Source organism: Dama dama, chromosome 24 (genome assembly GCF_033118175.1).
Source record: "Dama dama isolate Ldn47 chromosome 24, ASM3311817v1, whole genome shotgun sequence".
Classification (NCBI taxonomy): Eukaryota; Metazoa; Chordata; class Mammalia; order Artiodactyla; family Cervidae; genus Dama; species Dama dama.
Window position 1 is genome coordinate 20398088 of NC_083704.1, and position 219502 is coordinate 20617589.

General features: G+C 46.7%; 6 protein-coding genes, 1 non-coding gene and 1 pseudogene across 9 annotated transcripts; 5 read left to right on the forward strand and 3 right to left on the reverse strand.

Moving 5' to 3' along the window:
• Positions 1-7750: 7750 nt before the first annotated feature.
• On the reverse strand, positions 7751-14124 carry HIGD1A (HIG1 hypoxia inducible domain family member 1A). Its single transcript, XM_061127898.1, has 4 exons — positions 14024-14124; positions 9919-10033; positions 9153-9287; positions 7751-8593 (listed from the first exon to the last, which is right to left on the reverse strand). The coding sequence occupies exons 2-4, from the start codon at positions 10013-10015 to the stop codon at positions 8544-8546; spliced, it is 282 nt and encodes a 93-aa protein (XP_060983881.1). The 5' UTR covers positions 10016-10033; positions 14024-14124; the 3' UTR covers positions 7751-8543.
• Positions 14125-18275: 4151 nt separating this feature from the next.
• On the forward strand, positions 18276-170440 carry GASK1A (golgi associated kinase 1A). 2 transcript variants are annotated; one of them, XM_061127899.1, is made up of 5 exons: positions 18276-18406; positions 149547-150833; positions 165635-165757; positions 166840-166943; positions 167484-170440. In XM_061127899.1, the coding sequence occupies exons 1-5, from the start codon at positions 18380-18382 to the stop codon at positions 167692-167694; spliced, it is 1752 nt and encodes a 583-aa protein (XP_060983882.1). In that variant the 5' UTR covers positions 18276-18379; the 3' UTR covers positions 167695-170440. The 2 variants fall into 2 exon arrangements, with proteins under 2 accessions (XP_060983882.1, XP_060983883.1); XM_061127900.1 differs by lacking the exon at positions 18276-18406 and adding an exon at positions 117187-117472.
• On the forward strand, positions 27304-27992 carry LOC133046227 (SAP domain-containing ribonucleoprotein-like; annotated as a pseudogene).
• Positions 54749-61566, forward strand: ACKR2 (atypical chemokine receptor 2). Of its 2 annotated transcripts, none has more exons than XM_061127902.1 (2): positions 54749-54850; positions 60274-61566. In XM_061127902.1, exons 1-2 carry the CDS (start codon positions 54841-54843, stop codon positions 61431-61433), a joined length of 1170 nt encoding a protein of 389 aa, XP_060983885.1. In that variant the 5' UTR covers positions 54749-54840; the 3' UTR covers positions 61434-61566. The 2 variants fall into 2 exon arrangements, with proteins under 2 accessions (XP_060983885.1, XP_060983886.1); XM_061127903.1 differs by having other exon boundaries at positions 54791-54869.
• Positions 71694-72866, forward strand: LOC133045670 (atypical chemokine receptor 2-like). The gene has a single exon (XM_061127904.1). The coding sequence runs from the start codon at positions 71709-71711 to the stop codon at positions 72849-72851; it is 1143 nt and encodes a 380-aa protein (XP_060983887.1). The 5' UTR covers positions 71694-71708; the 3' UTR covers positions 72852-72866.
• On the reverse strand, positions 75397-78167 carry LOC133045667 (5-beta-cholestane-3-alpha,7-alpha-diol 12-alpha-hydroxylase). Its single transcript, XM_061127901.1, has one exon. It carries the CDS (start codon positions 77809-77811, stop codon positions 76312-76314), a length of 1500 nt encoding a protein of 499 aa, XP_060983884.1. The 5' UTR covers positions 77812-78167; the 3' UTR covers positions 75397-76311.
• LOC133046364 (U6 spliceosomal RNA) lies at positions 122804-122910 on the reverse strand. Its single transcript, XR_009690494.1, has one exon. It is a non-coding gene; the product is annotated as a U6 spliceosomal RNA (small nuclear RNA).
• Positions 170441-183735: 13295 nt separating the features above from the next.
• Positions 183736-202540, forward strand: POMGNT2 (protein O-linked mannose N-acetylglucosaminyltransferase 2 (beta 1,4-)). The gene is made up of 2 exons (XM_061127905.1): positions 183736-184018; positions 200228-202540. Exon 2 carries the CDS (start codon positions 200332-200334, stop codon positions 202072-202074), a length of 1743 nt encoding a protein of 580 aa, XP_060983888.1. The 5' UTR covers positions 183736-184018; positions 200228-200331; the 3' UTR covers positions 202075-202540.
• The last annotated feature ends 16962 nt before the right edge of the window (positions 202541-219502 follow it).

The following is a 219502-nucleotide window of genomic DNA, read 5'->3' on the forward strand; positions in this document are numbered from 1 at the left end:
AGTGCCATCTCATTGTGGTTCTACTGTGCATAAAAATAATGATATTGAACATTTTTTTCAGGTACTCATTTTCCACCTGTGTATCTTTGGTGCAGTTCATGTCTTTTGCCCAACTTATAGCTATTGATTTTTGAGAATTCTTTGTTTGCAATTCTGTAGTTTGCAATTCTAGCCCATTCTGTAGCTAGCTTCTTCTCTTTACATGAGTTTTCACAGAACAAAAATTTTGACTCGTTCCAATTTACCATTGTCTTTCTTTCAGTGTTGAGTGTAAGAACCCCTTGCGTAGCTCTGGATCCCAAAGATTTCCCCTTATGATTTTCTAAAAGCGTTAGAGTCTTATGTTCATGATTTATTTTGACATAATTTTTATGTAAGATGTGAGATTTAGGTTGAGATTCTTTTTTTTTTTAACCTATGGATGTCCAGTTGCTTCAGCACTATTTGTTGAAAAGTATCCTTCCTCAACTGAATTGCTTTTGAGTCTTTGTCAAAAATCAGTTGTGTAAATTCAACAACAAAAAGCCACCCACTTTAAAAATAGGCAAAGGACTTGAAGAGACATTCCTTTCAAGAAGATAAACAGATGGCTAATAAGCACATGTAAAGATGTTCAGCATTACTATCCATTAAAGAAATGCAAATCAAAGCCACAGTGGTATACCACTCCATACACATTAGAATGGCTATTACTTTTTTTAAAATGGAAAATAATGTATTGTTCAAGAGGTGGGAAAATTGAAACCCTTATGCATTGCTGGTGGGAAAGCAAAATGGTGCAGCCATTGTAGAAAAGTTTGGAAGTTCCTCAAAAATTTAAACATAGATTATGATCCAGCAACTCACTTCCGAGTATATGCCCAAAATATGAAAGTAGATGGATACTTGTACACCATTGTCCACAGTAGCATTATTCACAATGCTCAAAAGATGTAAACAATCCAAATACCCATCTCCAGTTGAATGGATAAGCAAAGTGTAGTAATATCCATTAAATGGAATATTATTCACCCGTAGAAATGAAGTACTGACACATGCTCCAACATGGATGAACCTTGAAAAACATGCTAAGTGAAATAAACCAGACATAAAAGGACAACTATTGTATGATTCCATTTATATTAGGTACCTCGAGTAGAGACAGGTAGTAGAACAGAGATTGTAGGGAGCAGGAGAAGAGAGGAATGGGGAGTTGTTATTAAAGAGGATGAAGTTTCTGTTTGGAATGATGAAAAGGTTATGGAGGCCGATGATGGTAATGGTTGCATAGTATTTTAAGTATACTCAGTATCGCTGAACTGTACACTTAAAAATGCTTAAAATAGTTAATTGTTATGTATATTTTGGGCTTCCCTTGTGGCTCAGCTGGTAAAGAATCCACCTGCAATGCAGGAGACCTGGGTTAAATCCCTGGGTTGGGAAGATCCCCTGGAGAAGAGAACGGCTACCCATTCCAGTATTCCGTCCTGGAGAATTTCATGGACTGTATAGTCCATGAGGTTGCAAAGAGTCAGACACGACTGAGCGACTTTCACTTTCACTTTTCTTTCATGTATATTTTACATATAGTTATTTTTTAATTAGTTGAGCATGTTTGTGTGGATCTAGCTGATCCTTGTTCTAATCCCTAAATTAGGTCCTTCCCACAGTTCAGCATAACTCCAACTTTAAGCTGGAACCTTTATCTTTTCTAAGATGATAAGATAGATTTCCCTTCACTGAAATAATATTCTCTTTCCCACAAATAAGTAAATATAATATAACCAGTCAGTGATCCTACCCTTACTATGAGAAGCAAAGTTGAAGAAAGTCTTTCAGAAGTGAGAATACCTAGGTTTTTAACTCTTGGACGTTAGTCAAGTCACAAACCTCAACTTTCTTCTTAAAATAGCAATAGTAAGTTTGTTTCCATGATAATCAAATAGGTCACGAAAGTGATCTGTAAACTGAAATGCTCTTCAGCTGTCATGCATTATTACAGCCTTAGCTGTCTAGTCTCAAAGTAAGCTTTGCTGCAGCTTAAAACCGAGGTTCCATTTGTCTCTCGCCATTTCACAGTTCTCTTCTTAATGGACCTCGGCTTTGCAGGTCCAAAATCTAATTTGGTCATTAAACCAGGAGTGTCATTTGGGACCAGACTTATGTCATCCATGATATTAAGTGATTAATCTGTAAACAAGAACACTAAGACACTAGTTTACACTAGGGGATTGTGACCCATATCCAGAGCTCCTCCTTTCCCAGGATCAGACACTCATGAAGCCACAAGAGTCATCAGAAAGATATTGTGGGCAATTGAGAGCAAACAGAAGCAAACTGCATTGAAACATTTTTAACTTAGGGTTAGAAAGAGAGCGCTAAGTCACGTCCGACTCTTGCGATCCCATGAACTGTAGCCTGCCAGGCTCCTCTGTCCACGGGATTCTCCAGGTAAGAATACTGGAGAGAGTTGCCATTTCCTTCTCCAGGGGAATTTCCCAACCCAGGAATTGAACCCAGGCCTCCCGCATTGCAGGCAGATGCTTTACTGACTGAGCTACGTGGGAAGCTTTATTAAATAGTCTACTTCACAGTCAGAAGGATGCTACAGATAAAAATTGTCCATTGTCTCCAGGTTCAAGTTCCTTTCTTGCCGGAAGGTGCTGGATACACATTGCCAGTTTTCTTCTTCATCTCATCATGGATTTGGGCTTTTTTTGTTGGCCACCAGCCTCTCAGACTCCCCCCTACCCCACCCCGCTGCCTCTCTACACTCTGTGTTTTAATTTAACACCATTCTGGCTATAGTCATGTCCTATTTTCTTTGTGGAGCAATTTTGTCTTAAGATGTGTTTGTATATACGGTGATCTCATTCATCATACATTGACTTCATTAGAAAACTCAGTGTTCTGCCAAGATTCATCAGTCCTTAATTCTAGGGGACCACTCTGATGGCTCTCCTCCAAGCATAATGTACTGGTAATATATTTTATATTTTCTTCCCAAATTTCTCAGTTTCACTCTTGGCTCACATCATGGTTTTCAAAACATTTGGATGAAAGTCACCTTTTCTCAGAGGTAATTGGTTTATTCCATGTTGATAAGGTCCCCAATACCTTGTCTACTTACTAGGTTTTAATTTACTGCCTCCACAGTAAGACCATGTATATGTGAGACTCTCAACTTTCTTTTTTAAAAACTGAAGTATAGTTGATTTAAAATATTCTGTTAATTACTGCTGTCCAGCAAGGTGATTTACTTATACATATTACATTTTTATATTCTTTTCTAATATGTTTTATCATAGGATATTGAATATAGTCTGTGTGCTATACAGTAGGTTTTTGTTGTTTATCCATTCTTTATATAAAAGTTTACATCTGCCAACCCCACCCTTCCACTCCATCCCTTCCCCAACCCCTTTCCCCTTGGCAACCATCAGTCAGCCCTCTATGTGATTCTGTTTTTTTCATAGATACGTTCATTTGTGTCATATTTTAGATTCCACATGTAAGTGATATCATATGGTATTTGTCTTTCTGACTTACTTCACTTAATGTGATCATATCTAGTTGTATCACTCAGCTTCCTTCTTATAAAGACCAAAACAAATATTGGCCGAGGATTTTTATATATGAAAAAACCTGATAATAAAGCAGATATTGGAAAAAAGTATTGGATTTGGGACCTGATGGGAACTGTATGTGTGTGTGCAGTGAGAGGGGGAAATGAAGGGAAGGGAAGAGCAAGTGTTTTTTGGATCGGCCCTGCTTTATGTATATGCCTTCTGTTCCATCATGCAGTCTTTCCACGGGACCGAGGTCTCAAGTTCTGGATTTGGGTCCCAGCTCTGTCATTTTTCAATTATATGGACTTGAGTAAACTACAGCTTTCCACATTGAAAAAGTCAGGATAATACCTACTTCAGTTTTTGTGAGGGACTAGTAGAGAGTATGGGCTTCCCCGGTGGTTCAGTGGACTTGGGAAATGGCTGCAGGATTCTTGCCTGGGAAATCCCGTGGACAGGGGAGCCTGGCAGGCTGCAATCCATGGGGTTGCAGAAGAGTCAGACCTGACTTTGTGACTGAACAACAGCAGAGTGGAGAGTATAAACACATTCTATTTATTTTTGGCTGCGCTGGGTCTTCATTGCTGTGTGCTGGTTTTCTTTAGTTGCAAAAGTGTTACCACAGTGAACCATGCATTGTGTTTTAAACTCAAATATAGCAAGATTTATAAAAAGGTAAAAGTTCACTGTGGCCTGAAAGGGTTCAGAGTAGTTTACCAAAGGTAGAATAGGGTTGGGTCTTCAAGGAGTACACTGAATTGACTGGGAGTGGGGAAGGGGAACATTCAGGAAAGGACTAGAGGCCGAGTAGGTGTCAGGGACAGTGGTGGGCACAGGGCTTTGGTGTCAGGGGCTCTGCTGGAGCCAGGGGACAGGACAGGAGGTGAAGGGCCTCGGTTTAGTGGTGGCAAACAAGGAGAAGAAAAGAACAAATCTGAGCAATGAAGGACTCAGCTTATGAAAAATGGCAGGGCTTGGTGTCTGGCTTACTAGTGATAAATGAATGGGAGGAGGGAAAGACACTTCTAAGAGTTTGAGCCCAGGGTGTGACGGTGGGAGACTAGCAGGAACGAGTGATCTCGGAAGGAGCACCAGTGGGGAAGAGAGGAAGTATAGCTGTAGACAAGCTGATAAGAGGGCTCCAGCTGAAAGGTATGGTGATGGCATTTCTACCTCACATGGTAAACTTTTAGTCTCTCTCTGACACTTCAGAGTGACATTGAGGACAGGAAAAAGACCTAACACGAATGCTGTGAGCAACTCAGATACTACAGAGGGGGCCAGCCAGATGCTAGCCTCCATTCTGGAACTATCTATCACTACTTAATTTAGGAGAACATTTCCTAAGTTTTGTTTTGTTAAAAAACAAATGATTTTGCCTCATTTCAGTGGCTAGAGGGAAAGCAGGCCCTCTTTTTTTTAATCTAAGAATAAAGCCAGGATGCATGAGTATTACTGGCTCTTCCATGAACTTATGACAGGTAAATCTTTCACTAAGAAAGTGGCAATCCAGGCATGGCTGGTGCATGTTTGGTCTCCTTCCTCCAGTTTCCCGTCTGATTTGAAGAGCTTTCAAACAGGATTAAGTATGTAAATAATAGTTGGCAGTTCCACTGTTTGACATGAGAACTTTAGGATACCTTATGTTCCTTCAGCTTTGTTCCGGCCTGTTTCCATGCGCTGTGGATTTACCTGGGGATAGAGCCTAAATTTCAAGTTCCTGAAACTTTGAGCAGTGTTTCCTCATCTGTGAGGCAAAAGAAATGGTCTAAATGACCTATCCTCTACTCCAGAGTTCTGACTCCAGGATACAGAAGCAGAGTGTACTTTGGGGATTTATGTGTGCAGTCAAATTCCAACTCTCACCACCAGATGGCAATGTTGCCTGTTAACTAGAAACAGGTTGGTGACTTTTTTCTGGAAACAGAATCCTGAACGTCAAAATATGACCTACTTATTCGAATTAATTCAACAAACATTTATTGAACATCTGTATGAGCCAGGTATTAATGCCAGCTGCTTTGGATGAAAAAAGATCATCACACCTTCATAGTGGTAGAAGAGAAAGGCATGGAAGCAGTCATATACCAGTGCAACAGTAAGCCAAGGAATCTCTCAGAGAAAAATCATCTTAAGTTAGATCATGGCTTCCTTGGGGTAACTTCTCTGACTCCAGCCCTAGGTTAGGTCCCCCGGTCTTCCGCATCCTATACCTAGTATTCATCATGCTTTCTGAAGTCAGTGATCTAAAGTCAGCCTTTGCTGCTGGACTAAGTTGTGAGAGGAGAGCCCATGTACCTCCTGTGCTGCCACATTCCCAAGCTTAACATTTAACAATGGCAAAGGCAACCATTCAGAGATTACCAATGTATCAGGCGCTATGCTAAGCCCTGTCACATTCACTACTGCATTTAATCTTCCCAACAACCTAGAACATTTAACAATGGTAAAGGCAACCATTCAGAGATTACCAATGTATCAGGCGCAGTACTAAGCCCTGTCACATTCACTACTGCATTTAATCTTCCCAACAACCTAGAACATTTAACAATGGTAAAGGCAACCATTCAGAGATTACCAATGTATCAGGTACTATGCTAAGCCCTGTCACATTCACTACTGCATTTAATCTTCCCAACAACCAAGGCCACTGACATTGTCCCCACTTTATAGATGAGGAAACCATAGCTGATAACTGGCAAAACCATGAACCCGGGTCTGACTCAATAAACAGTAGTATCACATCCTCTTGAGCCACTTTTAATAACTTCTGTAATCTGAATATCAGCCTATTCATCCACCCTAGTTTATCAGTCTCTTCTTCTTTACTCATTTTCTCCTGATTACTCAATGCTCACTAGTCTCAACATTTTGCTCCTGTTCTTGTGTCCTCTGGCATTTGTGTAGATCAATTTCTCTCAAATTAGTATTCATTTAACAAAATCAGTAATGTACTTACCCACTAGAAAGTTTCTGAAACTTGTTTTCAAATTTATTTTTCTGTAGAAGGCTTATCCTTAATGAAATTATTGTTAGGACTGCCTACGAGCAACTCCTGTGTCTACTGGAGGCTGAGAGGAGTTCCTAGTAATAGCTTTTACTGATTTTTTTTTTCCTTGTTTATTTTTTATTTTCAAATCTGAGTACAAAATAAATAAGCACACAGTAAACAGCTTTTAAGTGATCTTTTCTATTTGCGATGATCTATAAATATTAAATATTCCAACCAAAAAAATGGTTCTATATAGTGAAATCAAATACTCCCCCAAACCAAAAAATAAAGCCTGTGAACTATATGAAAGTGACAAACTCTCCACATCTCCGTTCTCTCAATTTTGTTGTTATTGTTTAGTTGCTGAGTTGTGTCTGACTCTTGGTGACACCCCCCACCTCCTATGGACTATAGCACGCCAGGCTCCTCTGTCCCTGGGATATCCCAGGCAAGAATACTGGAGTGGGTTGCCATTTCCTTCTCCATAGCTTTTATTTTTAAAGCACATTTCCCATAGACCCATATCATGATCTATAAGCTAGATAGGACTATAGTAATTACCTAGTCCAACCTCTGTCTCTAACTAGGAGAAAATTGAGAAAACCCTGATTTGGGCCAGGTTACATAGTCAGTGGAGTGGTAAGTCAAGACCATGTTGTACCGTCTGGTCCAATAATACTAATCTATGGTAACCGCTCCCTCTCCAGCATTAATTTCACAAAGATCAACATTTCAAGTCTCTAACATGTTGGCTTCTACCACATGGCTGCCCAGGTTTCAGTCCCAAACCTACAGCATTCTCTACCTATGTGACCTTGGGTTAATTACTTAAAACTGTTTGTATCTCAGTGTCCTTCTCCATGAAACAAGGATCACAATTCTTAGGGCTGTTAGGAAACTTAAATGACTTTATACATGAAAGTATGTGGCACACAGTAAACACTCATAAATTTTTAGCTATTATTCCCTCTTTTCTTGGAACTACTTGTGCTACTTCAGAGACGATGGTTTTCCCCAAATTCAAATAAATACAAGACATTTGATGTGTTCATTTACTTTAATAACGCTACATTTACCATGTTATCACCATGGAATGTAAATTCAGGTTAGACAAGAGAATTTCACAAGTACAACAAAGCATTCTGTGATATACCAAAGTTTGTATAATGTCTGACCAAACCAGCTTGCTCATCAATGGCTTCCATTATAGGCATTTTATTTGGTTGATGATTCTTTTGGAGAAAATAAACATACTGCACACATTTATAAAGTGTTTTTCATTTACCTTTGCATTAGCACTTAAAATACATGTTTCAAAATAATTTAAAGTTATTCTAATATAACAGCAGCAAAATATAATTCTGCAATTACAAAAGAGCTAAAAGGGATCTACAGTTTAAGTTACTCTCATGTTTATAACTATGATTCTAAAATAAATACTACTTCAAAGTGGCTCTGTTACCAGCTTTTTAGGTTTGGTTTAAAAACACACATAGACTTGCAGGGAGGTTTATAATGTTGTATTCCATGCACTGTTCTGAAAGGGTTCCTCAAGAGCCAACCAGCCCTTAAAACAGTACTCAGTCCACAAGGCAGTCAGAAAGTTAAATTAACTGGGGTAAATAGGATTCCTATATTACATCAAAAGCATATGATATTCTGCAGCAACTGGGAGCATTTTCAGGATTGGCATGTTGTCTTCTTTAGAACTAATTTCAACAGAAAGGTTTAAGAAGGTGGACAGGTACCACTATCAAGTGTATTTAAAAGTGACTCGTTTCTTTTGTGCTGATCTGACTCCCCTGAATGACCTAGCTAGTGAACTAGTCACCAGTAACTTGGTCACCAGGCAAATCGAGCCTGCAAGAAAGGAAGCCAATATTCAAATTACCATGTTCTTGTCTGACCCAAACCATTTATTTTCCACATAAACATATAACCTCAATATGAGATGTCTAACTAAAGCAAGCACCACCAACAAGACCAAGACAGCATCTCCTCTTCTAAGGTTTAGGTTTTCCCCAGAATTCTTGATACAGGGAATAGCCCATACCTAAAGAAAAAGAATGCCAGTTAAGCATTTAAAATTTTTCTTCAGTATTAGAAAATTAAAAACTGTTCATAAAACAGCTAAAAGGAGCACTCTTACTAGCATATAATACTTACAAAGAGAACAAGACCCTAGGCTGCTTACATTCTTGCTTTCTTAAACGATTCAAATTTCTAAAATTCTTTTTACACAGCTTCCGAAGTATTTTTAAGACTAGTATGATTAGCTCATATGGCTAAAATATCAATATTTATCTGGCAACTAAAGCAGATAAAGTCAATGAATTATAAAGCCTCCAAAAGCCTGTAGTATCTTTTCCACCTTCAAAAACTCAATAAAACAGCCATCATGTCTCTTGGATCTTACTACCAATCCTATTTGCATATATAGTAAAACTATATCACTACTTGAACTATTTTTACTCATTCAGTTTTTAGGTGAAAATGAATAAGTGATATTTGCCAACTGCTTCAAAGTCAGTTAAAAGTATCTACCTTGTTTTATTTACAAAGAAACCATTCATGGGGAATCAAAAATTTGAAAATGTCCTGTAGGAACCTACCAAGAGTCATTGCTCCCACAACAAAGCCTTGGGCTGCCACACGCATGTGGATCAGGTGGACAGACATTTTAGTATTTCCCCTGCTCTTCAATCTATATAATCCATATGCAACAATTGCTGCAAAACCTGCCATTCCTGTAAAAGAGATAGTCACAAGTTATGTCAGATGCATTGGGGCAGGGAATCAAGATGAGTTTATTATTAATCGATGTTCTATTTTTTATAAGGATGCTTTAGGAGACCATTACCCAGCTAGCATACAAACTGAGGTTCTACTCCCCATCCCCACCCCCATTCAGAATTAAAAATTAAAAACTGGTAGCAAACAGTAGCAGATCTAGAAAATCAAGATCATCTTTAAAGTATGGGCTTGTGAAGCCAGTAAATAAATTCCTTTAAGAGTGCTAGGGGAATTCTCTGTCCTACTTCCATCCCTGAAGGAAATCAGTTACGGAATTGCAGCAGAGACTAATAAACCACAACTGTGAGTTTATAACAACTCTTGAGTCTTGTGAGTCCTTGCAGCAAATCACTGAAACTGATGGTGGTCTTGAGGTCGCATCACATCCACGGAAATAAGTCAATAAAACAAGATGTATGAATTCGGAGAAGAATTTTTACGAGAGTTATACCAATCTAAGCATATTTCAACATATGAAAAAATATTAAAAAATAAATGCTTCATCAGGAAATGCTTGATGAATGAAACAAGTTGCCAACACTTCTACTGTGTTAAAGCTTATTAGATCATCAAAGTCAAACTTACCAATGGGGACAAATGGTGCCTCTCTAGCTTTTCGGATAAGTTTAGATCCCTCATCTTCATCATATGAAGAAAGAGAAATATCTGTGTCGCTTGACATAGTGATTGAAGAATCTTCCTGAAACAGAATTGCCATGAGGTTCTGCAGTTAAAAGCATACTTCTTTTTTATAAGATTATTCCTTTAAGTAATACCAGAAAAAAAGGCAAGACACTGGCCTGATTATATGAATAAGAGGGCAGGGTAAAAAAAAAGATTAATTTCCATAACAAAGGGACCAAGGCTCCATTCTCCCTTTTCGGGTTTTTTTTTTTTTTTTTTAAACACAGGAAGCTAGTAGGCATTTCATCACAATAAAGTAATAATTCAATTTCACCTTAGTCACAGTCACTGTACATACTTCCTTCTGACCTGAACAGATGATAAACTTCACCCACAGATTAAAAAAAGGGAGTCAGACATAGTATATAAGCACACAAATCTCTGACTGATGTTAATTACAATGAACTGTTGTAATTGACATCAGTCAGATGTCATTTACAGATGACATCAAAAAGTTAACTACCCATCCCATTATCTGTATAGTCTTACCTTATGAATTTTTCATGTGCATCACACTCCCTCCAGTAATAAATGGCTCTCATTCAACACTTTGCTATCCAAGGGGTTTAATAGTAATCAAGGTTCCCAAAGAAAATCCAACTCTAGACGTGAGGCTTAGTGTTTAGTTTGAAAAGTGAAATTGTCCCTCTAAGCCTCCATCCTCACTGGGAAGAGTACAGTTCTGTCATCTGACAGAGAAGACCTTAATCCAGATGATCTGTACAGTATCACACAGATAGAATCAATTAGAACTAGGGCTTCCCTGGTGGCTCAGCTGGTAAAGAATTTGCCTGCAATGTGGGAGACCTGGGTTCGATCCCTGGCTTGGGAAGATTCCCCTGGAAAAGTGAAAGGCTACCCACTCCAGTATCCTAAGGGCCTGGAGAAGTCCATGGACTGTATAGTCCATGGGGTTGTAAATAGTTGGACACGACTGAGTGACTCTCACTTTGACTTTCTCTTCTTTCTTGTACTCCATTACCTGCTAACTGAATGAACCCCTACTTTCTCTGAGCTTTTATTATACACAAGGTTCAACAAGCTCAAGGTTCAGGATGCTCATTATATATTTGAAGAGATTAAAATGTAAACACTGAAATAATGTTTCATAAATTAGATTCTTTTAAAAACATGCCAGAGTATGTACACTTTGCCAAGAGCATAACAGAGACAGAATTTAGAGTGTGATATCTTTTGGATAAAGTTTGGGAAGTTTCAGAGAAATATCTGAGGTTGGCTTTCAACATACTACATAAATGAGGGCTTCCCTAGTGGTCCAGTGGTTAAGACTCTACACTTCCACTGCAGGGGGCCCGGACCCTGGTCTGGGAACTAAGATCCCACATGCTGCGTGGTGCGGCCAAAAAAACCCAAACCAACCAACCAACCCCAAGATACTACATAAATCGACTAGATGGTAAGATTAAACTATTTTAGGCCAGTATGTTTATTAGTTCCCTTCATAACCAATCTAAACTTCCCAAAGGCAAACATTTCAAAATCTTCCCTATTTTATCACAATTCCTCCTTCTACCTTCCTCACCAATCCCACATTCTAACCACATTAAACTTCTTATAGTTTGTTGAAAAATATTACTTCAAAATTTATTCAACTATTAAAATTATTCTCAATTAGGAATATTTTGTGAAAAATAACAATTACACACATTTGTACAGTTTCATCAGTAAGAAAAATGTCAACAATAAAGCTGTATGTACATAAGTGCTAATTTGTCTTTTAATCTTACATTGCTCAATGAAAGAACACATGATAACCTCAGTAGGTTTTGGATCCTTGCAATCACAAGGAAAAAAACCATTATATACCACAATCCACTTTTAAAAACTAGCACCTCTTTTTGCAGATACAAAAGCATGTTTTCTTCCTTTGTCTTAATTTCTAGATAACTAATTGTCCAACAGATAAGTGTAGTGAAAGTTTGCTTTTCCCTCCTTGCTGCAGTTTCTATGGATAGGCCATTTGATCTGGCTTTAGAAAGCAGTCCCTGGGGTAAGAATCAAAGTATGAAGGAACCGTGTAGTCATTATTTGTCTTAAGTGACTAAGGATAGTTTGTCTCTGGTACAGAACACCTTGTGTGCACATTTCAGCATAAAAGAAAGGGGAATATTAAAAGTCCAATACATCACAAAGTTAATTTGTTATTCTATGGTTCAAATTCTATTTCTAACATGACATATATCTATAAAACTCCCTGAGTGTAAGATTTTAATAATTCTCTTCCTAATCACCTGAAGTTTCCCCAAGTATTCATGATTTACAGCTACCTAAATAAAAAATGGTTAACTTTTAAAGTATCAGGGTCAATAAGTATAAGTAACTTGAGAATAAAAACTCAAGTATCAATCCATGCCAACAGCCTTCTTTTACAGATGGAAAAAGAAAGCTTATGAAGGGTGAAATAAACTGCTCAACAACAGGAATCTCTGGCAGGGCAGGATTAGAACCCAGCTCTCCTAATACACAGCTGTGGGTTCTTTTGATTGACAATATATTGCCAAATCATTTGTCTTTTATTATGCTGGTGTACATTTAATCTGAAAAAAATTGAAAATCCACTCCTTAACAGAAGCCTGCATCTCCTTTGAATTGTGAAAAATGTCTGTCATGCCTAAAGTTAAATGGAATCTTTTTCCCCAGTGACTTAATTCATCTAACATTTTCAGCTGTGATTTGAATATTTTTTCCTCTAGCATCACTTCTGGATTTCCTTTATCATTTTCTTATCCACCCACAGCAACTGACCCAGATCTGCCAGAAAGTTGAACATTTACAAAAGGAGGCACCTAAAACCAGATACTCAACGCCAATTTGGAAAACACGAATTAGTCTGTAAACTAAGATACTACTGAAGACCTTTCCAAGTGCATGGGCACCTAGCAGAGTCATAAGGGAACAGGAGCCGCCCGGCATCACGTGATGTAAAAAGATTTAAAGATCTTCACAGCTCGTCATTTTTGTCACAGGAGCGTCTAACAATGAATTCCAATTTTCATTTTGAACCCGTCACCTGTCAGCCCGTTTTAAACGGCTGCCAAGTCCCCACCCCAGGAGATTCTGATTCAGATGGTCTGGGGCAGGTCCCAAGGAATCTATATTTTAAGAAGACCCGTTCAAGAGATTCTGGTGCACAGGGAACCAAGAGAACCACTGGTGTACAAAACTCAAATACGATTGTCATGCTAGGGCCTGGTACCACTTATACAACTTTTCATCCCAGGCACTTGTGGAAGCATAGATTCCATCTATAAGAGGGGAATAATTGATTCCCGCACCGGTAAAATAAAACAGGAGAATAAACCTGCCGAATCATTTCGACTGCTCCCAATTCTAATCCTGTGCTATGTTTTGTAACCTCTAACTTGGCAGGTTTACTTTTGAGGAAGAAATGTAAATTCCGTCAGAGGCGCTTGTTAGAGGCCCTGGTCCTTCTTACCTTTCTGGGGCGGAAGAGAGTCGCCAAAGGTGGAAGGGAATACCGGCCCGGGGAGAAGAGGAAGCCGATGGCGGGAAGGTCGTGTAGTTTTACGCCCTCCCCTCAACCCTTCAACCTTCCTCCCCTTTCCCTTCCTGTGACCTTGTCAGGACTCCTTGGCCGCACCGCACGCCCTCCCAATCCCTCCTCACCCACCCCACTCTCAAAGAAGTCCCGGACACGCTCGGGCCTACGGGCTCCGCGAAGTCGGCCCCAGCCCGGCGCCTCCCCAGATGCATCCCCGAGCCTTCCAGTTCAGCCGCGATTCGCTTTACAAGCCTTTTCGGCATCCCCTCATAGGCTCCGTACGCTCTCACCAGCCCTCCCCGGCACCACGAAATAAGGCCTGAGCCCCGCCAACCAGACTTCGCCCCTTTCAGCCTAATCATCAGCCCCCTCTCCCAATCCCGCGACCGCCAACACTCCCAAGGTGCTCTCAACGCGGCCTCACTTCTCCCCACTCCACCGCCCGGAGTCACTCGACCCCGAAAGTCCGCCTGCATCACTTACGGACAACTTCAAGACGTTTCAGGTTCCTACCGGATTCTGACCCCACTCCCGCACCCGCCGTCCAGCCGGCTTTTCTTGGTTCCGCCTACGCCCGGCTTCAGCCAATCAGAAGCCAGCAACTGGCACGCGTGCGTCAGGGCGGGTGATGGGTGCGTGCGTGCTTGTACGCGATGGGTGGGGCGATGGAGAGAGCCCCGGATTGGCTGGGGCGACGTGCGCGGGCGGTGACTTCTCGTCCCTGGCTCTTACGTACGGATTGCATCAGAGGTGAGAAGTCGGCCTCTTAGGTGTAGGGGGGGACGTTCCAGGGTGCTTCTCGGCTCTTGGCCGGGCGGAACTTGACATTAGCTTCGCTGTTTTCCTCTTGGGAGGGGGCAGCAGCGAGCATCAGCGAACGCAGCGGGGCGGGACTGAGGCTGAGAGGCCTCAAACCGCGGCCGGTCCTTCAGAGGCTGCGGGTGAAGAGGGAGCAAGTTCCTGCCTTAGGGGCCGCCGGCGGCTTTAGGGCGCTGGATTCACTCTCATGCCCTGGCAGTTATCGGCCGGAAATAGGCGCTATGGGCCTCTGAGCTTGGCGCTTACACTCTAGTCGGAGGCAGCCATTCATTACAAGCACGGGTGACTCCATACTCACCGGCGTGGTTTGCTTGAGGAAAGAAGTCACAGGCACCTTGTAACGGTGAACTTCCAGGGACAGAACCCTTAATTTGCCCGTAGATCACTCGGTAACTACCTGGCGAATTGGTACAAAGCATCAAGCACTGCCATGAGAACTGTTTGCTAACTAAACTAGAATCTCTGGATATAACCATGAAACGAGGCAGACTGCCAAGTGCTCTACCCTGCAGGTAGAAGCTCCGTGTCATAGGCTCAGGATCTTGAAAATCTTTTGTCAAAAAAGTCTCATAATTCAGACACAGGTAGGAAACATTCTCTTGTGGCTCAGCTGGTAAAGAATCCGTCCACAATGAGGGAGACCTGGGTTCGATCCCTGGGTTGGGAAGATCCTCTGGAGAAGGGAAAGGCTACCCCCTCTAGTATTCTGGTCTGGAGAATTCCATGGGCTGTATAGTCCATGGGGTGGCAAAGAGTTGGACACGACTGAGCAGCTTTCACTTTCATTTCAGGAAACATTAATCATGAGTACGGTAAAAACTCCTTACCTTGGTCGTGTGGAGTGCTTTCAGCTCTTTGCAGGCACGTGTTTTGTCAGGTTTGTGGCGATATCTCCCTGAACACTATCTTTGAGCTCTGGAGGGCCTTGGTAATGTTAAAAGAGGCGACAACGGATACGAAGGGCTCGAAAGATAAGTTGGAAGATTAGAAGTTCATTTAGGATAATTAAAACAATAAAAGAGGGACTTCCCTGGTGGTCCAGTGGCTTAGAGTCTGTGCTGCCAAAGCAGGGGACCTGGGTTCAGTACCTGGTCAGGGAACTAGATCCCATATGCAGCATGAAAGGCCCAGTGCAGCCAAATAAATATTTAAGAAAATAAGAGAACCTGAGATTTGAATATGAAAGCCATATTTATAAGTAATGCGGAAGTCATCAAGTCCGTTAATTCTGGAAATACAAAGGCTAACTGCAGCAATGACCATGGCCCATTCTTTGAGTCAAAATAGTGTTAAGTTTATTTAGTAATTTCTAGAGAATGGGATTTGGGGTCAGGCAGACCAGTGCTAGTCCCAGCTTGGCCATATACTAACCATGACTTTGAACTTCACTTTCTCCCTTTGTAAAGTGAGGATAACAGTAGTAGTGATTAATGAGGAAACAAATATAAAGTGTAAGCTATTACTTTAAAAATTCCTATGGTATGCATTGTGCGGAAAGAGGCAGACTCTCCCCTATTTGTGTAAGAAATGATCTCTTTCTGATTAGTACGTAGAAACCAAAATCTTGGTAAATGGTAATGCTAACTATCAGATGATGCAGAAGATTTTTAAAAGATTATTCTGCTATACTTTATTCAGTATCATAAGGAAACAACAGTGACAACTGATTAAACTATTAAATTTTTTGTAGTACAGACATTATTATTACTAACGTACAACATGTATTATTTCATTCTCCTTACTCTGTCGTTTCAAAGAATAATACAGAAGACAAAAAAATTTAGGTCCTCATGTATTAAATTAATCTACATGTAGTATTATAATTCTATAAACTACATGTAGTTTATAGAAAGGCAGCACAGGAAGTGTCTGCCAGTTTTGGCTCATTTCCCCTCTTTAGAGAGTCTCTCTAACTTTTCAGGCTCCAAGTAGTTGTCCACATGTGATCATATCCACTATAAAAGAAATGAGCTTCTAAACTCAGACGTCTATTTAGGTTATGGCTCAGCTTAGAGCTACATAATCCAGTTTTTGACATCCTTAAAAAATATTGTGTGATCTTTGTGGCATTTTGTCTCAAATCTTAAGACTTTTGAGAAAAATTGAGTATCCATGAGTGGTTTTAAAAATAGAAATGAGAGTCAGGAACACCAAATACTGGACATGTACATTGTGCCTGGTACTGTACTGGACTCAGAAATTAGAGTCAGTTCCTTCCCTGAAGTAATTTATAATCTGATTAGGTCAAAGGAATAGGTGTAGAAAAACATCAAAAACAGTCTGTGAGAAGTGCTTTGAATGGAAATCCAGGTAGATATCATAGTGAGTGAGCTATTTCAAAGTAGGCTTCTTGGGACTGGGGCTTGAATGTGTGAAGTTTGAAGGATGACTAGTGTGTAAATAAGTTGGAAGAATATTCCAGAAAAGGAAACAGTGGGCGGAGGAATAGAGGTAGATGGTGAAATTGTAGCTCTTGTGTGAAGGACAATGGGTGGGGAAAAGGCAAACATGTGTGACTAAAGCACAGTCAGAGAGTAATGGAAAGTAAGCTCAATGGGGAGGACCTTTAATGCTAGTAAAAGAACTTGGACAGTACTGTGTTAGGTGGTCCTTGAAGATTTTGGAGCTGGATGTTTTAAGAGCTGAATGCGTTTGAGTTATTTGAAGTTGAATGCATTAGAAAGGGACTATCAGCATTTCTCTGCCAGAAATAATATTCTTTGTATTGAGGCCATATTCTAGGTCTTAAGGACATGGAAGGCAGCTACATGCGGAAGCGTCATTCCTCTACTACCTTGACAAGGCCTGCTGCTTTAAAGCAGTAATAGTTCATACAGACCAGTGCTCAGGGAGCCTTGACCAGGGTCCAGGCCATCTGAAAATTCCAGACTCTGTAAGATGGCTGTAACTGAACTTAATTATCTCTCTCCTGTCCTCCCCGCTCTGGATACTCCTTCCTCATATGCCTGCACTTTCTCTTAAATTCTCTGACTTGGAAAACCTGCTTTCCACCCCATTAACCAACCATGAAACCTGGGTAAATCCCTGATGCTACTTCTGCTTTTGTGTACATGCAGCCAGTGACATGTGGGCAGATAACTGAATGACAAGGGGCCAGCGCTCTAAAGAACTGTGGCAGAGATCAGACGTGTCTTCACTCTCAGTAATGTGCTCTGACCAAACTGGCCAAAATTTTCCCGATTTCTGTATACACTGATGTCAAGAGGATTATTTACACAAGAAAGCACTTAAAACAGCTCAAATAAGGAAATACATTTGTGTCCTTCTAGGTTTGATGCAAGACTTTTCACTGACAATATTTTCTAACAAAAAGTCATGCGGTTGTCACTAAAAAATGGATCTTGGATTCACTGCAGCTCCTCAGAATTCCTTTTTCTTCTTCTTGTTAGTTATTTGGGGTGCGTGGTGGGTAGGGAGAGGGGAAGGTGGGGTGGTGGGTATGTAACTTCTCTAGCTGAGCTGAAGGCCACCTGTCTCTTTCCCTTGTGTTGGAAATGGTTGGATTTGAAATTAGCAACACAACCATTTTGTCTTAAAATTTGATGTAATTTTATATCCCATATAATTTATTAAATATGTCTTTTGGTAGAGAGTGAGTAGACAGAGTTTGGTGTCTCTAGCATTCAGTTTTAGGTAGTTTATATCTTGACTTTTTAAAATTAGAAAATTTATAATCTTATATAAACTATATAAGTGAAAAAGTTGACTAATTTTTATTATTTGTATTTATACAGGTAATTTGACTATATTACGCAAAGAAAGAATTGACCACTGGAAGCAAAACGCTTTCTGTCTACCACAGGTAAACAGCTCTTTCCACTAGAAAGGATAAATGTGATTTTCTGCCCGGGCTCCCCAGCTGGCTCCTGGTACTTGGTGTGATGGAGAGTCGGTGGTTATGTGTGAACGTTGGCTTGCAAGCACCCTGGCAGCAGAACCTCCATTACGTTTCCACCCACAGTACTTGGTGGTATCCTGCACATGGAAAATGTTGGTTGAATGACTCAAGACTATTTCTCTGCAGAGGTGAGTACTGGAGTTCAGTAACTCTGGCTGCATTTCTGCTACTGGAGTGTGGTAGCTGGGCAGGGGCTGTGGGCTCCTGTGGCTTCTTATTTTCTTGATCACCACCCCATAGACAGTCTCCCTTTCAGAACCCTCCTCTCCTCTCCCCAGCTGCCTTGGGTACCCATTGGCTCTCTGCTTTCCCCCACTCTTTTTTTTGTCTCTCCCAATGGTGACTTAGGGCTAATTTTACAAGTCTGATAATTCTCCTGAGAACGAGGTGCCTCTTCTGGAACGCACTGCCACACTCAGTGGCACTGCAAACAGGTTTTTATTGACTGATCTCCATTCTCTGAATCATTTTGCCGTCACATTGATTGCAAGGCACCATCTGTTTGCCTTGATGACTTAATGAATTGAGGGCTCATGAATGTAGCTGACCTCTAAATTAGATCCGTATCTCATTACAGACAGGATAGTGGTTTCCTTTGCCAGAGACAATGGACAATTATTTTATAACTCTGAGAGAAAATTGGATTATGCAAATAGACACTTCACCCAAATTGGTGGCCCTCATTACTCTCCCTATGCTGATGCTTTTGTTCAGAGACAGGGACATGCCTGTCCTGTTTCAGGAAAAACCAGAAAAGAAAAATTATCTGCCTGACCTAAGTTCACTCATGAATCAGCAGACAAGTGCTAGCCATCAAAGTCCTCCTGCTGTTTTGTTTTATGAGTGTCAGAAGGGTTTTCTGAGAGTGATGAGTATTAAAATAACTAGATAAAATGAGCTCATAACCTTGGTCTGTTGCCTAGTATAGTATGGCTGATTAGAGGGAAATTGCAAGCTGTGAGATGGCTAAATATTGTGTCCTGTGCAGATTGTGATTGCTTGTGAAATTAGGTAAGCTGTTGCTTAAGGGGAGTTCACCAACAGTTTAAAAAGACCTATGACCACTTCTGGCTAATTTGAACTTTCATATAGCTGGGATGTGGAATCATTGTGATCTCTGAGCTATTGCTTGCCTCGGACTGGTAAGGGGACGAGGGGGGAGGTGGCGAGACAAAGGGCAATAGGGAATGATAGTTAATGGGTATCACCCAGATTGGACATGATGAAAATGGAATTAATCTGGAATTAAAGGTGATGGTTATACAACTTTGTGAATATATTAAAAACCACTGAATTGTACACCTTAAAATGGAGAATTTTATGGTATGTAATTGGAGACAACTCCTGAGAGTCCCTTGGACTGCAAGGAGATCCAACCAGTCCATCCTAAAGGAGATAAGTCCTGGGTGTTCATTGGAAGGACTGATGCTGAAGCTGAAACTCCAATACTTTGGCCACCTCACGTGAAGAGTTGACTCGTTGGAAAAGACCCTGATGCTGGGAGGGATTGGGGGCAGGAGGAGAAGGGGACAAGAGAGGATGAGACGGCTAGATGGCATCACCGACTCGATGGGCATGAGTTTGAGTAAACTCCGGGAGCTGTGATGGACAGGGAAGCCTGGCGTGCTGTGATTCATGGGGTCGCAAAGAGTCGGACACGACTGAGCGACTGAACTGAACTGAACTGAATTTACCATACCATCTGTTTGTCTTGGTGACTTAATGAATTGAGGGCTCATAAATGTGAGAGAGTGTCCCTGGCTTCTCTCTTATCTGTAAGTATCTTACATTAGAAGTAAGCAGCACCAGGGACTTCCCTGGTGGTTCAGTGGTTAACACTTTGCCTTCCAATGCAGGGGCTGTGGGTTTGATCCCTGGTCAGGGGTGCTAGGATCCCACATGCCTTGAGGCCAAAAAGCCAAAACATAAAACAGACGCAGTATTGTGACAAATTCAATAAAGACTTTTAAAATGGTCCATATTAAAAAAAAAGAAGCAGGTGACACCACATGCAGCTACCCAGACAGCCTGCTGTCCAACACCAGCACACGTTCAGCACCTCCCATTCTCTGGGCAGGATGCTTCATGGCCGATGTTTGCAAGGGTCTGATCACTAAAACAGCTCGATCAAGTAAATATTGTCTTCATTTCACACATGAGGAAGCTGAGGTTCAGCATGGATCAGTAAGTTGCTTATGTTTCCATAGAAGCAGAGGCAGGATTTGAATCTAGTCTTGTTTAGCTCATACCCTTTCTGGAAGGTTCCATTGCCTGTCTGTGCTTTCTTTTCCTTTTTGTGCCTGGTCTCTTTGTTACCTTCCATTTCCACTGTTAGAATCCTTATCAATCACAACTTTTGTTTTGAAATATACGTGTAGTTATATATTTGTATCTAGATATATATCTACATATATATCTATGAAATATATGTTTGTAGTTATGTGTCTATATGTATGTATATATTCACAAACACATGCACTTTCATATTTGTATGTCTATATTTATAGATATTTATATTTATGTTATCTATAAATATTTATAGATAGACACAGATACAAATAAGATGAGGAAAACTATACCTCTTAAGTATTAATGATGGTTTTATCTGAGTAGTAGAATAATAATTTGCAGTTTTCATTTTTTCTCTCTGTTTTTCTGTATTCATCAAACTAAATTTATTTTATTATTGTGATCAGAAAATAATTTTTAAAGTCTTTCATATCCTTTCACCTTCGTTTGCCACTACTTTTGTGAATAAAATCTTTCTTGATCTTTAAACTGATGCTACCCTGTTTTGTTTTTCTTTTTTTTTTATCACACTGTGTGGCTTGCAGGATCTTAGTTCCCCAACCCGGGATTGATCCCATGCCATGGCATTGAAAGCACTGAATCGTAACCACTGAACCACCAGGGAATTCCCTGACACTCCTTTTTCTTTTGAAACACACTGCCTTTCCCTAGCACTTTGTATTTTCCTAAGTCATTTCTAACATTTTGCTTTGTATTCTGTGTAACCCGAGTTTCTTGGGGCCCCCCTCAGAGAGGAAGAGTAAGGGAGGCACATCTAATAATAGAAAAAAGTAGCAGAAGAGTTTTTGCTCCAGTCTATCCCCATGAAGAAAGCTAGGATCTTCCTGATATATCTGTCGTATCCCACTCTTAAATCTCTTCTCATCCCTGTGATCGTAGTTGTGTTGTGTCTCCTTTACGTTGCTGTTCCCATGAGTCAATTGTCATGCTCACTGTGGTGTTGATATGGGATTCTGTCCCATCTCCTATCACTTAGTGATAAGCTAGGCACCATTATTCCATCAGGCCCCACATGGTCCAGGTTGTGCCTCTGTTCTTTGTTGAAGTTGGGGAAGGGCATCTCTTCCCACCCAGGTTGTACTTTGTCTTTTCTTTATTAAATTTATTTATTTGGCTCTATTGCGTCTTAGTTGTGGCACGTGGTCTCAGTAATTGCAATGAGGGATTCTCTAGTTGTGGTTCATGGGTTTAAGTTGCCCCGAGGCATATGGGATCTTAGTTCTTTAACCAGGGATTGAACCCAGGCTCCCTGCATTGGAGGTGAGGAGTCCTAGCCACTGGGCTACCAGGGAAGTCTCCTTTTTCTTCTTTTTAACTTTAATATATTTTATTTTGGGTTTTTTTGGCCGTAACGAGAGGCGTGTGGGATCTTAGTTCCCTGATGAGGAGTCGAACCCATGCCTCTTGCAGTGGGAGCATGGAGTCTTAACTATGGGACTACCAGTGAAATCCCTCTTTTTTCTTTTTTAACATAGGCATTTACAGCTATACATTTCCTTCTAAGCATTTCTTTTGCTATATCCTGTAAATTTTGTGTGTTTTGTTTTAGCTGTCTTTCATCTCAAAGTATTTTATAGTTTCCTTTGTTACTTCTTTGACTCATTGGTTACTTAGGAGTGTGTTGTTTAATTTCTGCATAGTTGTGAATTCCCTAAATTCCCTAATGTTGTTGATTTAATTTAATTCATTTGTGGCTGAAGAGCATACTTTGTATGATTTGAGTTCTTTTAAATTTATTGAGATTTGTTTTATGGACTAACATGTGGTCTACCCTGGAGAATGCTCCACATGCACTTGAAAAGAAAGTGTATCCTGGTGTATCGTGCTATCACTGACTGGGGTGTTCCATCCAAATTTTTAGGTATTCACTTCTTACCTGGTAAAACACTGTTCATCCTTTGAGTCCCTGTTCATCCCCAGGTTCAGAGGATTTCATCTGTCAAATATTTCTTCATCCATCTCACAAGCAAGAATGTTCAGTTTTTCTCATTTGAACTTCTGTCTCCCATAACTGTGATTTCTGGATATGCCAACACCCATAACTATGAGATAGCCTTCATTACAAGTCAGTCTTTCTACACACTGATGTTACAGGGTTTCTTTTGTGCAGGGACCAAGTCTTCACTGTATCTCCATATCCCTGAATATGGAGTATTCAGGAGTAACTTTAAAGCATGCCATTAAAAGGATGAGAGAATTTGGGGGGTGTCATTGAATACCTTTTAAACAGTGAACCCTAGGCTATGTACTGTCAAGAGAGGCAGTGGACTCTGCCTCTGAGGACCTATAAAGGCACTATAGGTCCTATAAAGGCACTATAAAGAGAGGCAGTGGACTCTGCCTCTGGGGACCTATAAAGGCACTATAGGTCCTATAAAGGCACTATAGGTCCTATAAAAGCACTATAAAGAGAGGCAGTGGACTCTGCCTCTGGGGACCTATAAAGGCACTATAGGTCCTATAAAGGCACTATAAAGAGAGGCAGTGGACTCTGCCTCTGGGGACCTATAAAGGCACTATAGGTCCTATAAAGGCACTATAAAGAGAGGCAGTGGACTCTGCCTCTGGGGACCTATAAAGGCACTATAGGTCCTATAAAGGCACTATAAAGAAAGGCAGTGCACTCTGCCTCTGGGGACCTATCACTTAGATGAAAAGACAGTGTATCTGCACGAGACACCTTGAATCCAAGATCTGCTGAAGGGCCAAGACAAGTGCTGTGGGGGTTGGACTTCTCCACTTTCTCTCTCTCTCTCTCTCTCTGCATAGGAAAGAGACTCATTGAGTTATGAGGTTGGAATAACACTCAGGACTTCTGATTTCCAGCTGTGAATCAGTGTAGAATCCTCTGGCCGCCGATCACCCAGCCTCCACTTGGATACTCTCACCCACAGGGAGAAAGCCCAACACTCCCCAGTCAGGACTTATGATGGCTGTTTGCTAATTTGGGGTGGTAAGGGGAAGCTGAATTGCTTTTTTGCTACCATACACTGTTTAGTCTTCCTCATAAAATAATCTATACACCTGAAAGAATATGTGTAAAGTCAACAAGGAAGGAAAAGAGTTCTAGTCATACACTTTAATCTCACTAGGCTAGGTCACAGTATGTTAGGTAAGGAAAGTCAGACCAGGTCGACTGTACAGGGGTCACTTCTGGGGGAAACAAAATGAATTATTTTCTGAGGCCTATTATTCTCCCAGAGCCCACCTATATGTGAATGTTCTGGGAAGATCTGAGGATATGAGATTTGGAGAGGTAAATTCATCCCACACGCCAGTTAGATATTTTATTCCATCTAATTTAGGATTAAAGACCAATGATTTTGGGGGCTAATTAGGGTATTTCTGGAGGTTTCTTGTCAGGAATACAGTGTAGGAAGGAAGTTTTTCAAGCCAGAATGTAAACTCTTTCTCTAGAAACCTCTGAAAATAGCATTGTGTTAGAAAATAAAATTATGTTGTGAAGTACCTACCGTTTTGGTGGTGTGGACTAAATAAAACAGGAGGATAATGTAAAGGCTGGCCCATCACTGTATATAATACCTGACTAAATGAGTAATATCTTTGTTACAGTCTCCACAGACACATTTATTGACAGGCAGTCAGAACACTATGAGGTAGAACAGTCTTGAGGGCAGGGACATCAAGCCATCTGATAGTGTGGAATTAGCAACAGAGCTGGTCTGGGGATAACCAACTTAAACAGGGTGGAAGAATGGGCAAGCTTTGGATGGAGAGAACAAGAGATGAGGGTTGGTGACAGGGCTACAGAGGTTGAATGTATAAGATATGCTGTTTGATCAATGCAAAGTACCTAGAAGGATATAAACCTGGGCTTTGGTAGAGGCAAGGCACAGGAAAATTACCATCTCTGTGTCCACATAGGTGTGGCAGAATTCATGCAGCTTTGGAACAAGATTAGCTCACAAAGTGCAAATAAGTGATCCATGTGACTCTTAGTAGCTTCTACTGAGTTGATGACTAAGGCTGTGTCTTATGTCCATGACTTACCAGAATTTGTCTTCCCAAGAGGTCAGAGGAGAAAATGGGAGTGGTGGGCCAGGAATAATGGGCAGTTCTGGGTGGGCCAGAGTGAGTCACCTTCCTCAGTGCTAATACCAGGAGATCAGACCAAGGGCTTTTGTGTCAGCTGTTTTTTCTCTTCACCTTTTCCCCAAATCCTGGCTCTGTCACCTCTTTCATCCTTTGACTTTTCTGATAGGGCCCTGGAGTTGGAACAGCTCTAACTTTACAGATAGAGACCCCGGCGGCCCAGAGGGGCCTTATTCCTACAATGTGTCAGTTTCAGAGTTGGGGCTAGAAAGCCCTCATGACTATCAACCCCTTGCACTCTGTCCTCCCTCAACGTGGCTTTCCTCTTTAAGTCGCCTCCCTGTGTGCCAACCAAGGGGCAAAAGGGACACAGGACAGGACATGGCAGAAGCTTGAAGTGGTGGTCTCTCGAATATAAGGTGCCCCAGGGAACGTGAGGAGAGGCAGGAGGAGTCAGGCCACAGGCTCATCTTCCATGACCCCATTCTCTCCCATATTTTCTTCTGCAATATAGTCCCTACAAGTGAAAACACCTTACCTTGGAATTTTGTCTGTGACTCTGCCACCCCTGACAGCCTGGCCTCGTCAACAGGATAAGGAGCCACATGGAAGAAGAGCAGAAGGTGTCATGTAGGATGAAGCAGCAAAGCTCATGAGATCCCTTCGTGCCTTACTTTTATCTTCTCCTCCCTTGCCTTCTACTCCTGGCAGTGCTGTACCTAAGTTCTGTCCTTGGCTGGCTTACTTTTCAGAAAGGCTTTGTTGCTTCTGGCAGGCATCGTTAAGTTAAACCCGTTGGTCTATCTGTTTGACCACCGCTGTAACCCCCTCCTCTCAGACCCCTCAAAATCAGATGTACACTCTTTCCCCGCAGGTTAGATAAATGTTCTATTGATGCTTCTGTTTGGATCAGGAAGGGAACTCCCAACATCCTTTCAGTAGATTAATGTAAAACATTTTGGTCCCTCTTTTGTATAATTTGGGATTGGTGATACCAGATGATGGCCCAGAAGTTCCAAGCCTGATCCTGGGACCATAATTTCGCAATATGTTTAAGGCAAACAAAGAAACTCTCAACATTGCCAGACTGAGTCAGAGATCTGTGAGAAAACAAGGAAGTGGCCACCCAAGCAGAGGTTGCAAAACCTCATTAAGGCTGTTGGTGAAACCCTTTGTCTTTTATGTACCTCTAAGAAGTCCGTGAAAGCAAAAGAGCAAGCCCTCCTTAGAGAAGGTGTGCCAGTTGTCACTTAATATCTCCTTATTCCAAATCCACCCTTCACTGCTTTGCTTGTGGTATCATGTTTCTTCCTTGTCATCAGGCTCACTGTTGAACTCTGTCAGTAGGGGGTGCTGGAGGACAAATTTCATCTGCATGAATGAGTGGTTTCTTCATCATCTGCCTACTAGAGTCCCAGTCATGGAGGAGTCCTGCTTGCCAGTCAAGGCCCAAATAATGAATTATTTTCAGGATATTATCAATATTAAATTATTGATTTAAGAATTATTTGAGATTTAAGACTGAGATATTTACATTCTTTTATTGTGCTAGGTCTTTGAAATCTGGTGTGTGATTTATACATGTAGCGCTTCTCAGTTTGGACGTTCAATTGCTCAGTAGCCACATATGGCTGGTGGCTTCTGTATTGGACAGTGCAGCTCCAGAACATGGTTTGCCTACACATACTTAATGAGAATGACACTTTGGGAGACAGTTTAAAAAAAAGGAAATTGCATAAAAAATATTAGACTTAATCCTGTAGCTTTATTGACCATATTAATGTTGTATTTTTAAATTATTTTCTTGCGCTAGATATAAGTAAACATAGTAGTGATTATGTGTATTATTTTAGGAATCAACATTTTCAGTATAAAAGTAAAGGAAATACAATCACAGAATCAAGAATTTAAGTAGAAACACTGTTGAACATTACCGTTGAGTTTACTACTCAGTAGTGTTGATATTATCATCTAATTAATTATTTAATTAAGTAATTAGTGTCATGAAGAATACAGAAACTGTTAAAAATAGCAATTAGGAGACATTTTCTGATTCAAAGGGAATGTAGTATCATGAATCTGTAAGTTCTGCCATTGAGTCAGAAGAAAACCTTGCAAAATATTCAAAATCCAAATGGATCTAATTTTCAAGATCCTCAAAGTTGCATATTTCTATGAATATGAAAGAATGCACATTTCCATTAGGTCTTCAGTGGTCTCTAGAGATATTTATGTAAAGGTATTTCCATATCTAAACATGTATATTTGGGCTTCCCAGATGGTGCTAATGGTAAAGAAATTGCAACACAGGAGATCTAAGAGACACGGGTTCAATCCCTGGGACAGGAAGATACCTGGAGAAGGGCATGTCAGTCCATTCCAGTATTAGTGCCTGGGGAATCCCATGGACAGAGGAACCTGGCGAACTACGGTTCATAGAGTTGCAAAGAGTCAGGCACAACTGAAGCGATTTACCTCACAAACATATATGTTTATGTATCTTAGAATTTCAAAACTTAGTCAAGTAATCAATGTGGCTAAGAGCTGTGGAGTTTTAGGGAGAAAAAAAATACACAAATAAAATAAAATAAAACAAATAAAATAAGGGAGAAAAATACATAGATAAAATAAATTTTAAAATAAATAAAATTAAAATAGGGAGGGGTAACAAGATGGCGACTGAGACGGTGGAGCTTCATAAGCTGAAGCTTGCTGAACTAAAGCAGGAGTGTCTTGCTCGTGGTTTGGAGACCAAGGGAATAAAACAAGATCTCATCAATAGGCTCCAGGCACATGTTGAAGAGCATGCTGAAGGGGAGGCAAATGAAGAAGATGTACTGGGAGATGAAACAGAGGAAGAAGAACCAAAGCCCTTAGAACTGCCTGTCAAAGAGGGAGAACCTCCTGAAAAAACTGTTGATGTGGCAGCAGAGAAAAAAGTGGTAAATATTACATCTGAAATACCACAGACTGAGAGGATGCAGAAGAGAGCTGAACGATTCAATGTACATGTGAGTTTGGAGAGTAAGAACTGCCTGGGCAGCTAGATTTGGGATTTCTCCAGTTCCATCAAAAGGTCTGTCATCTGACACCAAGCCTATGGTTAACCTGGATAAGCTAAAAGAAAGAGCTCAAAGGCTTGGTTTGAATGTCTCTTCAATCTCCAGAAAGTCGGAGGATGACAAAAAGCTGAAAAAGAGGAAGGAGCGATTTGGGATTGTCACAAGTTCAGCTGGAATAGGAACCACAGAGGATACAGAGGCAAAGAAGAGGAAAAGAGCAGAGCGCTGTGGAATTGCCTGATGAAAAACTTTTGACGCTTTCTGTTCTCCAGGGGTTTCCACCTCTTTGACTCTTCCTGGTCACCTACATACCTAAATGCACAGTTATGTGCAAGGTCCTGCCTTGCAATGAGGGAGCATGTACCCCAGGTACATCTGTGTGCTCCAGCAGCAGTTTGACTTATTGCAGTTCCAACTTTAAGGTTTTTGTTGTTGTGTTGTTGTTTTTTAATTATTATTTTGCTTGTTAATTAAAAAAAATAGGAAAAAAAATAAAACTTGAACACAGGGAAATGGACTAGATGATCATGCCCACATTTATGTATTTAGGTATATATTTTCATATTAACTTTTTTTCCCCCTAGAGTATTTTAAAGCAAATCCAAGATATTATATATTATATACTATTTCATCCAATTATTACCCCTTTGACATTATGGAGTGATTAACATAACCATATACAGAGTCTAGTGTTGTCCATGGGTTCTCAAATAAGCTTCTCCTCCTCCCAGCCCAAGAGTCTGCTAGCAGAAACTGGTATGATAACTGTCTGCCTTAGGTGCATAAGTATTTTTTAACCTGGAAAGCTTTAGAATAAAGCATAGGAATAGTTGAGGAAAAGACCCATTAGCATTACCATTTTTGTGTGAAGTAAGTAAGTGGCTTACTTACTTTGATATTTGATATTTTATAAATTTATCACAGTAAGGGTGATCTCAATCTAGTAGAATGACAACTTTGTAACTGGTTTGAAATGTTTGAGCAATGTGCATTTTTTAAGGTGAAATCTTATTAAATTATTCTTGATATTGGAACACTTGGAGGCCTTTAGCCTCCTAATATTTAAAGTTTAGAGTATTGGATTTATAAGTATGAATTTCTTCCCAGGAAAGCTTTATGAGTTAAAGAAGTTGAAGTACATAAAGGGAAATGCTTGAGACAAAACTGGCCATTGTATGAATATGTTTATATGCTTCCTGTTCTGGTCTATAGCCCCTTGTCACTTTCCAATGTAAGAACTACTGAAGAGCCTAGAAAATGGGGCCTCATACAGAAAAGGCTGCCCACACACTAGCAGCTTGCTCTCCTGTGCCTCCACTAGGATGGGCAACACGTAGTCCCAGGCCCCTCCTCCTCTTTCCTGCCTATCTGAGCTGTCATCCTAGGGCATAGTCAGATGAAGGAGCATGATAGAATAAAAAATGCTAGGCTTGACCTGGACTTCCCAATTTATTGGTTTATTTCTTAAGTGCACTTTTCTTCTTCTGTCACTGGTAATGGAGGGAAGCACCCCAAAAAGATGATATAAGTGTCAGTTGTCATCCACTGGATCTGAGTTGTTAGGCTTATTCTCTGAGTAGCCTGAGGAAACCCCTCCTGGAAGGAAGATCCTACCATAGTCAGAAGGACTCCAAAGATGCATTCTTCTCTGGGAAAAGATAGATTGATACCTAACTCAGACTAATGTTCTCAATTTTATGAGACAGTTTTTCAAACATGTTTTTATAAATTACAAACCACATATCCCTTCTGCCGGGGTCCAGCCCCAGCAGACTCCAGGGGAACCCTCAGGATGAACGGCGTCGGCGAGAGAGAGACACGTAGGACCAGCCTTGATAGGGCCAAGTCTGCTAGGAGGAGTGGGAGAGAAAGAAAGAGACCAGGCCAGGATATGCGGCAGAGTCTGGCAGTTGCTTTATTTTTCACCGTAGCCTTTATACCCTAAGTTGGTACATTTCTAAGGGGCAGATAAGCATACAGACTTAGTTTAACATTACATCAGCTTGTCCTTCACGAAACCAGGTGTGCTCTGTATGTTTTTTGTTTACGAGAGTCTTTTCCCATAGATTTTTTGTACATTATCTTCTGGCCTTGAGCTTAGCAGAAAACAGAAAATTGGCAGTCTCATGGCACAGCAAGTTGCAACATAATAGAAATACAACCCTGTCAACACAAAAGACAGTCCTTCTGCAGAAATTCTCAGCCAAATTTATCCAAAAAGTTTAACACACAAAGACCCTGTGGCTCCGGTGAGGCAGCCCCTGTCCAGCATTCCTGGCCAAAATCAACAATTACCTTATTGTGTTTACACTAGGGCTAAACCCCTATTTTACTAGATCTCCAACTATATCAACAATAGCCTCCACTGCACAACCTCAGCACATTAACATCAATCAAACGTTGATCCAATAACCACCCTCAAAACAATACTTTTTGTATTTTCTAATAGGGCCTCCTCACCCCCCAAAGGGCTCCGTGCCTATTAGGGCCTTTTTAATGGTTAATCTCTATGTATAATATCTTTTGGCTTTCAGGCCTGTTGACAATTTATGGTTTGCACCTGGTGCAGCTTTAAGCAACTTCAGTAGCCAATCCTGTCTTTTTTGTGGTTAATCTATTTTCTTTCTATTAGGTGTCATCTCCAAGGGAACTAGATAGGATTACATTTTCACAGAACAGAAATGCAAAGGATTGCAAAAACAGCAGATAGGGCACAAAACAGGCTTTTAGTCCAAAAGTTAATTACCTGCAAGAAGTCACCAGCTAATCTCTATCTAAACTATTTTTTATTAGGCACATTTGTGGCTATAACATTTGTGGGGCTTTTCTCACCCCTCGGAGGGACCTATGCTTAATAGTTTCTTTTGTTAGTGTACTGTGCTTAGGATGTTTAGAACAATCATGAGCATTTTGTGCAATGAGAGCACACATTTATCAAACAAGCCAGAATGCCAGCAAAAGGGATTGAATTGAAGCATTTCCTTCATCCCTGGCCCCTTCATAGGGTACCAGCGTCCAGGAGATTTATTAATTAGCTTTTAAGTTGGTCTTTTTATTCAGTGAAAGAGGAGCAGGAGAGCTCTCGGCAGGCAACACAAGAATCTGCAGCAGGGCAAATAAGAACAACAGCAGAAAAGGGGGGAGGATATAGGGTAGGGTAGAGGCCGAGGCCAACCTGGAGGGTCCCTTATCCTAGACGGCCTTGCCTGTCAGGTATTTTCCTCATGACCTCGTCATGGATGGGGTCTCGGACGGCCTTGCCTGCCCGGTATTTTCTTCATGACCTCGTCACGGGCGGGACCTCCCATAACGGCTCCCGGCACCCTTCCAAATTCCAAAGCTCTGGTGATCTAGTGGCAACACTATGGAACTAAGCAAAACTAAACAAAACTTAGCAACAAGGAGGCTTTACATGGCCTGAAGCCCTTTTGAGGATCAAAATGAATGCTAATGCTGCAGTTCATCAACCAACCAGATCTTGAGACTCAAGCCCTGTCGACCTGTAGTGTCACTACAGCCCTGGGAGCTGTCTTACTTGTCTTTTGCATTCCTATTTTCAGGTTCTCAACTATGTCCTGGGGTCCTCTGCAGCCCAGGTCACCATAGAATCCATATAACGCGTATTTTCCAGCAGGATACAGGTCCATGAAAAGGAACTTCCATGAAGAACCTAGATGGAAAGAGCCCTGTGATGTTCTCTTGGCCATCTCCACAGGACTCTGTGGGGCCCTCGACCACGCTCAGGAATGCTAGCGTGACTGGCCACAGCTGCATCAAAACTGATAGTGAACAAAGTAAATCTGGATGTAATTCATAGAGACCACAGAGCCCTGAGAAGTCTTAGCCTGGGAAGAAAAGGAGGTTACTTTGTGGCATTCAAGATAGACTGAGTGAAGACCACAAGAGTATGGGACTGTGTGGAGTTGCCAGGTAAATACCCTCAAGTCTAGAGCATGAAAGACTGCAGGGCTGGTAGTAGGATTCTTAAATCCTCACCTACTTTACCACTGTAGTTTGCTGCTGCGTTTCAGGAGCCTCTTGGCCACACCTTTCCACCATAGCTTCTCTGTCAAACGTCTTTTGCACTGGTGACCCATGGCTACCCAGTAGTTAGCGCACAGACTTTAGCATTGTCTCTAAAGTCCGCTGACTGCTGCTTACCCTGCCTTCAGTACACAAGGTGATAGATGCTATAAAAACTTCCCTTGCCTAAAGGTTACCTAAGTAAAACATGGATCCTCCCTGACACAGCATTTTTGCTGGTTAGCTGCTTTGCAGTATAGAGAACTAACAAACATTTGGCTTTATGTCCTTTTTCTAATCCTTGAAACTGGGTTTTGGTTTTTAACTTGAAAAGTCCATTGTAAAACCAGTGGGAATTCTAGAACAAGGCCTACTGCAACTAATGCCATTGGGGCTTCCCAAACCAACGAGTTGTCATTGCTTCTGTAAAAGGAAGAATAAAATAGCTCATGAACTTTAACTGTGGCTCAAGGTAGATAGAAGAAGATAACCCATAAAATAAAAGAAGTATCCCAGTTTCTTCACTCCATAAGATGAATAATTCTTCTGTTGGTTCAGGTAGATCCTGGACATTGGTGGGTGATTGTTAAAAGTTATTCATTGCAAATTAATAATTATCCTGATCACACAATGAACTCTCTCTGTATTTGTTATGCTACTTAGGGTTTGTTTGTCATGTTACATTAAACAAATCTCCCTCCCAACTCTTAACTTTTTGAATGGCTTAACAAATGGTCCTCTTATGAGCAGAGAAGCAAAACAAAGACTGTGAAATTATTTATAGACTGAAAGGGCATATTTGTAGACTACTACATAAATATTATGGAGAAGGAAATGGCAACCCACTCCAGTACTCTTGCCTGGAAAATCCCATGGACAGAGGATCCTGGTGGGCTACAGTCCATGGGGTCGCAGAGTCGGACACGACTTCACTTTCACTTTCACATAAATATTATACTATATAAAGGTGATACATCTATCAAAGGGAGGATCCAGAAAGGAAAGCAGCCCCCATCATCCCTAGAACTTCTTGCCATTTTTTTCTGAAAGATAAATTCTGAATTAGCAAAAAATCTTAACTTTTGACTCTATACACAGAAACTATGGCCCTCCTAATCTATCTTCAGTGTTTTACTGGAAATAAACTCTGACCTCTTTCAGTGTATCCATTATCAGACCCTTTTTCAAATACCTTCTGAAGTTTGCTAATATAGGCTCATCAATCACAGGCCTAAATGTAAAACCTGAAATTATGAAATTTCTAGAAATCTTTGTGACTTGAAGGTAGGCAAAGATTTCTTAGGTAGGACCAAAAAGCACAATCTGTAAAAGAAAAAGTTGTTTGTACTTCACTAAAATTAAGAACTACTGCTATTCAAAAGGCGCTGTTATGATAACAAGAACACAAGTCACAAACTAGGAGGAAATATTTGCAAACCATCTGCCTGATAAAGAACTTGTATCCAAGATAAACAGAGAGCCCGCTGTAATTAATAGTAAGAAAACAGCTCAGCTTTAAAAATGGACAAAAGATTTGAAAAGACACTTCACCAAAGGACATATATGGATGACAACATATATAGTCATCCATATATGTTCAATGTCATTAGTTCTTAAGGAAATACAACTCAATACCACAATTAAATACTGCTCCACACTTAATAGAATAACTAAAAGTAAAGACTGACCAATTTGAGTACTCAGATTGTGGAGCAGTGTGAACTCACATACTTTGCTGGTGGAGGTGCAAAATGGTACAGCCACCTTGGAAAACAGTCTGCCTGGTTTCTCACAGAGCACAACATAGACTTACCATACAGCCCAGCTGTCCCATTCCTAGTTTTTACCCAAAAGAAATGAAAACCTGTGTTTACCCCAAAACCTGCATATGAATGTTTGCAGCAGCTTTATTTGTAATCCCCCCCCCCCCCCCAAATGGGAACAAACCAAATGTCCCTCAGCTGCAGAGTGGATAAACAAACTGGTACAGCCATAAATATTGTTGAAGGGATCGTAATTTGGTATAATCACTTTGAAAAGTTGCTTGGCAGTATTTACCCAAGACAAACATATTCCCCAGCAATTGCAGTCCTAGAGACACCCACTCATTAGAAATGTGTGATATGTTTGCCAAAAGGCTTGTACAAGAATGTTACAGCAGTACTAATAATAACTGTAAAAAAAAGAGTCTGATTCCATTTTTGATATTTAACCATGATAGCCTGCAAGCCCCATCCTTCCTCTTTTCCTTTTCACTCCACTCCTGGACATGCCAATAAGAAAAGCTAGATACTTGCTTCCTTGGCATGAGTAGCAAGGGAAGACTACTCAAACTCCAGCCAGTAGGAGAGGGTGTCTTCATCCCTGATCCCCCTCTCTCCACCCACTGTTAAAAACTAGAGCCACTTGCCTCTTCTGCTCAAGCCAAACATGCTGGTTTGAGTATGGACCCTGCTGTCCCCAGAAAGCTTTACTGTGTGATTAATCTTTCAGATTCTCTTGTGAGTGTATTGCATCATTAATCCCCAGCTCCAAACCAATTTTGGTTGGGTGGAAGCATGGATGCCACCCTCCAGGGAGCAACCACAAAGCAGAACCCTAAACTGGACTCTATTCAAATGCCAAGTCAACAGATACATGGAAAAATAAATTATTGAATATCCACTCAGTAGAACCTATAGGGCAGTGAGAATGGATGAAATACAACTGCATACAATCTCACAAGCATAATATGGAACAAAAGAAACCAAACACAAAAGAATATATTTAGTATGTGTTTGTTGCTCAGTGGTGTCCCAACTCTATGCGACCCCATGGACATAGGGGTCCTCTGCCCGCGGGATTTCCCAGGCAAGAATGCTAGAGTGGGTTTCCATTTCAAAATGTATGCCATGGGGTTGCAAAGAGTTGGACACAACTGAGTGGCTGAACAACATTTAAATAAACTTAAAAAGCCCAGCAAAGCTAATCTATGGTATTAAAAGTCAGAATAGTCACCACCATTCTAAGAGCAGTACGTTACTGGAAAGGAGCACAGAGGGAGCACGTTTCTGTAAGACAGTTTCCCTTGGGGAAGGGGGTGGGGGTGGGAAGGGACAGTGAACGGAGGGAAGCCAGGGCTGGATAGTGAGATGGTCCCAGCGGAAGTGTTCTGGAGGCGCCCCTGGTCTTGCTGACAGATTGAGGGTGTGAACCAGCCCCGCCCAGTGGACAAATGTGGAAATGCATGTCAGTGCTTAAAAGAGGGAGGTGACTGGCCCCTCCTGTGAGCCTCATTATGTCAGCCAATTTGGGGAGTGGGGTGCAGATTCTGAGCTCAGAATGGGGATAGAGCATCTAAGAAGGGTCTGATGTTAGCCCTTAGTCCAGCCAGAGGGAGCTGGTCTCAACCACACCGAGGGGGACAAATGGCTTCTGTGACAGGAGAGGTGGGCAGCTGAGGGCTCCACTATGCCCAGGCTTTGTGTGCCTCACCAGGCAGTCTAGGCTGGTTTTGGAATCAGTTTTATTCAGGTGCTAGATGCTAATCCAATAAGGTAAGTAGTAATCCCCATTCTACTGATGAAGGGACTGAGGCCCAGGTAACTTGTTTTGTAAATGGCAGAACTAAGGTTTGAACTCAAACCCAGCTCTTAATTTTTTTGGACCATGGTTTCCACTGGCAGCCTGGTGAAACCTATGGGCCTATCTCAAAATAATGTTTTTAAAAGTATAAAATAAAAACATCAGATTACTGATCCTTTTGAAATTGCCAAGAAATGCCAGTAGAAATACATATGCTAAGCTATTTTTTCCCAACTGTGGCATGGTATGTGCTATACATGTGTTTCTTTACTGACATCTTAAATACAAGATTCAACTGTGGGTCTGAAAACCAAAATTTTTAGGAAGTGATGGGTGTATTTTGTGATATCTGCTGCAATGGTGATGTGAAATGAAACTTGGCTAGTGACTGAGTCACAGGTCAGATTCCATAAGAAGGAAATACTGAATTTCCATCAGAGGCCAGTGACAATAAGGGTGTGATCTTGTTCCACTTAAGTTCAGAGACCTGTATCCTAGGCATGGGTCCAGTGGGGATCTGTGGACCACAGGTTAAGACCCCTTCATTCTGTGTCTCTGACTTGTCTTCCTTTCCCTCTGACGGTTGCCAGGGCTTCACTGGAAACCAGCCTGTGAGCTGGTAAATTGCAAAGAGTGCTGAGTGTTTGTTAAATAACAAGGAAAGATCATAGGGTCCAAGAGACAGTGAAGGCCTCTGATGCTTCAGACAGGCTATTGGACACAGAGATACATAGAAGAATAAGATGTTGCCATCCTTTGAAGAAGCTCCCAGCCTGGTAGAGGCAGCCTATCCAAGCAGTTTATGATTGACCTCCAAGTGAGTTAAATAGGCAAGAAGTGAGTGCTTTGGTAACAGAGGCAGAACAATATTATGGGACGCGTAGTCCAGGATGGTATCCTGTAAGAGGCAACAGTAGGGCCGACATTGGGGATGGGCACCTTCAGAGTGGGGGCAGTTAGGCACATTGGCTCTGCTTTCAGATGACCTGGGTTCAAAACATCCTAACTATGGACAAAGTCTGCCTCATCTCTCCATACCAGCTTCCTCATCTATAAAAGGGAGTGACCTGACCAAGTCACAGGGCCGGTGTGAAGATTGAATAGTTTAAATGTCGTTAGCCATGATGACGGTGCTGATTAACATTGGGGAGGTGGACTGTCTGTCTGGAAGGACAAAGCTTTCATAGGGGTTAAGGACAGCTCGAGCTATACAAGGCTGGATTATTTTCTTGTGAAAGGTGCAGGACAGGCAGAGCCAGTAGTTCTGGAATTTAATGTGAAACACAGAAGGCGTGTTTTATTTTCATCATTTGTGTTTTATTTTGCATTAGGGAGTACCTTCAAACCTTTGATTTCCATAAGACAAGGCTAGTGTGAGTATTTAAGTTTTAAAAAGTGATGAGTTGATTTAGAATATTCATACAATAATTCATAGTACAGGTGGTATGAGATGTGGCAAAGAATGTGAAAGCAGTGGCAATGCCTGGTTTGAATCACTGGATTAGGAGACAGGAACCACTTTCACCTTACAGAATTTTATATTTTACTTTTAAAATTTTACTTTATTGAAGTATAGTTGATTTACAATGTTGTGTTAACTTCTGCTATATAGCAAAGTGCGTAGTTACATAGATACTCGTTTTCATATATATTAATACATTCTTTTTCATATTCTTTTCCCTTATGGTTTATCACAGGATGTTGAATATAGTTCCCTATGCTGTATATACACCAGGACCTCATTGTTTATCTATACTAGTTTGCACCTGCTAATCCCAAATGACCCATCCATCCCCTCTTCCTCCTTGGCAAGCACAAGTTCTCTGTGTCACTTTGCAGAATTTTAATTTCCGGGCCTAGCCCAGTATTCTCTGCAGCCTTGGATGGGACATGGAGGCTGACGGTAAATACACAGTATTTAGGAAAAGCCTAGAATTCCTGTCCACATACTTTTATTTCTGGATACATTCAAGGGCAGTATTTCAAACTGTGGGTCACCACCCAGAAGTGAGTTGTGAAATCGCTTAATGTGTTCTCTCCAGCATTTTAGAAATATGAAACAGAATAAAACTGAAAATATCAAAATGCGTTACGGATTGTCAGGGCATTTATTTTTTTATGAAACTTGTGTAGTCGCTTGCTGGGTAAAATGCATTTCCTGTTGGGTTACAGGCAAAAGTATCTGCTTGGAGAGAAACAGGCCTGGCTTCTAGTCCAAGTTCTGCTCCTGCTCTACTGTCTAGTGGGGTGATCCCTACACTCTCTGAGCCATGGAGGCAGATTAATTTTGCTGGGTGGCTAACATGCTATGTTATGTTTGGGATTCAGACTCGGCCAAGGTGTTTTCCAGCCCATTTATATGCCCAGAGCCCTCCCCCTCCCCCTCCTAGGGATTGAATTCTCTAGAACGGAGGCCTGGGATCAGGCCAAATAGGGCCCTGGAACTTTTTACGGTCACCGTCCTGAGTTCATACAGATATTCCTTTTTGCAGATTTTCACTCCACACCCAGGGTTTCAGCTTCCAAACATTTCATCACATTTCCAATCACGGCATTTCCTTATCTCACGGTTTCCTCATTTTGTGGCCACACTTCCCACTGTGATATGTACTATCTGGGGGGAGCATATTCCCAACCTGAAGCAGCCTCTGTGTTGTTTACCTCACCTCTCCTGTGAACCAGAGGAGGCACACAGGGCCTCTCCAGCTCCCAGGGGATCATTCCCCTGAATTTGGTTCAGCAGTTTCCTCCCGTTGACCCACTGCAGAGAGGGCTTGGGGGCAGCTCAAGGGGACAGTTCTTAGATGGAGTATGTAATACATAAATGTCTTAGCATACCCAGAGGCAGGGATTAGAGTGTAGATTTTAGTTTCAGTTTTATAAAGTTGCATTCACTTTTTAAACATACAGCAAAGAAGGTCAGCCATTGGCAGTGTCATGTGGTTCAAATAGTAGTTTATTTGGGAGGTGGAAACACAGGCAGGGTAGTGGGGAAGTGGGACAGGGGAGGGGAGGTCATGTAATCCCATTGGGGAAATTCAGGATAACAGTACAGACCATTCACCTGAGGGTTACTGGTGGCTATTTTTTTTTCAAGTATATTTGTCTGTGCCAGGGTTAGCTGTGGCAAAGGGGATCTTTATCCCCTTTGCAGTATGTGGGATTTTGTTCCCAGACAAGGGATCTAACCCAGTTCAGTTCAGTCGCTCAGTCGTGTCCGACTCTTTGTGACCCCATGGACTTCAGCACACCAGGCTTCCCTGTCCATCACCAACTCCTGGAGCTTACTCAAGTTGATCGAGTCGGTGATGCCATCCACCCACCTCATCCTCTGTTGTCCCCTTCTCCTTCTGCCTTCAGTCTTTCCCAGGATCAGTGTCTTTTCAAATGAGTCAGTTTTTTGCATCAGGTGGACAAGGTATTGGAGTTTCAGCTTTAGCATCAGTCCTTCCAATGAATATTTAGGACTGATTTCCTTTAGGATGGACTGGTTGGATCTCCTTGCAGTCCAAGAGGCTCTCAAGGCACTGCTGTCCTGCATTGGGAGCACAGTCTTAGCTACTGGACCAGCAGGGAAGTCCCTAGTTGAGGGCTCTTGAGGTGGTAGGAAGTGTTGTATCCCTGGAACTTCTGGCCCAGTCATTGGTTGCGGACCCTTGATGGGGTGGGATGTTTTAGTTCTCTGGAACTTCTGGCCCGGCGATTGCTGAGGACTCTTGAGGGGGTGAGAGCATTATTTCCTTGGAACTTCTGGCAGACGGCACTGATGAGGAAGCAGAGGTGAAACAGGCTTTGTTAGCCAGAGCAAGCCCTCAGACACAGCATAGTGGGTGTTGCCAGCTGGGAGCCAGCCAGTGTATACCGAGTGGGTATAAGTAAGGGTGGGGTCTTGGAGCACCAGCAGGGGCACCTGCTGCAGAAGGTGTGCCCTTGGATTCTGAAAGTGCCACCAGCTCTTGAACACAAGCTCAGTACACAAGAAAGTGTCATCATATTTTCTAGAACAACTTATTTGCTGTTTTGTGACTGCATTCCACAGGATAATGGAAAATAAATATCAGCCAGTGTGAGGGTCACCCTTTGCCCAGAATTGCATCAGGTCTAGGAGACTCAGTCAGTGCCAAGGCAAGCACTGTGCCACATGGTTCTTGGTGGAATCTGGCCATACAGGCCTCCACTTAGACATCTGCCTGCCTCCCAGTTGGTCACCAGCCCTATATGTCCACACTCAGGATGGTCCACCAGCACCTTCAGGCCTGGCAGTTCACTGAGTACCTCATTTTGTTGCATCTGTGCCAAGCTCAGGAGTGGGATGGGGCTGCCTGTAGCTGTGCTCACCTTAGACCCACAATGTGCCATGTTCCTCTTTCCTTTGATCCCACAAACCCCAGGTCTCTGATGGGGAAGCAGAGCCCAGGGTCATCTAGTGTCTAGAGTGATGGGCTTCCCTCAGGCCCCTCATCTCCCCAGCCTGGGGAATAATTTTTTAGTTTGATGAAGGGCAGAAAGAGAACCTTAACATCCTCAAACTCCTGTACTTAAAGAACAAGGAAAATTGAGACTTTTTGTAAATTCTGGCTACTTGAGTAAAGGGAAAGTCAATATGGGGAAGCATGAATTGACATTTCAAAAATGCCCCACGCCGCCATGACCAGTGCAGTGTGACCACCACGTCGTCCACAGATGCTTCCACTACTACGCTTTACCCTCTGTGTTCATTACAGCTTGTGAAACAGAGGAAGAAGCTGTCATTTTAAGCAGAGCTGGAGAACTTAACTCGGGGGCCCGCGATATGACTCAGGGAGGGAACCTGAATTTTGATAGGAAGAAAATTTACATTTTTATTTTCAATTTGTGCATGCTAAGCTGCTTCAGTCGTGTCTGACTCTGTGAGACCCCAGGGACTGTAGCCTGCCAGGCTCCTCTGTCCATGGGATTCTCCAGGCAAGAATACTGGAGTAGGTTGCCCCGCCCTTCTGCAGGGGATCTTCCTAAATCAGGGATTGAACCCACATCTCTTACGTCTCCTGTACTGGCATGTGGGTTCTTCACCACTACCATCACCTGGGAAAGCCCTTTATTTTCATTAACCTCTGACAAAATTAACATGTTTGATTATGACTGTAAGCGACCAAACAGTAGTAGTATTAGCAGGATCTTATCACAGGTATCTTAAAAATATAATTTATGTTTATCACTGTCATGGTAGTTCTAAGATTTGTTGCTGTATCTTTTTAAATGTGTTAATAAAGAAAGGCATATGTTACTATATCATAAATGTGTTTTTAAAAATACTTTAAGAACTGTATTTCAGAATAATTTTTCACCTTTTTAAAAATTATCTTACCATAATTGTAGACCTGCATTTGCAAGAAATAATACAGAAAGATCCTGTATCCCTTTCATCTAGTTTCTCCCAGTATAACCTCTTGCAATAAGGAGATCATGATCTGAGCCACAGTCAGCTCCCAGTCTTGTTTTTGTTGACTGTATAGAGCTTCTCCATCTTTGGCTGCAGAGAATATAATCAGTCTGATTTCAATATTTGCCATCTGGTGATGTCCAAATGTAGAGTCTTCTCTTGTGTTGTTGGAAGAGGGTGTTTGTTGTTAAAACTCTGTTAGCCTTTTCCCTGCTTCATTTTGTACTCCAATGCCAAACTTGCCGGTTACTCCAAGTATCTCTTGACTTCCTACTTTTGCATTCCAGTCCCCTATGATGAAAGGATATCTTTTTTGGATGTTAGTTCCAGAAGGTCTTATAGGTCTTCACAGAACCGTTCAACTTCAGCTTCTTCAGCATTACTGGTTGGGGCATAGACTTGGATTACTGTGATAGTAAATGGCTAGACCATTCACCAGGCCATTCAGGTATGACCTAAATCAAATCCCTTATGATTACACAGTGGAAGTGCCAAATAGATTCAAGGAATTAGATCTGATAGACAAAGTGCCTGAAGAACTATGGACGGAGGTTCACAACATTGTACAGGAGGCAGTGATCAAGACCATCCCCCTAAAAGAAATGCAAAAAGGCAAAATGGTTGTCTGAGGAGACCTTACGAAGAGCTGAGAAAAGAGATGCTAAAGACAAAGGAGGAAAAGAAAGATATACCCATTTAAATGCAGAGTTCCAAAGAATAGCAAGGAGAGATAAGAAAGCCTTCCTCAATGATCAGTGTAAAGAAATAGAGGAAAACAATAGAATGGGAAAGACTAGAGATCTCTTCAAGAAAATTAGAGATACCAAGGGAACATTCTATGCAAAGATGGGCTCAATAAAGGACAGAAATGGGATGGACCTAACAGAAGCAGAAGATATTAAGAAGAGGTGGCAAGAATACACAGAGGAACTGTACAAGAAAGATCTTCAGGACCCAGACAACCACGATGGTGTGATCACTCACCCAAAGCCAGACATCCTGGAATGTGAAGTCAAGTGGGCCTTAGGAAGCATCACTAGTGGATAGGAAGCAAAGCTAGTGGAGGTGATGAAATTCCAGTTGAGCTATTTCAAATCCTAAAAGGTGATGTTGTGAAAGTGCTACACTTAATATGTCAGCAAATTTGGAAAACTCAGCAGTGACCACAAGACTGGAAAAGGTCAGTTTTCATTCCAATCCCTAGGAAAGGCAATGCCAAAGAATGCTCAAACTACCGCACAATTGCATTCACCTCACACGCTAGTAAAGTAATGCTCAAAATTCTCCAGGTCAGTCTTCAACAGTCCATGAACTGTGAACTTCCAGATGCTCAAGCTGGATTTAGAAAAGGCAGAGGAATCAGAGATCAAATTGCCAACAAAAAAGCAAGAGAATACCAGAAAAACATCTACTTCTGCTTTATTGATTATGCTAAAGCCTTTGTATAGATCACAACAAACTGGAAAATTCGTCAAGACATGGAAATACCAGACTACCTGACCTGCCTCCTGAGAAATCTCTATGCAGGTCAAGAAGCAACAGTTAGAACCAGACATGGAACAACAGACTGGTTCCAAATCGGGAAAGGAGTACATCAAGGCTGTATATTGTCACCGTGCTTATTTAACTTATATGCAGAGTATATCATGAGAAACACTGGGCTGGATGAAGCGCAAATTGGAATCAAGATTGCTGGGAGAAATATCAGTAACGTCAGATACACAGATGATACCACCCTTATGGCAGAAAGCGAAGAAGAGCGAAAGAGCCTCTTGATGAAAGTGAAAGAGGAGAGTGAAAAAGCTGGCTTAAAGTTTACCATTCAAAAAATGAAGATCATGGCATCCAGTCCCATCACTTCATGGCAAATAGATGGGGAAACAATGGAAACAGTGAGAGGGCTCCAGAATCACTGCAGACAGTGACTGCAGCCATGAGATTAAGACACTTGCTCCTTGGAAGAAAATCTATGACCAACCTAGACAGCATATTAAAAAGCAGAGACATTACTTTGCCAACAAAGGTCCATCTAGTCAAAGCTCTGGTTTTTCCAGTAGTCATGTATAGATGTGAGAGTTGGGATATAAAGAAAGTTGAGTACCGAAGAACTGATGCTTTTGAACTGTGGTGTTGGAGAAGATTCTTGAGAGTCCCTTGAACTGCAAGGAGATCTAACCAGTCCATCCTAAAGGAGATCAATCCTGAATATTCCTTGGAAGGACTGATACTAATGCTGAAACTCCAGTACTTTGGCCAGCTGATGTGAAGAACTGACTCCTTGGTTAAGACCCTGATCTTAGGAAAGATTTAAGGCAGGAGGAGAAGGGGACGACAGAGGATGAGATGGTTGGATGGCATCACCAGCTCGACGGACATGAGTTTGAGTGAACTCCAGGAATTGGTGTTGGACAGGTGTCAGGAGCCATTATGGGAGGTCCCGCCCGTGACAAGGTCATGAAGATACAGGCAGGCAAGGCCGTCCGGGATCCCATCCATGACGAGGTCATGAGGAAAATACCTGACAGGCAAGGCCGTCTAGGATAAGGGACCCTCCAGGTTGGCCTCGGCCTCTACCCTACCCTATATCTTCCCCCCTTTTCTGCTGTTGTTCATGTTTGCCCTGCTGCAGATTCCAGTGTTGCCTGCCGAGAGCTCTCCTGCTCCTCTTTCACTGAATAAAAAGACCAGCTTAAAAGCTAATTAATTAATCTCCTGGACGCTGGTACCCTATGAAGGGGCCAGGGATGAAGGAAATGCTTCAATTCAAACCCTTTTGCTGGCATTCTGGCTTGTTTTTGATAAATATGTGCTCTCATTGCACAAAATGCCCATGATTATTCTAAACATCCTAAGCACAGTACGCTAACAAAAGAAACTATTAAGCATAGGTCCCTCTGCGGGGTGAGAAAAGCCCCACAAATATTATAGCCACAAATGTGCCTAATAAAAAATAGTTTAGATAGAGATTAGCTGGTGACTTCTTGCAGGTAATTAACTTTTGGACTAAGAGCCTGTTTTGTGCCATATCTGCTGTTTTTGCAATCCTTTGCATTTCTGTTCTGTAAAAAATGTAATCCTATCTAGTTCCCTTGGAGATGACACCTAATAGAAACAAAATAGATTAACCACAAAAAAGACAAGGTCAGCTACTGAAGTTGCTTAAAGTTGCACAAGGTGCAAGCCATAAATTATCAACAGGCCTGAAAGCCGAAATATATTATACATAGAGATTAACCATTAAAAAGGCCCTAATGGGCACAGAGGCCTTTGGGGTGTGAGGAAACCCTATTAAAAAATACAAAACATATTGTTTTAAAAGTGGTTATTGGATCAACGTTTGATTGATGTTAATGTGCTGAGGTTATGCAGTGGAGGCTATTGTTGATATAGTTGGAGATCTAGAAAAATAAGAGTTTAGCCCTAGTGTAAAAACAATAAGATAATTGATAATTTTAACCAAGAGTGCTAAACAGGGGCTGCCTCACCAGAGCCACAGAGTCGTTGTGTGTTAAACTTTTTAGATAAATTTAGCTGAGAATTTCTGCACAAAGACTGACTTTTATGTTAAAAGGATTGTATTTCTATTATGTTGCAACCTGCTGTACCATGAGACTGCCACTTTTCTGTTTTCTGCTAAGCTCGAGGCCAGAAGATAATGTACAAAAAATCTATGGGAAAAGACTCTCATAAACAAAAAATATACAGAGCACACCTGGTTTCATGAAGGACAAGCTGATATAATATTAAACTAAGTCTGTATGCTTATCTGCCCCTTAGAAATGTACCAACTTAGGGTATAAAGGCGATGGTGAAAAATAAAGCAACTGCCAGACTCTGCCGCATATCCTGCTCTGGTCTTTCTCTTTCTCTCTCTCTCCCACTCCTCCTAGCAGACTTGGCCCTATCAAGGCTGGTCCTACGTGTCTCTCTCTCGCCGACGCTGTTCATCCTGAGGGTTCCCCTGGATCCTGCTGGGGCTGGACCCCGGCAGACAGGGAAGCCTGCTGTGCTGCCGTCCGTGGGGTTGCAAAGAGTCGGACACGACTGAGCGACTGAACTGAATTGAACCTCTTGCAAAATTATAGTACATTGCCACAACTAGCAAAGTAACATTGTTATAGCCACTCACATAACCTTATTCGTCAGTTTTATATGCACTCGTGTATGTGTGTGTGTGGGGGTGTATTATGTTCTATGCAGTTTATCACATGTGTAGATTTGTGTGACTGCCATCAACTCCATCACCACAAGGACCCCTCATGCTGTTCTTTCATAGGCTGACTCTTGCCTCCCTCTCCCTTCCTAAGGCCTGGCATCCACTAATCTGTTCCCAATCTCTACAGTTTTGTCATTCCAAGACTGTTATATAATGAAATCACTACCCTTTTGAGGTTTACATATTTTCAAAAGTGTGACCTTTTTGAGATTGACTTGTTTTCATTCTGTGTAATTCCCTAGAGATGTATTCAAATTGTTGTGTAGATAATACTTTGTTCCTTTTTGTCCTTGAGTAGTATTCCATGGTAGGCAATACGCTAGTAGTTGAACCAGTTTTCCACTGAAGGGCATTTAGGATTGTTTCCATTTGTGGGCTATAATTTACTTTTAAGGTATTTTTGTGTTTTTTAAAACATTCTTCTGAGAGTGAGTCCAGGGCTTTGCCACACAGACCACAGATCTGTCATCACAAAAACGAAGGTCTAAGGTCTAAGAATACATGTTGTCACATGATTCCCTTCTACTCCCAGGGACTGAGTGAGGATGGAGACAGGGCAGGGCAGCATCTCAGAGCTTCTGCCAGGTCTTTGGTTCTGCCGGCTGAGACCTGAGGCAGATGGCCTCTGGTGTTGCAGAGACATCACTGAGCTGATCTTCACTACTGAGGGAAGTGTGTCTGTGGGGCAGGGAGTGTGTCCGTGGGGAAGTTAGTCAGAGGGTGAAGTGTGGCCCAGGCACACGACAGTGTGAAACTCAACCATTGCCCCAAGCCTAAGAAGTATCACAGATGAATCACGTGAGTGACTCTGAGGAGACAAAGTCAAGTGACAGGGGTGAGTTGCACATCTGGAATAGCTGGGGCAGTGAACAGCTGTGGGAGGTGAGCTGTGAGGCGATCATCATGATAATCGCTTGGCCTCCTGCCCCCCAAGAACATCCCCCAACCTGGGTCGTTTCAGGTGGAACTTGTGCTGTCTCCTGTTTATTAGGCCCAGCTCTACGTGGTACTGTGTGACCTTGACAGGAGTCTGGTGGCCAAGTGCCAAGTAACGCCTGGAGCTAAGAAGCCATTCAGCAGGAAGACGGCCAGAACAAGGTGAGGTCCGTGTAGGAATGCAGGAGGAGACTGTAAGTCTTAGTGCACCAGCGCCATGCATGAGCAGCAAAGATTGAATGGGGCTGCGCATTGAGCATCAGTGCTGCTCACCTTTCCAGAACAACATCGGCTACACAATATGTGCCTCCTGAGGAAAGAACAAACTGGCCTGTGAAGCTGTAAGCCTGGATCTGATGAAACCTCTCACTTCCAATTCGCAGGAAATACGGAGGGCAGAGGCACGTGGTAAACAGCACCATGAGGTTGCAATCAGCACAGTCCAGGCTATAGGAACTTTACATACAGGATGAACAACAAGGTTCTTCAAGAAATAAGTTGCAAGGAAAAGCAAAAAGGTGGAGGTGGAGAGGGAACCTACACATCTAAAAAGACTTAAAATATACATCAACCGCCAACCATGGTGGACCTTATCTGAATTGAAGAAACAAACTGTGAAGGGAGACATTTATGAGACCAGTGACTGGATAGTTGATATTAAGGAATGGGTGTTAATTTTTAAGGTGTGACTATGGTGAAAGTCATTATCTTTTAAGGGCACATACTCAACTCTCTATAGCTTGCAAGTTATGATGTCTGGTGTTTGCTTCAAAGTAACACAATTTTGCCACTGGTGATAGCAAACACCCTTTTCCAGCAACACAAGAGAAGATTCTGCACGTGGACATCATGAGATGGTCAACACCGAAATCAGATTGATTATATTCTTTGCAGCCAAAGATGGAGAAGCTCTATAAAGTCAGCAAAAACAAGACAGGGAGCTGACTGTGGCTCAGATTGTGAACTCCTTATTGCCAAATTCAGACTTAAATTGAAGAAAGTAGGGAAAACCACTAGACCATTCAGGTATGACCTAAATCAAATCCCTAATGATTATACAGTAGAAATGAGAAGTAGATTTAAGGGACTAGATCTAATAGAGTGCCTGATGAACTATGGACAGAGGTTCGTGACATTATACAGGAGACAGAAAGCAAAACCATCTTCAAGGAAAAGAAATGCAAAAAAGCAAAATGGCTGTCTGAAGAGGCTTTACAAATAACTGTGAAAAGAAGAGAAGCAAAAAGCAAAGAAGAAAAGGAAAGTTATACCCATATGAATGCAGAGTTCCAAAGAATAGCAAGGAGAGATAAGAAAGCCTTCCTCAGTGACCAGTGCAAAGAAATAGAGGAAAACAATAGAATGGGAAAGACTAGAGATCTCTTCAAGAAAATTAGAGATACCAAGGGAACATTCTATGCAAAGATGGGCTCAATAAAGGACAGAAATGGGATGGACCTAACAGAAGCAGAAGATATTAAGAAGAGGTGGCAAGAATACACAGAAGAACTATACAAAAAAGATCTTCATGATGCAGATAATCACGATGGTGTGATCACTCACCCAAAGCCAGACATCCTGGAATGCAAAGTCAAGTGGGCCTTAGGAAGCATCACTATGAGCAAAGCTAGTGGAGGTGATGGAATTCCAACTGAGCTATTTCAAATCCTAAAAGATGATGCTGTGAAAGTGCTGCACTCAATATGCCAGCAAATTTGGAAAACTAAGCAGTGGCCACAGGACTGGAGAAGGTCAGTTTTCATTCCAATCCCTAAGAAAGGCAATGCCAAAGAATGCTCAAACTACCGCACAATTGGACTCATCTCACGTGCTAGTAAAGTAATGCTCAAAATTCTCCAAGCCAGCTTCAACAGTCCATGAACTGTGAGCTTCCAGAAGTTCAAGCTGGCTTTAGAAAAGGCAGAGGAACCAGAGATCAAGTTGCCAACATCCTCTGGATCATCAAAAAAGCAAGAGAGTTCCAGAAAAACATCCATTTCTGCTTTATTGACTATGCCAAAGCCTTTGACTGTGTGGATCACAATAAACTGTGGAAAATTCTGAAAGACATGGGAATACCAGACCACCTGACCTGCCTCCTGAGAAATCTCTATGCAGGTCAAGAAGCAACAGTTAGAACCAGACAGGGAACAACAGACTGGTTCCAAATAGGAAAAGGAGTACGTCAAGGCTGTATATTGTCACCATGCTTATTTAACTTATATGCAGAGTACATCATGAGAAATGCCGGGCTGGATGAAGCACAAGCTGGAATCAAGATTGCTGGGAGAAAAATCAATAACCTCAGATATGCAGATGACACCACCCTTATGGCAGAAAGTGAAGAAGAACTAAAGCCTCTTGATGAAAGTGAAAGAGGAGAGTGAAAAAGTTGGCTTAAAGCTTAGCATTCAAAAAAATGAAGATCATGGCATCCGGTCCCATCACTTCATGGCAAATAGATGGAGAAACAGTGGACACAGTGGCAGACTTTATTTTTGGGGGCTCCAAAATCACTGCAGATGGTGACTGCAGCCATGAAATGAAAAGATGCTGGCACTTTCTTAAAGTATATATATGAAAATTGCCAGAATAAATAAACTTGATAAAACTATAACACATGTGGTGAGGAGAAAACAGCTGGATTTGGAAGGAAGTTGTCATGAGTACCTGGCTGGGGGCCGAGGGTGGGAATGCAGAGTCAGGCCCCCTGGGCCTGAAACAGACATGTGGGGAGGGCCTCAGGGTTGGGCAGATGGGGTGAAAAGGTGAAGGAGTGTTTGGCAAGGCTTTCAGTTCTTAACAGTTGATGAACAGCTTTCACAGTTTCCAAGACTGTAAAAATGTTTGGAAGAATATAATTCCACAGAAATGAACTGGCCACAGAAAGCCGGCACCTCAGCCCATCCTTGCCTCCTACCTGGTTTCGGGCTTTGCTGTGAGCACCAGTTTTCAGGCCCTACACAGTGTCATCCCTGCTTGGAACCCGAGGGTGTGTGCTGCTGCTGCTGGTTGCTGACCCTGACCTCACTCTGGCTGGGTGTCAGTCATGTTCTCATGGGCAAAGTCCCAGAACCAACAACAGGGTGAGCCAGCTGGTGGAGCATGGGTGTCATCAGAGCCGACCGACCCTCTACAGCCACTCTCCAGAGAAGCCCCAGGGAGTGGACTTAAGTCATTCTGGGAAGCGTGTGCTACATGCCAAGTCGCTTCAGTTGTGTCTGACTCTGTGTGACCCCATGGACTATAGCCCACCAGGCTCTGTCCATGGAATTCTCCAGGCAAGGATGCTGAAATAGGTTGCCATGCCCTCCTCCAGGGGATCTTCCTGACCCAGGGATCAAACTTGGTCTCTTACGTCTCCTGCATTGGCAGGCAGGTTCTTTACTTTACCACTAATGTCACCTGGGAAGCATCCGTTCACCGAGTACGCTTGTATTACAGTTCTACTTCATGTCAAGCCCTCGCTGGGCTTTTCCGTGAGGGATTTGTAGATGAGTAAGAAATAATTTCTGTCCTAGAGCAGCTCATTAGGTCTGAGTTGGAAGGGAGGGAGAAGGAAGAAGCAAAGAATTAAACAGAGTATTCTCATACATTGTGGGCAAGGGAGCACTCGGGTGGGAATCAGAAAGTCCAAGGGCTCCTATCAGCTGCAGGTTTCTGGTCAAGTGACTTTCCTTCTCTGAGCCTTGGCAGCTGTGTCTGCAAAAAGGTGTGATAACCTCAGCTTGGCCCAACCCACAGAGGAGGCATGTGGAGAGCCACTGTATTAACATGGAATATGTGGTTGAAGGTATTGTGTTAAAGGAATAAATATGTTGATTTCAAACAGGTATGTTTGTACCCTGGCAAGGGGCTGCTGAGTGGTAAGAAGATGACATACCCTCTGCCACCTTAACTGGAAGCAGCCCCCTCATGAGGCCCTGAGCACCAGACCCTGGGCAGATAGACGGAAGGGGAGACCACACATGTCTGGGGTGGCTGGAGGGGGCCAGAAGGTGCAGAAAGAGGAGATGCAAGAGGTGAGATAAAGATCATTTCTCTCCTGCTGGGCCATCAGTGGAGCATAATAGAAAGAAGCTGCTCTGAGATTTGTCACAACATTTAATCAGTGACTCGACATAGGCACCTATAGAACTTCTGAATTGGGCAGCAAATCTGTGCTTTAGGATTTCCAACTCTAAAACCCTGGAGTTGGACCAACTAATGCTCTCGTGGGCCCAGCCCAGAATGGGGTGAGCTTTGCCCAAGGATTACAGAGAAAGAGATACGGCAAGTGAGACAGAGGCTGAGGCTGGGCCAAACCAGGGCTTCTCCCTCTAAAATCCAGTTTGTCAAGTTTGGCTAGACTCCATCAACAAGTTAACCAGCTGCCTCTCCCGTTCCTGTGTAGTGTGGGTAGCGCTGAGTACTCTGTGTGCAGAGGCTCAGAGCCAGGCATCAGGGTGGGCTGGAGGGACTTGGGGAGGCTCATGGCGGGGGAGACAGCCTTCAACTGGCTCATGGAGGACAGGTTGCATGCAGAAGCTTGGCAGATTCACAGCCCATGCTCGGCTGAAGAGAGAAGCAGGTGTTTTGAAAATGCGATGCCACTTTTCACTGTAGTTAGGAAATGTGTTCAGTGAGTTAGGAATGTGTTGGAATAGTAAAGATTGTCAAGTCACAGGCCTGTAGTTCAAGGGCACTGTGCCCTGTGGGAGAGGCCTGTGAGCATCCTGGCTGTCTGGCTTCAGAGACTGAGTCCACTCCTACAGGTCAGACAGTCTTATTAAAGAGAGCAAAGAGAATGAGTTCAGAGCCCCCCGTCTCCCTCAGCTCCCTCGGACTCGGGCCAGTCCCGCTGTTCCCTGGCCAGTTTCTCTTGCTGCAGCGCTGTGCTCAATGCCCTTGGAGCTGGTGGAGGACAGCTGGCAGCTATGTCTTTGGTGGAGCGCAATTCCTCTTTATGAATCTGGGTAAATGTTGCCCAGCTGTCTGCCACCCGGGCTTTTCAGCAACTGTCCCTTCAGCAGAGCAGAGAAAGGGGAGTCAGGAATGAAAAGCTCAGGGCATGAGGTTGGCTGGTACTGCCATGGGCGAGGTCAGGATTGGGGTGGAGAGCAGGATGATGGACTGGAAAGCAGTGGAAGGATGTGGACCTACCTGGTCAGCCCTTCCTGGCATTGGAGCCCATGACTGACTTCCTCTGACTGGAACCTGCCTATTCCAGGAAAAGGCCCAGCTCTTACTGGGAAGATGCCTGAGTGAATTTTAGGGAAACCTGGCCACTCATGTAAAGACAGCTGCCCCAGTAACCTGTCCTGCCCACCATGATGGACTGTGGCTGGAAAGTCAAGTCAGCAGGAAGCAGATGGTTTGAAATATTTCAAAAGAACATAAAAAATGAAATGAAAGTAATACTCATGAGTCTCTCAGTTCAGTTCAGTCACTCAGTCGTGTCCGACTCTTTGCAACCCCATGAACCGCAGCACGCCAGGCCTCCCTGTCCATTACCAACTCCTGGAGTCCACCCAAACCAATGTCCATTGAGTTGGTGATGCCATCCAGCCATCTCATCCTCTGTTGTCCCCTTCTCCACCTGCCCTCAATCTTTCCCAGCATCAGGGTCCCCTCAAATGAGTCAGCTCTTCGCATCAGGTGTCCAAAGTATTGGAGTTTCAGCTTCAACACCAGTACTTCCAATGAACACTCAGGACTAATCTCCTTTAGGATGGACTGGTTGGATCTCCTTGCTATCCAAGGGACTCTCAAGAGTCTTCTCCAACACCACAGTTCAAAAGCATCAATTCTTTGGTGCTCAGCTTTCTTCACAGTCCAACTCTCACATCCATGCATGACTATTGGAAAAACCATAGCCTTGACTAGATGGACCTTTGTTGGCCAAGTAATGTCTCTGCTTTTTAATATTCTGTCTAGGTTGGTCATAACTTTCTTCCAAGGAGTAAGAGTCTTTTAATTTCATTGCTGCAGTCACCATCTGCAGTGATTTTGGAGCCCAGAAAAATAAAAGTCAGCCACTGTTTCCACTGTTTCCCCATCCATCTGCCATGAAGTGATGGGACCGGATGCCATGATCTTAGTTTTCTGAATGTTGAGCTTTAAGCCAACTTTTTCAGTCTCCTCTTTCACTTCTATCAAGAGGCTCTTTAGTTCTTCTTCACTTTCTGCCATAAGGGTGGTGTCATCTGCATATCTGAGGTTATTGATATTTCTCCCAGCAATCTTGATTCCAGCTTGGTGCTTCCTCTAGCCCAGCGTTTCTCATGAGGTACTCTGCATATAAGTTAAATAAGCAGGGTGGCAATATACAGCCTTGACATACTCCTTTTCCTATTTGGAACCAGTCTATTTTTCCATGTCCAGTTCTAACTGTTGCTTCCTGACCTGCATACAGGTTGGTTTCTCAAGAGGCAGGTCAGGTGGTCTGGTATTCCCATCTCTTTCAGAATTTTCCACAGTTTATTGTGACCCACACAGTCAAAGGCTTTGGCATAGTCAATAGAAATAGATTTTTTTTTCTGGAACTCTCTTGCTTTTTTGATGATCCAATGGATGTTGGCAATTTGATCTCTGGTTCCTCTGCCTTTTCTAAAACCAGCCTGAACATCTGGAAGTTCACACCGATATATATAAATAAATAGGACAAAGGACCAACTCCTAATGGTAAAATTCCAGTTAATAAATGTAGAAAGAATGATGGAAATAGAAAACCACCATTTGTCAAACACCACCGTAATAACTGTTGTCAGAAAGCATCATTTGATGGGTGCTAAAACTAGTAATGAAAGTATAAGAAGATACAAGATATTTACATAGTTTCAAAATACCTCCCCAGAAGATGCTTATTAATTACAAAGGGTTAATTTCACTGTAATTTCACTGAGGAAAAACCTGGCAGACATCAGCTTACCCAGTGACCAAAGTTAGCATGGTCAGTAATGAGCCATATTGAAATCAGTTACCTCTGGTATCATGTAGTGAGAAGGACACATCGCTTCTCTGGCACACATGTTCCTACTCAAAATGCATAGCCTCAATCTAATCATGAAGAAGCATCAAACCAAAATTTAGGTTCATTCTACAGTTCTCTTCAAAATGGTGAAGGTCATGAAAGACAAAGCAAGGCTGAGGAACTGTCCCAGAGTGGAGAGACCACGGAGGCACCACCGCCAAATGCAGGATGGGGTTCTACTTAGGATCGAGGACCAGAGAGGACACTCGTGGGACAGGTGGTGACATTCGAGTAGATCTGTGGATTTGTTGAAGTATGACCCCTTGGACTGTAGCCTGCCAGGCTCCTATGTCCATGGGGTTCTCCAGGCAAGAATACTGGAGTGGACATGTAAATCTATTGCTGATTCATGTCAATGTATGACAAAACCCACTGAAAAAATAAATTAATTAATTAATTAAAAAAAAAAAAAGAATACTGGAGTGGGTTGCCATTTACTTCTCCAGGGGGTCTTCCTGACCCAGGGACTGAACCCAAGTCTTCTGCATTGGCAGGTGGATTCTTTACCGCTGAGCTACTAGGGAAGTCCAGTTAATGATATTATGTCGATGTCAATTTCATGGTTCAGATCATTGTGTTATGGTTATGTAATATGTTAACAAGAATTCTACGCACAGTTTTTACAAGTCTAAAATTTATTTTAAATTAAAAAATTAAAATAAATTTAATTTAAAAATTTTTAAAAATTAAAAAGGGGGTGGTAAGGAAGAAGCCCAAGTTCTAGAACTTAGCTGTTCCCCTAGATGGAACCAGGACTCTGTGGCCTTATTCTCCCTATTGGTAATTAACATTTGCCCCAGAGAGACTTAGAAACCCACGAGGAAGGTCCCTTGCTCCCCACTGTTGGGAGTGGAACCCATCACAGGCTCGGCCTCCTGTGGCCTGTGGACCCCAGAGAAAGGCAAATGTCTGTCTTTGTCCACCTCTCTGGGGACATTTAGTTCTCATGCCTGTCTGAGGGAGACACCAACCCCACCTCCCCAAAAGATCTGAAAAGCAAGGCTCAGAGAGGTGAGGCTACATTCTCTAGGTCACACAGCCCGTACAGAGCCAGATTCAAGCCCAGCCCTGTGTGACCCTATCGCCAGTGCCTGTAACCACCTGCCATTATTCTGTTAACTGCTCGGTTCAGATAGGGGCAGTGGGCATTCACCAAGCATCTGCTGTGTGTCAGGCTGGCCGTGGGGTTGGAGATGAAGGCAGCCGAGACTCACAGTGGACCACAGGTGCCATCCTGGCGGACAGGTACCCTCATACTGCCGAGCGCATGACAGGCAATGTGTTCCATACATGTATTCGTTCATTCGGTCTGGTCTTGCCTGGCCCTGGGCTCAGCCTGGTGGGTCACAGATGGTCCTTGAGCAGACATGTGAACAGACAGCTAGCTCTGAAGAGATTCATGCTGTGATGGGACTGGCGGGGGGAGCAGGGAAGGGGAAAGAGGGGAGTTGGCCTGAGAAATCTAGTAGATGAGAGAATTGATGTCACTGCGGGTGAGCCAGACACAGCTCTGATTGTGCGGAGTTACCGTCAGAGGAGGAGAGTTGGGTGGTGGGCCGGGGAGCGGCGGGGGGCGCAGAATCCAGGACCGATGAAGCTGGTGGCTGGGAAGGCTACTTAAGATAGGGGAAAGAGTAAGTGAAAGCCTGGACGCCTGGACTGAGGCGTTTCGTGTCCTTTGCTCAGCTACAGGAGAATGGTTCCAGAGAAGTGTGATTGGGGACACATGTTTTCTAAAGTAATTAGTGTATCTTTGGGGGTGGTGTTCTTTCAACAAGGCGGTCATTTGAGCTTGACTCAAGTTCAGTGTGCAGCCGAGGTGGGGCTGGGGCAGGCTGCAAAGAGGATGCAGGCAGGAAGCCGGCTGGGGAGGGGAAGAGCTTATAGAGAAGAGTCACTCCCTCTGCGCTTCCCAGAGGAAGAGGGACACAGACGCTACTGCTCTCCTCCTGAGTGCGAGGTGGATGTCCCCAGGCAAGTGGGTCTGGCTCTGGTAGGTGTCAGCCACTCTGGGAATGGGGTGGGGGGCCCTATGCAGGGGCCACAGGGAGAGACCAGATCCTGTGGTGGGAGAGGGGACAGGTGTGGGGAGAGACAGGAGCTAAGTAGGGTGAGCGTGGCACTCTCTCTCTAGGACGGCTGTTGGAGCAGTGGCCCAGGCAGCCGGGGAGGAAGGCGGCCTGCTGGCCCCTTACACCCTTGACTCTGGCTCTGAGGCTCTGCTTTGTGGGTTTGGGAAATCCCTGAGGGTTGGTACCAGATGAGGCTGGGTAACCTCAGCTGTTCCCTTTCCTCTCTGGGCTGTACTATGATGGGGAAAGATGAGATAGCCTCTAAGGGGCCCCTCTCCCAGGGCTGAGGTTCCCAGCACACATCCACACTCTCTTCTTAAAAGTCGACATCCTCTCTTTTTATCCCCAAACCTGCCAAGATCTCAACCCCTCCATCTGTCCCAAACAGTCGCAGGATATCCGTTTATCCATCCCAACTTGAGCTAAGTGTCATTTTAGGGTCTGGAGGGGAAACCAGTAGTCATTTGCCAGGCACTTATTTAATTATTAATTAATATTATAGAAACACCACCAGGGAAGCATTTTAGAGTTGAGAAGACTAAGGCTCAGAGAGGTTAAGTAATTCACTCAGGGATGCTCAGCCATGAAGTGAGTCAGCCTGTAGTTTGTTCCTCCATGCTGCACCATGCTGAGTATACCACTCTCCCTGGGGGTAGTGGCAGTGGGGTGGGCATTTCATTTTGACCCCAGCATAATGCTGAAATGCTAACAGGGAGCTCAAGTGGTGAAAGTTCAGGCAACAAGAGAAGCAAAAAACAAAAAAAAAAGGAGGGGGGAACAAAAATGATTCAGGAAAGATGTGAAAATCTTCCACAGCAGCTCCTTGAAGAGCCGGGTTCTAAAATTACCTAGTTTTTATTAATTGAAGGAAACTTTGGGTGAAGGGGTTTTTGTGATTTCATCAATGTCACAAACATCCCTGTTTCCTGATAAGAGCCAGGAAACATTGAGTAATGTGGGGTCCCAGGGAGCATGGGGAGTGGGTGGGCCTCACGGATCCCAGGGAGCAGGAGATGGCATGTCTATCAGGTGGCTGCAAGGGGCCCCCTCCTCCATGGGGACTGGGCAAGGCCACTTTCTTCTGGCCAGGAAGCCAGCAGGTGACTCACACACCGAGGAAAGATCAGTGCGGCACATGGGGACTCTGGGCATGGAAAAGAAAAGATATACCAGCATCTTCCCAAGGGTTACTTTGGAGGGGGGAGGGTAGGATTAGGGATTTTTAGGTCCTTTTCTATTTTTTCTTCTATGTTCACGTTTTACATTAAGCATATATTACTCTGGTAATCAGGAAGAATGCATATTAAAAAAGCAAAGAGGGATCGTGTGTGCAGTGGTCCAGGACTCAGCCAGTGATCAGGACTCTAGTGTCAACTCTGCCTGGCTTGTGGTATGGCCCTGGGCTTCCTGTGAAACCAGGGAGGGCATACCTGCTCCCCTCCTCACAGGGAAGCCAGGAAGACCTGCAAGCACTGGGGTATAAGAAAGCTTCCCATAACTGTCAGGACTGGTTTGTATTGTTTTCATTGTGTTTTATACATTGCTGTGAATCCAAATGCCATGCTTCTCAAGGGGGGCCATGCAGGGGGCAACTGTCAATTTTGTGAGTGTGAGAGGGCTCACAGCAGCTCCCACTGCATGGTTCGAGGCTCCAGATCTAGAGCCAGCTGCCGGGACTTGATTTCTAATCCTGCAGTACACTTGCTGTGTGTCCTTGGGAATGTTACCTGATGCACTCAGCATTTTAAGTTAAATAAACAGGGTGACAATAAACAGTCTTGTTGTACTCCTTTCTCAATCCTGAACCAGCCAGTTGTTCCATACAGGGTTCTAACTGATGCTTCTTGACCCGCATACAGATTTCTCAGGAAACAGGTAAGGTGTTCTGGTATTCCCATCTCTTCAAGATTTTTCCACAGTTTGTTATGATCCACACAGTCAAAGGCTTTAGCATAGTCAGTGAAACAGAGATGTTTTTCTGGAATTCCCTTGCTTTGTCTATGATCCAGCAAATATTGGCAATTTGATCTCTGGTTCCTCTGCCTTTTCTAAACCCAGCTTGAACATCTGGAAGTTCTTGGTTCATGTACTATTGTAGCCTAACTTGGAGGATTTTGAGCATAACCTTATTAGCATGGGAGATGAGTTCAATTGTCCAGTGGTTTGAACTTTCTTTAGTACTGCCCTTCTTGGAATTTGGGATGAGGATTAACCTTTTCCAGTCCTGTGGCCACTGCTGGGTTTTCCAAATTTGCTGAAATATTGAGTGCAACACTTTGATAGCGTCATCTTTTAGGGTTTTAAATAGCTCTGCTGGAATTCTGTCACCTACACTAGCTTTATTGATAGCAGTGCTTCCTAAGGCCCACTTGATTTCATACTCCAGAATGTCTGGCTCTGAGTGAGAGACTACTCCACTGTGGTTATCCCGGTCATTAACATCTTTTCTGTACAGCTCTTCTTTCCATTTCTTCTTGATCTTTTCTGCTTCTGTTAGGTTTTTTCTACTGTTTCTGCCATTTATTGTGCCCATCTTTGGATGAAATTTTCCTTTGATATTCCCAATTTTCTTGAAGAGATCTCTAGTCTTATCCTTTCTGCTGTTTTCCTCTATTTCTTTGCATTGTTCATTGAAGAAGGCCTTCTTGCCTCTCCTTCCTATTCTCTGGAACTCTGCATTTAGTTGGGTGTACCTTTCCCTTTCTCCCTTGCTTTTCACTTCTCTTCTTTTGTCAGCTATCTGTAAAGCCTTCTCAGACAACCACTTTACCTTCTTGCATTTCTCTTTATTTGGGATGGCTTTGTTTGCTGCCTCCTGTACAATATTATGGACCTCTGTCCATAGTTCTTCAGGCACTTTGTTTACTAGATCTAAAACCTTGAATTCGTCACCTCCACTGTATATTCATAGGGAATTTAAGTTGTACCTGACTGGCTTAGTGGTTTTCCCTGCTTTCTTTAGTTTAAGCCTGAATTTTGCTATGAGGAACTGATGATCTGAGCCACAGTCAGCTCCAGGTCTTGTTTTGCTAACTGTATACAGCTTCTCCATCTTCGGCTGCAGAGAACGTAATCATTCTTTGGTTTTGACCAAATACCAAAAGACATTTCGATATTGACCATTTGGTAACGTCCATGTGTAAAGTCATCCATTATGTTGTTGAAAAAGGGTATTTGCTATGACCAGTGCACTGTCTTGGGAGAATTCTGTTAGCCTTTGCCCTGCTTCATTTTGTTCTCCAAGGTCAAATTTGCCTGTTACTCTAGGTATCTCTTGATATCCTGCTTTTGCATCCCAATCCCGTATGTTGAATAGGACATCTTTTTTTTTTTTTTTTGGTGTTAGTTTTGAGGTCTTCTAGATCTCTCCTTCATGGTTCACTGCTTTGTCATGGTGAAGGGGCTTGTGTAACTCAATGAAGCTATCAGCCTTGCCATGTAGGGCCACCCAAGACAGCTGGATCATAGTGGAGAGTTCCGACAAAATGGGATCTACTGGAGCGGGGAATGGTGAACCGCTCCAGTATACTAGCCAAGAGAACTCCATGAAATGTTTAAAAGGCAGAAAGATATGACCCCAAAAGATGAGCCCCCCGCCCAGATTGGAAGGTGTTCAATATGCTACTGGGGAAGAGTGGAGAACAGCTACTAATAGCTCCTGAAAGAATGAAGTGGCTGGGCCAAAGCTGAAACTGATGCTCTGCTGTGGATGTGTCTGATGATGAAAGTAAAATCCGATGCTGTAAAGAACAGTATTGCATAGGAACCTGGAATGTTAGGTCCATGAATCAAGGTAAATTGGACATGGTCAAGCAGGAGATGGCAAGAGTAAACATCGGTATCTTAGGAATCCATGAACTAAAATGGACAGGAATGGGTGGATTTAATTCATATAACCATTATATGTACCACTGTGGCCAAGAATCCCATAGGAGAAATGGAGTAGCCCTCATAGTCAACAAAATAGTCCAAAATCCAGTACTTGGGTGCAATCTCAAATATGACAGAATGATCTCTGTTCATTTCCAAGGCAAAACCATTCAGCATCACAGTAATCCAAGTCTATGCCCCCACCACTGATGCTGCAGCAAGGATCGTCTGTGTGATTCTCATTCTGTTCACACTGTCATAGCTCAGCAGCTTCACTCTCCAGCAGCCTCAAATGCTTCTCCTGTGTCCTAAACAGTTGCCCCAATGTGAACTCTGACCCCTATTTCAGTTCCTCCACCTCCCAGGTGCAGGTCCAGTCCTGCTCACACTCCTCTTTTTCCCCCTACTTCCTTCATCCTACTGAGTTTTGCGTGGTTCTATATATTCTCTTCCAGTGGTCAGGTACTCCTGTCCGCTCTCAGCTGGCGTTCTGCAAGATCTTCTGTGTCTAAAGGTGTATTCCTGATGAATCCGTGGAGAGAGATGTACTCCACGTCTACCTACTCCTCTGCCATCTTGTTCTCCCAAAAATACTTTAAAAATAATCAAAGCAAGGGAAATCCTCAAGTGACAGAAGTAAAGAGAGCTCAAAGCCAGAGTGGGCACACCAGCTATTTACAGAAGAAGCAAGCCCCATTGAAGAGAGCCTCTTTTAAAAAAACACTGGGACTTCCCTAGTAGTCCAGAATTTAAGACTCTGTGCTTCTATTACGAGGGTGTGGGTTCAGTCTCTGGTCAAGGAACTGAGATCTCCCATGCCATGCAGTGTGACCTGAAAGTGAAAACAAAATTATAAGTCACACAAAGAAGAAGAATTTTAAGCCACACATGAGGAAGGGCATACAGATTTAATAAATAGGTGAATTGATGTGTGCTAAGTTGCTTTAGTTGTGTCCGACTCTGTGCAACCCTATGGTCTCAAGCTGCCAGGCTTCTCTGTCCATGGGATTCTCCAGGAAAGAATATTGCCATGCCCTCCTCCAGGGGATCGTCCCAACCCAGGGATCGAACTCATGTCTCTTACATCTACCTGCATTGGCAGGTGGGTTCCTTACCACTTGTGCCACCTGGGAAGCCCAGGTGAATCGGTATCCCTCAGGAATAAAGAAGACAGAAATGACCTTCTCAGTCTTTATAAATGATGAGGGACAAAATAAAGAAGAGAAGTGAATACTGTGAGAACAGCTGAGGTTACGTCACCTACCCAAGATGACCTCACTATCACGTGGTAGCCTTGGGCTGCCCGCACTTGTACTCCGAGTCCCTAGCCTCCAGGTACCGGTGTAAGTGTGGAGAGTCCATTGGACACCCCAGAAAAGGGGCTGCAGTGGGTTTGGAGAGGGCGGGAAGGCCTGGATCCGTCTCCTGTGGCTCACACTGCTCTCTGGCCCGCAGAGCTCCAGGACTGGGTGCATCCTCCCGCCATGGCCACCACCGCCTCCCCTCTGCCGCCCACCACCAAGGTGGCCAGTTCCGAGAACAGCAGCTCCTTCTATGACTATGAGTACTACCTGGAGGACCTGATCTTCATGGTGTGCAGAAAGGACGAGGTGCTGTCATTCGGCAGAGTCTTTCTGCCTCTCTTCTACAGCCTGATCTTTGTGCTGGGCCTGGTTGGGAACCTCCTCCTCCTAGCGGTCTTGCTCCGGTTTGTGCCTCGAAGACGGATGACCGAGACCTATCTGCTGAACCTGGCCATCTCCAACCTCCTGTTTGTGGTGACGCTGCCCTTCTGGGGCATCTCTGTGGCGTGGCATTGGGTCTTTGGGAGCTTCTTATGCAAGGCGGTGAGCACCCTCTATACCATGAACTTCTACAGTGGCATCTTCTTCATCAGCTGCATGAGCCTGGACAAGTACCTGGAGATTGTCTGCGCTCGGCCCTACCACCGACTGAGGACCCGAGCCAAGAGCCTGCTGCTTGCAGCCACTGTGTGGGCTGTGGCCCTGGCTGTCTCCATTCCTGACATGGTCTTTGTGAGGACGCATGAGAACTCCCCCGGCGTGTGGGACTGCTATGCGGATTATGGGGGACATGGGACCGTCTGGAAGCTCTTCCTGCGCTTCCAGCAGAACCTCCTGGGGTTCCTCCTCCCCCTCCTTGCCATGATCTTCTTCTACTCCCGCATTGGCTCTGTGCTGGTCAGCCTGAGGCCCCCGGGCCAGAGCCGGGCCCTGAGGATGGCCATAGCCCTGGTGGTGGCCTTCTTTGTGCTGTGGTTCCCATACAACCTCACCTTGTTTCTGCACTCGCTGCTGGACCTGCAGGTCTTTGGGGACTGCGGGCTCAGCCAGCGCCTGGACTATGCACTGCAGGTGACGGAGAGCGTCGCCTTCCTGCACTGCTGCTTCACCCCCGTCCTCTACGCCTTCTCCAGCCGCCGCTTCCGCCAGTACCTCAAGGCTTTCCTGGCCACTGTGCTCAGAAGGCAACAGGCCCTGCCGTCCAGCTATTCTGAGAGCAGCAGGCTCACTGCCCAGGAAGATGTAATGGGCATGAGTGACCTCGGGGAGAGGCAGGCTGAGAGCTCCCCCGACAAGGCTCTAGATCTCTAGCGGACTGCTGGGACTTGATTGCTAGTCCTGGGGTATACTTGCTGTTGGTCCTTGCAATTGTTACTCCCCCTCCCTGAGCCTCAGTTCATCATTTGTAAAATGGAAATAATAATAGTACTTGTCTCAAAAAGTCTTTATGAGAGTAGTGTGTATCGTAACATACATAAAACTTGATGATGAAATTGGGGGTGGATGGATCTGCAATTCGCTTGTTATTTTCTTTGAGAGGGAATGTAATTTGGGGTTTTAGAAATATGGACTCTGGCGAATTCTCTGGCAGTCCAGTGGTTAAGACTCTGCACCTTTACTGCCAAGGGCATGGGTTCAGCCGTGGTCAGGGAACTAAGCCATGCTGCATGATCCAAAAAAGCAGGCATGAATTTTGGATTTTAGTTTCTGGTGTACCACTCACTTGCTCTTGGGCCAGTTCCCTAGTCTCTGTGCCTCAGTATTCACAGGACTAATAAACAGGACTAATAATAAACGGGACTAATAATCATGTTTAATTTCTATATGGTAAATATTAGGATTATATAAGTTAAAGTATGTGAAGCTCCTTGTTCCTACGCCTAGCACACTGTCAGGCGTCCATGGTGTTAGGTGCTGTAATAGCTGTACCACATTTAATCCCACAGAATCCTTTGCCATAAGTCTTATTTGTTTTATGATGAGAAAACAGCCTCGTGGAATTCAAGGGCTCTGGATAAAGCCCTGACTTTGTCTTGTGGCTGCAGGGCCTGAAGGTTTAAGCCCAAAGGCATCCCACACTGCAGTGGAACAGAGACCTACCCCACCCCCTGAGCTGGTCTTTCCTGAATTCTGTCCCTGCGTGCCATTCCCATGGCCCTGGACCTTTTTCCTCTTGTCCTTATGTGGCTCCTAGTTCCTTTTCCTGTTTTTCATTCACATACCATCAGCCCCACAAGCAGCCTTCCATTCAGGCGTCCTGAGCCATGGCAGTGTGGTCTCCTGTCACTTTCCCATCTCTAATCCCCAGCCTTCACCCCTGTCTTTTAATGAGCTAGCCCAGACTCTGGGCCTGGGTTCAAATCCCCCCTCCCCTACTTTCTAGCCATGTGGCCTCGGGCATGTTCCCTCAGTTTCCTCACAGGCAAAATAGAGATAGCAGTAGTATCAGAGTGGTGTTGCAAGGCTGAAATGAATTAATGAATTGGCCCATGGTAAGTGCTATGTGAGTGGTGGGTATTGTTGTTGATGCTGTGGTGGTTATATATAGAATAGAGTTTAATACCTGATGTTTTGCCGAACCCAGGAGGAAGGAAATAGAGATCCCAATGCAGTTACCAGTTCCCCAAGCCCAGAGCACTTTTCACAGCCTGACACTGCAGTCAGAGTGAGTCACTTCTCAACACCAGCCTCAGCTTTTCCAGCCAGAGCTGAGCCAGGAAGGCAGGCTGGGAATGCTGGTGTTATTGTCGGGTGGGGCAGGATGAGTCCTGACCTTGGGACTCCATCTGTACCACTGTCCTCCCAAAGCAGTCAGAGGAGACTTCTGAGAGAGGGGAGGGGGCAGGGGAAGAGGTGTGTGTGGTGGTCACAGGAAAGTCACAGGGAGCTGGGAATGGCCTTGAACTTGGCTACAGTGGAAATAGTAGGCGCTGTGGGCTGGTCACGCTCCATTGTGACCGGCTCCCAAGGCCACTGAGGCAGGGTTTGCCCAGGCTGAAGAAGTATTAATAACTCGTGAAAGGAGGCTTTCGGCTGGCTCCACCATGTGCAGGGCACCAGTGGGGGAGGGAGGGAGTAAGCAGGCCAGAGTAGGGAGGGAGAGAGACGTGACTGTGCTCATTAATTCCATGGTCATTTGTTGAATGCCTCTCGATGCTAGCCTGTGCCAGGGAGTTCCAACCTCTGGGAATCCCCAGTCCAGCAGAGGAGGCAGGTGATCCTCACAAGGCAACTCTGCATCTGGGGAGGTGGATTTAAGGCTGAGGAGCAACCTTCTGTGAGTGCTTGGGGGGCTGGGGAGGGGGTTTCACCAGGCTAGAGGCCCAGGCAGGCTTCTGGGAGGGGAGCATTAAGGTGGCCTTTTTAAAGGCTATAATTTCCAAATCCTTTTCCAGGGGAGCCAGCAGAATTAGTGTCCACTTGAAGTTATCTCCAGTGTTACTCTTTGTTTTATATTATGAAAGCTGCCGTGGCCTCTTGGGGTCACGTTTGATCTTGTTTGTTTGTTTGCTGATCTCAGCTGCACTGTGGGCAGCACACAGCGTGGGAGTGCTCTGGGGGCCTGGGAGGGGCCTGCATGTGACCCTGACCTCCAGGGCCCTCGGCTGGGGGGCTGATGTGAAAGGGGACAAGGGGAGGTCGTGGGTGACACAGACAGGGAGACCGCAAGACAGGTGGGTCTGCCCAGGCTCCTTGGGGTCCACATCGGGGTCCCGGTAGAAGTTTAACAACCAACTCTCAGCAGTGGCGAGCAAGGGAAGGGAAGGCTCAATATGTGGAATTTGCCATGGTATAAACATTCCCACCATAACCAGTTTCAAGCTACTGACTTACCACTGAAGGTGGAATTGGTTAATTCCATGATCGCTTGTTGAAGGCCTCCCAGATATTGCATTACTGGCTCTTGCCAGCCAGTACAAGCCAGGCCCAGCATGTGACTGACTTTGAATCTCCTCTGCCACCCCTTGACGAGGCCAGAAGTCCCATTATCAGAAGCTCATCCTTCAAATTCAAGTTTGGTTCATGTTAAAAAGGGGAGCTGGGGGAAAAGGGTGTCACCAGTTCTGTTAGCGAGTTTGAGCTTGTGCTGCTCCCACACACAACAGGGAACAAGGTGTCAGGCAAGGAATAGAAACTTTATTCAGAAAGCCACCAGACCGAGAAGATGGTCGACTCGTATCTCAAAGAGCCATCTTCCCTGAGTTAGAATTCAGGCTTCTTTTACACCCAAAGGGGAGGGGGTGTGATGGATGTTGCAGACATCTGGGTGTCAGCCAGACCCCGGTGGGGCCAGGGTAATCCTTTGTCCTTGCAATTATCCACGTGGGATTGCTAAGATGTCCCTGTAAACCTTTAACAAGACACATATTATTTTCTGTTCCATAAATTTTTGTCTGTATATGAATGAAATAAATATAAATGGTCAAGCCTGAAAGGTAGAGTCTTGAGAAAGGGTTATTATGTGTATTTCAGGCTGTAAGCATCATTCTTTTACTGTTTAAGGAGACAAAGGTGCAGAACAAGCATGCCTTGGCAACAGAGCCAATGTGGAGTCAGATTTGTTTTTCTCTGTTACACTTCTACCTTATATTGTTAAGGCCATCCAATCCTGGGCCCATCATTTGCTGATCTGAAGCTGTGGGCACCTGGTCTTTACCTTTTCAAGAAGCCTGTTTCTCGTCTGGAAAATGGGAATCATAATAGTTAAAGCTGGAGCCAGCCGTGGCCAGCAGCCTCAGGATGATGTTACCACTCCAGAGACAATCTGGCGTTTGCCCCTGTGCCCTTGGCTTCATTATCGGGGAAGCTCAGCTGACCTTACCCTTTAAGCCTCTCTGTCTAGTTCTCTGGGTTCCCCAAAGGCTTTACTGCAAAGCTTCATCTGGGATTGCCTTACTATCTGCTAATTCATACTAGGATGGGAATAACTGATAGCCATATTCATTCATCTCAAAAGTGTTTCTGGGTAAGACAAATAAATGAGTTCAGGCAATAAGAAAATGTGAAAACACAAAAAAACGGAAAACAGAACAGGGCTGGAGGGACAGTTAGGAGTGGGGTAACAGAGACATGAAGGGCAGTCAGAAACATGGGGTCCTTGGCTCAGTGCAGCCACTGATGATTCACTGTATGCTTTGCACAAGAAGTTACGTTTCACTGAGTCTCCATTTCCCCACCTATAAGCTGGAGGAGGTGGACAGCATGCAGGCTCACTCCCTCAGTCTGAGATTCAGAGGGCACACGAGGGTCACGGGAAGTGACCCTATTGCCACTGTGTCAAATCACCACAAATTCAGTGGCTTCAAACAGCACAGATGTATGATCTTGAAGTTCTGGAGGTCAGAAATCTTAAAATGTGTCATCAGGATTCCAGAGGCTTGGGGAGAATTTGTTCCTTGCCTCTTCTAGCCTTTAGAGGCTGCCTACACCCACTGTCTTGGGACCCCATCCCTCTGACCTGTTTCCATAGTCACGTTCCCTTCTCTGCTTCAGACTCTCCTGTGCTTAATAAAGTAACTCAGTCGTGTCCAACTCTTTGTGACCCCATGCACTGTAGCCCACCAGGCTCCTCTGTCCATGGGGATTCACCAGGCAAGATTACTAGAGGGGGTTACCATGCCCTCCTCCAGGGGATCTTCCCAACCCAGGAAGATCCTGCCTTCCCTATAAAGGACCCTTGTGGTTACAGTGGCCCCACCTGGATAATCCAGGGTATTCTCCCTAGCTCAGAGTCCTTAACCACATCTGTCATGTCCCTCTTATGTATAAGGTAACATATCCACAGGTTTCAGGGATTAGGATGTGGATATTTGGGGAGGCCACTCCATTGACCAGAGAGGCTATGTTTCCCAAGGAGGCTCCATAAAGCCTTTAGGTAATTAATGGTGGAATCTACAAAGGCAAGACTAGCCAGTGAGGGTGAACCCCAGGCAACCAAGACCTCCTGAGCTCAAATCATACCTGTCTCAAGTGGCCCCTTTTGATAACTGCTAGACAGGGCAGAAGAGAGGCCGAGAATGAGATGGGGCTAGGGCCACACAGTACTGTTGCTGAGGATGAAGCCCTCGGATCCAGATGCAGTTCAGTCAGTGACTTCTTGTGTGACTGTGCTGAAGTTACTTTGCTCCTGGGTTAAGTGGGGCTGGTGAGTCCTTCCTGGTTTGCCTTATAGGACTACCACAGTTGATAAGAAGGTGCCTGGCCAGTTGTCATGTGAGTACAGGGATGCTGACTGCTGTTGTCATCTTTGTTGGTATTATTGATGAAGCGATGGGAGGGGCTATGGCCCCAGAGGTTAAGAGAATGTGGAAAGCGTCCCAAGGTGAAAGATCAGGAGGCTAGTGGCCCCCAGAGAAAAAGAATGGAGCGTTCCAGGTCAAGGGAGCCTTGTGAAGGTGAGCTGGTCCAGCTGGGGCATGCTGACCCTGACCTCTGGCTTTGATCAAAACAATCATCAGATTTGGTTGTTTATTAAAGCAAAAGACAGGGACTTTGAGAAGCCAGATCAGGATCAAGGTCAGTGCTGACAGACTAGAAGAGCTGTTATTTAATTAGTGGTAACTCTTGACTGGGCTTCCCTGGTGGCTCAGTGGTAAAGAATTCGCCTGCCAATGCAGAAGATGCAAATTCGATCCCTGGGTTGAGAAGATCCCTTGGAGAAGGAAATGGCAACCCACTCCGGTATTCTTGCTTAGGAAATCCCATGGACAAAGGAGCCTGGTGGACTACAGTGCACTGGGCCACAAAAAAGAGTTGGGCATGACTTAGCAACTAAATAACAACAACTTCCTGACTAAAAACCCTAATTAGGCCCAAATGCAGAAGGACAGTCCCTCCTCCCAACCCCAGCAGCTCAGACTGGTAAACCAGCCATGTGCTGGAGGTTGTCATGACTGCTGCCCAGGAAAGTCAGGGTCTCACACACAGCAGACCCCAGATGCACAGGAAGGGAGTGGAGGACCAGGAATGAAGGCACAGGGCCAAGTTCTTGAGTCCAGTCAGGAGCAGAGCCCAGCCCTAGTTAAAGCCGCCAAGGCTGAGGCCTTGGAGTGGGGATAGGGCGTTTATATTTCCCCAGTCTCTGGCCCAGAAGCCAGTTGACAGAAGCCCAAGGGTGGGGCAGAGGCTCAAGGAGTAGGAGGGCTCCCGGGAGAGGTTCAGCCTCCGCAGAATGCATATTTCCATCACAGGGTCACAGTGTCATGGATACCAGAAGAGTCAGCTGAGGACCTGAATCAACATTTCCTTCAAAATTCTACCTGGAAGAAAAAACATACAAAATTTCTACCAGAAAGGACTGGGGACATTATTTCCAGTATATCTGCAAAAAGCTAAAGTCTTACTATAGAAAACCTCTTGTAGAATGAAAATCCCACCCATTAAAACAATAAATCATGCACAGAAGAAATACAGACTGGCATTGAGCATATTAAAAAGTTAAACCTCATTTACAACCACAGGATAAGAAATAGGGAATATGCTGGTGATCTGGTAGTTAGGATTCAGCGCTCTCACTGCCCAGGTTTGATCCCTGGTCAGGGAACTAAGATTTCACAAGCCATGTAGTACAGTTCCATCTCCCCTGAAAGAATAAAAACTAAAATGCAGAGGTACAAGGTGGAGTTGATTTGTATTTCTGGGTTTGTGGCCCATTATCATTACCAGCCTACAGGCCTTATTCTGGTGACTGCACATGGGTGCCTGTTGGGCCAACAAATTCTTTTTTATCTCCTTCCTCTCCCCATTGATGAACAATTTAATGTGTTGAACATGAAGTTTCTCTCCTTGTAGAACACAGAACAGGACTGAGCATACTCCTTGGTTCATGGCAGGGTTTTTTACTGGTTCATGTGAGGCTTTCTTTTAAAGATCGCGTTTAATAGCACAACTAAAACTTGGGGAACTGCTGTCCAGGGGAACTTGACCTTGAACAGTGACCTGCTCCATCTTGTGTCTCTGGCTTCTCCTACCCAGGCAGCCACCATCGTGAGTCCTCTGCCTGTCTGTCACCTGCCTTTCATCTCTCTGTACTCCTTCATAGCAAATATTTATATACTTCGTGAGGTTGTTTTAATATAAACATATATATATTTCATTTGTCTTAATTTTATTTAAAAGAGTATTATGTCTATATTTTCATCACGTCTGTGTTTTCACGGGACCTGAGGACAGCAGTGAGGAGGTGGAGACACACGGGCTGGTGATGGGGGCTGTGAGGACGCTGTCTGCGATGCCTTTTACAGTTCAGTCTTAGGAGACCAAGTAGCTAGTGGTGGTGTTCAGTTAGAGGAGAAGAGGCTGACTTAGAAGGTGTCCAGACTCATTCTGGGCAAAGCAGTAATTTAAGCAAATGTGTGCTGAGAGCCTCCTGTGTCCTGGGTATTCTTCATAGAGCTTGAAATGCTCTGCCTGAATTATCACGTTTAAGCCTCATGAGAACCCCATGAAATGGGCACAATTATTAACATCATTATACAGATGGGAAAACTGAGGAATTAGTAGGTTTGTCGGTTCTGAGTCTATCAACATGATGGTTCATACCTTTCTGCTGCAAACCTAGAAGGAGGGGATAAAATATTTTTAACATATTGAATATTTACAAGTGAAATTACTGACATAAAACTAAATATTTACAAATAAAATATTTTAAAAATAAATTTACTTTTAATTGAAGGGTAATTGCTTTACAGTATTGTGTTGGTTTCTGCCAAACGTTAACGTGAATCAGCCACAGGCACACCTGTGTCCCCTCCCTCTGTTTTTTTCGTCCCCTCCCTCTTTAGCCTCCTCCCGTCTCCCTGCCCACCGCACCCCTCTAGGTTGTTAGAGCGCCCTGGTTTGCAGTCCCTGAGTCATGCAGCAAATTCCCACTGGCTATCTCTTTTGCATATGGTAATGTATGTTTCCATGTTACTCTCTCCATATATCCCATATATATCATGCTCTCCTTTTTCCTCCACCCCCACAGTGTCCAGCAGTCTGTTCTCTATGTCTGTGACTCCATTGCTGCCCTTCAAATAATTTCATCAGTACCATCTTTTTATGTTCCATATACGTTAGTATATGTTATTTGTCTTTCTCTTTCTGACCTACTTCACTCTGTATAATAGACTCTGTGTTCATCCACCTCATCAGGACGGACTCAAACGCATCCCTTTTTATGGCTGAGGAATAATCCACCGTGGGCTTCCCCAGTGGCTCAGTGGTAAAGAATCTGCCTGCAGTGCAGGAGATGCAGGAGCCGCAGGAGATGCGGGTTTGATCCCTGGGTGGGGGAAGATCCCTTGGAGGAGGACATGGCAACCCACTCCAGTATTCTTGCCTGGAGAATCCCATTGACAGAGGAACCTGGCAGGCTACATTCCATAGGGTCCCAAAGAGTCAGACACGACTGAAGTGACTTAGTACGCACACATGCAATATTCCATTGTGTGTATGTACCACAGCTTCTTTATCCTTTCATCTGCTGATAGACATCTAGGTTGCTTCCATGTTCTAGCTATTCTAAATAGTGCTGCAGTGAACATTGGGGCATATGTGTCTTTTTCAGGGTTTGTTTTTTTTTTCCCTCAGGGTATATGCCTAGTAGTGCGATTGCTGGGTCATATAGTGGTTTTATTCCTAATTTTTTAAGGAATCTCCAACTGTCTTCCATAGGGGCTGTATCAATTTACATTCCTACCAACAGTCCAAGAGGGAGGGTTCCCTTTTCTCCACACCCTCTCCAGCATTTATTGTTTGTAGGTTTTTTGATGATGGCCATTCTGACTGGTTTGAGGTGATAGCTCATTGTAGTTTTGATTTGCATTTCTCTAATAATGAACAATGTTGAGCATCTTTTCGTGTATTTATTAGCTATCTTATGTCTTTGGAAAAATATCTATTTAGGTCTTTTCCCCACTTTTTGACTGGCTTATTTGTTTTTCTGGTATTGACTTGTATGAGCTGCTTGTATGTTTTGGAAACTAATTTGTTACTTGTTTCATTTGCTATTACTTTTTCCCATTCTGAGGGTTGTCTTTTCACCTTTATAGTTTCCTTTGCTATGCAAAAGCTTTTAAGTTTAATTATGTCCCACTTGTTTATTTTTGTTTTTATATCCATTACACTAGGAGGTGAGTCATAGAGGATCTTGCTGTGACTTACATCATACAGGGTTCTGCCTAAGTTTTCTTCTAAGAGTTTTATAGTTTCTTGTCTTACAATTAGGTCTTTAATCCATTCTGAGTTTATCTTTGTGTATGGTGTTAGGAAGTGCTTTAATTTCATTCTTTTACATGTAGCTGTCCAGTTTTTCCAGCACCACTTATTAAAGAGCCTGTCTTCACCCCATTTTATATTCTTGCCTCCTTTGTCAAAAATATGGTAGCTATAGGTGTATAGCTATAGCTATCTCTGTGGGTTTATCTCTGTGTTTTCTATCTTGTTCTATTGGTCTATATTTCTGTTTTTATGCCAGTACCATACTGTCTTAATGATTGTAGCTTTGTAGTATAGTCTGTAGTTAGGATGGTTGATTCCTCTGGCTCCGGCTCCATTTTGCATGGTTCTATATATTCTTTTCCAGGGGTCAGGTACTCCTGCCTGCTCTCAGCTGTTGTTCTGCAACATCTGTCTGAAGGTGTATTCCTGATGAATCCGTGGAGAGAGATGTACTTCATGTCTATCTACTCCTCCACCATCTTGTTCTCCCAAAAATACTTTTAAAATAACCAAAGCAAGGGAAATCCTCAAGTGACAGAAGTAAAGAGAGCTCTAAACCAGAGTGGACACACTAGCTAAATATAGAAGAAGCAAGCCCACTGAAGAGAAGCTCTCATTGAAAAAAAAAGGAACTCTCCTGGTGGTGTAGCAGTTAAGATTCTGTGCTTCCACTGCAGGGGTGTGAGTTCAGTCCCTGGTCAAGGAACTAACATCTTGCAAGCTGTGTAGCATGGCCATTAAATTAAAAAAATTGCAAATCACATAAAGATTAATTTTAAGCCACACATGAGGAAGGGCATACAGATGCAATAAATAGGTGAATTGGTGTGTGCTGAGTTGCTTCAGTGGTGTCTGACTCTGTGCAGCCCTATGGACTGCAAGCTGCCAGGCTCCTCTGTCCAAGGGATTCTCCAGGAAAGAATATTGCCATGCCCTCCTCCAGGGGATCGTCCCAACCCAGGGATCGAACTCATGTCTCTTACATCTACCTGCATTGGCAGGTGGGTTCCTTACCACTTGTGCCACCTGGGAAGCCCAGGTGAATCAGTATCCCTCAGGAATAAAGAAGACAGAAATGACCTTCTCAGTCTTTATAAATGATGAGGGACAAAATAAAGAAGAGAAGTGAATACTGTGAGAACAGCTGAGGTTACGTCACCTACCCAAGATGACCTCACTATCACGTGGTAGCCTTGGGCTGCCCGCACTTGTACTCCGAGTCCCTAGCCTCCAGGTACCGGTGTAAGTGTGGAGAGTCCATTGGACACCCCAGAAAAGGGGCTGCAGTGGGTTTGGAGAGGGCGGGAAGGCCTGGATCCGTCTCCTGTGGCTCACACTGCTCTCTGGCCCGCAGAGCTCCAGGACTGGGTGCATCCTCCTGCCATGGCCACCACCGCCTCCCCTCTGCCGCCCACCACCAAGGTGGCCAGTTCCGAGAACAGCAGCTCCTTCTATGACTATGAGTACTACCTGGAGGACCTGATCTTCATGGTGTGCAGAAAGGACGAGGTGCTGTCATTCGGCAGAGTCTTTCTGCCTCTCTTCTACAGCCTGATCTTTGTGCTGGGCCTGGTTGGGAACCTCCTCCTCCTAGCGGTCTTGCTCCGGTTTGTGCCTCGAAGACGGATGACCGAGACCTATCTGCTGAACCTGGCCATCTCCAACCTCCTGTTTGTGGTGACGCTGCCCTTCTGGGGCATCTCTGTGGCGTGGCATTGGGTCTTTGGGAGCTTCTTATGCAAGGCGGTGAGCACCCTCTATACCATGAACTTCTACAGTGGCATCTTCTTCATCAGCTGCATGAGCCTGGACAAGTACCTGGAGATTGTCTGCGCTCGGCCCTACCACCGACTGAGGACCCGAGCCAAGAGCCTGCTGCTTGCAGCCACTGTGTGGGCTGTGGCCCTGGCTGTCTCCATTCCTGACATGGTCTTTGTGAGGACGCATGAGAACTCCCCCGGCGTGTGGGACTGCTATGCGGATTATGGGGGACATGGGACCGTCTGGAAGCTCTTCCTGCGCTTCCAGCAGAACCTCCTGGGGTTCCTCCTCCCCCTCCTTGCCATGATCTTCTTCTACTCCCGCATTGGCTCTGTGCTGGTCAGCCTGAGGCCCCCGGGCCAGAGCCGGGCCCTGAGGATGGCCATAGCCCTGGTGGTGGCCTTCTTTGTGCTGTGGTTCCCATACAACCTCACCTTGTTTCTGCACTCGCTGCTGGACCTGCAGGTCTTTGGGGACTGCGGGCTCAGCCAGCGCCTGGACTATGCACTGCAGGTGACGGAGAGCGTCGCCTTCCTGCACTGCTGCTTCACCCCCGTCCTCTACGCCTTCTCCAGCCGCCGCTTCCGCCAGTACCTCAAGGCTTTCCTGGCCACTGTGCTCAGAAGGCAACAGGCCCTGCCGTCCAGCTATTCTGAGAGCAGCAGGCTCACTGCCCAGGAAGATGTAATGGGCATGAGTGACCTCGGGGAGAGGCAGGCTGAGAGCTCCCCCGACAAGGGGGACAGAGAGAAGAACTCAGCCTGAGCGGTCACACCACAGTCCTTGAGAGCAGAGGGGACCCAGCTCCTCTGTGCATCCACCGAAGTCTTCCCTTCAGAAGTCTCAGTGACCATGTTGCTGATCCCACTGGTCAGTTCTCAGTCCTCAGCCATCAGCAGTGTTTGCTGTCTCCCACCCTCCCCTCCTCTTCCTTCATTGCCCTCCCGGAGTCCGTACTCGCTTGCCTGAATGGCCGCCTTAGTTTAACAGTTGACCTCTGTGCTGCCCATCCTTGGGCTCGTGTGTCATCTGATCTGCACCCAGCAGCCACTGACCACAGCACCCTCAGCATCACTCCCACGCCCTGCAGAGTAGCCAGATGTCTGCCACCCACCAGGCTGCCCCTTTCCCTGAAGCTCAGCTGGGAAAATATTATCGCAATTTTGTTTAATATTGCAGCTCTGATGCTGGCTTCAGGGGCTGGCAGTCAGGAGGGGCTGGCAGTCAGGAGGGGCTGGAGGGGCTCCACCAATGAGAGTCTGCGGGTGGGAGGCAGAGTAAGCACATGTTTCTGGTGGTCCAGGAGCTCCTCCCTCCTCCTGCCTCCCATGCCCTCACTCAGGAGCCTTCAGGGGTCCCTCAGAGCCTACGCCATCAAATCTAGGACCTTTGTCCAGTCTCAAGGCTGGACTTTTCACAACCAGAATCCCACACCCTGTTTCACCCTCACACTCCTTCTCCTGGCTTTTCATTTGCTGGGCGCCATATCCCCTGTTGTTTCCTTCACATTCCCATCTCTGCTCTTGTGCTGGTCAGCTCCCTCATGGAACAGGGGTCATTTTCCAGCCAAGTATCCCCTCACTCTTGTTATGTAACTGAGTCCTACCTGCTCCGGGAAACGTTCCAGGGGCACTCTGCCCTGTGCTTTGAGTGGTGTTTGGGTGGGGCACGGGTCTTTGGCCAGCTTTGGCCTTACCTTTCCCTGGCACAGTGATTCATTTAGGGATGGGCCCAGGCCCAGGCAGAGCTTGTGAAATGCAGCTCGACTAGAACATGCTAGAACAGAGGCATGAAACTGAGGCCAGGGGGGTGTGAGGTCTGGGGCTGCTCCTCCATCAGCGTGAACTTCAGAAGGGTAGGTGAGAGCAGTGAGTGAGCAGATCCTGGGGGCAATGCCAAAGCCCCAGAATCAAGGCCTGGCTGAAGGACATCCGAAGCCTGCACTTGATAGTGACACGAACCAATGGATGTCCTTTCAGTTTGGGGTGGTGGTCTCCTGTTACCTGTGATCTAAGGGATTCTCCACGGATATGCCCTGCCTGGACGCTCCATGTCTCCCACGGCCGGCATCTTCCCTGCGCACTGACACGTCCACCGAGAAGCCTTTCCCAGGGAGCCTCTGAGCCACAGTGCCATCTCTGTCTTCCTGAGCTTCTAAAGCATCACTGCTTTCTCCCACCTCCCAGCTGCTGCTGCTGCTAAGTCGCTTCAGTCGTGTCCGACTCTGTGCGACCCCATAGACGGCAGCCCACCAGGCTCCCCCTCCCTGTGATTCTCCAGGCAAGAACACTGGAGTGGGTTGCCATTTCCTTCTCCAATGCATGAAAGTGAAAAGTGAAAGTGAAGTCCCTCAGTTGTGTCCGACTCCTAATGACCCCATGGACTGCAGCCTACCAGTCTCCTCTGTCCATGGGATTTTCCAGGCAAGAGTACTGGAGTGGGGTGCCATTGCCTTCTCCGCCCACCTCACAGAGCCACCTGCAAAACCCAGCACAGCCTGGCAGACAGTGTTGCTCAGAAAAAAATTTTTGGTTGGATGGAATGGAGGTCAGGAGGACATGAGCCAAAGTAAAGTAGACAAGACTGGAAGTTAGGTTTCTGTAATTTAATCTACATTTAGGGAATTAAGGTCAGAGATGAAGGGAATAAGATACCAAATGCTGTGGGCTGCATCTGAAGCAGGTGCAGGAGGCAGAAAACAGGACACAAAAAACAATGATGTGACAGATGGGCTGTGATAAACACAGGGGCAGGGGTGCTCCAGGGAGGAGGTGGGGTGGAGGCCATCTCTAGCCAGAGGATGGAATGGGTGAGGTTCAAGAGGTTTCCAGGAATAGCCGGCCCCAGGGCTAAGAGTGAAAACAAGCACTGTACTTTACAGACAGTTCCACTGGAGAAAGTTGTCAAAGTTGAATTGCACTGGATTGAAAATTCGAGGACCTCATGTGGCAAAACTTAGATATCAACTGTGGGGAGGTGATGAGGAGCCAGAAAAGTATAAAGGGGATGCTCAGAGGTGCTTTTGGAAAAAAAGTCTCTGGAAGTAGGGTAAACAGAAAGTCCAGAGGCCCCACGTGGAGAGGGATGCTGAGTTTGAGCTCTAAGAAGGGTAGCTGGGGTGGGGAAGCGGGGACACGGTTAGGTGGCACCACAGGGGTCAGATGACAGAACTCTCTCCCTGTGGGGGAGAGAAAGGGAGGGGCTGAGGGTGTGTCCTCTGTATCTGCCTCAGTGGATGGGTAGATGATGGTGTCCTGAGCAGAGAGGCAGGGAAACCAGGAGATGGGCATGGTTCAGGGCAGAGGTCAGGGGGGGGACAGGTGCTGAGTTCTGCGTGTGGGCTGAACTGTAGCAGAGGTGCTCTTAGACCGCTGTGGGGAGATTGGGGGTCTGGAGGTAGGAGAGAGCTCTGAGCTTAGCGATGGTTGTGGAAACCAAGTGAGGGGTTGAAATCACCCCAAGGTGGGGGTGCAGAGGGGAGAGGAGGGCAGGCAAGAGGGACCTTGCATATCTCCTCCATGAAAGGCCACCCTTCTCTAGAGCCGCTCTGTCCAATACAGAAGCACGTGGCTATTGAGAGCTCAGTTTGAAGGGTTGAAAAGTACAGACCAGATTTTGGAGGGAAAAAGAAATGTAAAAATATTTCATTAATACTTTTGTATGACTCCCCATTGAAATGCTAATATTTTAGATACATCAGGACAAGCAAAATACAGTAGAAAAATGAATTTCACCAGTTTCTTTTTACTTTTAAAAACATGTCAGCTAGGAGATGAAAAATTACACGTGTGGCTTACCTCATATGGCTATCGGATGACACTGTTCTAGACCCTGAATCCCACAGGGTAAGTGTTGAGGAAAACAAGCAAAGTGGAGCGGGAGGGTGGAGACCAATGTTTGCAAGATGCTACATGACTCACCATAACTGGTGTCTGTACTGCGTGAGATTTGTCATGGCATGTATTATCCCCCAAACTGAGTTGCCCACAGATGTTTCCCCTTCCCTGGACTTCCTGTGAGAGGTGAATTACGCCGCATCTGCCATGAGAGACAGTGTTTCAAGAGAGAAGTATCAGCCTGTGAGGTGACCAGAAGGATGCCAAAGAGCAGGGAGGACAAGCAGGACAGAGGAGGGGGTTGGTCTGGGGCTTTAGAGGGGTGGTTGAGAGGAGGCAGAGACCCACGGGAGCCCCCGCAGCCACACTCGAGGCCGCCTGGACAGAGCTCACTCCGAAGGCCGAAGGCGGTAGCGGAATCGCACCTCGTGGCTGGGCTGTGTGGTGCCAAAGCCCCAGCGCTGGGGGTCCACGGGTGGCACAGGTGTGTCAGAGTCCACCAACTCCAAGTCAAAGTTCATGACCATGAGCAAGATAAAGAGCTTCATCTCGTTGAGGGCCAAGAACCTCCCAGGGCAGATGGAGACGCCCGAGCCCCACGGCATGGTGTAGTGGCGGATCTTCTTGCCTGCCTTGTAGAAGTCTACTTTTCGGCTGCCGCTGGGGGTGAGAAAGCGATCGTACCTGAAGGCGGTGGGCTCGGGGTGGATGTCGGGGTCCATGTGCACTGAGAGGTAAGGGAAGAGGGCCAGGATGTCTCCACTGCGGAGCAGGCACTCCTGCCCGCTGGCCATCTGCAGGACCTGGTCGTCGTTCACCACCCTGAGGAGGGTGGGCGAGGCCCTCAGCCGCAGTGTTTCTTCCATCACGCTGTCCAGCACCGGCATGCGATGCAGGGCCCCGAACTTGAAGGACTGCTTAGCCTCCAGCCTGACCTCTCCCAGGAGCCGGGTGGCCTCCTCCCTCACAGCCCGCATGGCCTCTGGGTGCTTCAGGAGGAACAAGAGGGCCCAGAAAGAGGTAGGCCCTGTGTTACCCTGGGAGGCCCAGAGCATCATGAAGTTGAACTTGTCCTGCATGGCCGGGGAGACGCCCTGCTCCCTCAGAAACTGAAGCATGTAGGTGATCCAGTTGCTTACGCCGTACTTCTCCAGGTTGTGTTCCACCGAGAGTGCCTTATGGAAGAGACGCTGGAGCCGACCCACCTCCAGCCACTCCCGGGGCCCCAGCAGGGAGTAAACAAACCTGGGGAACAGGCGGTCATACTTGCGAAACTCCAGGAACAGCTCCTCTGCCTGCAGCAGGTCCCGGTCCTTGTCCTTTGTGTAGCCGAACAAGCTCAGGTAGCCAGCCTTGAACAAGATGTTGTAGCAGAAGTGAAAGAGGCCATCCTCACGCCAGCAGCGGGTGTCCAGACTGGAGCCTGTGGGCCCCAGCATAACCAAGGACAGGGTGTCTAACATGACTTTGTTGAGCTCCTCCAAGCCTTCCCCCATGAGGTGCTTGGTGCTGGCTGAGTGTATCATCCTGTAGTCTCCCTCCACGGAGCGGTATCCAAATACCTTTAGCACCAGTTTTTGCGCATACTCCACAAAGTCTAGCTTCCTCTGCGCATCCTTGAGGATGGGGCCAAAAGAGAGAGGGTCCATGACAAAGGTGAAGTACTGCCCCCCCAGCTGTACTGTGAATATGTCCCCATGTTTGGCCTGCATATGCCTCAGAAATTCGAACATATTCTTCCGGAAAGCCATGGCATGGCCCAGCCAGGGCACGGGGCCCTTATCCAGAGGGGGCTCCGTGGGTCTTCGTTGCCGGAGCAGCCCCCGAAGGCACAGATAGCCCACAATGGCCACCAGCAGGGCTCCTAGCACCGGACCCCAGAGCACCATGGCTGATCTCTTCCAGGTTGAGCTCTGGATGTGCTGTTCTCTGAGTGCCAGAGGGTTTGGGAGGACAAGGTGGGGATAGAAAGGTCTTCCCACCTGGACTTTGCCCTGTGGCTGCAAGTTGCCGTAAATAAGCCTGGTGAGAGAGTACCCAAGAGCAAATCTTTCCCCTAGATTTTGTTAGGACCTAGTCATGTGAGAGGAGCAGGTGGGAGGGAGCAGGAACAAGGCCAGAAGAAAGCCTCTTGCTGTGCTCACAGCCCCTGCACAAGCTTCAGACTTTGTTCCAACCTTTCCTGATACAGCTCCAGCATTTTCTCTGCCAAGACTTTTTTAACCCCCCACCCTGTGACTTACTGACCACTCACTCCTTTATTTACTCTTCACTTCATATATCCATTAATTTCCTAGTTCCTTCAACAGAAATGCACCAAGTACTTACTAAGTTTCACATCCACCTCCTCCTCATTCTTCAAGAGACCCACAAAATCTCCCAAACAGATATTCTTCTCCTTCAAGCACAGGATCAGACTTGAGTCTCTGAGTCTCTCGCCAACTGGCTTGCACAATTCTCTACCAAGAAATACAGAGTGGGAATTATGAAATGTCAGAGATGATAGGGACTTCAAACTAACTGCTTTACTTCACAAGAAGGATCTAGGTTCAGAGTGTAGCAGGGACTTTTTCTGACAGTGGCCCTGGCTTGGGTGAGGTGAGTTGATCATTTACTGGGGACCTTCAGTGGCATGTCAGACCAAGACCCTGTCAGCAGGCCCAAGAAGGAGAAAACTGTACTGTTGACTCTTAAGACTTTAGTTCAGCAGCCTAACTCATTGTTGCAATATGTGAGGTTCAGACTGAATTCAATCAGTTGTGACAACCCTCCAGTTACTCTTTAACTTCTGAAATGACCTGCAAACAGGGACTTTGTCTCTTCAGACAATCATATGGTTTCTCTTGAATGAGCTCCCGTGTGCAGCTCCTCCTAGCAGGGAGCTGAAAATATCCACACTCAGCATCCACGAAGTCCTCTCTGGTTGCTCAGGGCAACCACAGCAAGTACTCAGCTCCAACAACTCTCCCCATCCTTAGGATATGGTCAGAAAGGGAATTCCCTGGTGGCCCAGTGATTAGGACTCAGTGCTTTTACTGCTGTGGCCCAGGTTCAGTCCCTGGTCAGGGAACTAAGACCCCACAGGCTGAGGCTCCGCCAAAAAAAGAAAAAGGTCAGAAACTGGGTCAAGTCCAAAGAGCTGAACTTTGTCCCTTAGTATTTTTTTGTATTTTGGGATTTGGGTTTTTTCGTTTGTGTGGTTTGTTTTTTTTTTTTTTGTCATACCATTTGACGTGTGGGATCTGTTTTCCTACCAGGGATTAAACCTGTGCTGCTCTTTGGGAGCTTGGAATCTTAATGACTGGATCAACAGGGAAGTCCCTATCTCTTAGTTTTTAATGGATGGCAGCCCCACCTTGCTTCTCAGCAGTAAAGAACCCACCTATAATGCAGGAGCTATGGGTTCAATTCTTGGGTCAGGAAGATCCGTTGGAGAAGGAAATGCCAAGCCACTTCAGTTTTCTTGCCTGGAAAAATGCCATGGACAGCCCGTGGGGTCACAAGAGAGTCAGACACCACTTAGCAACTATACAACAACCACCACCACCACTACTTTACATTCATTCTTTCCTTCATTTATTCATTCATTCTCTCCTTCATTTATTCATTCATTCACTCACACCCACTCATCCAATCATTTCCTCCTTTCTTGGAACAGCCCCATCTATCCATTCAACAGATACTTACTGTGCACTTAAACCAGAAATTTTGCTACAACCCTAAATGAGGCAGACCTGGTCCCTGCCCTCTTGGAGTTTATGGCTTCCACCAAAGAAGCATATAATCACAATTGTGTTAAGTGCTACAAAGAAGGGCAGAACAGGAAGGAGGGTGGGGAATCAGGGAGGTCGCACGATTCAGGAGGTCATTAGTGGAGGATGGCAAGACCAGGTAAATGTGTGCTGTGTGCAAGGATATAGGGGACATTCTTCTAAAGCAAGTGGCAGGGTCATCCCAAGAGGGCCAGTGTTGCAGAGTGTTCAGACCAGGAGTCTCCAGCTCAGTGTGTATCTGAGCTCTGACGCATCACCACTGCACTGGACTCTTCTCATGCCAGCAGGTCCAACCACCCTTGTGTATGGGACTAGCCCACCAGGGCCACTGAACAGCAGCCTGCCTCAGGGTATTGGCCCAGGCGCTGCCCGCCCAACCCCCTGGAGTGGCTGGGACCCAGCGGTCCAGAGTGTGCACTGCAAGCCTGTGGCAAGCCTCAGCCTTACACAGTCTAGCTGCAGCTCCGGGGCAGGGTCGGGGTGGCATCACAATGGATTTGCAAGGCAGTCTGGGAGCCTTCGAGTACAGAATGAAGCAGGGCAAAGGCTAATAGAGTTTTGCCAAGAGAATGCACTGGTCATAGCAAACACCCTCTTCCAACAATACAGGAGAAGACTCTACACATGGACATCACTAGATGGTTAATACCAAAATCAGATTGATTATATTCTTTGCAGCCAAAGATGGAGAAGCTCTATACGTAAGTCAGCAAAAAGAAGACTGGGAGGTGACTGTGGCTCAGATCATGTACTCCTTTGTGCCAAATTCAGACTTAAACTGAAGAAAGTAGGAAAAACCACCAACCATTCAGGTATGACCTAAATCAAATCCCTTATGATTATACAGTGGAAGTGACAAATAGACTCAAGCAATTAGATCTGATAGAGTGCCTGAAGAACTATGGACAAAGGTTCGTGATACTGTACAGGAGGCAGTGATCAAGACCATCCCCAAGAAAAAGAAATGCAAAAGGCAAAATGGTTGTCTGAGGAGGCCTTACAAATAGCTGAGAAGAGAAGCAAAAGGCAAAGGAGTAAAGGAAAGATATACCCATTTGAATGCAGAGTTCCAAAGCATAGCAAGAAGAGATAAGAAAGCCTTCCTCAGTGACCAGTGCAAAGAAATAGAGGAAAACAATAGAGTGGGAAAGACTAGAGATCTCTTCAAGAAAATTAGAGATACCAAAGGAACATTTCATGCAAAGATGGGCTCAATAAAGGACAGAAATGGGATGGACCTAACAGAAGCAGAAGATATTAAGAAGAGGTGGCAAGAAGACACAGAAGAACTATACAAAAAAGATCTTCACAACCCAGATAACCACAATGATGTGATCACTCAGCCAAAGCCAGACATCCTGGAATGTGAAGTCAAGTGGGCCTTAGGAAGTATCACTATGAACAAAGCTAGTGGAGGTGATGGAATTCCAGTTGAGCTATTTCAAATCCTAAAAGATGATGCTGTGAAAGTGCTTCATTCAATATGCCAGCAAATTTGGAAAACTCAGCAGTGGCCACAGGACTGGAAAAGATCAGTTTTCATTCCAATCCCAAAGAAAGGCAAAGCCAAAGAATGCTTAAACTACTGCACAATTGCACACAGTCTCACACACTAGTAATGCTCAAAATTCTCCAAGCCAGGCTTCAACAGTACATGAACTGTGAACTTCCATATGTTCAAGCTGGATTTAGAAAAGGCAGAGGAACCAGAGATCAAGTTGCCAATATCCGCTGGATCATTGAAAAAGCAAGAGAGTTCCAGAAAAACATCTACTTCTGCTTTATTGATTATGCCAAAGCCTTTGACTGTGTAGATCACAATAAACTGTGGAAAATTCTGAAAGAGATGGGAATACCAAACCACCTGACCTGCCTCCTGAGAAATCTCTATGCAAGTCGGGAAGCAACAGTTAGAACTGGACATGAAACAACAGACTGGTTTCAAATGGGGAAAGGAGTACATCAAGGCTGTATATTGTCACCCTGCTTATTTAACTTATATGCAGAGTACATCATGAGAAATGCTGGGCTGGAGGAAGCACAAGCTGGAATCAAGATTGGCGGGAGAGATATCAGTAGCCTCAGATACACAGATGACACCACCCTTATGGCAGAAAGTGAAGAGGAACTAAAAAGCCTCTTGATGAAAGTGAAAGAGGAGAGTGAAAAAGTTGGCTTAAAGCTCAGCATTCAGAAAACTAAGATCATGGCATCTGGTCCCATCACTTCATGGCAAATAGATGGGAAAACAGTGGAAACAGTGTCAGACTTTATTTTGGGGGGCTCCAAAATCACTGCAGATGGTGACTGCAGCCATGAAATTAAAAGACGCTTACTCCTTGGAAGAAAGTTATGACCAACCTAGATAGCATATTAAAAAGCAGAGACATTACTTTGCCAACAAAGGTCCGTCTGGTCAAGGCTATGGTTTTTCCAGTGGTCATGTATGGATATGAGATTTGGACTGTGAAGAAAGCTGAGCGCCGAAAAATTGATGCTTTTGAACTGTGGTGTTGGAGAAGACTCTTAAGAGTCCCTTGGACTGCAAGGAGATCCAACCAGTCTATCCTAAAGGAGATCAGTCCTGAATATTCATTGGAAGGACTGATGCTGAAGCTGAAACTCCAATACTTTGGACACCTGATGCGAAGAACTGACTCACTTGAAAAGACCCTGATTCTGGGAAAGACTGAGGGTAGGAGGAGAAGGGGAGGACAGAGGATGAGATGGTTGAATGGCATCACAGATTTAATGGACATGTGTTTGAGTAGACTCCTGGAGTTGGTGATGGACAGGAGGCCTGGTGTGTTGCAGTCCATGGGGTCCTAAAGATTCGGACACGACTGAGCGACTGAACTGAACTGATGTGGGAGGATCAACAACCTGCAGAAGTGTCCTCCGGGCTCACTAGAGGGACCTCGGGCCTGGGGGCTGGAAGGCCGGTGACGCATTTCCATTGCCATGCCCTGCGCCTAATGGCGTCTTTAGGTCGGCACTTGGGGGGTTCTCAGTCTGGAGGCACTCTGTGACAGTAAATCTGGGAGCTTTTGTCTCTGTCCTGTTCATGGCCCTCTGCTGGTCATGCCTCTTGCCACCATGACTGCTTACATTTTTACCATTTAAGATTTTTACCATTTTTAAGAATTTAGCATGAGCCAAGAATTAAGCAAAATGCTTAACATTTGTTATGCAGTCTAATTCCCATAACCCACGTCATGGATCTCTAGGACCACCTTCACATTCAGAGAATTGCCTAGAAGAACCCAGAGGACTTGGCCTATAGTTTTACTCATAACTGAAATTTATTACAGTGGTGTATTAAAGATACATAGCCAAATCATCAGGGGGAAAGACACCCATGGAGTCTGCAAGAATCTGTGTACAAGCTTCCAAATGCTTTCCTGAGAGAAAGGTTTACAAGAGAAATTAGAAAATACCTTGAGATGAATGAAAATGAAAACCAAAGGTTATGGCATATAGTGAAATTAGTACTCAGATGAAAGATTACAGATGTGATTAGATTAGGGCAGTTATAGATAATTTTAGTGATTCCCTGGTAGCTCAGCTGGTTAAGGATCCACCTGCAGTGCAGGAGACCCTGATTCGATTCCTGGGTTGGGAAGATTCCCCTGGAGAAGGGATAGGCTTCCCACTCCAGTATTCTTGGACTTCCCTGGTGGCTCAGCTGCTAAAGAATCCACCTGCAATGCGGGAGACCTGGGTTCACTCCCTGGGTTGGGGAGATCCCCTGGAGAAGGGAAAGGCTGCCCATTCCAGTATTCTGGCCTGGAGAATTCCATGGACTATATAGTCCATAAGGTCACAAAGAGTGATCAGGAATTTACAAGGTGATAATTCTAATGTGGTCTTGGCATGGCTTACATGTCAGAGGGTGGGAGATGGTCTTGGGTGTTATACATTATATAAGAGAGGAACTTCTTAGCTAACTAGGGATGAGCTGTTGCGTATAGTATGAGAAGATGTGGGGAGGATTGAGGAAAAGGTGAAGTGATTGTTCCAGAGACTGGGTGTAATGGTCTTATGGCTGTGGGAGGAGAGGAACAATCCTGGTTTGGAAGATAAAAACACCGTAGACTCCGGGAAGTCAGGAGCAGAGGCAGAGATCATTAATCTATCTTAGCTTTTGTCTATAGGATATCTGGCCAATTTAACCCAGGCTTTTGCCACTACCCTCAATTTGACTACTGGCCAGTAAATGATCTTAGTTTAAAAGTTTTCAGAATCCTCCCAACAGCCACTGACTCCAGAAAGGAACAGCCTCATCAAAAAAACAGCAGAACAGAATTAACTTTCTAGACGTTGACATAATTACCTTTAGCTTCATACAGTTACTGTTGGAGTCTCTTGTACATTTTTCACAGATCACTGATTTTCCTAAATTCTCTAGCATGAATGATGATGGACAATTGTATTGCCCTGGATTTCTCACTGGCCAGTTTAGCTGAGGTATGTGCCATTGCCAGTTTCTCTTTCCCCACATGGATTAATGACACATTTAGTCCTGGATGTGGAGCCTCACCATGGTCTTTCCTACAGTGAGCCTGGTTATACTACTGTGGGTCACACTCATGGTCACTCTTGTCCAATGCTGCCTAAGACAAATGTAATATATTTGGCCCAGTCCTCTTTCACTACAATAAATTAGAGTATTTGGTGACCTTCATGGTGACCTGCTTCTGAGAATTCTTTATGTGTTAGAAGTTAGGAGTTAGGAACTGCCCTGGTAGTCCAGTGGGTAAGTATCCATGCTTACAATGCAGGGGGCATGGTTTTGATCCCTGGTCAGGGAACTAAAATTGCACATGTTGCATGGCAAAAGGTTAGGAGGTAAAGCTGTAGAACTGGCTCTACCACGGTGCTCTGGCAGTTTCACTCATATCTACTGGCTTGGCCAGTATATAGGACATGCAGGCAAAGCCTTGAACTATAGCTAATCTGAGTCTTGGCAGATCACCTTGTGATCCTTCCAGAACATAAGAGGATCTTTACAAGCTTTTCAGGCCATCTCCCACTTCTGTCCCTATCCCTGTGGGAGGCTGTTATGAGACAGTTTCTCATTGCCTCCCAGATTCTGATAAGTAATGAGACTTTTCTCCCACTCTTCTCTGGTTTGACTGTAGACTATAACACTGTTAACTAATTTCTAGTAGTCATGTACAGTTGTGAGAGTTGAACCATAAAGAAGGCAGAGTGCTGAAGAATTGATGCATTTGAACTGTGGTGCTGGAGAAGACTCTTGAGAGTCCCTCGGACTGCAAGGAGATCAAGCCAGTCAATCCTAAAGGAAATCAACCCTGAAAACTCATTGGATGGTCTGATGCTGAAGCTCCAATACTTTGGCCACCTGATGTGAACAGCTGATTCACTTGAAAAGACCCTGATGCTGGGAAGGACTGAAGGCAGAGGGAGAAGAGGGTGACAGAGGATGAGATGGTTGAATGGCATCAGTGGACATGAACTTGGGCAAACTCCGGGAGATGGTCGGGGACAGGGAGGCCTGGAGCGCTGCAGTCCATGGGGTTGCGAAGAGTCAGACATAACTTAGTGACTGAACAACACCAACATGACACTGTTTAGCTGCAGTCTAAAATTGACCCCTCAGCAAGGTGTATCCCACAACCCATGTTGCAGTCATCCAGCCCCCTTTTGCTTCCGTGTCATTGTTTTTGGTGTGTGGGACAAGGACCTGGGGGATTGGGATGTTTGCCTACTCTTCCTTTTGCTGTTTTTGTAATTAATACATTATATGAATCTCAAAATGACATTGTATCTTTACTGGCCAAATCAATTAGGACTCGGCCTTGACCTTGCCTGCTGCCATGTGTTTGACAGAAGAATAATAGAGAGAGTAAAAATATGGGATTAAAGGTGATAGACTCTTCCTTGCTTCTTTAGTTTTCTAAAAAAAATATGAACTCAACACCCATCATAGCCATAAGTACCTCTTTTCAGGTGGACCCTAACTTGGTAATCAGGTATTTGAGGGCTCCTTATTCTGAGCTACAACTCCCACAGTTGTTTTGTCACCAGTTCAGTTTTCTCCAACTGGTCCTGAGGAAAATCATGGGATGAACATACAGCAAATTAAATTGTATGCTCACCCTTCATAATGATCTTCCCCAAGTTAAGAGTCTTTGCTTCCTTCTCAATACCCGCAGACTATCAGCTATTGTCCTTTTATGAGTTTACTCGTTACTTAGTAACTTCTAAGTTATTCTCTTAGAAACCAACCAACCAACCAATAACCCTGGGAGTTCATATGAGGGCTTCTTTGTAACTTTCCGTAGATATGGTATCTATAAGCTCCAGTACCTGAGGTATGTGAATCCGAATTTGAATTCCTGTGAAGCAGACATCTTCCTACTTTGTTCCCCCTAGAGACTGAATATACAAATGGACAATGTCCAGACCATATAGAAAAATAGAACTCTGAATCTCAGTCTGCAGCAGTCTGTCCAGTATTCTTGCCTGGAGGAGAATCCCATGGACGGAGGAGCCTGGTGGGCTACAGTCCACAGGGTCACGAAGAGTCGGACACGACTGAGCGACTTCACTTCACTTCACTTCAATTGAAAAACTGGTTCAACACTTAATCATTCTTTTACGCAACAGACATTCTATGACACTTGAAGAAATTGGGTCCTTTCACTTAACTTTCACTTAACACTTTGAGATAAACACGAGGAAGGATCTGGATCTTCAGGCAGGGTGGGGAGTGGGGTGCTGCAGGTCTAAGGGCACAGAGCTGAACAAGGAAAAAGTTTGGGTTCAGAACCAAATGGTGACAGGATAGGGCATGAGGGTGGTCATGCAGGAGATGATCCTTGGGAAGTCAGCTGGGTCCCTGAACAGTGACTGGAGTTGTCTGCATGGCAGAGGACTTGGACTTTTTTGGGTAGGCAAAGGTGAGCCAGCCGAAGTCTTTGAGGGTGTTAGGGAGTGTGTCGGGTGGGAATGTGCAAGGAGCAGTCACAGTTGGGCACTGCCCTTTCGAGTAGAGCCTCTCCAGCAGCCTGAGTGTCTGAGGTGTCCTTAGCTGCCTCTCTGGCTGCTGGAAGTGACTGGGCGGGAGGGAAGAGCAAGAGTCCCTCGCAGGGCAGCGGGACTGGCAGGAGTGAGGTTAGAAGGCAGTGTGCCGTGGCAGGTGAGAGCCAGAGAGTCAAGCCGGCCTAAGTTGTGTCTCAGAACTCTGTAACCTGGGGGAGTTAATCTCTGAGCCTCAGGTTCTCTTCTATAAAACAGACCTGATACCCTCCTCAAAGGCCGTGAGACGTACTCAAAGTAGTGCTTGTATAGTGCTGGGCACAGGCTCAGTCAGTGGTCGTTGTTCTTGTTATCAAGGGTTGGTGACTTCTGAAGGAGGACACGTGGCAGAGAAGGATGGCACCCAGAGCTCATGAGGGAATGAGAAGAGAAAACTTGCAGAGACTCATGAAGAGGAGGAGCGAGTGTTTGCCAATGTAAAAATGAAGAGACGTGAGAAGATTGGTGGCTGATCCCTTATATCTTTATAAGTAGGGGGCAAAAATCTGCTGAGAGTTTTCTTAGACATTCAGAATCCAGAAACTCAGTGGGCAGTCCCCTCCAGTACCTCTTACTGCCTCGTCTACCCAGACTCCAGGCCCGGGTCCTGGGACTGTCCTATGGCATTTAAGCACATGTCGTTTCAGGGGTCAGTGACCCTTGAGGACACGGTCATCTACTTCTCTGAGAATGAATGGACCACCTGGCCTCTACTCAGAGGGCCCTGTACAGGGAGGTGATGCTGCAGAATTATCGGGCTGTGGCTTCCCTGGGTAAGGATCTTTCCCTTTGGACTCTGCCCCTACCCTTTGGAATTTCTTGGCTCCTTCTTCCTCAAAAGCTCAGTAGTCTTTGGTAACTAACCCTCAGCTGAGTGGCAACTCCAGGCTCCTGGACTCTTAATGACACAACCTTAGTGGTAGCTGCGAAGCAGGAAGTCCTGGCATCCATTTGGGTCTCGTATAGAACATCCCCAGCCCCGGCTAAGAGCTTTTGACCTTCTAACCCATGTGCTGTGGGTACAACATGTGGAGAGAGAATTCCTGGTGCCCCTCTGAGCCCTCAGTTCCCCGGCACCTCAGTCTGGGAGACACAGCCCAGTAGCAAGCATCCTCCTGCAGACATCTGAACTCGAGAGCTCTAGGGAGGGAGGGCACAAGAAATCCCCGTTTCTCGATGAGTGAAGTCTTCTCTTTGCTCACTCACGCTGTTGTTGAGCATCCCTTCCTCTCTGCTTCCTGACCTTTGTGAGCCTCCGGGCCCCTCTCACCTGAGTACCCCTGCCCCTTTCCCTGGACTTTATTTTCTTGTCCCCCCTAGTAACTTCCCTTCTTTCCCCTCCCACCCCTGAAGACAGGCCTGGGAGGAGTCCTGGGGTTGCTGTGTGTCACCCTGCTCACCTGCCTGTCCCGATTCCTTCCCGACGGGCAGCGTGTCCATTTCCCACACCGGCTCTGATTTTCCAGCTGGAGCCAGGGGGAACACCCTGGAGCTTGGCTCCTCAAGAAGGTCTGAATGGAGAGGGCCTGAGGGCCATCTTCCTAGATGAGAGAGGACGCGTGCCGGTCATCTGAGCACATCCCTTGTCTTGATCTTTAAGTCGTCCTAGGTATGTGTTCTCTTAACCTACTGCTGCAGACACCGGTGGGATTCCTTGTTTTCCTCTGTGTTGCCATGGTTTTCCATCTTCTCGAGTCCTTGCTTTATTCATCCTGGCTCCTCTCTGTGCCATCTGCATACATCTGTTTTGCTTTTTCCCCATCTCCCCTGTTCTTTTCAGGACCACCGTTTATCTTAACTCCCTGACTACTTTTCTGTTTGCTTTCTGATCTGAAGTGGCCTTTTTTTTTTTTTTTTAACTATCCTGGCCTGCTTATAATCCTCTAGCAGAAGATTCTGACTGCCCTTCGAGGGTATCATGGCCATTTTTATCATTAGAAATCAAGCAGTCTAAATAACCCTGAGCCAGATAGTTCCTGTTCCTCAGGGATTTCTGGCAGGAAAGCCTGGGCATTTGTCTAGGCCCAACACAGGGCTTCCCTGCTCCTAATTTCCTACTAAAAACTATGTCCTTTTATTGCCTCCCTGGGCCTGCTTCATCTTCTTCCCACAGAGGCTGTTCCATGGACACAGTGTAGCTTGAGCTGTGCCCTCCAATTTCCCATTCTCCCAGTTCCTTGCCATGTCTGGAAGTCTTTCCATGTTAGGATACCCTTGATTGCAAGTAACAGCCCAGTTCAAACTGGGTTAAATAATAAAGAGGAATTCATTGTTTTGTGTAATTGGGAAGTCCATAGATTTTGATCAGAATTTCAGTCTCTGCTCTTCTGTCTTCTCGTATGTTAGTTTGTCTACACTCATATGTTTGTCTACAGTCTGGCTCCTCTCAGGGCTGAAAGGTGATTGGTGGTTGTAACCAGAACTGTGCTTCTTCACACCTGGGGGGAGGAACAGGCCAGGCCTTCCTTAGGCTCTAGCCACTGTGAGTCACAGTCCATGTGTTGCTCTACTGCACCATCTTAAGTCTTATGCCAGCTCTAATTTGGTCCCATAGCCAGGGGAAAGCTATGCATGATTGACTTGGCCTGCATTGCTGATCCCTGAATGGATCTCTCATGTAGTGAGTCAGATGGGAGAGCTTGCTTGGCTTATCTCAGTGGGGGCCTATGCTAGAAGCTGGAGTTGGGATTACTCCCACCCAAAGGGCCTGGCTACTCCCTAGTCGGGGAGGGGGAGGAGAATGGATGTAGGGAGGGAACCGCAGTGTCCTCTAGATTCTCTCAGGATCTCAGTACCTGCTCTCACCACTCAAGGGAATTTCCCATCTCTGCTTTAGACAGAAAGCTAACTGCTAGTTTATTCCTTGAGCAAAACCCAAACTCCCTGACCTGCAGCGGGCCTTCTTAGAGCTCATGTCCCTACTCAATTTCCCTTGGAAATTGTAGAATTGATCTACAGTCCTATAGGCTTGGATGGGAGTTACAAAGAGACAGAGCGTAACTAATTCTGAAGAATTTATTAGAGTGGACCTTTGTAAATATGTGTTTTACATATTTTTATCATTAGAGTTTTATCCTTAGGTGTTTATCATTAGAGTTAGAAGTGACTTCTGGAAATGGCTGAGTGAGGCTATGAGGCCACTTTTATGGATATCATAGAGAGACTCATTGTTGATCCTTATAAAAAGAGAAGGCTATGATGGATAGGAAGGAAGGGAAGTAAGAGATGGTGATTTCCCAACACAGCCTCAGGATCAGCTCTTTGAAATTCTACCCTATCAGGATACTTTTCTATATGAATTGGCTTTCAGCTCCTAGGGGCAGGTGCAGAGACTTTAGTCTTTTCTATTTCTTTTTGATATTTTAAAATGAGTGACAAGTTTTTGTATTTTGGTGAACTGATGGAATCACAACTTCCTGAACCTCTCTCTCCTATCCTTTATATTCTTATTACTCTCAACTTTCAGGTCATCTGTGTTACCAGTCTTTCCCCCAACATTCCTTCTCCCCTCCTGCTTAGACACAGGGGTGGCACTTGCGAAAAATGGACATATTAATACTTCTTGATGACTTTAGTTACTCTGTCATGGGTACCAATGACATTTGCAGCTCTGTTTTCTTCTTCCAGAGGGGGTGTTGAAGAGTGAGAAAGAACATTTTGTCCTGAAGGAAAACATTCACAAGCAGGCACAGGACCACATGGTGCTATTGAGTGGACCCCAGTTCTGTGGCTCCCAGGAATTCTAGTTTGGAAAAACTTGTGAAGAGGAGAAAAGCATTGTAGGGAGATAGCCTGACTACCCTAAATAGGACAAGTGTGGAGAACACTGCATGTGACATCACAGTAGTGATTGTCAAAGATGAGATGATCTTAGTAGAAGAGTGTTCAGAGGATGCCGATGTTAACACCCACCTTATACATCAGAAAAGCCTCAGTGAACAGGCATTCTATATACGTGAAGAATGTGGCAAGTATTTTGATCGAAAGGAAGACTTTGATCAACATCAGAGAGTTCATAATGGAAAGAAGGTCTATGGATGTAAGGAATGTGGGAAGAATTTCAATTTTAGATTGCATTGCATTGTATATCAGAGGATTCACACTGGGATGAAACCATGCCTATGTCAAGAATGTGCTAAAGCCTTCGGTTGGAAGTCAAACCTGATTCAGCACTGGAGAATTCACACCAGAGAGAAACCCTTTGAATGGAAGGAATGTGACCCAGGGATAGAACCTGGGTCTCCCGCATTGTAGGCAGACGCTTTACCGTCTGGGCCACCAGGGAAGTCCTAGTCAGAACACAAGCCATACATGTCAGGCATACGGCTTCTCCCTGGTGTGGAGAGAGGCCCCATACCTGTAAGGGATGTGGGGATAGTTTTACTGGAACCCAGTCCTTCATCGACTCCAGAGAATTTATACTAGGGAGAAACTTCATGAATGTAAGGGCTTTGAGAAAGGCTTCATGTGGAACTCAGGTCTTGCTCGGCACCCAGGGGTTCACAATGGAGAGAAGCCTCATGGGTGTATTGACTGTGGGAAAAGCTTTATTTGCAAGGCACATCTCACTTGTTATCAGAGAATCCATATTGGGGAAAGACCCTAGAAATATAACAACTGTGGGAAGGCCTTCAGTTAGAATTCTGTTTTGATTATGCACCAGAGGTGCCATGCTAGAGAGAAACCCTGTAACCTCAGACTTCTCACCTTCTTGAACAGTGGAGAATGCGTAATGGTGATATTTGTTTATAATTCTTATGCTACAGGAACCCCAACCACAAGATGAGATGATGGCCCGCAGTTTGCTGGACTGCAACAACCAGTATTATCTCACCCCTTCTGGGTGAATACCCTGTATTCTAGCAAGACTGGTCTCCCTGTTCAGCCTTATTCATACCAGGCAACATTTAGTTGAGGACCTGCTCTGTGTCAGGTACTGTGCTAACTGTTTTCCATACATTCCTTAATTTTTAAAAATCCTGCAGTGTAGGTATTCTTATCCTCATTTTATAAATGAGAAATATGAGGTTGAAAGAGGTTATAATACTCACTCAAGTCCAGTCAGCTAGTAAACTTTAGAGGTGAGATTGGAACCAGGCCCGGTTGACTCTAGATCTGTTGTTCTTTGTGCACATTTCTACCCTTGCTTGTTTTTATTTCTCAAGTTTCCCTGGGCTAAAAGGTTCCCTTCCTCATCTAAGACCCAGCTCCTTCCATTGAACAGACCTCTCTTCCTCTTCTAATGTAGTCAGTACCACCCAAGTTTGTATTTAATTATGTGCTGTCTTATATTTTTCTAATAGTCTCATGCTTGTTAGTCCAGCTACAAATGGCTCTCTGGACCATGGCATTTCTTTATGTTTTTCAAATTTTGAAGCATGTTTACTTCTGACTAGATATAACATGCTCATGATAAAAAAAATTGAAATGGTTCAAATGTTCCTTGTCATTCCTGTCTCTCAGTCCTCCTCAGAGACAGTACATTATTTCTGTGCCTTTCTGGGTACACACACACGAAGTATTTATTAATACTGCTTTTTGTAAGTCTACCCCACTTAAAACTGTATTTGATATGATGATATTGCTGTTACATTGCCAACTCCAGGACCTTCTCTTCCTCAGAAGTTGTGATCCTCCTTGAGACCACTGAGGTGACTTAAGGAAAGCGGTGGAGATGGTCTGGGTCCTGCAGTCTTGGGAGACCTGATTGCCCTTGTGTTATGAGAGAGTACTCTGGGACTGGGAAAATGTGAATAAAGGGGAATGTTTTTTCATATAATTTATGTAGTTACAACCCCTCTCACTGCACTACTCTCCTAAATTCTCTCCTAGTCTATCCCCTTCTCATTGCCATAATACCCACATCCTGAAGTCAGCTGTGGGGCCATCTAAAGGAGGGAGAAATGGTCACTCTCTGATGAGGGTTCACACTCTGTTGGGTATCCTCAGTCAGTCAGCAGTGGCAATATAATCAGGTATCTTGGCGTCAGGGTCACAAATGCCCTGCAGAGGTCCAGGATCAAAGACGAATGCTAGAAATGCTTAGATTCTCTGCAGGAAGTAAGGGGTCAGTGAAGGATTCCAGAATTAACTATACTTGAAATCGAGTCTATAAAGTAAGACAATATTTTAAAAAGGGGATACAGGCTGTTAAAATATTAACTGTGAAGAAATGCAGGATATTAATGAATGGCATGAACCATCTTAAAGGATCAGATAGCCAAAGGCCTAATTCAGAGAAGCAGAATGCTGGCCAACACAGATGAAACATTCATTCCAGATTCTCCACCTTTAGAGCCATTCTCCAAATTGCAGTTTGCCCCATTGCTATTTAGAATCCCACTTTTATAAACTCCCAACCAGTGAATATAATTGTTGAAGGAGCAAGAAAGAGAAGCCAGAGGCCTGCTTGGACGAAACTTCTGCTTTCTGAAAAGTACAAACATACTGATAACTCCAGAACTTGGCCTAACATCGTCTAGCTAGAGCACCTCTAATAAGCAATAAACATTTTGTTTTGCACTGCACAGAACCAGGAAATGGAAATGAACAAGTGTTTTGGGGAAGTTGTTTATTAAGCAGATATTACTGAGCAACCGCCTGTATGCACACCACCATGTCCGGTGCTGCCAAGGAATGAGAAGTCCGACCTATGCCCTGCCTTCCTGGAATATTGACCTATTGAGGATTAAAGGGACCAACTGAGAAAAATCAAGTGAATCAAATCATTAAAGGTTTCTAAGTGCTATGAAGGGAATGAACAAGATCAGAGAAGGGGGGCCTCTTTCTAAAGATGCTCACAGAAGTCCTGTCCTAAGAATAACATCAATTCCAAGACTTGAAGGATGAGAAAGAGACACTTATATCAAGAACAGGAAGAATGGATAGAGGGAACAGCTGTGCAGACTACCTGATGTGTGAAGAGTCTGGCATATTCAAGAAGACAAGATTTTAGCAAAATGATCAGGGCATGTGTGGCACCAGTTAGGATTGTAGAGATCGATGGACCAGATCATTCGATTTCATCCTAAGTGAGAAGAGGTCACCGAAGGGTGTTCAGTGAAGAAATGACATGTTTGATTCTTATTATAAGCGACAGTGAACTTCTGGCTACTAAGAGAAAATGGGGTAAAGGGGGACCGAAGTGGAAGTAGAGAGCATGTTGGAGACTGCCAGCAGCCCAGGGTGGAGATGATGGTGGCCTGGAGAGGGTGGTGATAATGGAAATGAAGAGAAGGTGGATTGAAGATATATTTTGGAAAGAAAATCAGTGAACTGCTAATGGATTAGATGCAAGGATAATGGACAGGGAGGAGACAGGGGTAGCTTCCTGGCTTGAATAGCTGAGTTAGTGGTGCCATTTACTGGAATGAGAATAGGTCCGGGGATGGAAAAATCTAAAACTCTATTTAATATTAACATTTGCACTATGTGTGAGATGTGTAATTAAAAATTTCAAGTAGATGGTTTTATATATGGACTGAAGCTCTGGATGGTCATACCTCGGTTCAGTTTAGTTGGTCAGTCATGTCCGACTGCGACCCCATGGACCACAGCACACCAGGCCTCCCTGTCCATCACCAACTCCTGTAGTGTACTCAAACTCATGTCCATTGAGTCAGTGATGCCATCCAACCATTTCATCCCCAGTCGTCACCTTCTCCTCCCACCTTCAATCTTTCCCAGCAACAGGGTCTTTTCAAATGAGTCAGTTCTTCGCATCAGCTGCCCAGAGTATTGGAGTTTCAGCTTCAGCATCAGTCCTTCCAATGAATATTCAGGGATGATTTCCTTTAGGATGGACTGGTTGGATCTCCTTGCAGTGCAAGGGACTCTTCAAGAGTCTTCTCCAACACCACAGTTCAAAAGCACCAATTCTTCGGCGCTCAGCTTTCTTCATAGTCCAACTCTCACATCCATACATACACTTTGGAAAGACCAAAGCTTTGACTAGACGGACCTTTGTTGACAAAGTAATGTCTCTGCTTTTTAATATGCTGTCTAGGTTGGTCATAGCTTTTCTTCCAAGGAGTAAGCGTCTTTTTATTTCATGGCTGCAGTCACCATCTGCAGTGATTTTGGAGCCCCCCAAAATAAGGTCTGTCACTGTTTCCACTGTTTCCCCATGTATTTGCCATGAAGTGATGGTCATACCTGGAGCTGTGCATTTGGGAGTGGTCAAAGAAACAAGGTATTTAAAGCTGTGGGAAGAAACAAATGCAATCTCCTAGAGCTGCACTATTTAACACTGTAGCCACTGGCTACGCGTAGGTATTAAAGTAAAAATTCAGGTCCTTAGGCACAACAGCCAGATTCCCAGCACACAGGATTGTATGTGGCAGTTGGCTGCCTTATTAGATGGTGTAGGTGTGGAACATTTTCCTTGTTGCAGAAAGGTCTGTTGGACGGTACTGACCCCAGAGAGAGTACAGCAAAATATAAGGACCCAGGATGAAGTCCTAAGGAATAAGACTCAATATTTAGGGAATTGGACGGGTGGAAGCACCAGGAATAAATGCTAAGAGAGCAATCAGGGACTTCCCTGATTGTCCAGTGGCTAAGACTCTGCGCTACCAATGCAGGGGGCCCAGGTTCAATCCCTGGCCGGGGCACTAGATCCCACATGCTGCAACTAAGAATTTGCATGCTACAATGAACCTGGCACCTCCAAATAAATAAGTATTTAAAAGAAAAGAGCGGTCAGTGAGCAATTGGCAACATTACCTGTGGATACTTTATGCAAGCAGCAGCTGTAATAAGGTTGACTTTCCAACTAGGACTACAGAGATTGTTAAAATCCTAAACATTCAAAACCTCCCAGAGTGAAGTTGATACATATTGTTAGAGGAGGTCAGTACCTTAAATTGGAGGAGAGAGAGAATGAATAGGAATAAGAACCCATGGAAATGGAACAGTTTGGACTTCCAGAAGAGCATCATGGAAGTTGATGAACCCTAGAAACTCAAAGATGGAAATGTACGTAGGCAGAGCGATGGAATGACAAGACAAATTTTCGAAGCGTCACAATGAGAGAATGGACAAAACATGGCAAAAGATAAGTGTTCCAAGAGGATTAAGAAATAGCACGTGGAGATAGATGACCCCTACCAAGAGAATTCCTAACTGGCCTTTTCCTTACCCGAGGTCCAGAGACAAGCTCTTGGAAACCCTGAGCCGATATTAAAGTTTCCATAGTCTGCAGTGAGGATTTGTAACATGGAAGATCCTTCAATTTGTAGTGACACTGCACACATCTCAAAGTCAGGAGTGGGATAAAATTAATACGGTTGTCCCTTGGTATCCACGGGGGATTGATTCCAGGACACCTCCCACAAAGTGACCCAAAATCCACGTATGTTCAAGTCTCTTATGTAAAATGTCATGGGGGACTTCCCTGGTCGTCCAGTGATTAGGAGTCCCACTGCAGGGGGCACAGGTTTGATCCCTAGTCAGGAAACTAAGGTCCCACAAGCCAAGTGGCACGGCTTGATAAAGTAAAGGAAAATACCATGGTTTTGCAAATAATCTATGCACATCCTCCTATACTGAGTATGATGTAAGTGCTTTGTAAATAGTTGTAAATACCATGTAAATACTATGTAAATACTTGCTGGGTGCACTGCAAACTCAAATTTCGTTTGGGGAAAGTTGTAAATTTTTTTTTTTTTTAATATTTTTTGATCCACCATTGCTTGAATCCACAGATATAAGACTGTACTCAGTTCTTAAATTTTGGAGAAATAGAAAGGGTTTATCTTTAAAAATTGATGATAATTTCTAATAAATTGCAATTAGCAAATATTAAGAACAGTCACTGATTATGGTACAATTTTGTCTTCAAAAATTTCAAAACTAGGACTGGAGAGTGAGGAAATGGAAAAGTAGTGAATAGATTTTTTTTTTTCACATAGTGAAAATTAGCTGGCCTGCCAGGAGTCTCTTGGCAGAATGAATAATTAAATTCCTCCAGTTTTGCCACTCGGAGATAGTTACAAAGATGCCTGTGTGAGAAGCTGCTCAGTTGCAAATGTGCATGTGTTCTCAGTCGTGTCCGACTTCCTTGCAACCCTGTGGACTGTGGCCCTCCAGGCTCCTCTGTCCGTGGAATTTTCCAGGCAGGAATACTGGAGTGAGCTGCCTATTCCTGCTCCAGGCGATCTTCCCGACTCAGGGATCGCACCCCCGTCTCTTGTGGCTCCTGCATTCAGAGATGGGTTCTTTACCACAGAGCCAACCGGGAAGCCCAAGTGTAAATCAGTATCTGCAATTCTGAGCACGTCTGGTGGCTCCTCAGCCAGGGTTCTGTAAGAGTCACCTTTTATTCAGTTCCCAGCATCCATTCCCCTTTTCTCTGGGAACAGTAACCCAAATGTTTTGGGGGAAAGCACCCTTTCTTATCCACTCAGCTCAGCTCTGTCTCCACTTTCAGCTTCATGAGTGGATCCTGTTTAGCTTAAGTCCATCAACCTGCCTATCCCCTTGGCTACAGAGCCAGTGAGATCTGAGGAGATATTTACTGGGTTTTCTGAAAGAGAAAGGGTTTTCTTTTTGAGAACAACCACTGGAGATGTTCTCTATCCTCCTTTGTAGGATATGTAGGAAGAAGGTACGAGGCCTGGAATTGTATCCACAGTTTTTCTATTGGGGTGGAGGAAGTCTGGGCTTCCTGGGTCCAGCATATGGATCATGAGGATGAGGCTAATACTAAGAATACAGTGGTGAAATAGACCCTGGGTCCCTGGGGAATTCAGTTGAGCCACTAGCCCAAGCTTACCTGACATAGACCTACCTCTCAACTTATTAGTCACATGAGCCCATAAACATCTTTAGTTACACTACATAGATTTGGGTTTTCTGTCATTTGAAAATTAATCATACTGATCCTGGCTTATATTTGAAAGCACTGTTTTCTTGGACAGCATGTTAATATCACGTTTTCTCTTAGTTGTCACACAAGCTCCTCATTTGTATTCCATCTCAATTGCTTGGAGGTTAAGTGTCAAAATAGGTGCCTTTCACACTGTAACCTTAATTTCATGAATCCCACAGGACTGATGTTTGTCATATCATAACATGCCTTCCAAATTTGATGAAAATCAGCTCTCAATTCCAGATTCTCCAATGGTAACTTCCTCTCTCTTTGAGGTAACTTCGTCTCCCCTACCCTACCTGTGTGAATATGGGGCTTCCCATGTCACCTGTGTTTTAAAGTCAGATCATGTCGACTGCCTAGGTGTTTTTCCTGTCTCCTAGAGACTTTGTTTTGTTTATTTATTTTTATGTATTTATTTTGTCTGCACTGGGTCTTCATTGCGGCTCTCGGGCTCAGTAGTTGCGGTATGTGGGATATCGGTTCCCTGACCTGGGATCGAACCCGGGCCCCCTGCTTTGGGAGCACAGAGTCTTATCCACTGGACCACCAGGGAAGTCCTTAGAGACTTTGTTTTATTGGACACCGTTCCAACACCAGTTGGAACCAGCTATTGGAACCGTGTGTCCGATAGCTCCCCTAGGAGTAGCAACTGATTTCTCCACCTATCAAACTTCTGAACTGAAAAACTACGGTTTCCATTCTGTATACAGAGGACATTTTGGAGGATACCATGTCCTGGCCTGTATCAAGAGGGCTGCACTGAAATGTGGGGTGCTGTATCTTGAAATTAATATTTTCTCCACAGATCTGGCCAGAAGTTGGATTAACAGATCTTCTGCGAGCTCTGGTTTTAGACTTTAAACTCCATCCTGTTCTTTCTAGTGGTTGTGACCAGTATCCCAGCTCTGGAAAAGCTGAAGCAGGCACAGTGTTCTCCAGGCCCTCTCCGGCATTTATAGCTAGTAGACATGGGGTCACAAAGAGTCAGACATGACTGAGTGACTGAACTGAACTGAAACAGTCTAAGGATGGCCATTGTGACTGGTGAGATATGACATCTCTTGCTGTCTATCTCTCATGTTTTTTAAAAATACATTTATTTAGTGGAGTTTTTATGTATTTATTTAGTCACTTGACTCCTTTCGACAGTGCTGGGTGTTCTTTGCTGCCTGGGTTTCTCTCGAGTAGCGGCAAGCTGGGGCTCCTCTGTACTTGCGGTGGGCAGGCTTTCATCGTGGCGGCCTCCCTTGTTGCCTGCACCTGCTGTAGAGTGCGGGACGGGACTAGTCATGGGTCTCAGGTTTGTTGATCCCTGGCGTATGGCTTCTCCCTGTATGAGGAATCGATAGTTTCCCCTGCGTGGCAGGTGGATTGTGTAGCAGTCAGCCACCCAGTAAGCCCTCAGTGGTATTTTGATGGGCATTTCCCTGATGATTCCCGTGTTGTTATATTTCACTAAGCCCTGTGAGTCAGTTTACCTGTTGCAGTGGGCTTCAGGGAAGTCTGCGCTTCTGAGTTCCGTTTCAGTTACCCACCCCGAGAGATGCCTTGAGGGCAGGTGTCATCGTCAGAACGTTCAGCACCTCCGCACCGGATCTCAGGTTGCAGTTTCTGAGAATGTCCACAAGGCGGCAGCACTTTGCCTGCCCACCTCGGCTTGCTCAGGCAAACAGAGCCTTAGAGAAAGGTGATTAGAGTGCGGTGTGCCGGCACAAAGCCCCACAGACTTGTGTCCCTTGGCCTGTCTCGTGTTTGTATATTTCAGTAAACCCTGTGAGTCAGTTTACCTGTTGCAGTGGGCTTCTGGCATGTCTGCCGTTTCCGAATCCTGTTTTGGTTACCCACCTCTGGTGATGTCTTGAGGGCGGGTGACATTGCTGCTGCTGCTGCTAAGTCACTTCAGTCGTGTCCGACTCTGTGCGACCCCATAGACGGCAGCCCATCGGGCTCCCCCGTCCCTGGGATTCTCCAGGCAAGAACACTGGAGTGGGTTGCCATTTCCTTCTCCAATGCACGAAAGTGAAAAGTGAAAAGTGAAAGTGAAGTCGCTCAGTCGTGTCCGACTCCTAGCAACCTCATGGACTGCAGCCTACCAGGCTTCTCTGTCCATGGGATTCTCCAGGCAAGAGTGCTGGAGTGGGGTGCCATTGCCTTCTCCGGCAGGTGACATTGACAGCCCCTAAAAACGCCTTGTGAATATGCAAGTGCCCTTCAGCCCTGGGTCCCAGGTTGCAGTTCTGAAAATTGTCCACAAGGCGGCAGCATTGCCAGCCCACCTCGGCTTGCTCAGACAACCGGAGCCTTAGTGAAAGGCCGGTTTGTAGGTTGTGAGTTCGAATGCAATGTGCCAGCCCAAAGACCCACGGACTTGTCTCTCCTGGCCTCTCTGCCCGTCCCCTTCACCCCGGAAGACATATCCCAACCGCTGCAAAACCGCTGCGCTGAGGATGCTGCCGCTTGTAGGTGGGGCGACTCTAAGAATGGTGATGGGAAATGGGAGCCCTATTCTCAGGACACGTGGAGCAGGGATTATAAAGAGCTCTTGCAGCCTAGGGGGTTCGCCAGGTGTTGGGTGCACCTGGCATGGGTTTACTGTAGGCAGACCGTCCTGGATCTGCAGGTTGGGCTCCCAGTCCAAGGGGAAGAGACACTGCTGGTTCTCACTTGCCTGGGCAGCCTCTACTGGACCCCGGTAGGGTCCAGACTTAGCATCCAAGAGGGCTCAGGTTCCAGAAATGTGACACCAGTCAGGACGCCTCAGGAGACTATAGTAGGCATTTCTTTCTTTCCTTTCCTTACGTAACCATTTATTTTGTGGTGGCATCTAGGTGGTTTTTTTTTTTTTTTTTTAGTTAGAGGCTAATTATAGTATTGTAGTGGTTTTTTTAATCGTTGCTTTGGTTTGAGGTGAACAGCAACTTCCATGTGGAAGTGTGGATTCGTTGTCAGATTCTTCTTCCATTGGGAATATTCCAGAGCACCCAGCAGAGCTTCCTGTGAACATACTTGAATTTGCATATGTGAATCCAAAGCACCTCTTTGTTCTCTCCCTTTAACCTTTCCCTTATTGTAGCAAAACATTTCTTGTTTTACCTGGTAACCTCTACTCCGTGTATAACCAGTTTATATGTGTCACTTTTCATATTCTCTCTACGAGTGGTATCCTCTCGTATTTGGTTTTGTCTCTCTGCATTAAATCAGGTAGTGTGACCATGTCTAACTTCATCATGTTGGTGCAGATGTCAACAGGTCCAATGTTACTTCTCTTCCTAAGGCTGAGTGAGAGTCCATTGCCTCTGTAGAGCCAAATTCCTGTGTCCTTCCCATGTCCAAGGACATCTGGGAGACTTCCACATTCTCTCCTGTGTCCACGGGGCTGCTTCGAACTTTGGGGTTCATGTGTGTTGGAATTAATGTTTTCTCTGGAGACGTGGGCAAAAGTTGGATTACCAGAACTGCCTGCTCTGGATTTATTTATTTGTTTATTTAATAAATTATTTATTTTGGGGGCTGCGCTGGGTCTTCATTGCTGCTGCACCTTGGCTTTCTAAAATTGTGGTGCTCAAGCCTCTCGTTGCATTGGTTTCCCTTCTCGTGGAGCACTGACTGGAAAGCTCAAGCTCAGTAGCTGTGGCACATGGGCTTAGTTGCCCTGAAGCAAGTGGGATCTTCCTGGACCAGGGATCGAACCCATGTCCTCTGCATTGGCAGACGGATTCTTCACCACTGGACCACCAGGGAAGTCTGGCTTTGGTTTTTTACTTTAAAGTTAACTGCATCCTGTTCTTTCTAGTGGCTGTGACCAGGTTCGCATCCATGGAGAAGCTGAGGAGGGCACGGTTTTCTCCAGGTCTTCTCCCGCATTTATTACTTGTAGACAATCTGAGGATGGCCATTATGACTGATAAAATATGACGTCTCTCTGTCTTTCTTTCTTTCTTTCTTTTTTTTTTTCAGAAAAATACATTTGTTCTATTCATTCTATACATTTGTTGAATTTTTCTGTATTTATTTAGTGAGTTGATTCCATCGGCTCTGCTGGGTCTTCCTTGCTGCCCAGGATTTTCCCTAGGCGCGGCAGGTGGGGGCTCTTCTGTAGTTGTGGTGGGCCGGCTTTCATTGTGGTGGCCTCTCTTGTTGGGGAGCCCTGGCTTTAGGGCAGGGGACTGGAGTAGTTGTGAGTCTTGGGCTTTGTTGACCCCCGGCATATGGGTCTCCTGGATAAGGAGTCGATATGGTGTCCCCTGCCTTGCAGGCGGGTTGTTGGGCAGTGAGCCACCCCAGAAACCCTTGGTGGTGTTTTGATTGGCATTTCGCTGATGATGAGCATGTTTGAGCCTGTTTTCCCTTGTTTGTATATTTCAGTAAACCCTGTGAGTCAATTTACCTGTTGCAGTGGGCTTCGGGTATGTCTGCCATTCCTGAATCCTGTTTCGGTTACCCCCCTCCAGTGATGTCTTGAGGGCAGATGACATTGACAGCCCCTGAGCGACTGAACTGAACTGAACTGAACTGAAAAACGCTTTGTGAATGTGCCATGTCCATCAGCCCTGGGTCCTAGGTTGCAGTTCCGAGAATTGTCCACAAGGCGGCAGCACGTTGCCAGCCCACCTCGGCTTGCTCAGACAACCAGGGCCTTAGAGAAAGACCTGCTTGTGGGTTGTAATTAGAGTGCGGTGTGCCAGCACAGAGACCCTCGGGCTTGTGTCTCCTGGCCTCTCTGCCCGTCCCCTTCACCCCGGAAGACATATCCCAACCGATGCAAAACCGCTGTGCTGAGGATGCTGCCACTTGTAGGCGGGGAGACTAAGGATGGCTGCGGGAGGTGGAAGCCCCTCTCTCAGGACTCCTGGAGCGGGGGCTTTAAGAGCTGTTGCAGCCCCGGGGGCCGCCAGGTGTTGGGTGCACCTGGCATGGGCTTGCTGTGGGCAGGCCGGTCTGGATTTCGCAGGTTGGGGTCGCAGTCGGAGGGGAAGAGACCCTGCTGGTCCTGGGTTCTCACTTGCCTGCGCACCTTCTTCAGCTCCCACAGGGTCCAGCCTCAGAATCCAAGAGGGCTCAGGCTCTAGAAATGTGACGCCAGCCAGGACGCGGAGGTCTCAGGGGAATATCGTAGGCGTTTCTTTCTTTCCTTTTCTCACATAACTTTTATTTTTTACTGGTATCTAGGTGATTTAATCATTGCTTTGGTTTGAAGGGAACAGCAGCTCCATTTTCTTTTTCCAGTGGAAATGTGAATTCTTTTTCAAGCTCTTTTTCCATTAGGAATATTCCAGAGTGCCCAGCTGTGCTTCCTGTGGATATACATGAATTTGCATATGTGAATCCAAAGCAACTCTGATCCATTCCTTTTGCCTTCCACCTTATGTTACTCTGGGACCCTGTACTTGGTGTATAAGGAGTTTATATGTGCCGGTTTTCATGTTCTGTCTATAAGTGGTATCCTGTCATATTTTTCTTTCTCTTCACTGCAGTAGTTCAGTTAGTGTAGTCATGTCCAGCTCCATCATGTCGATGCAAATATCATTATTTCATTCTTAGTCACATTTCTTTCTTGGAGCTGAGTGAGAGTCCAGTGCCTCAGTAGAGCCAACTTCCTGTATTGTTCCAGTCCAAGGACATCTTGGAGGCTTCCGTGTTCTCACCTGCGTCCATAGAGCCGTACTGAACTGTGGGGTTCAGGTGTGTTGGAATTCATGCTTTCTCCGGAGACATTAACAAAAGTCAGATTACCAGATCTGCTTGGTCTGGTTTTCTTTGTTTATTATTTTTATTTACTTATCTATTATTTTGGCTGCGCGGGATCTTTGTTGATGCTGCACCTTGGCTTTCTCACGGTTGGTACACGGGCTTCTCGTTGCGGTGGCTTCTCTTGTCGTGGAGCATCCGATCGAGAGCGCAGACGGCATAGTTGTGGCTCACAGGCTGAGTTACTCTGTAGCATGTGGGATCTTCCTGGACCAGGGATCAAACCCGTGTCTCTGCATTGGCAGATGGATTCTTAACCATTGGACCACCGGGAAAGTCCTACCTCTTGTTTTAGACTTTAAAGTCAATTCCAACCTGTTCTTTTAAGTGATGGTGACCAGGTTTGCTTCTCTGGAAAAGCTGAGGAGGGCACGGTGTTTTCCAGGTCCTCTACAGCATTTATTGCTTGTAGACAATCTGAGGACGGCCATTCTGACTGGTGAGATATTACATGTCTCTCTTTCTCTCTCTCTCTTTTTTTTTTTCAAAATAATACATTTCTTTTATTCAGTTGAATTTTTCTGTATGTATTTATTTAGTCAGTTGATACCTGTAGGCAGTGCTGGGTGTTTTTTGCTGCCCAGGTTTTTCTCTAGTAGTGGCAAGCGGAGGCTCCTCTGTAGATGTGGTGGGCAGGCTTTCATGTGGTGGCCTGTGTTGTTGGGGAGCACTGTCTCTTAGGCGGGGGGCTGGAGTAGTTGTGGTTCTCGGGCTCTGTTGATACCTGGCATGTGGGATTTGCCCAGACGAGGAATCGATATGGTGTCCCCTGTGTGGCAGGTGGATTTTTTAACAGTGAACCACCCAGGAAATCCTCGGTGGTCTTTTGATTGGCATTTCCCTGTGTTTGAGCCTGTTTTCCCATGTTTTTATATTTCCCTAAACTCTGCGAGTCAATTTATCTGTTGCAGCGGGCTTCAGGCAAGTCTGCGGTTTACAAATCCTGTTTCGATTACCCACCTCTGGTGGTGATCTCTCTGGTACCCACCTCTTGAGGGCAGGTGACATTGACAGCCCATAAAAACGCCTTGTGAATGAGCCGCGTCCATCAGCCCTGGGTCTCAGGTTGCAGTTCCGAAAATTGTCCACAAGGCGGCAGCACGTTGCCAGCCCACCTCGGCTTGCTCAGACAACCAGAGGCTTAGTGAAAGGCCTGTTAGTGGGTTGTGATTAGAGTGCGGTGTGCCAGCACAGAGACCCACGGGCTTGTGTCTCCTGGCCTCTCTGCCCGTCCCCTTCACCCCGGAAGACATATCCCAACCGCTGCAAAACCGCTGTGCTGAGGATGCTGCCGTTTGTAGGTGGGGCGACCCTAAGGATGTCGGTGGGAGGTGGAAGCCCCACTCTCCGGACACGTGGAGCGGGGGCTGTTAAAAGCTCTTGCGGCCTGGGCGTCCCCAGGTGTGGGGTGCACCCGGCATGGGTTTGCTGTTGGTAGGCCCGTCTGGATTTGCAGGTTGGCGTCCCAGTCTGAGGGGTAGAGTCACTGCCTGTTCTGGGGTTCCCACTTGCCTGGGCATCCTCTTCAGCTCCCTCGGCTCCTGCAGGGTCCAGCCTTAGGATCCTACAGGGCTCAGGCTCCAGAAATGTGACACCAGCCAGGTACTTGGAGGCCTCAGGGGAATATAGTAGGCATTTCTTTCTTTCTTTCCTTTCCTCATGTAACCATTTATTTTTTTATGGCATCTAGGTTAAATAACTATGTGGTTTGAGGTGAACAGTAACTTGATATTTTTTCTTCACGTGGAAGTGTGGATTTGGTGTCAGATTTTTCTTCCATTGGGAATATTCCAGAGCGCCCAGCAGAGCTTCCTGCAAATATATTTGAGTTTGCATATGTGAATCCAAAGCACCTCTCTGATCCCTCCCTCTGATCACCTCTCCTCTGTTGTAACCGCAGGTTTCTTGTTTTATTCTGGGGCCCTCTACTTGGTGCATAGGAGTTTATATGTGTCACTTTGCAGAGTGGTCTCATATCATATTTGGCTTTGTTTCTCTGCATTAGATCAGGTAGATGGCCATGTCTGGCTTCATCATGTTGATGCAAATGTCATTAGATCTAATTTCACTTGTCTTCCCAAGGCTGAATGAGAGTCCATTGCCTCTGTAGAGCCGAATTCTGTATCCTTCCCGTGTCCAAGGACATCTGGGAAGCTTCCGTGTTCCCACCTATGTCCACAGGGATGCTTCAAACTTTGGGGTTCAGGTGTGTTGGAATTAATATTTTCTCTTGAGACGTGGGCAGAAGTCAGATGACCAGATCTGCCTGCTCTGGTTTTATTTATTTATTTTTATAAATTTATTATTCTTTTGGCTGCTCTGGCTCTTCACTGCTGCTGCACCTGGGCTTTCTAAAGTTTGTGCATGGGCTTCTCGTTGCGGTGGCTTCTCTTGTCGTGGAGCACTGGGTCAACAGCACAGACTCAGTAGTTGTGGCACACAGGCTTAGTTTCCTGGTTGCATGTGGGATCTTCCTGGACCAGGGATCAGACTCATGTCCTCTGCATTGGCAGATGGATTCTTAACCACTGGACCACCAGGAATGTACTGGCTCTGGCTTTAGACTTTAAAGGAAATTCCATCCTCTTCTTTCTAGTGGTTGTGACCAGTTTGCATCTCTGGAAAAGCTGAGGAGGGCACGGTTTTCTCCTGGCCCTCTGCAGCATTTATTGCTTGTAGACCATCTGAGGATGGCCATTCTGACTGGTGAGATATTACATGTCTCTCCCTCTCTCTTCTTTTTTTTTTTTCTCCAAAACAATGCATTTCTTTTATTCAGTTGAATTTTCTGTATGTATTTATTTAGTCAGTTGACTCCTTTAGGCAGTTCTGGATGTTTTTTGCTGCCCAGGTTTCTCTCTAGTAGCAGCAGGCAGGGGCTCTGTAGTTGGGGTGGGCAGACTCTCTTTGTGGTGGCCCCGTTGTTGGGGAGCACTGCCTCTTAGGTGGGGGGCTGGAGTAGTTGTGGGTCTCCAGCTCTGTTGATCCCCGGCATGTGGGATCTGCCTGGATGAGGAATCGATATGGTGTCCCCTGCGTGGCAGGTGGATTTTTTACCAGTGAACCACCCGGGAAATCCTCGGTGGTCTTTTGATTGGCATTTCCCTGTGTTTGAGTCTGTTTTCCCGTGTTTTTATATTTCACTAAACTCTGGGAGTCAATTTATCTGTTCAGCGGGCTTCAGGCAAGTCTGCGGTTTACAAATCCTGTTTTGATTACCCACCTCCGGTGGTGTCTTGAGGGCAGGTGACATTGACAGCCCCTAAAAGCGCGTTGGGAATGTGCAGTGCCCTTCAGCCATGGTTGCAGTTCCTGAAAATGTCCACAAGGCGGCAGCACGTTGCCTGCCCACCTAGGCTTGCTCAGGCAACTAGCGCCTTAGTGAAAAGGCCTGTTTATGGGATGTAAATTCGAGTGCGGGTGTGCCGGCACAGAGACCCACGGGCTTGTGTCTCCTGACCTCTTTGCCCGTCCCCTTCACCCCGGAAGCCATATCCCAACCGGTGCAAAACCGCTGTGCTGAGGATGCTGCCGTTTGTAGGTGGGGCGAGTCTAAGGATGTCGGTGGGAGGTGAGAAGCCCCATTCCCAGGACAGGTGGACCAGAGACCAGTTAAAAGCTCTTGCAGCCCAGGGGGCTCCCAGGTGTGGGGTGCACCTGGCATGGGTTTGCTGTAGATCGGCCCGTCTGGATTTGCAGGTTGGGGTCCAGGCTGCTTGTCCTGGGTTCTCACTTGCCTGCCCATCCTTTTCAACTCCTGCAGCCTCCGCAGGGTCCAGCCTCAGGATCCATGAGGTCTCAGGCTCCAGAAATGTGATGCCAGCCAGGTACCTGGAGGCCTCAGGAGTATATTAGATATTTCTTTCTTTCCTTTCCTCATTTAACTTTTATTTTTTATTGGCACCTAGGTGATTTAATCATTGCTTTGGTTTGAGGAGAACTACAACTGCACTTTCTTTTTCCAGTGGCATTGTGAATTTTTTATTGTTCTTTTCCCATTAAGAATATTCCAGAGCAGCCAGCTGAGCTTCCTGTGAATATATGATTTTGCATATGTGACCAATGCAACTCTTTGATCCCTTCATTTTACCTCTCCCCTTTTGTAACCAAACGTTTTTTGTTTTATTCTGGGGCCCTCTAAGTGGTGTATAAAGAGTTTATATATGCCAGTTTTCATATTCTCTCAATAAATGACTTTGTATCATATTTGTGTCTCTCTCTCTGCAGTAATTCAGTTAGTGTGGCCATGTCTAGCTCCGTCATGTCCAAGCAAATATCATTATGTCATTCTTCGTCACATTTCTTTCTTGGGGCTGAGTGAGAGTCCAGGGCCTCTATAGACAGAAATTCCTGTATTGTTCCAGTGTCAAAGGACATCTGCGTGGCTTCCGTGATTTTACCTAAGTCCAGGGCTGCACCAAACTTTGGGGTTCAGGTATGTTGGAATTAAGATTTTCTCTGGAGATGCAGGCAAAAGTCAGATTACCAGATCTGCTGGCTCTCGCTTTAGACTTTAAAGGAAATTCCATCCTGTTCTTTCTAGTGGTTGTGACCAGTTTGCATCTCTGGAAAAGCTGAGGAGGCATGGTTTTATCCAGGCCCTCTGCAGCATTTATTGCTTGTAAACAATCTGAAGATGGCCATTCTGACTGGTAAGAGATGACATTTCTCTCTCTCTCTCTCTTTTGTTTTTAATTTTGTTTTATTTAGTTGAATTCTTCTGTATTTATTTATTTAGTCAGTTGATTCCATCGCTGTGCTGGGTCTTCCTTGCTGCCTGGGTTTTTCCCCAAGTGTGGCAAGCGGGGACTCTTCTGTAGTTGCGGTGGGCCGGCTTTCATTGTGGTGGCCTCTTATTTTGGGGAGCCCTGGCTTTAGGGCAGGGGACTGGAGTAGTTGTGAGTCTTGGGCTTCGTTGACCCCCACATATGGGATCTCCCCGGATGCGGAATCAATATGGTGTCCTCTGCCTTGCAAGCGGATTGTTGGGCAATGAACCACCTCGGAAGCCCTTGGTGGTGTTTTGATTGACATTTCCCTGAGGATGAGCATGTTTGAGCCTGTTTTCCCGTGTTTGTATGTTTCAGTAAACCCTGTGAGTCAGTTTACCTGTTGCAGTGGGCTTCTGGCGTGTCTGCTGTTTCCGAATCCTGTTTCGGATACCCACCTCTGGTGATGTCTTGAGGGCAGGTAACATTGACAGCCCCTAAAAAGGCTTTGTGAATGTGCCGCGTCCATCAGCCCTGGGTCTCAGGTTGCAGTTCCGAGAATTGTCCACAAGGCGGCAGCACGTTGCCAGCCCACCTCGGCTTGCTCAGGCAACCAGGGCCTTAGTGAAAGGCCTGTTTGGGGTTGTATTTAGAGTGCGGTGTGCCAGCACAGAGACCCTCGGGCTTGTGTCTCCTGGCCTCTCTGCCCGTCCCCTTCACCCCGGAAGACATATCCCAACCGATGCAAAACCGCTGTGCTGAGGATGCTGCCACTTGTAGGCGGGGAGACTAAGGATGGCTGCGGGAGGTGGAAGCCCCTCTCTCAGGACTCCTGGAGCGGGGGCTTTAAGAGCTGTTGCAGCCCCGGGGGCCGCCAGGTGTTGGGTGCACCTGGCATGGGCTTGCTGTGGGCAGGCTGGTCTGGATTTCGCAGGTTGGGGTCGCAGTCGGAGGGGAAGAGACCCTGCTGGTCCTGGGTTCTCACTTGCCTGCGCACCTTCTTCAGCTTCTTCAGCCCCCACAGGGTCCAGAGGGCTCAGGCTCCAGAAATGTGATGCCAACCTCCGGCGGATTTAGTAGTCATTTTTCTTTCTTTCTTTTTTTCATTTAATCTAATTTTTTTTCCTGGCATCTAGGTATTTTAATTGTCGCTTTGGTTTAAGGTGAATAGTTCATTCATTTTTACATTTGGGTGTGTGAATTATTTTTCTGTTTCTTATTCCAGTAGGAATATTTCAGAGTGCCCAGCAAAACTGTTAATAGAAGTGTATAGAAGTGTTGATGTGTGAATCCAAAGCACCTAGTTTATTCCTTCCTTCTACCTTTCCCTTTTTTAAATGTAGGTTTTTCCTTTGTTCTGGGACTTGCTGCCTTGGCGTGTAACTGGGTTTGTATATGATAGTTTCCATACTGTTTGTGTAAGTGATATCAGTTCTTGTTCGTCTCTATCTGCGTGTGTTACTTTTGTTAGTGTGATCACGTGTAGTTCCACGGGTGTTGCTATAGATTCCATTATGCCATTCATCTTCAGTTTTCTTTTTTGTGACTAAGTGGTAGTTCATTGTGCCTATGGGCTGAAATTCCTGCATCTGTTCCATTTTCCAAGGACATTTTGGTGGCTTCCATGTCCTGGCCTGTGTCAAGGGTGATGCACCGAACCTGGGGCACATGTGTCATGGAATTAATATTTTCTCCAGATACTTTACCAGTAATGGCATTACCAGATACACTGTTTGCTCCGGTTTTATGATTTTAAGGAACCTCCATGCTGTTCTTTGTGGTTGCTATGACAAATTTCCCATCTCTGAAAGAAAAGTAAGGCACTGTTTCCTCACATTTTTCCATTTAATTTTCCTCTCCCCCTTTGTGATTATATGTTCCTTTTTTCATTGTACAATGTTTTGAGTGTTTTTCAGGTTAAGGTGTTTAAAATGCCTGTGAGAAGAAGTTTCTGAATTCATGCGTGTTGTGAAGTTTGTGGACCCTAGAGACACAGCGATCTCAGAGCCTTGAGTCTTTTTCTTTCTAGATTGTGGGCCCAACTTTGCCTCTTTTCCTTAGTGCGTCTTGTTCTTCTCCACCCTTTTGCTGCCAGGACATCATCCAGTAACTAGGAAAAACTCCAGGCCGAATCAAAGCACAGGACAGCTTCCATATGGAATGGTGCTGTTTACTATTTGCTTGCTCACAGCCTCATTATTTAAAACCTTTATGTCATACTCACAGGTTTGGTACCAGCCTAGATGATCTCTGTGAAATTCTGCTTGCCAGCTTCAGAGTTCAGAGCGTTTCCTCATTTTTCTTCCCTTGAGGGGCTTGCCGGACATGACTGGTAAGGGCAGTCAGGTTACCCATTGCTATACCTCATTGAAATTCATCCTCAGGTCTTTTTTTTTTTTTTTTTCATGTTTGATATGTTTATTCAGTTAGATTTCCCTCCCCCCTTCCCCAGGTCTTAAGTATGATCAGCTAAACATTGTCTCATGACCTCTAGAAGAGGCATTTGGCATTCAGAAGCCTGCTGATTGGATGCTGCCCCACGTTTATCGTCTGGACTGCCTCTTGGTTTTAGGAACAAGGTAGGAGAATCATCCAAGCTCTTCTGAGGGCTCTGTGAGCAAGGCCTTGGTGCAGCTGGACGAGAAGACAGCTGCTGTAATTCGATGAGTGCCCATCAGGTTATTAAGTTCCTTACATTCATTGTCTGTTTAAAACTGTTCTAATAAACTTCACGAAGTAGGCATTATATCCCCATTGTATAGGTGAGGCAAGTGAGGCTGGATGGGACGTTATTTGTCTAAGGTTATTCAGACCAAAGTGTTGAAATTCAGTTTTAAACCTGGATCTGACCGTCTCCAGAGCTGCAAATTCTCTTTCTTCATGTGATTTGTAAGAATGTGCTCTTGCCCTTAAGGAGACAAGATTCCTGAAAGTATCTTTAATAAATAAAGAGGTGACAGCAACTTAAAATTGATGAAAGAGAACTACTTTTATTGATACAGAAATGGTTGCAGTGTATTGCTATGTAAGAGTAAGCAGGCCTGAGCATAGCAAGGCGGGCTCCAGTGAAGGCAAACATTAACATCATGCCTCCGACCCAGACGTGACAGCCAGAGGGCTCCCTTGTGTCTCCTGCCAGACCACCGCCTCCCGAGGCTTAGCCGTTACTGTAGGTTAGTGTAGATTACAGACAAAATAATTCAGCATCTGCTCTTTTATGTTCAGGTGCTTTTACCACATTTTGTTAGTGAGATTTATCCATGTTGTTACATTTAGCAGAGGCTTGCCTTTTTTTTTTTTTTTTTTGGCTATGCTACACAGCATGTGAAACTTCACCCAGGGATCCAACCCAGGCTCCTTGCATTGCAAGTGTGGGGTCTTAACTCCTGGACCACCAGGAAAGTCTGCAGAGGCTCGTTAACATTGCAGAGTATTGGGAATCCCCTGACTGTCCAGTGGTTAAGCTTCTGTGCTTCCACTGCAGGGGGCATGGGTTCAATCCTTGGTCAGGAAACTAAGCTCCCACATACTGTCTGGCATGACCAAGAAATAAAAAATAAATTGAAGTAAAGAACTGGATATTATTTTTAAAAGTTGCTAATTCCTGTTCATTCCATTGATTGGATGTACCACTGGTTGATGGATATTTGGGTGGTTTCAGATTTGGGGCTTTCGTAAATAAAGCTACTATGAATATTCTTTTATCTGTATCTTTTGACTGACCTATTGATAGCTCAGTTGGTAAAGAATCCGCCTGCAATGCAGGAGACCCTGGTTCAATTCCTTGGTCGGGAAGATCCACTGGAGAAGGGATAGGCTACCCACTCCTGTATTCTTGGGCTTCCCTTGTGGTTCAGCTGGTAAAGAATCTGCCCACAATGCGGAAGACCTGGGTCCAATCCCTGGGATGGGAAGATCCCCTGGAGAAGGGAAAGGCTACCCACTCCAATATTCTGGCCTGGAAAATTCAGTCCATGGGGTCGCAAAGAGTCAGACATGACTGAGCGGCTTTCACTTTCACATTCATGGATATCTCCTGAATATCTATAGATAGATAGGTTTATATAATTTTGCATTAATTAATTAATTATTAATAGAATTGTTGCATCATAGGTTAGGCATATTTCGGCTTTAACTGCCAAAAGCCTCACAGAGTAGTTAAAATGATGTATCCTCCTTCGTGCAGTGTATGAGAGCCTACAGTCTCCTCCTTCATAGTTTCTGATATTAGCCATTCTGGTGTTAGCATAGGTGTCACATATTGTGTTTTTAACTTATATTTCCCTCTTGACTAATGATGTTGAGTACCATTTTCATATCCTTCTTGGCCATCCAGATACTCTTTCTGTGTCGGAAGTAGCGCACCTGCAGGAGCTAGCATGGTTGGACTTCCCCCAGCCCCGAGGGAGTGAGCTAGCAGTGTTCCTTGCAGACCTGTCCAGGTGTGGGGCAACAGGAGAGGAGGGGAAAGGGGCTTGAGGGCTCTTAGCCATCAACCACCAGTGATGAAGCTGTGTTCTTTATTACAGTATTACTCAGGTCTATGGAGATGCTGCTGCTGCTAAGTCGCTTCAGTCGTGTCCGACTCTGTGCGACCCCACAGACGGCAGCCCACCAGGCTCCTCCGTCCCTGGGATTCTCCAGGCAAGAACACTGGAGTGGGTTGCCATTTCCTTCTCCAATGCATGCATGCTAGGTCACTTCAGTCGTATCCGACTCTGTGTGACCCTATGGACAGCAGCCCGTCAGGCTCCTCTGTCCACGAAATTCTCTAGGCAAGAATACTGGAGTGGGTTGCCATTTCCTTCTCCAACTATGGTGATGAGGAGATAATAAATCTGAAATAGCCAATACTTAACTTGTTGCCTATACCTGGAAAACAAGGTAAATAAGTATGAAAATGAGATACTGATTGTCTTTAACTCCTTGGGCTGGGCCAGGAGATTAGCCTTTACATATGATATGTCCTACTTGGCTGAGCTGTGACTGTTTTACAAGTGAGAACTAGTGATAGAATTTCAGAAAAGAATACAGTGTTGACACAATTCTTTTATCCATGGTAGTAAACTAAGTATGGCTCCTTGACAACTCAAATAGTAATGCACCTAAAGAGTGTGTCTTGTGTAAATTATTTCTTCTCAATTCTCACAGAGGCTACAGAATAGAGAGGGAAGGCATCTTACAAGTAATGTAACTGTTAAATAGCTTGCCCATAGTTACTGCTTTCTGGAGCAGTAATTTCAGACAACAATTTTGGAATACAGGGTCAGAAATGTGTTTAAACATTTTAATAATGAGTTAATTCCCTAGTCAAGTGCCTTGAGTCTAAATTTTCTCTGACCTCCCTTTAGAAACGAGGTTTAAGAATTACCACATGAAGGATGCAACTCTTAATAAAACAAATGCCTAATGTCCCAGAAACTAAAGGAGTCACCTGGAGGGAGTGAAGGACCCTGGGACTGGCAGGCCCTAACAGCCCTCGATAATTCGTTGTCTTTCCCTTAGACTTCCCAGATTCTCTTCTCTTCACCAGTGTGTCTGACCCTTAGTTTACTCAGATATGGTTTCACTCCAGCCAAGGCAAGGACAAAAGTCCATTTCCCACCTTTCCTCGAGTCCATGAGTGGTGGAGCCTGGATTTTTCAGTCTCAGTTTTCCCATCTGTAAAATGGAGACGTAACCGCTACCTGTGGGACTATCATAAATGTTTTTTAAAAAATTAAATGCACATGAAGAGACCTTGGACTATATACCTTATCATGTGGGTGCTCAGTAAGTGTAGCTAATTACTGGTTGAACTCATCCATTCTGGAAGTTGGCATACCTGATACAGATTCTGAGCTTCCTTTAGGCAAAAGGGTGACTAACTCCTGGGTTTGCTCAATACAGTCTCAGTTTTAGCACTGGCAATTTAGCATCCCAGGAAATCCTCCTCTAGACACAAAAAGTCCCAGTTTTTGGTAATGACTGTAGAAGTCTGGGAGAGAATATAAGGCTACCTGAAAAATAGGGGCTAAAAGGAACAATGTTTTTAGTGTCAAATGGATCTAGCATAGATTACCTGCTTTCTGTAGTTCCTGTTGGTTATTTTTCCCCCCTTACCATTGATGTGGGCAGCCATGATTTACGGTTCACAAAAATGGAGACTTCTTGTGGGTCCACCTTAAGTGTGTTGCAACCTTGAGCACCAACAGTCTATTTTTCATTTTGCTTGTGGATTAACTATTCGAATTTGTATTGAGATAGTGCTGGTTTAATTTTTGACATTGTGAATATCATGTTTTCTAAGAGTTCAGATAATAAAAACAAGAATGATTATCCTACCAATGCCAGTATGACTCAGACATCACTGAGAAAGGGGACTAAAGCACGTATTTTTTTTTAATTGAAGTACAGTTGATTTACAATGTTGTACCGGTCTGTGGTGAGCAGCAGAGTGACTCGGCGATGCCCATATACACATTCTTTTTCCATTATGGTTTATCCTGGGAGATCGGATGTAGTCCCCTGTGCTGGACAGCGGGACCTTGTTTACCCATTCTAAATGTAATGGTTTGCGTCTACCAGGCCCAGACTCCCAGTGCATCCCTCCCCGGCCCTGCCTTGGCAACCACAAGTTTGAGCTCTATGTCTGTGAGCCTGTTTCTGTTTTGTTGCTAGGTTCATTTGTGCCATATTTTAGATTTTAGATTCTACATATAAGTGATATCATATGCTATTTGTCTCTTTCTGACTTACTTTTTTTTAGTATTATCATCTCTAGTTGCATCCTTATTGCTGCAAATGGCATTATTTCATTCTTTCTTACGGCTGAATAGTATTCCCTTGTATATATGCACTGAATCTTCTTTATCCATTCAAGTGTTGATGGACACTTAGATTTCTTCCATGTCTTGGCTATTGTGAACAATGCTGCTGTGAACACAGGGGTGCATGTATCTTTTTGAATTATAGTTTTGTCCGGGTATATGCCCAGGAGAGGGCTTGCTGGATCATATGGTAATTCTATTTTGAATTTTCTGAGGAACCTCCACACTGCTTTCCATAGTGGCTGCACCAAGTTACATCCACACCAAAAAATGTAGGAAGGTTCCCTTTTCTCTACACTCTCTCCAGCATTTGTTATTTGTAGACTTTTTAGTGATGGCCATTCTGACCAGTGTGAGCCTCTAAAATTCCTTTTCTGTATCATAGATGCACTCTGTAAAAGAAGCACAAAACTCTGATAGCACTAAAGAAGGGTCTGTCTACTCTCAAGTGTTTTTCAAACTGTACTCAGTAGTGGATATTGGGGATATATAGTGATTACTGCGTGTGTGTGCTCAGTTGTGTCCAGCTCTTTGCGACCCCCATGGACTATAGCCCACCAGGCTCCTCTGTTCATGGGATTTCCCCAGCAAGAATTCTGGAGTGGGTTGCCATTTCCTTCTCCAGGGGACCTTCCTGACCCAGGCCTCGAACCTGTGTCTCCTGCATTGGCAGGTGGATTCTTCACCACGGAGGCACTGGGGAAACCCAGTAGTAGTTAGAGACCACCATTGAAATAACTAAGGTGGAATAGAATAGAAAATATTGGAGTGCACCACATGTAATAATGATTTGTAAAGTTGTGTTTTAGTTACGTTTATACATAGATGTTTGTGTAAAAAGTCAGTACAAAGAATGTACATCTCACATGGGTTACACTCAGGAAAGGAGACTCAGAAGACTACATTGTCTCCCCAGACATCTGGACAAAACCCAAGAAAGTTTATACTGTTTGCCCCACTCCCTCTTCCTCCACATTCCTCAGCCATCACTCAGATTCTCAGTTCTCCCCATCCTCCCTAGACACAAACTGTGGTTTTCAGTCCTGCATCTAGCCTCCTTCCTGGCTTACCCAGTTCTTCGTCTTTCTCGAGAGCTCTCACAAATAGGCTTTGGTTTGCTGAACTGCTAACTGACTGTCTGGCCTCAAGAAAGTGACTGCAACTGCTTAATCCTCAGTTTCCTTATTTGAAAGAAGGTGGTAATAAATTCTCTCTGTTAGGATTGCTTTTGATGGTGAAATGAAATAACCTCTGGAAAACATCTGGAACATAAAGACTGAAAGAAATACTTTCCTTTCCATCTGTCGTATCCCCACCTCACACCCCCAATTTAAGGAGACCCTCTTAAGAAGCACTGTTTAAAAAAAAAAAACAAAACACTGTTGTCAGTGAGGACCTTAAAGTGTTGTGCAGCAGGGAACTCCTGGGGACACCCCAGTTTCTGTCAGTCTAATGATGACTCTTAACCAGTTTGTCTTGGACAGTAATATTTTAGCCTGGTTCCCAGATTCTCTTGAGTCCTCCTGCTGACTTCCTCCCCGCCTTCCACCTTCCTGCCACAGGCTGTGAAGAATCCCGAGATAGAAGCGTTGGGGTGCTTAGGAACACTGGTCTCAAAGAGGTCCAGACACAGGGAAGGTTACTCAGCCGTGAACACAGGGGCCAGCCCCCAACTCCAGGGCTGAGGGTTCCAGGCCCAGTCGTCTCCCCAACAGGGAGCACAGATCCTTCGGTCCTGCTGGTCGGCGCCACAGCCGGCCATGGATGGTCCAAGGGACTCAAGGCGCTGTGTACGCATCCTTCGCGGAGAGGTAGGTGTCAGTGGCTTGCTGCAGCGACTTAAGCACTGATTAACTGTTCCTTAATGACCTGAGGTAGTCAAGGGATGCTCCTGCGTTTCCTTCCAATCGGCCGTGGGGACCGGGCCCAAACAAGGCTAAGAGATGCCAGTTAAAGTTGTCTTTCTGAGGCTTTGCAGGGGCGATAGTTTGGGCGGCCCTGCGCAGGAACCCCGCCGGCTTGCCTCGGGCTCACTGGACACCGCACTCCTTGGAGGCGAGAGGAGGCGATGCCGCGGGCCTGGCGCAGCGCCCCTCGCCCCTCGCCCCTCGCCGCCCATCACCGGCGGCCGGCCGCGGCCGGGTCCTCCCTAGCACCTGGGCTCCTGCTCCAGGCGGCGGCGGCGGCGGCGGCCCGAGCCCCAGGCAGGGCTTTTATTGTGAAAGGCGCCCCCCCTCCCGCGCTTTCGGGGAAGTGGGGAGGCTGGGCCGGACCGCGAGGCACGGACTTCACAAACTCTGCGGACGTCAGTAGCCGGTCTGGGAGGGCTCGAGGCAGCGGGAAGGGCCCCGCAGAACCGCAGATCCCGCGTGTGCATTGGCCCAGACCCCCTGTACCAAGCCTAACCGCAGAGCATCCCGCCGCTCACGCCCGCCCCGGAGTTGGCCGCTAGAGAGCTGTGGCCCCTCGGTCCCGAACCCGCGTCCAGAGCCGCCCCGAGATCCACGGGGCCAGGGGCGGGCCGGGCCGGTGGGATGAGTTGGCGAGCGGGCTGAGTGCGCCCTGGAGCCGCTCCAGCCCCCGCGGGGAACATGGTAGGAATCGCGGACGGGGACGCGCGGCCGGGCGGGTGGGAAGGTGGGCACCCAGACAGGTGGCAGCGGGCACTGCACCCTCTCCGGGCGCGCGGAGCCGGCGCGGCTTCCTGGGGCCTGAATTGTTCCCTGAAAGTTGCAGGAGGGCGGGGACTTAGGAAGGGGCCATCGGCTTTTCTGCTTCCCTTGGCGGAGAGGACGGTAACCGGGCGGCTTTCCTTTTGGACTGGCACATCCTGGCTGCATCGTAAGCTTCTGGCAGCGGTGCGCTCGCTCCATCCAGTCCCCAGGGCAGCGCGGGGAGAGGATTCCCTGAGGCACCCGACACAGCCTCTGAGGGGTGAGACGCCTTTGAAATCGGTGTATTCCTCTGAAAGATGCATGTGAATTCTCTGTTAGCTTCTTACTGTGTGAGTCCTGTTTTAAGACGTAGTGCCTTGCACTTACTATCATAGAATTAAATCGGCCCTGATAAAGTTCCGACGCTTGTCTTCCAGAGCCCCACCCGGCTCTGCCTCCCAGGACCATAGGACAGATGTGGGCGCCCTGGAGGGCATCATTCATGAAGTCAGGGACCTCATGAACAGCAGCCCTCCCATTGATAAAGCTCACAGACATTAACAAGCAGGATACACAGACCCTAAAGAATATGATTCAGGCAGCTTAGCTAAAAGCACAGGTGCAGACCCAGAAAAGGAGCTTCCCTCAACACTGGCTGCTCAGCTCTGCTTCCAGGTTAGAAGCTATTCGTAGATTCTTTCCGGTGGCTCAGCGATAAAGAATCTGCCTGCGATGCAGGAGACGTGGGTTCGATCCTTGGATTGTGAAGATCCCCTGGAGGAAGGCACGGCAACCCACTCCAGTATTCTTGCCTGGGAAATCCCATGGACAGAGGAGCCTGGGGGGTTATAGTCCATGGGGTCGCAAAGAGCCGGACACAACTGAGGAGACGGAGCACACACACAGAGGTTACCTGCAGCCCCCACCCCACCCCTCCCTCAGCTCCCCGTCCTTCCCTAGGGGGGGTCAGCTACTAGGATGAGTTTGAACTCGGAGGGGCTCTCCTGTCTGCTTCCAGGCACAGCTTTCCCACGATACGCTCACAGAGGGCAGCTTGGAGCCCAGTGGAGATATTTCAAGGAGTTTAGCTGTGAGCCTGGAGTTAGAAGGCCCCTAGAGACTCCTCTGCACGATGGATGGTCTCTGGGAGAACAGCCCCCGTGGGCCCCAATGTCCTGGCGGTGACAGGACCAGAGGTAGAGGGCTGGTCACCATGAGCTGGGAGCTCAGGGAACGGGCCTGTGAGGCTGTGTGTGTGTGTGTGTGTGTGTGTGTATTTCACTTTTCCTTGCATAACACCTTCTCCCCAGTCCTCAGAGTTTTCCACCCCCACCTCAAAACTCTAAAGAGAAATTAATAATGGAATCTTAAGATTGGAAAAGGGGAGTGAGTGATCAGAGGTGCAGGATGTGAAAAGTGTGGAGATTTCTTTCTTTCTTTTTTTTTTAACCACAGAATTCCCTGTTCAGGGGCCTGAGTGTTTACAGAAGAGAGCAGGGCCCAAGGCCACCCATTCAGGGCCGGTGCTGCTGTGGACAGCAGTCTTCTGTCCATGGCAGAGCCTCTGGGGCTTCCTGCGGTGCAGGCTGTGAGGGGGAGAAGATACTTGGCTTCTGCTCGGGCAGCCTCTGGGCACCCCGATGGTATGATTGCTCCACAGCCAGGGTAGGCTTCCTGTTCCTGTGAGCCAGCGGGCTCCTGGCTTCTCACCCTCAGTTCTGGGGCATGTCGGGACCAGAAGTTGAATTGGGATTTGTCTGTGTTGGGGTCCACTTGCCAGAGAGGAGCCTAATGCTCGGCCTATAGTAACAGAATGGCCTTGGAGGTCTGAAGGTTTCCTTTGCTTCTCCCTCCAACTGAAGATTCCTGTGGTCCAGAGGCCCAGGGGCCTGAGAGCACCCCGGCATTGGCAGGAGTCAGTAAAGGAGGGGGCAGGGGACGAGTCCTTTGGGGGCCTCAGTTTCCTCCTCTGCAAAGTGAGAGATTGAACTGGATGCCCTTTGAGGTGCCATTTAGCTCCCAAAATGGTTAATGCCTGAATAATTCTGAGGCTGGATCCAGCCCTGGTGTGAACCTCCTGTTAGCATGGGTAGCTAAAAGGTGTGGGGAAGAAGTGGTTCTCAGCCCTGAACTTCATGTACTCCAGACTCAGCCCTGACCCTCCTAGACCAAATCCAAGGTGGGACCCAGACCAAGGGATGTTTTCAAATGAGGCCTCCCTGGATGGTCCCACTGTGCAACCAGAGCTGAGAACCACAGGGCTGGAGGACTGCCGGGAGGAGGAAGCGCGCTCACCTAGATGTCCCTGCATCTGTAGAACTGCTGCCCGTACCTGCCAAGTCGCGTCAGTCGTGTCCGACTCTTTTGGGACCCCATGGACTCTAGCCCTCCAGGCTCCTCTGTCCATGGGACTCTCCAGGCAAGAATGCTGGAGTGGGTGGCCACGCCTTCCTCCAGGGGATCTTCCCGACCCAGGAATCGAATCTGGGTTTCCCGCATTACAGGCAGATTCTTTACCACCTGAGCCACCAGGGAAGTGCTACGCCTAGAGACAGTCCTGAAATAGAAGGCTTCAGTGAACTTCGGCTGGGAAACGATATATGTTACATGCCTTTCTTGGAAGATCCTCCCACAGAGAGACTTCTTTTAATTCATTAAAGCTGAAATGTGAATTTCCCCAACTTGTTTGAATATTCAGTAATTCCTGAACACTATTGTATTACTAATCCCCCGGGGTACATAAAATGGGAAAGCCCGGGTTAGAAATATAAACTAAATGTCTGGAATCCTTAAGTGTCCTTTTTGCAGAAGTGAACACTGAACTGTGGGGCCTGTGAGGGCATTTTTGATCCCCATGAAGGGGCTGTGAGTCTCAGCCAGGGCTTGGTGCGTCTATTTCTAAAGCTAAGAGTGCGATACTTGCCACCTTGACACTTTCCTTACAGTGATGGTGGCAGACTTGATGTATGCTGAAGACTTTGAGCTTGGATGAAAAATATTGATAGGACTTAAGACAATTACTGCAAACTTAAATTTTTTTTCTTTTTGGTCCTTGGGGATAAAAAATATATATGATAACAATATACGTGAAATACAATACATTCTGTATAACAGTCACACCGCCAATTTCTACAGGTAACTATGGTTCTCATTTTGGTGTATCCTCTATTCTCTTTGAGTATTATTTTAAGACTTGTATACAGAACATGCAGTTTTGCAATCTGTCTTACCTCAGTTTTTATAAAAAAAATGTGTTTCTGTGATGTGTGCATCTCTAAAAAGGTCTTCATCACCCTACTTTCCATGCTCAGTACCGTGGTTATTATTTTTGTAATATTTACTTCTTGATTTGGCTGTATCAGGTCTTAGTTGCAGCACATGGGATCTTTCGTTGCAGTGAGTGGGCTCCAGGGTGTGTGAGCTCAGTAGTTGCAGCGTATGGGCTCAGACGTTAAAGAATCCGCCTGCAGTGCGGAAGACCTGGGTTCGACCCCTGGGTTGGGAAGTTCTCCTGGAGAAGGGATAGGCTACCCACTCCAATACTCCTGGGCTTCCTTGGTGGCTCAGATAGTAAAGAATCTGCCTGCAGTTTAGGAAACCTGGGTTCAGTCCCTAGGTTGGGAAGATCCCCTGGAGGACGGCATGGCAACCCACTGCAGTATTCTTGCCTGGAGAATCCCATGGACAGAGGAGCCTGGTGGGCTACAGTCCATGGGGTCGCAAGGAGTCAGACATGGCTAAGTGACTCAGCACAGCACATGGGCCAAACTGCTCTGTGACACGTGGGGTCATAGTTCCTCGACCAGGGATACAGCCTGCACCCTCTGCGTTGCCAGGCGGATTCTTTTTTTTTTTCCCATTTATTTTTATTAGTTGGAGGCTAATTACTTTACAATATTGCAGTGGTTTTTGCCATACATTGATGTGAATCAGCCATGGGTTTGCATGTGTTCCCCATCCTGATCCCCCCTCCCACCTCCCTCTCCACCCGATTCCTCTGGGTCTTCCCAGTGCACCAGGCCCGAGCACTTGTGTCATGCATCCAACCTGGGCTGGTGATCTGTTTCACCCTTGATAGTATACTTGTTTCAATGCTGTTCTCTCAGAACATCCCACCCTCGCCTTCTCCCAGAGTCCCAAAGTCTGTTCTGTACATCTGTGTCTCCTTTTCTGTTTTGCATATAGGGTTATCATTACCATCTTTCTAAATTCCATATATATGTGTTAGTATACTGTAATGGTCTTTATCTTTCTGGCTTACTTCACTCTGTATAATGGGCTCCAGTTTTATCCATCTCATTAGAACTGATTCAAATGAATTCTTTTTAATGGCTGAGTAATATTCCATGGTGTATATGTACAACAACTTTCTTATCCATTCATGTCCCGATAGGCATCTAGGTTGCTTCCATGTCCTGGCTATTATAAACAGTGCTGCGATGAACATTGGGGTGCACGTGTCTCTTTCAGATCTGGTTTCCTTGGTGTGTATGCCCAGGAGTGGGATTGCTGGGTCATATGGCAGTTCTATTTCCAGTTTTTTAAGAAATCTCCACACTGTTTTCCATAGTGGCTGTACTAGTTTGCATTCCCACCAACAGTGTAAGAGGGTTCCCTTTTCTCCACACCCTCTCCAGCATTTATGGCTTGTACACTTTTGGATAGCAGCCATCCTGACTGGCATGTAATGGTACCTCATTGTGGTTTTGATTTGCATTTCTCTGATAATGAGTGATGTGGAGCATCTCTTCATGTGTTTGTTAGCCATCTGTATGTCTTCTTTGGAGAAATGTCTGTTTAGTTCTTCGGCCCATTTTTTGATTGGGTCATTTATTTTTCTGGAATTGAGCTGCAGAAGTTGCTTGTATATTTTTGAGATTAATCCTTTGTCTGTTGCTTCGTTTGCTATTATTTTCTCCCAGTCTGAGGGCTGTCTTTTCACCTTACTTATAGTTTCCTTTGTTGTGCAAAAGCTTTTAAGTTTCATTAGGTCCCATTTGTTTATTTTTGCTTTTATTTCCAATATTCTGGGAGGTGGGTTATAGAGGATCCTGCTGTGATTTATGTCGGAGAGTGTTTTGCTGATGTTCTCCTCTAGGAGTTTTATAGTTTCTGGTCTTACATTTAGATCTTTAATCCATTTTGAGTTTATCTTTGTGTATGGTGTTAGAAAGTGTTGTAGTTTCATTCTTTTACAAGTGGTTGACCAGGTTTCCCAGCACCACTTGTTAAAGAGGTTGTCTTTTTTCCATTGTATATCCTTGCCTCCTTAAAAATATGGAACGCTTCACGAATTTGCGTGTCATCCTTGCGCAGGGGCCATGCTAATCTTCTCTGTATTGTTCCAATTTTAGTATATGTGCTGCCAAAGCGAGCATGCAAGGCGGATTCTTAACCACTAGACCGCCAGGCAGTTCTCAATACCATGGTTCTGAGAGTCATCTCCTTGCTTGTGGACTTCAGGTTGTTTCCACTTTGGGGTTGTTTTCGATGTCCTGGGGCCGGCTTCTGATCATCCATGGAAATGGGAATCAAGCAGTCGCACAAGAACAAATTGATTCAGACTCTTCATCAAGGATTTTACTGCAGCCACCCTCGAGGGCCCGGAGTGTGGGTGTGGGAGGACTTTCCTCTTGTCTGTCTTCACTCTACTATGAGCATGTCATCAGGCAGCCATGGGGAGAAGGGCATCCCAGGGAAGCCCACACACGGCTCACTTCTCCTTGGAAGAACCAAGAGCTCCTGTCCCTAGAGGTTAAGACCTGGGAGGGAATCTCTAGGTGAAAGGGCTAAGGCTGGAGAAGGGGTGTGACCTTCTCCAGGTCTCCTCGTTCGTCATATCCTTGAGGCCTCTGGTGCAGCTTGGAGTGGCGGGGTAGGAGGGTGGGAGGCACGTGGTTTGAAATCAGAAAGAGGTTTGTACCAGACTAAGCTACTGTGTGGCTTTGAGTAAGCACTCCAATGCTTTGAACCTCAGGCCCCTCATCTATAAAATGGGCTTATACCTAGGGGTTGCTATGAGGAGCAAAGGAATCTCAGAGGTGAAAACCCCTGGTACCCCCAAAGGTGCTATAAGAATGGGTATAAGGAGCCCACAAAAATAGATTTTCTTTTTGTCAGGACCTAAGGAAGTCATTGATGTATTTTATCTAATGCTAACTAATGGATAGGAGATGCTCCTGGGACTCTAAGTATGGGACAAGTGGAGACAGATTCTAACCTGTGATAGTCTTCTTGCTCCTTTTAGATCTCTCTTCTCAACAGTACCCAGTCCCTGGGAGATGCCTGCCCTGTCTGTGTGCCTTGCGCCTCCTTGCTGAGTGTTGGTTGAATGAGCAGGCAGCCCCACTCAGCTGCAGCCGCTGAGGTCTAAGGTCTGGGCGCCCTGGCAGATGACCCTGCAGGAGGTCTGAGTGAAGCCTTCAGGTTCTCAGGCTCAGCTGGAGAAGCAGTTAAACCAGTTTTGGAATCAGAGCTGGGAATCAAGACTTTCAGCCCTTGGAGCCTGCGGGGAATTTGATACCCGCTCCTGTGGGCACCTGGCTCACAGAGCAGCTCCTGCTACATACAGAAACCAGGCTCTGCAGGGCTGGCCCGGGAAACAGGGTTTAAGCAACCCACTGGCCCCAGCCAGACCAAGCAGGAGCTGGTCCAAAAGCAGTGGGTTGGAAGGGATAGCGTAGAGGTGGGGATAGGCCTCACGGGAAATGACGTCCTTCTTAGTGTCGGGGGAGAGGGGGAGAAATGTGCCCCAGTTCCTCCTCAAAGATGCTGACAGTGCCCCAGAAGAGGCCTGGGGGCTAGCCCTCCCTCCCTGCCCAGGTGTTGATGTTGAAGCAGAGCGCTTTCCGTTTCCTTGAGGCCTGGGCACCTGAGCCACCGGGGCTGTCTTTGCTTGGTTTAGTTTTCTGATATGACTGTTAAAGTGTTTCCACCTGGGCGCTCGGGGTGCAACCCCTGTGTCGTCTGGATGTGCCTGCTACACAGGCTTGTGTCTGATGGGCCACCTGGCCCGCGGTGATGATGGAGCCAGGTTTGTGGGCGACCCCCAGGCGGCCTTCCCTGTATGCCCCCCCACACCACGTGCATATATTCTTGGAAGTGTCCTGGGGGCTCCACAAGTGCTTGCCGAGAGGGCCCAGAAGGGGCTGTGAGGCGGCAGCTGGTGAACGGCGGAGTGAAGGTGGGTCAGAGTGAGAGGCCGGGAGGGGAGGATGCGGAGGGTGGGGAAGCAGTAGGGGCCTCTGCTGGCCTCCAGCCTTGAGTGGTTCTGAAAGAACTCGGGTCTCCAGGGCCGGGGCCTGACTGTCACTCCCCGTGGCCGTGGAATTCTCGAGGGAGGATTTTGCAGTGATGGAACTGTCGTGTCCTGGTTGTGGTGGGTGGTGGTCCTGTCCACATGCTAAGACTCATAGAACTGGATACAAAAGTTTTAGTTTTACTGAAAAAATAATTTTAAAAATAGTTTAAAAAATAATATAAAAGCTAGAAGAGGGAAAAGCAGTCTAGCAGAAGGAACAGCATGAGCGAAGCCCTAAGGGCAGAAGTGAGCTGTCCAAGCTGGCCAGGAGGGAGTTGGAGGGAACCTTCTGGAAATGCGCTGGAGGCAGAGCCTGGAAAGGGGGCACAGGTCCTCTCCCCAGCCAGAGGCGGGATTTGTGCTACCATCCTGAGAACAGAGGGGGCAACAGGAAGGCTTTTGAGCTTGGAGAGGTGGGATTGTGCTTGCATTTTAGAGAGCAGTTTCCCAGGGAGGGGAGACTGCAGGGGGCGGGTGGAGGGGCAGTCGTGACCCCTGACCCTGGTGGACCAGAGGGAGGCGTGGCCAGAGGGAGCACGTGTGGGGGATATTCAGGCAGGAGAACCTCCAGCCCTTGGCAACCTGAGGGCAAGTCAAGAGCAACTTCCGTGTCTTGCTTGGGCATCTGAGTACAGAGGCTTCTGTGCCTTGCTCCTCTTTCTTCATCATAAGGATAAGACCCCTTATCTTATGGGGTCTTTTGACCACCTGATGCGAAGAGCTGTCTCATTGGAAAAGACCCTGATGCTGGGAAAGATCGAAGGCAAAAAGAGAGGAGGGGGTGCGCCAGAGGATGAGATGATGAGGTAGCATCACTGACTCAGTGCGCGTGAATTAGAGCATACTCTGAGAGAGAGTGGAGGACAGGGAAGCCTGGAGTGCTGCAGTCCATGAGGTCACAAAAAGAGCTGGACGCGCCAGCGACTGAATGGCAACAGTGGGGTCCTGGGACTTCCCAGGTGGTCCAGTGGCTAAGACTCCGAGCTCCCAACGCAAGGGGCCTGGGTTTAAGTCCTGGTCAGGGAACTAGGTCCCACATGGCTCAACTAAATACCCTGCATGCTGCAATGAAGATCAAAGATCCCGAGTGCTGCAACTAAGACCTGGTACAGACAAATAAACAGACACATTTAAAAAAAAGAACAATGGGGTCCTATAACTAGCCGCCCTTAGGAGTAACATGATATAGAAGTAACTTATTTAAACATGATTCTAATCATTTTCAGTTCTATAAAATAGATCACTATGGTATATTCTTAGAGTCATGGTGAAGTGTTTGACATTTCTCCCTTAATCCTCTGAATTGGTTTTGCCGATATAATCATAAAACTAGGAGAAATAATTGCAATAAAAACGAGTACAGTGTTACCCATGTAACACTCCAGCCACCTTGCCTACAACGCCCTGGCACCCTCTTGGCTAGTGTAGCCACTGGGGTCCCCTTCTCTGTGGCCCCCAGATCCTGCTGGGAGGTGGGCAGGGCAGCGGCCACTCCATTGCTCCTGGCCCAGCTGCCCCGCCTGCCACGGGCTTGGGCTCGGGCTTGGGTTTCTGCTAAGTGGCCGCAGGAAGGGGCTGAGTCCCATGCTATTTACTCGCGGGCAGTTTTTGTTTGGCTTTCGAGGGCGTTTGCTTGCAGTGAGCAAACAACCTCTTCCAGAACCATCTGGAAAAATCACATCCTTCCATCTTGGCTTGGGCAGCAGGTTCATGGTTCCATGTTCAAGAGCCAATGGAGGGATTTTTCCAGAAATGCCATCAGTCAAAGAACTGGCTAAAGACAGCTGAGGGGGTTAGGACTAAAGGAGAGAAAAGGAGAGAAAAAAGATCAGTGTTAAGAGCTGTAGGTTTATGGATGCCAGATGAGGAGACGGGGGTTCAGAGACAGAAGGGACGGCCCCAGGGAGGCCCTTTCACCCCTGGGGACCCGCAGGAGCCCACAGGTGCCCCTCGAAGTCTGAGCAGGCCAGCCGGGGGACATGGGGCCGGGCTGTGCTGGGCACAGTGCTCCAAGCTGGGTTTCTGCAGCGTGCCCCTGTGGCAGAGCAGTGACGCTTCCCACCGGCCTGGCAGCCGAGGGCTGACGCCCCCGCCTCTCCGCGCTTCCCGTGTCCCATGTCTGCCCGCTGCTCCTGCCGGGGGAGCTTTATCAGCAGAGCAAACGTGGTTTGTCTGGCAGCTGCCTTGCTTCTGTTCAGACTGGTTTTGCAGCAGTGCTTTAAGGAGCCTTCCAATGGACTAGTAGGATTCTCAAGACTCTCCATCTCCTTGGTCTCAGTCTCTACGTGTCCTGAAAGGAGAGGATCCATGTGCGTGCACTCGTCCATGCCAAGGTTCCTCATATACACAAGCCGGCGACTTACAGCTCCCGCAGAAACACCTATTAATACAGCCCAGCTAGTTACTCAGTGGGGAATCTTGTCTGTGGTCATGTGCCTGTCTGGACTGCAGACTAAAGGCAGAGGCCATGCCCTTCTTTTTTCTGGCCACGATTTGAAACATAGCTCAAGCACTTTTAGATGCTTGGGGCCTCTTATCTGAGGTGGAAAGGGAAGACCTACCTGCAGTCAAACCTGTAACCCTAGAGGGTCAACATTTCAAAAGTTACAGGGTTCACAACCCCCTTCATGCTTTCCTCCAAAGGAAATGAAGGGGCCTCAGCCCCAGGGGTCACGTGATGATGGGTTTCCAGCCAGGTAGAAAGGAGGGGGGTGGGAAGGAGTGATGGACTCACGCTGTCCGAAGTGGGCTGAGGGCAGTGGGTCGCGCTCCCTGGGTTGTCTGGGCCCCATGGAGGTGGAGGCTGCGGCCAGTTTGCAGGCGGGAGGCTGGGATGGCCCGTTAATGGGCCTTTCGGATGTCCATCCCCGTGCAGGGAGGAGGGTGGGCGGGACACACAGGCCTCTTTCTCCAGGACAGAGCGGCTCTGTTGTCTGTGCACACAGAAGCTCAGTGTGTACCTGCGGGGGGCCCCGGATCCCTGCTGGGGGGCTGGCCGCCAGCAGCGGTGGCCTCCCGAACAGACACCCGGCCACGGTCTGCAGGCCCCGCACGGGCCAGCTCGGCCAGCTCTGTCTCACCCGCTCCCCCTACTCTCCCCACGGTTCCTGCTGCCCCAGAGATCTTCTTGCAGCTACAAAGATGTTATTGTATTCCTTCCTTTCAGAACAGTCTCCTGAAACTCTAGTTAAAATCCCCTCATTTCCCTTTGGGGAGGGGGTAGGGACATCTGGGCAATGCCAGCCTGTTCAGTTGCTTCTCTGGGTGTCAGGAAGGGCTTCTGTTCACACTCACCCATTCCTTGTTCACACTCATCCATCTCCTGGGCTTAAACTGTAATTGTCACAGAGCCTGTACCAGCGCCTGGTATGAAAGCATGAAGGGTTCAGAGGAACAGCTGAATTCAAACCCTGCTTACCACCTGGGGCAAGTCAGTGATCCTTTAACCTCCTTTAACCAGGTGGCTTAAGTAGCAGTAATCTTTGGAGCTCTGCTTAAACTCTGCTTCTGTATAGATGGTTGTCTGTGTGATCTGATCTTCAAATATGCCAAGAACCCCCTTTGTCTAAAAAATGTCTTTCCTCAGCTTCTATTCCAAGGTCATTAAAAAATAACCTTCAGCAAACTTCTAGTGAGTGCTGGCCTCTGTGCTGGCTATGAGATCATTCACATTAGAACTGATAACAGCAAATGTTTGCATTGGGCTTTGTAGCTCTCTTATCCATTACCGTGTTGAATCTTCAATCCTTCAAATGTTAAGGCTGCTATCATTGGATCCAGTTTAGAGAGTAGTAAATAGAGTAACTTAGAGATCAGTTCAGTTCAGTCGCTCAGTCGTGTCCGACTCTTTGCGACCCCATGAACCACAGCACGCCAGGCCTCCCTGTCCATCACCAACTCCCGGAGTCCACCCAAACCCATGTCCATCGAGTCGATGATGCCATCCAGCCATCTCATCCTCCGTTGTCCCCTTCTCCTCCTGTCCTCAATCTCTCCCAGCATCAGGGTCTTTTCCAATGAGTCAGCTCTTCCCATCAGGTGGCCAAAGTATTGGAGTTTCAGCTTCAACATCAGTCCTTCCAATGAACACCCAGGACTGATCTCCTTTAGGATGGACTGGTTGGATCTCCTTGCAGTCCAAGGGACTCTCAAGAGTCTTCTCCAACACCACAGTTCAAAAGCATCAATTCTCTGGCATTCAGCTTTCTTCACAGTCCAACTCTTACATCCATACATGACCACTGGAAAAACCATAGCCTTGACTAGACGGACCTTTGTTGGCAAAGTAATGTCTCTGCTTTTTAATATGCTGTCTAGGTTGGTCATAACTTTCCTTCCAAGGAGTAAGCGTCTTTTAATTTCATTGCTGTAATCACCATCTGCAGTGATTTTGGAGCCCAGAAAAATAAAGTCAGCCACTGTTTCCATGTTTCCCCATCTATCTGCCATGAAGTGATGGGACCGGATGCCATGATCTTAGTTTTCTGAATGTTGAGCTTTAAGCCAACTTTTTCACTCTCCTCAAGAGGCTTTTTAGTTCTTCTTCACTTTCTGCCATAAGGGTGGTGTCATCTGCATATCTGAGATTACTGATATTTCTCCAAGCAATCTTGGTTCCAGCTTGTGCTTCATCCAGCCCAGCGTTTCTCATGATGTACTCTGCATATAAGTTAAATAAGCAGGGTGACAATATACAACCTTGACGTACTCCTTTTCCTATTTGGAACCAGTCTGTTGTTCCATGTCCAGTTCTAACTGTTGCTTCCTGACCTGCATACAGGTTTCTCAAGAGGCAGGTCAGGTGGTCTGGTATGCCCATCTCTTTAAGAATTTTCCACAGTTTATTGTGATCCACACAGTCAAAGGCTTTGGCATAGTCAATAAAGCAGAAATAGATGTTTTTCTGGAACTCTCTTGCTTTTTCGATGATCCATCGGATGTTGGCAATTTGATCTCTGGTTCCTCTGCCTTTTCTAAAACTAGCTTGAACATTTGGAAGTTCATGGTTCATGTATTGTTGAAGCCTGGCTTGGAGAATTTTAAGCATTACTTTACTAGATCAGCGATGCTCTAATTGCCAAGTCACACAGTTCATATGTTTGAAGGACGTTAATGTGGGCCCTACAATGGACTTTAAGTTTGAGCAAACTCTGGGAGATACTGAAGGACAGGGAAGCCTGGCGCGCTGCAGTCCATGGGGTTGCAAAGGGTCAGACATGACTTAGCGACTGAGCAACAACTACAACCACAAATCTGAGTCTCTTTCCATTCGATCAGCCTGAAAATTGTCACACTTAGTACATAGCTGTTTTATTTTGGTAGCATCTGTGGAAATTTTCTGTTACAAGTAAACATTCTTGGAAATGAATTTCTTGTGTAGAGTGTCGCCTGGGGGTGTGGGTCCCAGGAGTGTCTTGTTTAGACTTGGGTGGTTGGGGGGAGGGAGGGAAGGGCTGAGGCTGGAAGTAGGAGCCCTGGACATGGGCAAGAATGGATTTGGAGAGAGGAGTGAGGACGGCCGTGAGGCGATGAGGACAGGACACACAGGCGGCAGGGTGTGTCGGAGCTGGGGCTAGGGGGTGGGGAAGGCCAGCGCTGGGGGAGAAGTCCTGCCAGGGAGTGCCAGCTCAGAGGCCCATCTTGACCCTGTGCTTTGCTTGGGGCACCTCCAGAGCTTGCAGCAGACATCAAAGCAGCATCTCCATGAAGGACTGAAGGAGTCCCCCTTCCTGGAAGCTTCTGAGGAGACTGCCCAGGACCGGAAACATGAGGGGCTAGCAGAGCATTCTCTTTTATGATGAAAACAGACCTGCTCCTCTTCTCTGGCTCTGAGAGGGTCCCTGTGACACTGAGGGGTGCTTCCCCTCATCTCTCGTCCCAGGCGATGGCTTTCTCCCTGGTTAGGTAGTGAACCTCTGCAAGGCGGCAGCTCCCCAGAGCGCCCAGGGCGGCCCAAGCGTAGAACTCAGCAAGTGGCCCCAGAGCTCAGTCCAGTATGACTTTCTGAGAAGATGGGCATGTTCTACTCTGCGCCTTCCACCTCGGTGGCCACCCCAGGTGACTGCTGAGTAATTGAAACGGGGTGAGTGTAACCCAGGAATGGAAATGTTCAATTTTAATGGGTTTAAATGTAAACAGCCACCGGTGGTTCGTGGCTCTCATGTTGGACAGTGCCGATCTGGCCCAGGAACTATAAACGGAAGTGCCGATGGCGCCCAGGCTGGTGGCGTAAGGGAAAGAAGTGGGCTGGGTGTAATGAGGACAATGCCCATCTATGTTTTGTTTTCTCTGGTTGTATTGAGCTGTGCTCAGGGAAGTGTTTATATTCTTGGAAAAACAACAAAGCAAGCGAGACTCCAAAGGCAACCGTTCTTCCTTCTCTTGGGAGACACGTTAAGGTACGGTGGAGCCTGTAGTGGACGGCAGAGAGTGTATCATTGAGAGAGGGAGCCATCCTCCTCTCCAGCCATTTGAGAACATGGGCCCAGGTTGTGGCTCAAACTTCTCCCTTTTCATAGGAGGCTGGAAATCTGGATTTTTATAGGAAATATCCTGGTTTTTAAACATTGGCTCAAATTTATTTAAAACCTCTTAGGCCAAACAAAACACATCTGCAGGCCAGATTCAGCCCAAGGATCCCAGTTTATGAACTCTCCTCCAGGCCTGATTCTGGAGAAATCCATACGACCTGCTGTGACTGGGATGGATTTAAGGCAGAGTCAGGTGGATTTTCCCCTCGGTGGCCCCAACTGGCTCAGCCCCGCTGTTGCCACGAGCTTGGTTGGAATTGGGGGGAAGTGTGTGCGTAGGACACAGACCTGCCCCCCTTTCCCACTCTTCTCTGGGGCCGTGTCCCTAGCCTCTGAGCAGCCAGAAGGTAGAAATCTCTGGAAGGCTGGAACAGAATGGCCCAGAGAAAAACTTGCTTTCGTTTTTCAGCCTCAATCCCCACTCCCAGGCATGAGGACAAAACTGTATGGCCGTTAATATCAAGGCAGCCAGAGAAAATTTCCGACAAATGACAGGGTCTCGAAAATTCCATCTGGTCTGCGGTGTTCCCACACTAGTGCTCTTGTGAGCTGGAACAAAATGGTAATTCAGTCATGGGTGTGGAGAAGGCTCCTGGGGCGGCCAGCAGGGCTGGAAAAGCCCCAACATACAATCAACGTAGAGATTGGAGCAGAGCAACCAGCAGCAGGGAGGGAGGGATAAAGGACACATCGTTTAGCCCCTTGGGAGCAGATCAGGCAAGCATGTGTTCTCAATGCAGGTGCTGGGAACCCTGCCATGGAGGTAACCCCGTGGGTCCTGCTAGAAAAGTCTGATCAGTCATCCGTGTGTGCATGCTCAGTTATTTCAGGTGTGTCTGACTCTTTGCAAGCCCATGGACAGTAGCCCGCCAGGCTTCTCTGTCCATGGGATTCTCCAGGCAAGAATACTGGAGTGGATTGCCATGCCCTCCTCCAGGGGATCTTCCCGACCCAGGGATCGAAACCACGTCTCTCATGTCTCCTGCATTGGCAGGCAGGCTCTTTACCACTAGCGCCACCTGAGAAGCCCCATGATCAGTTATGAGTAAACATGATTATATTTCAGCTTCTATTTTGCATGTTTTCACACAATGTTTTCATACAACTCTCACAGCACTTAGTGGAGTGATCTTATTTTTTTAAATGACAAGTCACATTCTTTTCCCCACCAGAACGTCACCACTGCTCTTGATGTTTCAGTCCTGCCTGGAGCGGGGCTTGGCTCAGGAATATCTGCTCAATGCGGTAATGAACGGTCCACCCTCTGAGAGGGGTGCCATTCGTGTTGCCATGGGACAGACGTGGAAGTGGAGGCCTGAGTTCACACAGCCAGGATGCCGCGGAGCTGGGATCCACATCCTCGCAGCCTGGCTCTGAACCGGCGTGTCATCCAGGGGCTGGTGGTGGTGAGCCTGGGGAGCTGCTGCCTTGCTCGGGCCCAGAGTCGGTAGCCTTGTCTACAAGTCTCTGTATTTCCATTCTATTTCACATGTCAGAAGTTGGAAGGTTTAACTTTTTGCATTTTTTTCTAACAGTTTTTGGTAACATTCTTCTGTATCATTCCCAGATAGAGGAATCAGTACAGTTCAGGGTCTTGCAGTGGGGGAGCAAGGAGGGGGCGGGGAGGGCAGAATGCAAGCAAGAATTAATACTTTGTAAACACTGGCCTTCCTACACGCCTTATTTGAGAGTGCTGATCCCAAGAGATGAACTGTATAACCATCCAACAAATGGCTGAGATTACAGACAATTTAATTTTAGATGTATCGGAGGTAGAATGGTGGCATAAGGCTGTTGAAGACTAATTTCTCCTCCTTGCTAGCTTTGCCTTGTAAAGTCTTGCCCGGGACATACCTCCCTAACTAAAATTTACGCTTTCTTGCACATGGGGGAATTCACATTCTTTCAGACCCCGAGGCACCATCATGCATTGGTGAGGGACCCAGCGGACGCCTGTCCCTCGAGAGAGACGGAGTTGAGCCACTTCCCTGCCTAGGAACGCCCTCTCCTTGGCTCCTCTTTGCTTTCCCCACCCCTGCCCTCCCTGTGTGTCCAGCAGATACACTTTCCAGGCGCCCCAGTGTTGGGAATACCCAGCACCTCATCTTTGCCGTGGCAGAACTCTAACAGAGCTCTGGCACTGGGGGCTCTCCCAGAAAGCCTGCCTGCCTCAGACAGGCACCGTCTGAAGTTCCATGTCAGGACGCAGAGGAGAGGCACGTAGCCCTTCTGGCTGGCTCCTTCTCTCGGTGGAACCTGGTGATCCGTGGTCCAGAATAAGGGATCATTTTGGGTGGAGCAAACAGCATGTGGTCACATCCAGCCTGAAAAGGGCTTGGCTGGTAATAGCAGAGGAAAAGGAGCCGATGTTAGGAAACAGGAGTCTGTGCTGAGTGAGCTCCCAGAGCCGTTAGCAAGTGTGCAGAGGGGCTGTGGCGTTGGCTTCTTTGTTCATGAACAGAAAGCTGCGGATGGGGGAGGCGCCAGTTGACTTTATCCCTTCCAAAGAGGAGAGCTGGGATTCAAGGTGGGGTTGGGGGCCATGGCTCCTGACTTCCAGGAACACCTGATTTTGCCAGGAGTTTCAGTGAGGAGTTAGGGAGGTGACATAGGTAATGTTGAAGGTGGGGACAGGTGGGGCCCTGGGGTTGTAATGAGAAGGCTGGCACTGGGGGCATCTGGGGCGATGCTACTCTTTAAAATTTACGTGGCCAGTGAGAGCGCAGCCACGCTTGCTTTGGAGAAGGAATCTCTGTGGGCTAGGGAGGCCTCCTGCCAGCGGGATCGTCAGCTCACTTCCTTTTCTTATCCTGCAGGCTGCCTCCTCTCCTCAGACACCCTTCTCCCACCTGAGGCTGTGTCCCCTCAAGGCCCCCAGCTGCCCTTGAGGCAGCTCCCTGACCTTTTTCAAGGTCACACATCACACCCTCCTCTCCTTTCTGGATTCTTCTGATTACCAGAAACTGGGCTTCCCAGGTGGCGCTAAGAACCCAACTGCCAATGCAGGAGATATATGAGACGAAGGTTCAACTCCTAGGTCAGGAAGATCCCCTGGAGGAGGAAATGGCAACCCCCTCCAGTATTCTTGCCTGGAGAATCCCATGGACAGAGGAGCCTGGAGGGCTGCAGTCCATGGGGTCTCACAGAGTTGGACACGACTGAGTGCGCAGATACACACACAACGTGGAAATTCTGCTGATTAGAAATCTGGTTAATTATCGCTAGTTCTTCCAAATACTAATGGAGCTAGGTGGGTCTGCGCTCAGACTGTCTCCCAGAATCCCCTGTGAGATGGTCCAGGTGATTCTCAAGACCAATGGTCTCAGAGGCTGAGTGTGCTACGGGAATTTCCCAACTCTTTGGTTTTATTTGCTGGAAACTAAAGACTCAGCCTCTGCTCTAAGGGTGGAGAAAAATGGATGTGTATAAATTTCTTTCTTAAGGGATTTTCAAGGTAATTTTGATCTAGACTTCATTTTTGCCTGATTTGCTCCATCAGAATCTCACTCCCTCATCAGTCAGAACCCCATTGCACTTCAGTTTTTATGTATGATTTTGTGTCTGTGTTGACAGCCACGTTGGTCCAAGTGAACACTTGCTGAGGAGTAAACCGTCATGGAACACTGCATGTCTGTAACTGCGTTTATTTCACGCTCGCAATTGATGGATGGTGTGACTTGGTTGTTGTTGTTTTTCAGTCGCTCAGTTGTGTCAGACTCTTTGCAACCCCATGGACTGCAGCACTCGAGGCCTTCCTGTCCCTCACTGTCTCCGGGACTTTGCCCAAGTTCATGTCCACCGAGTTGGTGATGCCATCCAACCATCTTATCCTCTGCCACCCTCTTCTCCTTTTGCCTTCAACTGTTCCCAGCATTGGGGTCTTTTCCAATGAGTATGACTGGGTATAAAATTCTAAACCAGAATATATATATATATATATGTATGTATATATATATATATATATATATAAAATCTAAACCAGAATGTAAATTTCTTAGCCAGAAATAATTTTCTGTCAAATTTTGAAGGATTTGCTCAATTGTGTTCCAATATTGCAATAATGAGACCAGAGCCATTCTGATTTGTTGATGACTTTTGACTACTTGTAGAAAACCTGCTTTGGTTTTTTTTCTTTCGTTCTGGCAACTTGTGGGGTATTTCCCCCAGTGTTCTGAAATTTCGCAGGGATGTGTCTTGGTTTGTCTTCCCCTGGTTTCCCAGTAGCTGAGCGTGAGGCAGAAGGCTTTTGTGTGCTGTTTGCGTGGAGATGAGTGCCATCTCAGTGAAGACACAGAGAAGCAGGGAGCAGTGTTATGAGGATCCATTACTGGTTAAGCTGCCTGCTCCTAGTGAAGTGAAAGTTGCTCAGTTGTGTCCGACTCTTTGCAAGCCCATGGACTGTTACCCACCAGGCTCCTCTGTCCACGGAATTCTCCAGGCAAGAGTACTGGAGTGGGTTGTCATTTTCTTCCCCAGGGGATCTTTCCGACCCAAGGATTCAACCCAGGTCTCCTGCATTGCAGGCAAATTCTTTACCGTTTGAGCCACGAGGGAAGCCCAAGTGCTGCGAAGTGCAGTTGATTGCAGGATCTTGTAGACCGACCAAGACGCTGCACAAACTGAATTCAGGACCGCTTGAATTTATCCGCTGGATTCAGTCTCCCAGAGATCAAAATTGGCTCCACTTGACCTGAGTTTGCCCTGTATTTCCAGGTTGTGTACTCCTGGGTACCACACGCCTGCTAGTCCTGGGGCCTGGGTTGGGGGGGGCCCGTGAACGACAGAGTACCTGTGGCTAGGCTGTCAGGATGTACCTATTGGTGGCTTAGAGAGCCTCAAGTAACCCCTGCTGTGGAAGCTTCCGCTTTTAATGCCTGCAGCCATAAACTGTCTCCTTGACCTCAGGGAAGGGCCAGGCCATCGCTAGGGCGGATGGATCCATCCAAATGCAAAGAAGTGTCTGTGTCTGGGCGGGGAGGGAATTGCCAACAAGTGAGTTCACTATAATAGGAGTCCTGCTTTCAGCCATTTTCTTGGCTACTTGGATAAGGCCATTGCCACTCACTCACCTGTTTTCTAACTTCTGAATTTTACATAATCAATGCCTCCGGTCCAGTTCTCTTTATCCTTATCAGTTTGTCCCTTAAAGATAAGAGCCAGCCCCCACCTCAGTTACCCAACATCAGACAGAAAGCCCAGCTTAACTCACCTCTGAAAGCCTTGGCTTTTGAAAGCAGAAGCTTTTTAGTCTCTCTTGGGCAGGCAGAGGCCAACTTTCTAGGTTTACTTGCTTGCTTGGAGAATGGTGGTGAAGACAGAAGCAACTCTTGTTCTCTGAGGCTTCTGTAGTAGCAGGGACAGAAGTCTGGCTCACACACTGATGTAGTCAGCTGGACCCAGGTTTGAATCCCACCTCTGCCACTTAGCTATGAAGCTGTGAGGATGCGACCTGAACGCCCTGGGCCTCAGTTTCCTTGATGCCTGGCGTGAACAGTGATGCCTTCCCTACAGGGAGGTTGCTGGGAGTAGACCAACTGTCATGAGTAAGATAGCTGGCATGGACCAGGTACAGGAGGTGATCCATCATGTTGGCTACAGACAATATCATGGAGCTTCCTGGAGGGAGGGCCTCCGTGCCTCCAAGGCGGTTCCATCCCTGCTGCAGGCTTGGCTGCCCAGCTCCTCCCTTGTCCTCTTGAGCCCCAGGCCACCTGCTGGATGGACTCTATGCCCCATGGTTGTCGGGAAATGTCCCATGATACCCCCACTCCCCCCGCCATGGCAAGGTCCCTTTATTTCCTATTCAACCCACAGACTGCCCGTCTGATAAACTTGCTAAAGGCAAAATTAAAGATTTAATTTTTCTATTTCAGAGTCCAAGGGTTTGTTGTTGTTTAGTTGTTAAGGCATGTATGGCTCTTTTGTGACCCCATGGAGGTGTAACCCATGAGGCTCCTCTGTCCATGGGATTTCCCAGGCAAGAATACTGGAGTGGGTTGCCATGCCCTCCTCAGGGGGATCTTCCTGACCCAGAGGTCAAACCCGCGTCTCCTGCATTACAGGCAGATTCTTTAGCTGAGAAGCCTGATCCCAAGGGTAGCTTTGTCGTAGCCCTCCCGAGGACCAGTCTTCAAGGCATTTTATGGCTGAGCCCCGCTCTCCTCCTGGCAAGCATCTCTCGAGTAGTGTTTAACTGTCTCCAGGGCTCCACAGCCGGTGTGCAGAAGTCACACTGGGCCTGCAGAACTGGAGCCAGAGGCTGCTCTTTGGTCACTTGAGCAAGTGGTGGCCCCAAGGAGGCATCAGTTCCCGAGACTTCCTCACGCTCCTTCCTCTCAACCAACTGTGCGTTACCAGTCATCAGAGCGCTATGACCCAACCATTACCGGCTGTGCACAGACAGAGCGAGTGAGGTAAAGGATAGTGACCTAAAGAAGGTGCTGTAGACGTGAAGTGCTGCAGGGATTTAATAATCTTGGGGTTAAATAATAGTGCTGAGTAATTACTATCAAAATGCATGCAATGCCCTGTTTTTAGCACTTTATTAAAATTCACTGAATTGTCACCACAACTCTTTGGGGTTGTACCCATTGTCATACCCATTTTTTCAGGTGAGGAAACTGACGTTATGTAACACACTCATTAGTGCTGGAGCCAGTGTTTGGACCAAGAGAGTCCAGCTCCTCCAGGGTGTCCTTCAGGACTCTGCCTTTCTTTGCTAAGTACTCACTGAGGGAGAAGGAAGCCTATCATCTGTGTTTCACCTGGGATCAGGTTCCCAGCTCATGTAATGAAGAGACAGATCCAGGAATTCCTCAGATCTTCTAAAGCCTTTTCCTGGAATCGGCTTCCCCATGTCATCTGGGAGCATCAGGAATGCTTTTGGATTAGCACCGAGGGCCTTAGCTGATCCTTCCGTCCTGTGTCCCCATATTCCCAGGCCTGGCTCCTGTGTGCTGGGAAAGCAGTTTGGATTCCGAAAGAGTTGGAATCCCAGCTCTTTTATTAGTTGGTGTGCCACCTGGCACAAATGACCAAGTCTTTCTGGACCTCAATTTCTTCATCTGTAAAACGGCCGTGGTGAGAATTCCTCCTTCCTTTCCAGGGTTCTGAGAATGTCTGGAAACAGCATCCTTCTCGTCATGTAGTGAAAGACAGTAAACAAGTGCGAGACGTGCGATGTTGGTGGAGTCCTTGGGGTGTGACAACCAGCTGCTCCTTGGCTTTTTGTCCTCTGACTGCGCCCCTCAAGTTTAGGGAGATAGATGCCCTGGATGTAGGCAAGGCCAGTTCTGTGGAAGAATTTGGGGTGGCCAAAACTGGTTCAGGGCAAATAATTGTATTATTTGCACAGTGAATTGCTTAAGAACAGAGCCAAGCCTTCTTCACGTTCACATCCCTGTTTCCTGGCCCAGTACCTGGCCTGTAGGGGTGGTCAGAATAAAAGGCTAAGATTGTGATGTAGCAGGTTTTGTCTAGGGAGCAGCACTTTCCCATACCTCAGCCCTACACAGTTGCTCTGGAGGAAGTTGCCTGCCTCGTGCCCTAGGTGCCTTGAAGCCCCACGCTGGCGCCCTGAGGGTCTCAGAAGAGCCTGACAGCCCCTGGCTCTCTCTGCATCCTCCGCTTCACGGTGCTCTAACATCGTGTTGGTTTCCAGGCAGGCGGTTGTAGGTAACTGGCCATTCTGATCAGTGTGAGGTGATACCTCATTACAGTTTTGATTTGCATTTCTCTAATACTAATAAGCAGTGTTGAGCATCTTTTCATGTACTTTTTAGCCATCTGTATATCTTCTTTCCTGGAGGAGAGCCCAGCAACCCACTCCAGTATTCTTGCCTGGAAAATTCCATGGACACAGAGCCTGGAAGGCTACAGTCCATAGCACCACTTAGGATCGGACACCACTGAAACGACTTAGTGCAGCACATGTCTCCTTTGGAGAAATGTCTGTTTAGATCTTCTGCTCATTTTTTGATTTTTTATTTATGTTTTTTGGTATTGAGCTGTATGAGATGTTTGTGTATTTTGAAGGTTAATCTCTTATCAGTTGTGTCATATGTGAATTTTTTTCTCCCATTCTGTAGGTTGTCTTTTCATTTTATTTATGGTTTCCTTTGCTATACAAAGCTTTTAAGCTTAATTAGGTCCCATTTGTTTATTTTTGTTTTTGTTTCCATTACTCTAGGAGATGGACCCAAAAAAGATATTGCTACAATTTGTGTCAAAGAGTGTCCGGTCTGTGTTTTCCTCTAAAGAATTTTATAGTTTCTGGTCTTATGTTTAAGTCTTTAATCGATTTCGAGTTCATTTTTGTGTACGGTGTTAGGTGTTCTAATTTCATTCTTTTACATGTGACTGTTCAGTTTTTCCAGCACCACTTATTGAAGAGACTGTCTTTTCTCCATTGCATATTCTTGCCTCCTTTGTCATAGATTAATTGACCATAGATGTGTGGGTTTATTTCTGGGATTTCTGTCCGGTTCCATAGATCTGTATTTCTGTTTTTGTGCTGGTACCATATAGTTTTGATTACTGTCGCTTTGTAGTATAGTCTGAAGTCAGGAAGTCTGTCAATCTTAATTTCTGTAGTTTCAAATTATCATGTTAGTACATACTTTGTGAGATGCTGAGTGTGCCTGGTACATGGTATATGCTTGGTAAGTGGCTATGGTTAATAAAGTCTGCTATATTCACTTCTCAAGTCAGATATGTTCAATTTCCTGGCTACAGTCTTCAGAATGCTGGAGCTGAAAGGAACTCTGGCACCATTTTCTTTTGGAAGGGGCAGGAGAACCACCTGAGTGGTTCTGAGATCAAGCCCTAGACCTAATTAGAGGATAACAGGTTATTAGAAACCCGCTTCTGATGTTACCTCTCAAATATGCCCAGATTGGAGTGGGTCAAATGGTGGCATTTTCTAACTGATATTATTCTATTTATTAAAATAGGACATGATACACAAGAAAGTTATTTTCATTTTGAAAGAAAAATAAATATAGACTGAAAGCAGTTTATTTCCCCTCAATTTAGCCAGTGCAAAAAGGCTGCCACCTAGCATTAACCTCACTCACGCCTCATCTTATACTTGAGCTGACCAGTCCCAAAGAGCTAAGCCTTTGAGAGCAGGGCCCTTCCCAGAGGCCCCATGCGGTCCTCTGGAATCAGGGCTGGGGCAGGGGCTGTGGATGGCAGCCCCCTTCCAGGGTGACCCGGCTACTAGGTCACTGGCTGTGGAGCCAGTCGGCCTGGGTTCACCTCATGATGCTGCTGTCTGTGATGTTGGGTCCCCTCAATTCTCTGTGCCTTGTTTTCCTCACTGTAAAATGGGATAATAATCCTCATACCGACCTCATAAGACTGGCATACAGATTAAATGAGTTAATAGAAGTAAAGTTCTCCAAATAGTTCCAGGCTTATAGTGAACACTGAATAAATGTTAGTTATCATTCCTTTGGGTGTTCCCCTGCCTGGAGATTGGCCGGGCCAGAAATTACAAGGGCAGAAGTCCTTTCTTATCTTGAAGTTGCTCATGTGGAGGGAAAATCACAGCTTGCAAAGGAGCTGAGCAAGGGGCCTGGCGGGGTGGTGGCTTAGGAGCTAGGCAGCCTGGGGTCCTGCCCACAGTGGAACGAATACTTCCAGCCTCCATGGCCCAGAGATCCCCTGGGAGAGGGCCGCTGTGTGCCTAGAGGGTCCAGTGAGCCCTGCCTGTCGCCTTTGCCCCCCGTCTTGTGCCTGCCCAGCTCTCTTCCTGGGGTTAGATTCTGAGTTCAGCCAAGGGAAGCAGAATTTGAGCAGGTCCAGCCCGCAGTGTTACTCACAGCATCAACATGTGGTTTTAATCCAGCCCTCTGAAAATATGCTTATGTATTCCCTCTTACCCCAGTCATGGTTTTGTTATGAAAATCATTTGGCTGATCTTTAAAAAATGGAACAGAAATTCCACATTGCAAAATCTCTGCCAGCCTCAGCCAGAGTCTGAGTCGCGGTGAACCAGCGATCAGCCAGTGGGGGATGTGTAGTAGAGGGCAGAGGTTGGGGGACACGACAGAGGGGGCTGTCACTCCTTTGGTGGCAACTAACCAGAGCCAACTCTGATTTTTATCCGTCCCCTCCCCGCATACACGTACATCACGTGGCTTCTTTCCACCCCTTCTCCCACCCAGGACACCTCCACCAAGAAGCACTGTACAAGTGCTTTGCGATTCTGTCTGCTGTGATGGGGAGAGGACCACACAGTCTCTATATTCTCCCCACTGGCCCTGCCCTGCATGTTATGCCATCCGCCACAGCAGTTCAGCACAGGACCAGGTTTTTGTCATCTTTTTTTGACATCTGGGAGTTGAGAAAAGATGGCTCTGCCTCCGTCTCTGCCAGCCGGTTCCTATGACAGCCCTGGGATGTCAGGGTTCACAGCAGGACATTCTGGGAGGTGGTCTGGGGACGGGATAAGCAGGGCCCCAAAGTGAGGCCAAGTCCTGGCGAGTTTTCCCAAAGTAGAAGGGCATTTCTTTCTCTGTGGCCCTTTATAAAGGAGAAAGAGTCTCCCGCTGGTGGTTTCAGTACAAACTGTAATAGAGTCCTTTTTCCCAAATGTTCTGGTTTCTCAAACTGTTGTCTGTGCAAAGGCCACCAGCATATGTTGGAATTTTTCCTGAAAGTTCTTCTCAACAGGCCTCTTCAGTTTTCCTTTGACTGAAGGGGTCCTCCAGGCCATCTGCCCATGTCATGGGGGGAAACTGGTCATGGGACGTGTCTGTGACCAGGCTGTACCATCATCATCGTCAGAGCCGGCCAGGCCTCAGTAGTGACACCACTGCGCCCTTACTAGTCAAGGGGAGGGCGCTGTGCCTGATTCCTGAACCACTTTACTGCTTTCTGACCAAGGGCACACACTGAGCCCAAAAGAAGTCACCCAAGGATCTGAACGCGTCAGGGCTCGCTGTGATCACGCTGCATAGCAAACAGCCCACAGTCGCAATGGTTCCCAACAGTGTACACCCTTATCGTGGTTCCAGGGCTGTGGGTTCCCTGGGCCCGGTGGGTGTGGCTGGGTTGGGTCCAGGCTGGGCGCTGGGCTCAGGTCTGCTCCGGCGCCTCGCCTGGGACCTGCTCCTGTCGCGGTGGAGCTCGCGTCTGCAGGGTTGCTAACACCACGCAAGCACAAGTGAAGCCAGCAGCAGGACGCGGCCTGTGTTTTGTCCACCTGCGTTCCACTGGCAGAAGCAAGTCACACGGCCAAGTCAAAGACAGTGGGGAAGTATGTCCCACCTTCAGAGAAGCCGTGGCAGGATGAGGAGGAAGAATAGGGAACAAATGATTCCATCTATGATGCCGTCTTTCACTTCATGCTGAAGAGCCGTCTCACCGCTGCATGGAGGCGATGATGGGGAGTTTGGTGGTGGCTCCTGTCTCCAGCCCAGCACAGCTCCTCAGGGGCTGGGCCCTTCACTACTCTCCTGGATCCCTTTCCTACTGTTGTTGTTTAGTCACTAAGTCGTGTCTGACTCTTCTGTGATCCCATGGACTGTACTGTGTCCATGGGATTTCCTAGGCAAGAACACGGGAGTGGGTTGTCATTTCCTACTCCAGGGGATCTTCCCAATCCAGGGATTGAACCCACGTCTCTGGCATCTTCTGCATTGGCAGATGGATTCTTTACCACTGAGCCACCAGGGAAGCCCCCTTACAGTTGTTAGGGAACCCCAGATCTCAGTCGTTTCCTTTTAGCCTTCGTGCATGTGTCCTTCCTAGCTCCCACCCTTTCTCTCCTCAGCTCCCCACACACTTTAAAGCCAAGTGATTCCTTCCTGTCCCATCCTGGGTTATCTCTGGATGGAGCTTCTGCAGGGCGAGGCCTTTCTCACTGCCCAGGTGGCCTTCTCCTAGCTTACACTTGTGGCTTTATGAGGAAAAGAGTTTCTCTTTCTGTCTCTGTCTTGAGCTGTGCTCCCAAATGTCCCCATTACAACATGCCAAACTCCAGGAAGGAGTGGTGCTGGATATTTTTCAGATCCCTTAAAAATAGAGGGAGTTCAGAAAGCAGGGACAGAAACCCCGATCCCACCATGTAAACGTACCAAACCATGTAGTGGGTCCTTCATATATTTTGACTCATTTCTTTTCCTCATGTCAATCTGTGTAAGGAGGGATTATCTCATTCTCCCCCATTTTATGACGGAGGAAATAGGGCAGAGTGGTTGTGTATCTTACCCATTGTAACACAGCCCAGAAGGTCCACAAGCTGATCTAGAACTCAAATGTGTCTTCCCCAATGCTTTTCTGACTCCCCTCTTTTCTCCACCCCTCTTCCTCTGCAGCTGTGAGCGGGTGTGGCTGCTGGGGAAACGGGCATCTTCTCTGAGGAATCAGGGGGAGTCTTGGTGAAAGGGTGGGAGGTGGGATTTGAGGAGGGAGGAGATGCAGAGCAACTGTAGGACCATCTTTCCCTCCTGCCGCCAGCATCACGAGCACGTCTCCCATCATGGATTAGATGGGAGGGGAGCAGATTCCACCGGCACGCGTGCAGAAGTGGGGGCGGTTAGGTTCCACCAGCTAACTTTCTAGGACATGAAGCATCATTCCCTTTACTCCTTTCTCTGAGTTGCTCTGTATTATTCAGCTGAATATTTCTCCTCAGCGGCTGTTTTTACAGTTTGATCAAAGCTGGTATTTTTTCCCCCAAAGCTTTACTTGGGTGGCCCCGTAGGGTACATCTGCTCACAGTCATTTTGAACCTTTCTCTCTGCACAACTGCACAATTGCCAACTTTCCCCAGGTTGTCCGAGGCCGAGTGAGGCCCAGAGAAGGATCAGAACAGCCTGTCTTCTTGAAACATTTTCAAAAGATGATTTTTGTTTCCCTAGTGGCATCCAGAACTTTGAGAATCTAGACTATGAATCCAACTTGAAAACCTGTTTTTTTTTTTTTTTTTTTTCAGAAGGGAGAAAAAGAAACCCAAACAGACTTCTTTGTCTGTGGCCACTCCTACTTTCAATTAAAAATGCTGTTGTTCTGGCCAGCCTGTGATTCTGGGCAAGTGAGCACTCTGGACTTTTCAGTTTTCTCCTCTGTAAAATAGGAATTGAGTTGTTCTCATTTCCCTACGTTGTTTTAAGGGTTAAAGGAGAGAATAACTCGTATTCAACTGAAAAGTTAACATCAGTAATGGGACCTGCAGTTGGTTGAATCTGGGGATGTGGAGCCCGTGATTATGGAGGGCCAGCTGCGTGGTGTGAGGTTTTCACAGTGCTTCTCTGTGTGTGTGTCACACATGTATGTTCAGTCACTTCAGTTGTGTCCAAATCTTTTGCGACCCCCAGGCTCTGCTGTCCATGGAATTTTCCAGGCCAGAATACTGGAGTTGGGTTGCCATTTTTTCCTCCAGGGAATCTTCCCAACCCAGGGATCTAACCCACCTCTCCTGCAGCTCCTGCATTGGCGGGTGGATTCTTTACCGCTGGCCCACCTGGGAAGCATATTACACATATATGTGTTCTTTAAGTAGTAATAAAAGCCATATTAAAACATATCTAATAAATATGGACAATTTAGACTCTCACTTCAAAAGGATCATCCGCTAAAGAACGGCATCTTAAAATGCAAATCAAAACCACAACGAGGTATCATTACATGCCAGTCAGGATGGCTGCTATCCAAAAGTCTACAAGCAATAAGTGTTGGAGAGGGTGTGAAGAAAAGGGAACCCTCTTACACTGTTGGTGGGAATGCAAACTAGTACAGCCACTATGGAGAACAGTGTGGAGATTCCTTAAAAAACTGGAAACAGAACTGCCATACAACCCAGCAACCCCTCTCCTGGGCATACACACCGAGGAAACTAGATCTGAAAGAGACACGTGCACCCCAATGTTCATCGCAGCACTGTTTATAATAGCCAGGACATGGAAGCACCCTAGATGCCCATCAGCAGACGAATGGATAAGGAAGCTGTGGTACATATACACAATGGAATATTACTCAGCCATTGAAAAGAATTCATTTGAATCAGTTCTAATGAGATGGATGAAACTGGAGCCCATTATACAGAGTGAAGTAAGCCAGAGAGATAAACACCAATACAGTATACTAACGCATATATATAGAATTTAAAAAGATCTAATGATAATCCTATATGCAAAACAGAAAAAGAGACACAGATGTATAGAACAGACTTTGGGACTCTGTGGGAGAAGGCGAGGGTGGGATGTTCAGAGAGAACAGCACTGAAACAAGTATACTATCAAGGGTGAAACAGATCACCAGCCCAGGTTGGATGCATGAGACAAGTGCTCAGGGCTGGTGCACTGGGAAGACCCAGAGGGATCAAATGGGGAGGGAGGTGGGAGGGGGGATCGGGATGGGGAACACATGTAAATCCATGGCTGACTCATGTCAATGTATGGCAAAAACCACTACAATATTGTAAAGTAATTAGCCTCCAACTAATAAAAATAAATGAAAAATAAAACTTAATCAGCTTAAAAAAAAAAAAAAGAAAGGCATCTTAGAGGGAGAAAAGGACCATCTGTTTTATAGAATAGAGGCTCAATTCCTCGGGGCATATCCTGTGGCAATGTATAGAATGCCACTCAGAATTGTCTCTCTGAAGGATGGAGGCTGGGTGTTTACCCACTGACTTTAGTGTTAAAAAAATCTATTTATTTTTGGCTGTGCTGGGTCTTTGTTGCTGCCCAGGCTCTCTCTAGCTGTGGTCCGTGGGCTCCTCATCGTGGTAGCTTCTCTTGTTGAGGAGCACGGGCTCTAGGGTACACGGGCTTCAGTACTTGTGGTTCCCCAGCTCTAGAGCCCAGCCTTAATAGCTGTGGTGCATTAGTTGGTGGTGCATTAGCAACTATTAGGCTTAGTTGCTCCACAGCATGTGGGATCTTCCCGGACCAGGGGTTGAACCAGTCTCCTGCAGGGGCAGGCGGATTCTTTATCACTGCGCCACCAGGGAAGCCCTACCCATTGACTTTTGTCCCCTGTTGGTTGAGGGTTGTCCCCAAAGGTGTTAATTTCCTCTGCGCCTCCCTGATAGTGGGCAAGAAAGCAGGGAATGATTCTGGGGCTTGAGGTGGGAAGCTGGCAATGTGCAGGGGGACTGCCCACTGTGAGGGCAGCTGGCATCAGCCGGGGTCCCGGGGAACATAACATAGGGCACAAAAGCATCTTCCATAGAGAGGAGGCCCCTAGAGCCCCAGATAGGGAAGATCTCCAGAATTGGAGGAGCCCTGCTGAGGATATACCTGAAGGAAAAGAAATCATATCTTGAAGAGATGTCAGCACTGCCATGTTCACTGCAGCATTATTCACAATCGCTAAGACACGGAAATAACCTACGTATCTCTCAATGGATGAATGGATAGAGATCTCTCAATGGATGAATGGATACAGGAAATGCATACATGCATACAACGCAATATTATTCAGCCACTAAAGAAAGAAGGAAATCCTGCCATTTGCAACAAACATGGATAAACCTGGAGGACATTAAGCTAAGTGAGATAATCCAGACAGAGAAAGACAAATACTGTGTAGTATCACTTGTATGTAGACTCTTAAAAAAAAAAGACTTTCAGCTATAAAATAAATAAGTTCTGAGGATCTAATGTACAGCATGGTGACTGTACTTAGTAATACTGTATCGTTTACTTGAAATTTGCAAAAACAGTAGATCTTAAGTGTTCTTACTACACACAGGGAAAGGTCTGTGTGAAGGAGTGGATGTGTTAACTATGGTGAACATTTCACAGTCTACGCATGTATCAAATCATCATGTTCAATTTAAATATACATAGTTGTTGTTTTTTGTTAGTTATACCTCAGTAAAGCTGGGGAAACAATGGGGGAAGAAAAGGAAGAAAAAGAAAGAATTCTTAGGGCTTCTAGGCAGGGAGCCAGTCTAATCTTAGATTTCTCCACAGCATCATCTGATGTTAGAAAACTGTCGAGCAGGACCTACAAGCTATTCCAAGACAGTAACTGAGCAGTGTTTTATATCTTGCCAAACTTTCTTTCAGGTACGAATGCAATAGAAAAATAGTTTTGAACATGCAAGAACCCAGAGACTATTATTCCCATGAGTACTTCTTGAGAAATTTATGGAGTTTTAACTTCAATCAACCAAGAACTAATGAAAAACTAGGGCAAAGGGGACAGGAATATGCGGAGTATACCTAACTGAAGAACTAAGACCAAACAAATGTGAATATTGGAGTAATAGAGTAAAAGGGACATGTTTTATATCCTAACAAATACAGAAATGACACAAATATAAAACTTTGGAAGGTGAATGAAGGAAAAGGTGGGAGAAAGAATAAACATGCTATTCATGAGTAATAACTGGGGGCCAAAGACTGTCATTTAAAGCTGACAAAATATAGTAGAAATGTAAGCATTTGTAATTGTACAAAGGCAAACATTTAAAAAGATAATACTAAAAAAAAAAGATAATATTAATGATTAAGGGGTTTCCCTGGTGGCTCAGACAGTAAACAATCCGCCTGCAATGCTGGAGACCTAGTTTCAATCCCTGGGTCGGGAAGATCCCCTGGAGGAGGGCATGGCAACGCACTCCAGTATTCTTGCCTGAAGAATCCCATGCACAGAGGAGCCTGGTGGGCTACAGTCCATGGGGTCTCAAAGAGTCAGGCATGACTGAGTGACTAAGCACACAGGACCATGATTAAAATTGAATAATGATCGAATGGTAGGGGATGGGGAAGAGCAAATATGCTAATTTTATGATTGTTCTTACTAGGATTTAAGAGCTGGCATTTAAAGAACTGGACATTTAAGGGTATAGAGTCATGAAGGGTCCAATTATTAGGATTCAATTCAAAATTTCCTAAATGTGATAAGAAATATGCACCATGAAAAAAGTAAAGGTAACTGAAAGCATAGTGAAAGACTTCAAAAATTATAAATACAGAAAATATACCATGAGCTATCATGGCAGAACAAAGACTAAACATGTATGGCATCTCAAGTAATGGAACTGGGCTAAATCCACCCAGTGAGAGAAGAACACAGAACTCGGCCAGGCTCGGAACCAGAACCGGAAACTTTTGGTGGCTGGGCAGGTGCTCCCTCGCATCTGGTGTCTGGTTCGGGGCTGTTTGTTCTCTCTCCCTGCAGACTCACTCCCAGTAGACTATGGTCACTACTGTCATCGGTAGCTGGTCTGCCATGTGCCCCTGACCTCAAGTTCATGAGCAGAACAAAGCCAGCCTTGCTGACCTGTCACAAGCTCTGGTTCCTGGGGGCAGGGTAGGGGCTGAGGGGCTATTTGGCCTCATACAGGTCAGGGTCCTGCGTGGCCCCATCAGCTCTGGTCCAGGGTCAAGGTGCCTGGACTGCTGGAGTGTGTGTGGATGGAGATGGTTACAGGAGCCCCAAAGTACAGTGGCTTGAACAACCCTTGCCAGTTCTGCCCCCATGGGCTCACGCAAGCTCCCAAGCTCCTTCCTTCTGGTGGCCCCTTGGTGCCCACGAATCAGAATCACCTGGAGGTGCTGACACTGCTGGTCCCGAGACCACGTGTTGAAAAACTACTGCCCCAGGATATGTCCTTTGCCAACCGTCCAGAGCTGACTCGGCCACACGTGGGCCCACAGAGGCGAGCCGGGGCAGCCAACCTCCTTTTGAACAGATGGGGCGAGTAAAAGTGGCTGCTTCAGGCCCTGGGCAAGGACTTAGTCCCAGGGTCACACTTGGCTGCCAGGGAGGCCGGGCAAGGCCATTTGCAGCCGGGTGGCTGTGTGCCCTGGAAAGGGAAGGGCATGTTTGTGGGAGACACTGCAGGTCCGCTGAGCGGGAAGATGTGGAGACGAGAAGACAGGGGCCAGCACTCAGTGTGGGGAACAGACGGGGAAAGGCTCTTATGGTGTCCGGAGATCTGAGTCATAACAGCAGTCTACTCAGCGAGGAGAAGCCTGGTCTCCCTGCAGGCCTGTCCTGGGAGACAGAGCAGGCTGAGCGCGGAAGCAGGAGCATGCCTGCCCGCTCGAGTCTTGAGGACAGCTGGGTGTCACGCCTCCCCGCCCCCCAGCCCAGGCTTCACTCTTTTCCCTCCTTGTTCACCCAAGATGTTTCTTCATTCACTGTCCCGTTATTTTGTGGGTCAGGGCTGATGTTTTTGAGGTCCTAAGCTTTTTTTTTTCCTACCCCCGTCCCCCAGGCATCTTGGCTCTGGAGAAAGCTGCGTGGCAAGAGGAGGCTGGCGATGGCATTCTGCCTCTTAACGACTCTGTCTGTGGTGACTGTCACCCGCTTGCCCCCACAGCGCCCAGCCACTGGCCCAGACCCTGGCCCCATGGAGCCCCAGGGGGTTGCTGACGTCCCTGCCCCCCAGAGTCGGCAGGCTCTGAGCTCCAGCTGGAGGCAGCGGGCAAGAAGGTTGAGGAGAAGCTGGGCCTTGCCCGGGAGCTCCATCCTGGTGTGTGCGGAGGAGCAAGACCACAGAGGGCATGTGGACAGCAGCAGACGGTCCCCAGGGAAGGAGAGCAGCCATCCAGGGAGGATCGGGAATGACATTACTTTGGTACCTGCAGAAGACCTGAGACTCACTACCCGGCGTTTTGTGCTCCTGCAGGGGGAGGCGGTCAGGGGTCCAGGAGCCAAAGACCTGGACCCACCCTGGCACCATGGTCCCCTCCCGGAGGCACTGAGTAAGACAAGCACCCCAGGTGGCCCCCTCACAGGGCATGACATTTCAACCTTACAGACTCGGAGAGCTACTGCTGGACTGACCCTCCAGCCCCCTCCAGAAGGCAGGGGTCTGCCAGGAGTCTGGAACAGAGCCTGGACTGGTGGCCAACAAGTGGAGGGTCCTGCCCCCACCAAAGAGGCTCACTGGTGGCCTGGCTCTGCTGGGGAGCTGCAAGGATCTGTCTGGTGTGACACTGAGACTCCCGGGCTGTCCAGTGGCTTCAGGACCGGCGAGCAGGTACCCCCGTGGCTCACAGAGCAGGACGTGCAGACCCTCCAGCTTCTGGCCCAGGGGGAGGTGGTGGGCAAAGCCCGGGTGCCCGGCCACGGGCAGGTGCTGCTAGTCGGTTTCTCCAGTGAGGGGTCCCTTCAGGATGCAGCTCCTGGGCTCAGCCAGCTCTGCTCCCAGGGTCTCTGTGGCTTGATCAAGAGGCCCGGGGACCTATCCGAGGTCCTGTCCTTCCACGTAGACCGCGTGCTGGGGCTGCGCCGGAGCCTGCCCGCGGTGGCCAGGCGCTTCCACAGCCCCCTGCTGCCCTACCGCTACACGGACGGTGGCGCCCGGCCAGTCATCTGGTGGGCGCCCGACGTGCAGCACCTGGGTGACCCGGAGGACGACCAGAACTCTCTGGCCTTGGGCTGGCTGCAGTACCAGGCCCTGCTGGCACGTGGCTGTGGCCGACCCAGCCATGCCCCATGCCTGGGCATCCATCACGCCGAGTGGGCACGCCTGGCGCTCTTCGACTTCCTGCTGCAGGTAGGCGGGGCCTGGAGGGGCGGGGCGGGGCCTGGGGGCGGGGCGGGGCCTGGGAGGGTGGGGCGGGGCCTGGGAGGGCGGGGCGGGGCGCAGCGGAGGCGAGGACTCTCGGTGAACTGAGACACTGGAACAGCCTGCGTGAGGGTGGATAGTGACTCTCCCCCTAACCCTTGTCTTTTGCTTTTGTTTGTTTGTTTGCTTTTTTACCATTTTTTTTAATGCTTAACTTTTTATTTTAGTCCTTGCCTTTTGACCACCCAGCACCCATTTTTTGTTATTTTTCTGCCTTGTGTTCATTCATCCAGTGGTGTGCTGAAAACCAGTTTGTATAGGCTCCATTCTTGAATTTCAGGAATTTTATGTCCCGGTTGTGAAACACAGACGTTATTAAAATTGAAATTATACTAACAATATAATAAGTTATATTAGAAACAAAGGTAATAAATACTCTGAACTCATTACTTCATGATTATTTTACATTTTACTCTTGTCTGAGCTCTTGAGGTTCTTTGCATCTACCTAGTAAATACTGTATAGTGTTGAGTTACTGCATGTCTCTTGCTGACTCCACATTCGTGCCTGTTGGTAGCTTGAAACAGGCCAGGGTAGGAGTATTTATGGGGCTTCTCAGGTGGTGCTAGTGGTAAAGAACCTGCTTGCCCATGGAGGAGTCATAAGAGACACAAGTTCAATCCCTGAGCTGGGAAGATCCCTGGAGGAAGGCAGGCAACCCATTCCACTATTCTCTCCTGGAGAACCCCATGGACAGAGGAGCCTGGCAGGCTGTAGTCCATAGGGTCGCACAGAGTCGGACATGACTGAAGCGACTTAGCACGCGTGCAGGCAGGAGTATTTATACCTTGAGAATCGGGAATTCTACAATCAGGACACCTCCCTATTCCCGGAGAGCTGGTAGTTAAACATTTATCCTTGAATCAAGAAGGATTCAAGCTGGTTGCATAATTCAAAAAAGAGAGTTGAGATGGAGGAGAGAGAGAATGAGAGAGGGGAGAAATAAAGGGATGATGCTGGACCTGCTTGGACCCTGGAGAGAGAAGGAAACCACAGGGCCAGCTGAGGTCCCTGCTGTGCCAGAAATTAACCCTGGAGTTTTTGGGAGTTTTGGGAAGGGGTTGGGCAGTTAGGACACAGGGCTTACCAGGGGGACTGCAGACATCAGATATTTACTGAGTGGCCTGTTGACAACTGATGTGGCTGCTCCGGGACTTAAGAGCTGGATGTCAGCTGTGGAGACACGAGTGAGGGAATGAGGCCAGAAAGAAAGAAAAACAAAAAATAATTCAAGCACACAGTGGGTGGATATGTATGCACACAAAGGCAGTCCCATTCCTGTAGGGACCTCTGTTGAGGGAAGAGATCAATACTAGCCCTAAATTTACCTGCTGGGGTGACTGGATGAGCCATGGGTCAAGTTCAACATCATAACCAGATAGCCAGGGGCTGATGCTCCCTGTGTGGTCCATACAAGGTTGGTTGGAAATGTATTTTAGAAGATTCTCAGACCAGTTTAATACTTTGAGATTTCTCATGAAAATCCCACTTCCTCTGAAACACTGGATGGTTTAATAACGTGGGGCCTCTGTTCCCACACAGCAGAAATGAACCTGAGCTGAGTAACTGCTGCCCCTTTAAAGGTTGCCATGCTCCCCTTTCTGCCAAAGACCACACCTCCTGTTGTCTGATGTGATTGTGTGCATTCTCAGTCACTAAGTCGTGTCTGACTCTTTTTGATTCCACGGACTGTTGTAGCCTGCCAGACTCTGTCCATGGGATTTCCCAGGCAAGAATACTGGAGTGGGTTGTCATTTCCTCCTCCAGGGCGTCTTCCAGACCCAGGGATTGAACCCATGTCCTAGAACCCAGGGTTCTACCCTGTGTCTCCTGCATCTCCTGCATTGCAGGCAGATTCTTTACTACTGAGCCACCTGGGAAGCCCTGTTGTCTGACATCCACCCCCAAACCCTTGGATGTTATCTGTCTGCCTGTGGGTATTTGTCTTCTGTCACTGGACCAGCTGGCCTCCCGCAATACTTCCAGCTCCTTGAGTCTGTGTCTCGTGGCTGCTTTGCGGAGGGAGGAGCGTGGGGCCTGGTGGTTGGCACAGGCTTTGGCACCAGACATATCTGGGTTTGAACCCCCTGCCCACTGGCCATGTCCCACTGTGTGATCCTGAGCAGACTAGCTGGCCTCTTTGAATTTCACTTCTCTCTAAATGGGACCGGGTGTCCCTGCCTTCTGCCCTTGAGGACGTGGCAGCTCTTAATCATCAGCTCCTGTATGCAGGCTTGCTCTGGGCCCCGAGCCTGCTCTGCCCGTGTGTGAAAGGCTGAGGGCTAGGGATTAGTGTCCTCCAGACAGCATGACCTATCCTCCTGCCTGGGAGGGAGGCATTTCCCAGACCACAGCCTACAGTCTTGGGCAAACTGGAAGAGCTGGCCACGCTCCCTCCAGGAACAGCCGTCCTGTGACTGATGGGAGGCAGTCTGTAAAAGCCCCAGTTCCCTGGCTGGGGTGGCTCTGTGGTGCGTGTTCCATGTGTCTCTCAGAGCCCCCTACCAGGATTGAGCCACGGTTGCCCACAGAGCTCATTGCCGGCCCTCCCTGTCTCCCTTCCCCAATCCTTGCTTGTGTTTTTGAATTAGCTCACGGATCGATTGCTTTCGCTCCGAGTTCTTGGCTGCGTTCTGTCTCTGGGGGAGCCTGGCCTCCATCAGATGACACCTCTGACCCTGTGTGGTTTCTGCATGCAGGATCATCCACGTAATATACTTAATACCGCACCTGGCGGTGGCCCAACCTCAGTAACACACAAGCACTGCCCCCAACACTTTACAGGAATTAACTCCTCCAGTCCTCATGGTAGCCTTGCTAGAGAGATAAGAGGCTTCTCCCTCTTTTGAAGTTGGACAGTTGAGGTCCAAGTGGTTAAGTGACTTGGCTAAGTTCATGGCCGGTGGAGCTGAGACACAGCCTGGATGGTCTGGCTCCAGAGCTCACCCTCCTTCTCATATAGTCCTCTTCAGCCGGCCATGGGTGAGGGCAGGAAAAGGGGGTGCTGGTCGGGACATCCGGGACTTTGAGCCCTGAGGACCCTCCTTGTGGTCCCCCATCCAGCTGATGTGCACGCAGCCACTTTCTGCCCACACAGAGCCCCTCTGTCTGTCTTTGGAGGTTGTGGTGTGAAGCCCTTCCTCAGCTGCCAAGCCCAGCCACGGGGGTGGACAGTTCAGCCGCCAGAGCACACACAGGTGGGCATGTGGTCAGACACCACTCAGCTGGCCTCAGGCCACGTCTTCCTGGGTTTGCCGAACACCAGGCGAGTCAAACACCCCTGGCTGGCAGATGCTGCCTTCCTAGAAACCACGGGCAGGCTGGAGTGAGGAGGGGCTGTGGGTTTCCCAGCCCAGGAACCCCGGTCCCGACTGAGCAGAAGCCAGGAACAACCTGAGGGTAGTCATGCCTGGACTCAAGAGGGCCGTCTGCCCAGAGGGCGGGAAGTACGTGTGGGGTCGTAGGGACAGGAATGGGCACATTTGTACCTTTTCCTTCTAGAGAGGCTTCTCTTTTCTCATGCCCTGCTTCATCTTGGAGGGCATGTGCTTGACTGCACGGGGTGAGCAGCTGTGGAGAATTCAAGACAGTGAGAGGGTGGTGTTTGCTTATGGAAGTCATCCTGCTGCTTCCGCTGATGCAGGGCCTTCACGTCCGGAAAACCCAGACCCCAGAAAGCCTCAGGTGCCGCCATCCTGGTGCGGGCCACCATCTTTTCTTACCTGGACTCTTCTTCCCTAGCATCTCCCTAACGTCTCCATTTTTGTCCCCTCCAACCGGGTCTCCTTACAGAAGCTGGAGTAATATCTTGGTTTCCATTCCCTCAGGCAGACCCTGAGACCAGGGTCCAGTGTGGTAGTTCCTCGGGGAGGGGACCCCAGGAAACACTCATAGGGAAGAGGAAAGTGAGACGGCCAGAAGGCGGCCAGCAGAGGGCATGTCATCGAACAGGGCACCACTATGGGTGACTGGGGCTTGATCCACAGGAAAATTCTGAGAAATGGTATAAAATACACGTTCAGAGTTAGCCCACCAAAAGTGAGGGACACGAGGTATTGATAGCCAAATCTCCCCTTGGTCTTTGGTTGAGGGCTGCTCCTGGAGGTGTTAATTCCGTGGCATTTGGAGAAAGCCCCCGGGCAGAGCCTATAGGAGCTAGAAGTTAGAGGGAGAACTCAAAAGTTCACATACAACTGGTCAGGCAGAGAGCACAATAAATCAGACTGTGGCCCTTCTCCATTACAATATGGCAAAGTATCTCAATGCCCTCGATATCAGGAGCTTCAGGGACCCGAGATCATCCTTGTCTGCTGTCTTCAGCCCCTCCTCTCGGCATGTGGCCTTGGTTAGTTTCTTCAGGTGCAGGGCCTCAGACAAGCCTCTCATCCTCCTCCCCAGACCTCCACTCTCCCAACCTCCACATTCCGTTGTTATCCTCTTTCTATTTCGTGCTATCCTGTCTATATTTTTTCTGACTCCCCAACACAGTAAGTTTTATTTGTTCACTTCTGTTTCTCTGTTTTGTTCACATCTGCAGTGCCTAGCACAGGGCCAAGCTCTTGGTTAGATCCTAGAGAAGCACCTTTTGAACGAGTGGGTGAAAGGATGAACAAATGAATGAAGGAATCCAGGGTCTCTGTATGATTTCCTATCTAGGTGCTGCTGTGTTCTGCTTGCTCAAATACCACTCCTTCCTCTAGACTGAAAAGAACCCCAAAGCCGCCTCCTTTTCTTTTCAGGTCCCATAGATATAGAGGTGGAAAACTATGTGACAATCATTTGTCCAGCCCTTGTACGGGCATGTAATTAACTCATGCTTCCAGAACAGATGATGGCATATAACATCACCTGTCATCCTCCTCATCAGGCACTGTGCCAGCACTTCACATGTGTTGATGTGTGACAGCCCTGGGAGTGGACAGTATTTTTTAGCTCCATTCCACAGATGAGGAAACTGAGGTTTAAGAAGGGCTAAGGAACTTGCCCACAGTAACCTGTGGCCTTAAGCGCTGGAGCTGGGATCAGATCCACCGCAAGTTTGGCCACAGAGGGCATGCCTTTGCCCTCTTCTTTGACTCAGCTGACTCTGGAAAAGTCATTTCTTCTGGCTTCTAGTTGAGGCTGGCCCATTTCTTTCCTGGGGCGCCAGGTTCAGTCATTTGTGATCCTGTGTGTGTTCCTTGTTTTGAGTGCAAATCTATGGTTCACATCGTTCTCTGGCTTGGCCTTCCTGAACATCAGGTGTAGTTAGACAGGAGCCCAGATCCATGACCACTGTCAACTTCTCAAGCTTCCAGCCAGAGACCTGAAATATAATCGTAGCGCCTTTATGTCCCACAGCAGACCCAAGAGACAGGTGCTGTGCTCCTTCCTCCTGCATAGACGATGCGACCAGCCATGAAGGGTGAAGCAGCCCACCTGGAAAGGTGGCGACATCAAGCAGCCCACCTGGAAAGGGTGACATCAAGCATCTTTACATATACTTAAGAGCAGGGCCTCGATCGTGATCGGCGGAATTCAGAGATGGTCTTCAAGATACCCACCCCCTTAGTGTGAACTCCTGCCCTTAAGAAAGAATGAGACCTGTAAATATGATGGAATCTTATTTCAGTGATTAAGTTGCCAATCAGTTATCTTTGGGTATTTTTGCTTATTTGTTTTTTGATTGAAATATCCCCTGGAGTAGGAAATGGCAACCCACTCCAGTATTCTTGCCTGGAAAATCCCATGGACAGAGCAGCTTGGCAGGCTATAGTCCATGGGGTCAAAAAGAGTTAGTCACAACTGAGGACGCATGCAAGCAAGCAAGCATAATCGACCTACAGCACTCTGTTAGTTCCAGGTGACTCGATATTTCTGTATGTTATGAAATGATCACCAAGATAAGTCTAGTTTCAACCTGTCACCATACAAAGTTATTACAATATTATTGAGGTACTCATCAGTTAATCTGGAGTTAATCAGAAGAAAGACTCTCCCATTGGCCTGAACCAGTCAGGAGAGTCTTTCAAAGATGAAGCATCAGCGGATTTTCCTGCTGGCCTTGAGGAGTAAACAACCAGGCTATGAGCTGCTGTGGGTCAGGGAGGCCTCTGGAAGGACCCTGAGATCTCCTTACAGCCACAAAGAATGGTTTCTGCCAGCAGCCTGACTGAGTGCAGGAGAGGAGCCTGAGTTACGAAGGAGATGGAGCACCTTGAGTTCAGCTTGAGACCCTGGATAGAGTATCCGGCAAAAAGGGATGGACTCCTGACCCACAGGAACTGTGAGTTAATAAGTGTGTTATTTTAAGCCACTAAACTGGTGGTCATTTGTATGTGGCCATAGAAAATGAGTTCATGTGGCCAGGGAGGGGCCTCCAGTGCAAACACCTTCAGCAGTGCGCATCTCGGGCGACCTGCTCTGCACATCCTGACGGCCGACAGCACTTCCCTGCCTCGCCCTCCTCCTGCCTCTGCTTTGTCTTTCAGCCTCTCAGCCTTGTCCAACTCTTCGAGACCCCATGGACCGTGGCACACTGGGCTTCCCTGTCCTTCACTATGTCCTAGAACTTGCTCAAACTCATGTCCACTGAGTTGGTGCTGCCATCCAACCATCTCGTCCTCTGTTGTCCCCTTCTCCTCCTGCCTTAGCCTTTGCTTAGATTTCTTAAAAATCTTTTTTAACTGTTTATATTCTTTGCCCCATTTTCTGTTGGATTGTTGGTCTTTTTCTTAAGGACTTTAAGAGCTTTTTTATAGATTGAGAAAATCAGTCTTTTGTTTTCTTTGCATTCTGGTATTTCTCTCCAGTTCAGTTGTCATTAAACTTAGTTTCTAGTCTTTCTGCTGTGCAGAAATTCAAAAAATTGTTTTGTGCTGTTAAACTTATCAAGCTATTTTTCATGACTTCTGGGTTAGTGTATTATGTTTTTAAGGACCATCTTCATTTCAGGGTTATTTTTAAAAATCCTCCCATGTGTTTTTATATATTTTTGATCCATCTGGAAGTTATTTTGGAGTAAGAGATCAGGTGCAAAATAATGATTTTTTTTTTCAGATGGCAACCCAAATGTCCCAGCACCATTTGTTGAATAATCCTTCTTTCCCCCAATTTGAAATGCTGCCTTTTCCATATAGCCAATTTCCATATGTACGCAAGTCTATTTGTAGACTCTTCTGTTCCAGTAAAGGGTCTGTCTATTTATGTGCCATAATCACACTGTTTTAATTATCACACTTTATATTTTATGTTAATAACTGGGAGTGCTTGGTCTCCTTGCTCTTTTTAAAGATTTTTCCCAATACTCCTGCATACTCTTCTCAGTCAGCTTGTTACTTCCTTTGCGTTCCCAAGTCCTCTTGGGACTTGACTGGAATCAAATGAAATCTGTGTGGACTAATATAGAGAGAATTTACATCCTAAGATACAGGGTCATTCTAGGCCAAGAACAGGCTGTGTCTTTCCTTTTATTTCTGTTCTTCAGAAGCATCTTTATGTTTTCCCAAGCTGGATCTTCACTTTCAGGTTGGGATGATACTGGTATTTCATCTTGTGACCATTGAAAAGGGCCTCTTTTCCTTCTATTGTATTGTTACTAACCGAGACTTCTGGACTCTCTGATCAACAGAAATTGATAAGAAGTTGGCTGAGAAGTGCAGGCACGGCTTTACTGGGACTCGAGCTGTGGGACACAGGAGCGAAAACAAGAAATTGTTGCCCTGGCTCGCTTCCCAGGGCAGGGGCGAGCCGGCCCCTTAAAGGAGTGAGGGTGAAGATGTGGCTTCCCTGCCCCGCCCATCCCTCCCTGGTGCTGTGACCCCAGCAGTGCCCTGCGTCTGCTCCCCGCTCCCCAGAAGTGGCAGTTGGCTTGCGACCTTTGTGTCTTGTTCATAATTTGCCCCATTGGGCCTGTGAGCAGTTAGTTTTAATCCTTTGTAGTTCCTTTTTTTTTTTTTTTTTAATTTTATTTATTTGGCTGAGCCGGATCTTAGTTGGGCATGTAGAATCTAGTTCCCTGACGAGGGATTGAAACTGGACCCCTTGCATTGGGAGCATGGAATCTTAGCCACCGGGTCACCTGGGAAGTCCCTGAGTCCCTTACAGTTTCTTTGGATTCTGTCGCTCATTCTTTGGGGAGACATTTGTCCAGGTGCAAGCTCAGGCTCTCTGAGAAAGGGTCCCAGGTCCCAGCCTGTCTCAACACGTTCTGGCCTGTAGTTCCTGGTCTGTGTGAAGGATATTGTATTTGTATCATACTTTGGTTACTGGTTACTTGATCACTTCATAATGCTTCTCACAGTTGCCCTGGGTTTTCCAAGTATATGGTCGTTTCTTCTGTAACGAATGCACTTTGTGTCCTCATTGCCTTATCTTTCATTTTTCTTACCTAACTACAACCGTGGTGCTTCCAGAGCAATGGTAAATAGTAATGGGATGCTGGACATGACTTGTCTCTACAGATTTGGGACAGTTTCTAGTGTTTTACCATTAAACATCATGCTGAGTTTTGGCTGAAGAACTATTTGCTATTCTTGCCTTATTAAGAGTTTTTCTTGTCAGGAATGGATGTAAAAATTACATCAGGTGCCTTTTGAGTATCGTGGAGGAGGTCACAGATTACACACATCCTCCATCTAATGTATTGATGTGGGGACTGACTTCTGGGGAAAGGTATTCCCATGGTGACTCATTGTAGCTTTCTTGGTTGGAAGTGTACTTTCCTGTGGTGGATACATCATTTCACAGGTGCTGGATTTTGTGTTGATGTTTAAATTTTAGAGTGATTTAGTCCTTTTAGGGGGGGCTTCCCAGGTGGCACTAGTCGTAAAGAACCCACCTGTCAATGCAGGTAGATGTAACAGATGTGGTTTCGATCCCTTGGTTGGGAAGATTCCCTGGAGGAGGGCATGGCTGCCCACGCCAGTATTCTCACCTGGAGCATCCCACGGACAGAGGAGCCTGGTGGGCTACAGTCAAGAGGGGTCACAAAGAGTCAGACACGACTGAAGCAACTTAGCACACACGCCTGTCTTTTTAGATAATTCTTCTCAGGTCATCTCCTCAAAGCCCACCAGCTGGTATATTCACCCACATCCAGAGCTGGTGCTGTGACCTCTGGCCTCTGGCTTGGGGCAGATGAAGCATCCAGAGGTCCCCCTGCCTGGGGCCTCTGGGGAGGCTACCCCGTTAAGATGCAGGGGAGCACTGCAGAGAGAGTCGTCAGAGGATTGTAAGAGTCAGTGTGGAGTAACCCACTCCTCCCCACACCCTCACCTCCCCAAAGCCTCACGAATTCTCTAACAGACAGCCGTTCAGTGCGGGGCCAGCCTGCTGCCCTCCTCAGAGATGCTGCCACCCTGGGGCTGGCAGTGAGCCGCCCCAGCCAAGAGCCACCCTTTCAATGAAGACCCTGGGCCCGTGACTGTCCCCAGGTGGGGTAGGGTCCTACACAGGGGGCCCGGGCCACCAGGGGCAGCAGGCCGTTCTTCTGGAGTCCACCAGACTCGGATCAGGCACTGGCTGAGGATGCGTCTTGGCCCAGGAGCCTGGGGAGGGGTGAGAGGACTTGGGTCACCCCTCGTGCCCTATGCTGGGCACCTCCCAGATGTCCTCACCCTCACAGCTCAGCCTGGTGTCCCTCTTGGCAGACTGCAGTGTCTTGTCCCACTAGATGTCCTGTTTGGGGGCCCCAGAGGCAGGCCTCCGCCTGTCAGGCTCATGTGAGGGGCAGGGTTTCAGTGGTCAGTCCTCATATGAAGGCCTCCCCCACCATCCTTCCTGCTGTCAGCCAGCCATGAGCTTCATTCATTCATTCTTGCACTCAGAAAACCTCAACCGAGTCCTGTTGTGCTGAAAAAGTGCTAGGAGCTGGGGATCCGGTTGAACCACGTCTTCTCTGTATGGAGGCGCTTGTGACCTCTAGGGTCACAATGCACGTGCCTGCCACCCAGTCCAACGCAGTGGCCCGAGCCAGACTGCCCGGGTCTGAGTCTAGGCGTCACCGCTTTCACTCTGCGGGACCCTAGGCATGTTTTCCAGCCTCTGTCACTCCGTTTCCTCATCTTTGAAATGGAGATAGTAACTGTACCTGCCTCCTGGCTGCTGGGAGGGTTAAATGAGCTATGCTAGGTGAAGCACTCAGCGCCTTGCCCAGCAGAGAGTAAGGGTTTCACAGCTGTTCTATAAAATTAAACACAAACTTCATGAGCACACAGCACTGCTAGAAGGCCAAAACTGCAAAAGATTATCATTTTTTTCTTGGTAACTGCTCTTTTTGTCAAAAAGGGGGAAGAAGAAATCCTGACGCCTCAGGATGTGGGAATGAAACCTAAGCCTGGTCCTGTCTGGCTGCTGCTGTTTCAACTGTTTCAACGGAATTGCTCTTCAGTGGAAAAAAGTTCCCAGACAGCGTGGCAGATTACTCACACTGGCACCTGGGCCCGGCCAACCCCTCCCTGTTCAGCGTTCGAATGGGTGTACATCTGGGGGCACCAGCGCCGCCCCTGTCATATGGCCTGACAGTCCTTGTAGCTCCTTCTGGAAATAAGCACCACATCCAGTTAAAATCCGCACAGAATGGCCTGCCGACAGGATCAGGGAGCGTTTGGCCTGAGGAAGGGGGTTTGGCTGGCTGTGCCGTCAGACATGACGTGAGATCGGAGTCATCACTGGAATTCAGTCCTGCTGGAACCATCCAGGCATTTACTCTCCCAACCAGAGATGCCTCAGCAGGTGGCATCCGTCTCTCAGATCTATCTGGGCTCTAGAAACCAGGCCTTGCACACACGTAGAGGAGAGTGGCTAGGCCGTCATGACACGGCTTTATTTTAGATGCTTCACAGGGCTATGGCCAGCGCTTTCAGAGGGATGAAGCCCTGAGACTCCTCCAGGCCTTTAGGCCTGTCCCTTCCAGGTCTCTCTATGACAACCACCCTCCTCACCTTGTGTGGTCCTCAGTGAGGCCCTGAGGGAGTACCAGTGCTCCCACTTTGGGTTAAATAACTTCCTCGGGTCATAGAGTTAGGGCATAGTGGAGCCATGATTCACCCCCAGATCCTTTGGGCTCCAAACCAGGGTCACAGACATGGCCCAGATTGCAAGCCAAATTCCCCTATCTTTTTTTTGTCTGTACAGTCCATGAGCTAAGAATGCTTTTAGCATTTTCAAATGGTTGAATAGATCAAAAGAATATTTCGTTACACCTAAAAATTCTATGAAATTCAGATTTCAATATATGTTAATACAGTTTTTTTTTTGGGGGGGGGGGAACATGGCATGGCCATTTGTTTGCATATTATCTAGAATACGTACAATATGCACAACACAGGCAGAGTCGGGTAGTTGTGACAGAGACCATATGGGCTGCAAAGCCTAAAATATTTACTGTCTGGCCCTTTGTGGGAAAAGCTTGCTGATCTCGGCTCTAAACCTCTGTGTGGGCAGCCTTGGAGGGCTCCTGCCGAGGACGGGTGTGCATTAGAATGCATGGAGGACCCCACCCTTTGCCAAGTTCGAGGACAATATGGAGAAACATAGGGGCGTGTTACTATCTTCAGGTGAATGTAAAAACTGTTGGCAGGTTGAGAGGTCTCTGGGGGCATGCCACAGGGTTCTGTCCTCAGCCCCGTCCTGTCAACACTTCTGTAGGAGCCGGAGTGAGGACGTGGGGGCTCTGGTGGACCCGGTGGAGCGCTCTTGTTTCTTCTGCACAGGGCCCTGGTCTGATTCCCTTTCTCCCCATTCCTGGGCTCAGAGGTCAGTACATCACCATCTTCCAGTGGTGGCTTCTGGACAAGGGATGAGCCTGTGTCCAGATTTGGTCCAATCAGACTGAAAGGAAGGACTGGTATTCCATGGTTGTTGGGGGAGGGCTTCTGTCTCTCCCCTCTCCTCCTTCCTGGCTCTCTTTCTCTCTCTGTCTCCTTCTCTTTGGACATGAACAGGGAAAAACATGGGGACTTCCCAGGTGGCTCAAGTGGTAAAGAACCTGCCTGTCAGTGCAGGAGGCATAAGAGACACGTGTTCAATCCCTGGGTTGGGAAGATCCCCTGGAGGGGGCATGGCAACCCACTCCAGTATTCTCTCCTGGAGAATCCCATGGACAGAGGAGCCTGGCGAACTACAGTCCATGGGGCTGCAAAGAGTCGGACACAACTGAAGCAACTTACCACACTCACAAGGAAAAACATACCCACAGGAGCCAGCTGCAGGTTTTCTGAGACAAGACAGGGATGTCCTTAACATTGTGGGGTAAAGTGAAGAGCAGAAAGAAACCTTATCATGACAATAGGAGCTGCTTAAAGGTGCCCTCTAAGCCTGTCCTATTGCAAGGCTCTTGAGACTTCCTGCTGTAGATCTTAATTTCCCCTCTGGTTAGTCACTTCCAACCAGAATTTTCTGTTACTTGTGGCTGTTGTTATTCAAAGTCCAGGAGGCTAAAGTAATGACTGTCCACCTCAGGGGCTTGTTTAACAGGCTCGTTGCATGGACAGGGCTCTGGCTGTTTGTATCATGGCCAAGCCAGGCCGGTCCTCCAGGCTAAACATGCCTTTTATGTGGTGTCAGTGATGTCCTTGGTCCACTGCCTCTGGAAACACTCCATGATGCAGCCTTACAGAAAGACCCTCAGCCTGTCTGGGGCAATGGTCTAGGCCCAGGATGTGACTTCACGCTGAATTGTTATAAAGTGGGGAAAATAATGTTTAGGGACAGTAGTTGGGACTGTTCAACACTCTCATTTCCGGATGTCTGGTTTCATGAGGTTGATTGGTGAATAGAGCTATAGTTATTTTCTGGCTTGTATAGAAGGAAATCAATTTTGTATTTCTTCAGAACACACAGGAGTTACCTCCAAAGGGGATATGGGAATGGAGTGAGACCTTTCATTGGCTGGCGCTGAGCTGGGCTGGGCGGACTGCCAAGTGGCTGGCCTGGCTTTGATGCGTGCCGCATCCTGGGGGCTGTCATCTATGTGTTCCCTGCCCCCGGCCCCTCTGCCTTGTGTGGAGAGAGGTTGGCAGAGGGAGACAGGATGGTGGTGCTGGCTAAAGCTGAACCAGGGCTGCGGCTTGGGTTGGCTGAGAGGCGACCACAGATGAATAAGGACCATCCAAACAGCTCTGGTGCCTGCCTGCTGCCGCCTCAGGAGGACAGTGGGCTCTGAGACTTCCGGTTCCTTCTTTTCTTCCTTCACTGTTTTGAAAACTCCTCTCCAGTCTTAATGAGTGTAATGATGGGGACCTCACTTGACCTCTAAGTGGCTCCCTCTCCCTGACCTTCAGGGAGGCAATGGAGGACATCAGAGAGCGCTGGGCTCCACCAGGCAGACCTGGGTTCAAACCCCAGCTGGACTGCTTCCTCGTGTATGACCTTGGGGAGGTCTGGGGTCCATGTCCCCATGTGTTATTGGGGCAATAATGTCTCCCTTGCAAGGCTGCAGTGAGAATTGGATGAGACAGAGATGCAGTGATGTTGCTGGTCATCTGAGTGATGCCTTCTGCACCCACCAACTCTCCAACCCCAACTGGGTGACTCTATCCACCTGGAGTCAATGTCAGATTAAGGGCTCAGTCAAGTTAAGGGCTCAGCTCCACAGAACTCCTGACTCAGATGCCAGTCACGAGTCCTGAGCCCCCCATACTTCTGGCCAACTGGCTAAAAATCTGGGGTTCTCATGACTGTCCCATCCCCGGGTTCAATAATTTGCTACAATGGCTCACAGGACTCAGGAAAACACTTCAGTGGTCTGGTTTATTATAAAGGATGTCAGTGAACAGCCAGTAGAAGAGGTACGTGCGGTGAAGTCTGAAAGGGTCCCAAGTCCATGACCCCGCATGTGGAGTTGGGGTGCATCACCCTCCTGGTATGTGGCTGTGTTCTCCCTAGAACATAGTTCAAAAGTTTCTATAACCCAGTTTCCAGCTCCCCTACTCTTCCCTGAGGTTGGAGGGTCAGGTGGAAACCTCCCACTCTGCATTCTTTGTCCATCTAACAATCAGCCTGAAGTTATCTCAGGGCCCCATGAGTCATCTTATTAAACTCTGATGTGGTTGGAGGGTTTATTATGAATATCAAAATGTACTCATATCACAGAGCCAATTGCAGGGGTTTTTTGAGCTCTGTGCCAGGAACCAGGGACAGAGACCATCTCTCATGATCATCTCTGAGGGAGAGATTCTGTATCATTGTTCCCACTTTAGGCATCCAGTGTAGGATGAGTCAGGAAAAGGAATGCTTTCCTTCCTGACTCTGATCCAGGCCTCCTGCTGGGTGGAAGTGCTGTTTGAGAGTCAGGAGCTGCCTGGATGGTCATTAAAATCTTTTTATCTCCATAAAAGGAGGAATCCCTACGGTAGCATTTGCTGCTTCAAGAAAAAGTGGTCACGTGTGAGTCTCCCCAGGTGGACAGATAGTCTGCACTGGGAGGCCCCAGGCTGGAGTTCAGGGTAAGTAGTATAGGTTAAACAGCAGCAGGACTTCCACTTCAGGGGGCCTGGGTTCGATCCCTGGTCAGGGAACTAAGATCCCACCTGCCGCATGTTGGGTGGAAATCCATGCAGTGTAAGTAAGCCATCCCTGTGCAAGGTGAGCTGGCCAGAGGAGCAAGCAGAAGCCCATCACAGCTGGGGGCCAGCACTGAGCTCACCAGGGCTGAGATCCCTGAGGGTGGCCCCAGGGCTCAAGAGGCCCGAGTGCTGGACGTGGTAGACCCCCCCCCACCCCCCGCTCAGAGGATGGTGCCCCCACAGGTGCATGACCGCCTGGATCGCTACTGCTGCGGCTTCGAGCCCGAGCCCTCGGACCCCTGTGTGGAAGAGAGACTCCGAGAGAAATGCCGGAACCCCAGGGAGCTGCGGCTGGTCCACATCCTGGTATGTCCCTGGGTCACCCCAGACTCAGGTCTTCCTGTCTGTCCATCAGCAGACGCTGTTGGCGAGGGTCAGAGGTCACGTGACTCTGGGTGTCACAATCCTGTTCTTTTCGGCAGCAGAACCCTTTGAATATTTCCAGGAAGCCTTAATATATAGAAGGGACAAAAATGAAGCCTGGAGTATGTGGTTGAGGAGGGGATGGGCTGGAGGCAGTGTCACCAACCCCTCTGTTCCCTAAAGACTCCAAGGACACCCTCGGGCCCTGGCAGCTGAGTGTGGTATGTGTGTATCTAGTAGGGCATCCTCACTGTGCCAGTAAATGTGGAAATTGTGACCTGGAGCGGGGGAGGGGCCCTCCAAGGCTGCATGTCTAGTTGGTGGCAGTGACAGGGGTCTGTCGTGGACCCTATTGGCTCACAGGCTAGGGCTGTCGGGAAACACTGCTTCCAGTGAAAACTAGAACCCAGGGTGGGAAGCCGTGTGCTGAGACCATCAGCGGGGGGCTGGTGGGGCAGAAGAGCCGCTACTCCTGCAGGAGGGGCGAAGTACCACCCTGGGGAAGGGCTGCTCTGTCTCCCCCGGTGAGGCTGGTGTCCTCGCCGCCTCCCCTTGGCCGTGGAGCATCAGACGGTGGCCGGGACTGAGCGTCAGGCCGCCCAGCCTCAGGCTCCTCACCCCGTCCGTCGCCAGAACAGCAATCAGTGCCTCCACTTTGTGGTTTCACCGGTGGTGCTGCCACTTGGGGCTACGGGTCCAGGTTTGAGCCAACCAGCTATTTACTAGCTGTGTGACCTTGTGCAAATTACCTAACTTTTTTGCCTCTGTTTCTGTAAAATGGGGCTGGTATCAGTGGCCGTTCGCCCCAGGGTTGCTGGGCGGGTTCACCAGAGATGGTGCCCGGCCACCCTGAGCACAGCCCCAGGTGGAAAGAGCTCACTGCTCTGTGCGGTGGGGGAACCGACTGGGCGAGGAGCAGGGTGCATTGTGTGACTGACGGCTTAGGGGCCCCTGAGCCGCTGCACCCTAACAGCACCCTGAGGCACCACGTCCATCTTCTGTCCCTGTCCATCTTCTTCCCCGAGGTGCGGAGCAGTGACCCCACTCGCCTGGTCTACATCGATAACGCTGGCCACCTTCAGCACCCGGAGCACAAGCTGAACTTCCGGCTCCTCGAGGGCATCGATGGGTGAGCATCGAAGAGGCTGGGCAGAGGTTCAGGGACTGAGCTGAGGGGCCCTGTCATAGACCCCGCTTTCTTGAACCATGGCTCCCCAGAAGTCCACCGTCCAACAGATGGGAGCTGTTGGATGAGCCTCAGGAGGGTGTGGGGAGTCCCGGGAAAGCTAACAGTCAGTGGGCCCCTGAGGTCTAGGATGGGCTGCCCGCTCCCCAGTACCCAGAGCACAGCACGAGCTGCCCTGCCGGGGAGTGGGCAGGCTGAGCGGGCAGGCTCCCTTGCCTGGCAGGTGGCCACCTTCGCTGCTCAGTCCTGCCGCTCCTCGGCCTTCCCAGGGCTCCTCCTCACTTTGCTCAGGCCAGCAGAGTGGACTCGCCCTCTGGGGCGCTGGGACCCATCGAAAGTTTCATCCCGTGTCTTGCTGTCACAGCAGAGTGGGTGGAAGGGTCCCAGGGGCTTTGTGGGTCCTCAGCTGTGCAAGTTCATGGAAACTCTCTAAGCCGGCTTTTGCCCTTCTTTTCTTTCCGGGGCTGGGGGACCTTCCTCCAGGTTTCCTGAGTCTGTCATGAAGGTTCTGGAATCAGGGTGTCTACAGAATATGCTGCTCAAGTCGCTGCAGACGGACCCAGTGTTCTGGGAAAGCCAAGGTGGGCGACAGGGCCTGCAGCAAGCCCTGCAGACCCTGGAGGGGCGAGCACAGGTCCTACTGCACCACATCCGGACTCACAACCTGACGGTCTTCCCGGACGGAGGCCCGTAAGCCCCGCCCATCCAACCCGAGTCCTTGCGGGGCTCGTAAGCCCCGCCCACCCCACGTCCAGGAGGGACTCTTAAGCCCCGCCCGCCCACCCCCTCCCCGCCGGGCGGGACTCGGCTCACCGCAGGCGAGTCACTCACTACGCGACCTGAGGGGATAAGCGCCCATCCTCATGGCCACAATTTCTTGTGTTGACAATGTCTCGAAGACAAAAGGGAAAAACCAGAAACCAGGAGGGCACCATGGACGCCGTGGGATGTGTCGCATGCCTGGGCTGGTGGAGGAGGTGGTGGGTGTTGGATTTTCAATCTCGTCACGTTTCTTTCTGCCAGCTCAGCTGACTGTTTACTCTCCTGCACCAATAAATACACAAGAATGTTCTATGAACTGCTCCAGATACTGTAAAGTCATGCATTGCACGTGCACACGCAGAGCTGGACACCTCTGTGTGTGTGTGTGTGTGTAGGTGTGTGGGTGTGTGGGTATGTATGCATGGTATGTGGACCTGCCCACGTGCACACGTGATATGAGCCTCATCAAGGATCTTTACTGAATTGTACTTGTGACCCAGAACTGCTCTGGCTGAAAGTGAACTCAGCTCCTAGAGATGGAACACTGAGCCTTTTGTCTCTATAGCCTTTAGATGTTCAATTTTTGTTCATTTATGTTTTGGTTTAAGAATTGTAAAAGTAATACATGCTCACTAAAAACAAATTCATAAATAATAGAAGCATACAAGATAAAAAGCTAGAGGGTCCAGAGGGACGTTACTTTGGCACTTCCTGAACGAACTTTTCAGCAGCCCACTACTACATTCTGTATTTGCCATCTAGTTGACCCAGTTCTTACTTATGACCGCAAGGAACTCCCATGCAGGGGCATATTATATTTCATTTAGCTGTTCTCATCATGGTGAACATTTAGATGGCTCTAACTTTTCACCAATTCAGGACAATGCTGCCACGAACATCTTTGCATGATGTGCAGGTATTTCTGCCGGCTATATTTCCATGAGTGGATTTCTACATTAGCAGAAATGGGCTGATGGGCATTCTTTATTTTCAGAGAAACTGCCAAATTCCTTTCAAAATGGTGGTGTCAGTCTACATTCCTAACCAGAGGGTAGGGGACTAATTGTTTCGCTACACCTCATCATCACTTGATATTCTTAAACTTATTGTTTTTATTCATCTGATAGGGAAAGCTATTTTTAATTTTTATTTTTTGCTGAAGGATAGTTGATTTACTATCCTTCAACACTGTGTTGATTTCAGGTATACAACAAAGTCATTCAGTTACATATATTTTTTTCTTCAGCTTGTTTCCCATTATAGGTTATTATAAGATATTGAATATTATCCCCTGTGTTATACAGTAAATCCTTGTTGTTTACATGTTTTATGTATAAAAGTGTGTATCTGTTAATCCCAAACTTGTCCCTCCCCATCTCCTTTCCCCTTTGGTAACCATATGTTTGTTTACTACATCTGTAAGTTTATTTACTATGTCTGCTATGTTTACCATGTCTGTTTCTGTTTTGTGTGTAGATTCTTTTGTATATTATTTTTTAGATTTCACATATAAGTGATATAATATTTGTCTTTCCTTCTCTGGCTTACTTCACTAAGTATAATATTGTCTAGGTCCATTTGTAGCTGCAAATGGAAATATTTCATTCTTTTTTATGTCTGAATAATATTCCATTGCATTTATTTATCACATCTTCTTAAACCAATCACCTATTGATAGGCACTTAGATTTTTCCCATCTCTTTGCCTATTTGTAATCATGCTTCTGTGAACACTAGGGTGCGTGTATCTTTTTGGATTATAATTTTATCTGAATCCCAGGAGTAGGATTGCTGGATCACATGGCAACTCTATTTTTACTTTTTGAAGACCCATGCTGTTTTCCATAATGACTGTTCCAATTACATTCCCACCAACAAGTGTAGGCGGGTTACCGTTTCTCCTTGCCCTCTCCAGTATGTTATTTGTAGACTTTTTAATGGTGGCTGTTCTGACTCGTATGAGTAATATATCACTGTAGATTTGATTTGCATTTCTTTCTTTAATAATTAGTAATGTTGAGCATCTTTTCAGTTACCTATTGGCCATCTATATGTCTTCTTTGGAGAAATGTTCTTTTAGGTCTTCTGCCATTTTTTGATTGGGTTGTTTTTGTTGTTGTTAAGTTATATTAGCTATTGGCATATTTTAGAAACTAAGCCATTGTCAGTTGCATCATTTGCAAATATTTTCTCCCGGTTCATAGGTTGCGTTTTCATTTTTTTTAATGGTTTTCTTTGATGTACAAAAACTTATAAGTTTGATTAGGTTGCATTTGTTTATTTTTGTTTTTATTTCTATTGGCCTGGGAGACTGACTTAAGAAAACATTGGTATGATTTATGTCAGAGAATATTTTGCCAATGCTCTCTTTAGGAGTTTTATGGTATCATGTCTTATGTTTAAAAAGGATTCCCAGGTAGCACAGTGGTAAAGAATCCTCTTGCCAATGCAGGAGAAGAAGATGTGCGTTCAATCCCTGGGTCGGGAAGATCCCCTGGAGGAGGAAGTGGCCATCTACTCCAGTATTCTTGCCTGGAGAATCCCATGGACAGAGAAGCCTGGCGAACTTCAGTCCATGGGGTCACAAAGAGTTGGACATGACTAAGCAACTGAGCATGCATGCATATATTCTAAATACAAGTCCAATATATATACAAGTCCAATATATGTTTTCAAATATTTTCTCTCGATCTGTGGCTTGCTTTTTCATGTTCTTAACAGTGACTTTTGAAGAGTAAAAGTTTTTTTCTTTTGATTAGGTCCAATTATTAATATTTCTCTCTTAGATATTTTATAGGGTTTTACAAGTTATTCTTCTAGAATTTTGATACTTTTTTATCTTTCAAGTTTTTATGGTTTTTAACTTATTGGCATTAAATTATTCATAACTCTCCCTTATTTTAAAACTGTATTTATCTGGTTGTGCCAGGTCTTAGCTCATTGTGGCAAGCGAGATATTTTCAATTGTGCCATGTGGGATCTAATTCCCTGACCGGAGATTGCACCCAGGCCTCCTGCGTCGGGAGTGTGGAGTCTTAGCCACTGGACTGCCAGGAAGTCCCAACTTTTGCTTATCAGTCTTTTAATATTTGTGAAATCTGTATGATGTCACCTCTCTCATAGTATTGGTAATCTTTTAATTTTTATTTTTATACTGCTCAGTTTTGCTAAAGGCTTACCAATTTTATTCATATTTTCACTGGTTTTTCTCTCATTTTTCTGTTTTCTATTCCTATTTCTACCACTCTTCTGATCTGTAATTTCCTTCTCATCTGCTTACTCTTGATTTAATTTGTACTTTTTTTTTAAAAGTTTTTCATGGTAGACACTGAAGACATCAACTTAAAAACTTTTTTAAAAACACCTAGGCCTTTAGTGCTATAAATTGCTCTTTACTGTTAGTGGCATCTCACAAATTTAGAATGTTGGGTTATTGTTTTCATTCATTCATATTTTCTAATTTACTTTTTGATACATGAGTTAATTATAAATGTGTTATTTAGTTTTCAAAAATTGGGGAATTTTCCCAGTATGTTTCCATCATTGGTTTCCAATTTAATTTCACTTTGGTGAGAGAACCTACTTTTAACATGAATCCTTTTAAGTTTATTAACTTATTTTATGCACCAATATATTGTCTGACTTGGTAAATGGTCTGTGTGCATTTGAAAAAATGAACATTCTACTATTTGGGGGCATTCTTAATATCAGTTAGATCAAGTTGGTTTTCTTCTACATCTTTACTGATTAATGTTCTACATTTTTACTTACATATTCAAGTCTTTTACATTGTCAGTGATTTTATCTTCTCTTGTTGTACTAATTATTCATAGGGAGGTTTGAAATCTCTCAGCGGGGTGAGAGCTCTGGGCACTCTTCCCTCCAATCCCTTTAGGTGGTTCTTTCTTTGGCCTTTGGGAGTTTCCTCATACACATACACTGATCAACATTCAACCAAAAATTTAGGTGGGGACCCTCTCCTGAGCTCTGGAACCTTCTCTTTTTTTCCCCTTTATTTTATTATTTTTCAAATTGAAGTATAACTGATTTACAGTGATTCAGGAATACAGCAAAGTGATATATGCATACATATTTTTTCTTTTCAGATATTTCCATTACAGATTATTACAAGATATGGAATCCCTATGCAGATGGCCCTTGTTATTTTATGTTTGGTCATGTGTATCCATTAGTCCCCAGTTCCCAGTTTACCCCTCTCCCCCTTTCCCCTTTGGTAACCAGGAGTTTGTTTCTCTGTGAAGCTATTCCTGTTTTGTCAATAAGTTCATTTGTGTCTTTTTTTTTTTTTAGGTTCCACATATAAGTGATAGATTTGTCTTTGTCTGACTTCACTTAGTATGGTCATCTCCGGGTCCGTCTGTGTTGTTGGCATCGTTTCATTCTTTTTTATGGCTGGAACTCTCTCTGTTTGAGATCTCTGTTCTCCAGTACTCTGCCCTTTGAACTCTGGCTGCTCTGACTACCAAGACTTTCAGCTCTTTCAACTCAGAACTCCGCCTCTTTTTCTTTTCTTTGGCCCTGTGGGCTAGAAACTCTCCTTGTAGTAAGCTGGGGAAATCGTAAGCTCTGCCTTATTTTATTCTCTCTCAGGAATCACTGTGCATCGTTAAGCATGCCTGATGTTTTCAAAACCACTGTTTCATATGCTTTGTCCAATTTTATAACTATTTCAGGCCAGAGGATAAATCCAGTCTCTGTTACTCTGGACTGGAGCAGAAATCCTAACATCAGCTCTTGACTTCATAACTTCTCCCAGTCTCTGCCCAATGGCTATCTTTTCTTTTTTTTCTTTTTTAAAAACTCTCTTAAATTTTGAAGTGGGATTCCGTCACCTCCTAGCTTAACAGGCTTCAGTGGCCCCCACTGCTCCAGAATAAAGCACAGCTCACACAGCCCTGCACGGTGTGTTTCACACTCCCCTCTTCAGCTTTATGAATGAATGAAAGTCGCTCAGTGGTGTCCGACTCTTTGCGACCCCATGGACTCTACAGTCCAAGGAATTCTCTAGGCCAGAATACTGGAGTGGGTAGCCTTTCCCTTCTCCAGGGGATCTTCCCAACCCAGGGATCGAACCCCGCTCTCTCGCACTGTAGGTGGATTCTTTACCAGCTGAGCCACAACTCCGCCTCTTGCTCTTTGACCTCTAGCTTTATTACTCTGGTCTCTGGTGCCTCAGGGCCTTTGCATATGCATATGCTATTTCTTCTGCCTGAAATTCTCTTCCCATATCTCTGCCATCTCTAGTTGGATAACTCTCACATCCCCCTCAAAGAAGCCCTCCACAACATCTCCAACCCGAATGCCGTCCTTTCCCAGAGCTCTCAGTTCTTTTATTCTACTTTCCTTTTCACTGATTGTATTACATTGTTGCATTGTATTACTTCACTGCATTGTATTACATCAGCATTGGACTTCTCTGCTGGACTTTAAGCTCCAGGGGATGGCAGATAGTGTCTGCTTTGTTCTCCACTGCAGCTCCAGGATCTGGCACAGATCTCCATACAGGGCAATGAGTAAGTGAATAAAGAAGGAAAAGCACAGTGGAGGCTGTCCACAGCCCCTCAGCCTTCCCCTCCAGCCCTGGTACAATGAAAGCTTCTTAAGAAAAGTGCCTGGGATTCTCCATCTGAGGTCTTTCTCCACAGATGTGGGGCAGAAGGAGGTTCTGAGACTCCTAGAAGCAGTTCCTGCAAAATGGACAGGAGGTGAAGAGTAAAAGCCTCCATTCACACCCCACTCACACAAGATGACTGGGAGGCAGATTCTCCTCAGTCTCCAGAGCTCGCCAGTAGGACCCAGCCACTGATGCCCACAGCGGTGGTGTGATTAATAATTCCCCCATATTATTTTTGTTACCTCCCTTATCACTTCCCCAACCCTTGGCTGGAGCTTCCTAGTATCTCCTCTTAAACTGCTTTCCCTCAAATTCTTATTTTGGGGGAACCTGAGTTAAGAGAATGATACAGCCAATGAAGATCGTAGGGGAGAGACAGATTCCCATAGGTGGGGATGATCCAAATCATCTATGCAGCATCCAGTGTGTTCCCTGGGCTTCAGAAGTCTGACATTGGAGAAGGAACAAAGGAGGGAGCTCTCTGTGCAAACCCTATGGGCAGGAGTGGGAAACGAGCAGGCTGTATTGGATTTCCTTCCCTGCCCCAGGAATGGAATGACTTTTCTGCTCCAACAAGCTGTCTTTGATTTGTTTCAAGAATTCTCCTCCCTCATCTTCAGGAACGATCTCCCTTCTGTGAGCGTGATGACCCTTCACGTGCCAGTGAGACAGATCACCTGCCCTTCAGGTCACGTTGCTAACGTCAGCCTCAGTACTCTTCCTGCTCTTGCAAAATGTCTCTTTCACAAGCCAGGATCAACTTCTTGACAGAAGAACGAAATACGGAACACAGTAAATTCAAGGGTCTGGCCTCCACTCTTCCACCCCAAATCAGGCCCAGGACTGACAATTTCTCCTGTGAACTAGGGAGTGGGTGATGGCAGTCTGATGAGAGCAGGACAAACAGACATTTTCCTCCAGAATTCTTTAGAATGTCTTTCAGATGATTGTCCCCCTCCAGCTTGGCTATGAATCAGGTAGATTCAGTCAGGCTAGAAGGGTTTTTCCAAAATTAAAGGAAGCAAAGCCAGCAAGCCTTCAGCCTTGTCTTTGATGAATGGAACTTGGCCCAGATGCCTTCTCTGAGGTTATATAGTCTGAAAACACACACTGAAGATCCACCCTGAACGCTGATACGTACCCCAAATGACATATTGCACAGAGTGTTTGCTGAAGGAAGGGAATTGTTGAAGTCTGATCTTCCCCCTGTAGAAGCAGAGACCCAGAGCTCCCCTGAGCTTCAGTGGGAGACTCCCATCTGTGAGCAGCGCTGTTCCACGTGGCGTCTAGGTGAGACTCAACTTGCCCGTAACCGGACCTCCGCAAATCATTACTGTCCTAGTCAGCAGATATTCTCTGGCTAGAATTTGTATGTGGTATGCCATGGATTGTTTAGGTAGTTTGGGGGGAAAAACAGAGTCGCATTGGGTAACTAAGCAAGTGAGCTCACCCGAGGCGTCCTTCCAAAGCAGAGCTGTTATCTGTCTTGCTGAGTTTCTGAGGCTTCACCTGTATGTAATGCATTCTTCAGTCATACTGCCTCTGGACAGTGGATCAAAAATTGGTGAAGGCAGATGGAGATACGCAGCGGAAACCAAGTCAAGGACGACAGACAACTCTGGAGTCCCGTGAAGGGCTGACTCATCCAGAGGTTGCCCTAGATAGAGTCAGTGGTGAGTGAAGTTAGTCATTCTCACAGAAAGACACTCCAGGAGAAGTGAAATGGACCACAGGAAGAAAAATGAAAGCGGAACACTTCCAGTTTTTTAAAAAATATGTTTATTTTATTTAGTTTTGGCTGTGCTGGGTCTTCATTGCCGTGCGCAGAATTTCTCTAGTTGCGGGATCGGGGGTTACTCTTGAGTTGGGGTGCACAGGCGTCTCATTGCAGTGGCTTCTCTTGTTGCAGAGCATGGGCTCTAGGCACTTGGGTTACAGTAACTGCAGCACCTGGGCCCAGTGGTTGTGAATCATGGGCTTAGTTGCTCTGCATCATGTAGAATCTTCCCAGACCAGGAATCGAACCCATGTCCTTTGCACTGGAAGGCAGATTCCTATCTACTTCACTGCTTTGGCTAAGAGATGGACCCCCCCCACCTACTCTCCTGCTCCCTGTCTCTACCCACCTCCTCCTTGGAAAGAGAACTTGCTAAACTTATGGGTCAGAGCCCGACGTTCAGTGAGACATTGCACTTAGTGAAAATGCACATCCCTGAATCCTTTCCTGCTGGAAGAAACAACTTGTGGTGTGTAAGCAGTTGAACATACATGAGAATACATCTACAGTATAAATTTCTAGCAGGGGGATTTGTGAGTCAAGGTAAGTGCATTTAAATTTTTAAATTTTGATAGCTATTTCTGAATTGTCCTCCAAAAAGGCTGCACCTCATGGCAGAGACTGCTAATAATCTACCCAATATCCATTCACCCTAACTCCCTTAATAATCAAAATGTTACATTTTGGGGCCTTCCATGCTGATGAAGTGGCCAATGAGATGTAAGCAGAAGTTTTGAATGAGACTTCCGGGAAAGTCCTTTTTTGCTTCCTGTCCTTTTCTTTCTTCCTATATGGATCTCTGTTGTGATGGTAGGAGCTGCAGCAGCCTTTTAATGACCTTGAGGATAGGCAATGTGGACTAAGGAAGGGGAAGCAAGAAGGCCAAATGAGTCTGGGTCCTTGAAAGTGCTGTTAGAGCTTTCAGACAGCTCTGGGCTGTTTCTCAGACCTCAGCAAACAAAGTCTTAATTGTTTTAAACTACACCAGGCTTCCCTCGTAGCTCAGTCAATAAAGAGGTAAAGAATCTGCCTGCAATGCAGGAGACCTGGGTTTGATCCCTGGGTCAGGAAGATCCCCTGGAGAAGGAAGTGGCAACCCACTCCAGTATTCTTGCCTGGAGAATCCCATGGACAGAGGAGCCTGGCGGGATACAGTCTGTGGGGTCGCAAGAGTCAGACATGACTTAGCGACTGTATGTATGTATGTATGTATGTATGTATAGGCTGCCCTCTGCTGCTAATAGCCCAATGTAGTCCCTGACTTACTTACATTGATTTATATTCTCATCTGTAGTGTATGATAGTACCTCTTCCCTCATGCCACAGATGGTAAGTCATCTGCTAGGTATTACATCCTACCCTATTTTTAGCATTTAATTAACTTTTATTGAAGCATAACTGACATACAAAGTTATATTACTTTCATGTGTACAACATAATGATTCAGTATTTGTATATATTGTGAAATGACCACCACAATAAGTCTAGTTAATATGCATCACTATGCATAGTTACAGAATTTTTTTCTTTTGATGAGAACTTTTAAGATCTACTGTCTTAGCAACTTTCAAATATGCAGTACAGTATTATTAACTATAGTCACCATGCTGTACATTACAGCCTCATGACTTATTTTATAACTGGAGGTTTGTATCTTTTGACTCCATTCACCCATTTCACCCACCTTCCATGCCCCAGGCTCTGGCAGCCATCAGTCTGTTCTCTGTGTCTAGGAACTTACTGGGTTTTTTTTTTGGGGGGGGGGGGTTCCACATATAAGTGAGGTTATATAGTATTTGTCTTTCTATGTCTGATTTATTTCACTTTGCCACTGTTCCCTATTTTTAACTCTTTAGTTTTCAGCAAAATTATCCTTCAAGAAATTCAGGACATCAGGCAGGAAAAAGTGAAGTAAATCACTGGGTTGGAGATCTCAGGAGCAGCCATATTCAAGGTGTGTGTGTGTGTGTGCACGCTCAGTCGTGTCTGACTCTTTGTGACCCCATGCACTGTAGCACATCAGGCTCCTCTGTCCATGGAATTCTCCAGGCAAGAACACTGGAGCAGGTTGCCATTTCCTACTCCAGGGGATCTTCCCAACCCAGGGGTCAAAACCATGCCTCTTGTGCCTCCTTCATTGGCAGTGTCATTACCACTGCGACACCTGGGAAACTCTTTTCCGGGGTGGGGCGGGGGGGTGCATGCTAAGTGTTCAACTCTTTGCAGCTCTATAGATTGTAGCCCACTAGGCTCCTCTGTCCATTGGATTCTCCAGGCAAGAATATTGGAGTGGGTTGCCATGGCGTCCTCCAGGGGATCTTCCCAACCCAGGAATCGAACCTGCATCTCTTATGTCTCCTGCATTGGCAGGTGGGCTCTTTACCACTAGCACTGGGGTGACTGCAGCTATTTGAGTAAATGAGACACCAGAGAAAGACAAGCAAGTGACCTAGGATGATTGTATAAGGTGTGGGGAGACTAGTTTGCTCAGTTAGGTATTTCCCGGGTATGTGTACTGAAAGCACTGTTTTTTTCCATGTAAAGGCATCTGCTGTGCCTTACTTCTCTCTCACATTCAGAGTAAAATCTTCTGGAAGCCTGGATGGGCAGGACAATTCAAGTAACAGTCACTGGCAGAAGCAAAAGGAAAAGGGCAGTGTTGGGGGAGAGAAGATGAAACAATGGGATGATGCTGAATTAGGCAAATTTTACATCTTCTTCCAAAACTTAAAGTTTATTAAAGGCAATCGTTTGAGCTTCAGTTTCGGGAAAGTACCAGAGTACACAGAAGAACTTTACAAAAAAGAGCTTCATGACCCAGATAAGCATGATGGTGTGAACCCTCACCTAGAGCCAGACATCCTGGAATGCAAAGTCATACGAACAAAGCCAGTGAGGTGATGGAATTCCAGTTGAGCTATTTCAAATCCTAAAAGATCATGCTGTGAAAGTGCTGCACTCAATATGCCATCAAGTTTGGAAAACTCAGCAGTGGCCACCGGACTGGAAAAGGTCAGTTTTCATTCCAATCCCAAAGAAAGGCAATGCCAAAGAATGTTCATACTACTGCACAATTGCACTCATCTCACATGCTAGCAAAGTAATGCTCAAAATTCTCCAAGCCAGGTTTCAGCAGTATGTAAACCATGAACTTCCAGATGTTCGAGCTGGATTTAGAAAAGGCAGAGGAACCAGAGATCAAATTGCTAGCATCCGCTGGATCATTGAAAAAGCAAGAGAGTTCCAGAAAAACATCTATTTCTGCTTTATTGACTATGCCAAAGCCTTTGACTGTGTGGATCACAACAAACTATGGAAAATTCTGAAAGAGATGGGAATACCAGACCACCTAACCTGCCTCTTAAGAAATCTGTATACAGGTTAAGAAGCAACAGTTAGAACAGACATGGAACAACAGACTGATTCCAAATTGGGAAAGGAGTACATCTAGGCTGTATACTGTCACCCTGCTTATTTAACTTATATGCAAGAGTACATCATGTGAAATGCCAGGCCTGATGAAGCACAAGCTGGAATCAAGACTGCCAGGAGAAATATCAATAACCTCAGATATGCAGATGACACCACCCTTATGGCAGAAAGTGAAGAAGAGCTAGAGTCTCTTGATGAAAGAGGAGACTGAAAAAGTTGGCTTAAAACTCAACATTCAAAAAACGAAGATCATGGCATCTGGTCTCATCACTTCATGGCAAATAGATGGGGAAACAGTGGCTGACTTTATTTTTTAGGCTCTGAAATCACTGCAGATGGTGACTGCAGCCATGAAATTAAAAGACGCTTGCTCCTTGAAAGAAAAGCTATGACCAACCTAGACAGCATATTAAAAAGCAGATACATTACTTTACCAACAAAGGTCCATCTATAGTCAAAGCTATGGTTTTTCCAGTAGTCATGTATGGATGTGAGAGCTGGACTATAAGAAAGCTGAGTGCCGAAGAGTTGATGCTTTTGAACTGTGGTGGTGGAGAAGACTCTTGAGAGTCCCTTGGACTGCAAGGAGATCCAACCAGTTCACCCTAAAGGAGATCAGTCCTGGGTGTTCATTGGAAGGACTGATGCTGAAGCTGAAACTCCAGTACTTTGGCCACCTGATGCAAAGAACCAACTCATTAGAAAAGACCCTGATGCTGGGAAAGATTGAAGGTGGGAGGAGAAGTGGTCGACAGAGGATGAGATGTTTGGATGGCATCACTGACTTGATGAACATGAGTTTGAGTAAGCTCTGGGAGTTGGTGATGGACAGAGAAGCCTGGAGTCCTACAGTCCATGGGGTCGCAAAGAGTCAGACACAACTGAGCGACTGAACTGAACTGAACTGACCTGTGTCTTTTACAGTTATCCCTCTCCCTCAGGAGAATTTAATTGTCTCTACAAGTCAGTATACAGCAGGGGTGACTCACAAAAGCCCTGATTATTTGTTGTTGTTGTTCAGTCGCCAAGTTGTGTCTGACTCTTCACGACCCCATGGACTGCAGCACGCCAGGCTTCCCTGTCCCTCACCATCTCCCGGAGTTTGCCCAAATTCATGTCCGTTCATTATACCCCTTGCTTATCTGCAGGGAGTGCTTCCTGTGGGAGAAGAAGTGGAATGTCCCCTTAGCAAACAGGCTTGGTGAGCCCAAATACTAGCAAAACGATGTAACAGGCCATCAGTGAACTGGGCAAATATAACCTTGAATTAAAAACATACACTGGAGAAAGTTTACAACAATTATATTTTTTCAAAAGTAGTGATTAAATTTCTAAAAGCATATTTTTAAAGCCCTCCAAAACCTCATTCTGTGGCCTTAGCCAGAGAAACCAACCCGGGACTAATGACCGAGTAGGACTGTCATTCTCCGCCTCTCCTCTTAATCCAGCTCTCCCGGGCCTGCCCTGGCCTCGTTTTCTGATCTGGGCACAGATTCCATTGAGATTATTTGGCTTCCTGTTTCACCATTCGGTCTGAGCCTGCAGATTCTTTTTAAAGATTCTAATACAGCAGATGCATGGGTTTAAAACTGAGTACAGTAGAAGGACATGGCAACCCACTCCAGTATTCTTGCCTGGAGAATCCCATGGACAGAGGAGCCTGGTGGGCTGCAGTTCTTAGGATCGCAAAGAGTCTGACACAACTGAAGTAGCTGAGCGTGCATGCACAGTAGAACTAAAGAGGTTGCTAGAGTTTCTCTCTTAGTTTAACAAACATGCATTAATAAAAACAAACTTTTATTTTGGGGGACCATCCTGAATCAGGACAGTAGAGGGAAAGTTGCAAGAGAATGAGGGGGAGGATAAACATGGCAGGAATTTACACAACTTGGCAGTGAGGAGGGAGATGGGGAAAGTGTTGTGGAGGTTTCCAGGCCCCAGAGGGCGTGGAGAGGCCCGGGTGGAGTCACGCTAACTGGCTTCCATCCCCTCCCTCCACCTGCCAGCAGCATGGCCCTGGGCAAAGTGTTTAATGACTCTCAGCCTTTCCCATCTATACACTGGAGACATATATAATCTACTGCATAGGGTTGTGGTGAGGATTAAATGAGATCATTTCCATCTAAAGCCAAGCACCGACTAGGTAGTGAACAGATGGTACCTCTTATTATTATAGTAGCCAGCCTCCAGGAAGGTCTTAAAGCAACCTTGTTGCTCTGTATCCACACCCCTGCATGGTCCCTTTCCACGCTGAATATTGCTGTGTGACCAATGGAACACGGATGGGACAGCACGTGAGGGCTCTGAGCCCAGGTCACGAGAGGTGTTTGTCTATCTTGGTCTCTTCTCAGCCTCTGCCTCAGTCTCTTCTATCAGTTGCTCTGGGGAACTGCCTGGCCACAGGGTCACTCAAGAGGCTGTAGAGAGAGGCCCACGTGGAGAACAAACTTTCCAGCCATGTGAACCAGCCCTTTGGGAAGCAGATCCTCCAGTCTCACTCAGCTTTCAGCTGACTGCAGTCTCAGCCAACATGCGATTGCAACTTCATGAGACACCCTGAGGCGAACCAATCAGCAAAGTCACTTCTAGATTCTAGACCCAAAAAACCATGAGATATAATAACTGATTATTGTTGCTTTAAGCCAGTACATTTTGGGGAGATTTGTTATGCAGTATTAGACAACTAAAATAGGAGGATATTGACTCAGTAATAAAGAATCTGCCTGCCAATACAGGAGATGTGGGTTCAATCCCCGGGTTGGGAAAATCCCCTGGAGAAGGAAATGGCAACCCACTCCAGCATTCTTGCTGGAAAATCCCATGAACAGAGGATCCTGGTGGGGTACAGTTCATGGTGTCACAAAGAGTCGGACATGACTTAGTGACTAAACAAACAGCCAGTAAATAAAGCACTTTTTTGGGGTGCTCCACACCAGAATAGTTTTAAAAACATGACTGGCTCATAAAATGAAACATCATCCTTGCATGCAAACTTGGTCCTAGGGACCCACAGGCCATGTCCTTTGTGATCTTATCCAGAAAACTCTGCCTTGGACAGAGCCTAGTCCCTCCCCACCTTCAGTAATGGGCTGCTTGGTCCCTCTTTCCACCAGCAGACCGTCACTGGCTTTCTTGTTGAGAACCATGAATTCAACCTATGAGCATTTTAAAAACCAAAAACAACTTAAACTTTAAATTACATGTTCATTCCAGGAGAATATATACATATATGTAATTAACAAGATGAAAATAAAAATTAGCTTTAGTCTCACCACACAGATCATGGGCTGATATCCTTCTGGACTCTTTTGCACAATATACTCTTTTTAAAAAAGTAGTCACTTTGACTGTTTTGGTGCTTTTTAAAATTAAATATGATATAATATGAAATATCTTCCAAGCATTAAGTGAATATTATTTCGAAACATTCTCTTAATGATTTCTTAGATGGTCCATGATGTTTTTCAATCTGTCCTGTATAGCTGAGGACCTAAGTAATGTCCATGGTTTGTTTTTTGTTTCTTTTTAAAAAACTTTTTTGCTGTGGCCAGCACTGCAGGTGGGGATCGGAAGTGGTCGACACACAGTTTGGGAAAAAGAAACTAGAGACAGAATTAAAGTTTTAAAGATGGGACCAGGGAACTCAAGATCTCTTGGGTCAACAGCCCTGTTCCTCAGAGCCACATGACTTTTATTTAGTGTCCTGGCAAGCAGAAAGTATCTGTGTGTTACGATGAAGTCAGCCTCCTGTATCCCCAGTCATGTCTCCCATTTTATTGGTTACTTTAAACTAGCTTTGTTATTTTCTTTTACAAGGGCCATCACCTAGCTGAAGGTCATAGACCTGCATGTGCCTTGGGAAAACATCTTAGTGTGTGCACAGCAGTGTTCTGAACTTGCGCTGACCCGGCGTTCCAAGGTCCACATTATGTTTTTCCTTAGCTTAGCAGGGCATGACAACCCCAACTGATCAACCCAATGTACTTTTATTTGGGTTATGCTGTATTGCTATATTTTGCTTTTATTCTTTTCCCATGGTGATTTTCTCATGGCTTAGCCAGAGCAATAGGCAGCTGACTATTAACCCTTGCACTGTTTAATTTTGAAATAATTACAGATTCATTCCCCCAATGGCTACATTTTACATAATTATAGTACAATATCCAAACCAGGTTTTGACATTGGTATAAAGTTGTGTATAGTTTGTGTCGTTTTATCACTACCACAGTCAGTCGTCAGTAAATGTCATATGCAGCAGCCATCCAAGTGGGGAATGGTTGTCCTTAAGGAGCAGATCTGTGGGATGGGATAGAGTAGGGGTGGGGGTTTGGAGCAGAGGAATGGTGATTTTGTATTTAAGTCCCCTGCAGTGTGCGTGCATGCTGTGTCCAGATCTTTGAAACTCCATGGACTATAGCCCGCCAGGCTCCTCTGTCCATGGGATTCTCCAGGCAAGAATACTGAAGTAGGTTGCCATGCCCTTCTCCAGGGGATCTTCCCGACCCAGGGATCGAATCCGCATCTCTTATGTCTCCTGAATTGGCAGGCGGGTTCTTTACCTGATGCTGGGAAAGGCTGAAGACAGGAGGAGACGGGGACAACAGAGGATGAGATGGTTGGATGGCATCACCGACTCAATGGACATGAGTTTGAGCAGGCTCTGGGAGTTGGTGATGAACAGGGAAGCTTGGCGTGCCGCAGTCCATGGGGTCGCAAAGCATCAGACACGACTGAGCGACTGAAATGAACACCTGAAAACTGCCCCCCTCCCCCCAGTATTATATATTTTTTAAAAGCATGTGAATGTATTATTTTGATTTGATAAATGACAATTGCTTGTCGGTTATTTAAGTTTATTATCGGGCCTCCCATAATTGTATAAACTTAACACCAAGCGACCTGGAGAAGGAAATGGCAGCCCACTCCGGTATTCATGCCTGGAGAACCTCATGGACAGAGGAGCCTGGGGCCCATGGGGTCACAAAGAGTCAGACACGACTTACCACTGAACAACACGAAGCGCAACTGCACTTCTCCGGGAGCAAACTACAACTCCCAGGATCCCCCGGGTCGAAGGAGCCGGCACCCATCGGACGCAAACTGCAATTCCCAGAATTCCGCGAGCCAAGGAAGAGGTCGGGCCTCGGGCTGAGGCGGCGGAACCGGCGAGCCTGCGCACGTGCACAGCTGACGCGAGGGGCTCGCCAGCTGGGCAGGCGCACGTAGGGCACCTGCGAGCCGGGCGGCGGTGACGGACCAGACGGCGCTCAGGAGCTTGCGCTCCCTTCCTGGGCCTCCCCGGCTCCGAGCAGGCGTCTGGAGCAGCGGCGGGCACGGGTTCGGCCAAAGCCAGCTCCGCGGAGGGCCGGCCTGGAAGCTTCAGCCCCGTGGAGCCCGAGGCTGTAGGGTGCAGGTGAGGTGCGCGCGCTCGCGGCGGGCAAGGGTTCCGCGACGCGGCTGGGTTTGGAATTGAAGGAGCTGCCCTGCGACCTCCCCCGGAGGGGTGGAGAGGAGCGGAGGGGGATTTGCGGCTGGGAGGAGTAATGTGGCTCGGGGCCGAAGGACGCGCGGGAGGTGGCGAGGGTGAGGGGAGGTGGACCCTCGAGGTCCAGGTACCGCGGGCCCCGGCGTGTCAGCTAAAGACCTTTGCTCGGGGCTGGCACCGGCAGCCGGTTCCCACGCCCTTCTGCTTGGGAGATGGTGCGCATGAGGCGCGGGTGGCGGGGAGCCAGGCGAAAAGCGCGGAGGGGGCCTGGCCCTCCCGAGCTCCCTGTGAAGGCAGTACCAGGACAGCCCACAAGTGACCCCTGGGCTCTTTGGCGGTTCAGCACGGTGCCCACTGTGTGTCTGGTGATGACAGCCTGGCATCGGCTGCTTGACGGTGCTGAGATAGCCTCGGAAGTAGGGACACAATGGGCTTCAGGCCCCAACATGTTTGTAGGAGTCCCTCTCCTGATGGATATCCTCTGCTAAGGTCAAGGGCTCTCAGGCCAGAGTCCTGCCATAGTGGTGGGCAGCTAGAGTTGCCTTTCTTTATGCCTGCCAAGTCTCAGAACCTACTTTTGGAGGAATTGAGAATAGCATGGGCATGGTTATGGGGTGAGCTATCTCATAGGATTTGGTGGCTCAGAGCACAGACAGAATAGGGTTCATTTACCACATATGTTGTGCTACATGTGCAGGGCATTCAAATTTTGGCTCTCATTTACTAAGTGTGCGCCCTTGAGCAAGTCACTTATCCTCTCTGAACCTCTTATTTCTTCGCAAGACGGGGTTGCCGTGAGGATTAAATAAAATAATGCTGTGCAAGTTGGAAGCCCAGTGTCTGGTGCACAGTGAATGTGCAGCAAATATTAGCATTTGTGATCACTAACAGAAAATGTTAGCGGTGAGATTGGAACCGAGATCTGTATCACTGGAATTAGCTGCCCACTCTGACTCTCATGGATCTTGGAGATCTATTCTCCAGCTCATCCTTCACATTACAAATGAGAAATCTGAGTCCCCCTCGCCAGCAGAGCCAGGAAGGAGCACAAGGGAGTCCCCTCTTCCCCAGGGATGGACAGCACATCAGATCCTGAGTCTTGGGCCCTGGGAGGGCGAGGAGAAGCAGAGTGGGGATCCTCAGCAAAGAGGAGGATGGGGTGCTGGTGACTGCAAGTGCAGTTCCCCCACACTGTAGCCGTGTGTGTCCTGGTGGCCTTGATGTGGTAGGTGTCAGAGCATTTTTCAAACTGACCTGGTTGGCAAGTTCTTGCTCTGAGCCTTGCTTTTGAAAATACTTAGCAATAACATAGGCTTCTAGTGAATATTGAGCTAACCAGAAAATTAAATTATCAAATGCTCCAATCCCCGAATGTCCTCATTATTCTCAGTTGATTGTCAGTGGATACTCTTCCCCCAGGCCTATCATCTAGTAGATTTTTTAATTGGATAAAATCATGAACATGAAAGGCAGAGCCCAAAAATGTCGCCATAGGCTTTGAAACCAAACTTGGGATTGAATCCCAGTCTTACCACTTGATAGCTGTGAGACACTGGACAGTTCTCCGAACAATTCTGAGCATACCTCCTCAAATGTGGAATGAGATTGGTCACACCTGTTATAACACCTATAACACCTGTTTATAGATTTGTAACAGGGAACAAATGAGAGAATTCTTGTCAGGCACTGAGCATTGTTCTTGGCCTAGAGTCAGTGCCAGTGATTGGAAGTTATGGCATTGTTATGGTTAATAATAATTATATAAAAATAATTGTCAGGCACTGTGCTTTGCCTGAGTTCTGTTTGAATTCACAAAACCACCCTGTGAAGTCGATATAATTGTCTGTTTTTCAGACTAAGAAATGGAGGCTTGCAGGGTTTAAGAATTGGCCCAGGCAGACACAGAAGAACAAATAGCTACATGATACCACTTAAAGGATGAATATAAAATAGTCAGACTTACAGAAGCAGAGTGTGGAATGGTGGTTGCCAGGGGTTGTAGGGAGGGAAAACGAGACGGTATCAGTGAGAGGGTGTAAAGTTTCAGGTAGACGAGATGGCCGAGTTCTGAGAGCCCTGCTGCATGGCATACAGCTGTGAGCCTGCAGTTCACAATACTGTAGTATATGCTTCAGATTTTGCTTTGAGGGTAGAGCTTACGTTAAGTGTTCTTATCACAAAAACTAGTAAGTAGGAGGACAGAGGAAACTTTCGGAGGTGATGGATAGGTTATGGCATAAATTATGGTGATGGGTTTCCTGGGTATCTACTTATCGCCACCCTTAGCGTGTTGTGTATGTTAATTACGTACACCTTTTCGTGTGGTGAAAAAATTTAAAAGGACAATTGGTATACGATGATGCAGCTGCTGAGTGTCAGGACCAGAGCTCACATCTTGGCATCTCACTCCAAAACCGGTGCCCTTTACTTCCCCTCCCTTGCTGCTTGGGGTCTTCATGGTTCTAGAAGCCTGCCTTTGACCTGGGGCAGCCTCCAGTGTTACAGCAGGTAGCCTCGGGCCACTTGGAGAAGAGGCAGGAGCCTGCAGCCTGGCTGAGGGTGCTTCCTGTCCATGTCTGAGGTTGGCCGAGGCTGGAGGGTGAAGCGTTAGGAAGAGGCAGCCGAAGGGCCCTTTGGGCCCTAGAGGCTCTCATCATGGACCACAGGGCCAGGGAAGGGTGTAATCTGGGTGAGACCCAGAAGCCTGGTTTGGAGAAGTGATCTTGTCTAGAAGCTGGGAAGAATCCCAGAGGCGTGTGCTTCTTCTGGGCCTGACCTCTGCTTTGGGGAGGGGGTTCGCCTGCGAGTTGTGGGTTTGAGGAAAGCCAGCCCCACTGCTTTCATCTCGGCAGCTTGTGAGAGCTCCCACTGCCCCTCAAAACCTTTATAAAGAGTTGGAGCAAATAATTTCTAAGGGCTCTTGCAGCCCTACAAAGTATTGGTGTTGTCATTCTAAATATGTGGGTTAAACCTGTTCGCACAGCCACCAGGGTGGGTGGGATAATTGTCACCCCACTGTGCGCCCCACACCTCCCTCCGGGTGAGAGAATGACCACAGCTCCCTGAGCTACTTGCCTGGTTGGGTGGGGAACAGTTACACACAAGAAGCCTTGTGTTGCTAAGTTACAGTTGAGGGCCTGTGGATCTTTGTTTCCGGAGCCGTCCACAGCGGCTCTGCCCTTGCGTGAGGAGAGCTCACAGCTCTGCGGTCTTGCCTGCTTTTCCATCACCGACTGTGCCCCTGAGTCTGAATTACTGAGAACGCCAGAGTCAGGCACAGGCTTGAATTCTGGTGCTTCTGCTTGAGCTGCAGGACCTAGAGGAAAGTACTTAACCCCACTAAGCTCTAGTTTTTCATATTAAAAGAAAATGGAGATAATACGAGTACTTGCATTAGAGGGCTTTTGCACTGAGGCTTAAGTGGAAGTGGGCAGAGAAAGGGCTTAGAACAGTGACGGGCACATAGTAGGTGCACATGAAGCAAGATGGTGGTAGATTAACCTCCACCCCCTGTCCAGAGGCCAGTATGCTCTTCCTGACATGTTTCAGAAAAGCCATCAATCCTTCCATGTTTTTTTCATTTATTTGGCTGTAGCAGGTCTTCATTGCAGTGTGTAGACTCCTTAGTTTTAGGAGTTAGGGTTGTGGGATCTAGTTCCCTAGCCAGGGATTGAACCTGGGTCCTCTGCATGGGGCGTGCAGAGTCTTAGCCACTGGACCAGCAGGAAGTCCCAGTCTTGCCACGTTGTTGGGCTTCCCAGGTCCTCACCTACATACTCAGGACCCAGGGTCTGTCAGGAAACCACACCTTTCACTCTGCCAGTGGTGACCACCATCAGTAGTCTTTTTTTTTTTTTTTAATTAAAAAAAAATTAACTTTATTTTTGTCTGCACCAGGACTTCATTGCTTTGTGCAGGCTTTCTCTGATTGTGGCTAGTAGGGGCTATTCTTCGTTGTGGGTTCTAATTGTGGTGTCTTCTCTTGTCATGCAGGCTTCAGTACTTGGGGCATGTGGACTCGTAGTTGCAGTTCAAAGGCCCTAGAACACAGACTCAGTAGCTGAGGCACATGGGCTTAATTGCTCCGTGGCATCTGGGATCTTCCTGGACCAGGGATCGAACCCGTGACCCCTGCATTGGCAGGCAGATTCTTATCCCCTGTACCACCAGGGAAATCCCATCAGTACAGTCTTAATGCTAAGAGTTGTCTCTTTTCTCCACTTTGAAAAGCATAACAGAGGGCCCTTTGCTGGCTGGGCAGTGAGTACTCAGCCCTGGGCTAGGCTTCAGGGAGGGGTTGGGGATCTGGTCGGCTGTATTGCCACTATCACTGTTGTTCCCAGAATAGACCTTTGGGTCCGGTTGTTTTAGACACATCCGGTGACAAGGAACATCCTGGGGACCTTCAGTAGTGGGGGTTTGTGGCAGGAATCAAGGCACATCCTGGGGGACTTCAGGAGTTATCAGGGTGAGGCTGGGTCCCAGAGCTCCCAGGAAGAGTGACAGTGGACACTGTTAGGAGCCAGAGAAGCAGTCCAGCCTTGCTCCCTTCAGGAATCCATTTCTCAGGAGACCGACCTTCTCCCTGTGGGCCTGCAGGTGTGGGCATCTGATACAAGCACCACCGCCTGATCTGACTTCTCGGGCATCTCCACTGGTGGCTGCTTTAGGCCCAGCCTCCTCTCTCATAGATTTAGCTGTGGCCTAGAGAACTGGGCTGGTTTGGTTTTGTTTTGCCACTCAGCATTATAAGTGATGTGGCTTGTGTGGGAAGGTGTGAGCTGGGGAAACTTTTCTCAAAGTGGGGCTTAGAGTAGGGCAGCCTTCTCAGTCTGCCCCGGGAACGTAGGCTTATGCATCATTTCGCAGAGGCTGGGGAAAGGATTTACTAGCCTCTGTGAGGAGGAGGGCTGTCCTTGGTGGTTTACCCTGGGTTGGACAGAAATGCCCTGCTGGGTATTTAGAAGCTGGGATTGCAGAATTGTGGAATGTTACAGAAATCTCAGAGGACTTCCTGAAATTGAGTTCACACTAGAGTCACCTGGAAGCTTTATTAAAAACATGGGTTCCTGGGTTCCCTCAGGGATTCTGGTTTAGCAGGTCTGGAGGGGCCCCAGATTTTGCATTTCTCACATCCTGGGTGATGCTAAGACTGCCTTGGGGGACCCCGTGTCCACCTCACAAGTTGACCTTGATTTTCCAGACCGCTTCCTGGCAGGGCAGGGGCTTACTACAGTCGCTGATTCCTCTGTGTTAGAACAGTTCTAAGCCTTAGAGAAGTCCTCTTCCTGTCTCCCATGCTGAAATCCCCCGTGACTTCCTTCTGCAGGCCTTACTTCAGGGCCCTGGTGGCCCTCGCAGCCATGCTAGGGGCAGAGTGGCAGCTGGGACCACATGCCCATTCTTCAGCCTGGGTGGCATGTGTCACCAGCATGCGTGTGTGACCACTCTGTTAGAGAGGGGTGCAGCCCCCCTCTGCAGCAGCCTCACTCTTCCTGTTCTGCCCCTCAGCGTTTGAAGATCGCCCAAGGTTCAGGGGCTTCTCTTCCCCGAGGAAGAGGGCCCCACTCCTCCTTGCATCCTACACAGAATGGGGTTTCTGGATCTTTCCTGATCCCGGCTGCCCCGCTGGGAGAATCCCAGAAGCACGTGTATAGAATAGTTTCATATCAACAATTAGGCGCATAGACTTTGATTCCTGACAAAGGTGTATATTTAAAGTTTAATCATGAAGAAACACCAAACAAGCCCAAATTGAACATACCAGAAAATATCCAACTCTGTTAAAAACTGTAGAGGCCATGAAAGTCTGAGAGGCTGCCCAGATTAGGGGAGATGAGTGAGATATGCTGCCTGGCCACCAGGCTCTGCCTTGCCTTGGATTCTGGGCCACAGTATGGAGATCACGAATTACTAACAGTATTGTATCAATATTAATTCCCAATTTTGTGTGATACGAGAGAATGTTCTCATTCTTAAGAGACAGATGATGAAGTGGCAGGGACTAAAGGGGCAAAATGTCTCTGGCTTATTTTTAAAAGGTTCAGAAAAAGAGAAAATGGTAAAATGAATGTGTCAGATTAGCAGTTGGTGGTAAGGGTAAGGATGTAGGAGAGTTCTTTGTACTATACACACAGTTTTTTGTTTTTTTTTTTTATAAGTCTGGGATTATTTCCAGATAAAAAGAAGGAAAGCAGGTAACAGAGATGACGTCTCCTGACGCTGCCCACTCTGTACCTGTCTGTAACACACTGCCCTTTCAGCTGCACGTGGCTTCGGGCCTGCCTGGGGTGGGAGAGGAGCCCATAGCTGGGTGACCTCATGGCTTGCTTGGCGGGCAGATGTGAGACCTGGGCGCAGCGGTGTCTGCTGTGGATGGAGGTTTGCTGTAGTCATTGCCAGCAGGGACGTGTGGACACCTAACAGGGGCAATTGTGTTAACCCCACGACCACAAAAACACCTCTGAAACCTTGCTGGAAACCCCCCCACCCTTCAGGTCGCTTCCGTGGATAGCCTCAGGTCCAACCAGGACCATTTCCTGTCATGCATGCTTCTCCCTCCTTCTTGGTGGATGTTTTATGCCACTTGTAGTGCGCGGCCTTCTGACCCTCTTGATGTGGTCAGTCGTGCAGGCATGTTCCGAGCATCACAGCAGCCACTCACTCGATTCTCTTTTCCTGCTTCATCCCTGTTGGTGACATTCCTGTTTCATCTCTGTTATGCCAGAAAGGGCCAACACAGGGGGCTCTAACTTGCAAGTGGCCCATGGGTGCGAAGCAAAAGCCGGATGGTGTCGCAGCAAGTTGTGCGAGCAAGGCTCTCTGTGTCGGTGGTAGGTGGGACTCACCCCACCTGTTCAGCTGCCCCGCCTGTGCTGAGTGCCGTGGAGCCTTGGCCGTCCTCAGCCAAGCTTGCCTCTGCCCCTCGTGCCAGGGTAACGCAGACTGGAACTCTCTTGCTCCACCCACAGCTCCACCGGCCCACCCTGGGAGTTCCGTCCGCCCTGTTTTATTAATAAGAATGAAGAGTCACCATGTTGAGCTGTTGACAGAGGATGAACGGCCGCATCTTTGCCTTTGTTTGCTCTTTATACTAAACCAAGGAGTTATTAATCATGTTAAGTTTTTGGTCTAAGCATGTGAACTTGTAACTAAATGTTAAAGATGCCCGATCACTTAAATATTAGGTTTTACAAGGAGTCCTCAGAGGCTGCCAACGTTCGGCCAAAATGTCAGTGCTTTTGGCAGAAACCCTGATGTCTTGTCAGTGTTGGTTCAGGTCTGTCAGTCGCATTGATGGAGATCTGAGTTTGGACCCCCCATAAACATGACGTGAGGAGCAGCAGTCCCACGTCCTGCTTCTGGTAACCATGACGAGGAGGGGGGGGAGCAGGGAGAGCTCACTCTGGGGGCGTTTGAGTTTTTGGGACTTGTGTGCTGTTCACGAACTGGCGATATGTGAGATGCATCTGTGCAGGACAGAAGCTTCCATTGTTCAGCACCAGTGATTCAGGCTGCATTTAGGGTAAAAGCATACTTTTCAATAATTGACAAGAACTCTCTGATCTTTCAATTGGGGGTATGAACAACCTGTTAAAATAAAATTGTTGTACTATTAATAGAAAATCTTCTTTAGACACTATCACCAGCCGTTGTCTTGGCCTGGCCCTGCCAGTCTTCTGAGCCTGGGTCTGCTGGGTGCTGGCAGTCCTAGCCTCCTGGCCCTGCTCCTGGGAGAGTGACCAGTGACCAGCGGCTGGTCCTGGCAGTTGGGAACCCAGTACAGCTGGCCAGGTCAGCAGCAGAGGGCTTATTTAAGACCTGAGCTTACATCCTGGGGCTCGTTATACTGGCAACAAGGCCAACAACCCCAGTCCTTGGGCCTGTCTGTCATCTTCACTCAAGTGGAATAGTGGTCAGAAATTACAGACTAGGACATTTCCCATTTTAAATGGATTTCTGGCTTTTCTGGAAAACCAGAAAAGTAGTATTACAGACTGAATTGTGTCCTTGGAAATTCATAATCAAAGCCCTGACCCCCAGTGTGACTGTATTTAGAGATAGGACCTTTAAGGAGGTAATTAAGGTCGGTCAGATGGTAAAGAATCTGCCTGCAATGTGTGAGACCCAGGTTCGATCCTTGGGTCGGGAAGATCCCCTGGAAAAGGCAATGGCAACCCATTCCAGTATTATTGCCTGAGGGATTCCATGGACGGAGGAGCTTGGTCATAAAGGTGGGGCCTTAATCTAATAGGACTGGTGACCCAATAACAAGGAGAGACACCAGAGACCTCTTTCCCCTCAGTGCACACAGGAGGTCACCTGAGGACACAGTGAGAAGGTAGCCATCTGCAAGCCCAGGAGAGAGGCCTGAGGAGAAACCAAACATGTTGACACCTTGATCTGGGACTTCTAGCCTCTAGAACTGTGTGAAGAGAAATGTCTGTTGTTTAGATCACCCAGTCTGCAGTACTTGGTTATGGCAGCTGGAGCAGACTAATACGATAGGTACCGCCAGGCCAGTGCACTGCCAGGCCCTCGTCAGCTTGAACTTTAATCTGGGTGTTTGGTCTTGGGGCACACTGCCCAGAGACCATTGGTTCTTGGCCTCAGTAAGCGTGTGAATTTGTGCCCTCTGCTCTAGGCCTGGAATTTCTGGGGCTCTTAGTCCTTATCAGATGCCAGGACCCTTGTGAACGGCTTTTCTGTGCCCGGGTTTTGAGTCGGGCAGGGCCCCCAGGAGTGGAGCCGGCACCCAGGGCTGGGTGAGCAGCCTCGGCTGGGAGCCCCCATAGTAGGGACCCCCCAGGTCTTACTGTGTCTGCAGGTGTGGCAGGAGCATCAGCATCTTCCTGCAGTGCTTCCTGGAATAGGTGGGATCCTGGAGAGGTGGGATCCCGGAAAGATGGGATCCCACTGTCTGTAAGAATCTGATAATCCTTATCTGTCCAGGAGCTGAGGGAAGCAGTTTGGGGGGAGTGAATTGGCGGTGTCCTCTGTCTGCCTCAGTTTCTAGAGGGCTGTTTTAAGCATGTTTTAAATCTCATTTCTTTTTTACTCCCTTTCTTTTGAAAAGTATTTTTTTTTTCTTTTTTTAGTTTGAATCCATTCTTCTAGTGATTGAATTGTCAGCAAAATTAAAGAAAAAAATTAGGTAAACGTCTTATATCTACCAAACTTGATATATTTTTGGTGAAAATATTCGAACACTAAAAACATACCATTGAAAAACATTCTTGCTGCATATCATTCTTGGTCCTGGCTGAGCCACTAGGCTCTTGGTGCCGCATACCCGCTGGTCCTAAATGCAGTGCCCGAGGGAGAGGAGGCCCTCCCCACAGTGCTGCCCCCGGAGAGGAGCGCAGCGGCCGGCGTCCGTCCTGCGTGGGTGTCGGCTGTGCCACACGGGTAGTTAACGTCAGCTCAGGGCCGGGCCTGCCCACATCTGACTGAGCCTGTCGTCAGGAGAGTGAAGGAAGGAGTCTAAGGACCTGCCTCTTGAACGATTCAAGGGCACAGCTTTCCACCACGGCCCCGCCTCCAGGCCTCAGGAGGGGTTTCCTCTGGGGATCTTCCCAGCCTGCCTCCTTGCTGGAAGATGAGTGCTCTGGGCAAGGGCCCTTTGTAAGCCTTGAGGCCTTGTTCTGTCTTAGCAGGGCTGTCCTCCCCTGCCTTCTCCCCTTGCCCCTCACCTCTTCTCAGAGGTGGTCCGCTGCTCCAGGGTAGGCTTTCTGGGGGACGGAGTGACTTGACAGGTGACGTGAGACAAGAGTGGTCTGCTCATCAGTGACAGGCTCTTTCCTTCCCGGGACCCCCAGCCTAGACAGGTGTGCTGAAGACAACACCATCCAAGCTATGGATTTGTTGTGTTGTTGTTCAGTGGCTAAGTCATGTCTGACTCTTTGCAACCCCATCGACTGCAGCACTCCAAGCCTCCCTGTCCCTCACTATCTTCCAGAGTTTGCCCAAGTTCATGTCCATTGACTCAGTGATGCTATCCAGCTATCTGATGCTCTGCCACCCTCTTCTCCTTTTGCCTTCAATTTTTCCCAGCATGAGGGTCTTTTCCAGTTAAGTTGGCTGTTCACATCAGGTGGCCAAAGTATTGCAGCTGCAGCGTCAGCCCTTCCAGTGAGTGTTTAGGGTTGATTTCCATTAGGATTGACTGGTTTGATCTCCTTGCAGTCCAAGGGACTCTCAAGAGTCTTCTTCAGCACACCTTAAAAGTCCAAGAAGGACTGTCTCTTCCATGCAAGTTTGTTTCCAAACAACTCGGCTCTAGTCAGCCCTCTGCCCCACAGTCAGAGAATGTGTCTTGGAGGCCAACTCAGGCCTCTTTTATTTGCCTCTGTAACTGGACTCCACTGGGGAAGGCCACAGGGACCCTGCCCTCCTCTTCCAGCAGCCTGTACGGTCTGGAAAAGCTGTATCTCCTCAGCCAGCAGACAGGACTGGGGAGAACCTTGGCTTCTTTAGAATCAGGGATCTGGTTAATGTCCTCTTTGCCTCCATCTGTTATCTTTTGAAAACATTTCTGAGGGTTTTGCCCGATCCTTCTGCTCTGGCATTTGCAGGTTGCTGCCGTGCAGCGGAGAGTGGACAGACGGGGGAGCCTGGGGGACAGACTGGGAGGACTTTACAATGAGCAGTGACGGCCCTAGTTCTTGTTGGCATTCTCACTACCACACTTCGGCTGTTTCACAGCAGGGAAAAATGCAAGGGCGGCCCTCCATCTGTCTCCACAGGGGGAAAATGCAATAGTATTCTGTGTTAATTAACATTCCCCAGAAGCAGATCCTCAGACATGGATTCAAGTGCAAGTAGATTATTTGCACTTGATCGCAGCATACATGAATAGGGGAGTGGGGAAGAGAGACAGGGCAGGGAAGGAGGCCAGTTCCCACTGCGGGCAGCCCTGTAATCCACCTAATCTGTTAGGGAACTCTGGGAGCCCGTGGAGAGTATGGCTCAGGGCCGTCTCATCTGAGGAGGATGGAATTGGGGGATTTATGCGACTGGCCCCATCAGGTGTAGGTGCAAGCCACTTGGCCTGTAACTGGTAAAGTGGTAAAAACTTAGGCAGTCTGACCCTCAGGGCTCCATGCTTTATCCACCACACTACTTATAGGAAATGTCCTGTCCATTCCCAGCAAACCTTCAACCCCATTTTCCCTCTCGGAAGGGTCTCCCACGGGAGAGCCTGACGTGTCCATGAGAGGTCCACGTAGGCCACTCTGTATTTGTCCTGCCTTTGGTCAGTACCATTGTGGGCAGGGCCTGAGGGTGGGTGGAGTACATAGCATCTGATTAGAAACAGTCCTTCCCACTCCCCAGGCTCTGGGGTGGTCTCTGCCTAGTTGCCTTTTAGCCCCACAAGGCCCCATGTTTGCTGGTTCCCATAAGCTTTGCCCCAAGGCCCCCAAGCTCAGTGACTTGACCAGGGTTGGCTGCGGCACACACAGCCCCCTGGTCCTCCCTCCTGCCCGTGGCCCCTTCCCCACATCCCCACCCGCTGCCAAGCCTGCCTTTCCCCGCAGGGGAGGGCCAGGAAGCAGAATGCTCACCAGAGGCGCTGTGAGTACTCGGGGGCCACGCTGCCTGCTCAGCTTGGAGGTGGTCTTACTTTCCTTATTTCCTGGGAGTCTTGCTTTCTGATATTCCCTGGGTGTGTCTGTTTTGGCTTCAGCTGCTGTTGGAAGCTGTTCTTGTCTGCGATCGGCAAAACATGCATCAGCTTGTGCTACACCCATCTGCCTCCCGTCTCGCCAGACACAGCTTTTTGAGTATTAATTTATTACTCACCCACTTTCCAGTATTCTGTCATTTTGTAATAGTGATTTTATTTTATTCTTTATGGTTTCGTTTTAAACTTTTACTACGCAAAAAGTCAGACAAACTCAAAAGAGAAGCAGAAGAAGACCCCGTCATCATCTTTAACTACCAATATCTGTGTTTCACCTGTCTCCATGCTTTCTTTGTTGGAGTATTTTAGAACAAACCACAGACTTGTTGTTTTACATATAAATACTTACGTTCTCTTGTTTCTGGGCTACCCTGATAGCTCCATTGCACCTGCAGTGCAGGAGACCCCGGTTCAATTCCTGGGTCAGGAAGATCCGCTGGTGAAGGGATAGGCTACCCACTCCAGTATTCTTAGGCTTCCCTTGTGGCTCAGCTGGTAAAGAATCAGCCTGCAATGCTGGAGACTTGGTTCAATCCCTGGGTTGGGAAGATCCCCTGAAGAAGGGAAAGGCTACCCACTCCAGTATTCTGGCCTGGAGAGTTCCGTGGACTGTATAGTCCACAGGGTCACAAAGAATTGGACACAACTGAGTGAACTTCAGTTCACTTCTCTTGTTTATTATTGAATTTTTAATAACTTTTTATTTTGAAATAGTTTGAGACTTACAGAAAAGTTACAAAAAACAACACCTCACTCAGCTTCCCCTGATGTTAACCTCTTACACAGCCACAGTGTGATTATCAAAACTAGGGAATGAACACATCTCTGATACTGAACCATGAACCTTACTCAAATTCTGCCAGTTGTCCTATTAATGTCCTTTTTCTGGCCCAGGAGCCCACATGGCATTTAGCTATCATGTCTCCTTACTCTCCTCCAATCTGGGACCTCCTCAGTCTTCCCCTCTCTTTTATGATTTTTAACTCTTGCAGGGGTCCTGATCAGGTATTTTGTATAATATCTTTCAACTTGGGTTTTATGTTTTCTTTGTTAACTAATCTTAACAGCTAACTAATCTTAACTAATCTTAATATTAACTAAAATTAACAGACCATCTTCAGAGCCAGAACCAGAACTAGAGCCAAGTTTTCCCCATTTAGAAATATAGATTGAAGTTATGTTATTTCGGGCAGGAAGGCTCCAGAAATGAGGTACCCTCCTCAGCACATTATATTAAGGGGTACACAGTGTCAGTATTGTTATTATTGGTGATGTTAATGGTGATTATTTGGTTCAGACGATGTCTGCCAAGCGTCTCTGCTGTAAAATTTCTGTTTTTACTTTTGTAATTAATATGTATCTCATAGGGAGATGCTTAGAGACGGTGCAGATTTCCTGTTTCTCACCATACTTTCACCCACTAATTTTAGCATCCATCAGTGAATCTTGCCTGAAACAGATACTGCTATGATGTTTGCCAACTGGTGATGTTTTATTTCCATTATTGTGTCTACATTTATTAATTGGCATTCTACTATAAGATCTGTGTCTTCTCCCCTATTTATTCAATTATCTATTCATATCAATATTGACTCATGGGTATTTTATTCCATGGGTTATATAATCCATTACTATTGCTTTTTAACTTTGTTACTCAAATTGTCCCAGATTCAGCCATTGGGAGCTCCTTCAGTTTGGATCCTGTGTCTTTTGGACATGTTCCCATCATTTTTTTTTTTTGAGAACTTCCTTACATTCTGGCACTATAAGGTATTCTAAGCTCATCCTCATTCCTTGCCCGGCCCTGGAAGCAGTTCTTTCTCCAAGGAGCCCTGGCTCCTTTTAGTGAAGAACGCTGTCTGGAAATCCAAGTCCGAGTGCTGACTGCTCGTTGCCGCCGCGGTGTCCCTGCGCTCAGCCCCTCCCCCACTGGCCAGAGCCACGAGTCCCACGAGTGTGGGGAGATGCGTGCGTCCCAGCTGTTCTTCCTGCCGGAGTTGCCGCCTGTCATCCAGTCATGACTCTCTTTTCAGCTCCCTGGCCCAGAGCTGAGCTGAGGCTCTCAGGATGCTCTCACCAACCCCCGGTGAGACTCCTTGCCTTCCCTGCCTTTGCATTATCTTCTTAAACTCTTCTTGTCCTTGCCTTTACTTCCTCAGTCCTTTTCCTCTCCCCATCCCAAGGATGAATTAACTGTCTGTCCTCTTGGCCTCTTTCTGACTCCTGGTTTCTCCTTTTACCTCCTAGAGATGTCAAAACCCCAGCTGCAGTCATGTTTCACTGGGTACCTAGGTTTTCTCTCTCGAGCAGCCTTGGTAGTACAATCTATCTATCTATGTATCAATCTATCTATGTATCTATCTATCTATGTATATATATACCACAGTGGTGGTAAGGATAGTGGCAGGACCATGGGACACTGGTCAGAAATTGTCAAGTATCAGCAACTTAACATGGTTCAACCTAATAGCAAAGTAGTTCTTAGCTGGTGAGGCTGGGTGGAGAATTTCTAGATGGGGACACATATATTTGGAAAAGTATATGCAACATTATTATTTTGCATATACAGATACAGATATAAAATACTAACTTCAGAAAAAGTAGAAGTTGGACTTCCCTGGCAATCCAAAAGTTACAATTCTACATTTCCACTGCAGAGGGCACAGGTTAGATAGATTCTGCATGCTGCATGACATGGCCAAAAAGTAAAAAAAAAAATTAAAGTAGAAGTTGATGAAATCCTGTTGTCTTGGGGAGCAGATATTATAGAAGAGTCTTGTGTGTGAGAGATTCTTGGCAGAAGACGTTGCTGCACTTTACGGATCAGTTTGAGGCATGAAAGAGGTTTTCTTTATTATTAGTGGGTACATGGCCTTGAAAAGACTGAGAAATACTGATGCTTCAGCAGATTTCTCGGCTGCAGGGTTTTTGGGCTCTTCGAGGCCCTGCCCTGGAGATGAACAGGGCTGACTGCAGGCGCAAAAGCCTGCAGAAGCCAGCTAAGCAGGTGCCCTCTTCTCACCCTGTGGCTGGTGTCAGGTGTCACCCATGCTGTTTCCATGAGGACTGAACAGTCCCATTCTTCGGCTGTCTGAACAGTCCTGGGCCTCAGAGCATGTATGATGCCCTTCCCAGTAGCGGGGGGAAATGGGAGCAAATGCCCACAGCCCAGCCAGGCTTCCCTGTACGCAAAGAGTATGTGAGACAGGAAGTTTAACCCTTCAGAGGTGTTGCCTCCGTATACAGAACCCTTGTCAGTGGTGAGACTCAGACACAGTTCTCTTACTGGACCAGTGAGGGGCAAGTTTCTACCCATCTTTTCATGGAGACATAAAAACCAGCAGGCATGATTGCCAAATAGGAAATCCCTGTGCATGTGTCCCAGATGGGGCATAACAGGGGTCCTGGTGTGCAGCCTGGGACTGGCGCTCACAGGCCTCTCATCCCGTTTGTGCCCGTGGTAAGGTGAAGTCCTTCCCTGGCAGTGCCAGGGAGGTTGGGCCCCTAATGGGGGTTTTCCTTGCAGCTTCTCACAACACAGCAGTTAGCTTTCTTTGCAGCAGTGTTTCAGAACAAACAGCTCCAGAATTTCATTGACATATGATAAGAAGCATCTGTTCAGCTCAGATGTCTCTGTGTTGCCCGGGCTTGGGTGGGTTTGCCTGGTGGTTCTTAAGATCCTCGCTCACTTACACATCTGGGAGTCAGCCGAGCCACACCCGGCATGGCTGCAACAGTTGTGCTCCCCACATAGCTCTCTCCTCTGGGACCAGCAAGTTCGGCTGATCACATTCTTCTCACAGCAACATCCTAGGTATAAAGAGGGCAAAGACAGTCACACAAGCACCTTTCAAGTCCCTGAATATGTTGTCTGTTGATACCTCATTGGCCAAAGCAAGTTATGTGGCCAGGCACAGGGATCTGTACTTCCCCATGGAGACAGCAGGGGAGGGAAGTGGGTGAACATTTTAGAACAAGGGTCTAGCCTACCAGGGGGATTCCTGTCTCCACCTGCAATGCAGGAGACCCTAGTTCAATTCCTGGGTTGGGAAGATTCCCTGGAGAAGGGATAGGCTACCCACTCCAGTCTTCTTGGGCTTCCCTGGTGGCTCAGAGGGTAAAGAATCCGCCTGCAATACAGGAGACCTGGGTTCCACCCCGGGGGTGGGAAGATCCCCTGGAGGAGGGCATGGCAACCCACTCCGGTATTCTTGCCTGCAGAATCCCCATGGACAGAGGAGCCTGGCAGGCTGTAGTCCATGGGGTCACAAAGAGTCGGACACGACTGAGTGACTAAGCACATTTAGCCTACCAGATCTTCAAGTGTGCAAAACGGTGCAAACATCCAGTGCCGCAGCGGAGGCCAGCACGGCGCCTGGCACCGGGCGGGTGCTCGGGGTGACTGGAGACACACCATGCAGACACCTTTTCCTTTTCCTTCTCTCCTCCCGCAGGCCTCTGCCGGTCCTCCGGGAGCCCGCAGGGATGGGTAAAGCCGGCCAGGCTCGAGCTGCTTCCCCGGGGCCGTCGTCTCTCTAAGGCCCCAGGCGGCGCTAGGATGCACCTGTCTGCCGTGCTCAACGCCCTGCTGGTGTCGGTGCTGGCGGCCGTGCTCTGGAAACACGTGCGGCTGCGTGAGCATGCGGCCTCCCTGGAGGAGGAGCTGGCCGTCGGGCGCCGGGCCGCTGACCCTGCCCCCGCGCTGCGGATCGACTACCCCAAGGCGCTGCAGATCCTGACCGAGGGCGGCACGCACATGGTGTGCACCGGCCGCACGCACACCGACCGCCTCTGCCGCTTCAAGTGGCTCTGCTACTCCAGCGAGGCGGAGGAGTTCATCTTCTTCCACGGCAACGCCTCCGTGATGCTGCCCAGCCTGGGCTCGCGGCGCTTCCAGCCGGCCCTGCTCGACCTGTCCACCGTGGAGGACCACAACACGCAGTACTTCAACTTCGTGGAGCTGCCGGCCGCCGCCCTGCGCTTCATGCCCAAGCCCGTGTTTGTGCCCGACGTGGCCCTCATCGCCAACCGCTTCAACCCCGACAACCTGATGCACGTCTTCCACGACGACCTGCTGCCCCTCTTCTACACCCTTCGGCAGTTCCCCGGCCTGGCCCGCGAGGCCCGGCTCTTCTTCATGGAGGGCTGGGGAGAGGGTGCCCACTTCGACCTCTACAAGCTGCTCAGCCCTAAGCAGCCCCTCCTGCGGGCGCAGCTGAAGGCCCTGGGCAGGCTGCTCTGCTTCTCCCATGCCTTTGTGGGCCTCTCCAAGGTCACCACCTGGTACCAGTATGGCTTCGTCCAGCCCCAGGGCCCGAAGGCCAACATCCTGGTCTCCGGCAACGAGATCCGACAGTTCGCGCGGTTCCTGATGGAAAAGCTGAACGTGAGCCAGGCGGGGAGCCCCCTGGGCGAGGAGTACATCCTGGTGTTCAGCCGCACCCAGAACAGACTCATCCTGAATGAGGCAGAGCTGCTGCTGGCCCTGGCCCAGGAGTTCCAGATGAAGACAGTGACGGTGTCCCTGGAAGACCACGCCTTTGCAGACGTGGTGCGGCTGGTCAGCAACGCCTCCATGCTGGTCAGCATGCACGGGGCCCAGCTGGTCACGGCCCTGTTCCTGCCCCGCGGGGCAGCCGTCGTGGAGCTCTTCCCCTATGCTGTCAACCCTGACCACTACACCCCTTATAAGACACTGGCCACGCTGCCCGGCATGGACCTCCAGTACATAGCCTGGCAGAACACGATGCCAGAGAACACGGTCACGCATCCCGAGCGGCCCTGGGACCAGGGGGGCATCGCCCACCTAGACAGGGCCGAGCAGGCCCGGATCCTGCAAAGCCGGGAGGTCCCCCGGCACCTCTGTTGCCGGAACCCCGAGTGGCTCTTCCGAATCTACCAGGACACCAAGGTGGACATCCCATCGCTCATCCAAACCATACGGCGCGTGGTGAAGGGCCATCCGGGGCCAAGGAAGCAGAAGTGGACAGTCAGCCTATACCCTGGCAAGGTGCGGGAGGCCCGGTGCCAGGCGTCTGTGCAGGGCGCCTCCGAGGCCCGCCTGTCCGTCTCCTGGCAGATCCCGTGGAACCTCAAGTACCTGAAGGTGAGGGAGGTGAAGTACGAGGTGTGGCTTCAGGAGCAGGGGGAGAACACCTACGTGCCTTACATGCTGGCCTTGCAGAACCACACCTTCACGGAGAACATCAAGCCCTTCACTACCTACCTGGTGTGGATCCGCTGCATCTTCAACAAGACCCTGCTGGGACCCTTTGCAGATGTGCTGGTATGCAGCACGTAGTGAGCAGCCTGGTCAGGCCTCCTAGGGTGGGGGCTCCTCTGTCTTGGAGACCCTGGGCCTGCCAGCCCCCCCGGGTGGCTTTTGGGAATTATTTATTTATTGAGCAGACCTCTGTCTCTGGGTCATCTCACTGCATCTGAGGTGATGGGGTTCTCAGAGCGCCTCTTTGCATAAGTGCGATGGGGCCTCCCCACCCTCTTCTCTCATCCTGATCATCCGTATCCTGGAGAAGGTCTGAGTGGGGAGGAGAAAGAGGAGAGTAAGGATCCCAAAGAACCTCTTTGGCTGAGTGATCATCCTGTTCCCCATGAGGTCTTTCTGGTTTGTGTCGGGTTTCTGGAAATTGCTGCTAAGTCTGTGGCTGTTTGGGTGGGTGTGGATGTACATCAGCTTCCATCGTCATGAAACTCATCTGTAGCCCCACCAAGGGTATGTTTGGAACATTCATTAAATGATTATAAATATCTTGGTCAAGTGTTTTAATGGTCGGCGGGAACAGGGTCCAGCAGCCAGTACGCTGATGCCCTCTCATCCTGATTGTCAGCCGAGGAGCCGTGGCAGAGGGGCGGCGTCGAGGCCCGGGAAGCCAGGCCGGCTGGCTGCCTACCATCCTGATGCGGAACGGGTGCCCCACTTCCGTCTGTGGGGGATGAAAGTCTGGAAGCAGGTGAGGAGGAGGCTGTGAGGAGGAGAAGCAGCGTCTGCCCGGGTCTGGTTAGGCTTCACTAGACATCCAGACACAGCAGACTGTGGGAGACACACCCGGGTGGGAGTCGCCTAGGGGGACGTAGCACAGGTCGGCATGGCTGCGCCGCGTGACTTCTTCCAGAGGAGGAGTCCGCACACCGGCTCAGGGGCCGTTCTCGTCCCCAAGTGACTGCTCGGGGGCGAGGAGGTGACACCCCCATCGGTAGTTGTGGGGGCCGCTTTGGCTTAGGAGCCCCACAGGAGCCGTTATCTTTTTTATATACATAACGTTTTCTGGAGGGATGTATTTCTCATATTTTTTTATTTGGCTGCGTTGGGTCTTAGTTGTGGCACGTGAGATCTAGTTCCCCGACCAGAGGTCGAACCCAGGCCCCCTGCTTTGGGAGGTGGAGTCTTAGTCACTGGGCCACCAGGGAAGTGCCCGTTATCTTCTCAACAGCCAACAGGCAAGTTCCCAGGCTCCCTCAAGGAACCTGCCCGGTCACAGGAGCCATCGCACTTGGGGAGGCCTCAGCTGCGGTGTCCTAACAGTTTATTAATTCACCTAGGATCCTTCCAGTCCAGATCAGAGGTCGTTTTTAACCATCCACAGTTTTGATGAATATCCCCGCTGACATTGAGCCTTTATCTAGCTTTCGTGGGAAGAGAGCTGGAAAATTAACTCAAGATCAAATTTGTCCTTAGGAAAGGAGAAAGAGTTTTAGCCTTTTCTTCGCAGGGAGACAGCGGTGCAGACCTGACTCCTGTGGAGGAGAGAAGGAAAAGGGGCCTTGGGCGGTAGCTTGGCTGTAAGAGTTGTGCGAGGCTCACCAGGAGTCCCTGGCAGGAGGCAAAGCTGTGGGTTAGGTGAGTATGCTGGTCACCAACTGAAGAGTTCTTCATCTGTAGGGTGAGGATCATAGGCTGGGGTGGTTTGTAAGGCATTCAGGAAATCGTCTGTGTAAACCTTTAGCATCACCCTGGATGTCTGATACATTATTACAGGTTCAGAATCCCATTCCCAAACCCTGGAGAGCAGATGTGATTCCAAATCTGAATTAAAAAAAAAGGCAACAACACATTAATTTATTTGGGTCTGTGCTGGGTCTTAGGTGTGGCATGTGGGATCTTTAGTTGTGCCATCTGGCAAGCAAACTCTTAGTTGTGGTATATGGAATCTAGTTCCTGACCGGGGATAGAACCTGGATCCCCTGCATGGGGAGTGTGGAATCTATGCAACTGGACCATTAGGGAAGTCTCTCCAAATTCTGAATTCCAGTAACCAAAAACACTGGCATGTCTGCACTAAAATGGATATATATTCATGCTGAGTGGGACATGAGTTTTGGCACCAAAAATTAAAAGGCTTTTGGTTTTCAGAGCTTGGGGGTTGTTGGGATTCTATCTGGAAGGTTGTTGAGTCATCCTCCTCTCCTGCTTGGAAACACCATCATTTTCCTTGGACTAGCCTTGTGGGAGTGGCGTGCTGAGGAATGGAATCAGGTCTGCGGTTCCGTCAGTGATGGTCTCTACAGAGCCCCTCAGCCAGCTTCTTCCTTAAGGCTGATTCACCCACAGCTAAGCAGACCTCCACAATCCCCGTACTGCAGACCCATCTCAGCTCCTGGCCTGGCAGCCTCTCTTAAGACCGATGGGAACATGCGGATTCACCATCCCCTGCTGGTTCTCATTCCAGAGGTGAAGGCTGCGGAGGCCTGGGGCAAGTAGCCCTAGCAAGCACTGAGGCTGAGAGTGTTTTCTGAAAAGGATAAAAAGTAGATGAAGTTTCAGGCTTTGTAGAGAAGACCCAGTTCACACACTGAGCAGACTGACTAACAAAGAGCAGCAGGCAGGAAGCCAAGTGCTTGTGACTGTGCTTGGCCAGAGTCAGTTTGCTGCTCACACTCCAGAACTGGCCCTGTCTCGTCATCAGCTCTGAACGCAAAGGAACTAGAGGAAGAGGAGCTGTCAGAGTGGCAGGGAGGGCAGTGGGAGTGCCTTTGACTGATGGTCCTGGATTTGACTTGATAACACAGTTCCCATGTGGGCTTCAATTCTGGCCCTTCCACTTACCAGCTGGGTGACCTTGGGCAAGTCGCCTAACCTCTGTGTGCCTCATGTGTGGAATGGAGAGTAATCACACTTAGTCATTGATGCTGGTGAAGTCAAATGCTTTGATCCACGTAAACATGATCACAATACTTCGCACGTAGTCATCTCTCAATAAATGTCCGTGGATATCGTGTGTGTGTGTTAGTTGCTCATGTCCACCTCTTTGCAACCCCATAGGCTGTAGCTTGTCAGACTGCTCTGTCCATGGGATTTTCCAGGTGAGAATACTGGAGTGGGTTGCCATTCCCTTCTCCAGGAGATCTTCCCAACTCAGGGGTGGAATCTGGTCCTCCCACATTGCAGGCAGATTTTTTACCATCTGAGCCACCAGGGAAGCCCTGGTTATCATAGCTGGTACTTAGAAGCATTTGTCAGGCACTAACCATTACGTGGCCAAGCCCAGGTCTGAACCCCAAACTGCTGCTTTCAAGTTCAGTCCTTTGGGAAAAAAAAAAAAAAATTTGAAAAAATTTAAGAATATATAAGAAAAAAAATAAAGATTTTCAGAGGCAGAAGGTCCAGCACACAAAGAGGACTGTACCCCCAAACTGAAGCTGTTCTCAGCTGAGGGTAGCCGAGGTAGGGCTGGGCCTCCACTGAGTTCTGTGGACTTGGGCAGAACTGGGCTTGGAGCCCCCCACACAACCCCCCCCACCCACCCCCACACACACCCCAGGGTAAAAGAGGCCAGTGTTGAAGGGAGGGCTGAGGCAGTGTCTCCACTGGGTGCGCTAGGAGGGAGAACTGGACCCTGACCTGTGCTGGACGTGTGCTGGGCAGGCTGGGAGGGGCCACACAGTACCTGCCATGTGTCCCCCTATCTGTGCTGAATGGACCTGTCCACGTGAGGACTCAAAAGTGCTTGCTGGAAACTTGGGGCCCTGGTCATGGAGAGAAAGACTCTGGCTTGGTGTCCATAGAAGCTCTTCATACGCAGACACCAGCCAGCCCACCCACCTACCTGCTGAGCAGATTTCCCCTCTTTTCCGAGGCAGCCACCCAGACCTGTTTTAATATAAGGCAAGGCTGCTCTGGGGCCTAGCTTAGTTACCTCTCGCAGAGCACTGGCCAGCTGCCTTCACCTAGATCACCCTCAAACTTTGTTGAGGCCTCATAGGCAAGCAGTGTGAAAATAAGACCACCCAAATGAGATCACCCAAATAGAGGCTGTTTATTCAGAGCCTGCTCTAGCAAGGAACTTGGTAGCATCATTTGCTTTCAGCAGAGACTCCTAGGCAGACTGAGGAGTGGGAAAGCTTTCTAGTGGGAAAAAGAGCAGGCTTCAGGGATGCCCTGTTGGAGGCTGTGGGCTGGGGGGCTTGGAAGTGGGCTAACTAGAAGAGGGGTATCCCATGTGATTGGTTAGGGGAGCGTGTTTGATTTTCTGTAGTTGGTCCAGTTGAAAATGGGGACAAAAAATAGTGAAGCTGGCAGCTATGGTCAAATCCTGGCCGTTCTGGGCTGATTGCCACAGGTGTTGTCATTTGAGTTCCTGAGCTGATGGCGGCCGAGGTTGCGGATTAGAGTTCTGTTGTCGTAGATGTCTGGCCATTGTCTGTCTGTATTAATATATTTAGTCTCTCAGTAGTGAGACAGTATTAGTTCTCTTTCTTTCCTTACTTCCTTCTTTCCTTATTTGGCTGCACCGTGTTTTGTTTGAGGCATGCAGGATCTTTTAGTTGCAGCTTGTGAACTTAGTTGCAGCATGTGGGATCTAGTTCCTTGACCAGGAATTGAACCCAGGCACCCTGCATTGGGAGTGTAGAGTCTTACCCACTGGACCACAAGGAAGTCCCCTTAGCTCTCTTCCTTGAAAAGGGCAGGTTGAGTCACAAAGGCAGAATGAGTCTTATCCCCACATGGAGCCCTTACTCTGCCCTGGCAATGAAATGTTCTCCGTATTCCTCTGCATAACATTTTCTAGAGTGACAGTTGTCTCACTCTGATCTCTGACTGAGTGTAGGTCCATCAGGCAGGAGGGAGTGAAGGGACACTTCAGGCAGAAGGCAGAACAGGGGCTGTTAAAGTGGGAAATGGTTGAGTCCAGGAAGGGCACCATCATTTGATAGGGTATCTAAACAGCCTCTTGATGAAAATGAAACAGGAGAGTGAAAAAGTTGGCTTAAAGCTCAACATTCAGAAAGCTAAGATCATGGCATCCGGTCCCATCACTTCATGGCAAATAGATGGGGAAACAGTGGAAACAGTGGCTGACTTTATTTTTCTGGGCTCCAAAATCACTGCAGATGGTGATTGCAGCCATGAAATTAAAAGACGCTTACTCCTTGGAAGGAAAGTTATGATCAACCTAGACAGCATATTAAAAAGCAGAGACGTGAAAAAAAAAAAAAAAGCAGAGATGTTACTTTGCCAACAAAGGTCCATCTAGTCAAGGCTGTGGTTTTTCCAGTGGTCATGTATGGATGTGAGAGTGGGGCTATAAAGAAAGCTGAGCGCCGAAGAATTGATGCTTTTGAACTGTGGTGGTGGAGAAGACTCTTGAGAGTCCCTTGGACTGCAAGGAGATCCAACCAGTCCATCCTAAAGGAGATCAGTCCTGGGTGTTCACTGGAGGGACTGATGCTGAAGCTGAAGCTCCAATACTTTGGCCACCTGATGTGAAGAGCTGGCTCATTAGAAAAGACCCTGATGCTGGGAAAGATTGAGGGCAGGAGGAGAAGGGGACGACAGAGGATGAGATGGTTGGATGACATCACTGACTCAATGGACATGAGTTTGGGTGGACTCAGAGTTGGTGATGGACAGGGAGGCCTGGCGTGCTGCAGTTCATGGGGTCGCAAAGAGTCGGACATGACTGAGCGAGTGAACTGAACTGAACCTTGGAAAGAACAGAGGAAAAGGAGAAAATTCAAGAAGTCAAAGGAAGACAAAGATGTTAGTGATCTTAAGAAAAATATTTGAACCATCTGAAGCCACACTCCCTTGTAAAGGTGTAAATCTTGCCCAGGATGCTTCTGCATTCTCATGCCTGCTGAACATGACAGGCATGAAAGTTGATTATGGGCCCCCAACAGCCTCTCTCCCACAGTAGGTTGGAAGCACCTGAAAAAGGTCATAAAAGATCTAGAGAAAGGCAAAGTCCCAGATGGTTTTATGGGAGAGTGCTCTCAGACCTTTGAGAAGTACGTGATTCCTGTGTAGATTGTTCCAGAACATTAAAAAGATAGGGAAAAAATTTATTTAATTACTTATTTTTGGCTGTGTTGGATCTTTCATTGCTGTGTGGACTTTCTCTAGTTGAGTGCGCGGGCTTCTCACTGCAGTGACTTTTGTTGTGGAGCACAGGCTCTAGGCCGCAGGGGTTTCAGTCGTTGCGGCTCCCAGACTCTGGAGCACAGGCTCAATAGTTGTGCACGGGCTTAGCTGCTCCTTGACATGTGAGATCTTCCAGGATCAGGGATGCAACTCATGTCTCCTGCATTGGCAGGTGGACTCTTTACCACTGAGCCACCAGGGAAGCCCAAAAAGATGAAAGAGATTTATTTCATGATGCCTGCTTAACTTTGATAACAAGACAGCCATGAAACTCACAGAAAAAAGAAACCTTAGATCATATATAAATATATATACAAAGATTCTAAACAAAATATTAGCAAATTAAATCCTGTCATTTCCTAATATACTTCAGCCACATAGACTTATTCTCAAATGTAAAGCTGATTCAGCTTTAGAAAAGAAATGAGAAAAACTATGTTCTATAGACCTTAAAAAGGCATTTAATAAAATTCAAGCCCCTCTCCTGATTTTTTAAAAATTCCGTAGGCTAAAAATAAAAAGAAACTTACTTAATTAATGAAAGACATATTTCAGAAACTATTTCTTTAACCCTGACAATAGTCAATGGTGAAACTCCAAAGATGCTCTCATTAAAGCTAGGAACAAGATGGAGATGCATGCTGTTGTTTCTCTTATTCAGCTCTTCTCTAGAGATCTTGAGCAAACTAGTAAGATGACAAAAATAATTGAAGATAATATGACATGCACATGTATACACATTTGAGGAATAAAAGAATAAAACTGTTATTATTTGAAGATGTTATTTTCTACTAAAAAACTCCGATATATGCATCTAGAAATGTATCTAGAAAACAGGAAAAATAACTCATTCTCAGTAGCCTTAAAAATTACAGATTATCTTTAAAATGAACTTGTTTGTTGAAGAAAACTTTCAAATGTTAATGAAAGCTATAAAACAAGTGTATTGATAAACCATGTCCCTGAATGAGAGCACACAATGCTGCAAATGAGTCAAAATCGTAAGTCGTCTATAAACTCATTCCAGTCCCAGTCAAAGCACCGGTGGACTTTTGGGGACTGTTGGTGGGGGGTGTCATGCTTTATAGACTGACACTATTATGTTAAAGGAAAATGCACAAGAATAGTGAAGAAGGGAATTAAAGTAGAATAAAAAGATGAGGGTATTTTACTCTACCAAACAGCAAAATAAAATCAGTGGAAGAGAAGAGAGTTTGCAAACAAACCTCTGTACATGTGGGAATTTAGTATATTGTAAGAGTATGCTTTCAGATCAGGTGAGAAAGAGTAGGGGCTAATAAAACTTGAGGGGGGAGAATAAAACTTAAGTTAGATCCCTCACCTCACCCCATTCTTAAATATAAACTTTATATGGATTTAGAGTAAATGTAAATGAAACACTATATAAATACTAGAAGAAAACAGATTATTTTAATAATCTTGCAATAGCTGTTTTAAGAAGGCATGCAACTCAGAAGATTTAAAGGGAAAGAGGAACAGATTTGACTACATGGAAATTAAAATTCACCACTTGGCAAGAAATTCCATAAACAAAGTCAAGAGACAAATGACAGGCTGGAAGAAAATATTTACAACAGAACTAACAACGGAAGATTGATTACACTAATTAGATTCAAAGATCTTTAACAAATTAACAAGAAAGGAACAGACATCTCAAAAGAAAAAGCCCATTCACAGAAAGTAAAATAGAAATGAATAGTAAAATAATTGGAAAGATAACTTCATTAGGTACTAAGTGAAATGCAGTTTTAAAAAATAGACTTCCCTAAACCTTCCTACACTGTTGGTGGGAATATAAGTTGGTGCAGCCACCATGGAAAACAGCATGGAGATGCCTCAAAAAGCTAGAAATAGAATTGTCATGTGATTCAGCACCTTAGCTGCCTCCTGTGAAACCTGTATGCAGGTCAAGAAGCAACAGTTTGAACCGGACATGGAACAACGGACTGGTTCCAAATTGGGAAAGGAGTACATCAAGGCTGGATACTGTCACCCTGCTTATTCAACTTATATGCAGAATACATCATGTGAAATGCCAGGCTGGATGAAGCACAAGCTGGAATCAAGATTGCTGGGAGAAATATCAATAACCTCAGATATGCAGATAACACCACCCTTATGGCAGAAAGTGAAGAGGAACTAAAGAACTTTTGATGAAGGTGAAAGAGACAAGTGAAAAAGCTGGCTTAAAACTCAACATTCAAAAAAATGAAGATCATGGCATCTTGTCCCATCACTTCATGGCAAATAGATGGGGAAAACCATGGAAATAGTGACAGACTATTTTCTTGGGCTCCAGAATCACTGCAGGTGGTGACTGCAGCCGTGAAATTAAAAGTTGTTTGCTCCTTGGAAGAAAAGCTATGACCAACCTGACAGCATATTAAAAAGCAGAGACATTACTTTGCCGACAAAGGTACGTCTAGTCAAGGCTATGGTTTTTCCAGTAGTCATGTATGGATGTGAGAGCTGGACCATAAAGAAGGCTGAGTGCCGAAGAATTGATGCTTTTGAACTGTGGTGTTGGAGAAGACTCTTGAGAGTCCCTTGGACTGAAAGGAGATCCAACCAGTCCATCCTAAAGGAAGTCAGTCCTGAATATTCATTGGAAGGACTGATGCTGAATCTCCAGTACTCTGGCCATCTGATGTGAAGAGCTGACTCATTAGAAAAGACCCTGATGCTGGAAAAGATTGAAGGCGAGAGAAGGGGACGACAGGACAGGATGGTTGAATGGCATCACCGACTCAATGGACATGAGTTTGGGCAAGCTCTGGGAGATGGTGAAGGACAGGGAAGGCTGGCGTGCTACAATCCATGAGGTTGCAACGAGTCAGATACGGCTGAGTGACTGAAACCTACCATCCAGCAGTCCCATTCCTGGGCATATATCCAGAGAAGAGGGAGTGAGTGAGGTTGCTCAGTTGTGTCCAGCTCTTTGCAACCCCATGGACTGTAGCCTACCAGGCTCCTCCATCCATGGGATTTTCCAGGCAAGAATACTGGAGTGGGTTGCCATTTCCTTCTCCAAGAGATCTTCCCTGACCCCAGGGATTGAACCCGGGTCTCCTGCATTGTAGGCAGACACTTTACCGTCTGAGCCACCTGGGAAGTCAAAACTATAATTCAAAAAGATACATGGACCCCTATGTTCATAGCATCACTATTCACAATAGCCAAGACATGGAAACCTAAATGTCCATCAACAGATGAATGGGTAAAGATGTGGTACATGTATAATGGAATACTATTCAGCCATGAAACAGAATGAAAATAATGCCCTTTGTAGCAACATGGATGGACCCAGAGATTATCATGCTAAGTGAAGAAAGCTAAAAAAGAGAAAGATAAATACTATATGATATAATTCACAAGTAGAATCTAACATATAATGAACTTATTTATGAAACAAAAACAGGCTTACAGACAGACATAGAGGACAGAATTGTAGTTGCCAGAGTGGTGGAGGGGTTGGAGAGGGATGGAGTGGGGGTTTGGGACGAGCAGATGCAAACTATTATATAGAGAACGGATAAACAGCAAGGTCCTACTGTATAGCACAGGGAACTATATTCACTATCCTGTGATAAACCATAATGGAAAAGTACATGAAAAAGAATATATACATATGTATAACTGAATCACTTTGTTGTACAGCGGAAATTAATATAACATTGCAGATCAACTCTATTTCAATAAAATTAATAAAAAAGTAGATCCAGAGGTGATTCAGATGTTATCAAACATGGTCTTTAAAATTCCTGTGGATCCTATGTTTAAGAAAATAGATGACAAAATGAATTTTATCAATTAAATGTATCTTTAAAAGAGTCAAATGGAGATTCTAGTACTAAAAAACATAATAAAGGAAAGTAAGAGCTCAATGGGTAAGTTTAATAGCATATTAGAGACATCTGAAGAGAGAAATAATAAATAGTAAGTTAGTAGAGAAGACCCAGAAGAAATATGGTGAAAGGAAATCGAAGAAAAATACAGAAAGAATTTAAGAGACATATCGGATTTAGCAAAAGGTTTAATTGGAAATTTGGAAGAAAAGACATAATGGCACAGAAGCAATATTTGGAGAGAAAGCAACCAAGTATTTTCCAAAACTGATTAAAGATATCAACTCAGATAAAAAACATCAAGAAGCTCTATGAAATCCAAGTGAGGCAACCTGAAACAAAACCATGCATAGGTAAATCATAGTAAAACTGCCGTAAAGCAGAAATAATGACAAAAATCTTGAAAGCTGACAAAGGGAAAAAAAACACATTCCCTTTAAAGAAGTAATATTAAGAATGACAGCTGACGTCTCAACATAATTAATGGAAATAAAAAAGTCATCTTTAAACATTTAAAAATAAAAAATTTTTAATGAAATTTAAAAATTTGAGTTAAATGTTAATTTAAAATTGCACATATGTATATGTATGTATGTATGTGTATATATATATATATATATATATATATATATATATATATATATATATGGGCTTCCCTTGTGCCTCTGATGGTAAAGAATCTGCCTGCAATGCAGGAGACCTGGGTTTGATCCCTGGGCAGGATATATAAAATAAACATTAACTATAAATTGGCGCTTGCCAGGGGCATTTGCCCTCTGCCTCTGCAGTTGCTGCAGCTGTTGACCTTCAGCACACCCTGAAGGGGGTTCAGGGTGGACAGTGAGGCACTTTGTGCTCCAGGGAAACTAGTGGGACAGGTCTTTAGTTAGCTATTTTTTCAGGAACTGATTTCATGACCCCAATCCTTGCATCTCCTCATATCTAGAAAAGCACTAAATCCCTTCATGATGACAGCTTCTCGTGACTAGCAGAAAACCTTCTGTAAAATACGTGCTTGATTGCATTGAACTCCCCCTTCACCAAAATCATATATATTGACCCTCCCCTACAACCTCTTTGGAGCAGTTTCTCAAAGCTGTCTGAGGTGCTTTCTCCCAGGCTGCAGTCCTCATGTTGCCCCCCATAAAAACTTCACTCACACCTCTCACATGGTGCATCTTTTTTCAGTCGACATATATGTATATATGAATGTACTGTCAGTTAACATTCAGAAAACTAAGATCATGGCATCTGGTCCCATCACTTCATGGGGAAATAGATGGGGAGACAGTGGAAACAGTGTTAGACTATTTTTTTTGGCTCCAAAATCACTGCAGATGGTGACTGCAGCCATGAAATTAAAAGACGCTTACTCCTTGAAAGGAAAGTTATGATCAACCTAGATAGCATATTAAAAAGCAGAGACATTACTTTGCCAACAAAGGTCTGTCTGGTCAAGGCTATGGTTTTTCCAGTAGTCATGTATGGATGTGAGAGTTGGACTGTGAAGAAAGCTGAGCGCTGAAAAATTGATGCTTTTGAACTGTGGTGTTGGAGAAGACTCTTGAGAGTCCCTTGGACTGCAAGGAGATCCAACCAGTCCATCCTAAAGTCCATCTCCTAAAGGAGATCAGTCCTGGGTGTTCACTGGAAGGACTGATGCTGAAGCTGAAACTCCAGTACTTTGGCCACTTCATGAGAAGAGTTGACTTACTGGAAAAGACCCTGATGCTGGGAGGGATTGAGGGCAGGAGGAGAAGGGGACGACAGAGGATGAGATGGTTGGATGGCATCACCGACTCAATGGACATGGGTTTGAGTAAACTCCGGGAGTTGGTGATGGACAGGGAGGTCTGGCGTGCTGCAATTCATGGGATCGCAAAGAGTCGGACACGACTGAGTGACTGAACTGAACTGTACTATATTATCCTTTAAAAGACAAAGATGATCAGATTGGATTAAGGAAAATAAAATTTCATTATATGCTGTTTATAAGAAAGTAAAAAGAGGGAAAAAGATATACCACTGCGAAAAGTTATACCACTTTCTTTTTTATATTCTCCAAGGTCTTACATTTACCTTATAGTGCATCTTGCTTTAGTTATGGAAAGCAGTGTTTTAAAAAAATTTATGGATTCCATAATAATTAAAGACTGGAAAAGCTCTCTCATCTAATCAAAGTTTCTACATATATTGAAGCTTGAAAACATGCAGAAATCATCCATTGTTTTTCTGGGGGGGGGTGTGGGGGGGATCATCATAGACAGACCCTGAGGATGGGGGGCTGGGCAGGCAATAATGACTTGGACACAGGCCCCCTGGGAATGCAACTTGCTTCTATTGAGGACCCTTGGAGTTCTGCTGATGATGACCCCTGGGGCACAGTCTTCTTTGCACAAAACTTATACTACTCGGGAAGTACCAGTTTGGAAATAAAAGGCTTTTTGAAAAACCTTTTGTATTTCCTTTATTGAAGCAGTAATGATGTCTTCATTGTGGGCAAAAGTAAAAGCCAGTATAAGCTAAAACAATTTAAAATTACCCTTAGTTTCACCATCTGAAGAGCACCACCATTGGTCTTTTGCTGTATCATCTTCCAGACTGTTTTCCCTGTGTGGGTACATCAGTATGCAAAGTGAGGTCATACTGTGCACCTTGTTTTGGGACTTGATTTTTTGTCACTTGCTAAAGGTCATGACTGTCCTGGTAATAAGAAGTGATTTCAGGAAATGACAGCAGTTTTCGCCAGCATCACAAATAGGTTGAAGTGAGATTGCTGATTCATCTGCCTTGGCCAAAGCCACTTTCCTTTAAGTGCCTTTGAGATGAACGCTGACACTTTTAAATGGTAATTTTCTATTTTTAATAAGCCCATGATTTTCTTTGTTGCCATGGGTGCATGTTTTTACTTTGTTAAAGATTAATATATTTTATTCCATCAGGGTTAGTCTAATTATACCATTAATGTGAGCTAATTGCTCATTCTTTCAGATCATAGGGAAATTATATTATGGATGTTAAAGAGACTTTAGCAATGCTTTTAGTTCAGTTCCTTTATTTTATGGGTCATAAAATTGAGGTCCGTGATAGACAGAACTGGGCTTGGGTCATAAAGCTTTGGCAAATGACACATTAAGACCCCAGAAATGGATTGCATGTTTTCTAAGTGCTTTTTTCGCCTGAGAATAGTGTAACCAGGAAAGTATGGGAATGCCATAACACTGTGACAAGATAGGAATGTGACCACCCAGTTAAAGGCCGTTGCCATGTGAAACCTCCTTCCCATTGTGGGGATCTGTGCAGCCACAGTAGCGACTCCAGGCATGCAGGCTGATAACAGAATAGTATCCCTGAGCTGGGCTGGGGTCCAGTGAGGTCAGGGTAACAGAAGAGAAAGAAGAGTGAGTATGAACCAAGTCCAGGGGAAGTCACATTACAGTCAGATCCAGGGAGAAGCCAGGGATCAGGAGCGTGTAAGCACACAAACAGAGTGGGAGGTGAGGGGCAAGGTGAGGCCAGAGGGAAAAGGTCCTGGACAGTGGAAGTGTCTTTCTGAGTGTGGTTCTCAATGAATTGTCCTCATGCAGCAGCATTAGTAGCGCTGGGAACTTGGGCCCCATTCCAGAGCTGCTGAATCAGAGGCTCTGCTAAACATTCATCTTTTTTTTTTTTTTAAACAAATCTGTTGGGTGATTCTGATGCACATTTAAGTTTGAGAACCACTGGTCCAACGTTTTAAAATACCTGTACCTGGATCCTATCCTCAGACATTCTGATTTGACCGCTCTAGGCTGGGATCACTGCTATCATTTCCATCTCCCAAGGTTTCCAGGTGTTTCCAATGTGCTGCCAGGCATGAGACCCTCGTTATGTGGGCAAATGAAGCAGGGCTGGACGGGCCCCTGCTGGGTTTCCACCCTGGTTTCTCTGGAGTTTCTTTCAGCTGGTATCACCAGGGACAGATGGTTGATGAAGAAAGAAATGGCTTGTCCAGAGGCTTTTTCCTGAGGTTCATGGCCTTTCCTATGCCTTCTTTCCTTTAGCCTGCTCCCTGAAGAGCAGCACAGGCCTGTTAAAGGAGATGATTTTTTTTTTTTTTAATAACCGAGAAAATAGTGCAGCAGTTACAAGGTAACTTACTGTCCTCCTGTCTTTTCATCAATTTCCTCCTGACTCCCTATCTCCCACTTCCTTCCAGGCAGATTGATTTTCCTCTGACTTAAGTGTTTGGGACTTTGTGCAGCACCGGGAGAGGGAAGGAGCTGTGCGGGGTTGGGGCAACTTCCTAGAAGACAAACCCAACTCTGACTGCACGAAGGCGGGGTGAAATCGATATGAAATCAATTATGCAAATTATGAGTGGTAAGTTACCATGTGATCTGGTCTGCAGCAACATAAAAATCACACGAGATCCAATCAAGGTAGAAAATCTACGCTGAAGAAAACCTGGCCGTCTTTTGCTATGTCTCAGCGTCAAGAAGGATGAGTCACGCCGGCTCCCGCCAGCTGGTGCTTTGCTGCCTCTTCAGGCTTGTTTGCGCTCCTTGATGTGCACACAGCATTTACGGATCAGGGAACACAAATATCTTGCTCTCCTTCAGCATTTCGACTTTCCGTAGTGACTGCTTGCAGTCTGCGTTTCTTAATTATTTGAAAATTCTGTGAAAACAGAAGTCCACCCCCCCGCCCACCCGCCAGCAATCTCAGCGGATCCGCATCTTCAGCAGCATCTGTACGGATCTCTCTTGTTTTCTCTATTTTTTGATCTCCCCAGATATCTTGCACTCTTCTTGTCTTCACTCCATGTGGCTCCGGATCTCTGGAGAGATTCAGGAGGAGGTTCCCGTGTTGCAGGGTGAGGAGAAGGAATGGGACCCCAGGAAGCAGGTATTCAGAACAAAGGACAGCAGCCCACAGCGTCAGCTCCACAGCCTTCTTCCCCTCAATCTGCTCACACTAAGCACCCCGACCTTGCATCTCCCCCCTTTTCTTCCTAGTGCTTCTTGCTTCCACACCAGGCCTAGGCTATATCCTCTCTCACTTCTGGGGATCCATGGAAAGAAACTCCCTTTTCTCTCTGAACCGCAGAGGACAGTTTCAACTGCCTTACTAACAACTACACCCCCATGAACTCCTATCTCCTAGGCTCCATCCCAGAGACATTTTGAACTTGTCTGCTTGCTTGTGGCCTTCATTACTGTCCCGGGGGCCAGTGACTCGAGCCCACCCTCTGTCATCCAGTCCTTCTTAGCTTCTCAGTCTCTTTTTCCGAGTTTTTAGTAATACTCAACCAATATTTATTGACTGTTTTCTATTTGCCAGGCCCTGTCCCTGCTTCAGGGCGTTCAGTGCAGCGGTGAGCTGGACAGACACGGTCCCTGCCGTGGTGGGGGTCACTGTCTACTGGGGTCTGTTGACAGACACTTGAATAAGCAAATAGAACACAGGGTGTGGTGGGCACCATGATGGCCCTCACCCAGCCCCGGAGCTCAGGGACGGGCTCAGACGACTCCTTTAGGAAGTGATATTTAAGCTGAGCATTGAAGAATGAGTGGGAATTGGACTGATGAAGGCAGCTGGGGGATGGTGTTGTATCAGGCAGAAGGAACAGAATGTAGAAACCTGCCAACGAGTCAGAGCAAAGAGGTTGTTAGGAAATGGGAAAACTTGTTAAGGCTGGACCTAAGGATAAAAGTTGGGGGTAATGGGGCTGGAGAAGTAGACAGGGGCTCTCATATCACCTGCTGTATTCATTATCTGTATATCAAGTTACCCCTAAATTTAACAGCTCCAAACAACAACCATTCATCATCTCACTGTTGCAGTGGGTCAGGAATCTGGATACAGCTTAGCTGGCTGCTTCTGACTCAGGATGTCTTACAAGACTGTAATCAAGGTGTTGGATCAGTGTCTACTGTTTCCTCTGAAGACTTGATAGGGGGTAAGGCTTGATGGGGTAGGGCTTGCTGGGGGGTAGAGCTTGAGGGATGGGGAGATGAGAGTAGAAAACGAGGCAGGGATCTTGAAAACCAAATCAAGAGTTTTGACTTTATCCCTTTGACAGAGCTTCCCAAACTAATGTGCTTTGAGACTGACCTGGGGATTGTGGGAGAGTGCAGGTTCAGCATCACTGCCTCTGCGGCAGATCCCAGACACTTTTCTAATAACCGCCCTGGTGACGCTGATGCTGCTGGCCTCAGGACCACGCCGAGTCACCGTCTTGAATCCCTGCTGTCCCAGGTGGTAGTGCCAGCCACATGTGCCTGCCGAGCACTTTCAAGGTGGCAAGACTTCAGATTTTCTTTCATTTTAGTTCATCTAAACTTAAGATTTATGGAGAAGGAAATGGCGACCCACTCCAGTATTCTTGCCTGGTAAAGTCCATGGACCGAGGAGCCTGGCAGGCTGCAGTCCACAGTGTTACATGATTGAGCATGCACGCATGCATGAGGACGGTGGAGGGAGATGGATTGGTAGCAGTAAACTGGTAGAATTAAAAAAAAAAAAGCTTAAGATTTAAAACACACTCAGTTTGTTGTTTAAAAAATTATTGTATTGGAGTATAGTTGGTTTACTATGTTGTGTTAATTTCTGCTGTAAGCAAAGTGTTTCACTTATACACGTAGGTACATTCTTTTTCATACTCTTTTCCGTCATGGTTTATCACAGGATTCTGAATATAGTTGCCTGTGCTACTCAGCAGGACCTTGCTGTCCAGTCTAGATATTGTGTTGGCCAAAATGTTGGTTTGCAGGGTTTTCCAGATCATCTTATGGAAAGTCTCCAATGAACTTTTGGGCCAACCTGATATAGCAGTTTGCATCTGAGAATTCCAGATTCTCAATCCATCCTACCCCTAACCCACTTCCCCCTCAGCAGCCACAGGTCTGTTCTCTGTGTGTGTAAGGCTGTTAACTGTTTTGTAGGTAAGGTCATTTGTGTCATATTTTAGATTCCACATGTAAGTGATATCATGTGGCATTTGTCTTTCTCTTTCTGGCTGACTTCACTTAGTCTGATAATCTCTAGGTCCATCCACATTGCTGCAAGTGGCATAGTTCATTTTTTTTTTTTTTATGACTGAGTAATACTCTGTTGTATATATGTGCCACATCATCTTTATCCATTCCCCTGTTGATGGACATTTACATTGCTTCCACTGGCTATTGTGAACAGTGCTGCTATGAACATTGAGTTCTGTGTGTCTTTTTTAATTATAATTTTGTCTAGGTATATGCCCGGGAGTGGGATTGCTGGATCGTATGGCATTTCTATTTTCGGTTTTTTGAGGGACCTCCCTGCTGTTGCTGCTAAGTCACTTCAGTCATGTCCGACTCTGTGCAACCCCATAGACGGCAGCCTACCAGGCTCCCCCGTCCCTGGGATTCTCCAGGCAAGAACACTGGAGTGGGTTGCCATTTCCTTCTCCAATGCATGAAAGTAAAAAGTGAAAGTGAAGTTGCTCAGTCGAGTCCGACTCTTCTCAA

Bases quoted from the DNA above. Each gene is read 5' to 3' on its own strand.
- LOC133045667 (XM_061127901.1), bottom strand. From the start codon at position 77,811: ATGGTGCTCTGGGGTCCGGTGCTAGGAGCCCTGCTGGTGGCCATTGTG.
- POMGNT2 (XM_061127905.1), top strand. From the start codon at position 200,332: ATGCACCTGTCTGCCGTGCTCAACGCCCTGCTGGTGTCGGTGCTGGCG.
- LOC133045670 (XM_061127904.1), top strand. From the start codon at position 71,709: ATGGCCACCACCGCCTCCCCTCTGCCGCCCACCACCAAGGTGGCCAGT.
- GASK1A (XM_061127899.1), top strand. From the start codon at position 18,380: ATGACTCAAGACTATTTCTCTGCAGAG. The intron at 18,407-149,546 runs GTGAGTACTGGA...CCCGTCCCCCAG, and splicing joins AAGACTATTTCTCTGCAGAG to GCATCTTGGCTCTGGAGAAA. The intron at 166,944-167,483 runs GTGAGCATCGAA...ACCTTCCTCCAG, and splicing joins CTCCTCGAGGGCATCGATGG to GTTTCCTGAGTCTGTCATGA.
- HIGD1A (XM_061127898.1), bottom strand. From the start codon at position 10,015: ATGTCAAGCGACACAGATATTTCTCTTTCTTCATATGATGAAGATGAG. The intron at 9,288-9,918 runs GTAAGTTTGACT...TCTCTTTTACAG, and splicing joins GGCACCATTTGTCCCCATTG to GAATGGCAGGTTTTGCAGCA. The intron at 8,594-9,152 runs GTAGGTTCCTAC...CTTTTTCTTTAG, and splicing joins TGTGGGAGCAATGACTCTTG to GTATGGGCTATTCCCTGTAT.